Source organism: Chlorocebus sabaeus, chromosome 27 (genome assembly GCF_047675955.1).
Source record: "Chlorocebus sabaeus isolate Y175 chromosome 27, mChlSab1.0.hap1, whole genome shotgun sequence".
In the NCBI taxonomy this organism is placed as follows: domain Eukaryota; kingdom Metazoa; phylum Chordata; class Mammalia; order Primates; family Cercopithecidae; genus Chlorocebus; species Chlorocebus sabaeus.
This window is the reverse complement of record NC_132930.1, coordinates 23,902,169-24,145,961: the sequence shown is the minus strand read 5'-3', so window position 1 is coordinate 24,145,961 and position 243,793 is coordinate 23,902,169. Positions and strand designations below refer to the sequence as shown.

The window sequence follows — 243,793 nt, the reverse complement described above, 5'->3', positions numbered from 1 at the left end:
CCATATCTGCCAGGTTCATGATGTGTACCAAATTCAAGCTGCTTTGCAAAAGCAAAATACCTGATCGTGTTGCCCTGTTGGTTGTTGTGTTAAAATGAAAGTCATTTCAACAAATATTTCTACATGCTGGGCAAGCTGTGGGTGTGTTTAACACCTAACAGTTAAAATCAAGAACTCCACATGCCAAATTTTCCCAGAGGATAAGACAAAAATAAAACTGTATTCTTTAAACCATGATTTGTCTTTTCATGCAACTCAAGGAAATCAGATTTTTTGGCAAATGACTGCGGTAAAACAATCCTTTTGCCCTAAGGCCTCACTCTGGGTGGGAAATCCCTCCCTGACCCGCCACAGGTAGAATTCTGTTTTTTCTCGAAACCTGATACCTTTTAGAATCATAGACTCTGGCATTGCAAACACAAGCATGTTGGGCCTGCCAGGCTTCAGGCTGTGGCTTGTCCAACTCTGGAGAAATGAAATTATAACACTCCAGAAGTCTACAGCTCCTTTCCTTTTCAAGAAAAAAGAGGAGAAACACCAGTCCTCTTTTTAATGTTTAGTTTTACATGCTGTCTGGCTCGAACATTTCATATGTGTACAATAACATCTAGTGAGGTCATCAAGCGACTTCAGAGGAAAAGGGGAAGGAGCTGGACTGGACACCAAATGAATGAAAGACTACCAAAAAGTTCATCAAAACCAAAACCACTCTTCTGGGTGAAAACATAGCCTCTCGCCTATAATCCCATCACTTTGGGAGGCCAAGGCAGGCAGATCACTTGAGGTCAGGTGACCGGAGACCAGCCTGGCAAACATGACAAAACCCCATCTCTACTAACAACACAAATATTAGCCGGGCTTGGTGGCATGTGCCTGTAATCCCAGTTACTAGGGAGGCTGAGACAAGAGAATCGCTTGAGCCCAGGAGGTGGAGGTTGCAGTGAGCCGAGATTGGGCCACTGAACTCCAGTCTGGATGAGAGAGCAAGACCCTGTCTCAAAAAATAAAATAAAATAAAATAAACAAAATAAAACAAAAAACAAATATAACACATCAAACTTAGTGAGTGCTAAGTCCACAAAAGGAAAACAGTCAAAATGTAAGTAAGCTCTGCCAGCTGCCATCAAGGAGGTTAAATTGTAGTTGCAGACACACACAGAGACAAGTGAAGGAAGAATTTACATTGCCAGGTAACAGATACATTTAGATTGACATGAGGAATCAGACTTCACAAGTGCCAAGTTAGAAGGTGGCACAACAGAAAAATCAGGGATGCAATGCATACACAAAAATCAGCAGGAAGAAAGGGGTTCTTTTTTGGGAGTCTGGGTCAGGTTTATTGAGGCATAATTCAGGAGCAATAAAATCACCCTTTTTAGTGTATATTTCTATGAGTTTTGATAAATACATAGAGTCATGAAATCGTATTTCTACCAACACAAAAAATTCCCTTGCCGTCTTTGGTAGTCAACTCCTCTGGCCACTCCCCAGCCCTTGGCAACCACTGTCCCTGTAGTTTTATCTTTTCCAGAATGTCAAATAAATGGAATCATTCAGTCAGTAGCAGTAAAGGTGAGATTTAAATCTCAAGCAAAGAGGAGCTTCTTAGAGCTGAAATGTTTCTAAAGCATCTTAAAGCAGATGGAGCTGTTGGTAAAGGAAGCTTGTGCTACAGAAGCTGCCATGGATAATGGAACTTGTGCAGGTTTGTTACTTCCACACAATGTGTCGCTAAACATTCTGTTGCCTCTTAATGGCCAGCCAGGGAGTTACCAAAGCCCCAGCCAGCAGGTGGGTTCACAGAGATTTACTGATGACTGCCTTGTGCTAGGAATTATACTAAGTAGGCTTTAGAGCTGTGGCTATATTTTGGGCTGTCTGCTCAGCCTATACTTTTATGTAGAAATCTTCCCCACTCAGAGGTGGTGATATGGTTTGGATCTGTGTCCCTGCCCAAATCTCATGTCAAATGGTAATCCCCAATGTTGCAGGAGAGGCCTGATCGGAAGTGATTGGCTCATGGGGGCAGAGTTACCCCTGTTGTTCTCATGATAGTTAGTGAGTTCTTATGAGACCTGGTTGTTTATAAGTGTGTGGGACCTCCCCCTTCCTTCTCTTCCTCCTGCTCCAGCTGTGTAGGATATGCCTGCTTCCCCTTTGCCTTCTGCCGTGATTGTAAGTTTCCTGAGGCCTCCCAAGCCATGTTTCCTGTACAGCCTGTGGAACCATGACCCATTTACACCTCTTTTCTTTATAAATTACCCAGTAGTTCTTTATAGCAATGTGAGAGGAGACTAATACAGGTTGGTCTCTCAGAGCCATGTGTGTGCTCTATGATACCTTGTGGTCATAGCTGGTTAGACCACAGGTGAATCTCTGACTTCACTAATTCAACAAATAATCATTCATTTAACAAATATTGAGTGCCCATCATGTATCATGGACAGTGTTGGGAGTTGGATCAATGCCTAGACTCAAGCTGGGGGCATCAGATTTTTCTCTCCTGGAATTTTAAATTGGGAATAAAAGACAATCGTGAATCTGGACTGGTGACTCTGGCGGGGGTGCACACACCAGTATAGTGAAGGTCTGGTTTGAGGAAAGATGTGCAAAGAAGTGGAGATGGGAAACTCTGGGGTCCTGAAGAGAGACCAAAACTGTTCCTCACCCCCAGTCCTTCCTGCCTTTCTGGCTACTCATTTTCATTCTTCTTCATAGAATTCTCTACTCATCCATTGAAGGATGATGTTTCTCAAGGATTTTCCTCTTTTCTTTTCACTCTAAATATTTTGCCAGGGAGACCCATCTACGTCCATGTTTTCAATTCCATCTATACTTTGATGATGCTCACATTTAGATGGTCAAGCAAATCCCACTCTCAAGGTTCAGACCCAGCTATCATGCTTTCCACCCAGCATCACCACCTGGATGTGCCATATTCACCAAGCACCATGAGTGTAGAACTGAACTCATATTTGAGCCCTTACTCCCTGTGGTAGGCAGAATAATGGTCTTCAAAGATGTCCACATCTTAATCCCTGAAATTTTATAAACATGTTGTCTTATGTGGCAAAAGGGACTTACCTGGCAGATGTGAATAAGTTAAGGATCTTGATGGGAAGATAATCCTGGATTATGTGGGTGAATCCAATGTAATCACATGTGTCCTTATAAGAGGGAGGCAGGAGTGTCAGAGGCATAGAGATTAAAAGATGCAACTCTACTGGCTTTGAAGATGGAAGAAGGGGCCATGAGCTAAGGAATGCAGGTGGCCTGTAGAAGCTGGAGAACGCAAGGAAATGGATTCTCCCCTAGAGCCTGCAGAAGGAAGCAGCCATTCCGACACCTTGATTTTAGCCCAGTGAGACCCACATGGACAGCTGACATCCAGACCTATAAGATAATACATTTGTGTTAAGTCACTAAGTTTGTGACAATTTTTACAGCAGCAGTAAGAAATGAGTACACTCCCAAAACATCACCCTTCTACATTCTCCACCTCAGCAGTGTCACTTCTGTTCACGCAGTTAGTAAAGGCAAGGTAGAAGTGTGAGAGCCATCCTTGACTCCCCGTTTCCCAGGTACACACATCAAGTCTCCTTTCTAAACACCTCTTGAATCCACCATCTCTTTCTAATGCCATAACCTACTCTCAGTCACTATTCTTGATTTCTCTAACAGCTTCCTAAATAGTTGCCCTGCCTTCCTTCACCCTATTCTCTGCCCTGAAGTCAACATGAACTTCCTAAAATGAATATCTGATCATGTCATATTTCTACTGTAAACCTTCAATGGCTTCCCATTGTCCTTAAAGTTCAAACTTTAATGTGACTCACCAGGCTTGTGTTCTTTGATGCCTGTTGTCTTCCCTAGCCATTATCTCCCCCCATTCTCTTCTTTCCCATTCTCCTCTTCAAAATGCATATGCTGCCTATATCACATGCATTCTGGTTCTTGCATGAGAAGTTCTCAATCTCTCTCTCTCTCTCTCTCTCTCTCTCTCTCTCTCTCTCTCTCTCTCACTTCTGGGCCTTTGGACATTATTTTGTTTCTATCAAGAGAATTTCTCCTTGGCCCTTGCCTCTTTGATATCAGACTTTGGCTTCCTCTGGAAGCACTTCCTGACCCTTCATTCTTATGTGTCCTGACACTTCGACTTCCCCTGTCTTAATGCTCATCAAGCTACACTGTAATTGCTTATTTAATAGTATGTCTCCTCAGCTAGACTTTAAACTCCATGAAGTTCTAGAAGAATGGCAGCCAAGTCTGTCTTACTCATAGTTGTATTTTCAGCTTCTAGCACAGTGCCTGGCACAGAGGGGTTCCTCAACAAATGTATTTTAAATGAATTCAAAGAGATCCATGGACAAAATTCAGAAGAGAGAGAAGTCTTTCGAAGCTGATGGTGTTGGAGGGGCAGAGGGAGGTGGGAATAAAGAAACTCTTCAGGGAATATGTAGTGTTTGTATTGGGCCCTTATCCAGCTTTTCACCTGTTGTCCTGCACCCCCAGCTGCCGTTCTATATTCTGCTCTGTAGAGGTACGAACAAGTGTCTGAAAACTACATTTCGTAGGCTCCCTTGCCAGCTGGGACCAGCAGAAAATCCAAAGGCAGCAGCAGAGAGAAGAGTCCTGCTCTAGTTTTGAGAGTGAAGACTGCTGGAGGTTGCTGGAGCAGAAGCAGGGGTTGCAGGGAGGAGGAGAATTCCACATTGCAGCAGCCTAGGCAGAGTCAGTGCCTTTCCAGCAGTTCCAGCCACATTTCCCTTTGTCTATCTAGAACTGGCAAGCCCCACAGCAGCAGGTGTGAATGTGGGGACTTCAGCCCAAGGGAGTTTAGCTATGGCTTCTTTTCTTGCTCCTTTAACCCCTCTGTTTCTCCCATTTACTCTTCCAAACCTCCCAGCACCTTGGAAACCAATTCCCTGTATCAAATTCCCTGTTTTTGAAACATCTAGAGTGGGGATCTATTTTCTAGACTGGACCCAGACCCATATTGCCTTGAAGACAGGATAGGGGGAGAAGACAGAAAGGCATTCCATTGGAGAGACTGCCCGGAACAAGTATCTATAAGTGGGAATGTTTGGAGGGGTTGTGGAGAGTAAAAAGCAACCTATTTGGCTGGGGCATAGTGATTGAATAGAAGAGTGGCAAGTAAATAAGCCACAGAGGCATAAAAGGTCTATATTATGGAGAAGTTCCAATACTGGGTGGGGAAATTTGTACCGGTTTTGGTAAGAAATGGAGATTCACTGAGGCCTGAGTCAAGTGCTATAATGGGAGATGGGCATGGAGAAGACCATTTTGCTTAGTGGTGAGTGTGATGAGTTGGAAAAACAAAGAAAGATGCCATAGACTGGCAAAAATGTAGTATTTAGAGGCACTGGTTGGATGAGATGAATGAGAGAGGAAATTCAAAGATGGAACCTCAATTTTCCCCATTTAATTGGAAGGTAGGGCCACTAGAGATGTCAGGAAGATATCAGGAAGAACGAAAGTGGCTTGAAAGCTATGGAAGGCAGAGAATAATATTTGGCATCTGTATAGAACTTGGAGTTTTCACATATGTGATGTCATTTGATTTAAATTCCAATCTCTTAGCTCTTTCCACTAGTCATTGATATTGATCTATAACTTGGCAAAGAAGCTGAGGCTACATAACATGATTTAGTAATCATCTGTATGGAGGAGACAAGCAAAAACAGGACACCAGATGAGATCACTAAGGGCAAGAGTAGAGAAGCCAGACCTACGAGATTGCATGTGGGGTGGGGGTGAGACTGGGAAGGATGACATGTTGGAGGTAAGAGAAAGGCTGCTTAGGAAGGAGGACAGTAAGTATTCATAGCAGGAGGACCAAGACAGTTGGTGCTACGTAACCCAGAGAGAAGGAGATTTTATAAAAAACTGGACTTTTTTTTTCCCCCTAAAAAATGATTGTCACGTGCTGTAAGGTGTTAAGGAGAATAAAGGTTGAATAAAAATCCACTAGGTTTGCAGATATCCGTTTCAATGATTAAGTGGGGACAGAATCTATATTTCTTGTGGTTAGACAGTGGTTGAATTACAAGAAACAAGGCAATGAGAATGGCTCATTTTCCCATTCTCTTCATTTTCCCATTCTCTTGGCCCCTTTCCCATCTATTTCCTCTGTCTGCCACCAAGTCCTTCCCTCCTCATACCCTCAGCCTACTCACCCACGCAGCTTCCGATACTACCTACATCTGAGTGTCGAATGGGCCAGTTGTTGGACGTATGTATATGAAGCTGGCTCACTGACTTGCGAGTTTGGACTTCAGAGAGACACAGTCTGTGTGACCAATATCAGCTTATTGTAGAGGCTGAAAGTATTTATTAGTGTCAAAGGTTGGTACTTAAAGTTGTAGACACTAGCTCAAGGTTTTTTCTTAAAGACATCTAGCAGTTTATTAAGCTGACATATATGACTTCATGAAAAACAGGAATAAAAGAATTATACAATTTTTTCCCTTTTTTAAAAAAGCATTGCTTGTCTTATGTACTTGACACACACTAGAAGTCATAAAATCACACCAACACACTATATATGTTGAAAGCTGCATACCTCCTGAGCCCCCGGTGAAGTCTGCAGAACACATTCTAAACAGTTGGTGACAGCAGGCCACAGTGGGAGGGAGCAGACTTCCTGTACTTTGTCACACTAGTGGAAGTCCAAGTTAAAATCTGATTACTTCGTAAGGATTCCAAAACCTGACCTAAATCACCTTTCAGATTCTGTTTTAACAAATCAAAGAGCATTGCCAGTAGCACCAAGCAAGAGGTCTTATGCACTGATAATTCTGGTAAGTTCCACTTCTGGGATAGGGAATATTTGACCAAGTTAGACCCTTCATAAAATGCAGAGCCTGCTAAATCCCAACCTAAATATGTTCATAATAAAATATCAGCCTTCCGAGTTATATTCTATATGAACAAACAAGCCCATGAAACATCCAGACAACGGTGCAGTAGGTGGAAACAGATGTCATCATTTATTTTAAGATTTGTTTATTCAACAATTGAATGGAGGAATGTTGCTTATTCTATACAACATCTTAGGATTTAAGTAGTTTACCTGCTATTTTGAAACATGCATAGGGCTGTCAAATAGTTTCCTGGGTTTTCAGAGTAGCTCCTAAGCTGTGCAACTCTGCTTTCTTTCCACCATATAAACAAAAAGGGTTTTTTTCTAAAACTTGCCATAAAAACGATGTTGTCATAAGATAAAAATTTTAAAGTGGCTTTAAAAATTAAAACCTACGAATCAGTCTCAAGCAGCCTAACTTTATTTTTCTAACCACCAATTCCAACAGTAAGAAATACTTATGATTGATATCTCTGAGTATGACACTTATAATAGGGCACAGTAAAAGCCCAGTTAATTTCCACTTCTGGTCTTGAATCGATTTCTAACGTGTAAAATTTCAAACAGAGCTGTTGCTTCATTTCATGTTGCTTTCCTTCTTTATTTAGTTAAAGAAGATGTGTGGGAAGGAGCATGAGGGAGGCTTAGGGATAGCTGGGTGGGTTCAATCTCCTTTTCCATCACCCCCCCCTTTATGTCAAAAAAATGCTGAAAAAATTAGTCTCTATCCTTGCTGGCTCAACTTCGTCACCTCCCATTCACTTCTCCACCCACTGCCATCTGGCTTCCATCCCAAAACTCCATTCAGATTGTTCTCATTAAGATCACCAATGCTTTCCTCCTTGCCAGATCCAATGACCTATTTTTAGGTCTCCTTCTGGTTGACTTTCTGCGGCATTGCACACGCAATGCAGACCCGAGGCTCCAAACTCACATGCCCACAGGCTGGCTGCAGTCTACACAGGTGAAGCTGGGTTCGGTATAGCTGCACATGCAGACATAGGGTGAGTCACAGGAAGCCTGTCAAACTGTGGGCATGTGTCCCTTCTAAGACAGCTGCTGCTGTCTCTGGTTGATTTTGGCCATGGAGGAATGTGGACACCACATTGATAAATCTTTTGATTTTTATTTTTTAAAGAAAAGCTTGCTTTTTATGAGAATGTTTCTAATTCCTCCCTCCCTCTCTCCACCCCTCTTTCTTTCTTCCTTCCTCTCTTTCTCTCTCTCTCTCCTTCCCTCCCTCCCTCCCTCCCTCCCTCCCTCCTTCCTTCCTTCCTTCCTTCCTTCCTTCCTTTCTTTCTTTCTCTTTCTTTCTTTCTTTCTTTCTTTCTTTCTTTCTTTCTTTCTTTCTTTCTTTCTTTCTTTCTTTCTTTCTTGCTTTCTTTTCTTTCTTTCTTTCTTTTCTCTCTTTCTCTTTCTTTCTTTCTTTCTTTCTTTCTCTTTCTTTCTTTCTTTTTCTTTCTTTCTTTCTCTTTCTTTCTTTCTCTCTCTCTCTCCCTTCCTTCCTTCCTTTCTTTCCTTTCTTCCTTCCTTCCTTCCCTCCCTCCCTCCTTTCTTTCTCTCTCTCTCTCTCTCTCTTCTCTGTTGCCCAGGCTGGAGTGCAGTGCTGCGATCTCAGCTCACTGCAACCTCTGCCTCCTGGGTTCAACCAGTTCTCCTGCCTCAGCCTCCTGAGTAGCTAGGATTAGAGGCGCTCACCATCATGCCCAGCCAGTTTTTGTATTTTCAGTAGAGACGGGGTTTCATCATGTTGGCCAGGGTGGTCTCAAACTCCTGACCTCAGGCAATCTGCCTGCCTTGGCCTCCCAAAGTGCTTGGATTACAGATGTAAGCTACAGCGCCCAGCCTCTAATTTCTAACTATTAGCTCAATTTTTTTTTTTAATGCGTATAGGGAAAGTAGATATCACTGTAGACCTCCAAGGAGAAGCCTGTACTGTAGATGAGTCTACGGTTCTCTTGGCCTCTGGGCCTGGTTCTTTGTAGGTTCTACCTATTTGTTTCTGCTCATTTTTCTGCTGTTCACCTGGCCCCCACACCTACCTCAATCATATTGAGGCTCCCTGTGTTTCTTCTTAGTCCTCTTCTATTTTCTCCTCCTCGTGGGAAATGTCGTAGACCCAGGGCTAGCTCCCCGGGCTTGCAGTCAGTGCAGTTGTCCTGGGCCGCGCATTCAGAAGGGCTCCATGCTCATGGGTTAGTGCTCTGCAGCTGCTGTCTTGAAATTCTTACAACGTTATCTCTGAATTTGTGTTTTGTGAGTGAAGTATGATGGGATAGCGAGCACGTGCCAGGGACCTAGCATTTCAGCTCAAGTGCTGTTCTTCTCATTCCCCCTCTTCTCACTTCTCAGCCTGAGAAGAGTTCTTGGCCACCTGTTCCTTCACCCTTCCCACCCAGGTCCTGCCACCCTCCTCTTCTAACCCTTCCCCGCAAGACTGCTGCTACCCTCCACCCTGGCAGGAAGCTGAGTGCAGGTGCAAGAAGGGTTGGGGTCCTTGCACCTGCATCTCTGGTCGAGGCCTGGCAACAGCGGCTGTCCTCACCCTAGCCTGAGTGCATGAAGCCGGGCTCAGTGGCTCACGCCTGTAATCCCAGCACTTTGGGAGGCCGAGGTGGGCGGAACACCTGAGGTCAGGAGTTTGAGACCACGCGGGCCAACATGGCGAAACCAAAAATACAAAATTCTCTACTAAAAATACAAAAATCAACCAGGCATGGTGGCATGTGCCTGTAGTCCCAGCTACTCGGGAGGCTGAGCAGGAGAACTGCTTGAACCTGGGAGGTAGAGGTTGCAGTGAGCTGAGATTGCGCCACTGCACTCCAGGCTGGGTGAAAGAGTGAGACTCTGTCTCAAAAAAAAAAAAAAAAAAAAAAAGTGACTTGGTGGGGGCCAGCCTCTTACCACCTGTGACCCAAGTACCTAGCACATCTTGATGCAGAGGTTGCAATATCCTTGGGGTTGCCCATCTGCTATGGGCTGGGACAACTGACTCATGGAAAGTGGAGATACCTGACTTGACTTTCCAGCCCCTCACTAAGGTGTGGTGCGTGTGGGCTGGTGAGAGGGGGAACATGGCAGCTGTCAGTCTCAAGTGCATATGGACCTTCCAAGTCCCACGGCAGGACCCAGAGCATCTGGGAGAGTCTGAACTTATCCTAAATGTATTTTTGGATCCTTTGGGCCACTCTGCCTGGGAGAACCCTTTCTTTCTCCTTTTAGCTTCTCTGAGTCTGGCTTGTGTTCATTTCTTCTGACCAGCTTGAGGCACCATCTGGGGTCAAGCCATAAAATACGAATACTGTGATGTCAGGGATTCTGACAGGAGCTCAATGTTCTAATATTTACATCTAGAACTGGCATTGAACAACATAAAGATGAACAGTAAAATTCATGCCAGTAATTTAAAATCTTCATTTAAAGCAATATGAAATAGTGAATTAAAAAACCACCATGACATGTTGAGAGAGAAAGAGAGATCTTGGAAGAAAGGGAATATTTTATATTTTAGGACCTTAGTACCTTTAATCATTTTAATGGCACTTTTTTCCTGCTCTTTGAACAAGGGCCCCCACATTTTTATTTTTTATCAGGCCCCACAAATTGTATATGTGGTTCTGCCCAGGCCTGCTTTTGCTGATGGTTCCCCACTACATCTTCAGTCTGGATTCTGCATCTCCATTCCAGACCTGCTGCATCTGGGGGGGTTTGCAGGCAACTCAAGCTCAACATCTTCTCACCTGACGTCATCCCTCAAGTGTGCTTCCCCCTTTACATTTCCTTGTTTTCTTTCTTTCTTTCTTTCTTTCTTTCTTTCTTTCTTTCTTTCTTTCTTTCTTTCTTTTTCTTTCTTTCTTTCCTTCTTTCTTTCTTTCTTTCTTTCTCTTTCTTTCTTCTTTCTCTCTCTCTCTCTCTTTCTTTCTCTTTCTTTCTTTCTTTCTTTCTTTCTTTCTTTCTTTCTTTCTTTCTTTCTTTCTTTCTTTCTTTCTTTCTTTCTTTCTTTTCCTTCCTTCCTTCCTTCCTTCCTTCCTTCCTTCCTTCCTTCCTTCCTTCCTTCCTTCCTTCCTCCCTTCCTTCCTTCCTTCTCTCTTTCTTTCTTTTTATTTTTTTTTTTCAGGGTCTTACTCTGTCGCCCAGGCTGGAGTGCAGTGGTGCGATCATGGCTCACTGCAGCCTCCAACTCCTGGGGACAGGTGAGCCCCCTACCTCTGCCTACTGGGTAGCTGGGACTATAGGCATGCACCACCACACATGGCTTTCCTTCCTTTACCTACCTACCTCCCTCTCTTTCTTTCTCTCTCTCTTTCTCTCTCTCTTTCTTTCTTTCTTTTCTTTCTTTCTTTCTTTTCTTTCTTTCTCTCTCTCTTCTTTCTTTTTTTCTTTCTTTCTTTTCTTTTCTTTCTCTTTTCTTTTCTTTCTCTCTCTTTCTTTTTTCTTTCTTTCTCTCTTTCTTTCTTTCTTTTCTTTCTTTCTTTTCTTTTCTTTCTCTCTCTCTCTTTCTTTCTTCTTTCTTTCTTTCTTTCTTTCTTTCTTTCTTTCTTTCTTTCTTTTTCTTTCTGTCTGTCTGTCTGTCTTTCTCTTTCTCTCCTTCTTATTGTTTTTGTGAAGACAGGGTTTCACCATGTTGCCCAGGCTGGTCTTGAACTCCTGGGCTCAAGCAATTTGCCTGCCTCAGCCTCCCCAAATGCTGGGATTATAGACGTGAGCCACTGTGCTTGGCCTATTTCCATGTTTTTTTAATGAAATGTCATCTAGACACTCTTTTGTAACAGAGTAGTTGCTAAATTGTTGAATGAATAAATGAAATCGTAGAAACATTTTCATTTTTCTCTGTTCTTTCACAGAAAAAGGAAGAACTAAGTCTTCCTGGGCAATTAGGCAAAGGCTTTTGGAGGAGGTAATATATGATCGGTGGTTTTAAGAATGAACAAGTCTTTCAGGCAGCATGCATGATACGTTTCTAGGGATATCTGGGTGACTAGAGGTTGTTTCTGAGCACAGGCTTGTCATGGAAAAGAAAAGGGGAAGGAGAAGAAGCAGTAACAAAAATTCTTCCACTGCCAGAAACATAAAACATAATGGAAATTAATGAGTTGTAAAATAATTCCTGTATTAAAAATTTTTTGCAAAGTGGTCACATGACACTTTTTAAAGCTTCATGCTTGTTTGGTTAAGGTCCCTACATATAAATGTCATATCCAAGTAAATCTATGTCTCCCCAAAGTTTTCAGTCATGTAACACATTTGATTAAGACTCTTCCATATTCACATAATGCTTTTCCCAATGTCTTATAGATAACCCATCCTTCATCTAGGTATCAGAGGTTGGAATTCAACATCTCAAACAGAGAAAGAAGAGATGGTGTGGAAGCACCCCGTGAAGACATCTGGTAAAATGTAGCATTAACATTGGAGACCATTAATGGCATATACTATATCACAATTTTATCAACAGTAAATATGAAATCTGAGATAAAGTTGTTAGCCCAAACTAAATTTTAAACTTTATTAATAGCAGAGCAAGAGTTCTTTCCTGTTAAAAACAGAAACATATAATCTTGGTAAAGTCAAGACAGATATGATCCTCAATTACCTTTGTGTCAGGCAGTTATTTGCGTTGCTATAAAGGAGTACCTGAGACCAGGTAATTTACAAAGAAAAGAGGTTTAATTGAATCATGATTCTGCAGGTTGTACAAGCATGGCACCAGCACCTGCTCAGCTTCTGGGGAGGCCTCAGGGAGCTTTTACTTATGACAAAAGGTGAAGCAGGAACAGGCCTGTCACATGGCGAGAGAGGGAACAAGAGAGAGTGTGGAAGGGCTACACACTCTCAAACAACCAGAACTCATGTGAACTCACACATCACCAACGGGATGGCACCAAGCCTTTCATGAGGAACCCAGCCCTGCAATCCAAACACCTCCTACCACATCCATCTCCAACACTGGAGAAAATATTTCAACGTGGGATTTGGAGGGGACATCCAAACTGTATAACCTTAAAATAAAGCAGGTAACTCTCTAGTAATTCCTCAATTAAGTCTTCATATCTTGATTCCACTATTTCAGGTCTAGGCCAAACATCTGAAGTGTCTGTTAGAAGTGCTAGTACTTAAACATCATCCCAGACCCACTAAACTAGAATCTTTAGGGGACGAGCCGAGAAAACTGCATTTTAAATCAGCCCTCTGCCCCATCCTAGGTGACCTGTTATGTACTCCAGGTCTTAGGAAAACCCAAATTCCAACATAAATACAAGAATTTTAGATCGTCAAATAAAATAGCTTTTCATTTCTCTTGAATGTTATCGGGAAAATGAGAAGTTCTAGCTAAGTGAATTTTCCAGAAGATTTTAATTTCATAAGTCCCAAAACTTTGAAATATTTAAAGCATTGTAATGAAAATCCTTCTAAACTGTATTATATAATGCTCCATCTTCTCAAACAAAATATATTGTACAAACTGGATATTTTTATTAGTGACTCAGGATCATTATTACAAATATCCATTACTGTAAGGATAGCTGAAGAAGTTGTTCAGCTCTGTAAAACTGCAATCCTATGCTAAATGGTTGCAGCCAGCTGTGTTTTATGGTGATACAGTTGCTTTTTTGTGTTTTGTTTAAATAATTTTCCTGTTTTTTCCTTTGCTGTCAAGTCACTTTTATTAATGGTACCACTATTTTTTTCTACTTTCCGCTTTTCTCTTTAATAACCTATGAGAAAGCATAAGCACTCTTTATGAGTAAAGTTCTTGTGTGGGTGGAAGGATCCCTTGGGATGTTTTCAGGTGTTATAAACTGCAGTTCAGATTGGCTGAAACAATGAGGGAATTCATTATTTCACATGCGAAGAACCTCTGCTTTGTATAGTTGAAATCAAATAATATATACAAGTCTTATCCTGTTTTTTCCACTTATTATAACAGACTATTTTCCGATCATTAAAATCCTGTATAAATATTCTCCTACATAGCATTTCACCATATTAATGAAATCAACAAGTATTTGCTGAGCATCTTCTACGTGTCAAGTACAGGAAGGCGGTGGAGATGAGATGGAGAGCAAGAACAGCCAAAGTTCCTGGTGTCCTGGGGCTGCCAGCTTAGTGGGAATGTGCCATCATTTATTTCACCATTATATCGTTTCTGAGAGTTGTTTTGCAATGATAAATAACTTTCTGATAAACATCTTTACTTAAATTTTGGTCTATTTCCACAAGAGCCATTTCTAAAAGTGTAATTACTGGGTTATTGTAAACTTCTCTGTTTTTTCAAGACTTTCCTTATTGTGGTAAAATATAAAATAAATAATATAATATTGACAATCTAAACTATTTCTAAGTGTACAATTTAGTGGCCTTAGATACATTCGCAATGTTGGGCAACTATCACTATTATCCATCTCCAGAACTTTTTCATCATCCCAAACCGAACTTCTAACTGTTAACAGTAACTTCCATTCCCTCCTTCCCCAACCTTGGCAACCACTATTCTACTTTCTTTCTCTAGAAATTTGACTATTCTAGGTACCTCCTTGTATTAGTCTTTTCTCATGCTGCTACTAAAGACATACCTGAGACTGGGTAATTTATAAAGAGAAAGAGGTTTAATGGACTCACAGTCTCACATGGCTGGGGAAGCCTCACAATCATGGCAGAAGGTGAAGGAGCAGCAAAGGCATATCTTATATGGTGGCAGGCAAGAGAAGAATGAGGACCAAGTGAAAAGGATTTCTCCTTATAAAACCATCAGCTCTCATGAGACTTATTCACTACCATGAGAACAGTATGGGGGAAACTGCCCCCATGATTCAATTATCTTCCACCAAGTCTCTCCCACAACACATGGGAATTATGGGAGCTACAATTGAAGATGAGATTTGGGTGGGGACACAGCCAAACAATATCACTCCTATAAGTGGAATCATATAATATTTATCCTTTTGTGTTTGGCTTTTTTCACTTACCATAATGTTTCTCAAGGCTCATACATGTTGTAGCATGTATCCGAATTTTATTCCTTTTTAAGACTGAATAATATGCCATCGTGTATATATCTAAATCTATACATTTCATTTATCAATTCAACTGTTGATGGTCATTTGAGTGGTTTTTACCTTTTGGCTATTCTGAATATCTTATATTTTTTAATGACTGTGTAAAATGGATTGTACGCATTTAGGTTTACTGATAGTACATAGGTAATTCTGTTTCAGTTCATATGCCATGATTATATTTTTAAACCTTGTTAATAGGAGAAAAAAATCTTATTGTCTTAATTGGCACTTCATTAATTAGTCAAGTAGATCATTTTTCAACTGCTTATATTTATACTTTTGTGGAATGTTTGTTTATATTTTTACCTTTTTAGGCATCAGAATCTTAAGGTTTTTCTTATTGTAAGAGCTTTTTTAAATATAAAAAATTCTTCCATTGTCAAATGGATTGCACATATTTTTCCACTTTATTTTAGCATTTTCATTTTGAGCTTCTTTTCAATATGGAGAATGTTTTTCATTTTAATGGAGTCAAATTTATCAGTTTGTAAATTATATAATTTATTTTAAGCTTAGAAAATTCTTTCTCATCAAGATTATATTTATCAAATTTTTGCATTCAACACTTTACCCATCTGGAGTTCGATATATGGTGTAAGATGATCTCCATTTATTTATTTTCTTAAAAACTAAGCAATATCTATGGATACTTTTTAGTGCTAGTCTTAACCTTTCTGCTACACTGGCCACTGCCAACCACTCCCATTGAGAGTATGTCTACCTTCTCGTTGCTCTCTCTCTCCTGGTTCTCCTTCTATACTCCTGTTACTGATTTTCAGGCTCCTTCATTCTAACTTTCTCTGCCTGCTCCTAAGATGGATTTCAACCCTCTAATCTTCTCTTTGTACATTCTCTCTCACTCAGTAACCTGCCACTTGATCACAATTCCAGCTTCCACCCATACACCCATATGTGAATGACACCCCCCCTTTTTTTTGGCAGAAACTCCTACTTGGGTTTTGAATCTATGTGTTCAGTCATTGATTTGTTCAATATCCACCAAATAGTAATTGAATGGCTATGCTACCAGGCACTCTTCTAGGCTCAGGGGATAAAATGCCTAACCTCGTGGAACTCACACTCTCCTGGGAGAGACTGACAATATTATAAACACAAGCAATCTATAATATTTTAGGTAGTGATAAGGGTTATGGAGAAGGCCAATGCAGGCATGGAAGTTAAGAAGCAACTGTGGGTGGATGTGAGGGTTACAATTTTAAAGTGAGTTGTCAGACAAGACGCCACTGAGAAGGGACATCTGTGCAAAGAGCTGAAGGAGAAAGATGAGAAAGTAACTATTGTGAATATTTGTTCAAAGAACATTCTAGACAGAAGGAAAAGCAAATGCAAAATCCCTGAGGAAAGGTTGTGCCTAGTTTATTCTAGGACAGGTGATGAGACTGAATGGCTCCAGCAGACTGAATGAGAAGGAGAACAATAGGAAATGAGGTCAGAAAGGTAACTGGGGCCAGATCATGCAGGGGCCTGTTGATCATTATTGCTTTTACTCCAAGCTGTTTAAAGGTTTTAAAGAGAGAACTAACATGACCTCTTTCAGATGCATCAGAAACAGACACTGGAGGGCACAGGCAAAACAGGGAAAGCAGTTAAGAGAAAATCGCAACAACCCAGGCAAGAATTGATGTTTTCTTGTACCATAGTGGTACCTGTAAGGTGGTAAGAAAAGATCAGATGATTTTTCTATTTCATTGATAGAATCAACAGGATTTGGTGAATGTGAAGAAGGATAGAGCAGTCATTGACTAAGATGGGGACTATCAGGAGAAGTAGGTTTTGAGGAAAATATCAGGAGCATGGTTTTTGAGCATGTGAATTTGAGATGCTTATTATGTATCCAAGTAGAACCGTCAGTATGAGTCTGGAGTTCACAAGATAGCTCTAAGCTGGAGTAATGGGTTTGGTAGTCATTAAGATAGAGTGATATGGTGGTTAATTTTAATATGACTGGCCACAAGGTGCCCAGATATTTGGTTAAACATTAGCATTGGAATTGGTAGACTGAGTAAAGCAGACTGCTCTCCCAAATATGGCTGGGCATCACCCAATCTGTCCAGGTCCTGAATAGAATGAAAAGGTGAGGAAAAGGAGATTCACTACCTCTCTGCACGACTGCTTGAGCAGAGACATCAGTTTTCTCCTGCCCTCCGACTAAGCCACACCACTGGCTCTCCTGGGTCTCTGGCTTGTCAACTACAGATTATGGGACTTTTTAGCTTCCAAAATCATGTAGCCAATTTCTTACACCGAATCTCTGTCTCTCTGTATTACATTTAAATGTTTACTGCACTTTTGCTCCTGCACATGTACTAAGGACATGTGCAACTAAACATAACCCAAATTCAATAGACTCTTCTGTTTTATTCTTCACTTGTATGTGTAGAACCACCATTTTCATAGAACAGGAATGAACACTGAGAGGAAAGAGTAAACTGTTACATAGGTTTAAGTTTCTACATGGTTATTAAAATTTTACAGCAAAGTTAGCTTTGAGCTTCCTGGCAGCCAAAAAATAAATACCATTTATCAAATTCTCAGAAGCTCTTTTGCTGTATGTTCTTTCTTTCTTCTACTTTATAACAGTAAGCAGCTAGCTTTTCCAAAGATACTGTCCCACCCATTTCTTCTCCTCTTGATACACATTAATGTAGGTTTCTTTCATCTGTCTAACCACATTGCTTATTATATAGAAATAGGCTTTTAGGTTTATATCTTTCAGATAATATGGTATACCAGGTGCTTTCCAAGTGGTTCAGTGTTAAAATACACAAACAGTGGCTGGGTGTGGTGTCTCACATGTGTAATATGAGCACTTTGGGAGGCTGAAGTAGGTAGATTGCTTGTGTCCTGGAGTTTGAGACCCTGTCTCTACAAAAAATAAACAAAAATTAGCTGGGCTGTCATGTTGCGTGCCTGTAGTCCTAGCTACTTGGGAGGCTGAGGTGGTGGGAGGATTGCTTGAGCCCAGGAGGTTGAGGCTGCAGTGAGCTGAGACTGTGCCATTGCACTCCAGTCTGGATGACAGAGCAAGACATCGTGTCAAAATAAATCTCACACACACACACACACGGGCCTCATGCACACACATACACACACAGACACATGGGCCTTATGATGCCAAGAAAGATCTATTATCCAATTATTATTATTATTATTATTATTATTTTTTTTTTTGAGACGGAGTCTCGCTGTATCGCCCAGGCTGGAGTGCAGTGGCCGGATCTCAGCTCACTGCAAGCTCCGCCTCCCGGGTTTTTACGCCATTCTCCTGCCTCAGCCTCCTGAGTAGCCGGGACTACAAGCGCCTGCCACCTCGCCCGGCTAGTTTTTTTTTTTTTTTTTTTTTTTTTTTGTATTTTTTAGTAGAGACGGGGTTTCACCGTGTTAGCCAGGATGGTCTCGAACTCCTGACCTCGTGATCCGCCCGTCTCGGCCTCCCAAAGTGCTGGGATTACAGGCTTGAGCCACCGCGCCTGGCCAATTTACATGAAAATGTTGAACACAATATGGCTGTTCTTCAAAGACTGCATATTTACTCTTCCGTAAGAAAGTTTTCACTTTATATATTTAAAAAGGTTCAGATATTACTTCTGATTAGGATGCCTTTCCTTCCTCTTTCTCTGGTTAACCTTTAATTTGGTAATACCTCCTGACCTTCAAAGTCATCTCAACTGCTATTTCCTCTAAGAAATCTTCCCTAGTGCCCCAGTCGGACTGTGGTTATGCAGCATTCTATTTTTACCCTGATTATCACATTTTTACTGTAAATACTTGTTAATCTGTCTCCATCATTAGATGGAACATTTCTTGTGAGCAGGCGATCTGTCTCTTTAACCTCAGACGTCCAGCAAGTGACTGGCATTAGTAGTAACTTGATACATATATGATGAAAGACTAATGCCCTTTGCAAATGAAAGAGCTTTCATTTCAAATTACCACACAGATAAATGAAGATCCTCTTGCTGTTGGGTGAACCACTAAATCCATATCATGCCAACTTTAAATCCTAAATACATTTCTCAGGTTTTAGGGTTGCCCAGACATACTTACATCTGCAACATTTGGTTGGCTCTAAGAGGAAGTAACCTTTTCATTACTTTTATAGCCAGCTTACGTTAGTAGAAAGTTTTTTTGGGGGATTGTACATAGATTACCATTGGTGGTTAAACCGTATTCTCTGCCACTCTACAATTTGATTGGCTGCTATATGCCAGGTACAGGATCAGATACTGTAAGTATCTCATTGAAGCCTCAAGGCAGTCTTGAGATTTAGGTTTATTGCTTTACTTAGGCATTTTGTGGGTCGTATTGTGCCCTCTCTCAAATTCATATGCCGAAGTCTCAATTCCCTGTACCTCAGAGTGTGACTGTATTTGGAGATAGTTTATTTACAGAGGTAATCAAGTTAAAATGAGGTCATTAGGGTGGGTCCTAATTCAGTATAGCTGGTGTCCTTATATTAATAAAATGGGGAAATTGGGGCCTGGTGCAGTGGCTCACACCTGTAATCCCAGCACTTTGGGAGGCTGAGGCAGGTGGATCGCTTGAGCCCAGGAGCTCCAAACAGCCTGGGCAACATGGTGAAACCTCATCTCCACAAAAAATAGAAAAATTAGCCAGGCATGGCGGCACATGCCTGTAGTCCCAATTACTTTGGAGGCTGAGGTGGGAGGATTGCCTGAACCAAGAGGGGATGAGGCTGCAGTGAGCTGTGACTGTGCCACTGCACTCCAGCTTGAGTGAGACCGTCTCAAAAAAAAAAAAAAAAAGAAAAAAAGAAAAAAGAAAGAAAGAAAGAAAAAGAAAAGGGGGAAATTTAGAGACAGACATGCAGGAAGATGATGAGAGATGTAGGGAAAAGATGTTCATCTAGAAACCCAGGAGAGAGGCCTGTACAGATCCCTTGCTCACAGTCCTCAGAAGGAACCAATTCTGCTGACACCTGGATTTGGAGTTGTAGCTGCAGAACTGTGAGACAATAAATTTCTGCTGGTTAAGCCACCCAGTCTGTGGAACTTTTATGGCAGCCTGTGATGGTTAATTTTAGGTGTTGACTTGATTGAACTAAGGGACACCTAGATAGCTGGTAAGGCATTAATTATTTCTGGGCTTGTCTGTGAGGGTGGTTCCGGAGGAGACTGGTATGTGAGTTGGTGGATTGTGTGGGAAAGATCCACCCTCAATGTGAGCAGGCACCATCCAATCACTTAGGGGCCTGGATGAAACAAGCACGGAAGGAAAGGGCAAATTCTCTTTCTTTCTCTTCTAGAGCTGGGACACCCTTCTTCTGCTGCCCTTGGACATCACAACTTCAGATTTCCCAGCCTTTAGACTCTGGGACTGGCACTAGCACCTCCCAATCTCTCAGGTTCACAGGCCTTCAGCCTCAGATTGAGTTACACCATTGACTTCTCTGGTTCTGAGGCTTTCAGATGTGGACTGAGCCACGCTACCAGCTTTCCTGGGTCTTCAGATTGTGGAGGGCCTGTCATGGGATTTCTCAGCCTCCATAATGGCATGAGCCAATTCCCCTAATAAATACCCTCCTATCCATCCATCTATCCATCCATCCCATTGGTTCTGTCTCTGTGGAGAACTCTAATACACAAGCCTAGGAAACTAATACAGACATGTAATTCCTTTCTTAATAGCAAAGAGAGTGGACTGATTCCAGGGTTGAATGGTTCCAAATACTTTTTCTTTTACTATGAAATGATCTCCTTAACACTCAAACTTCAGGTGCAAAAGATGTAAACTCAAGCTACTGAATTCCCCTTCATAAACTTACTTTTCGGCTATTAAACTAAACCTTATTTGCTATTTAAATGCTTATTTTGTACTACAGTATTTCTATGAGTAGTGATGTCTATAAATGTGTACCTTGCTGTGAGAAGTATAAGTTTTTTTTTTTTTTTTTTTCTGAGACAGAGTATCACTCTGTTGCCCAGGCTGGAGTGCAATGGTATGATCTTGGCTTACCACAACCTCCATCTCCCAAGTTCAAATGATTCTCCTGCCTCAGCCTCCTGATAGCTGGGACTACAGGTGCGCACCACCATGCTCAGCTATCAAGTTCTTTTATTTACTTAGTGCATGGAGGATGAGACAGAAAGGGTATGTCTGGGGAAACTGTAAACAGTGTAATTGCTTTAAATGTTGTCTATGTGCTGGTGACTCCTAAATCTAAATCTCCAGCTTGGGCTTTTCGTCTGAATTCCTGGCCTCTATGTCCAATTACTCACTGACATTTCCACCTGGATGCCTATTAGGTATCTCAAAGTGAACATATGCAAAACTGAGTTTCTGCTGTCCTGCCATCACTTGCTCTTCTCAGTCTTCCACATCTTGGTTGATGGCAACTCCATTCTTCCAGTTGCTTAAAGTAAACATTTCATTGTTATCCTTGACTTACTCCTCTCACACAATGTATTCAGTTGGTCTATAAATCCCATTGAGGCTGGGTGCAGTGGCTCACACCTATAATTCCAGCACTGTGGGAGATGGAGGCGGGAGGATTACTTGATCCCAGGAGTTGGATACCAGCCTAGGCAACATGACGAGACTCCTATCTCTACAAAAAAAAATACAAAAATTAGCTGGTTGTGGTGGCACAAGCCTGTGGTCTCAGCTACTCAGGAGGCTAAGACGGGAAGGATCGATTCAGCCCGAGAAGTCAAGGCTGCAGTGAGCCATGATTGTGCCACTGTACTCCAGCCTCGGTGACAGGGCGAGACCCTGTCATAAATAAATAAATAAATAAATAAATAAATAAATAAATAAATATCAATCCTGTTGATTCCACCTTCAGAATTTACCAAGAATTCCACTCCCCGCCCCCGTTTTTTGTTTGTTTGTTTTTTTTGAGATGGAGTCTCGCTCTGTCACCTAGGCTGGAGTGCAGTGGCGCGATCTCAGCTCACTGCAACCTCTGCCTCCCAGGTTTACACCATTCTCCTGCCTCAGTCTCCCGAGTAGCTGGGACGACAGGTGCCCACCACCACGCCCAGCTAATTTTTTGTATTTTTAGTAGAGACGGGGTTTCACTGTATTAGCCGGGATAGTCTTGACATCCTGACCTCATGATCCACCTGCCTCAGCCTCCCAAAGTGTTGGGATTACAGGCGTGCGTGAGCCACCGCGCCTGGCCAAGAAACAACTTTTAAAATCTGATCTTCTTTCGTGTTTACAATAATGCTCTGGGAATGTGCTCCTCTGTAATTGAAACCTCCACATTTCCAGACTTCCTATTTTCCTTCGTTTCCATGTCAGAAGGCTTGTCCTCGAACTCTCTTTTAATTATTATTCTTCCTCATTGAAAACACATTCTGAAACACCTTTGTGTAAATATAAACACATCAAGACAAATGCCTGATTTTACCAGTTCCTGGCAACTACATTATGTGAAATATGGGATCATTTACAAATTTACCTGACATTAAATTTTGAGGTAGAACATCTTGAAATAAACTATTTTCTTAAAATGATTTAACTATATACCAGAGACTGTGGAACCAGCATTTCATGGTGACAGATATTTTTAAACAATTAACAAAGCATAAATAAATAAAAGAAATATCTATCTTCTTGGTGCTATTGTATGCCTGTGAGCTCCTTGGATTCTGGACTAGAAATTATCTTACTCATTTTTGATCTTAGCATCTAATATAGCCCCTGACCCTAAAATGCATTCAATATTTGATGTATAAACACAAAGGGCTTTTCTTAGTTCACAATGCCTTGGTTCTTCTATGTCTTTGCCATTATCATAAAGTTGAACGCAGCTTAAGTGCCTCCCTGGATTTATCTGGTAATAGTTTTATGTTGAATGCTACTATTACTATCCAGGAACTTTACACCATAACAGCATCCTCACAGGTTGCAGAAGGGATGTTTCAATCTTTCTTGGAGTGTGGCTTGTTGAGCTCTGTGGCTGCCTTGGTGGTAGGGGCCAAGATGTGATGTTCCCCTTGCTCCAGGTCTCTCATGCTGCTTTTGGGCACAACTTTAATAATGCCAATAATGCCTGGTTAATGCCTTGAATCTCCAGCCTTTTTTTTTTCTTTCCCCCGGGGCTTCCCTTTTGTTACAGAGGTGGCAGATCCTCCTGGGAAACTGCAGGCTGCAGGTGGACAGTGGGGAGTGCTCCTGGCACCCATTCACTTGCTGGCTCAGCTCATGCATGTATAATGCCACTGCTGTTCAGGGATCTGGCTTCTCTGGCAGCTGCCTGGAGCGGCAGGTGGCATGACTGAAAAGTGTGGGGGAGTTTGCACCTCCTGCAGAAACCTTTGACTGATGGGAGCCAAAAGTTCCATTTTTCTCCCTTCTTCTCACACTGTTCCAAAACAGAGTGGTCTCTACTATGGAGACATCGTGAGAGACTGAGCAGCCAGCTCAGTGGTGTATCGCCTAGATATTTTTCTGCCTCCTTCTGTGCGTGGCTCATGTCTTCTCCTCACTTTTGCTTCCCCAGGGTTGAAGGAATTGTTGAAGGAAATCCTACTCCCTAAAGAATTGTTATATGAGCCTTTGCATCAGGTCTGTTTTCTAGAGAACTTTCAAATGTCACTTTAGGCATACAGCCCTGTAAAGATTTCTGTGTGTGTACCTTTGTTGTATGTGCTCTTGTAGATTGTTCAAGTGTTCTTTTTTTCTACTTTCCTTTTTTGCAAAATTCAACTCAAAACAAACTCTCGTTTTCCATACCCTTAAGGGTTTAAATAATAATAGCTAACTATGCACCAGGCACCTTTACAATCATTTTTACTTTACAACAACCCTCTATCTAGGTATTAGCATAAGGACCTGGTTTTACTGGAACAAAAATACAGGAGTTCTTCACCTTATGAAGGGTTTAGGCTTCAGATGGCTGTACTTATGGCCATTTTTAAAAATACATTCAAACTTAAGGAGTTTAAATTTCCAGTCCCTGGATGGATTTTCCACAAAAGCAGAGGGAGGTAGGCAGCCCTTTGAAGCTTTTAAACAGGCCCACTTTTCTTCTCCTTGCTATTTGTTGCGTTGCATCTTTTTCTAAAGTAGGTGTTTTGTATACTTTAAGATTGAAAGTAGGTAATTCCTTTTTAGATAATCTCTTAAAGTGCTGTAGGGAACCCACTGGCAGCTTCCTGCCTCACAACTCACAGACACTATATTTTTAAAATGAATTTTTAATTGACAAATATTAATTGTGTATATTTATGGGGTACAATGTTTTGAGCTGTATGTACACTGTAGAACAATTCAACTGAGCTAATATATCTATTATCTCACCGACTTAACCTTTTTTGTAGTGAGAATGTTAAAAATCTATCTTTTTAGCAATTTTGAAATAGATATTGTTAACTGTGGCTACTGTGAAGTACAATAGGTCACTAAAACATAGTCCTCCAGTCTAACAGTAACCTTGTACCTTTTGGTCAGCATCTTCCCTTTCCCCAGTCCCTCCCCCGATTCCCACTTACCAGCCTCCGGTAATCATCTTTATACTGTTTCTATGAGATGAACTTTTTTTTTAGATTCCACACATGTGGGGTCATACAGTATTTGTTGTTCTGTGCCTGGCTTATTTCACTTAGCACAATGTCCTCCAGTTCCATCTATGTTGCAGTGAATGAAGAATTTCCTTCTTTTTTAAGGCTCTATACTATTCCACTGTGTGTATATACCCTATTTTCCTTATCCATTCATCTGTTGATGGACATTTGGGTTGCTTCCATATCTTGGCTATTGTAAATAATGCTGAAATGAACATGGTAGTGCAGATATCTCATTGACATACTGATTTCAATTCCTTTGGATATATACTCAGAAGTGGGGTTGCTGGATCATACGATAATTCTATTCCTAGTTTTTTAGAAACCTCCATACCACTTTCCAGAATGGGTATCCTAATTTACATTTCCACTAACAGTATACCAGGGTTTCCTTTTCTCCACATCCTCATCAACACTTATTCATCTTTTTGATAACCATCATTTTCTCACCATTTTCAATTGTGATGATCTTTACTTTAGCTCCATCACAATTCTAGTCCTCTTTTTATGGAAAATGTCAACATTCCTACTGCTTTAGCACCTGTCAGTTATCATGTGATCAATAATATTCATGTAACACCTCAAATTAAGCAGTATAGAGCAAACATACCCTATTTAATAATATAAACGACTCACCCCCACATGCCCTCTGACTGCACTGGGCTTTAGCGGGCAAAGTTGACTTGCTTCTGTTGAGTGACTTTTAAAAAACTATGTTAGCTAAGTTAAATCTACACTTTTTGAATTCCTACCCTGGATGCAAGACATTTACAAAGACTTCCTTCCTCTGCTCCCAGAGAAAGCAGCAATAAATTTTTCCACCATCACTACACCACCTGAGGACTACCTCATGCTTTATTGGGTTTAGGGAGCAAGGGTCTTGCTAATAAGTTACTTCCACGGTGTCACTTCTATTCCTAGTGCTTTATCAAACAATTTGAGGACCCCATTTTTATGCTAGGGCTTCATTGATGGAATGGAGCCATCACATTGTCTATATCACTTTAGAGGTGTTTCCAAAGTTCTCAGCACCTCGAGTCTCTTGTTAGCGTCCGTGGACGGTCAGCGGGAAAACTTGGTACCTAACAGGGTTTCCACCAAATGCAGCTCTCCGAGGGGCTTCACCATCAAGAGCAATCGAAACAGACTGGACCACCCTGCTGGGTCAGTCCCAACATTCCAGGGCCATGCGAGGAAGTCTAAGGCGGGAAAGAGACGATCAGTGGGAGGGCCAGGCGCCGGAATTCCCCACTTCTGCGCCTCCACCCCTACTCCCGCCCCACGCCCACCGCCCTCTCCACTGACAGTACGCCGCGCCCGCCCACGCGGTGACGTCATCTCGCGGCAGCCGGGCGCCCAGCCCAGATAGTGGGAGCCGGAAGCCGGGCATGCCGCGGCGCGCGGCGTCCCGGAACCCACGAGCCTGAGAACTCGCGCACCTGGGGGAAGCCGGCGGCAGGCAGCGGGCATGCGCAGGGCTGCGGTGGCGCAGGCGCCCTGCCGCGCCCGCCAGTCGGGAACTGGTTCTTCTAGTCAGAGCTGGCGGCCGGCTGTGGGCTGTGCGGGAGCGAGGGAAGAAGAGGGAGATAGGGAGCCCGACTCGTGGGAAGGGCAGGCTTGCCTCTGGGATGAGGAGGAGGCAGTGCAGGGATCCTGCTGTGCGTCTGTGCAGGGCGCGTCCCAGTAGTTTGGGATTTGCAAGAAGATGCAGTCAAACAACATTGGCATACAAAGTGCGATGCGTTTATCCTAAGCCAAGAACACGCTTAGAATGCACGCCCAGAGCCAGTTTTCCCCGAGGGATGGCAACGCACCTGTGTGCCGGGCTCCGCGGAAGGGCTTTCCTTGTTCTTTTATTCTCCCGCCGCCGCTAACAACCTTGTGGGGCGGGCATGGTTGGATCCCCAATTTAAAAGTGGGGAAACTGAGGACAGATTAACCGGTCTGCACGTAACAAAGCTGAAAAGTGGTGGAATTGCTATTTTTTTCAGGTTTGCCTGATTCTAGAGCTCAGTGCTGCCCATCAGGTGTTTGAAGTCATGATTTGGGGAAAATGGGACAGTGAAGACGTTCTGTTAAAAAAAAGCATATCATGAGGTTTGGACATTGAGAGGTATAGGCTGGCTGTAGGAGTCGGGTAGGTGCCAAGGAAAAGGAACTCAGGGTAGATTTTGAATGGGATTTGGCGACAGGGAAGGAGAGAAAGCTTTCCGCTGGTGAGAACAAGGGGAAGGAAAGTGAAGGAAAGGGAAAACAAAAGCGTGGAGGTGGGAAAGGAAACATGGGGAGAAAGCGATTGCCTCATTTGGAGTCTTGTGTTTGTGTTTGGCTTGCAAATAGAAGCATCTATAATTCTAGGGTTGGGGTTTTCTTTCAAAGAAATGAATTTTCTCCTTTCTGTTCTTAGGGTTTATGCTATGATGCACAGTGACACGTACCTCTGTTTAGCGAGGTGCATTCCGGCCAGTCATTTAACAGCTGGAAACTTATATACCTGTGGCAAAGATGATCTGCGGTGGAGGGTTTATTCCTGGCCCCTGGCCTGCCTGACCTTGGTCTTTTTAGTGCTTGCCGGATCCTTAGTTCCTTTCTGGTTCCAGTAGTGAGAGGAATAAACACTTCTAACTCCAATCCAACACACTCTCAATGTCAACACCCTATGTTTAAAAGAAGAAAAAGAATACGAAATCATCTTTGTTTAAAGAAGCCTGGCCCCTGTGATTTGTTAATTTGTTGTGTTTTTGTACGGTTATTGCTATAACACAGTTTGCACTACACCATTTAGCAACTGATTACTACCTTGTATTAGCCTCTAATTGTTTAATGGGTGTAAATTTTATCTCCTTAAAAAGATTGTAAGATGCCTTAGTCATGGGACTGTGCTGTTTATCTCATAGCCCTGACTGCTGACTTAATTGCCTTTTTCAAGTGTCTCTCTTGCTGAACCCTCACCACTGAGTACCCTGCCTGGCATACTAGGTACTCAGTAAACATTTAATAAATGAAATGAGTCCTCCTGGAGAGCAGGAACAAGCTTGTTATTTACATTGTTCTGGTCCCCTAGCAGAATTATCTTCTCTGGTGGGCACTCAGCACTCTGGTGTGACTTCATCGCTGTGCCTTTCAGCAGGGGAAAGATAATCTCCCTGTTTTGCCCTATAAAGAATTGCCACCTGAACACTATGCCCACAAGAAGTCTGCTGAGAAATAATTGTTGATAGATTGACTTAGCCTCAAAGACATCCTGAATTCTTTTCTAAAGTGTGCATCTGCCCATCTACAATAAACGGTATTTGTGGTTATCTTGGTCAGGCTGCCTAAGAAATACTTTAGGAGAATGTAATTTGAGTATCTTCTTGGCTTGAGAAAGCAAACAAACAAACCAATAAACAGAATCAAACCAACAGAACCTAATAGCAAAAGGATCTTCGTGGTTAATAACCCTATCTGCAAATTTTAAACAATTTTGTGCCCCGGGAGAGAGAATGTCTCCTTATGTGTGAATTTCCAGAGCTTTTAATTTATAGTGACATTACATTCAACACTTCCTTTTAAATTTGAAGGGAGGTGGCCTTAAAAATATGCTGGCAACTGGTTTGGATGAGAAAGATTCCGGTTCTTTCTTTATCCAAACCAATAGACCAGGTCTGAACAGGATTTACAACAGAGAGCAGACCTTGGGTGCCCAAGAACTTTGCTTCATTCCAGGTTGGCGAAAACAAGTCTGCACCATTGTTCTGTCAGCCGGTTCAGGATACGGCACAGAGTCGATGGGATGGGATGGGGGTGGGAAGGTGATGAGTTCACGTAAATGTCTGTACCTAGGAGAGTCAGAAGCTAGAGTAAATTCTCTTAAATAGGCCCTTTCAGTGGCTGCTAAATCTGGCTCATTTCCCATGAATTAGCTGTGGGACACTGGGGACAACTTAGTTCAAATTTCTGGGCCTTCGTCTCCTCATTCGTAAAATGGGGATAACGATAATTTTGGAGTTATAGCATGTAAATGTGCAAAGCGGTTAGAACAATGCCTGGTACCCTCACACATAGCACGCGCTTTGTGAAATGTTTGGCAAGTAAATAAAGCGCTAACCTATGCTAACCGCGTCTAAATAGCCAGCCACTTGTAAGCCCCACCTATACTGAAATTACTGGGACGCTACTGTTTTCCGACTTCGAGATTTTCCTGACCCATGCAATTACTTTTGCTGCCCTCCACGAGGCTGTAACCCGCCCTCAGGATGTGGGACGTCTGGACTCTTCTCTCCGCCCCCTTGTAGCCCCCCACTCTCCCTCGCGGTGATGCAGCGAATGAGGGAGGGGTACACGTCCTCCTTCTTCCCCGCCCCCTATCTTCGCGGCTCGCTAAAGCGTTAGTAACCGCCCCGCAGTACTACCGTTGGTCCGGGAACGCCTCCGGGGCGGGGCTGGGGTGCCGCGCACGCGCTGTACAGCGGCGCCGCGCCTGCGCCGTGGAGGGCCTGAGGGAGGCGGGGGATTGGTATGCGAGCGAATGTGCGAGGGGAGGGAGGCGTCCCGGCGGAGCGTGGTACTACGACCAGCGCCGGCCGGAGGGGGCGGGGGGATGCGCCGCGGCGGCGGCGGCGGTGGCGGCGGCGGCGGCGCGGGCGCTGGGGCTGGTGTTTGGCGGCGCCAGAGCAGCGGATCCCGGTCTCGCCGCAGCAGCAGCGCGGGTGTCGTGCACCGCCTGAAGACGCCGTACCTTTCTACCCCCCACTTTTTTTTTTTTTTTAAATAACCGGAACCAATGAACGCAGCCGGGATCAGAGCTCCGGAGGCCGCCGGTGCCGACGGGACCAGGCTGGTGCCCGGCGGGAGTCCGCGACTGAGGCGGCGGGGGCGGCCGGAGGAGTTGCCGGCGGCGGTGGCGGCGCTTCGGGGAGCGGGCGAGCGGCGAGCGGCCGGGGCGCAGCTGCGCTTTCACCCGGCTCCTCCTCGGCGCCCTCATCCCGCCTCGACTCCCGGCCCAGCCTGGGGCTGGCTGCGGCGGCGGCGCTGGGCTGCGTTGCTGGTGCTCGGGCTGCTGGTAGCCGGAGCGGCGGACGGATGCGAGCTTGTACCCCGGCACCTCCGCGGGCGGCGGGCGACAGGCTCTTCCACAACTGCCGCCTCTTCTCCCGCCGCGGCGGCCGGCGATAGCCCAGCGCTCACGACAGGTGAGGGGCCGGGGGGCGGCGGGCGGGGCTCAGCCGGCCGCGGTGGGACCCCGCCATCCCGTGCAGAGGCCAGCATCTCCGCCGGACGTCCGCTATTCCACGACCCCGGCCGGGCGTGATGCGGAGCCCTGGCTGCTGTTCCGTCGCGGTTCCCTGCACTCCGGACATCTTCCCTTTTCACCCCAACACCCCACCCTCGCCGAGCCTCTCGACGGCACTGGTTCCCCTCCCTTCAGTCGGGCTCTCACATCTTCCAAGCTGAGCAATGCGGTGGTTTCTCTTTCGTGCTGCAGAAGAGCCAGCAGGGTCTGCAGGGGACTGGGCTGATTTTTTTTTTTTTTTTTTTTTGAAGCTGCTGGAAAAAAGTCAGCAGCAGCATTGCGGTATTGAGTCTACCTCTGGTGCTGCCTTTGCAAAGGCAGCTGGCAGCGAGTCTCACCGGTTCAAAGCCCCGCTGAGCACAACGTCCCAGGGGAGGCTGCTAAAGACGATTCTTTGAGAGCCGTAATACCTAGTGATATTAGTGGTTCCGTGTTTGTATGCAGAAATGCCTAAGTTTACTGTGCATTTTTTTTGCGGGGTGGAAGGAGGCCGTTTTAAGTGATGGAAAGTGTTTGCTGGTGGGAGCATCACTGGGTGACAAAGGGTGCAGAAACCGCAGCAGGTAACCAGAAATTATACCTAAAATTTGCAAAGTGCAGCATACTTGGGGCTTGCAGCTGGCAACACAGTTCTGATAGACTGCACCAGCACCTTTTTTTTTTTTTTTTTTTTTTTTTGGTAGAACGTTCTCGTAATTGAGAACTTGGAAACGTGCTTTGTAAGGTTAAGTGCAGAATTGTATCCTTTTTAAAGCCTTCCGGTGTTATGTACAACTGATGGGTTGTGGTTTAAGTAAAAGTTATGATATAAGGACCCTGAAATGATTTCTTTGCGAAAAGTAATGGAGCTAAAATAATGATTTTTTAAATTATTATTTCACTTAGTTCTAAAGTAGATCTGTAGGTTTCCTACAATAATTGTAAGACTAAAAAGTTTAAAGAGGCAGAAGATGACCCATGATTAATTTAACCAAAGTGATAGTCCAGCGGGCGTCTGGAAGTTACGAACAGCTTCTCTGACAAGTGCTCAGAAACTGTATTCTTTAAAGCCAAGCAGTTTCTCTGGGTTCTATGATAGGATATTTACTATTCTAGAGAGAAGAAGGATGTTGGTAAACTTTAAAGGTTTTAGAGGATGTAGAGTATAGAACATAATGATCAGCATGTTTAACTTTACCCTGAAGCTTATCAAGCCCTATTAAATGGAACTTGATACATCAAACCTACCAATTGGGTAACTGGGATAAAGTGTTTATAAAATAATCAGCATTAGGAGCATAATATAGTTTGAGTGAGAAGATAGGCCAGACAACTTTATGCTTTATGCTTGAATAGTATTTATTCTCCAAATAAAAATGTGGCAAGTAACATAATAGTGAAGAATAGTGATTATTAAGAAAGTTGATAAGACTATAATTTGGAGATTTAATGCCTTATGCAGGAAAGGAAGGAGCAGAAATATTTAGGTTTGTAGAAGGTATAAGAGTGGTTCTGGGTTTCTCTAGTAGAAAAATTTGGTTAATACATAATTGACTAATGCTCCGTCAAAAAGTAATTGGTAAAAAGGCAAGCAATTCAGAAAACTTAGTATTTACTGACTGCTAATATTTTATACTGTGTAGATCACATTAAGAAAATTGCTCAGATGACATTTTATTTTAATAAGCTATTTACAATCCTTTTTAAGACTTAAATTTGTCTGTACTTATTTAAGGCATTGGGGGAAAAAGGTGATTCTTACTGGAAAAAAAATCCAATGTATCACACAAAAGAGTTGTGCCATAGGGCTTTAAAATAAGTTTGCTAGAAGAATACCCTGGAATTATTTCTAATGTTCTTTTACTTTCCTTTCATCAGAATATTGATTTTTAACAAGTTAAACATTTCCACTTAAAGTTTAAATCATAAAACTGCACAATATACAAATGAAATTGTTATTTTAATAAGTTTATGTAAATACAGTCAATAGCACTCATATATCTTGGTAAAGGTAAATTGAAAATCTGTGATGAAGTTAGAGAATATTGAAAATTTGTTAGAACTATATGGCCTCCATAGGGTTGTTTCCCATTCTTAAGAATGTATGAATAGTGCTTTCTTTTATGGTTCTATTTGTAAATGTTATGCAAAGCCTAGAACCTAATTTATTAGCATTAGTGTACACTTCAGGAAGTAAAACCATAGACTGAATTTACAAAATACTGTGGTGTGGTGTCATATTCTAGGCAGCGTTAATGGATAGAGATGGAGTAGAGCATCAGTAATAAGAGAACTAAACTTCACGTGAATTTGGAAAATTGAAAACTTTTGAAAGTCTTCTGAGAGAAGAATTGGTGTCTTTGGCTTCTGATTAAAGTTGTGATTTAGCAGTGAGTATTCTTAATAGCTCTGCAAAATGACAACCAAAATCACTTTTCTGTTTTCCTCTCGAGACTGGCATTTTTAATACTTACCTTTAGAGGCTCCATAAGAATTTGCCTTTTACTAATAAAATCTATGAAACTTTCTTTTTCACTGCAGTTTGCCTCTCAAGTGTTTTATTTTAGGGATTTAGTGTACTCTAAGAATAAATTGCCTTTAAATTATCCTGTGTTTATTTGCTCAAATAAACTATTATTGCTCAAAACTATACAAATCATCCAAATAAACAGATACGTTGTCATAATGAATACAGGTTTATATTTTCTTTTCCTTTTTAGATATTACCTTTTCAGAATTCAGTGTACAAATGTTTTTGATGAGACAGAACCAATATTCATAACATTGTATGGTAAGGGTTTTAAATGACATATATAGCACTTATGTATCTAGAGCACTTACTTTGAAAGTGATTGAAATTTAAAGCAAGTTAGGGATAGATGACTGAGAGCTTGGTGATTGTGTTCTAAAGCAGTACTTTAGTAACTCAAAACAATACCTTTTTTTTTTTTTTTTTTTAAATTCTTTGCCTAACAGATTTACAGTTGATGAATTGATCCCGGTGGGGAGTGACCGATCTCATCCAGATAGGGTCCCTGAGAAATAGCTTATGAAAGCGAAACAGCAACAACAAAATGCCGAATAATTGAAATATTACATTATTTCTTATGGAATTAATTGTTTCAGAATTTTTAAAAACAAATTTTAACTGAACATATTTGCCTCTATCCTTTTAAAGAATGAATGAAAGTAACATTCTTTAGTGCCTATATGAAGGTTTTATCTTAACTGTAGTACCATTTCACTGATTTGGCATGTTATTAGAAATATACATATATAAAAACATGTCTCTTAGAAGTATTAAAATCTCAACTAAAGTTTAATACATTCTTAGTTCAACATATAATACCATTTAGAATGGCCACTTTACCCAGTGCTGTTAAACACCTCTGCGTTGCGGAGCTTTCATTAATTTAGGTGGAAATATCTCAAATTAGCATGATTGTCACTGGGAAAATGTTAAACGGAACTTTTAATGACATCAGTTGTATTCCTTATTTTTTTAAATTAGTAGTTGGTTTGCCTGTGGGATATATGTGTTGCTTTCAGTAATATTTTATGAATAACTTACACGTTAGTGTTTCCATTGTGACCATAGACTCAAAGTAGATTCAGATGGCGTGAGAAACCTTTGTTCCTCTTGTGATGTTGCTCTTTCTGAACTTCTAAAGCCATCGTTTGCTGTATCCTCTTTCTCTTTCCCTTTAGTATCATTACCAGTGCTTTTCTTCACCAGTCTTTAGTCATTGCTGTAGTTGTATTATTGTTGCTAACTACAGGATTAAAGAATCTGTTCATATCCATTTGATCTAGTCAATTCTGAACATTTAAGAATTGGTAGTAATCTAATTGGTTTGGAAACACTGCATCCCTTGGTACTCTTAAGAATACCATGGCAGAACTGTTCTCTGTTGGGAATCTCATAGCACAGGAAGAATTCAGAGGGCCAGTTGGAAAAGTGGATCCAAGATTTAGCTTCCTTTTATTCTAAAGGAGGACACAGGATGATTTAGCTTGCCAAAGGCTTGCTTTGTGGCTGGAAACATGCTAGTATTTTCAGATTAATTTAGGCTCTTTTTGCGTAATGATATCAAGGATTTTTGATAGTGGCCTAATCATTGATGATAATTGCGGTGTGAACACTTTCACAATGATTGTCGGAGATCTGCATTTATGTAATATGATAGCTAATGTATATATCGGCTAAGCTAATAGTAAAACTAACTGCTAATAGTATGGATAGTAAGCCATTTTTTGACATTTACTAGAGTTTGGACCTTACCTTGTTAAGATCTACCTAGGAATTTACTTCTGAATTGATGAGGTTTTATTAACTAAATAATTATTAAGCACAAGCAGAATAACACGAAAGAGAAGTGGGAAAGAATTAAACAAAAGAGTAAGATGTAGGTCTGACTGTTTTGAACGCAGACTAGGTAATAATAGGCACCTTGATTAAACTATTCCTATGTGTTAGTATTGTGCTAAGTGCTTTTTATATTATACATCACTGTTTTTGATTCTGAGACTAATCGTGTTAGATAGCTACTGTTTTTTTTCCTTCCAACTTTTCTTTTGGATTCATTTTTGATTCCAACTTTTATTTTAGATTCATGTGGCAGGTTCATTACCTGGGTTTTTTGAATGATATTGAGATTTTAGTTACCAGTGATCCCATCAGCCAGGTACTGAGCATGGTACTTAATAGTTTTTCAACCCTTAAGCCCTCCTCCTTACCTCCCCTACAAGTAGTCCTCAGTTTCTATTGTTGCTATCTTTATCTTCATATAGTAGATTAGGAAACATACTGGATGATCTTAAGTAACTTGCCCAAGCTCACATCTAGTAGGTAGCAGAGTTAGAGGCTGTCTAGGGTTTCTCTGATTCCAGTGCTTGGATTCTTAGCAGGTATGTTGTATGCATCCTTATACAAACAATATGCGATGGATTGTGATTAGACCGCAAGGGGCTGCAAAGTGTAGGAGAAAGGAAGAGGCTGTTAGAGGACCTGGAGGAGGGCAGGATTTGAGCTGGACCTTGATGTATAGATAGGACTTCTTATGGAGATGAGTGAAAAGGCTTCCTGGAGGAGGCATATCCAAGAATAGGGGGTAAATACTTTTCTTTAGAGTTAAGTATAAGGTATATGTAGAGTAGTGGGGAATGCAAGAAGAAAGAAGGTTGGGGCCAAATTATCAAGAGCTTTACAATTCCCTAGTGTATTCAGCATATATCAAAATGTCAGCACATCTAAAACTGGGGTACTCGTCTGTATACTGGGAAGAATGGGACACCCAGAACAAATACACATTTTCTTGGCATATGCATTTTATTATTTGAGAGCTATACAACTAAAGGTTTCTAAATATGCACGTTAGGGAAAATGTACATATGTTTTAATTTTTGTGGTAAAGGCATTTTGAACTTTCAGAGTGTTTTGTTAATAAACTCTTGAAGTTACAAATCTATATCCTGTCATTAGGAGGTGAGAGGCATTGTGGTTTTTGAAGATGGGGGGGTGACATGTCCTTTGTGTTTGAGACAGCCAATTCTGGGTGGATGGCCATGAGGAGATAACAGAGATAAGGATGCCATTTAGGAAACTATTTAGAAGAAGAGGGCTTGAGAATTCTAATTATGTAGTGGCTATGAAAATGTTTAGATGAAAATTTGTAAAATCGACTGTATTCTTAGCTTAGAAAGGAATCTGGCTATTTATATGAAGTGTAAGAAATAAAAATTATCTTTAGCATTAAACATACAGAGTTTATAGAATGATTTAAATCAGTGTAAGCCCTTGATAAATCCAAGAAGCAGCACACTGTTTGTGATAGAGATTCTTCTTTATTTCAAATGTGCCCATTTCTTAATATAAAGATTAGTTTTTTTAAAAAATGTAATTGGGCGTATGTGATGATTTACAAAGTTGTTGACAGAAAAACGGTTGCAAATGTCTTTGCCAGTTGTTTGACAAATAAAACCAAAACACTTTTGATATCCGAAGATAATATATTTGCCATAAAATGCTTATATAAAGCTTTTAGAATTCCATGTGTAAAAAGGATAAGTGTTTCCAGATTGAACTAATGTTAGAAGTCGAGAGTCAAAGTCTCCCCAGACCCCTCAGCTGTGAATAACAATATTTCAGACTACTGGCATATTACTTATTTCAATATTAACTTCTAAATTTCATTCCTGTGTGAATTTCAAGCTTAATCTACAGATGATGATTTCTATTGCCAAATCTAAATGGTTTATTCTTTTCTTTATCCATCTAGATCTTTATATTAGTATACGTTGGATATTCAGTCTTTCTCCACACTCTCTAGTGCAACCTTCTGTAACTGTTTTCCTTGACTAGTTGCATTGTTGCTGATTTTAAGGGTGGTTCCCTCTTAAGTCTCTGTTCTCAGCCTCCTGTTCCCCTAGTCTAGCTGAACATTTCCTCCTCGGAGAACTTCATTACTAGGAAACGTCTAAATTGGGGGTAGGGAACCCCAAGCCAATGATTGATTTGATTTTTGGCTTTATTTCCTTTGGCCCTTGGTGTGATACAGCACAAGCATCATGGCTGCAGTCCTGAGACTAATTTCCTTTCTACTGGGCCTTGTCAGCCATATCCTTTAAAGTGAAACAATTTCAGGATTAAGGCTAGGAGCATTTGCAGAATGTTTAATAATGTCTATTCAGTGTTTTCATAAGATAGTGGTAACTCCCCTCCAGTACACACAGGCTGATTGGAGCCACAGAGCCTGGCAGGCGCAGTTTACTTGGACTAACATTCATCTCAGAGCCCAAGTACCTGTATCTGTCCGGGTGTTTCTTTTTGTGTATGAATGTTTTTATGTGTGCTTATGGATCTTGGCCACTGTGTAACTTTTTTTCCTCTAGTCATTTTCACTTTCTCTGCCTCTCTTTGATCTTCCTAAACTTGACATTATATGGAACTGAAACACCTCGAAAACTTTTATTGAAGTAAGTGCTGGGATTTTAATTAAAAAAAATGCTTGAAGTGAGTATCTCATTTATGTGATTACAGAATACTAAACAGCCTTATCATAAACAGCCTCATCAAAACCCCCTAGGGTAGTTAAAGTGATTTGTAGTTTCTTAAAATATTCTCAGTAAGTAAAAAGTCTTTTTAAACCCTTGTTTGAAGTTTTTGTCTCGTACTCAGCACACTGCAAGTTGCACAGGCCTGTGTTTTCTATTACTGTCTTTTTTTTTCTTTTTTAAAAAATCTGATGTTGGATAACTAGATAATTTAATCCCCCTTCTTTATTCCTATTGTCCAGCAATAAATCTCTAACCTTTTCATTAATGACATATATGTAATTTTTGCTCTGTTTCCCCAATGCCTTGAACCATTGTTATGTTTAGCTCTTATTTCTGCTTTGCCACACATATTCAGACTCTGTTAATCCTCGCTGTTTCTTTCTTCTGGGTACCACATTAAGAAAGAAAAGCTAAACTGCAATTGTAGGTACCCCTGGCTGTTTTTGAATTGAATTTGCATACTCTCTGATGTTTATTCCGTGTTTGGGGTCGTACACTGTGGCTTATGCCTGTAATCCCAGCACTTTTCAAGGCCAAGATGGGCAGATCACTTGAGCCCAGGAGTTCGACACCAGTCTGGGGAACATGATGAAACCCCATCTCCTCAAAAAATACAAAAAAATTAGCTGGGCATGGTGATGTGCCCCTGTATTCCTGGCTACTCAGGAGGCTGAAATGGGAGAATCAGGTACCTGAGCCTGGGGGAAGATGAGTCTGCAACAAGCCTTGATCAGGCCACCGCACTCCGGCCTGGGCAGCGGAGTGAGACCCTCTCTCAAAAAAAAAAGGAAAAAAAAAGGAAAAAAAAAGTTTGTTTGGTTCTAGGTCTGTTATATGGGTCCTAAACAGAACTATAGAAGGTTAAAGTGGGAAAGTCAGTTGTTGGTGACTATGTCTGTGTGTGCATAGAGTTTTAAACAATATTTAATGATTGTTTTGTGCCAGCTATGGTATGAGTAACTGGAAATATAAAGATGCTGAAATTGACCATTTAAAAACATTTATTATTTATTTATTTTTAGAGATGTAGTCTCACTCTGTTGCCCAGGCTGGAGTGCAGTGACAGGATCATAGCTCACTGCAGCCTCAAACTCCTAGACTCAATCAGTCTTCCCGCCTCAGCCTCCCAGGCTGTGAGGCACCACAGATGGCTAATTAAAAAAAAATTTTTTTTTTAATGTAAACCTGAAAATTGCCTGAGAGTGGATTGCATAATCTAAAAATAGGAAAATGTGTATAAATATTTTGTTTCTTAAAAGACCACTACTGTGGTAGCTTATCTAGTATCCTTGCTACATTTACTGAAAATACCTGTTAGAGATATCTGCACTGCTATGTTCTTTTCAGCATTTTTCACAATAGCCAAGATATGGAAACAACCTAAGTGTTCATCAATGAATGCATAAAGAAAATGTGATACATATGCACATGCACCATGAAATATTATTCAGCATTAAGAAAGAAGAAAATCCTGCCATTTGCGGCAACGTGGATGAATGTGGAGGACATTATGCTTAGTGAAATAATGCAGACCGTAGAAAGACAAATACTGCATGGAATCTGAAAATATCAAACTTACAGAAACAGAGTAGAATGGTGGTTACCAGGGGCTAGGGAAAGGAGTAAATGGAGAGATGTTGAAACTTCAAGTACAAAGATTCAGTTATGCAACATAAATAAGTTTGGAGATCTAATGTACAACAATATGACTGTAGTTAACAGTATCGTATACTGTACTTGAAATTTGTGAAGAGGGTAGACCTTAAGAGTTCTTAACATACCAAAAAAAAAAAAAAAAAAAGGTAAGAATGTGATGTGATGGATTATGTGAATTAGCTTCATTGTGGTGAATATTTCATACTGTATGCATATATCAGATCAAATTGTATATCTTAAATATATCTACTTTTTGTCATTATGCCTCACTGAAGTTATAACAAAATATAAGAATATTTATTGGAAGTATTAAAAAATAAGTCCCCCTTCCCCCTTCTTTGGAACAAAGTATAATTATAAATATAGTTTAAAAAATTGTAACTGATATATAATAGATGTACATGTTTTCAGGTATCATTCCTTTTTCACTCTTTAGTATACTTTATTAAAAAACAAGCAAGCAGACACAAAATTTCAGTGAGTCCTATGTGCCAGATACCAGCTGGGTGTTTGGAATTTCAAGATCAGTAAGATATTCACCCTACCTTGTAGTCTGCTAGAAGGCATATCCACTTAAAGGGTAATGATACGTTGTGATAAGGGTAAAAGGGCCTAAGGCCATGTGCTGTATTTTACTGAATTACAAAGATGGAGTTACTAATTTTGATGTGGAGATGCAGGTTGTTAGTGAATCCTTTTTTTTTTTTTCTTAAATATCCAGAGTAGAAGTGTCTGCCGAGAATGTATGAGTTTGTCAGATGGAGAAAGGCATGGTGGAAAACCAGAGGTGTGAAGCGAGGAAGCTGGGTGGGGAGTGACGATTATTATAGGCATTGACATTTGAGAATGCTAAATATGATTGTGAATTACCAAATACCCAGGATGACAGAGTCAATGCTGGGCCCTTTTGCAGTGCAGCATCATCCATATTTGCATGTGGGATTTAAATTTTTGCCAGGCATTTTGTGTGTTTTATCCAATTTAATCCTTAGAGAATCCCTGTGAGGTTATCTCCATGAGTTAGTACATCTAACAGAAATTTAGGATTGCTCTCAAATAGTTTGTACTTTAAAAATCCCCCAGTGCCTAGGATCTTCATGTTAAGCGTAAGGTATATATGGAGTTGAATCAGGAAATGAGGCTGGAGAAGGAGCAGATACAAACGTTGTGATTAATTTACATTCTAGATCTTTATTGTCCAATGGCCTTAGGAGTTCCTCCTCCATTTATTTTTGGTAAATAACAAAATTTTGCTATTAAATATTCCGAAATCTTGGAATACAACTCCTGTAAAATATATCTGAGGCCCAGTAATTTGTCCTTTTTAAAATTAAACTTTGACTCAGTTTGTTCAGTTTGACTTGGCTTTTCGATAAATGCGTAATTGCTGTTTGTGCTTTGTTTTCATAAATACAAGGATGATGGAATGTAATTTTTAAGAAGCATAGCATCTTATATCTTGAACTTTTATCTGGCCCATAAGTGTGTTTTCACCTTTTTTTTTTTTTTGGGTAGAGACAGAGTCTGGGTATGTTGCCCAGGGCTGATCTCAAATTCCTGGGCTTAGGCAATCCTCCCACCTCGCCCTGCAAAGTGCTTAGATTATGAGTATGAGCCACCATGCCTGGCCTGTTTCCACTTTTGTATAGTGTGATGAAGGGCATAGCCTCTAGACTAGAGCAGGATTTTCTTAGTTTGAATCCCAGTCTGACAGTGGTTTTGTAATTTTGGGTAGATGATTTAGTCTGTTAGCGCCTAAATTTCCTTATCTCTAAAATGGGCTGCAAAGAATAAATGAATAACTCTATGTATGCTTAGAATAGAGCCTGGCAAGGGTAAGTATTCAGGTATTATTGGCTTACATTATTCTTTTTATCTGTAGATACAGAGGTAGGATAGTTGTAGAAATATGCTTTGATTTATTGAGTGTTATTAAGATATTTTATGTTGCATTTTAAAAAGTACGAAGACATAGTTTGAAGCAGTTAGTTGATCTAAATAACTGGACCACGAATGGTCCGAGATTAGTTAAAACTCTGTAGAAATATGAAGCTAACTATAGACAGTGACATTGAGAAGCACCATGATATTAAAAAAAAAAAATTAATTGTATCATAAGCCTGAGTCATTTTGTACCTTTATTATTTTATATCATTTAAAGATTTAAAGCATTTTGCAGTTGAAATGTTAGACTTTAAAATCTTTAATTTATGAGTTTAAAGGTTTATTATAAAAAATTTAGAACATACTGAAAAGTAAATATAGAAAATACATCTACTTCAATAGCTAAAAATAACAAAGATGGGCCGGGCGCGGTGGCTCACGCCTGTAATCCCAGCACTTTGGGAGGCCGAGTCGAGCAGATCACGAGGTCAGGAGATCGAGACCATCCTGGCTAACATGGTGAAACCCCATCTCTACTAAAAATACAAAAAATTAGCCAGGCATGATGGCAGGTGCCTGTAGTCCCAGCTACTTGGGAGGCTGAGGCAGGAGAATGTTGTGAACCCGAAGGTGGAGTTTGCAGTGAGCCGAGATCACACCACTGCACTCCAGCCTGGGTGACAGAGTGAGACTCCGTCTCAGAAATCAAAAACAAAAAACAAAGATAACATCAAAATTTTGTTTTTTACAATCTTTTATAGATATGTATGCATATTGATATATTTAATAATAGGCTCATAGAGTGATTTTTTAAAAATGTGAAATTACTTAGTAAATATTTGAATGCCAAGTATATTACAGGCATGTGATAAGTATTGGGGATACAAAGATGAATGAGATTGAGGTTTTTGTTCCCATGGAGCTTGCATTTCAGTTGGGAAGATAGAAAATACAAATGCTATTTTGAGTTGTGAGAAATGCTATTAAGGAACAAAAGAGACATAAAATAGAAAATAATGTAGGGGCAGTTTTTAATTTAGGTAGGCTAGAGAAGGCTTCTAAGAAGGTCACATTTAAGGTGGGATCTTGAAGGACAATAAAGAGCCAAGTCTGAACAACTGGGGAATAGCATTCCACACGGACAGAGACTTTGAGGCAAGACAGAATTGGCATTATTTGAAGAAGTGAAAGAGTATCGTTTTGACCCAGCATCTTGAGGGAGGGGGAATGTCGGATGAGATCTGGCTATAGAAAAGGGAAGGACTGGATGGTACAGAGCCGCATAGACGTTATTACCTTATGTTTGGGTTTAATTCAGAGGGTAACAGGCCGGGTGTGGTGGCTCACACCTGTAATCCCAACACTTTGGTAGGCCGAGGCAGGCAGATCACCTGAAGTCAGGAGTTCAGCCCAGCCTGGCCAACATGGTGAAACCCCATTTCTACAAAAATACAACAGTTAGCCAGGCATGATGCTGGGTGCCTGTAATCCTAGCTACTCAGGAGGCTGAGGCAGGAAACTTGCTTGAACCCTGGAGGTGGAGGTTACAGTGAGCTGAGATCATGCCATTGCACTCCACTTCAGCCTGGGTGACAGAGTGAGACTCTGTCTGGAAAAAAAAAATGTTCTTTTCCATTCTCGTTGCTGCCATGTTAGTTCTGAACTAAATCATTTTGGCTGGATGTGGCCAGAGCAGGGGGACTCTGGGCCCCTTGTTAGGTCCTTGTTAGCAGTGGCCCAGGGTTACTAATGACTCCTTTGTCCAGGAAGCTCATGGGGAAGCACAGACATCCTTGGGTATGAAGTTTTGGTGATCAGACAGGGCTTGTTTCCTGCAGGGCACTTCCTCTGTCATCAGTGAGAGAGACGCTCATGTCACTGCTCTCTTCTGCCATGATGGCTTCGTCCAGCTCTTGGGACAGCTTCTGGAGATGCTGTTCTGCCTCCACAGGCTTTAGGTCACTGTCAGACTCGCTGGGAGAGCAGAGGGGCTTTGTCAAGGAGTAAGGGCTCTGGAAGGCAGACTCCTGCCTCAACCGCCGTAGTGGGTGGGTACGTGAACCCATCTGGGCAGAGAGGCAGTGATGCTCCTTCTCCCAGAGGTCTGCGGCTGAGTGGGCAGGGGCGCCTCCAGACAGCTGGGTGCTCTTCTGGCTCAGGCTGTGAGTCGGGGATCCACTGCTCTTCTGTGCCCCTCTCTTCCTCCTCCTGGCCTTCACCTGAGTCTCCACTAGCCATTTGGTGTCAGGACTCTTGGATTCTCTGGTACTTGGCATCCAAGGCACTCTTAGCTGAGCGAGCTGCAGCCTGGAGGCTCTGCTGCCCTGGCTCTGGGGTTTCCAGGTGTTTCCAGGAGGGGTCTCCCCAGAGGTTGAGGTTGACGGCTGTCAGGGGCAGCCTCCTTTGGAACTGTCTGCACAGGGAACCCAGGGCTGTGGCAGAGGTCTTGGATGGCTGGCCACAGGCTGCAGCTCCTTGCTGTCCTCAAGCTGCTCCTGGTCCTGGAGAGATCTCCAGCGCACAGAGGCCCCTACAGCCTGCCACCGAGAAGCCATCTGCCTGCCCAAGAGTCTTGTCTAACCATTAGGCCCCGGCACCCCCAACGTCCACCTGACACTAAGTACTGTTAAGTACTTTTAGGAAGAACTGTGGCACATCTTTATTGGTGACTAGTAACTTCTAGTGGACAAATGTTATAGGATCAGCTTTCAGTTCTTCATTTACATAAACTGAGCAGTTATTAATATATTACTCATTTGGCTTAAGTTATGAACTCTTCTCTTTTAACGGATAATTTCATATCTTTTCGAGTTTAGGGAAATAAAAGAATAGATTATTTAAAATGTTACAATTTTATTTGTAGTCTCACAGATTTTAAGAACATTAAAAAGTACTGGTTAATATGAAATTGGAAGTAGTAAAATCGATAAGTATTAGGCATAGACTGTGAGGTTATATTGTGCCACTTAGTTGTGGAGGATATTTATTCAATAAATGTTTGAATGTCTACTATGTGCTAGACAGCAGACACTTTTTAGATGCCGGAGAAGTAGGAGAAAACTAAACTAATGAAGTTGCTGCTGTCATAGTTTTACTTTTAATGCTGTGGTCGTTTGTTGGGCAATTGTAGTTTTGCTATGTGCAGTATGTGGTCTTAGAATAAAATTGGCAGCTTCTTCATACTATGATTGCTACGCATTCCAGTACTCACTAGTTTGCAGATTCCTCTAATTGAAACTGAATGGCACATTGGTTTTATTTATTAATCTTTTAACTCATAATATCAGTTATACAAATCACAATGATAAATCTCTTTGAGTTTTATACAAAGCATATCCATATTCTTAACATACAATCAAGTTTAACTTAGTGTAATAGACCTAGAATTAGAAGTCAGATCTATTAACTCCTAGTTTTGTGTTATTTTTGCCATATGCTGTATAGTATTTTTTATGAGATTTGTTTAAAAATCTTATAGAAATATGCACATATGCTGGTCCTCTGAATGTAACTAAACTTATATATGAATAATCTATGATGAGTTGCTTAAACGTGTTTATAACATTATCTGGTAACTTGTATAGTGTACTAAAGATTTAGTTTTACATTTTGAAGTCTTTAAGTTCGTTTTCAGGCAGGTGGCTGGTAGTCATGTTAGATTCATCGTAAGCCCTAAATACGTTAATAATTAGGATTATTTTTTTCTTCGTGTTCTAGATTAGTAAAGGAGTAAGAAGCTGGTATGAGTCTCAGGCCTCAAATTTATAATGTAACAACATGAGAACAGACTCTGTAGGAATGAAAAGATAAGTCTTTGTATTTAGTCAGTCTTCAAGATTTCTAGATAAATGGGAGCTGTTTTTAAATACAAATTCCCAAGCAAGACATGATATGTTTATAGACAATTCCTTTCTATTTATTATGGGGATGTTCTTGAAAAATCTTATACTAGGAAAATTTCAAATTGAAAAACAGACCTTTGGGAAAAATAGGCTTCAGACAGTCTGTAGCCCCACAAAAGCCCTTATTAATATTTATATTTGCTAAAAGAAAGTACCATGGTAATCATTTGCATGTTCTGAATTAGTAATTCAGAAAAGTTAGTTTCCATTTATCATCCTTTTATTATTAGGAAGAGTTCAGTATTTCCTTCTGTAGCTTATGAGATGTTTGAAAACCCATGTTCGCTTGTAGTAGATAGTATGTACACAAAGGAGCATATTAGCGGCTCGGTGTCCAATCCATTGAAAAGCTAGATGTCTTGTTTTTGTTACTTGGAATTGTTGATTCACATGTCTTAGGATCCACACGGTCTCAGAAATGTTGATTGATTTGGATGAATCAAATGGAAAAGGTTTGGGGTAAACTTATTTAAGAAGTCTTTTAATTTCTCCGCTACTGTGGATGAAACCACTTCAGTAACAGGGTATTGGTAAAATTAGAATTCTTCCTCTAGAGGCTTTATGTTAAGACATGAGGATGTTGGACAGTCTCTCCTGGCTCTGTTCCCACCACTTAGGTAGGTCTTTGGATTGTAGCACTTTCCCACTTTTGAGTCACAGGGATACACTTTGAAGGCCAAGTGAACTTTACCTAGGTTTCCTTTAACTCAGGGTTGCATTTTAGAAGTATTAACACTAGCTCTGCCTTGTGTTACTCTTATCAATCTCTAGATCCCTTCTTTTCCAGTTACTCTAACGTAAAAATTCTCACAATAGTGGAAATGAGAAACCATAGATAAATTTGTGGGTCATTAGAATTTTCATAAATTGGAATTATCATCTAGAGGACTTACTAAATTTATATATAATAATCGTTTTTGTAACTCATAACCAAATTCCTTTATTTAATGTACTTGCTGAAAATTGACAGTTTTTTGGCCAAAGTACTATAGTCAGTGTCTTCATTGGTTTAATGGCTTTTGGCAGAAAACTATAGTATGTGTTTAATTATTGGATTATACTTTACAGTTCAGGTTTTTTCTGTCTCTTACTGTCTTTTTTTTCTGTTTTAGACCATTTGAGTTTTTTTTTTCGTGTGGAGATGGTAAATAGAATGCCATCTTTTTATCGGTGATAGAAATATTTTTACAATATCTGTTACATATGTACTTTCCAATAGTTAGTTATTTCAAGCTATATTGTTTTGTATTAACCTTTTGCTTTGACTTGCCTGATTTAAGGTAACTATAACTTAACCAATTTTAAGAGGGCTTTCTGACCTCTTTGGATCTTGGTTGTCTTTTGTTAATTTTTGAAAATCTTGGCCATTATCTTTTCAGATAATTCTTTTTTCCTTTGCTTTCTCTAGTCTCCCTTGGGACAACAATTAAGTATATGTTAGACTATTTGTTAATGGTGTTTCCTTACAGTTTCTTTATTTAAAAAAACACCTCTCGCCTTTTTTTTTTGTTTCAGTTTGGATGACTCCTGTTGACCTAAGTTCATGAATAATCCTGTCAAAGGGATTCTCCATCTTTGATAAATTCCTATTTTTAATTTTAGCATTCCTATTTGACTCTCTTATAGTTTTCATTATCCCTACTAAAATTTTGTATCTGTTCTTATGTTGTCCAGATCCTTTAACATGTTAATCTTTTCCTTTACCTCTTTTAACATATTTTTGAATCATAGTTATTTTAGCATCTCTGATTAGTTCCAACATCTAGGTAATCTCTGTTTGGTTCCGTTGTTTGCTTTATCTCTTAACGATGGGGTTTTTTTTTTTTTTTTCCTTCTTTAAATGTGTCTCATAATTTTTGAATGATAGAAGAACCTGTGTCTAGAAATGGGTACACCTCCTCTGTCACACTGTTAGTATGGTAGGTTGAGTTAGTTTTATCATTACTTGGGCTGGATATGGCTCTGTTGTTACTATCATCACCTTTAGTGCACCACAGACCTGAATTTCTCTGGCGGTGGGTTGCTGTTATTTTGTGCTTTGGATGGACTGAGTGGTGTTCCTGCTTGCTGTGGTTTGAACATTTGTCCTCTCCAAAACTCCTATTGAAATTTAATTGCCCTTGTAACAGTACTGAGAAATGGGACCTTTAAGAGGTGCTTTGACCATGAGAACTCTGCCCTCATAGATGGGATTAATGTTATAAAATATAGGGCAAGTGTGGCTCCTTTTTGTCTCTCTGTCTTTGCCCTTCTGCCATGTAGTGACTCAGCAAGAAGGCTGTAGCTAGATGCTGGTGTCTTCATCTTGGACTTCCCAGCCTCCAGAACAGTGAGGAGATATAAATGGATTGCTGTTCTTTGTAAATTACACTGTCTCAGATATTCTGTTATGGCTGCACAAAGGGACTAAGACACTGCTCTGTTGGCAGCTGTCAGCAACATCCTGTTCTATAGTGGATTCTTTTTTTTATGGGGCAGGTTTGTAATGGGGGTGGAGAAGTTCTTGGTTTTCCTGGTCTACTTTCAGTCTTAGGTAGGGCTTGTGAGCCTGAGTCTTGAGAGTAGAACCTTTTCGGTCTTCTCCTCTCCCCCTAATCTTTCCCCTCCCATGGCAGCCAAATTGTGTCTCATGAGTGAGGTAGTACTTGGGACGGAGAGTTTTCTGTCCTTCCTCTAGCAGTAGTGTACTCCTGCTTAGTTTTGGTATGGGATCATGGGTCAGGAGGGTCTCTGTGTCCTTGAAGTGTAGTAGGCTTTTACTTCTGTCTCTCCCCTAGGAACAGTGGATCTTTGCCTGGGCGTTGTGGGTGGGAGAGGTAATTACCTGCTTCTCCTAGTCTGTAATTGTCTCTCAGACTCTGACTAATCCTGATTTTTGGTATATCTCTTTTTCCTTTCCTTCCAGGTTTCAGGTTCTGTTCTCTTATTTAGTCACTCACTTGTATTCCCCATCTGTATTAGTTCATTTTCACACTGCTATAAAGATAGTCCCTGAGACTGGGTAATTTATAAACAAAAGGGATTTAATTGACTTGCACTTCCACCTGGCTTGGGAGGCCTCAGGAAACTTACAATCATGGCAGAAGGTGAAGGGGAAGCAAGGCACATCTTACATGGCGGCAGGAGAGAGAGAGAGAGCGCGCAAGGAAGTGCCACACTTAAAACCATCGGCTCGCATGAGAACTATCATGAGAACACCATGGGGGAAACTGCCCCTGTGGGCCAGTCACCTCCCATCAGGATCTCCCTCCGCACATGGAGATTGCAATTGGAGATCAGATTTGGGTGGGGACACAGAGCCAAACCATATCACCCATCTGACTTTTGACTGTATTTTAGTGTTTTCTTGCTGCTTTGTCTCCCGTCATGTGCTCTTTTTGTATTGCATTCAGCTTGACTCATCAGCCTGTAAGTAGGCCAGTAAACTTTTCAATTACTTTTGTGACTCAGAAACTTACCTATTATTCTAGTTAATCTACTTGACTGTGTATTTACTTCACTGTGTAATCGACATGACAGTGTAGATCTTGCATTTTTGTATAATTTGTACCAAAAATCTCTAATGAGGATTTCATGGTTTCACTTAGTTGATTTCACAGTCTAACGGTTGTGAAACTGTTAATCTTTTTTTACCTGCCTGTGGTGAAGAGTGCATAGTTTGTAGAAGGATTATGGGATTGAGTCAGATGACCTGGGATATTATACCATTTCTTTTATCTGCTTTTCTATTCATCTACAAAACATTTATTGAATACCCCCTTTTTTTTAATTCTAGGTGGTGAGATGTTATGACTATGACTTCTGATAGCTTTAATTTATCGAGTACAGTCACTGTGTCAAGTGTTTTTCATAGGTTCACATTTAATTCTCCCAACAACTCTATGAGAGCAATAGGTATTATTTGTAGAAATTATTTGAGGAAACTGAAGGACTATATAAGTATCATGTCATTACCTCATAGATAGTAAAGAGAAGCAAGCCTTCCACGAACATTAGTAATGTTTCATCTCACGGATGCTTCATAGTATACATAACTATTACTTATTGTTAGAAACACACTTTAAGTTTTAGCTTTGTAAGTAATGATTCAGCCAGAGTCCTAAGAGGTATACTTGATTGTTCTGGGCCCTCGTTGCCTACATTCTGACCTCCTGCCAGCAAATACTATGGGTTCTAGGCACTACATTATGTCTCGAGTTTCTCTGCTTTTTTCTATTTTCATTGCCATCACTCTGGTCTAGGCTACTGTTCCCTCTTACTGGGATTCCTGCAGTACCTTCCTAACTTCTTGTTATCGTTCTTTACCTTCTGCAGCCTAATCTCAGAAGACTGTACACATAAGGTAATTTTCTCCCCCTTTTTAATGACTTCTCACGTAATTATGGTAGAATAGAAACCTTTCACACTGACCTGCAAATCACTGCATGATCTGGCCCCTGTCTACCTTTGTAGCTTCATCTGTTTTTACCGTTTCCATCTACCCAGCTTCCTTTCTGCTGCTGGAGTATGTGAAACTCTTTCTTTGTTTCTGGGCCCTGGCCCTTGAGGTTTCCCATGTCTTGATTGTTCTTTCTCAGCTTTTTGCATGTTTGGATGTAATATATTTTCGGTTTTGTATTTTTCTCAGGACTTTTTTTGGTGACTTCCTATAGGAGCAGGCTCAGTCTGTACTCTCTCTGATAAACATAAACAGTATTTTGTTAATTTCCTTTATAATACTTATAACCAGAAATTACATTTTAATATGCTTATTAACTTGTTACCTGTACTTATCCACAGAAATATAAGCTGTAAAAGGATTGGACCCTTGTAGTATACTACTACATGTAGAATCTAGATAGTACACAGTGTCTCGTAGGTACTCCATAAAACTTTTTGGATGAATGCCTTGGTTCATACCTTTTGTGCATATATATATATGTATAAATTTTTTTCCCCTAAGAATAGACAGCCAAATTAGAATTAAGCTAGAGGAAATATTTAATGCATTTTAAACCAGATATGGTAACTTAAATGTTTTAGAAATGATTTTTTTCGAAGACCTTGGGATTCTTGAAATGGGTACTATGTTATCTCAAATTTCATTCTTACATACGTAGGTTTTCTTATTTTGAACTTGGAAAATAGAAGTGTAGACAAGAATAAAACAAATTATACTCTTCAGAAAGAACCATTTTGGTATTGTTCTATTTTATATGTATACGTGGTATTATTTTATGTGGTTGTGCTATGTTCTGAATATGTGTGTTTCCCCAACATTTATATGTTGAAACCTAACCCTCAAGGTGATGGTGGTACTAAGAGGTCGAGCGTTTGGGAAGTGATTAGGTCATAAGGACAAAACCCTTATGAATGGGATTAGTGCCCTTCTAAAAGAGGCCAGAGGGGGCCGGGCGTGGTGGCTCATGCCTGTAATCCCAGCTCTTTGGGAGGCCAAGGCATGCAGATCACCTGAGGTCAGGAGTTTAAGACCAGCCTGGCCAATATGGTGACACCCCGTCTTTACAAAAAATACAAAAATTAGCCAGGTGTGGTGGTGCATGCCTGTAGTCCCAGCTACTTGGGAGGCTGAGGCAGAAGAATGGCTTGAACTCTGGAGGCAGAGGTTGCAGTAAGCCGAGATTGCACTGCTGCACTCTAGCCTGGGTGACAGAGCGAGACTCCATCTCAAAAAAAAAAAAAAAAAAAAAAAGCCACTTTTGACCTTCCCTTCTGCCATGTAAGGATATAGCAACAAGGTGCCACCTGTAAAGCAGGAGAGCCCTCACCAGACACTGAATCTGCTGGTACCTTTATCTTGGACTTCCCAGCCTTTAGAACTATAAGCAAAAAAATTGCTGTTCTTTCTAAATTACCCAGTATAAGGTATTTTGTTATAGCAACCTGAATGGACTAAGACAAGTTGCAATCCTTTTAGATAGAATTTTGCATCTTTTAAAAATCCAACGTATCCCGAGCTTTTTCTTAACTATTAAATGGAATGGAAGATAAAAATTACTTACTCGTTGGATAGATTCCCATTGTTGGATAGAGTGTTTTGAGTTTTCTTTAAAAAATATTGTTATAGGCCGGGCACGGTGGCTCGAACCTGTAATCCCAGCACTTTGGGAGGCCGAGACGGGCGGATCACGAGCTCAGGAGATCAAGACCATCCTGGCTAACATGGTGAAACCCCGTCTCTACTAAAAAAATACAAAAAACTAGCCGGGCGAGGTGGCGGGTGCCTGTAGTCCCAGCTACTCGGGAGGCTGAGGCAGGAGAATGGCGTGAACCCGGGAGGCGGAGCTTGCAGTGAGCTGAGATCCGGCCACTGTACTCCAGCCTGGGCGACAGAGTGAGACTCCATCTCAAAAAAAAAAAAAAAAAAATTGTTATAAACATTTATTTGCGTGAATCTTTTCTGCACTTTGGATTTTAAGGGCACCTTCCTAGAAGCATGATATTAAATTAAAAGATATGAATATTTTAAGGTTTTAAAAATACATATTTGTGTATATTTACTGACAGATTGCTTTCTGGAAGGATTGTGTTTTTGAGTGCCCAATAGCGTTTTTATTGAAAAATAATCTTTGATATTTTCAGTGAAATGTCATGTTTTTATTTCTTTGGTTATTTAGAGTACGATTGATTTCCCTTTTCTGTGTTGTTAAATACACTGTCCCTTGTAATTGGGGGTTGAGATTGCTCTGGCAAAAGATGTGTAAAACTAATGAGAAGATGAAGACTGATTCTTTTCTGACATTCTCTTATGGTGATTCTTGTAAAAATGTGATATCATGTAAAGGGTTGAGCTTTCTATTAATAATAAGTTAATTGCGGTTTCATTTTTTCCAGTTTTGTAAAGTTTCAGTTGTTGCTAATTTTTTCCCCCCAATTGTAATTCTACTTTTGATCTTAGCCAAAAGGCCAAGAAGCAGTGCCCCCTTGTAATTCTGGTTTTATCTAGAAACCTAGTTTCTTAAATTTCTTTCTTTTTGTTTTTCTTTCTGTTTTTTTTTTTTTTTTTTTTTTTTTTTTTGGAGACAGGGTCCGGCTCTGTCACCCAGGCTGGAGTGCAGTGGTGCCATTGTAGCTCACTGCCACCTCCTCCTTCCAGGCTCAAGTGATCCTCCTGCCTCAGTCTCCTTAGTGGCTGGGGGTGAATTCAGGCATGTGCCACCATCCCCAGCTAATTTTTGTATTTTTTTGTAGGAATGGGATCCCCCTATATTGCCCTGGTTGGTCTCGAACTCCCAGGCTCAAGCAGTCCTCTGCCTCGGCCTTCCAAAGTGCTGGTATTACATGAGCCACTATGCCTGGCCCATTAGTCTCTTGTTATGGCTTGAACTATTATATGTAAATCCAGGTGCTGTCTGTGTGTCTTTTTTTAAATTAAGATGCAGTCTCACTGTGTTGCCCAGGCTGGAGTACAGTAGCGCCATTTTGGCTCACTGCAACCTCCACTGCCTAGGTTCAAGTGATTCTCATGCCTCAGCCTCCCACGTAGCTGGGACTACAGGCACGCACCACCACATCCGGCTAATTTTTTTTGTATTTTTATTAGAGGCAGGGTTTCACCATGTTGGCCAGACTGGTCTCAAACTCCTGACCTCAGGTGATCCACCCACTTTGGCCTCCCAAAGTGCTGGGATTACAGGTGTGAGCCACCGCACCCGGCCTTGTGTGTCTTTTCTACCATGGGGACTGATGATCAGAGAAACCTGCCCTGAAGCATGAGAAAGAGGGAGGGTTGGGAGGAAAACTGTGTGAAATAAAGGAATGAACTAGGCTTTATAAATAAACTTGCATATAAATTGTATATTATTTGCTAACTCAGAATCCTTTGCTTCAATTTCTCCTTGGGTTAAAAATAAAGAGATAATCACTGTCTTTAAAGGTCATGGTAAGGATTAAATTGAAAACATGTACGTATATACCTGTCTTATATTGTATATAATTTGGTGTTCAGTGAATTAGGTATTTTTTTCCCTTGGGAAATAGAGGGATTGGCACAATGTCTTGGAATTACTGTATTATAGAAACACAGGAATGAGATATACTAGTGTATGCTAGGACATTGCCTGAGGTGCTGAAAGTGTATAATAAGTTACATTATGGTGGGTAAAGCAGTTTAACAGATCCATTCTTTGTAACACAGCTGCAGCAAAAATAGAATTGTATAATTAAACTACAGTATGAAAAGACTCTTTGAAGGTTAATTTACAAATGAAAATTTACTGCTATGTTTGTTAATCTCTTTGAAGGAGACTTAATACTGTATCAAATGTTCCTTTTTTAATTGACAGAAACAAAGCACTATGTACATGGCTGTGCTGAGTGAGCCATGTAAATCTGTAAGGTTATGTATTTTGGTATGATGGTAATAGCTTATTTTCATATTATATAGCCATTAAATTGATCCTTGGCATTTATCTTCCTCTTTGAAAAGTTACTGTGAGTAATAGTATTATCAGGTTGTTACCTGGATTAATATGTCACAAATGGATGAGCCTCTCAGCAAACCAGGGAAGTTATCTCAAATGGGACTGAAATAATGGGATTAGATACCTGAGTTCCTTATGCTAACTCCAGAATTCACCCAAATGCAAGTTGGGCTTGAGAGTTACAGCCAATCATCTTTATAACGAACCAGTTCCTGCAAATAGCCCTGAGCCCCTTCGATGTGGGAGACTGTGTGTTCCTGGTTAGGAAGGTGAAAAAGATGAAATAAAATGTGTTCTCCAGTAAAAGAGACTTAGGCCATTTTAGTGAGGGTGAACAACATACCTACTTAATTGGGTTGTTGTGAGCAATAAAGATCAGTATAGGAAAATGTTTAGTACAGTGTTTTCTACATAGTAACTCTTAGAAAGCATTAGCTGTTACTGTATTTTAAAATCCTACAGTTTCCTTCTATGACGATGCTCTACTTAAAATGGTGATTTAATTCTTAAGCCTGTTTGTAATAAAGGTTTAGAAAAGAACCAAAATAACTTATTGCTTCTACTGCAACTACTTTAGGACATTTAAATATAAAGTAAACTAACAGGAAGTTGTCTCGTTGTATAGGCAGGGTAATGTACAAGCTATTTTAAGAAGGGGCTCTTTGCATTTCAGTGTTCATCTGTCAGTTGGCCGTAGTAGAAACACCCTGTTTAGCACCATTGGGGGATTAAGTATCCCACATGAGTGAACAACCATTTATTGAGTACTTACATGTATCAGGCACCTGCTCTGAATGCTTTACATGAAGTAACTCATTTAGTCCTCACAAGCTTATGGGGTAGATCCCTATTTTATAGGTGATATAACACAGACCCAGAGAGGTTAAACACGAGTTCATGGAACTGGCAAGTGGGTGAGACAGAATTCTCACAAGATTCATATCGTTAACCAGTACTCTTGCCTCTTGAGTAATTGAACCTTGACTCCTTTGAGTTATAAAACTTACTTTATTTCAAACATTTTGGAGGCAAATTATTTCTAAAATGTGTTACTTATTTCCCTACTTTCTTAATTAGAATGTAGTGGGTGCAGTTAATAGGCACACTATTTTAGTGTTGGTACACATGAAAAACACAGATATTCTTAAGGATTGTTGATTTGTGTTCCACTGTTCATGTTCAACGTTATTTTTCATGGTTTTGAATTGCTGTAATATCTAGTTTTTCAAAAGCTTTTTACTTAAATACAGTATAACAGTACAGAAAAGGGCTCAAATCATCAGTATACAGCTCATTTCAACCATTTTTAACAAAGTGAATACGCACATGTTATTAGCACCCAGATCAAGAAACGTAACGTTGCCTTACCCAGAAGTCCTCCATGCCCTCTTGAAATCGCTATGTGCCTTTGCCCAAGTGACCACTGTCCTTACTTTAATGCCATAGATTTGCTTCCCTGTTTTTGAATGTAAATAAATGGAGTCATCAGCATATGATTATATCAGCTTATTTACTGGACAGGTATCTTTATTTTTTGGTATCTGCTAAGACTGGAAAATAGGGGTATCAAGGCTTGAGTTGTAAATATTGATGGCATGAAGGATCCTCTTTTGAATAAAGCATATAGGATTTTAATGTATGATATTTGTAACATAGTTTTCATTTCTGAGTATTTTTTCAGGTTTGTGTTTTGCCTGGGTGAAGTCAGAATGTAACTTTCAGATATACAAATGTTTACCTTGGTTATCAGGCTATGTAGTTTATAAGAGCAGTAAAACTTAAAATACAGCATTCAGTGCTAGTTGCATTATGAGAATGAAGTCAAATGTAGCACCTCAGGTTATATATATGTATAGGGTATACATATAGGTCTATTCATGTAAATATACAGTGTTGATTTATCCTGATTACTGAGACATTCCATTATGGCTTATTGAAAATTACATATAAACCTTATTTCAAAAATGATTTTTAGATACTTGATTTTTAAGAAGCTTATCACCATAGGCCAATTCCTCTTATTTGACAAACAAGGAAGTTGTGGCTATGTGAGCTCGTAATTTGAGGTTAAGTGGAACAGAGGAGAACTGTGACAGGCAGAACATCTACTTTCCTTTCATATTCTCTGTAAAACCAAATCAGTGAGAAGGATGTAAGGAGAACTAGGACAGTATATGAACTTTTTCCTTCTTAAAGCTTTTTCTGTTTAGGAGCATATTTATATAACTGAGAAGATTGTTTGAAATTTTAGCTTAAGGCTAATATATTACTTCAGTATATACTCATTGGACACTTACAGGTATTGTAGGTATTGGAGCAATGAAGAAAACAATGAGCTTAATTTCAGTGAGGATAAGACAGTTAATGAGTCGACAAATATTTATCAGGAGATGATAAATGCAATGAAGGAAATAAAACTAGGGTGAAAAGGAAGAGAATGGTAGGGAAAGTGTATGTGTGTTTGCTGTTGTGTAAGGTGGTCAGGAAAATCTTCATAGTTGACATTTGAGAAGAGGGAAGGAAGGGACGGAGTGATAAGATACCCTTCAGGTGGAGAGAATGGCATGTGCATGGGCCCTGTTGGATAGCATTGTTGGATTTTTGGAGAAACTTCCAGGAGACCACAGGGCTGGTGTGGAGTAAGCAATGGAGAGAGTAATAGAATAGATCAGAGAGGTAGTCTAGGCTAGAATGTACAGAGTCTTGTAGACATCATCTACAAGATGTAAGGACATTGCCATTGTATGTCATTTACTCTGAGATGGGGAGCTACTGCAGGGTTTTTGAGAAAAGTTGTGACATGATTTGATTTATGTTTGGAAATGATCACTTCAGCTGTTTCGCTGAAATGACACTCTAGAAGGTCTAGTCTTAGAGCAGGGAGACCAATTAGTAGGCTTGTCCGGGGAGAGAAAGTGCTAGAGCTCCCTTGTTAGCTGTGGAGGTGGTAATAGGTGGTATAGGTGGAGCTATATGTGGATATTAAATACAGTGAAAGCCTTTCTATTCTGTTGTCCTGAAAGTCAAGTTCGTTGTCATATGAACTTTATTGTGAAGTAAAGGCATAAAAGCTTATCCCTTTGTATGATATAATTTAAAAAGCTAAGAAATTGGAACAACTTGTGTTCAAATGCTGAATGTTATAAGATACAATAAACACCAAAGCAAATAGTTAAACCTTTTTTTTTTTTTTTTGCTTCTTGCCTTGTCCCTGATCCCTTTAAAACTCAGGATTTATTTGAGCTTTTTTCTTTACTGTTTTGGTTGATACTGCTTTCATTTTCTACTTGGGTTAAGATGTATCTTGCTAATAATCTAAAATCACGCCATTCTGTTACAGAATTACAGACTTTGAACTCAAAGAAGTGGACAAAGCCTAATGCTCAAACTGTCTGCTAATTACAGGAACTTCTCTGGTGTATCCCTTATAGATTGTCATTCGTTAGCTCCTCAAATACTTTGGGTGACTGGGAACTTATTGCTCCTAAATGACTTTTCCATTAGTAGACAGTTCTGGTTTGTGAAAAGTTCTTTGTTCCATTAAACTAAAATCTTTCAGTACTTTCTTTGGGTTCTAGATATATCCGTTGAAGCAAAGAGTGGCTATTTTTTCTCTTAATGTTTTAAAAGACCCCATATTAGTCAGGGTTCTATACAGAAATAGAACCAGAAGAATGAATGTGTATGTTCATTATTAAAAATTAATATAATTTTATATAGTGCATATCTGTAATTATATTACTAATTATTTAATTGCAGTTAAAGTACTCAAAGATGTAACTTAAAATAATTGTTTTATACGTGTGTCTACATATCTACATAGATAGAGATAGATAAAACATAGAGATTTATTTCAAGGAATTGGCTGAGGTGATTGAAGAGATCCAAATCCAAATCCAAAATCCGTAGGATAGGCTGGCAGATTGGAAACTCTCGGGCAGGCGATGATGCTGCCGTCTTGGGGCAGAATTTCTTTCTCAGAAAAGGCTTTCCTACTGATTGGATCAGGCCCACCCACATTTCCAAGAATAATTTCCTTTGCTTAAAGTCAACTGATCGTAGATGTTAACTGTGTTTACAAAATACCATCACAGTAGCACCCAGGTTAGTGTTTGACTGAATAACTGGATACTATAGTCTATACACGTTGACACACAAAAACTGTCATAGTCCATCTTTGTCAACTTGGCGCCCATACACATCTTCTTAAATGATACTTCATCTCCAAATGAACGCAATAACAAACTCATACTTCTGCCTAACGTAATATGAATATCCTTCAAACAACTGAAAACATGCCAACCCTTTCTCCAGAAGAGGATGCAGAGTCCCTGGGTAATGTTCGTTCTCCCTAATAAGCTGTAACTTAAATATCATGATGTAAAGTTAGCTATTATTAATATATCTTATGTCAGATGATAAGGGGATTAAAGAGCAAGAAAACAAAGATATTTGCTTAATATCTAAATATATTCATTACAAAATAAGGAAGACCTAACAATTACAGTTTTCTGTGGCTGGTCACATGGTTGTAGCTGGTTTTTATTTATGATTACCTTCTTCCACTATCCATTCCATTTTTCCTTTTCCCTAAGCAATTCCATTTTTCCTTTTCCCTAAGCAAGCACCTTGGCTCTTTGTGGTTCTTTGCCTGTTGGGGTGATCCAAAACTTCATTCCTGAAGGGTCTGGGCATACCCAATTTAAGTAGTCCTTAAATTGGGTTATTGTAGTTTTCCACTGACTTTAACCACAGAGCATGGTAGTAATTACAAGATCTCTCGTTTTGCGGACTTAATCTTTCATACCTCCATTGTATGGTAGCAGTTGAATTTCTTCTTAGGAACTAGCAACCCTGGTCAGTACAGTAACCCTGGGTCTTCTTTGCCTGTTCATTCTGAGGCATGAGGAGTTCAAAGTGGCCAGGTGGCAGTCTTAATGTCAGTTCAGTGGAATCATTCCATCTCCCAGTGGAAACAGTCCTCTTTTTGGAACTAAGACCTCTAGACCAGCAGAGGATAAGGTTAAAGAATAGGCAACAAAAATTTTGCTAGTGAAACAATAGGGATAATAGTGAGTGGCACCACTCTTATTTCTCTCTCTTGATTCTGGGATCCATGAATCCTGGCCATGGGAGAAATAGTACCATATACTGGATGCTGATTTAGAGCATATGCAGCCTCATGGAAAATACTGCACAAGTTTTTGTCACCTTGCTGACGACATAACTGAGTCTTCAAAAATCCATTCTACCATTCTGTTAAGCCAGCTACTTCAGGATGATGAGGAACATGGTAAGTAAGGCCAGTGAATTTCATGAGTATGGGTCCATTGCTACACTTCATGTGCTGTAATGTGTGTTTCTTGATCAGAAGCAATACTGTGTGAAACACCTAGATGCTGGATAAGGCATTCTGTGGGTTTGGCAGAATGATTGCATGCAGGGAAGGGAAATCCATATCCAGAGTATCTGTTGTAATAAGAACAAAACACTGCCCCATTCATGATGGCAGTGGTCCAATATAATCAGTCTTTCATGAAACAGTTGGCTGATCACTCTGGGGAATGGTGGCATATCAGGGACTTATTATTGATTTCTGTAACTGGCAGATTGGGCACTCATTAGCAGCTGTAGCCAGATCTGCCTTGGTACATAGAGGTTCATTTTGCTGAGCCACGTTCCTCCTTCCTGTGGCCTCTCTGTTCATGATGGAAGTGGCCAGGGAAAGAAGTTGGCTGGTATCTGCAGAATGAGTTACTCTGTCGACTTGATTATTAAAATCCTGCTCTGCTAAGGTCACCCTTTGGTCAGCATTCACATGGGACACAGATACCTTCACATTTCTTGCCCATTCAAAGAGGTCTATCTGCATTATTTCTCCAGATCCCTTTGTTACCATTTTCCCAATTATGTCCTTCCAATTCTCTGACCATCCAGCTAAACAGTAGGCCACATCCTATGAATTGGTATACACGGTGGCACCTCTAGCCGTTTCTTCTTCCATGCAAAATGAGAGCCAAGTGTGCCACCCCAAGTTCTGTCCACAGGAGAGTTTTCCTTCATTATGATCCTTAAGGACTGTTCCAGAAGGGCAGTTAGTGCTACAGCCATCCGCTTTGTGATAGTGTGTGCATATTGTGCACAGTCATCTGTAAACTAGACCCATGTTTTTTCCCTTCTGTCAACTGATAGTAGGGAACTTCCCCTGAGGTCACAGGTGTGGGCTGGGAGAGAGAAGGGAATGTGGCAGGAATGGGGACCATGGGCATTTGTACAACTTCTTCATATAACTTACTTGAACCTTCAGGGCCTGTTTGATCTTGATCTTTCATATTCTATTTTCATTCAGTGAGGGAGTACTGCCAAGCATGCCCCACTTTATGAATTGTGGGGCCAGGTATCTTCCAGTTCATAATGGGCAGCTCAGGTCTCATGGCAACTCCTTGGCACATTGTTCAGCATTTGGTCTCTAATAAGGCCTCATAGCAAGCCAAAATCTGTTTCTCAAAAGGAGACTACTTTTCCAGAGAGGATGGCAGAGCTTTGCTCTAAGATCCTAAGGGTCTGCACTCTGATTAACCTATGTGAACATGTCAGCAGAGGCTTCACACAGAAGCTCTATCTGCCTCTGAAACTTGAAGCACTATTGGATCTACTGGATCATATGTCCCAAGTGGCACAGCAGCGTACAATGGCAGCCTAGTCTGCTGCGGAGCCTTTTCTTGTTCTGGGCCACATTCAGAACTAATAGCTTTTTAGTTCAGTTTCTGTGATGGATAATTTTTTGTGTGTGTCAACTTGGCTGGTCTGTGGTGCCCAGTTGTTTGGTCAACGACTAGTCTAGATGTTGCCATGAAAGTAATTTGTAGATATGATTAGTATCTGTAATTAGTTGATGCTGAGAGATTGCCCTAGATGATGTGAGTGGGCCTTATCCAATCAGTTGAAGGCCTTAAGAGCAGAAACTGAGGTTTCCTGAAAAACAAGTATTTCTGCCTCAAGACTGTAACCTAGACATTTTGCCTGAGTTTCCAGCTTGCTAGCTTGCTCCTGTGACAGAATTTGGACTCAAGTAAAACATCAACTCTTGCCCGCACTGCAGATTTCAGACTTGTCAGCCTGTATAATCTTGTGAACTAGTTCCTTAAAATAAATCTCTATATTTATACACATATATATGTGTTTGTACATGTATATATACATATAAACATTTGTATATACATACACACACCCCCCCCATTGGTTGTTGGTTCTGTTTTTCTAGAAAACCCTGAATGATACACTCAGTAAATGGGTTAGAGTAGCACATCCAAATGAGGAATATGTTGCCTTCCAAATACAGAGAGGCCTACTAGGCATTCTGTCTTTCTTGATTTTAGGAGGGACTAGATGAAAACAACTTTTCCTTCACATTAGAAGGGATATGTCAACATGTACCACACCACTAGACCCTTAGAAATTTCACCAAGGTGGAAGGCTCCTTGTCTATTCGGGTGATATGGGTTGGCTCTGTGTCCTCACCCAAATCTCATCCTGTAGCTCCCGTAATTCCCACGTGTTGTGGGAGGGACCCAGTGGGAGATGATTGAATCTTGGGGGTGGGTCTTTCCCATGCTGTTCTCATGATAGTGAATGGGTCTTGTGAGATCTGATGGTTTTAAAATGGGAGTTTCTCTGCCCAAGCTCTCTTTGCCTGCTTTTATCCGTGTAAGATGTGACTTGCTCCTCCTTACCTTCTGCCATGATTGTGAGGCCTCCCCAGCCATGCAGAACTGTAAGTCCAATAAACCTCTTTCTTTTGTGAATTGCCCAGTCTTGGGTATATCTTTATCAGCAGTGTGAAAATGAATTAATACATCAGGCTATAAGAAATTACCAAAGACTGGGTGGCCTAAACAACAAACATTTATTTCTCACAGCTCTGGAGGCTGAGAAATCCAAGATCGAGGTGCTGGCAGATCCAGTGTCTAGTGAGGGCACTCTTCTGTTTTGCGGCCATCTTTTTGTATCTTCATGTGATGGAGAGCAGAGAGAGTGAGTGAGCTCCTGTTTCATAAGAGCACTAATCCTGTTCAAGATGGTGTCACCCTCATGACTGACAGACCTCCCAAAGGTCTCACTTCCTATTATTATTACATTGGGAGTTAGGATCTTAACATGAATTTTGGGGTGGGGACACATATATTCAGTCCATGACACCCCTGGATTTTGTCTTACTCATTTCTTACCTTCTGACATGCAGATGTTTCACCAATAAGCCTAGAGTAATTGCAGTTTCTTGCTTTCTAGGTCCAATTAGCATAAGGTCATGAATGTAATGGGTTGGTGTGGTGTCTTGTGGAAGGGAAAGTTGATCAAGGTCTCTGGATTAAATTATGACATAGGGCTGGAGAGTTGATATAACCCTGAGGTAAGACTGAAAGTGTATTGCCTTTCAATCTTGCTAACTAAAAACAAACTACTTCTGGCAGTTTTTATTAACACATATTGAGGGAAAAAAGCATTTTTGAGATCCATATTTGCAAACCAGTTACCAGGGTATGTTTTAGTTTGCTCAAGCAGTGAAACCACATCTGGTACAGCAATTAGAGTTGGAGTTACCTAGTTAAGTTTATAATCACTGTCATTCTCCAGAATCCATCTGTTTTCTGCATGAGGTAAATAGGTGAGTTGAATGGGAATGTGTTAGAATCACTACCCCTGCATCCTTCAGGCCCTTGATAGTGGCACTAATGTATGCAGTTTTAGAGTGAAACATATTTGGAGTGACATAAAATACAGAGAAGAACCTTAAATGTTTATGTAGTCTAATGAAAAATAAAGGGAACCATTAAACCACCTTCAGGTCACGAAATAGAACTTCATCAACACCCCTAGAAGCTCCCCCTCCCCATAGTTTCTCTTAACCACAACCTCTCCTACTGCCAGAGTTATCATTATTTCTGTCATAATACTTCTTTTTCACTTTTTAAAATTTGTGTATGTTTACCTAAATAATAATATTTAGTTTTGTCTTTTTTGAACTGTATATTAATAAAATCATTGTATGTGCTTTTTGCCTGTCTTGCTGTTGCACAAAAAAGTGTGATATTTGTCCATTTTGTTCTGTGTAGCTGCGTTCATTCATTTTTATTGCTGTATTCCAATTTTGAATACATTGTAGTTTATCCTCTTTTCTTATGAAGATTTTGTTTCTAGTTTTGACCTTTTATAAACGTTCTGTGAATGTTCATAAATTTTATGAATATGCTGTGAATATTTCTTTATTGCACATTTTTGTGAGTTTCTCAAGGTTGTGTAACCAAGGTGAGGTTGCTGGATTAGATGATATCAGCTTTACTTAGTAATGCCAAATTATTTGCCCAAGGGGATGTATCAGTTTACTTTTCCAGTGTCATGAACGTTGGTATTAAACATTCATTTTTTTTTTTTGAAGTTGAGCGTCATTTCATATTACTGATTATCTAGATTTCTTTTGGAGATTGTCTATTTAAGTCATCTGTCCTTTTTTTTTTTTAATTGAATTGGTGTGTTTTTTTCTTAGAGATAATTCTTTTTTGAGATGGAGTCTTGTTCTGTCGCCCAGGCTAGAGTGCAGTGGCACGATCTCAGGTCACTGCAACCTCTGCCTCCCGGGTTCAAGCGATTCTCTTGACTCAGCTTCCCGAGTAGCTGGGATTACAGGTGCCTACCACCGTACCCGACTAATTTTTATGTTTTTAGTAGAGATGGGGTTTCACCATCTTGGCCAGGCTGGTCTAGAACTCCTGACTTTGTGATCCACCTGCCTCGGCCTCCCAAAGTGCTGGGATTACAGGCGTGAGCGACCTTGCTCGGCCTAACTCTTTATTTTTCGATTATATTTGATCAGAATTGTAATATCTCTTATGAATTTTTGCCTTGTCTTTTTATATACATACATATATGTGGTATATTAATAAACAGAAGTTCTTAGAGTAGACAAATTAACTGGATTTTCCCTTTATAGTTAATGCTTTTTGTGTCTTACTGAAGTAATCCTTTTCTATTCTTCTTTTATTGTCTTTAGTTTAATTTGGTTTGTATTTCAAATTCAGGTTTTTATTCACTGAGAATTGATTTTGTGTTTTTCGAGAATCAGGTCTGATTTCCATTTTTTTTCTTCCGTGTGGATGTTCAGCCAATTCCAGCACCATTTTTTTTTTTTTTTTAACAAGTTTGAATTTTCCCCACCAATCTGTGGTGCTAGTTGTGTCATATAGCAAGTGTCTGTATGTGTGTGGGTCTGTTCTGGGCTCTTTATTTTTTCCGCTGATCTATTTTTCTGTTGCTTTGACAATACTCACAGTGTTTTTAAGTCACTGTCATCTTAAATGTCTTAATATTTGGTACAGCAAGCTTTATTTATTCTTTTTCAAGACTGGGGTATTCTTTGCTCTTTGCATATTCATATAAACCTTGCAATTAGCTTGTGAAGCTGCATGAAAAAAACCTATTGGAACTGCACTGGTTCTATTAAATTGATTTGGAGGCAGTTGACATTCAGTTGTCCAGTCTAAAAATTTGGTAATTATTTCTGGCCGGGTGTGGTAGCTCACATCAGTAATCCCAGCACTTTGGGAGGCCAAGGTGGGCGGATCACCTGAGGCCAGAAATTCGAGACCAGCCTGGCCAACGTGGTGAAACCCCGTCTCTACTAAAAATACAAAAATTAGCTGGGCGTGATGGCGCATGCCTGAAATCCCAGCTACTCAGGACGCTGAGTTAGGAGAATTGCTTAAACCTAGGAGGCAGAGGTTGCAGTGAGCTGAGATTGCGCCACTGCACTCCAGCCTAGGCGACAGAGTGAGACTCTGTCTCCAAAATAAATTAATAAATACATAAATAAGTATTTGATAATTATTTAAGTCTGTTTTAATGGCTCTCATAAAATTTTATAGTTTTTCCCTAGAGGACTTGCAGATTGTTGCATTTATTCCTAGGTACTGTATTTATTCTTAGGTACTTTATCTTTTGATTCAAAACATAAATGTTTTTGTTTTCAAAATGGTTTTGTCAGTTCCCAATCTTTACGATAACAAATACTATCATGGATCCATACGTTTTGAGGTTTTTTGCATGTTAGGAAGCATGAACTTGCAAATATTTTCCCCCTTTTCCTGATATTTTTTAGTATGGCTAGAGAAAGGCAAGATTTTGACCTTAAGTTGGGATGAGAAATGCAAAAAACTTTTTTTTATGTTGTTGAATTTGGCCATAACCCAGTTTCATCAGTTTTAAGTCTCCATCTTGCTCTGTCATTTATGAGAGCAAACTAGAGTTGTAGTCCCAAACCATGGAACTTCTTTATGTAGTTTGTTCTCATGAAACGTTCAGCCAAAACAGGAGGGCTTAAGTTTCAGACACATTTTAAATTAGTTTGGAAAAATAAGTGGATCTATTTTTGGCTTATCTACTACCTCAAAGTCATTCTCTTTGTAAGGATGTTTGAAGAAGAGTAATACTCAAACTCAGTGTGTTAGTTTTCTACTGCTGCATAATGAATTACCATACACTCAGCATCTCAAAACATCATATGCTTGTTATTGAAGAGTTTCTGTTGGTGATGAGTCTGGGCATAGTTTACCTCAATTCTCAGATTCTCACAAGGCTGAAATCGAGGTGTTGGTTGGGCCATATCCTCATCTGGATCATGGAGTCCTCTTCCAGGCTCATTCAGATTGTTGAGATAATTCAGTTCCTTGTTGTAGTACTGAGGTCTTCAATTGCTTGATTTGACCACTTGTTGCTCCTAGGAATAGCCTGTTGTTGCCTGATACCTGACTCTCTCCAAAACATGGTAGTTTGCTCCTTCCAGGCCAGCAGGTGAATCTTTTCCACACTTTTCATCTCTTTGACTGCTTATAAGAGCTCATTAGATAAGGTCATCCCCACCTGGGATAAATTTCCTTTTGAAGTGAAGTCAGTTGATTAGGGCTCTGAATTACATTTGTAAAATCCTTTCTGCTGTGTTATGTAACATAATCACAGTAGTGATAATCCCATCATATTCACAAGTCCTAAATTATACAGAGTATATCAACAGGGGACAAGAATCTTGGGAACAATTTAGAATTCTGTCTTCCACACTCTCATCTATACATGAAAATTTCATATCTTCATATGAGATGATGCCTTGACTCTTCCTGTCTGAATTGTTTTTTTTTCCAAAGGCTTTTATTTTGAACTAACTGTATTCTCACAAGCTATTTTATGTATACATTGTAATACTGAATCTTCCAATTTTAAAGTTGGAAGTTTTCCCCAGATGTGATATCTTACAGAAATATAGTAGTACATTATCAAAACTGGGGAAAACTGATAGTAGCATAATACAATTAAGTAGGCTACAGACTTCAGTTTCACCAGTTTTTGCATGCATTGGTTTTAAAATTTTGGTATGTCTTCATGTATAATTCTTTGTATAGATTCATATAACCATCACATTTCAAGACACAGAACTGCTCTGTCATCACAAAGGAGTTCCCTCATGCTTCCCCTTTGCAGTCAAACCCTATTGCTAAATCTTGTTTTCCACTTTTATACTTTGCCATATCGAGAATGTTATGTTAATGGAATCCTAGATTATGAAACCTGATGTTGGCCCTTTTCATTCAGCATAATACTCTTAAGATCCAGTCAAATTGTTGAGAGTATCAATCGTTTGTTCCTTTTTATTGATGAGTAAATATTACATTGTATGGAGGTACCTCAGTTTGTTTAACCATTCACCCATGGAAGGCCATTTGAGTTGTTTTCACTATGGGCCTGTTTACAAATAAAATGCTTATAAACATTCATGTCCAGGTGTGTATGTTTAATTTTTTAAGAAACTACCAGACTGATCTCCAGAGTGGCAGTACCATTTTACATTCCCAACAGCAAAGTATGAGAGAGACGGTTGCTCTGCATCCTCACCAACATTTGGTTTTTTCTGTATGTTTTACTTTAGTTGTTGTAACAGGCCTATGGTGCTATCTCATTGTGCTCATAATTTGAATTTCCCTAATGGCTAGCAGTATTAAAGGTAAATACAAAAAGTTGACATAGTAGTATAATGAATTTCTATTATCAAGCTTCAAGTGTTTTGACATTTTTGCTCTTTTGTTTCTTTTGAGTATTTCAAAGCAAATCAGATACATAAATATCATGACATTTCACTTGTAAATACGTCAGTATGCATTTTTGTCTTTATTAGGACATTTGAAAACTGTAACCACCAGGGTAGCATCATATTTAACAATAATTCCTTAATATCATCTAATACTTAGTCCATATTTATATTTTCTCTCTCAAATATATTTGTCATTTTTTGAGACAGGGTCTTGCTCTGTCACTTAGGCTGGAGTGCAGAGGTGTGAATACGGCTCACTGTAGCCTTGACCTTCTGGGGTCAAGCTGTCTTTCTACTTCAACCTCCCAAATAGCTGGGACCATAGGTGCACCACCATGCCTGACTAATTTTTATAGAAATTTTTGTAGAGACGAGGTTTCTCTGTGTTGCCCAGGCTGGTCTTGAATTCTTGGTTTAAAGCTGTCTGCCCACCTTGGCGTCCCAAAGTGCTGGGATTATAGACATTAGTCACTGTGCTTGGTCCCAAATATGTGTTTTTAAAAATGATTGATGGAAATGAGAATTCACATAAGATTGATTGCATTTAGTTATGTTCACTTTTCAGACAACACTTCTTTTTTCCTGAGGCAATTGATTGGTGTTTTCTGGACTAATTTGGCTTTGGCTGATTCCTTCCTTATTTGCCATTTAACTTGTTGTTCTATCTCATTTCCTCTAAACTGATAGTAAGATTTAGCAGCTTGGTTAGATTTGGGCTTAAGTTTTAGACAAGAATACCTCATAGAAGTACTGTGTACTTCCTGTTATATTACATCAGGAGTCACATAATGTTTGATTTTCCCACTTTTTTAATTACTAAGTTTGATCAGTGAGTTCAGGTATTGTCAACTCCATTCCTCCATTTAAAAAGTTTTTATTAATCCTTCGTGTAGTGGCTGTGGTTTTCTATTAGTCTTTCATCTCATCATCACTATTAATGATTGTTGCCTAGATCCAACATATTTGGTGTTGCAAAATAGTGATTTTCTGATTTATTCTGCATTTGTTAGCTGGACTGTCAAGAACTTTGATCAGTATTTTGGTTTTCATGAAATACAGTTGATAAAGGAAGGCAGGAGAAATGCTCATTTTTTTTTACCCTTGAGTTGACATCCTAGCAATCTACAGAAGACACCAATGGGATATTTTTCCTTTCATTTTCTTTGTGTATCATTTTGAATTTGTGAATTTTTAAAAAGGCATTTGATGCATTTTGATGACATTAAAATTCATTTTCTGTCTGCAGGCATTTAGAAATACAATTAATTTTTACACATTTAAAAAATTTAGCGATCTTTCTAAATTCTTGTTAATTTTATTTCTAGATTATTCCTCTGCAAATGACAGTTTTTTTTTTTTTTTTTTAAATCTCAAGTCTTTATACCTTGGATTTCTTTTTTTTCCTTACTGTAGTAGAAGAGAAACCTAGTAAATGTTGGAATAGAAATGAAGATAATAAAACCCTTCTCTTGTTCCTCACTAAAGAGTGTGGTTTGCTATAGATTATCAAGATTAAGGTATTCCTTTATATTTCTATACATTTTACCAAGCATTAATGTTTAATTTTATGGACTATTGTTTTACGTCTATTCCCATGAATAAATGAGTTTTCTACCTTTAACTTGTTAATGTGAATTATGTTAAATTATTTTCTAATGTTAAACCTATCTTCCATCCCTGGAATGAGCTCAGCTGTCTTGATGTATTATTATCCTTTTTGTGGTTACATTTAATTTACAATTATTTTTAGAGCTTTACATTTATGTTCATGAGTGAGGCTGGCTTTATAATTTTCATGTTTAGTACTGTTCCGTTGGTTTTGGTATAAGTGTTTCACTACCTTTTTAAGTAAGTTTTTTCTTTCTGATCTCTGGAAGAGTTTGTCTAAGAGTGGAATTCTTCTTTCCTTGATTTTTGTTAGAACTCACTAATGAAACAATCAAGGTTTAGAAGTTTCTTTGTGGGAGAAATTCCTAGATGGTTAAAGCATCTTTCTTTGATGACAGAGCTGGTAGTTGTAAGTGAAAAATTCAGTCACTGATGAACACTTTTTCCTGAGTAGTTTGAATTGATCTGTTTTGTGTCTATTTTTTGAGGTACATGCTACATACATTTTGTCTGTAAGCAACTATTTAGCATATTGAATAAAATTACATTTTAAAAATAGACTTTGTACTATATATTACTTTCATACAATTGTTTAGATTTGTGTTTTAAGCTTTTCACATTTGTAAGATTTTTGAATAATGAATTTTTAAGGAATTCCTTTGAAGGGCTTTTGAGCTAGATTCTACTTCTGGCTCTGCCAATTACTGTCTTGAGTATGTCTCTTATTTTCTAGGCCTCACATTTTGCATTTGTAAAACAAGTATTTCATACAGTTTTCATGAGGATAAACTGAGAAGTCCTTTATTAACCATAAACGGAAGGTTTTGAAATTAGTGAATGTAGGCAAAATGTTCAAAGAGAGGGAGTAGAAGGAGCCTTTGAAATCTGTGTGAGTCCCTCCAGTTTATAGGAAATAGAAACCACAGAAGCTAGAGAAACGCCCAAGGTTATCTCTAAGTAGCTAGTGTACAGAACTGACCTTGCAACCCAGGCTTCCTGCTTTGCAAAGCAGTGGGCTTTTGCAGTTTTGCCTTTCCTCAGATGAAATACGAGGTAATTGAGAGAAGCTTTGGCTTTTCCAGGTACATAGTTGAGTGTATTATCCTCAAGAGTGTAGTAGAGAAGTATACATGACATTAGGGGGAAAGAGGAATTTTAAGACTTTCATTTCTTAAGTTACTGGTAATTAAAACTGCTGTCAAAGTAATTATTGAATTTTTTTCCCGCTCAGAATCTAGACAAAGGGAGCCTTGTTATACTTTTCAGGGATTAAAATTCATGTAATACAGTAAGAAGTAAAGTCCTGTGTGGTTACAGCATGGCTTTGTACTAGAAATTCAGTTGAACTTTTACTTTAAAAACGATTCAGTGTAATTTTAGTAAAATCTTAATTTATAATTGGCATGAAACTTTCAAACTAGTTATTAGAGATAGTTTCTTGGAATCCAGTTTTTCTACTTAATTCCTTATTTTCTACAGGTGTACTCTGGAAAATTAATATTTTCTTCAAATTCCTGAAGTCGATACTACAAATGGAAGGGTTTATTATTATCTCAGCATTGAAAGCTCAATATGTTGCACAGTGTTTGTAGTGTCTTATCCCCCGGAAGGGGACTTCATTCCTCTCTGTCACTGCTGTAGCTTACTGAAGCCAAGAGCAGGAAAAGGAAATCCCAGACTACAGCCCCCTCTTCCCTCCAGCATTGTCTTTTCTCCCCACACCCTTCAAAAGGCACAGCACGTATTTCAGTTGCTGATCCTTGTCCTCTGGTCTGTGTCTGATCTCATTTAAGAATTTCCTCTTTCCTTCCCTTTTTGCATTTCCTCTTCAGGATGTTTGCTGCCTGAGTGATGGGGATACACCTACGACACGCTACAAGGAAGGGCATAAGTTTGCAGAAGCAGTTTTAAAATCCCAAGTGTGCTTGTCTGTGTAGCTTTGTAGAAAATATGTTTTGCACATTTTCAGTAAGTTTTGAAAAATTTTACTTAGGTAATTTTCATCACACTTGTAGTTTTTTTTTTGGAGGTAACACCATCAAATGCTAAATTTGTCAAGTGTTTTGGATAAAAAATTTCTAGGAACTGAGGCTATGTTCTTTCTGTTTAAATACTAATTCCTATGAGGATTCAATAAACATTAAATTCATTATACTTTTATTGACTTGAAGCTGAAGGGAAGATTTAATGCTGGTTTAGCTGTTTAATAGGCTTGTGACTTTTTTCCTTTGAAAATCAGAACATTTTCTTTTAAAAACATTTATTACATATATCCTCATTGCAAAGGTATAACTTGTGTCTGCCGCAGAGAAGAGTTTGTCCTTTAAATAAATGTTCCTTTTTGGGCCTTACAGATGTTGTTAGCTATATTAAGTCTCTGGTTTTCTAGAACTATTTATTATTCTTTCTTTATTTTAAAAATTATTCACAGGAACCCATGAGGGTGAATATTTTATGCTAATTTTACGGTGGAGGAAGCTGAGATCCAAAGATGTTAAGAAGTTGGCCGAAGATTACATCCTTAGTAAATAGTGGAATTGAGATTTGAGTTTAGGTCTGACTCCAGACTTGGTGGTCTTTGTGAGATTCTGCTTATCTCTTTGAGAGACTGATTATTTGGAGGAGGATATGGGTTGATAGGTAAACAGTTACTTGCAACTGTAATAGTTATGCATAAAATGTTATTAAGAGTGCAGAGTAGGAAGCATCTGACAGGAAGGTCAGGATGGCTTTATAGAGTGAATCAATGGCGAAGTGATTCTTCAGGGATCACCGTGTGCCTGTATTTCATGCTGTGGAGGTTGGTCTTTATTCTTTTTGGGGGAATGGGAGGCACTCAAGGGTTTCAACAGAAGTGGTGATGTGACCAGATTCATATTCTGAAGAGATATGATAGCTGTAAAGGGAAAATACATTGTAGTGTGGTGGTGTTAGAGATAGGGAGACCATCACAGTAACACTTCGGGAGAAGGGGTGAGGTTGTTTCTTAGGGAAGTGGTAGAGAGATGGAGAGGAGGGAACTGGCTTTGAGCTTTTAATAATTAGACAATATGCAGATGTTGTTCTCACTTATTTTCTCTCCTTGTCAGAAATAGTAAGAGCTAAATGTTTGTGTTTAGAAGATTGTCCTAGTCTTGTGATTACCTTCAAATTACTGATCTACAGAGAACTTTAATCCTAAGTGTTAAGAGTATAGCTACATTTAGGAGAGAAATCACATCTTTCTTGACAAAGCCATGTCTCTAGATGGAAGCTAAATTTATGCCTGGACTATGGTAATAATGGAATAAGACTTTTCAGTATAGGACCTACACAGTAACAGCAGTTCAGGAAGCAAAGCTAATATTACTTTAAGATGATCAGCACTGTTTTATGAATGACTTCTTTCATTCTAGATCATTCAAAATCATTTCTTAGAAATTACTGATTTGAGTTCTGCAGGAAGAATGCAGTAATTGTCAGTCTTCTGACAGTGTGTCCTCCAAGGGCCATTTCTATCCATTTGATGCCACACTGCGTCTTGTCCTTTCCTCATGTCCTGAGCTGGAGTGGAGTTATTGCAGAGTTGCAGTCTGCCATGTGGTAGGTGGAGTTTTCTTGGATTGTAAGAACCCACTTCCTGTTGTTTATGGGGCCAAAAATAAAAGTTTGTGACAGTATGTATTTAGTTTTTAGTATCTAATCATTCAGAAATTTAGTTTAAATACCTAGGTGTGTCGTTCTCTAATATTACAAAATACAAAGGGAAATGGTAAATGGTAGCTGTCTTTATGCTTGAATATGAATAAGATCTTTTCCTGCTTGGTGACATATCTGTGTTATGAAGGCTACATACTGTAGTGGAACTAGTGAGAGTTCTACGAATTTGTGAAATGTACCTTGTAAAAGAAATTTTTTTTTGGCCGTACCTCATTAGCACAGCCTTAGTTTAGACTTTTATTGCTTGGAATAATAAAATAACTTGGCCCCATACCTCTAGTCTGTTGTCCTTAAATCCACACTCTTAACTGTATGAATCTTTGTTACAAAATACAAATCTGACACTGTCCAACCTATGTCTCCTTGCATCTCTTATTGCTAGAGTTCTGTTAAGTGCTTGGAGTTGTACCCAGAGAGGCTCCTTGGACATTTGATTTCTGTGAAGTCTCGCCAGCTCAGCAGTTTTGTGTATAGACATGTGCATAAACGTATTTGATTTTTGCAAAATATTTCAATGAACTAGTTATTTCTATATGCTTCAAGTACTCTTTTACTTATTTACTTGTTTCTTAATTACATTTATTGAAGTACCTGGTACAGGTGAATGTTAATTGAGACAGAGCATAAAATTATAAAAAGATAGAAAAGAGGATATATAATTTATAATAAATAGGAAAATGGCACAAATATCTTGACAGCTGTCTTCGTAATACTAAAGGCTAGCTCAGCTGAGGCCTGCAAAGAATACTAAGAATAATAAAAGACATTTTCAGATGTTAGGTTTGGAGAAAAAACAAAGAAGGCAGCAGGTTATTTCTGATCCTGTCATGATGATAGATGACAAAAAGAATGTCAAATTCGATACCACCCATCTGATTCTCTCTTTTGTTAGGAAAATAATTGTTTAATTGCAAATGGTAGAGCCACGTTATTGAGAGATAATTGGATGAGAAAGGAGCTAACTGTTCTCAGTGGCTGGAATTTTTTTAATCTTAGGGTCTAAAAACAACTTTAATAATTCTGTTTTCATGATCTCTGAGCAATCTTGGAGACTAGGAATGGCATGTACAGGCCAGCAGATTTTTTGTGTGTTTGTTTGTTTCATTTTTTAAACATTTTTTCAAGTATAATTGACATACAATAAATGGTTCATACTTAAAGTGTACAATTTGCTAAGTGTTAATATATGTATGTACTCATGAAGCCATCACCATAGTCAGTATAATGAACATAATTACCGTTCCCAAAAGTTTTCTCATGCCCTTTGTTAGAAGTGACTGAGAAGGAGCAGTCAGTAAGGAGGAGAACAAGGGTAGTGTGCTCTCCTGGAAATTAAATGAGGAAGAAAATGATCAGCTCTGGCAAATACTTACTCATAGGCACAATAACATGAGAAATGAGATTGTCCATTGGATTTAGTAATGTTGAGGTTATAGGTGATCTTGACCGGGCCAGTTTTGTTGGAGTGGTGAGAGCAGAGGCCTGACTGGAGTGGATTTTAAGGGAGAAAGCGGGGAGAAAAATTGGAGACAGTCAGTGGGAATGTTTTTAAGATTTTCTGCAAAGAGAAGAAAGAAATGGAGAAGTAGTGAAGTGGGGTTGAGAGTGTTTTGCATTTTTTTTTTTCCCCAAAGAATAGGAGCAAAAGCCCAGCATGTTTATATGCCAATGGCAAAAGTTCACTGTGAGAAAAATGTAAAGGATGAATTAATTCCTGGAGCGCTGCCCTTGAGGGGCTAAGAGATTTAGTTTACAAGTATAGGGATTGGCATTATATAGAAACTTGGATAATTTATCTGTGTCAGTGGGCAGAGATGCAGTTTGAAAGTATAGACAATGGAAGGTGGTTGAGTGGGTTGTGGGAGTTTATGGAAGTTCTCTTTAAATAGCTTCATGAAAAATATTTTCTTTCAGTGAAGTATAGGAAGCAAAGTCTTCACTGTGAATAAGGACAGGAAGGAGGCATTGGAGTTGAGGATCCAGAAGGTATGAAGTAGAGTGGGAGAGTGAGTAGACCAGGGAGTTATGGTATGTTTGGCAGCATTAAGGGTGCAGTTGCGGCCTGTGGTTATTTATTTAAAGCATCATGATTAGCCATATTGAGATACAGAGTAGTTGAAGAATTAGATTTAATCAGGTTATGGCTTTGCTAACCAAGTATGATGAAATAAGAGAAGGGCGAGGAAGTCGAGGGTGTTTGTAGGGGAGTGATTATGAGTGACCATGGGTTAAGCTGTGAAAGGAAGCAAGAGAGGACATCAGAGGGTGAGGGACAGAAATCTATGCAAGAGATGTTGGTGGCTTAGAAAAGGGTAGAGTCTGGATAATGTTTTGAAGGTAGAGCCAGATTTCCTGAAGTTGGATGGATGTGTGTGAGAAGAATAATCAAGAAAGAGTTTTTTGGTCTGAGCAATGTTAGGAATGGAGTTGCTGTCAACTGACGTGCTTAGTCCTTTCTTACAGTCTTGGTCATGTTTTATTGATTGTTCCTTATAAAAAGAGAAAATTTTGTAGCATAATTAACACAGAAAAATATAAATCAGCTACATCCGTGGCCATGTATGACATTTCTATACTGATGTATTTATTCGGTAAATACTTACTGAGTGCTATGTGCCAGGTAGTATTCTAGGTGGGAATATAGTTGAACTGAACAGAACACATACATCAAAAACTTGCATTACTTTTAGTTCACACTGAGAAAATAGCATTTTGGAAAATGTATGAGATAAAAGGGATTACTGTATCTTATATTGTTCTTGTGTTTAACTGTTAATAACTGGTTTAGTTGGCGATTTATGTGTATGTATATATACACACACATATACACATAAATATATAGACATTTAGATATATATATATATGTATATATATGGCCAGTTTTATGTCTTTAATCCAGAAACTTATGAAGTTATTTTTACGTCATTATTTTTTAAAAATTAAGATTATAGAATACTGTGCAGCCATAAAAAGAACAAGATCATGTCATTTGCAGCAACATGGGTAGAGCTGGAGGCTGTTATCCTAAGCGAACTAATGCAGACACAGGAAACCAAATACTGTATGTTCTCACTTATAAGTGGAAGCTAAACATTGAGTACACATGGACACAAAGAAGGGAACAGTAGACACTGGGTCAACTTGAGGGTGGAGGGTGGGAGGAAGGTGAAGATTGAAAAACCACCTATTGGATGCTTTGTTTATTACCTGGGTATTCTGCTAATCTGTACACCAAACCCCTGGTGACCCACAGTTTACCTGTGTAACAAACCTGCTGATGTATCCATGAACCCAAAATAATTTTTTTTTTTTTTTTTTTTAAAGCTATTGCAGTGTTTCAGCAATAGGTGATACAATGATTGGGCTAGTGTGACCATAATGAAGATGCAGTGTCATCTCAAAAAAATTTAAGATACTAATAGTATATTCCAAAAAATGTAAAATGAAAGTAAATTTGAGGGCTAATGAATTGGAATTTATTTTATAGTTTATGGAACACATGAGAATATCTTTTTTTCTCTCCTAGCACGTGATACCTCATTTGAACTGGAAATGATATTCTGTAGATTGATTGCCTGAGCAGTTTCCAAAGTTTAAAGGCACACTAAATGTAAGCAATTATGCTATTATTAAGAATATGCAGTGAAACCCCATCTCTACTAAAAATACAAAAAAATTAGCCGGTCGTGGTGGCGGGCGTCTATAGTCCCAGCTCCTCAGGAGGCTGAGGCAGGAGAATGGCATGAACCTGGGAGGCGGAGCTTGCAGTGAGCTGAGATCGTGCCACTGCACTCCAGCCTGGGCGACAGAATGAGACTCTGTCTCAAAAAGTAAATAAATAAATAAATAAATAAATAAATAAATAAATAAAAAGAATATGTAGAAAACATTGCATGTGCTTTGGTGTAATTGTTTTGGGTATTTAATGAATGTCAGGCATTTGGGATAGTGGCTGAGTTGTTGGAGTAAGTGCGGATATCTTCCTAAGGAGAATTTTTTGAATAGGAAGGGCAATATTAACTTCTATGCATATATTTTGATGTATTAATTCAATTATTTCATTATTTTTAGTGTTATCTTCAGTAAAACTTGATGTTGAGAGAGAGCGAGTCCCTAAATCATTATCATGGAAGAGTTGAAGTAAATACTTAGAACTATATAGTGCTTAGAACATATAGTTAGAACTATATGGTGTGAAAAAATCATGTGAAAAAGGATAGGTAGAAAGAACCATAGTGAAGAATGAAGTTAGTGATCTTAAGAGTTAGCTGTCACTTCTCTCATAAACTATTAAACAGATGCTTTGCCTGATTCAGCTTTTGCGTGAGGCTTTTTGCAGGCTGTTAACAAGTACTGAAGTCTCCATTTTCTCTCTCTTGCTTTTGGATGTCTGAAAGAGGCTATTAAAAAAAAAAACCTGGAAGATAGTTTCTTTAGCATTGAGAGACATAATTATGTTTTCTGCTTTGATGTTTTAATTATCAATGAAGATTTCAGTACACTTTGCAACTGTTCATTACTTTAGAGCCCTGTGTGTTGGAAGCTAAATTATCGTAACTTTAATATGGAAGGGTTTTTTGTAAGACTTCCCTCTACCCAAACAAAACAAAACAAAACAAAAACAAAACAGAGACTTCCTATTTTTGGAGGTTTATTCATGAGAAAAGGGATTGGTTGGTTGTTTCTTTACATGTTGTATAAGCAGTTCCCAACTTAAAAATACTTAATTTACAAATATCACTGAACATCAAGTCCCTGGTCTGGCCTCATTTCCCTTGCTGTGCCGTTGGCACAGTGCACATATGTCTGGTTCTCCCCTCTTCCCTTATAATTGTAGCAGAGCTTTGTAAATCTGTTAGTTTGGAACAGTACATGGAAGGAGAATTACCCATTTTTGTAGCTGAGACCAAATTGGTGGGACTCTGCTTCTTAGTTGGAAATGTTTTCACTTAGAAACATTAAGAACTTTCTAAAATAATTGTTCAAAAAAAAAATCCAGTAAACACATAGCAACACTTAGGTCTTAAATGAGCATTTCCTTTTTGAAAAAGAGTGCTTTGGAGGTTATACTTCTAGGAAGTGATAGCTTTAATGAACCTGCTTTTAGAGTTCCTGTTTTGGAATTTACTTTCAGGATATTCTTTTTTGGGTATTTTTAAAACTAGAAAACCTTTTTCTTGACAGGTTGTGAGATATAGGGAAAGATAGAGTTCTTTGGATTTGGACAGACCTGGGCTGAATTTCAGCAAAACAGTTAACCAGGTGTTTAACCTTGGGCAAATTACTTTTCCTATGAGAACCTTGGTTTAGTCATCATGAGAAGTGGTAGTCTGAGACTAACACGGCATTTGAATTAGATAATCAAGTAAAGCACCTAGTCATTTTGTTTGTTTGTTTGTTTGTTTGTTTGTTTGTTTTGAGACAGTGTCTTGCTGTCACCCAGCCTAGAATGCAATGGTGGGATCTCGGCTCACTGCAACCTCCACCTCTCAGGTTCAAGCGATTCTCTAGCCTCAGCCTCCCAAGTAGCTAGGATTACAGGCACATGCTACCATGCCCAACTCATTTTTGTCTTTTTAGTAGAGACAGAGTTTCACCATGTTGACCAGGCTGATCTCGAACTCTTGACCTGAAGTGATCCACCCGTCTCAGCCTCCCAACGTGTTGGGATTAGAGGCGTGAGCCACTGCACCTGGCCACAGTAATTGTTATATGTAATACAGTAAATGCTCTATTTCTGCTTTTATCCTCTCTCTTTGTATTTTAGACTATATTTGGTTTTGGAATCCGTCAAAAGATTTAGAACAAAGTCTCATTTTCTTTTGGACCAGGCATGGTGGCTCATGCTTGTAATCCCAGCACTTTGGGAAACTGAGGCACGAGGATTGTTTGAGCCCAGGCATTTGAGGCTGCAGTGAGCTTTGATTGCACTGCTGTGCTTCAGCGTTGGCAACAGAGTGATACCTTGTCTCTTAGGAAAATAAAAGATATTTTTGATAACTGTTAAGGTAACAGTAATATAATAAAAATTTAGACTTAGATTTCAGGAGACTAAGCATTGAATTCCAACTGTGTCATTTATTAACTAATTACTGTAGGCACCTTGCTACTCTCTTTCCATGATAGTATTTAGTTATCTCTTGAGTTACAAATATATGCCATACTCTGTTAGGTGTTTTATACATAGATATGTCATGTAATTCTAGCAATAGCTTTGCAAGGGTGCTATTATTTCAATTCTACAGGTGAGGAAATTAAGGCAAAGTCGTTATAACTTTCCCGAAGTTATATAGTAAGTGGCAGGGTGAGAATGAACTGAAAGTTGTTTTTTTCTCTGTAGAGTATTCAACCTTTCTCATCTGTAAAATTGTGGTACGTATTTTATTTTGCATGATTGTTATTAAAGGTTCTTGTACTGAGAGGGAAGTAAAACAATGTATTGCACTTGAATCAGTGCCTGGAACTAACAACAATATTCTCTTTATTTCTGTGGTGTTGATATAGTTAAGATAGTATTAATCATCTTTGTTCACTGTAACTTGTGTTTGTTTGTAGCTTTTATTGTGGTAAAATATACATAACATAAAATAGATCATTTTAACCATTTTTGAGCGTACAATTCAGTAGCACTGCGTACATTCACAGCGTTGTGGTTGTAGCTTGGAATTACCATATTCTGCCCTCCAAAACAACACAAAATAAATAGAAATAAGCAAAGCTCTTTCACTTCTCTGTCCTTATAACATTGTTAATGAAAATGTTAGTAGCATGGTCTCAAAAGGGCCAGTGCTGCTTGGAATCCTGGTTCTTGATTATTTTGGTCACTTTGGTTTCACTTGTATAAGTCAATGAGATTTTTCTGGTCTTTGGAGAGAAGTTGGGAATTCCTTCTGTGTTTCTGTATACGTGCGCACCCAAATCTTTTGCTTAAGATATTTTTCATTACGTTTTCAATAGCATCCCTGGAAACCAGGAGTCAAGAAATTTGCATGCACCTGGTTACTTTCTTTTTTTGCACCTAGTCAACTATTTTTAAGATATGACAGATGCTACAGTGTTACATACAGAAACATTACTGTTTTCTAGGAATTTATAGCATAAAACAGTGGAGAAAATTAGAAAACTGGCTGGCTGGGCACGGTGGCTCACACTTGTAATTCCAGCACTTTGGGTGGATCACTTGTGGTCAGGAGTTCAATACCAGCCTAGCCAAACTTGGTGAAATCCCATCTCTACTAAAAATACAAAAATTATCTGAGCACGTTGGTGAGTGCCTGTAATTCCAGTTACATGGGAGACTGTGGCAGGAGAATTGCCTGAACCCCGGAGGCTGAGGTTGCAGTGACCTGAGATCATGCCCCTGTACTCTGGCCTGGGCGATAGAGTGAGACTCTGTCTCAAAAAACAAACAAACAAACAAAAACCAAAAACAAAAAAACAAACTAAAATAAAAAAATTAGATAGCTGTCAGTGAATATAGAGATAAATACAGCTGTATGAATACACCTACTTGTTTATTTAGATATAGTACGTTAGTAAATGAATTGCATATTAATAAGACAGCTGTTGAGCCAGAGGCATTGCCTTCTGGTTCCCACCTTTAGAAAGGCTCTGAGATTAGCAGGAATTTAAGTTGCTTGGTAGTGGCATGGTAGGGTACAGATGGGGAAATATGTAGAAATGAAATAATCAGAATATAATAACTTTTTAAATGTCTCTGGAAAGTGGGAAGGGACCTAAGGAATTAATTTTTGTATGATAGTCTATTTAAAACATTTGGGGCTGGGTGCAGTGGCTCTCACCTGTAATCCCAGCACTTTGAGACGCCGAGGTAGGCCGATCACCTGAGGTCAGGAGTTCGAGACCAGCCTGGCCAACATGGTGAAACCCTGTCTTCACTAAAAATACAGAAATGAGCCAGGTGTGGTGGTGGGTGCCTCTAGTCCCAGGTACTCAGGAGAATCGCTTGAACCCAGGAAGTGGAGGTTGCAATGAGCCGGGAATGCGCCACTGCACTCCAGCCTGGGTGACAGTGTGAGACTGTTTCAAAATAAATAAATAAATAAAAATAAAATAAAATAAATGAAATAAAACGTTTGAAAGGTATAGATGAAGTTAGCAATTATTTAGGGGAACTTTTAGCTAACAATCAGGGGAAACTGGTTTTGCTAGGGTCCAGGTAAATTAGCAGGTACTTTTTATGAAAAGTGAGTGATTACAGAGATTCAGAGTTCTAAGAGGCAGCCATCAGTCAGAAGGCGTTTTTACCAAAGGTCTGTATTTTCTGTTCAGAATAGTACTTAAGCCATAATTATAGAACATATGCAATGGTTTCTCAGCCTTCTGTTGGTAAGGTCTTTCTCCTTTAATTGTTGAACTTTTCAAAAGTTTGAGTAGGTATCAGAGATTATGTAGAGTCCTTTGCCTGCATTTTTGTAGCATTCCTGATATAGCATTTAGTATACCTAATCCAGTTACAACTTTCCCTTTCTCATTTGTTGTTCTGGCATGTACTATATGCTCTCAAAAAATGTTAGTATTTTTTGAATGCCTATCATCATGTAACAGGTAACATGTATAAAAGGCTGAAACTCATTTTTCTCTTAAAAAATATGCAGCAACTTTTATTATTTATGCATTACTTTTTTTGGAGAAATAACCATTAATCCTATTATGTGCTGGGTGTTTGTAGTATGCTAGATACTGGAAATATAAGGGAATACTAGGAATATGAAATAGACTTTGCCCTAGAGAGGGTATCAGAAGAGAAGGAAGACATTACTCACTCTCCTTTGAGTTTGAATCAGGTCTTTGGTATATTGAAAAATGACACCTGAAAATTTTCTAGAGAATTTACTCTGAAAATACTCATATTGAATATTAGAAGTACTGAAGTATTTCATTTGATAAATGCATGAGCGATTAGTGGAAGTACTAAATACAAACAATACTTATTTTAAAAGTTCTCTTAGTGGTAGTAATTAAGAAAGTCCTCATCACGAGATTCATTAAATAGCTGCCAGCGTGGTAAGCCAAGTTCTTGGCGGCATGTGCTGTTGAACACTGTTAGCGGGCTGCAGTCCTTGGTTTGTGATTGAGTCACCTGGCTCCCCTTCTTAGTTGTTCTTTTCTACATGAAATTTGCTGACTTAAATAATATTTCAGGAGGGAACCTAGCTCTGAAGACTTCACTTTTTTCAGCTTGATTTCTTAAGCTCTTACTTTTTTAAGTTTCTGAAATGTATTGCCCCCATATATCGACTAGGATGACAAAGTATAGAATATGGCATATTTGTTCCTCTAGTGAAGGCAAAGGGAATAGCATTTGATGCAATTTGTATTTCTGTGTTTCGTGTGGCTCAGCCAGATAGGTGAAAATGTACCTTTGTTTTACCTAGGATGACTTTTAGGCCTGAAATGCCAGTCATATTTGTCTGTTTTCTCTTAATATATTTAGTTCTCACTTCAGTATGATCTTTTCCTTCTATCCCCACTATCATTTCTGTAGTTTATATTTATTACTTCCTGCCTAGACTGTTGTGATAGGCATTCTTCGGTAGCAAATATATGCTGTAGATTAAATATGAAACTGACACATTCACCTTTGATTGCTGCTCCACCTGTCTTTTGCCAGTGTTTCTTCTTTCCACTGGGGAGTACTGTTGGTATAGCAGAAGACAATTCTTTGTTGTGTGGGACTTGTCAGGCTTGGGCATGACAGTTAACTCAGTATTCTTGCCCTCCACAACACCCCCACCATTGACCACCAGTAGCAGCTGAGAGTGGGTGAGTGAGCAGGGAGGAGGCCTTACCACTCTCAGTTGAGAACTAACCTGCTAGCCAGTCTGTGATTATTGCGGGTTCCAGAGCTCATCTTATTTCCTGTTTGTGTTTATTCTTGCTTTCCCTTTTTCTACTCCCAATTACCAAAATTCAGTTTCACTTTCATAAGGTCACTGAAAATGCAATTCCTTACATGTAAAAGTCAGGCAAATTATGTATTAGATTTGGTAACATACAATAGTAATTTACATATAAGATGTATAACAGTAGTAATTATATATAGCAATATAGTATTATACTACATATAGTAACTATACATTGTAATATTGTCTAGTAATCAATAAAACTGGTTTTATTTTTGACTTCATGGAGTTTTCACTTTATTACTAGAGTATAAGAGCCTTAAGGACTGACTGTCTTAAATATTTTAAAGTTTCCCCTTGGTTATTTTTGCATGGTATGTTGCATATTTTGTTCAATAAGCATTTAAACAATAATGTTTGACAGTCAATAGAATTTACTTTAGGCCTGGGGAGTTCTGAATAGTTTTAAGCAGAATAGTAATGTTATTAGATTTCTACTAACTACTTAGGTTTAAATTCAGTGTTAAAAGGTGAGTTTTGTTAATTTCTCCATCCTGCTTTTCTAATCAGCCAAATTATTTCTTGGAAAGTTTTTTTCTTTCAAACATTTTGGAAATCCAATTAGGTAAATAATTTAGTAAACAGATATATTTATATTGAAAGTCCAGTTAGGTAAGTAATTTAATAAACAAATGTATTTTGAGCACTTACGGTGTGCCAGTGCTGGTGTAGGCACTGGGCAAAGAGGAATGATCAGAACAAAGCCTGTGATCTCGTGGCGGGAGAGTTAGTTAGCAAATGAATCAGCTCATATGAATCAGCTGTCCTGTGGTAAAGCACTATTAAGAAAAACAAGTAGAAAGAGTGAAGGAGAAGGCTATCTTAGATAGGGAAATAAGACGGCCTCTGAGGAGGATCATTTAAGTTGGAATGAAAGGAGTTAACCAACCATGGATATGTCTGGGAGAAAGAGCTTTGCACGTGGAGGAAACTGCAAGTTAGGGCTTTCAGTGAATAATTTATTAACGTTTTTTTCTCCTTTAGGATAATCTGTAGGTCCCTCCATAATCTGGCCTTCGCTTATACTTTTTCTGTTAATTATCTAATTAAATGGGAATAATGCCTACTTTGTAGGCAAAGTGAAATGTGTAATACTTAATTTTTATATATGTATATTTTATGCAATATAAATACAAAGATGCTCCATATTGATAGTTATTATCACTATAACTTTTGTTATATAATAATCATTAACTTATGTTCTTGCCTATACCTGTCTTCCTAGAGAACACTTGATCATCTTTCAAGAATCAATGTAAATGTCACTTTCTCTTTGAAGCCTTTCTTGCTGTGCAGGTAGACGTGACTATTCCCTTAGTTTTGCCACCATTGTGTTTGTATATCTGTCATTGCATCTGCCATCTTTAATTTCATTTATTTTTACCTGGGTACACAAAAGGTACTCTAGACTCTGCCATTTAGATGTTTGCTACATAAATGAATTGTATTTAGAAGCTAATTCATTTGGCTTCTAATATTTACATATACTTAACCATTTGACAAATATGTCACTGTGGTAGATACTGAGAATAAAAAATTAATACAGTGCATGTTCTCAATCAAGTTTATGTTATGATACAATAGTTAAGTTTATGTTATGATACAAAAGTTATGATACAATATAGTATACTTAATATAATGGTTTGTTCAAGGGGAGTGTGAATTGCAGATAGATTATCTAAAGGAAAAGTAAGGCAGGACTTATAGATATGTATTCTAGATTGTGAGTAGTATTCCACAAGTGTCTGATGATCTCCTTCCACGGGGCACATTTCTGCTTCTTGGTGCAGTCAGCTTCTCAGCCAGGTCCTGGCAATATCTATGATAGCGATACTTAATTCTCTGATGCTGGTGACACTGACCCATTTATGTTCGTTATACTGACACTTGGACATGGATTTGGAGTTGTGAATACTTAGAATCTCAGTTGTTATTTCTAGTAGTGTGATCTTAAGCAAGTTACGCATGAGTCTTATTTCCTCATCTGGAAAATAGAGATATTATCTGCCCCATACAGGGTTGCAGGGAATAAATTATGAAGATAAAATAGTATTGGTTTCTAGAATGTAGTAGATAATTTTCTTCCTTTTTTATTTATATATATTTTTTGAGACGAAGTCTCACTCTGTTACCAAGGGTGGAGTGCAGTGGCATGATCTTGGCTGACTGCAAACTCTGCCTCCCAAGTTCAAGCAATTCTCCTGCCTCAGCCTCCCAAGTAGCTGGGGCTACAGGAGCGTGCCACTATGCGCGGCTAATTTTTGTATTTTTCATAGAGACGGAGTTTCGCCATGTTGTCTAGGCTGGTCACGAACTCCTGATCTGAGGTGATCCGCCTGCCTCAGCTTCCTAAAGTGCTGGGATTACAGGCGTGAGCCACTGTGCCCAGCCTGTAGTAGATATTTCTTAATGGGTGAAATAACTTTAATTCATTTTACTTTATTTCTGTAGAACCATACTGAGCATTTGGCTCTAGTTATAGGAAAACAAGGTGGAATTTAATAATGGTGTTGATAACTGACTTGGGTTAGGTCTCATTCTGTTGCAACTGGTTCCTTTTCCCTCAGTGCAAAGTGCTGCTGTTAACAATATAATATATTAGCATATAATACTCAAAAGCTATATCACACCATGTTGCATTTAACACAAGGTGAGGGCACTGAGGGGAGAACATTTGTCTTAGTTGTTGCCTTGTGTGCCCAGCACCAACCACAGAGCCTGACATATTATAGGCACTCCATATCATGTTTAAATTAGTGAGTGAATTCTCTTTAGATGAGGAAGATGTACTAGTATGGAGTACCTGATGTGCACTAGGGCATTTGGGGTAGCTAAAGAAAGTATCTAAAATATAAGCAAAGGAGAACAATATTAGTAGCAGTTGCCTTTGAAACCATTATAATTTTAGGCACAAACCTTTTTTAGCAAGTTGAATATTTTAAAATAAATATAGGCCAGCTAATTTGAGTTAAAATGATCACATGTGCTGAATTAACCTAGAAGGTAAACAACTAAAAATGAAAAGAGACATTAGAACAGGTAATAGAGTTCAGAATTCACAGTTATTCTAAATTAGATTTGTAATAGCCTTGAGTCATACTTTAAAGGAAATAAAATTTCATGTGAAAAAATGGATCACTGTTGCCATAACTTCAACTCCTGTCTTTCCTCTGCTGCTCCAACTTGGCAAAACACCAAACCCTAGAGTGGTCTCATCATCTACCGTTTCTGTTCCTTAGAGGCATGGTCTGTTGAGTGCTGCCAGGCTGAGTGTCAGCTGTGTCTCTCAGTCTTGCCACCATCCTATTCCACTGTCACCAGAGGGATCTGGTGAATTGCCATCATCCCATTCCATTGTCACCAGAGTTATCAGATTTTAAATGAATCTCATTGTGTTATTCCCCTTCTTGAAATCCATTAGTAGCTTCTCAGTGTTTTTAGGATAAAAATCCAAATATCCTAGTATGAAAAACAGAGCTTTTGGAGATCTGGCCTTTTAGCATCTCTACCTGATCTTCTGTTTTCTGTATGTTGTTATCTCTGTACTACAGACATATTAAACCACTTACATTTTTCTGAATGTTTTATGTTTTTTTTTCTTTTATGTCACTGAACGTATGATGCTGCTTCTAGGCATGCTGTTCTCCCTTCTCAAGGTCATCAACTACAGATGATTTAAAATTATTCAAGTTTACCTGTAGAAAACTTTTACCTAACATAATAGATTGTAGGAGTCTACATGTCTTCCTTCTCAATAAACTGTGAGCTTTTTTGAGTATGGATACTCTCTTATCTCTAATTCCTAATGCCTTGCACAGGATAGAAGCCTAGAAGTTTGTGATTTAGTTAATAAATGAAGTAACAGAATTTATCAGAGGCTTAAAATATGTTCAGCTAAAAGGGGTATTATGAGAGGTGGAGAAACATGGTCCCTGCCCTGTTCATAATCTTAGCTGTGTGGACAAAAATGACACATAAGGCAATTAAAGCTTAATCAAGTACAACATTAAGTGAGGACTTAGGTAGAATGATTAGAAAATGAAGATATAATGGAAAATTTCAAATCCCTTAACATTTCATATCTGCTTTTCATTTTCTCCTTAAATGTTTATCACTACTAACATGCCTATACCTTTTACTTATTTATCTTGTTAGGTTCATAGTCCTCAGTAAAATATACGTTTTGTGAAGATTTTTGTCTGTTTTGTTCACCGTGCTATTTCTGGTGCCTGACATGTGCTAGATGCTCATTAGATAGTTGTTGAGTGGATTGAATGGAGTGCAGAGAAGGAAGTGATCACTAGGAAATAGTGTTTATGAAAGACTTCATGGAGAAGTATTAACATCTTCAAGTAGACTTGAGAGAGTATTTTAGTAGATTAGCTAATATTTATGAAATATGCCTATTTGAGTGAATAATTACCAATTTTATTTTCATATGACTTTTTCAAGTCATATTGCTCCTAATTTCTCTTAAAGCTTCCTATGGTTTTACAGTCCTCACTGTTGACTCCTGTTAGAGACTTTAACAACAGTAACTTATTTAATCAGAGTAAGAGATGCTGGCCCTTTCCTTATAAACCAGTTGCAATGAACACCTTCACTTTTTTTTTTTTTTTGCAAATTATGTGTAAAAAATAGGTCTGCTGGAGGCAATTACATATTATATACAGATCTTTACACTATATGTCGTTTTGGTACCTGAGATCTTATCTTCTATTTTGTATCTTTTAAATAATTGCAAATAAATTCAAACTTATGGACATATCAGGGTCTTGATTGTTCTGTGAATTAGGGATCATAATTGACCATTATGCTTCTGAGTTCTTGGAGTTTAGCAAATCTTAACTGGCGTTTTAAATATTTGTATGTACACATATTCATATATCACACAGAACTTATACTTGCGTTTCCTACTTTTATAGTTTCCTTTCTCTTCTGTTTACTTCCCTTCCAAGACTAAAGAAATTAAAATTAGATTTTGAATTAAAACTACTAAAAATGTTAAATCACCAAAATTTTTTTTCAGCTGTAATTGGAACATGTTAGGTAATGTCAGTTTGAATTTTTTTTTCTTAGAAAATAAAAGTATCTGTGGGCCTCAAATATTGGCTTCTCTTCTCTTAGCTTTTTTCTCTCTAAGCACAGAATTAGATATTCTTAGGCCCTTGTAGCTGCAATAGATCTTAGTTAGCATCTCTACTTGCTTTATTTTAGGGATGAGGCAACTAAGACACAAGGACAAGTGATTTGTCCACAATTAACTGATGACAGGTAATTGATAGTAGGGCCAGATGATAGACTAACTATTGATGAGATAACTAAGCTGTGGCTAACCCCTCTCTTATGCTAACCACTTTCAACTTTAAGGCCATACTACTTCTGGAAATGTATGTGGTTCTTATGACATTTTAAAGGAATATTATTGTAGTGACTTAGTAGAAGAGAAGTAAGTTCCTAGAATTTTGTCAGTCCACCAGTCAGCCAGGTTGGGTGTAAGTGAAGCTTTGGCAATACTTTCTCATTTTGGTGTATAGGTTGTTTGCTAGTTATGTGCACAGGAAGTAATTTCCAGCAGTCTGATTTTAAGCCATTGAAAAATGTTTCATGCTTTCCAACTTAATTTTTGACAACCCGAATGTGAGGATTCACATATACTCCATAGGGAAAGGGTTGACCAGTAAGTGTATATTAAAGATAACATGAAGAACAAGAGTTTTAAATATCTGGTTAGTCTTTTTCTTTTGTTTGTTGTTGTCGTAGTTGAACCTAGGAACATACGTATTTTGAAAAAAGTTATGTGGGTAGACTCTTAGATTATCTTAAATAGAAAAATGAAAACAAAAGGGTCATGTGACTATTCTACATTTCCATTCCTTTTTTTTTGGTGATATTTTCTAGGACTCATTTTGATTAAACTGGATTGTGCAAAAATAGCACTTTGTATTCTGTGATTTTTAGTGTTTCTTGTTTTTTTAATGGAGGGAGAGCATCTGTTTTTTTGGTGGGGGGAATGATTAGTAAATCATGATTAGTAAATATTCAGGTTGGATAAGAAGAAATGGTTAAAGATGTAGAGATTTTAGATAACCTGAAGTGAGTACTGGCATAACTCCTGGTTGTAGTTGCCTAATATTAATTAAATTGGATTATTTATTTTTAGTCAGTTGTGTTCATATATTATACTTTTGATGTGAAGAATATTCTGCTAGACGTTTTGAAGTCTCTTAGTTTAACTTAGTCTGAAGTTTAGTTCTGTTGGTTTTCTTTTAAATTATACTCTCAACTATAGCCTTTGTTTTGGCATGTCAAGTTAGTAATTGCCCTTTGTTCTCTTTCAGATCCTTGCATGTCACTGAGTCCACCATGCTTTACAGAAGAAGACAGATTTAGTCTGGAAGCTCTTCAAACAATACATAAACAAATGGATGATGACAAAGATGGTGGAATTGAAGTAGAGGAAAGTGATGAAGTAGGTGGAAAAATGTTTTCCCTGCTATTGTCTTACAACAGAATGACTGCATTTCTGTTTCTAGTCTTCAATTTTCTCTTTCCTCATGTGGCTCATTGTGTTCTTCAGCATCTTTAGTTTTTCTTTTTACATGTTAATTTTACCCTTTATAAACATTTACATGATTTTTCTGTTTTTCTCCCCATTTGGATATAAGTCTACCCAGTTTTATAAAAATTTTCAGTCTCATGTTATTGTATTTCTCAAATATGTATCCTATTCTGACTGTATTTTATCTATTGTTGCTTTACAAACCACTCCAAATGTAGTGGCTTAAAATGACAACAGTTTATTATTTCTCCTGATTCTGTGGGATCACTGGGCCGAGCTGGGCAGTTTTTCTGTTCCGTTAGATATGGGCTGAGGTCACTATGGAAGTTGCATTCTCTTGGGAGCTCTGTTGGGGCTGGAGTATATAAGACAGCCTCTTATTCTGCGTAATCTCTTTCTATGTTACCTCTCATCATTCAGGAGCCTAGCCCAAACTTTATTACAGCATGCAGCTCGTGTTCTAAGAAGGCAAGTTTCCATGTGCAAGTGTTTATCATGCCTCTGCTTGCCAATTGTTGCTAATATATTGGCCAAAACAAGTCATTTGGCTAAGCTCAGAGTCTGTGTGAAAGAAGATTCTACAAAGATGTAGATAACCAGGAAATGTGATACATTGGAGACCACCAAGGTGGTAATTTACTGTACCTACTGTCTTTAGTTTTTCAGCATTCCCATTTCCCCTACTGGTCTGGTTTCTGCCTTAGTTTCTCCCTAAAAGTTGTCTTCTTTGAGTGTTGTCTCATTCTAACCAAATGCCCTGGTCGTTTTTCAGGTCTCTTCAGTCCCTTTGTTGGATTTGTCACTGTTGAATTGCTTCTCTTACAGATTATATAATACTAAATTACATTATTTTCTACATTATTATCTTGTGATATAACAGTGACAGTCTCTAGTAACATTGTTATCTAACGGGACATTCTCTAAAGATCAGTTCTTGGCTTGCTATACAAAACGTTTATCTGAGAATGACCATCCATTTTCAGTTGCCCCGATTCCTCTATCTCTAAGCCAGTACAGATTCCTGACCTTTTGCTTTCTGCCTGTTTTTAGAGGGCTCTTACTGTTGCTTTAAGCTTAGTATGTGTAAAACAAAATCCCAGTTTTGCTGTTTTAATCTCTCATTGTTCAGTTGCACCTCTGGACCTATTTCTCGATTCTTCTTCTGAAGTAGATGTTGGCAGAGTTTTTCTGTAAAGGGCCAAAATATGGGTTGAAATGTGTTCTCTAAAAACATATGTTGAAGTCCTAAACCCCAGCACCTCAGAATGTGACCTTATTTAGAAATAGGGTCATTGCAGATATAGTTAAGATAAAGTCATACCGGAGTTGGGTGGGCCCTTAATTCGATATGACTGGTGTTCTGCTAAGAGAGGAGAACACCATGTGGATTCACAGAACAGGAGAGAAAATGACCCTGTGACAGCGGAGGCAGAGATTAGCTTTATATAAGTGCACATCAAAGAATGCTAAGGATTGCTGCCAACACCGAAGCTAAAAGAAAGGCATGGAACAGCATCTCCCTTAGAGCCTTTGAGAGAGCATGATTCTCTGGACACTCTGATTTTGAACTTCTTTCTAACCTGCAGATCTGTAAGAGAATAAATTTCTATTGTTGTAAGCCATCCAATTTATGGTACTTTATTATGGCAATCCTATAATGAATGGAAATGAATATAGGCCAGGTGGCAAATTATTTAGCTTTAGTGGGCCATGTAGTTGCTGTTGTAACTATTCAGCTCTGCCACTATAGTGTGAAGCAGCCATAGACAGTACAAGAACTAATGGGCATGGCTGTTTTCCGATAAAACTTTATTTGCAAAAACAGGCAGCCATATTTGGCTGCATGCTGTAGTTTGCCAACCCTTGTTGTAAATTAAGCTCTTGTGTTCTTGAAATATGTTCCTTTTTCTTCCTTTCCCCACTACCTCTTATCTATTCTAGTTATTTGCTTGTTCTGTTCTAATCTAGCTGTTTATTTTCTTGTGTCTAGATTACTGTCTCTAAGTTTTTCCTTTCTAATCTGTCATGATTATCACTTTGAGAGCATGATAGCTAAGAAACGTAGTGATTTCTAATTGCTTATTAGATCAGATATTAAATCTTCAGTCTTATATTTAAATTCTCAGCATCAGTTGATTTCTGCTATTTATTGTGATTAAAATCATTCTGATTAGAGCTTAGTCAGTACCAGTGATACCAAAATCATTACTTTTGGTTCAAAGTAGACCAATTTATTTATTTCTAGAACCACAGACTATATAATTCTATCTTACATAGCTTCCAACTTAAAAAGTATTTGAAGTATATATTCTGGTGGACATAAGGAAGAGTGAGTGAGGTAAAATTGATGGATTATTAAGAGTTTTACCATTACTGGAAAACAATGTAAACTAGTTGTCATTTATTGTGGGCCGTTTTATTATATTGAGTGGATAATTCATTCTCTCAACATCATTATCATTACTCCTTTTCTCTCTTTATATTTTTATAAAATAGAGGTAATTTATAGAGGTAAATTACCTTTATTTATAGAGGTAATTTATTCTCTAAGCCAAAGAGATTTTCTCAAATTATTTTGTCCATTTTATTTATTTATTTATTTATTTATATATATATTTTTTATTGTACTTTAAGTTCTAGGGTACATGTGCATAACGTGCAGGTTTGTTACATATGTATACTTGTGCCATGTTGGTGTGCTGCACCCATCAACTCGTCAGCACCCATCAACTCGTCATTTATATCAGGTATAACTCCCAATGCAATCCCTCCCCCCACCCCCTCCCTGTGATAGGCCCCGGTGTGTGATGTTCCCCTTCCCGAGTCCAAGTGATCTCATTGTTCAGTTCCCACCTATGAGTGAGAACATGCGGTGTTTGGTTTTCTGTTCTTGCGATAGTTTGCTGAGAATGATGGTTTCCAGCTGCATCCATGTCCCTACAAAGAACACAAACTCTTCCTTTTTATGGCTGCATAGTATTCCATGGTGTATATGTGCCATATTTTCTTAATCCAGTCTGTCACTGATGGACATTTGGGTTGATTCCCAAATGTCTTTGCTATTGTGAATAGTGCTGCAATAAACATACGTGTGCATGTGTCTTTATAGCAGCATGATTTATAATCCTTTGGGTATATACCCAGTAATGGGATGGCTGGGTCATATGGTACTTCTAGTTCTAGATCCTTGAGGAATCGCCATACTGTTTTCCATAATGGTTGAACTAGTTTACAATCCCACCAGCAGTGTAAAAGTGTTCCTATTTCTCCACATCCTCTCCAGCACCTGTTGTTTCCTGACTTTTTAATGATTGCCATTCTAACTGGTGTGAGATGGTATCTCATTGTGGTTTTGATTTGCATTTCTCTGATGGCCAGTGATGATGAGCAGTTTTTCATGTGTCTGTTGGCTGTATGCATGTCTTCTTTTGAGAAATGTCTGTTCATATCCTTTGCCCACTTTTGGATGGGGTTGTTTGTTTTTTTCTTGTAAATTTGTTTGAGTTCTTTGTAGGTTCTGGATATTAGCCCTTTGTCTGATGAGTAGATTGCAAAAATTTTCTCCCATTCTGTAGGTTGCCTGTTCACTCTGATGGTAGTTTCTTTTGCTGTGCAGAAGCTCTTTAGTTTAATTGGATCCCATTTGTCAATTTTGGCTTTTGTTGCTGTTGCTTTTGGTGTTTTAGACATGAAGTCTTTGCCCATGCCTATGTCCTGAATGGTATTACCTAGGTTTTCTTCTAGGGTTTTTATGGTATTAGGTCTAACATTTAAGTCTCTAATCCATCTTGAATTAATTTTTGTATAAGGAGTAAGGAAAGGATCCAGTTTCAGCTTTCTACTTATGGCTAGCCAATTTTCCCAGCACCATTTATTAAATAGGGAATCCTTTCCCCATTTCTTGTTTTTCTCAGGTTTATCAAAGATCAGATGGCTGTAGATGTGTGGTATTATTTCTGAGGACTCTGTTCTGTTCCATTGGTCTATATCTCTGTTTTGGTACCAGTACCATGCTGTTTTGGTTACTGTAGCCTTGTAGTATAGTTTGAAGTCAGGTAGCGTGATGCCTCCAGCTTTGTTCTTTTGATTTAGGATTGTCTTGGAGATGCGGGCTCTTTTTTGGTTCCATATGAACTTTAAAGCAGTTTTTTCATTTCTTAGACATTTGCAATATGACAGGATTAGCTTTGTCAAACAAATTCCATGCCAACTCTGAGCGTATACAGTGTTAAGTAAATGAATACTCTATGAAGTTTTAGATTTTAACCCAAAAACTGAGCCTCTTCAGTTTCAATGACTTGCTAAAATGGCTCACAGAATACAACTCAGGAACATCCGAATAGAAGAAATGCATAGGACAGGGTATGGGGGCTGTGCACTCAGAGCTTCCATGTCTTCATTCCACCCTCCCTGCACCTTGATACGCTCACCAGCCTGGAAGCTCTTAGAATCCTGAATCTTGTAACAGAGTTTTTGTAGAGCTCAGTTTTCCTGGAGGTCAGTGGGTGGGACTTAAAGTTACAACCCTCTAATTACTTGGTCTTTCTAGTAGCCAGCTTTAACCTGAAGCTATTTAGGGCCCCATCCTAAATCACTTTGTTAGCATAAACTCAGGTTGGTGGATAGGGGCAATAGTGAATAACAAAAGACTCACCTGTCAGGAAATTTCCAGGGTTTTAGGATCTCTGTGCCTGGAACCTAGGACAAAGACCAAATATGTTTCTCATTATATACATTATATATTAACATATTATTAATATAATAAAATATTATATAAATATATACTATGTAATTATAAAATCTATGATAAATATATAAATAAGTTATATATTAATATATTTGTTTGGTGCTGCTATAGCAGGGTGCTATAGATTGGGTAATTTATAGTGAACAGAGATGTATTGACTCACAGTTGTGGAAGTTGGGAAGTCCAACATCAAGGTGCTGGCAAGTTTGGTGATTCTGATTTCAAGATGACTCCTTGAATGCTGCGTTCCCTGGAGGGACGACTGTTTTCTCTTTACGATGTGGAAGCAGAAGGGCCAAGAGGCAAAAGGTGTCTAGCTTGCCCTTTTATAAAGGCATTAATTCCTTTCCTGAGGGTTGAGCCCTTATGGCCCTATTACCTCCCAAAACCTCCCTGTTACCTGTTACTTCCTAACACTGCCACAATGGCAAATTTCAATATGAGTTTTGGAGGGGAAAAATATTCAAATTATAACACACTACAATTACAAAAATATTTAAATATGAAAAATAGCAGAAATCCACATTTCCTGAATCATTAAAAATAACTTCAAAGGAAAGAACCGTTAAAATTTCGCATAATATATACACAAAGAAGGTATCAAGGAAGCTTTTGCAGATATTTCACAGCCTATTTGTAATTGATTGCATTATAATTCTTAGAATTACAAGTTATTTCAATCTTTTTTACCTCATCAGATATACTTCTTTAATTTTTATTTTTATTTTTTTACTTTTGTAGAGATGAGAGTCTTGCTCTGTGGCTCAGGCTGGTTTCAAAAGCCTGGTCTCAAGCAATTTTCCTGCCTTGGCCTCCCAAAGTGCTTGGATTACAGGCATGCACCAGCCTTTGTCAGATATTAAATGCACATGTGCAAAGTGTTATTACCACTCTGCAAAACAAATTAAGCATACATGGCTATGTAATTTATATTTCAGTGGAAGTCTTATTGAGTCTTTTAAATTTCAGCAGAGTTTTTAGCATGTTGTAATAAAAGTCAGAACTAAGTAAAACTTAGGTTTAAAAAGTAGAGCTTAGAATTCTTTGATATGAGAGGTGAATTTTAATATTTAAAAAGAGAAGATATCTTTCTGTATTTCTCTTACTGTTTAAATGCAAACACAACGTGCCTTTATATTTTACTATTACCCAAAAGAATGTTGAAATCCACTGTCCAGTGTGGTAGCCACTAGCCATATTTGGCTATTCAGCATTCGAAGTTGAGGTGTGCTATAAAGTATAAAACACACGTGAAATTTTGAAGGCTTATATGAGAAGAATAACATTAAATATCTAATTTGAAAACATTGATTACCCGTTGGAGATATTTGGGACATATTGGGTTACATGAAATATGATATTAAAATTTACTTTCTTTGTTTTTACTCAGTGTAACTTCTAGAAAACAAAATTATGTATGTAGCTCACATTTTATTTCTATTAGACAGCACTGATCTAGACTCTGTGTGATGTGTTTGTATGCTTTAAAGGATGAATTATTAATTCTGCAGTTCTTGGACTATAGTCCTTCAGTTCAATATAGGTGCATTTTGATTTGTATTTCTTGTTAAAGTGTCTTTTTGAAAGAAATAAACAATAATTCTTTTATGGACCTTTACTGGCCTTCACTGGGAAACTTTGTAAGTTTAATAGGAAACCTTAGCCCAAATTTTAAAGTATTTAATTTCTTGTGATTTTAGCCCAAATTTTAAAGTACTTAATTTCTTGTGATTGTTTTGTTTTGAAATGTTGCTTTTCTAAAAAAAAAAAAAAAAAAAATTCAGTAAAGTATTTAGCTTTTGAAAATTCTGGTTAAAAACATTTTTTTTTCTCTTTAGTACCCTCTGTTTTGCATTTTGGTCATATGAGAGATTGTTTATTTCTATAATTTATTTAATATTGAGCTAGTATCTGATGGCCTATTTTATACCAGATACTCAAATAGTTGCTTGGAATAGATCAGGAACAAGATAGACAAAATCTGTGCCTTTAAGTAAACATTCTGGTAGTGCTTGTGGGAAGGAGACTAAGCAAAATAAATAAGCAGTGGCAGGGGGATCATCATCAGTTAGAGATGATGGGGGCTGTAATGTTCTATAGGGTGGCAGGCAAAGTGAGGGTAACACTTAAAGGGTATCATGTGTACAGTACTTGGACAAGTAAGAGAATAAATGTCTGATGACTTTCCAGGGCTATGTTAAAACTGAATTTGGAGTACTTGGGGTGTTTCAGATCAGGAATAGGATATAAAACTTTTGCTGTCTAGGTCATTGTCTTCTGGACCAACATTAAAAAGGTTAGATGTCAATGTGTGCAGAATCTGTGACCTGTTAAGATTGAACTGTTGATTGCATTCAAGGTTGCACGTTCTGTCAATTTTAGTGAAATTTTGGAAAGTGTAGGTATTTGATCAACAAATAATTTAAGAGAAATTAATGGTTTTGATGCCCTGAGCACAGCCGTGGAGTTCACATTGTTATTGCTCATTTTGTGACTGAAAAGTTTTATCATAGATTCTAGTGTGTATGGTTTTTGTTTTCTGTTCTTACTTTTCCCTCTTTTTCTTTGAATGAACATTTTTTTCATTCCTTTTTCTAATTTTTCTTTCTTTTTATTCTTTTTCATTTTACCACCTGGAATAGGTAGTTTTAGAGGTTTTTTTTTCTTATCAGTTTGTTTGATATACATATATAAAACAAAATCAACTTTAAGACCTACTTATCTGAAAAGTCCATTGTACCTAGTATCTCAGTATTCCTTATGTTAGGTATGCTCCCTTCACAATACCTTTGCCATAATTTTTATACGTCTGGGAAAGCTTAGTTAACAACACATGTATCTGTGGAGAGTCACTTAAGAAAATAGGCAAAATTAGGATTAGACAAAAAAGGCAATGCATTTTAAAATCGAACAGTATGTTTTGAATTATGTGGGGTATTGTGTCCAAAAGATTAAATACATCTATTTTTTGCTGAAGTTTTCTAAGGTTAACTTTTAACTTGTGTATTAGTTTATTGCTGTGTAACAAATGACCCCAAAACTTAGTGGCTTAAAGCAACACACATTTCTCATTTCATGGTTTCTGTGGGTCAGAAATCTTAGTGCAGCTTAGGTGGGTCTTCTGGCTCTGGGTCTCTCACTGGGCTGCAATTAAGATGTCAGCTGGGGTTGTGTCATCTCAAGGCCTGATTAGGAGAGGATCCACTTAAAAACCTACTCATGTAGCTGTTAGTCTCACAGGTCCTCAATGGCTGTTGGAGATACCAGTTTTCTGCCATATAGGTCTCTCTGTAGGCAGCTTATAACATGACAGTGGGGTTCCCTCAGCCCATTGTCTCACTCACTCAGAGTGAGACGGAGCTCTGAGAGACAGAGAAGGGGCAGTAATGTGGAAGTTACAATCTTTTTGTGACTAATGCTGAAAGTGACGTCCCATCACTTTTGCTGTATTCTACTCATGAGAAATGAGTTACTAGGTCCAGCCAACCCTCATGGAGAGACAAATACAAGGATGTGGGGATCACTGGGAGCCATTTCAGAGACTGCTTACCACAATTTGTTTTGATAATTTGCTAACTAGAAATATTTGATGGGAGATTCTCAAGCCATAGAAATATAGATTGTAAAAGCAGTAAAGTTACAAAACTTCCTTTAAAAGGCTTTGTTTTGGAAATGTCCCACAATGAAACCCATTGTGTTCATCTTTGTAATAGGATGTGTGTAGAATTTTAAAGCCTGATTAAAAGTTATCTGTTGAGTACAGCTTTGCAGTGAATGGTGACTCTAATTACAGGCACAAATATACCAGTGTAATTTGTTTCATTGAAGGATCACTTGACATTCTTCTGAAAGAACAAGGAGGGCAAAGGTAAGGGAAGGGCGTAGGTAGGTGCTAGAGAAGTCTTGCTGTCTGTTAACTTCCAGTTACCGAGGTACTTTCCTCTATACTGAAATTTTCATAATTTCATGATTTGTTTAGTTAATATAACTTGATACCATAAAAACAGAGACTTTCTTTCTGGAAAATAATGGCAATCAGCACACAATTAAAGTAGCAGAGAATGTTAATAAGTGTTTTGTAGGAAAATGGATTACATGGTCAAAATTGGGAGATGCTGGATTAGTTTTGTAGGACTTCTTAAACTTAAATTTATAAATTTATATACTAAAATAACTTTTATTGAGCATTTACTGTTTGTGCCATTAGTATAAGCACTTTTGTATGTAAAATGGTATGAACTCTTTATAATAACCCTATTAGCTAAGAATCTACTCTTATTATCTTATATGCAGATGAGGAAACAGTTTGGTAGGTTAGGCAATATGCCTATAGTCACCAGCTTGTAAATAATAGAGTTGGGGTTTTGAAGCCAGGCAGACTCCAGAACCCATGTTCCTGATTTCTAGTGTTTGTTGTTTCTCTGTGTTAATGTAGATTATTAATCTTCAAAAGGATGGTAAATCTTACGTCTGTTTGACAAGGAACTTTTGTAATACAAACTGTCTCATAAGTTTGGCATAATGTAAGTGGTCAATCAGTTTTTGTTTAATTGAATGTTTTTCCTGAAAATTGATAATTGCTACCAAAATAACACCACATAGATTTTTTAGTGACTTTAACATAACTCATTAGTACTGACACTAAACTTACTTTAGCATCTGATCAAAGATAAAGTCATTTTAGCAAATGATAAATTGAACATCATTTGTTAAATTTGTTGCTTTTGCTTTGCATTTATTAAATTTTTCATGGCAGTATATCTTGGCTATAAATGTCTAAAGAGTACTTAATAAGCATCTAATAAATGTTTGTTTAATGAATGAATATTGGGAAATCAAACTTTTGGAATGGCCTGGGCCTGTAAGTGACCATGGAGAGCCCATGGTGATCAGGGGTTAGGAGCACTCTCTGGAGCTAAGCAGCAGCAGCAACTGCTTAGTACTTGTCAACAACAGAAAAATAATTAAGAGCTGAAGAAACAAACTTCGGTTCAGCAGTCTTTTATTGAGCACCTGTTGTCTGCCAGACAGTCTGCTAGATGTTGGCTTTGCAAAGATAAACAAAGGCATCTGGTCATTTAATGGAAAAAACGCATAATGACTTGTCCTGAAAGAACTGAGAAGTAATAAAGAATCAATGTGTACATAAGAGACTAGAAGTGAGAAAAGACATGAGAAAGCATCAGATTAATGCTGATATGATCTGTGGGTATCAAGAAAGTAAGGCAACAATGGAAAACATAAAAGAGCTGGTGGGAGAGTGAATCTGAGGTAAGAGGTCTTTGTACCCCCGGATGTATTAGCGCTTATTGCAGAGGGCACACAAGTCATAGGCCAGCACTTCTAGTCTGCAGAACTGCTATTGAGAGCTCAAAAACAAAAAAGTTAGTGTCTGGAATTCTTCATTTTTTCATATCTGTTCTTATGAAAACATTTTATCTTATTTTAAAGGTAAATAAATATTAAGGGGAAGTTGGAAAGTTAACAGAAAAGTTATTCTATGATGAAGAAAATTATGGATTTTAGGTATAGAAGTGAGTCTTCTGCTGAACAGATTTACAAGTTGAGGAAAAGGTGAAGGATACCTAGTAGATTTGATGCAAATGTGGAGAAACCTGTGGTTCAAATACAATTCTTCAAATGGCATTGTTGAATCAATTAGCATTTTTGATAGCACCATAAAAGAAAATGACTTTCTATAGGTCAAAAGTGGCTCTACTGTTACATTTTTCCAAACTGTTTTTATATTATCATCATCATATTTTTCCAGACTCTTTTTATTATATGCTTCAGGTTTTGCAGAGGTTGGTAGCACACACTTGCAATCTCAGCCAACTCAGGAGGCTAAGGTAGGAAGATCACTTGTGCTAAGGAGTTTGAGACTAGCCTGGGCAGTATAACGAGACCTCATCTCAAGAAAAAAACAAAAAAACAAAAAAAAAAAAGAAAAAAGGTTTTTGAGTATGTGCTTCCTGATACAGTTTTAGAATAAATAGCTGTTTGTAAGTGATGTGTATAGCTACATATATATTACATATTGTATACGAACACATTCAAACTCTTGTACTAATGTTACATGTTTTTAAAATACCCACAAAAATATGGCTGGGTGCGTTGACTCACGCCTGTAACCCCAGTACTTTGGGAGGCTGAGGGGAGAGGATCACTTGAAGGCAGGCGTTTGAGACCACCCTGGCCAACTTGGTGAAACCCTATCTCTACTAAAAATACAAAAATTAGCCGGGCGTGGTGGCACGCACCTGTAATCCCAGCTACTTGGGAGGCTGAGGCAGAAGAATCGCTTGAACCCAGGAGGCGGAGTTGCAGTGAGCCGAGATCATGCACCTGGACTCGGGCCTGGGCAACAGAGCGAGATTATCTCAAAAAAAGAAAAAGTAAAAAAATACCCACAAAAATATAAATTTAAAAAATGAGATAAAATTGAATGTAAATGTAAATTCTAATATTTTCTCGAAATCTCAAGTGGATTAGATTATACATCCTTTTTGGGTGTGGGCAACCTAAATTTGGAGACCGTTGCACTAATGAATTGTAAAGCAGTGTCATGTTATAAGTCACACAGATTTCATTCCATTTTCATAAGAACAGACAATTGTGAGACTTTCTCAAGAAAGCAAATTCTAGAGACACTTGCTAATGTTAATATTTATTCTTCTCTAATTTTCATGGTCACTCTTTGCAGGTTTCTTCATCATATAGCACATTAGTTACTGATCTTTTAATGATGTCCACTGTGCATTTTATGATTAAAATTAGCCCTGATACTTGTGATACCTGTAAGAAGTGGTAATATAAGAATAGAACAAGGCCAGGTGCGGTGGCTCATGCCTGCAGTCCCAGCACCTTGGGAGGTCAAGGTGGGTGGATCACCTGAGGTTGGGAGTTCGAGAGTGGCCTGACCAACATGGAGAAACCCCGTCTCTACACAAAATGCAAAATTAGATAGTCATGGTGGCACATGCCTGCAATTAGATGGGCATATTGGCGCGTGCCTGCAATCCCAGCTGTTCAGGAGGCTGAGGCAGGAGAATCACTTGAACCTGGGAGGTGGAGGTTGTGGTGAGCCGAGATTGTGCCATTGCACTCCAGCCTGGGCAACAAGAGTGAAACTCCATCTCCAAAAAAAAAAAAAAAAACAAAGTTCACTTATTTATACTAGTTTAGGGAAAAAAAGCAGAGAATGAGTGAGGCAGAAAATGTAGATATCATTTTGATAAGGGAAGACATGATTAAACTTTTTTTAAAAAAATATATCTTTTCTTATAAACTTGCCACTATGGCTTTATATTTTAGCTGCAAATTCTATTGAAATTTAATTTATATCTGGAGTGTGGATATCTGTTGATCTGAAGAGATCCAGGAAGCAATGATTTTGGACACCATTAATTAGGATTCTGGAAGAAAGATTCTTGGATGTAGGTGGAAGTCTTCTTGTAGGGTATGTGTACGGTATTTTGATATTCAGCAGCTCACCAAAGTGTGCTGAGCATTACATACTTGTTTGTCATTTTGGTTACCTCTTCTTTGTTTACCTATATGTAATTATAGTTTAAATTATTTAAAATGAGATAGGCACTCTATACATCTTTTAGAAGCAAGATATTAAATAGAAAAAGGTTAGGGCCACCTTGATACTTTTCATTTAGCTTACAGAGTGAGAAAGGAGGGAAAGAAGTAGGTGAAAAGGGAGTGGATGTATTTCCAAGAAATTGCTCTAAGGAATAAACAAGTTGGTGCTCCCTTGACAAGCGGTATTAACTTAACATGAAAACTTGTGAGAAATGCAAATTCTGGAGCCCCACACCAACCCTACTGAATCAGCAGCTTGGGGATGGGACCTGGCAATCCGTTTTAACAAGTCCTCTGGGTGATTCTGATGAAGTTTGAGAACCACTAGACCTTCAGGACACTGATAGTAGCCAGAAGCTCTTTATCTTGACTTTTTATGAGTACACAGTAACAAATCTTATTTTTTTGTGATTAGGTCTTTGAAAATATGGTTCATTAATTATTCTTTGTACCTTGATAAATCTTATAGTTGTTTTGCATTATACTTTTGCAGTTTTTTTTTTTTTTAATAATCTCAGGCACAGTATTTATAAATATAAATACTACTGTGATGCTCTTGCAAGATACCTTGTTTTCAGCTCCTGTATTTTGTGACTTTACTTTTGCCAAGTTCCACCTTAAAAATTTCTTTGTGTGTTTTACAGGAAGTCATTGACAAGCAGCGTTGTATTTGTCTATGTGGAAGAGGATCTTTTGCTTTTTAAAGTAAGATGGTTCTGTAACCTAGATGGTTAAGAATCATTGTGCAAGTTATTGAGACAGATCTTAAGAAAACGTCTCATGATTTTATATTATACTTAGAATATTTCTTACTTAAATTGTGAAATTTCTACCTGGTCCCAGCATTTATTTAGTTTAGTACTTACGGCCTTATGTCCTGACAATTACAGTAACCTATTTATTGGAGTTTCTTCTCTGTCTCTTGCTTTTCCAGTTCATTTACCAACTGCTGTTGAGTTATCTTTTCGTTTATGACATTTGATAAGAGCTGATTCTCCCAGAGCGTTTCTAGTCATGTATCTACTTGTCCCTCAAAGCAAACACAATAGAAACCAAAGAACTTTCTCTTAGCCTACTATTTCTTACCATCCAGACTATCTAATCTCTGTGCTTGAGTTCTGATTTATTATAGGGGGTTCCCTCTTCTTGAGGCTATCTTAGTCATAGGACATTTGAGAAACACCGTTGGTTGTATATAGTTCAGTTATGTACAGATTAAATAGGATTTTGTGGTGAACTAGGAAGTTAAACACAATAACATAGTTTCTGTGGAAAGATATGCTTCACATAGTGGATGCGTACTCTTAAATGCAACCTACTTATAAACTGAGAATAACTGACTGTAGTATATGATCTGTGTATGAAGAGCCAAAAACTTCTGAAATCGTTTTATAGTATCATGGAGCATGGAAACATTCAACCCAGTGCCTTTTGCCTTTTTTGTTTGAGACAGGGTCTCGCTCTGTTACCCAGGCTGGAGTGCAGTGGTGTGAACATGACTCACCAGAGCCTTGACCTCCTGGGCTCCAGGCATCCTCCCACCTCAGCCTTCCAAGTAGCTGGGACTACAGTCATGGGCCACCATGCCTGGCTAAGTTTTATATTTTTTGTAGAGATGGGATTTCAGCGTGTTGCCCAGGCTGGTCTGGAACTTCTGGGCTCAAGCGATCCACCCGCCTCAACCTCTTATAGTGTTAGAATTACAGGCATGAGCCACTGTGCCTGGTGCCTTTTGCCTTTTACTGGGAGTTGCCACAACCCCTGCTTCAACTAGTGACTCTTTTAGCCCCTTTCCCAAATTCTTTTTGCTTTCATTAGTGAGACCATATGGTAATTACGTATTTTTTATTAAAAATTATTTCTCATTTCTGTTTCACTAATTTTTAGTTTACCTCAACAAGAATTTCCTATTAAAATTGCTACAGACCGGAAGTGGGCAGAGCAGTGGGAGTAGGAGTGTGAATTAGGACAGGACAGTGTGTCTGCACTTCTCTTTTTCAGTTCCAGCCTGATGGTACTGCCAGTCCTGCTGTCTCCCCACTCCTTCTCTCAGCGTTTTCAGCATCACAGCACGGCATTGCATTGATTTAATTTATTTTTTGCGAGTTTAGGATACTTCACATAGTATCTCACCTTAAAAGATGTTTGATGAGTACAGACCTATTTATTCCCATTTCACAAACAAATTAAATTGTGTCTTTACTGTAACATTAACGTTGTTAGTCTTGTATTATTGTTATTATAGATAGGATGGCCATATAATTTATTATCCAAACTGTCATTTTCTTCTGAGTGAAAGAGAGTGTTATTAATAATTACATCCAAAGGGTGTAAACGAGGGCTGTCCTAAGCAGACGGGCCATATAATTACCTTCGCCATGTGGCTTATCAGCCCGCTTCAGTTGTACTTACCTTTATCTTTGTCTTGCTCCCTCACTAAGTTGTTATTAAATTGATCTAAGTTTTGTGCCAGGATTTGTGCTACTGCTAAAAACCCTGGCTCTACCTCAGTTTGGTTTATCAGTCTGAGTCTTTTTGTATCATACAGCTTGTTTTCTACTAACATGACAGAAACACTCAGCAACTTTCCATTCCTTTTTCTTTTTTGCAGGTAAGTGATTTTTTTTTGTCTTTTTATTCTCTAGAAATAAATACTGTAAACTTTTTTTTTTTTTTTTGAGATGGAGTGTCGCTCTTTCACCCAGGCTGGAGTGCAGTGGCGCGATCTCGGCTCACTGCAAGCTCTGCCTTCCGGGTTCACGCCATTCTCCTGCCTCAGCCTCCCGAGTAGCTGGGACTACAGGCGCCCGCCACCTCGCCCGGCTAAATTTTTGTATTTTTAGTAGAGACGGGGTTTCACTGTGTTAGCCAGGATGGTCTCAATCTCCTGACCTCGTGATTCGCCTGCCTCGGCCTCCCAAAGTGCTGGGATTACAGACGTGAGCCACCGCGCCCGGCCAAACCTTTTCTTATATTAAAATAATGTTGACTCTTTCATTGACTTTTAGAATTTTTTTAGTAGTAGTATATTTCTCGGTTTTCCCAAATTTTCTTTCTTTCTTTAAAAAAAAAAAAAAAAAGTCCCCAGCTTTATTGAGGCATATTTGACAAATAAAGGTTGTATATATTTAAGGTGTATGATGTGGTGATTTGATGTCTTTATACATTGTGAAATGATTATTATTGCAGTCTCATCACCTCACATGTCAAAGGGTACAAAGTTATAAGATGATAAACTCTGGGGATCTAATGTGTAGCTAGTTACTATAGTTATTAATACTGTATTATATACTTGAAATTTGCTAGGAGAGTAGATCTTTTGTGTTTTTACCACAAAAACAAACGTAACTAAGTTTTCATATCTGAAGAATTTTATATAATAGTCTAAGTTTTCCTATGTATCCAGCATTTAGCCTGCAGGAAGTTCCCCAAGGACAGACTGCTGCAGTCACTGATCACATAGTCTCAGGAGACAGTTCTGCTCTAGAAAGCTGTTTGGGTTGTCCTAAGGTAAAGTGCTAAGCTATATCAGGGAGGTGTAAGGTAAATAGTTCTTATCCTCAGATAACCTCACATTTATGCTGTCTCATGTTATCTTCAGCAGTACTTTTTTGAGATGGACAGAAGTGTTATCTCTCTTATAGATAAGGAGACAGAGGCTTAGAGAGATTAAGTTATTTAGGTTACATAGTGTACGTAAAGAGCGCTAGGATTAGAGTCCAGCTGTTCCAACTACTGTTCATTCTTCATGACATGTTTAGGCATAATTTCCAGTTTTTTTTTTTTAAGTTTTTAACTTTTAACTTGTATTCAGTTTTGAGCCATGGAAGCTAAAAGAGGCTCTCTGCATACATTCTTGAACTGGGTTTCTGTTAATATTGGATGGTCTATTAATGTTAATATTGGAAACTTCTGGGCATTTAGTTCATTTACTAGGACCTCATACCCTGCTTGTTCCCTGTATTTTGGTTTGAATCTTACCATATTGAGTAAATTATCACTCTAGGGGCTTGCTTTACTACTTTTTCCCTGGCCTGCCCCTACATCTTGTCATGTGCTTCCTATCATCTAAACCTGTGAAAACTATTCCCATTTCACAAGGTCCGTTGTAAGGACTCTACCAAGTGTTATCCTGAGTCTCATCTTGAACTTGGCTGGAGGATTCACCTTGCCTCTTTCCCCTGCTTATTAAATCAGTATTAGATTTTCTATCTTGGCTTTTCCGGGTCTGGCCTGATACTGTTCTTGACTTAGCATTGGTACTACCAAGTATTGATGACATGCTTTGTACCACCCCACTGGATCAAAGGGCTGAATCAGATAAATATAACATTTTAAAATTAAAGAATATTTTGTCTGGATCCTAAAAATGTTACAAACAATTGATAGTATTTAAGAGCCTTTTAACTTTAATTATCAGTCCTTGCTAACTCACCTTTATTATTTTTTAATATCATACCCGTACCTAAAATTTCTTTTAAGTGTTCATTGGGGATGTTTGAAAATTTTTATGTGTGGTTTTTGTTTTGTTCTCATTTTCCCTTTGTTTTCTTTTCTTTGGCCCCCTGAAGGACTTGGGAAATAGGTCTAAGGGCATTGTTGACTACTTTGTTAAAAACAAAACACATGTAAGGTTTTGAGGTTCTTGTTTATATATTTAGCACTGTACTAAATATGGGGCAGATTGAAAAACTGAATATAGGCCCCATGAGTTTACTGTCTAGTAGGGTATATAATGTCATGTATGTATATACTACAAGGCATGTCATGGCAAACGATATCCTAGTAATACACATGAATCGTGGCGTGTTCTTGTGATGCACATCTGTTTGGGGAGCATCAAACAAAGCTCTGCCTAGAGTCGTTAAGATGGACTTTGTGAAATGGGAATAGTTTTCATGGGTTTAGATGATAGGAAGCACATGCCATGATGTAGGGGCAGGACAGGGAAAAAGTACTCAAGTTCCTCGAGTGCTAATTTACTCAGTAGCGAATCATGTGGTCTGACTGGAGTCTTAATGTTGTTGAGGATAGAATTGAAAAGAACCTGCTTGGTTTTCCTTCTTCCTGCTCTTGCCTACTTTTCTGATTTCTTAGTTGTTTTTACTTTTCCTCCACCCTAAGTGTATGTATTTGGTAAGATTTTTGTCTTTGGGCTTCTTTCTTTCACTTCCTGGGACACTTTATTCAGGCCCGTGGTTTTAATGATCACTTCTGTAAATATTCAGTTCTTTCTTCTGTCCACAATTCCATTCTCATGTTTGGCTTGTGCAGATCTCCAACTCAGTGTCCTAAGTGCTAATGAAATACCTTGCTTTCTCTCTGTGCTTTTCTTTTTAGAAAGTCTCATGCTGGACCAATCACTGCCTTCCTTAAAAACATGACACAAGTATACATATGTAACAAACCTGCATGTTATGCACATGTACCCTAGAACTCAAAGTATAATAATAATAAAAAATAAAAAATAAAAAAAACACTGATTCTTATTTCTCTTTAAGTGCGGTAGTGTTTTTATTAGTGATATCACTATTTTGCCTACAACTGAGGCTCAGTGCTCCAGCTTCATCTTTGTTTGCTGCTTTGTCTGCCTCTCTGAGTTGAGTTTTATTATTATTATTTGATTTCTAACTGGTCTTGCCATTGCTTATCTTTTCCTTTTTGTAAATCCGTTTTGACATTATTACTTGGTTAAAACATTTTAGATCATAATATTTTATTATTCTCTCCCCTACTCAGAAATTTATATCAGAGCCCCGTAGTCCAGTGGTCTCAAATTTTAGTATTCATTAAAATTGCCGGGAGGACTTGGACTTGTTAAAACACAGATGGCTGGGCCCACCCTGAGAGTTTCTGATTCCGTAGGTCTGGGATGAGACCCAAGAATTTGCGTTTCTAACAGATTCCCAGGCAATGCTGATACTGCTGGTCCAGGGACCATGCTCTGAGAACTGCTGTCATAGTCTTCCAAATACGGTTTGGGCTGCTTAGTTTGACATTCATGATGTTTTACAGTCTGGTCATATTCTGCCTTTCTATCCATGATCATTTATTGTGCAGCTTCTTCATGTGCTCTTTACTTTAGCCAAAGTGAACTACTGACAGACAACTTTTTGTGCACATCCTGTATTCTCATGAGTATACAGGCATTTCCCTTAGGATTTCGCTCAGTCTCCTCTTGTTTCATCTTGCTTGTCAAACCATCTTTTAAGATTAATTTAAAGATTAGTTCAAGTGGAATCTTTTCTCTTTTTTTTTTTTTTTTTGTATTTTCTTTTATCATTCTTCTTCCAAGCCAAAATAATCTCTTACATTGCGCTCTTCCTTTATGGTATTTGTTGCTTTGTAGTTTAGCTTGACCCATATTTCCAATTTCCATCCCTTATCCAGTTCACTCTTTGTATTTTACTTGTCCCACTTCAGTTACAGAGCATATGTGTTATGATGCAGGAAATGAAATTCTTTCTGTAGATTAGAACCAGAAGGCCTGATAAGCCAGTATTCCCTGAATATTGATAGAGGATTTTCACGTTCAAAAAATGGGTTATAGTTATTACCCTGAATCTCACTGATGGAAGTGAGATTTAAACTCTTATTTTCTCCCCTTAAAAAAAGATATTTAAAAATTATACCATATAGTAAATTAATGGGCTCTCCTAATTATTGGCTTTCTTAAAGATCCTAAGAGATGAGCAGTACCTTTTAAAGGTAACTATCTTTTTAATGAATAAAATTGTGCCTATATAAGATAATGAATTTCTTCAAATTCTTAATGGCTTAAAGTTTTTTGAGTTATATTTTATATATAATTCAATGTAGAGATTTTAGGTGTATAGTTTGATGAATTTTGAAAACTACATACTCATGTAGCCATTACCCCAATTGAGATTTGATTCTCAAATTTTAAAACTTTCACTTTCTTTTGTAGAAGACAATGAAGAGAAATCTTTGTATTACTATAAAACCTGTTATGTATTGTTTGGTCACTAATTTAAAGATAAATTCAGTTGCTAGTTTATTTCCCATACTTTGTGAGGTGTTTAAAATCTTATCCCAGCGATCTGACAACTACCTGTAGATGTTACGATTGGGGTTGGGAAGTGTTTTCTCTCACTGTCTGTGTCAGATAACCACTAAGGCTCACCGTCTGCATTTGTGTCCACAAGCTTTATCTTCTCTCCGACTCCTGTGGATTCACTGTCTGTGTTCTTGCCAAGTGAATTTCTTTACCTGTGTACTTGATCTCATCCCCTTTCCCTACTCTAGGGCAGTCCTTTTGCAATTTTTCTCTCCTCAGCAACCATATTTTTCCTTTTCTACTGTAACTTGATCATGTGTTCAAACCTGGCATTATTTTTCTTACCTTTACACACAGCAAAAGAACTTCTAGACTCTCCTTCTGCCTTTGGTTGTTGCCTCATTCTTCCCTCCTTTGATTAGAAAACAAAAAATCTCAAAAGGACTTGTGTACCGTTTCGCATTTTTTCTTAATCTCACTTAGGCTTTTGACTTCATTACACTACCAAAATTATTCTTATTGTGCTTATTAGTGATGTCCATGTGGCTATGCAGTGGTCAGTTCTCAGTCTTCGTATCACTTGCTAGTGTCGTGATATGGTTTAATATATTTTCCTTTTTAAAGCACTTTTTTAAAAAACTTGATCTTTGGGAAACCATGCCCTCCTTATTTTATTTCTACCGTATTGTTTGCTGCTTTTCAGTTTCTTTGCTGGTTTCCCCTTTATCTCCTTGAACTACAAATATTAGTCTGTACACTGCTTTGCTTATTTATACTCACCCTCTTGATTATCTTACCTAATTTCGAGGCTTTTACATACCCTATAACTGAGTCTTGAGCTCTGGCTTCATATATCCAACTGCATCAACATCTCTGCTTACATATCTAGTAGTCGTCTTAAAATTTAAGGTTTAAAATTGAGTCCTGATTTCCTACTTGACTCAAATCTCTTCTCTCTTGTTTTTGTTTTTTACAATGGAGTTGCTGTTTAAACAGCTGCATTATAACAATCTTTGAGTGGGCCCAAAATTTGGCATCATCCTTGATGTTTTGTGATCTCATCTGCCATTGTTGATCGTTGCTGGGATTCATTAATTTATTAATGGTTGAAAAAAGCCAGTATTTTACTTCTATCCTTTTTTTTCGTTAACTGGAATACCCTTTAAAGAGACATTTTAACACATCAATTATTTGGTTTCCTGTTTGTATAGGAAAGGCAAGAAAAATAATTGATTGATTCCCAGTATTTACACATATTCAAAATAATTAGGTAGTTTCCAAGGATCCTCTAAAGGCAATGAGAGGCATGCTTGTGTGTATGTTTAGTATCATGAACTCATGATTTTGAATGAGCTTCAGGCTATGTTATTATCTTTGTTGTTGTTTAAATTGCCCCAGTTTTGGCCAGTGGAAACTTACTTAGGCTCACACCTGGATCCTTCAGGCACAACCTTGCCTTTGATAGGTTTCTTGCTTTGCACAGTGACTAAATGTTCCATGTCCAGCTTGTACATTTCTAGCCCCAGAGTTCTACTTTCTTCAGCTGTTTCTTCAAGGAGCTTTAATTTTGTTTAGTGGGAAGCAGTATCTGATAGACCCCAATCCAAGTACTAGCAGCGCTCCATTAGTCATTGTTTCTATGTCTTCTCAGTGGATGGAGCTAAGAAATATTTTGTTGTTACTTTCTTTCTTTCAAAGATAATATACACTCTGAATTCAGTGTGATATTTATGATTCAGATTTAGTACTACAGGGTTTTAATTTAACTTGATTGGTCTTACCCCTGTGTTTTCCAACAGTCACACTGAAAATTTTGATTCTTAATACCAGCGTAACTAGTAAGGATACTAGTTAAATACTAACTATTAAATACTAACTAGTTAAATACTATTAAATACTAACTAGTTAAATACTAACTATTAAATACTAAGTATTAAATACTAGTTAAATACTAACTAGTTAAATACTAACGTTAAAACCAGTGGTATAATTACCAAAAACAGTTTAATTCTCTTGGAGTTCTTTTTTTTTTGTTTGTTTATAGGACATATCCCTCTAGGCAAATATGATTAAAATCAGTGAGGATAGTTCCTAACTGTATGGTTATACCACTATCTAGATGATGTGGTTAGGTTCAGTTGTTTTATTTTACTTGTGATTTTTAAGGATTACCTTTTAAAATTAATTTTGTTTTTATAATTATTGTTTTATACAAATATATATATGGTTCCACAGTCTAATCTATGCAACAAAGTATATGCAAAAAGTATCACTTCTGTCTTTGTCTCATATACCATATTTTCTCCATCCCTTTAAAGATTACCTTTTCCTCCTTTATTTTATGGTTTACTTGTTCTTCAATTTTTAAAGTACAAGCAAAATACTTTTATTCTCTATTTCCTTAGCAGGTTAGCCTTACTTGCTTCGAGTAACAATATACTTTTGATTTGACTTGTTTTCTTAATTTCTTAGTCTCACATGCTAGGAAATATGCTCTCTGAGGGTAGGGATTTTTGTTTCTTTTGTCTTGCTCTGTTCCCACCATTGGTCCATAATAGATAGTCAGGAAATATTTTCGTGAATAATTGCATTGTGCATTCATGGTGTTTTATTTCAATGCAAATTAAAATTTGTTAAAACAGAAGCCATTACTAAATACTCTAATTAAGAGTGACAGGATACCAAAGAGCTCACACTAGTATTATAAAAGTTTATGTTTTCTATTGTGTAATAATCTTTTCTAGTAACTTATGAAAAGTTTCTTACACAAAGCTAGAAAATGTTGTTTGTCAATTAACAACCACTGAATGTCTGTTTTTCTCATCAATCACGTGAATAGTATTTTCCCCAACACTATCTGTTAACTCTATGCATATGTATTCTTATGTACATGGATTTGTGAAGGGGATTCGATAAAGATTTTAAAATCTAATAGTGCATGGTGAATGTTTAAACGAATGAAGTATGTGTTGTGGGAATAGAGAGTATTTGGGAACGTTTTTGTTTTTAACTTTTAAGTTCAGGAGTACATGTGCAGGATGTGCAGATTTGTTCATTGTTAAATGTGTGTCGTGGGGGTTTGTTGTACAGATTATTTCATCATCCAGGTATTAAGCCTAATATCCACTAGTTACTTTTCCTGATCTTCTCCCTCTTTTTACCCCCCACCCTCTGGGAGGCTCCAGTGTGCATTGTTCTCCTCTATGTGTCCATGTGTTCTCATCGTTTAGCTCCCACTTATAAGTGAGAACATACAGTATTTGGTTTTCTGTTCCTGTGTTAGTTTGCTAAGGATAGTGGCCTCCAGTTTCATCCATGTCCCTGCAAAAGACATGATCTTGTTCTTTTTGTGGCTGCATAGTATTCCATGGTGAAATGTACCACATTTTGTTTATCCAGTTTATCATTGATGGGCATTTAGGTTGATTCCATGTCTTTACTATTGTGAATTGTACTGCAGTGAACGTACATAAGCATGTGTCTTTATAATGATAGATATGATTTATATTCCTTTGCGTATATACCCAGTAATGAGATACACGAGTTTGAATGATATTTCTGCCTCTAGGTCTTTGAGAAATGGCCACACTGTCTTCCACGATGGTTGAACTAATTTACACTCCCATCAACAGTGTAAAAGTGTTCCTTTTTCTCTACAACCTCTCCAGCATCTGTTATTTTTTGACTTTTAATAATAGCCATTCTGACTGGTGTGAGATAGTATCTCATTGTGGTTTTGATTTGCATTTCTTTTATGATCAATGATGTTGAGCTTTTTTCATACGCTCGTTGGCCATATGTATGTCTTCTTTTGAGAAGTGTCTGTTCATGTCCTTTGCCCACTTTTTAATAGGGTTGTTTTATTCTTGTAAATTTAAGTTGTATTTGGGAACTTTTCGTACTTTCCACTCAATGTTGCTGTGAACCTAACAAGCCTGTGAACCTAAAACTGCTCTAGAAAATAAAGTCTCTGAATCCATGGCATGTTTACAACATTATAATGATGTCGGTTAGATTTGTGCTATGTGCCTTATATGTAAAATTGTTGCATTTGTATATGATGTCATTAATGTTAGTTGGACATGCAAAAATCATTATTTTTCTTCTGTTAGTATTAACGTGAAAAAAGTAAATGGAATATCCCAGAAACAGAACTGTCTATGTTTGTGGTTAGCTTGAACCGTGGGAAAATATTGATGTCCTACCATGTTTCAGTTGTATAAAGATAGCATTGCAGATTGTTGGGAATATTAAAGTTATTTCAATAAGTAATGCTTGAGTAATGAGTTAAGATTTAGAGAATGAAACTCAGTTCTGACCTTTCACCTTATATCAAAAATAAACTAGATATATTAAAAAATTGATAAATATGAAACTGTACCAAAATTAGAAGAAAATATAGGTGATTACTTAATAGAACTTATTGGAACCTCTGATGAGAACCTGTCAGTTCCCTTAATGTAGTCTTATCAAACCTTGATTCTTTAAGATTAGTAATGGAGGAAGAATCTGATGAGAGGAACTGCTCAAGTCATAGCCTTGACTCTTACTTCCAGATATCTTTCTTCTCTGTGTGAGGGGCCTCACTATTTGCTGCTGCAGTCGCCTGACTAGTTTGTGTGTGTGTGTGTGTACGTGCATGTGCGTGCACATACTCCTGTGTGCTTGCACTTCTGTGCACTCTTTTTTTTCTGATTTTCCGATGTCATATCCCTTTCCTTTTGCTGCCTACAAAGCTGAAACAAATTTTGGATGGCTTTATATCCCTTAATCTTTAGAAAAAGGGTGCATAGACTTAAAAATATACAGTTGGATAATCTGGTTTATCACATTAGTTTACCAGTTTGGTTTTGTGGTTTCTTATAATTCTCTGTCTATTGCATTGTTTCCCTGTGTCAAAAACCATCTTTGCTTATTACTGGTCATTAAATGATTCCAGATCCTGTATACTAGACCTAAGAGATGGGGACTAGCAAGCTAGAGTTTTATTTGACTATATTTTAGGATGATTTTGGCTGCAAGTAATAGAATACCTGAATTCAAGTGGCTTGAACAATAAGAGTTTAATATTTGAAAATGCATTATCATAAGTCAGGGGCTAAATGGTTTTAAGGTTCGTACACAGGCTCGGTGATGTGTAGGTCTCTGTGTTAGCTTTTCTTTCATTGGCTTTCTACTCATGGTTGGACATGGCTACAGTAGCTCCAAGTGTTGTATTCTCCCATGATAACATCAGAACTTAGGAGATTGGAGGGATGCTGTTCTTCTTTCATCTCTGTCTCTCTTTCTCTGTTTTATTAGAGAGGACACTGACAGATTCCCGTATGTAAAATAAGTATGGAATAAACGTTTTACATGCGAAATACAAATAGTTAATATAAGTTTGAGAATTTATAATCTTAAAATTATAATAAATTCATATCAAAACATATTACATTTTATTTTTCAAATGGTACATATATATATATATATAAATGATAAAGCTTGTGAAAATATCTTGATTTAGGTACCCATAATACCGGTGTGGGGAGGGGGTGAAATTGGCTGGGCCAGGGCTCTCTTTGCTGATTATCTGCAGTCAGAGGTGTGAGACTTGGAGGAGGGGTCTGAGGCCACAGCCGCATCTTGATCAGGCTTTCTCCAGCCCTCCGTCAGCCTCACCAGATCTCCATTCTTTGCTATGAGAGCCAACACATAAGACCCCATCTCCCTGCTTGCCAGCCCTAGACCTGTTGGAGCATAAAGCCCTTCCTCCCCAGGTCTGAGTATTTGGGGCTCTGCTTTGGCACTGCCCCACAAATGCCACAGCCTCTTTATTCTGTTTCTGTTGTTTTGTTTTTAACAACTATACTTTGCACACATGAAAAAAAATAAAAGTTGTTCCAGAAGGCAACTTGACTCTGTGTATCAAAAGCCTTATAATCGTATGTCTGTCTCTTTCTGAGAACCTATCCAAAGGAAATCAGAAGTTGGCAAAAATATATATACAGGGATCTTTCTTTATAATCAGGAAAATTTTTATATGCTGTAAACATTCCATAATAGGGATGTTGTAGGTGGAAAAAATTCCATTCTAATTTACAAAAGCAAAAAGGAAATGTATTGGGTCACATAGCTGAACAATCTAGAATTGTTCAGGTATGATTGGATTCTTGTGCTCGAACACCTGTCATCAAAATTCTGTCACTTTCTCTCAGCTTTGCTTTCTTTACTGGCCATATTCTCAGGCTCGTTCTCCCTGTGTGTCTCTCAACAGCTCTAGGTCAAATCCTGCTGGTTTTCTGTGGCCACAGCAGAGACAGCTTATTTTTTCCAGGTGTTCCAATGAAAGTGCTAAGTGGGATTCATATTGGTTCTAATTGTTTTGACATGGTCATATGCCTACCTCCAGCCCCTCCCTGTGGCCACAGGAACAGGGATAGTCTTATTGGCTAGGCTTCCTCAATTCAAACATACATCTCCACAGAGGGGAGGAACTGGGAGACTGTGACATGATTGCAAAAAGAAGTAGTGTTCAAAATGATGGCCTTGTGTTTGGCCAGGCACAGTGGCTTATGCCTGAAATCCTGGTATTTTTTGGGAGACTGAGTTGGGAGGATTGCTTGAACCCAAGAGTTCGAGACCAGCCTAGGCAACATAGTGAGATGTTGTCTCTTTAAAAACATTTTTTAACCCCTCCCGAAAACTTCATTTAATAAGGCAGTTTATTTTAGAATGTTTTCCACTAAAATTGCTTAAAATTAGAATGTTTTAGTGCTAAAAGAGGCAGTCTTCAGTATTCTGGAAATGCCTTCATTTTCTGACGTTGTGGGATACATTACGTATTACTAATTCTGTATTTTTTTTTTAAAGAAAATTGTAATTAATATTGTAGTGAACATTACTAGTCTTGGGATTATTGGGTAACAAAGGGCTAGTGACTTCTCAGAAACTAAGTCTTTGGTTGATAGAAGATACTTGTTAGCTTCCTTGAGAAGTAAAAATGAGGAGAACTACAGAAAAAATGAATATTCAGTGGTGATGATAGGTAAGGCACACCCTAGTGAACTTGCACAGTACATACCATGTATTCATTTTGTTTCTTTGTAGATTATTTTTTCTTCGATCTTAATCTTCCAATGTCACTTTTTACGGATTTAGGATAGAATTGCTTTTCTTTTTGTTTAGATAGTCTCTTATTTTTCCTTATCAATCCTATTACACAGTAAGTCTTGACAAATTAATTTTGATACATTATATTTTGAGTTTTATTAATATCCGTATTTATAGTCAGAGTTATTCTCTGAATGCTGAGTGCCACAAAGCTTTCTCATGATTATCAGTGTCTGTGTTCATTCAAAATATTTCTGAAAGTAGCAACTCCAGAATTTACTTTGGTATAATCTGTCTTACGGTCTAAATTATTGACCTTTATTCTGTCTCACAGTCCTGTATGTATTTTAACATAGTTAAGTAGTAAAATTATTTTATTGGTGACTAAATGAACTATATAACTCATCATTAAAATGATAAATACTAATAGAAAGTTTGTTTTTCAGTGAAAACTATGTGTAGTTTATTATATTTTTGTATAATGAAATAAAAGCCCTATAGTGGTTATGAAATTGGTATCCAGCTTCTCTTTCCAAAGAAAGTGGTAGTAACCTCTAATCTGTGCTTTAGGAACAGTTCTGATACAGTTTTAGGTCTGCTTCCTGTGTCTCACTCTGAAATGCCTCCGTCTTGCTTCAGGGTCTTTATTGTTGAATTTGTGTGTGTGTGTGTTAACTTAAGCAGGTGCTCACAGTTTAATGTGTAAATATTGTATTTCCTCCTTGGCTCCTCCTCTTATCTTCCTGATGGCCCATCCCATCCCCCGTTCATTATCGGTGTTACTGCTTGTGATTTTTCCCCCATAGCATTCTTTATGTTCATAAAATCATATGTAAACATATACATACGTTTTAAAAAATTTTTGCTTTATAAAAATATTAATCAAATTGAATACTTAAGATGTTTTGATGAAGAATATTTCTAAATTGCATTTTATAAATACAATATAGCTTTCTTTTAAGTGCTTATAGGTACTCACTAAACAGTGAAAGTAAGCATAACACATAGTATTCTCAGTGATGGATACTAGAAATAATTACCTGACCCTCTGTATAACACATAATCTTATGTGCAATATATTTCCACTGCTAGTGCTTTACAACTTAATTAGAGCTCTAGTATCCAAAAGAACCAGTGACAGCTATTTCATGTTTTAAGCATTCAGACTAGTTGTAGTCTTTACGTTTTTCTGACACGAAATAGCTTTCAGTTGATTCTGTTGAAATTAAAAGCTTCTTAAATATATAATTTTTGTCTTACTAGTATTCTCTTATCTACAAAACTGCATACCTATGGTACAATCTACACACTCCTGTTCTATATAGAAATTTTGATTTCTCTCTTAAACCATGAATTCAGATTGGAAGAAGCATTACGGCTTGAATGTGTTCCCTAAAATTTATGTGTTGGAAGCTTAATCCACAATGCAACAGTGTTGAGTGGTGGGGACTCATGGGAGGTGCTTAGACTATGAGGGGATTAGTGCCACAATAAAAAGGGCCTGTGGGAGTGGGTGCTCTCTTATGCCCTTTAGTCTTCTGCTATATGAGGATGTAGTAAGAAGGCACTCACCTGATGATGCTGGTGCCTTGATTTGGACTTCCCAGCCTCCAGAACTGTGAGAAAAATAAACTTATGTACTTTATAAATAATCAACCAGTCTCAGTTATTCTGTTATAGCAGCACTAAATGGACTAAGACAAGCTGTTCTTTTGATAGAATGCCTCCTCTGGTGTTACCCTATGACTCTGGGATGCTTAATCCAGTTCTGTGTTCTTCGGAGTTATCAAGCAGCGCCTTGGTGGATCCAAGTAACATTAGGCTAGAAGTTAAGAGAGAGTATGAAAATGTACATTAGAAGCTTTTATAGGTTTGTTGTTCTTTTTTAAAAAATGTATCAGATCAGCCATCATAGCTTCTAATCAGCATGAAAAAAATTCCAGAGTGATCAAACTCAACTGATGTAATTTTATTAAATATCAGATAGCTATATTGTAAGCTTTTCTTTTTTATTAAGGGTAAATGGATATACCTGCTTTTACATTTTGCCCTGGTGGTGTCGTAATTTGTCAAATGTTTCTTACTGGTGGGCAGTTTGAATAGTCATACAATTTTTATTCATAATATTGCAATGAAAACTCTTGAACTTTTTATAAAGTTATGTGAGCATTACTGTAGAATAAATTCTGAAAAGTAGAAATTCTTGGTTAAAGGCAATGAGCATTTAACATTTTAATTGATATTGCTAAAATTTGCCCCCCACAAAGGTTACACTGGTTTGTACTCCCACAGACGTTTGAATGTGCCATTTCCCACACAAAGTCCCATCTTTTCAACTCAGGGAAACTGCCTGGCACTGTTGGGTTCCGTCTTCTTGCACCTTTTCCTAGAAATTCTCTCCAGGAACTCATTTAGGTCAGTCATACGGCACAGATCTCTCAGGGATCACTGTTCTTTGTTGCCTTGTGTTCAGTGTCTTGAAAACTGTTGTTTGTATATTGTGTCTGTTTTTTAGTTGTTTTTTGAGGACCCGGGGGTATGGTAAATCCGGTCCCTGTAACCTCATCTTTGCTGGAAATGCACATTCTGACTTATTAAATTTTAGCAAATAAAACACAGAAGGAGATTTTTTTCGTTCATTAAATCTGAAATGCTTACCCCTACTTAAAGTGAATATTAACATGAATATTAACATTAATTCCAGTGACTTGCTGTATATATTATTGATGTAATGGTGATTGGATATAATGTTAACTTACGTGATTGTGTGAGTATTGATCATGTCTAAGTAATGGATGGCAAGAAACACTCAAGTCGGTATTTAGGTATGCAAAGTTCTGGCATCAGAGGCCAAAGCCTAATGGTAGATTTTGGCTGGATCATGGTGGGAGGCGAAAGGACTTCTTACATGATGACGGCAAGAGAAAATGAGGAAGATGCAAAAGCAGAAACCCCTGATAAGACCAAGACCATCAGATCTTGGGAGACTTACTATCACGAGAACAGTATGGGGGAAACTGCCCCATGATTCCAGTTATCTCCCACCGGGTCCCTCCCACAACAGGTGGGAATTATGGGAGTACAATTCAAAATGAGGTTTGGGTGGGGACACATCCAAACCATATCAGAGGATAAGATCAAGGCTATTAAAACAAGGAATGTCTTAGTAGTAACCTCTATCTGTATACAAATTACAGTATCTTGGGTTGTGAGTCTCAATGAAGATTTGGTGTTGCTGTTCTTTGTAGATTTAATTCTTAGATTAGTGATTATCAGCTGGTGTTTGTAGTACCTCACACTGTCTTCATTCATGTCCAGGAAATCATACAGAATATGCAAATCAAGGTAAAATTCAGCTCATTATTTTGAAAAATAAATGATTTACAATAAAATTAAAATAGTTGACATTGAGTGTCGACTAATGTGCCAAACACTCTTTTTTGCACTTCATGTAAAATGAAGAACTTAATCCTCATAACCCTTTGAAGGTGACCATTTTGCAGGTGAGAATACTGAAGCATAGAGAGTCAAGTAACTTACTACAGTCATAAAACAAAAAGGAGATTTGGGATATCTGTCTAGTCTAGACCAAGTCTGTGCTCTCAAACACTGTGCTGTTTGATATAACAATTTTAAGATGAAGAGAGAAACATGGGCAGTTCATGCTTTATTAACATGTTATCACATCTAAGAGTTTAGGAATCCGTGCATTTTTACAGAACATCCAGGTGAGCATGGTGGTGAAGAACTTAGACTTTAGAATTCTTTAAACTTACTTCCAGAATTGGGTCTCCTTTTAAATAGCTCTATGAAATAGAATACATTGCTGACTCTCTCTTAGCCTTAGTTTTTTCATCTTTAAAAGTGGCAATAGGCCGGGCATGGTGGCTCATGCCTGTAATCCCAGCACTTTGGGAGGCCGAGGCAGGCAGATCACAAGGTCAGGAGATCGAGACCATCCTGGCTAACACGGTGAAATCCCGTCTCTACTAAAAAAAAAAACAAATACAAAAATTAGCTGGGTGTGGTGGCATGCACTTGTAATCCCAGCTACTCGGGAGGCTGAGGCAGGAGAATGGCCTGAACCCAGGAGGCGGAGCTTGCGGTGAGCCAAGATTGCACCACTGCACTCCAGCCTGGGCAACAGAGTGAGACTGTCTCAAAAAAAAAAAAAAAAAAAAAAAAAAAAAAAAAAAAGTGGGAATAATAGTGGTACTTTTCTTGTGAATTTTTTCTGCTGAGACATTATACTAAGCTATTTTAGTAGTATTTTCAAGACCTTGCAATTGTTTATGAAGCACCCATCTGTCTTAACTGACTCACATATCAGATCTTGGACTTTGTATTATTTTGATGACAGGTGTCATTTGGGAAAGTCTGCTTACATTGTCAGTAAAGAAACTGTGGTTTTCTGCTCCATCTCTGTTATGTAGTTTGTTTCAGGATATCTGAAATGGATGTATTGGGCAAACTTACATAAATGTCTGTTAATCTCCAAAACATGTATTAAATCTTCCAGTATAATCAGAGTGATGCTCATTTATTCATGTTTTAAACTTTGACAGTAACTCAACACCAACATATAAAAACCACTCAAAATATTTTTGTCTAACACTTGCATACACTGTGTATGCATTTTAATTTAATCTTTGTAACCTTATATAGTAGGCAGTTTTATTTTCCTCATTCTACAGAAGAGAAAAATGGGGCTAATGAGCAGTTAAGTGCTTGCAAATGTCTTATAGTAAGTAGTGGAGTCAAGTTTTGAGTGTATGTCAGACTGGAGTCTGCATTCCTAACTATGATGATAAATCACCTCTCCTGAGTATTGAGGTCTTAAAATTATGTATTTACAAATAGAAGGGGAAACAGACTTATATCATGGAAATCAGGATAAAAATTGTGCAAAACAGGCCACCCAAGGAATTAAAAGTAGAAAGTCATCAAGAACGGAGGCAGTTCTTTGTGCTGTGTCTTTCCCTGTGGTCACCTCTGTTCTCTTTCATTATTTTCTCTTTCTGCATATTTATTGGCTTCCTCTGCTTGCCTTAACACCTAGCCCATCTTGACTACTCATAAAACGGTACATTCAACATCAGTGTGTTTATTACCCTAAAAGTCCAGAGCTGTGGCCAAGTCGTCCAGTTTTTCATAATCTCAGTATAATTTCCTGTGAGGAGAATCCTGCCATCCTGGCATAGGCTCAGGGTTATTCTCCTCTAGGTGAGCTGTCTGTCTATCCTTTGATCAGATAGCTGTGGCTGTGGATGATAGATTGAGAGGGGGTGACTGGACACACACAGGGGTGTACACTAATGCTGGTGAGTATTTGTGTGGGAAAAGGGTATGGCCTGAATAGAGCCCCAGAATGTGCCTATAATAACATATATCAAATTTTATTAAAGTGCTGTCGTAAAAATAACAGCACAAATACAACATTGAAGTTACAGGTGTGAGAAACTGAAATCAGTTTATTATGTGAAAACTAACTTCCCCAAACTGGGTATGTAAAGCATTACTTTCAGTGGTACTAGAAGAGTTTATTTAAAAGAATCGTCTGAGTGAATCTTTTAAAAAGAACATTTGTCATTTATTTGCTGAGCACTCCCTTATGTACCTTGTCAATTTAGGATTCCCTATAGTAGGTTTGCATGTAATTGGATGTATTTACCAGGGAACGCTACATTATTTGCCATACATTATTTGAAGACTCACTTCGTTGAATTTCAGATCCTATTTTCAGATTTCTCAATTCATGAATTGCAAATAAGAAGTATTTGCCTTTTGACAAATGAATACAAAGAAGGAATATTTGTCTTTTGTGTATGCATTTTCAGTTATTGGTGACTGTTTTTAAAATTTCTCTAGTTACCTTACTTCATTGCTAAAATGAGGAGGGATTTTTAACAAAGTTTTAGAAAAGTCTGAGCAGTCAGAATTATATTTTTTTTCTTCTTTAGGATATTGGGAAAAGGTTCCATAGAACCTGATGATTTTTAGTGTGTTTGGTTCATTTAAACATTTTCCGAACAAAAATATTTGTAATTATACTGGTTTCTAGTCACATTCTGTGATCAACATGTTGAAGATCTGTAAGATACAGAATATACTTTTATTTCATGTGGTTTTTTACGAGTTATTGTGATATCCTGGAGTCATACTTCTCGTTTTAAAACAGAAGTAGTTTTAGATGGTAATTCCAGGGAAAATACAATTCATTGTGTTTATTCAATTTTCACTCAACTTTCTTAGGAATAGATAGTTCTTTTATACCAGATGAGCTATGGGTATCTTCAAAAGCATAAAAAGCTTTAAAAAATCTTTTATTTTGTTAACTAGTTTGGCATATATCCATAAACTCATTCCGGCTTTTCTAAAATAGTTACGTGGCTAGAATACCACATCTAGTCATGTGGAAATTTGCTTATTTTCTGAAATATATTGATCCTGAAATCACAGAACTCCACATTTAGATTGTTTGTGTTCGTGTAGTGAGGATACTTTTTTAGGACATTGCCTTTAATATATATTACATAAGTGAAACAGTTGCCATTTGTTCCAACTGATTGGACCATTTCAAGACAGATTTCCTCCCTGGTCAGTCCATTATTACGATTTTCAGTTTAGAATTTCTTTCCAGCTCTTGGACCTTTTCTAAGATAGAGACAATTTCTGAGCATCTCTTTGGTAGTGATTTTTCCAAGTGTCACTACTGGATTTTGGAGGTGTCAGTCAGGAAGAGCTGGATGACAGGAGGACTTGGAGCAATCAGGCAGCCCCCTTAAATATAACTTAAGGCAGCATTTAGTATAAAGGAATAAGGCACTATTTAAAGAAGACAACAGAGTACATAGATTTTTCAAATTAGTACTTTTCAAACTTTTGATGATGAGGGACCAGATTTTTAATTTCCAGTGTATATGTACAGGGTGGACAAGGTGAACATATTTATCACATGCTTGACCCAGATGCTGTGAAAGTGTTTTCTGATTGCCATAATGCTGACACTACTCTGCTGACCACATGTTCAACAGTGTTGTTGATCCTAGAACATTATTTCTTTATTTTGCTCCCAGGGTTGCTGAGCCTCAGAAAAGTTAAATGATTTGCTCAATATTATACAGCTGTTAAAATTTTCTTTTTCAGTTTCAGTAGAGAGAACTCTACTCAGGCAGAATTTGGTCTTTTGTCTGAAGGTGATGTTCATTGCTAGTGTAAAAGTCAGAAAAATATGCCTGTGGCATTTTTAACTGTGGGGGAATTTTCAATTTCTGCATTGTGGACTCCTGAAATATTTTACATGATCTTACAGTTTTGGAACAATACAAGAACAAAAAAGATACCACGTAAAATAATGAAACAAGAAAAATCAGAAATATTGAGGTAGAAAAAGCATAAACAATTTAAAAACTATTAGTTTCACATAATCAGAGTAATGGGTACCTATGAGGAAAGTATCAAGAGATAAGGCCTAAAAGATTCTCAGAGATAAGATTAATAAGTGGTATTAAATCATAAAAAGGAGTTTGCTTTTTATTGTTAGACAATGAGAAATGGTTAAAAAAGTAATATAGAACAGGTTAGTTTTTAGCAAAGATAATTTTAATGCTTTCTATATATTTTTTTTAAGAGACAGGTTCTTGCCGTGTTGCCCAGGTTGGAGTGCAGTGGCGCAGTCATAGCTCACTGCAGCCTGAAATTCCTGGGCTCAAACAATTCTCCTGCCTCAGCCTCTCTCTCTATATATTTTAAAGTAAGACTAATAGAAGATATACTTCAGTTTTGTAAAGTATGCTTTAGCTCTAAACACCATAATCAAATGTCTTTGAATTAAAAGTAGTAGCTTAAAAAAGGCAGGAGAACATAGAAATATGATGCAGTAATTGAGAAGATTGTTCTGTTTTCAAACATCCCTGTCACCAAGTATTTGGTAAAAATGAATGCAGTGATATTGAGGCAGTATATTATGCTGTTGAATATAACCAAATGGCTTGCGTTGGACTCTCAGCTCTAATATTCGTTATTTTTTCAATCTTGGGCAAATTGCTTAGCCTCTTTGGGCCTTGGTTTCTCATCTATAGAATGAAGATAAATAATACTTTCCTTATAGGACTGTCGTAAAGTTAAATGACTTTCTCTGTATAGATAGATATACAGTGGTCCCTTGGTGTCTGTGGGGGTTAGTTTCAGGACTCCCTCTTACCCGTGGATACCAAAATCCTTGGATACTTAAATCCCTTATATAAAATGTTCCAGTATTTGGATATAACCTACAGAAATCCTCCCATATACTTTAAATTGTCTCTAGATTACTTATAGTACTTAATACAGTGTAAATGCTATGTAAATAGTTGTTGTATTATATTGTTTAGGGAATAATGATTTTTAAAACTCTGTACATGTTGAATACAGACACAGCCATCCATTTTCTCCCCTAATATTCTCAATCCCACAAATACTGAACCCACAGATATGGAGGGGGTGACTGTATACACCTATTTGTTATATAACTTAGAATAATATCTGGTAAATAATAAACATTGAATTAAGTACTTTTACTGCTGCTGCTGCTGGTGGTGGTGGTGTTATGATTAGTAGCAGAAGACATTTCATTAAATACATATTACAAACATGTAAGAATAATATGACTACAATACCAAAAATTTACCAGTTACTGTTTGAAAATAACCACCCACTGGATATCAGATTTTATTTTTTTCTCCAGTTATCAAGACTAAGGTAGTGAATTTATATTTATCTTAGTGTTTTCTCTTCTATAGTTCATCAGAGAAGATATGAAATATAAAGATGCTACTAATAAACACAGCCATCTGCACAGAGAAGATAAACATATAACAATTGAGGATTTGTGGAAACGATGGAAAACGTCAGAAGGTAAGACTGCCTTCGTGATCTGGCTCCCTCCCCTTCTGCACATCTAGCCTGCTTAGTTGTTGTTAACTCACTTATGCGTATGTTTTTACCAAAAAAATCAAAATAACATTTGTGTGAGGACATTTAAATTTTAGTAAATAATTTTCCCTTCTTGTTTTTGAAAGATGATTTTTATCTTTCTGAGAGTCATTAAGCATCAGGCTGTTCTCATATAATTATAGTAGAATAAATAAGATAATGCATGTCTGAGAGCCTAAAGTTGTAAAGCATTATTTCAGCTATTACATGACATTATTATAAAAGGTTTAGCAAATAAACATACAGAAACACAAAGGTTTCTTTTTAGCTGTGGAGAATAGTTCCTAATGTTTTTAGGAGGCTATTACTGTTCAGCTTTTTCTTAAGTAAATCCTTTACGACGTCTCGTAATAGTTGCATGATAAAATTGGATAATTAGTATTTTATTCCCTTTTCTACTATGAAGTTCTCAAGCTGTATTATGGACAGTAATTGTTTAGTATAAGAAAAGTCTGTGATCTAAAAATCTCAACTTGGTTCCTAATATTAGGCAGTTACTAAAATAAAAAAAAATTTACAAGTCCACTAAGCTTACATTTTTTTTTTCAGTAACTCAACTAAAATTCCTTCTTTCAAATGCTTCTGTTCTTTCATGAAAGTCAGCAATTATATTATAAGCATGTATTTTTCTCTGAATAATTAAATGAAATTAAAGGGACAGATTACCAATTAAGAGTGTAAAGAAATAATAAAGTTTACTTGATTCATTACGATAACATTTAAAAGTGGGAAAATAAAACTGTCCCACCAATGCTCAGTATTTTTCTTAGTATAGAAGATGGTAGATAGCTTGCTTACATGTTTTTCTGTTGAAATATACTTGGGTTGGGGGGAGAAAGAGGAAAATTATGGACTTAAAAGAAAAATATATAGACTTTTAAAAAACCTCTTCATTTCTTTTCCCTACACCATTTAAAAATAACATGAGCTTGGATAGGAATAGGAATAAACAAATATCAGTTTCATGAAGAAAAGTGAAAATGGTGGGGAACTCAGCAACAAACTTACCTTATTGACATGATATGGCTCAGCAATCCATAGATACTAAGAAGGGAGGTGGAGATCCATTACAGAGTCTATTGCTGTTAGTATTTTTTTAAGGATTAAAATATGTAATACATTGATTGGAACCCACTTGACTATGTTTGAATGAAGAAAAAAAAATACTTGACCACTTAGCTCTTGTACTGCCTTTGTTCAGCCACCATCATCTCTTGCCTCGATAATTGTGGCAGCCTAATTCATCTCCCTGTGTTTGTGCTCTGCTGTAGTCTCTTCTTCACCTAGCAGAGTACTCTAAAATGTAAATTAGATCTGCCCATTACTTTGTAGTAGCTCACAGTAATAGTCCAAATCTTTACAAAGACCTGTAAGCCTCTAATGTTCTGCCTTCTACTTCCACCTCTCTCTCATCTCTTACCTCTTCTATTCCATCCATCTCTCTTGCTCACTGTGCTCCATTCATTCTGGACCTGTTGCTATTCCACAAATGCAGGAATGCACACTTCCTCGTGGCTAATTCTGTCACCTCCTTTGTTAAAGTCTTTATCAAGGGCTATGCTCTCAGTGAAACCACTCTGGCCACCCTGTTTAATGTTGCTAACCTCCCCTTTTACTCATTTTTTTTTTTCTGGTACTCTTGATTTTTCTTAGCTTCACACTTTCCTTTTCCCCTATCATGTATCACCTTCTAAGATACTATATAATTGGCTTATTCATTGTATATATATCTCCCTTCTCTCTCTGCCTCACCCCCAAGAATGTAAGTCTTATAGAGCAGGGGAACTTTGTGTGTTTTGTTTATTAATGTATCCTAAATAAAGAGGACTCTATTCTTAAACTCCTTTTTGTTTTCCCACCCTAGCGACTTTGGTGAGATCTTTTGTGATCTATGAGAATGTTTGTTTGCTTGTTTTTATTTTTTTTTATTTTTTATTTTAAGCTAAGGCCTTTTCAAGCTGAATGACCTCTTAAACCTTTTTCCCTAGGCTTTCACCTTAATCTGAGATCTGACCATTATGATAATAAGGGATTTCCCCAGTTCAAACAGTTGGCCTAAGTTATCTCCTCTCTTCTTCCTTTTCTCTAAGCCCCAGTTGGCTATATAACCTTACAGAGCCTGGGAGAAGTAGTCTCAGGACTCCTACTAATGCAGCTGTATGGGATGAAAGAGAGAGGAGTCAAGTGATAATAAACTTTCACTAGAAGCTTTATAATGACCTAGATGATTTTTCTTAACCCATGTCAGACTCTGTTTATTAAAGGGGTCATGTAAGGGTTGAGCATTGTTGCTATAGCACTGATTTTTAAAACACTCAGGCTCCAGGAGGAGTCCCAGGGACAGGGCATATTGAGTGTGCAGGGCTCTGCTTTTATCTGTTATATTTCGTTTCTGTTTAAAATTTATCTTGAGAAACGAAAAGTAGTTCTTCTGAAAAAGTTTGAAAACTACTGAAGTAGAGATTAGAATGTACCCCTAACAATAACAGGTAATTCAAGGTTGTTTACTTGAATATATACAAAAACGTGGGTGTGTATGTATATAACACACACTCACATACACGTGCAAATATATGCATTCATTCTTTGCTCATCATTGTTGTGTCTCCTGTGCCTAGCGCAGTGCATTCACTTAGTATTCAATAGTGAGTATTCACTTTGATATTCAGTAAATCATTGTTGAATGAATGAAAGTGTAATGCCTGATAAGTATTGGATGCTCAGTAATTTAGTTGGTCAAATGTTTTGAGTACAGGCGTTTCTGTTATAAGACATTACGTGCTTTTCTTAAAAATTTTTGTTTTTTAAAATTATGAACTTAAAAATGACAGTTTAGGGGGAAAATGGGACTGCAGGAGACTATTCAAAACCTTATTAGCGATAGCATTAACAGTAGTAATAAAAATACTAGTACAGGCCAGGTGTGGTGGCTCATGCCTGTAATCCCTGCACTTTGGGAGGCCGAGGCGAGCAGCTCACCTGAGGTCAGGAGTTCAAGACCACCCTGGCCAACATGGCAAAACCCTGTCTCTACTAAAAATACAAAATTAACCAGACTTGGTGGCACGCTCCTGTAATCCCAGCTGCTAGGGAGGCTGAGGCAGCAGAATCACTTGAACCCGGGAGTGCGCTACTACACTCCATCTCAAAAAATATATATATACTAGTACCGCTAAAAAGAATTTTAAATTCCTAATCAATACATACTATATAGTAGATGTAGGAATTTATATTAAAAATAATGAAGATAACTTTATAGAAAGATGGTTGGGGGGGTTCTGGTAGAATTGAGGTTGCTAAAACATGAAGACAAGGGCAAAGTGCATGAAGGTGAGAACCGAGCAACAAGCATTTCCAAGACAGAGGCTCTGGCCAAATTGAGCAAAGATGAAGAAGGAGGGTAAGTGGAAGCTCCTGTTTGTAGCTTGCTGTATTGGCAGTTAGTATACTTTGCATCCATTTGATATTACTTGGTGGTGTGAAATGAAACCATGTTTGGAAAAGTCACATATGGAATGATATGACTTTTGCATTGACGTGACCCCTAATTACTAGTGGCACATAAACTAATTCATGTTACAGAAGCACATGCAGCAAAATAGACTATATCTATTAGGTGCTAAACAAGCATTGCATTGGATCCTGGGGATTAATGATGAGTTAAACATGGATCTGGGGTATACAGAGCAAATTGCTGAGTAGGAAAGACAAAGAAAAAAATAATTACACTATAAGGTGATATGTACAATAATAGCAGTAAATTTAGGGTATGGAGGTAGCTCACTGGAGGGAGTGATTAGTTCACTATTATACACAGAAGATGGTGTTTGGGATGGGCTCTGAAAGTTGACCCAGGAGTTCTAGAAGGAGACAAGAAGTAGAACATAAATGGTAGCTCCCCCATGGCATTTTTTTTTTTTTCCTTGAAATATACAGGGTCTTGCTGTGTCACCCAGGCCAGAGTGCAGTGGTGTGACCATACCTCACTGCAGTCTCAAGTTCCTGGGCTCAAGTGAACCACTGGAGTAGTTGAGACTATCGGCGTGCACCACCACGCCTGGCTTATTTTTTGTTTTTTGTTGGGATGAGATCTTACTATGTTGCCCAGTCTGGTTTCCAGCTCCTGGCCTCAGGCAGCCCTCCTGTCTTGGCCTCCTAAAGCACTAGGATTACAGATGGGAGTCACCATACCCAGCCTCCTTCTTTAGTTACCTGAAAATTTGCTGGAAATGAAAGTGGAGGTGGCATGCTATAGGGAGTATGTAGGCTTTCAAACTATACCGCTTTAAATTCTGGCTCTTCTATTTATGAACAGTGAGACATTGGACAGATTTTGAAAATTCACTTATAAAATGTTATTCTTGTGTAACATAAATGAGTAATGTAGTAAAAGTACTTGGCGTAATTTCTGGCAACACCTGTTAGGCACTTAGTAAAGGTTGATTCTCTCATTCAGTAATAATGCGAAATAAACTAAAAAATTCAGCCATATTCAAAGTTTTATACTGTTTTTGACTTAGTCTCCCAATATTTATAAAATGAACAGACTAAGCTATATGTGTACCATCATTGTGTGCAAACTCTGGACAGTGAAATGTACCCAAGATCTTTCTGGAATGTTGTCAACTGCGGAAAAGTAAAATTATTTTATGCGGAAGTTGATCCTGACCTCAAATAGAATTTCAACAGTGACTTTAATGCTGTGTGTGTGTGTGTGTGTGTGTGTGTGTGTGTGTGTAGAGAGAATGCTTGGTCAAGTTGCATATGGCAACTGTCTAATGCAAATGAAAGCCATTTAAAAACTAGTGTTAGATTTCAGATAGATTTTGATAAACTGGATACGTTGTGAGAATTACTGAATGTACTTAAATAGTAGCCAGATACCTAATGCAGGAAAATAGAGATAGAAAATTATTGGTTATATACAAGATTTAAGAACTGTAATAGATAAAAAACTGATTAAGTAATATACTGTTTTTAAAATGAAAAGTTACTGGGTTAGTTATTATAACATGTGACAAGCATGAGGTAATCTTTCCATCCTGTTCAGCACAAATCTTAACCTACCTAAGGTCGCTGTTTAATTTTGGGCTTTACAAATTGAATTGATGTTTGGAAATTTAAGAGAATATATTTTTTTTAAGGATTAAAAATTAAAAGGAACTGAAATAGTCTGAGAGAAGAAAGATACAGGCACTTAATAATGGTTATTTTCAAGAGTACCTAAAGGCTAGCCAGAGATTAAATGACCAAGAGTATTTTCTTTTTGTTTAGGACAGCGAAAATATAAGTATTTTATAAAAGAAAATATAAAGAAAAAAAATTCTGACCATGGATATAAAACTCCTAAAAGTAAGGGAAGTTATAAATATTTAAAAAATATATAGAACCTTTATATCCATAAGATTTTTCTTCTGGATGTGAAAGTATAAAGGGATTTCTAAGTGTTGATAAAATCCAGCAGCTCTTTAAAGTGTATGATGTTGGTTACAATGAGACTGGAATAAAAAAACTGTAAATAGAAAAGTGTGTATTATTTAACATTATCAGAAGAGTAACTCAAAACATAAGCTTTGCAGATAATAAGATAGTGTTATCTTTGTGGCATCCATCAACAAAATATTTATTTGTATATTTACAACATGCATCACACTCATTAGTAGAAAATAAGGAAGTATGAGAGACAACCTTTCTCCTCCAGGAGCTTAACAATGTTTTGCGTGTATGCAGATGAAATGTTAAATAGCAATTCAAGAAGGTTTGATTAAATACTATATAAATGACATGATTGCAGGAATCTAAGAGAATGGGCAGATTTATTACAGGGAAGACTTCATTAGGGAGATGGCTCTTCAACAGGACTTTGAAAGATAAAATTTTCATAGAAATAAGAAAGGGATATACAAGTTAGCACATTAAAATGAGTCTAGATGTAAATGCTAAATCCTTCAATAAGCATAATTTATACAAGAGATAATACATTTTTAGTGTATGTGAGATAATAAACACTTAAAATTTTGTCATTTGCTCTTAACATGTAGTGTGTAACCATCTTGTGTCTCAGTTCTGTCATCTGTTAAAGGGGAGTAAAAGTTGTCTACCGCATAGTAAGTGATGAACAGATATCTGTTATTACTGTTTTTGTAAGGTAAATCTGACCGTGGCACATTTATGGGATATTGCAGACTCATATTGCTGGAAGAGGCAGCTGAGTTGGAGAATACTGGGAGATTGGGTCAGAAAAAGAGACCAGACTATAGTGAGTCTCTGTGTAAATCTGATGAGCAGCTCCAAGAGTGGCAAGTATGATTCCACTCATATTCCAGTGCTTACCAATCCATAGTGATTCCCTGGAGCACTGTATTAAGGAAGCTTGGTCTGTATCTGTCTTGATAGCAAAAAAGGATATTATTTTAGCAATTATCTATTAGCAATATTTTACTGTGTGGGAGGTGGTAGTGTACTGTAGCGATTTATCATCATTGTAAGAGCTACTATAGCTTCTTGCTTTAGAAGGCCTGGTAATGTAGAAGAGTTATAAAAAGACAAATTCACTGTTGGCAGGAACATTAGCATTGAGTTGAATATAATGTGGCTTTGAGTGGGAAGAATGAAACATGAATTCTGAGCAGTGTCTTAAAGGAAGATTTCGGTTAACTTTTCCCCTGTGTTTAGAATGAATTCCAGTTTTTTTCTCCCTGTGATTTTTGGATCCACTGGGCTTGGAGGGGAGTTTATTTAACTGATTCATACAGGAAAAATTTTTTAGTAAATACTTATTATGAGAAAGCCCTTGTCCTAGGTTCAAAAGATACACAGATGAAGAATATGTTCTCTGTCCTCCACCTGTCTACAGTCTGTTGGAGAAAGATCTTTTAACAAGTAATTGAGGGATGTGCTACGATCTGTAACTGAGATTATGTAGAAGGCACTGTGGGATAAGAAGAAGAAAAGCATGTCCATCCACCTGCAGAAGTAAAGCCAGACGAGCTGCATCAAGGGACATTTACTTTTCCTCTCGTCACCCCTTCAGTGAGAGACACTGTGCTAGATTAATAGCTAGGAGGATAATTGTACTTAATATAGCGCATTGAAAAAACTCAAGGCTGTTAATATGCTACAAATACCTGTGCTATTTTAGTAAATCAGGTTTTAACACTTTTCAGCTTTCCTACAGTGCTTTTAGCTTTAGGAAAAGCTCTTGTTATAGCCACAGTGGAGGGATTAAGTTTTAATTGTTCACAGAAAGGAGCTTATGCAAGGGAAGGCCCATTCTTGAGGTAGAGTGTAGTTTCACAATAACAGATGTCATCATTTCTACCACTAACAAAAGGTCTTTAATAGTCCAAGTTTCTTCTGTGAAGAGAATAGGTGACACCAGTATGTTGCTCATTCTCTCTGTCAACCAACATTTAAGGGATTTTAACATGGGTTTGCTGGAAAAATAGTGTAAGTCTTTCTTGATTAATTTACAAATTTGGCAAACACTGTTCTGTATTAATCATTAGTTAGAATGGATTTTTGTACTTCATACAGAGTTTGCCCCCTTTTCCCTTTATTATCAAATAGCTTTCTTTTTATCATAAAGTTATCCAAATGAGTTCAGAGCACTCACAGTAAGTTGCTGATTGCTCTTAATCGTGATCTTATGTTGCCTTTTTAGTTTCTATTCCCTTCACTTCAAATCTACCCATCAGGGCTATTTCGGTTTTATTAATTTTCCTCTTTTTCTCTTTCTCTTTCTGTTTTATTATTGTCAGCTCTTCCTCTTTTACTTAAGTACACTTGAGTTTTGGAGATTTTGGATCATTGCATATGCTGATTTGCTGGGATTAATTCTGTCTTTTTAGTTTGTGGAAGATACTTAACTTTGAGACAATCCTGCCCTCTTTACATAGATTGTTCTTGGTTTTATTCTGAAATAGAGACTCCCTCTCAGAAGATGATGCAGAGACCAACTACCTATCACATCTCTCTGTCCTGTAGAAAACTTGACAATTCTATCCTGTAGGAACACGTGAAATAAATGTTTTGGGCCTTTTTTTTCTCACATAACAAGTTTTCCAGTATATAATTCAACATATGAAGCTTTCTTATGATTTAAGGAGGTACTATTCTAAGATTGTTGGTGAGTTTGCCTTATGGTTTTCTATACACCTGAATTATTCTACATTTCTTCTCTGCTATGTTCACAGACTCAAGGGATACCTCAAGGTTGGAGTACAGTAACAGAACCTTCTGCAGAAGGTAAAAATGAGGGCTGTCCACTTTTCACTGTGATGGACTCTCTAGAAAACAGTAGCCTTTTTTTGGACATCATATTGTCCTTTCTGCCCTTTTCCTGGTAGTTGGAAAACAGTTGCATATGCATGTGTGTTACATTTTCCTTTATCCGTCTTTGTTTTGGGAAAGGGGTGGGAAGGAGGGACTCAGGAAATAGTTTTAGATTTTCAAATGTATGCTATTGCAGGAGATATCACTATATTAAATTCTACTTTATGTGGAACAAATATTCCCACAGCTTTTGAATAAAGGACTTGTTTGTTGAGTATGACATTGTCTTCAAAGATGGTCAGTTAAATTTTTTTTTCTTTTCAGACAAATCTTATGCTTACTTGAGTCTTTCCCCCCCATTTAACTGAATGTTACTTAGCATTTTAGTAGCGACTGTAATAGAAATAATGTAAATTACAAATATTAATACAATGAAAACTAAAACTTTCCAAGGTATTAGCCAGCCCTTTCAATTTGAATATGACCTTTGCTCTTTCTAAAAATTCTAAACATTTCTATGATTCTGATATGTATATTTATGTATATATTACATATATAAATATATAGCTCAGGGGAAATGAATAAAAAATAGAATAAATCACTTAGCATGTTTTTGTATCTTAAAAACCGTTTCACTCTCTGGATGGTTACTCTGCATAGAATAGAACTAGTAAAGCTTATATCTTTCTATCTTTCTCATCTCATCTGGTCTTATATTTTAAAGATAAGAACCTCTTCAATAAAAGGTCCTCAGTAAGCATTCTTCCAGCCCTTGGATAATCTTCTGTTTCTCCCACTCTTTGCATCAACATTAATTCTTTCAGGATGTTGAAAATAATAGACCATTTAGATACTTTTGATTTCAGTGTTTTAATCAGATAATTACTTACTAGTTTGAAATTAAGAATCTAGATCTGACAAAATGAAACAGAATGGCAGTTTTCATAGAAGGAAATTTGTAGTTTTTATTTCCATCAACTTTTCTTACCAAGTAATCAGCTTAAAAAATGCAAAACAGGTGTTTATCACTAGGGGATTATAGTTACATAAAGGCAGTGTTCTAAAATCAAAGAGATTTGTGATTCACTCATGTAAAGGTATAATAATTCAAGTCATATAAATTGAGGGTTCACTAAAAGAAGGAAAGGGAGAGAGTAGCCTTGGGGAATACTGGCATTAAGGAAAAGGCAAAGAATTGATGAATGAAATCAGTAATGGCCATCAGAGACATGGAGGGAGAATCAGGAAGGCACAGTGTCAGCATTTAGAGAGGGGAGTGTTTTCAGGGAGGGATAGACGGTTATATAGTAGGGCGCATAGACTTGCCGTATTGCAAAGTGTCTACCAAGAGTCCTCCTGAAGAATTCTTCATTTAGGTCTCAGTAATAAGAATAGATGTACTGCTGAGCAGACGTTTTGTGTTTATATTGTGAATGCTGTGACTGATTTTGTTTCCTTCTTTGTCTGCCTTTTGTAACTGTTATTAAGGATCTCATATATTTTGTAAGTGCCTTTAACGGAGCTTCATTTTATCTTTCTGGTCCTGCGACATCTTTCATCTTTTATTCTCTTTGAGTTGCATGCATCTTTGTGATTTCTTTTCTCCCTTTTCCTCCTCCCCCGCCCCTCTCCTCCAACAAGTGGGATTAGAGAGAGGAAAGATGAAAAGTGGCTGGTAGCTTGACACAGAGAAATACTATGTATGCGAAAAAACCCATTAGATTTAGGAAGAATAAAATTATTGTTAACAGGCAGGAAGATCAGTAGTTTGAGACTAGCCTGGCCAACAAAATGAGACCCCATCTCTACAAAAAATAAAAAAATTAGCCATGCTTGGTAGTATGCACCTGTGGTCCCTGCTGCACTGGAGGCTGAGGCAGGAGGATCACATGCACGCAGGAGGTCAAGGCTGCAGTGAGCCATGTTTGTGCCACTGCACTACAGCCTGGATGACAGACTGATACCCTGTATCAAAAAAACACAAAAACAAAAAAACATTAACCTTCAGGAAATTTAAATATTGGCATGGGGAATGGAGTGACAGAGACGCACACTCACACACACACACTCAAATCCTGAGGAAGATGTAAGTGGAAGCAACCCAAGTGTCCATTGATGAATGAATGGATAAGCAAAATGTAGAATGTACATACAAGGGAATAGTAAGAAAATTCTGACATATGCACAACATGGATAAACCTTGAGAACATCATGCTAAGTGAAAAAAGCCAGTCACGTAAAAAATATTGTGAGATTCCACTTCCAGGAGGTACTTAGAGTAGTCAGAATCATAGAGACAGAAAGTAGAATGTTGGTTGCCAGGGTCTGTGGGGAGGAGAGAACAGAAAGTTGTTGAATGGATACAGAGTTTCAGTTTTGTGTAATAAATTGAAAAGAGTTCTGGAGACGGATTGTGATGATGGTTGCACAACAATATGAATATCCTTCATACCACTGAATTGTATACTTAAAATTGGTTAGGATGGTAAATTTTATGTTATGGGTATTTCACCACAATGAAAGGATTTAAGAGAATGAATGTGTACAAAGTAGAAACAATGGGTGACCCCCTATTTAAGGAATAGGCGAGAAAATGGAGGGAAATGTAATGGTAGTTTTAAATGGGTTGTCTGATCAAGTAGAAAATTTTCTTAAGAACTGGTAGATCTAGGCTACTTAAAAGACAAAAGGGAAGCACTGGACTGATACTTTTAAACTTGAACATTAAAAAGTAATTCAACAATTACTTTTTGAACACCTACTATGTGTTAGAGGTAGTCTTATATATTTTGTTTCATGTCAGCTTTCTTTTTCTTCATGGATAGTTGTATCAGTTTATGGATTGAAAAGATTTTGTTAGGCTAATAAGAAAATAATTTAAACTCAGACAGGCAAGAAACTTGTTGACAGAATAATTCTTCATTGCTGGATGGCAGTGACTCACAGGCATATCATTAACAATTTTTAAATCCTTCTTAGAATTCATTGTCTGTGATGAATTTGTGTGACAATCCTTGTTAAACAATGTCTTGAACTTTGTGGAAGGGGATAGAGGCAGGTTGGGGAGACCTGCAGTGGAGGGGCAAGTAATTAGAGAAGGGCGGCCCAAGAAATTCCTTCACTTTTAAATTGGCTTATGCATTTGTTTGGTTTCTGAATTATATATTGCAAGCATATAGAATTCTAACATCACTATTTTCCCTGTTTTGACCAGTACCAAATATTTTGTGGGAGACTTTTAATAATAGTGCTACAGCTCTACTGCAATGAATAATAATAGGTTTCTGTGTGCTAGTTGCATTCCCACTGATCCAGAGCCTGTGACCTTAGCAAAGGTAAGCATATCCCAGATTGCAGTGTGAGATAGTTGAAGATTGATCTGCTTTGGTAGTGGTCTAAATTTCTGTCATCTGTTTTTAATGAGCATGCTCAACTGCATGAATCTGTTGATGTCCTTAGACTGCATTATCTTTTAGATGTGTAATTGGAAGCTTTTGAATGAGGGAAGGTGAAGTTTTAAGTTAGTGAATATATGCTTTAGGACTGTGTCTGAATTCTTTGAGTGGTTTTCAAGAATGCCCAAAAGACTAATCACTCTAGATTCTAATGGAACTACAGTATATTAAGTACGGGAGGCTGAATTTATCCCAAAACTAAATGCTTAATAAATTCCTGTGCATAACTGATGGTTCAACATGCTTTGTTGAGTGGCTTGAAATTACAGTATAGTATATCTTCTTTTTTACTACAAAGTTTTATTTTAAAATTTGAGCAGTTTGTCTAAGTCTTTTAAAATATATGAGTAATCTTTTTACTTAAATTATATTTTCCAAAATAAAGATAATGAGAAGACTAACTTTGTCTTGCATTTTTGCAGACCTCTTCAATGTCTGACCCATTGGAGGGTAGTTAGATTCTCATAGCTGCTTCTGTATCCAATCTGTTTTAGGATGTTGTTTTGGTTTTAGTATATATATGTATTTTTATTATTTTTTAAAATTATACTTTAAGTTCTAGGGTGCATGTGCACAACGTGCAGGTTTGATACCTGGGTATACATGTGCCATGTTGGTTTGCTGCACCCATTAACTTATTTACATTAGGTATTTCTCCTAATGCTATCCCTCCCCCAGCCCCCCCAGCCCTGACAGGCCCCAGTGTGTGATGTTCCCTACCCTGTGTCCCAGTGATCTCATTGTTCAATTCCCACCTATAAGTGAGAACATGCGGTGTTTGGTTTTCTGTCCTTGTGATAGTTTACTGAGAATGATGGTTTCCAGCTGCATCCATGGCCCTGCAAAGGACTTTAACTCATCCTTTTTTATGGCTGCATAGTATTCCATGGTGCATATGTGCCACATTTTCTTAATCCAGTCTATCATTGATGGACATTTGGGTTGGTTCCAAGACTTTGCTATTGTGAATAGTGCTGCAATAAACATATGTGTACATGTGTCTTTATAGCAGCATGACTTATAATCCTTTGGGTATATACCCAGTAATGGGATGACTGGGTCAAATGGTATTTCCGGTTCTAGATCCTTGAGGAATGGCCACACTGTCTTCCACAATGGTTGAACTAATTTACACTCCCACCAACAGTGTAAAAGCGTTCCTATTTCTCCACATCCTCTCCAGCATCTGTTGTTTCCTGACTTTTTAATGATTGTCATTCTAACTGGCGTGACATGGTATCTCATTGTGGTTTCGATTTGCATTCTCTGATGACCAGTGATGACGAGCATTTTTTCATGTGTCTCTTGGCTGCATAGATGTCTTCTTTTGAGAAGTGTCTGTTCATATCATTTACCCACTTTTTGATGGGGTTGTTTGTTTTTTTCTTATACATTTGTTTAAGTTCTTTGTAGATTCTGGATATTAGCCCTTTGTCAGATAGGTAGATTGCAAAACTTTTTTCCCACTTTGTAGGTTGCCTGTTCACTCTGATGATAGTTTCGTTTACCGTGCTGAAGCTCTTTAGTTTAATTAGGTCCCATTTGTCAATTTTGGCTTTTGCTGCCATTGCTTTTGGTGTTTTAATCATGAAGTCCTTGCCCATGCCTATGTCCTGAATGGTATTGTCCAGGTTTTCTTCTACGGTTTTTATGGTTTTAGGTCTCATACTTAAGTCTTTATCTATCTTGAATTAATTTTTGTATAAAGTGTAAGGAAGGGATCCAGTTTTTGTATAAGGTGTAAGGAAGGGATCCACTTTCTACATATGGCTAGCCAGTTTGCCTAGCACCATTTATTAAATAGGGAATCCTTTCCCCATTTCTTGTTTTTGTCAGGTTTGTCAAAGATCAGATGGTTGTAGATGTGTGGTGTTATTTCTGAGTCCTCTGTTCTGTTCCATTGGTCTATATATCTGCCTTGGTACCAGTACCATGCTGTTTTGGCTACTGTAGTGTTATAGTATAGTTTGAAGTCAGGTAGTGTGATGCCTCCAGCCTTGTTCTTTTTGCTTAAGATTGTCTTGGCAATGTGGGCTCTTTTTTGTTTCCAGATGAGCAGTAGCTTTTTCCAGTTCTATGAAGAAAGTCATTGGTAGCTTGATGTGGATAACATTATGTACCCAGTAGCCATTCAGGAGCAAGTTGTTCAGTTTCCATGTAGTTGTGCGGTTTTAAGTGAGTTTCTTAATCCTGAGTTCTAATTTAATTGCACTGTGGTCTGAGAGACAGTATGCTGTGATTTCTGTTCTTTTACTTTTGCTGAGGAGTGCTTTACTTTCAATTATGTGGTCAATTTTAGAATAAGTGCAATGCGATGCTGAGAAGAATGTATATTCTGTTGATTTGGGGTGGAGAGTTCTGTAGATGTCTATTAGGTCTGCTTGGTGCAGCGCTGAGTTCAAGTCTTGGATATCCTTGTTAACCTTCTGTCTCGTTGATCTGTCTAATATTGACAGTGGGGTGTTAAGGTCTCCTATTATTATTGTGTGGGAGTCTAAGTCTCTTTGTAGGTCTCTAAGAACTTGGTTTTTGAATCTGGGTGCTCCTGTATTGGGTGCATATATATTTAGGATAGTTAGCTCTTCTTGTTGAATTGATCCCTTTACCATTATGTAATGGCTTTCTTTGTTTCTTTTGATTTTTCTTGGTTTAAAGTCTGTTTTATCAGAGACTAGAATTGCAACCCCTGCTTTTTTTTTTTGCTTTCCATTTGCTTGGTAGATGTTCCTCCATCTCTTTATTTTGAGCCTATGTGCATCTTTGCATGTGAGGTGGGTCTCCTGAATACAGCACACTGATGGGTCTTGACTCTTTATCCAATTTGCCAGTCTGTGTCTTTTAATTGGGGCATTTAGCCCATTTACATTTAAGGCTAATATTGTTATGTGTGAATTTGGTCCTTTCATTATAATGTTAGCTGGTTATTTTGCCTGTTAATTAATGCAGTTTCTTCCTAGCATTGATGGTCTTTACAAGTTGGCATGTTTTTGCAGTTACTGGTACCAGTTGTTTCTTTCCATGTTTAGTGCTTCCTTCAGGAGCTCTTGTAAGGCAGGCTTGGTGGTGACAGAATCTCAGCATTTGCTTGTCTGTAAAGGAGTTAATTTCTCCTTTACTTATGAAGCTTAGTTTGGCTGGATATGAAATTCTGGGTTCAAAATTCTTTAGGAATGTTGAATATTGACCTCCACTCTCCTGTGGCTTATAGGGTTTCTGCCAAGAGATCCCCTGTTAGCCTGATGGACTTCCCTTTGTGGGTAACCCCAACTTTCTCTCTGGCTGCCCTTAACATTTTTTCCTTCATTTCGACCTTGGTGAATCTGACAATTATGTGTCTTGGTGTTGCTCTTTTCGAGGAGTATCTTTGTGGTGTTCTCTGTGTTTCCTGAATTTGAATGTTGGCCTGCCTTGCTAGGTTGCAGAAGTTCTCCAGGATAATATCCTGAGAGTGTTTTCCAACTTAGTTCCATTCTCCCCATCACTTTCAGGTATTTTTGTGAAAAGACTTTGGTCTTTTCACAAAGTCCCATATTTCTTGGAGGCTTTGTTCATTTATTTTTACTTTTTTCTCTAACCTTGTCTTCTCACTTTATTTCATTAATTTGATCTTCATTCACTGATACCTTTTCTTCCACTCGATCAAATTGGCCATTGAAGCTTGTGCATGCATCATGAAATTCTTGTGCCATGGTTTTCAGCCCTATCAGGTCAATTAAGGGCTTCTCTACACTGTTTGTTCTAGTTAGCCATTCGTCTAATCTTTTTTCATGGTTTTTAGCTTCCTTGCGATGGGTTTGAACATCCTCCGTTAGCTCAGAGAAGTTTGTTATTACCAAACTTCTGAAGCCTACTTCTGTCAACTCATCAAAGTCATTCTCCATCCAGCTTTGTTCCCTTGCTGGCGAGGAGCTGCGATCCTTTGGAGGAAAAGAGGTGCTCTGATTTTCAGAATTTTCAGCTTTTCTGCTCTGGTTTCTCCTCATCTTTGTGGTTTTAGCTACCCTTGGTCTTTGATGTTGGTGACCTACAGATGGGGTTTTGGTGTGGATGTCCTTTTTGTTGATGTTGATGCTATCCCTTTCTGTTTGTTAGTTTTCCTTCCAACAGTCAGGTCCCTCAGCTGCAGCTCTGTTGGAGTATGCTGGAGCTCCACTCCAGACCGTGTTTGCCTGGGCATCACCAGCGGAGGCAAAAACAGAACAGCAAATATTGCTGCGTGACAACTTCCTCTGGAAGCTTCGTCCCAGAGGGGCAGCCGCCTATATGAGGTGTCTGTTGGCCCCTACTGGGAGGTGTCTCCCAGTTAGGCTACACGGGGGTCAGGGACCCACTTGAGCAGGCAGTCTATCCATTCTCAGAGCCCAGACGCTGTGCTGGGAGAACCACTGCTCTCTTCACAGCTGTCAGACAATGATGTTTAAGTCTGCTGAAGTTGACTGCTGCCTTTTGTTCAGCTATGCCTTGCCCACAGAGGTGGAGTCTACAGGCAGTAGGCCTTGTTGAGCTGCAGTGGGCTCCACCCAGTTCCAGTTTCCCAGCTGCTTTGTTTACCTACTCAAACCTCAGCAATGGCAGACGCCCCTCCCCAAGCCAGGCTGCCACCTGGCAGTTCTATCTCAGACTGCCGTACTAGCAGTGAACAAGGCTTCATGGGCGTGGGACCTGCTGAACCAGGCACAGGAGAGAATCTTCTTGTCTGCCGGTTGCTAAGACCTTGGGGAAAGTGCAGTATTTGGGCAGAGTGTCCCATTTTTCTAGGTAATCTGTCATGGCTTCCCTTGGCTAGGTAAGGGAAATCCCCTGACCCCTTGTGCTTCCCGGGTGAGGTGATGCCCTGCCCTGCTTCAGCTCACCCTCTGTGGGCTGCATGCACTGTCCGAACAGTCCCAATGACATGAACCAGGTACCTGTTGGAAATACAGAAATCACCCATCTTCTGCCTTGATCACGCTGGAGCTGCAGACCGGAGCTGTTCCTATTTGGCCATCTTGGGAGTCTTTTTCTTTTTTTTTCAGTGGCAAGAGATGGAGACTCAAATTACCTGAAGTAATGAGAAGTTCATTGTAAAGATGCTTGATCACCAATGATTTGATTGATTGCAAGTTACAAAAATCAGACTTACCTGCTTTATTTATGTGTAATCAAAAATTTATACTGTAATCCCAGCACTTTGGGAGGTCTAGGCAGGCAGATCACTTGAGGTGAGGAGTTTGAGACCAGCTTGGCCAACATGATACCCTGTCTCTACTAAAAATACAAAAATTAGCCGGGTGTGGTGCGTACCTGTAATTCCAGCTACTCAGGATACTGAGGCATGAGGATTGCTTGAACCTGGGACGCATAGGTTGCAGTGAGCCAAGATCATAATACTGCACTCCAGCCTGAGTGACAGAGTGAGACTCTGTTTCCCCCCCCCCCCCCCCCGCAAAAAAAAAAAAAAATTATTTTTCCTGTGAGACAGGACAGGCATTATTCTAGGCTTTGGGTATAGGGCATTGAACAAAATAGATATTCTGCCCTTACAGAGTTAACACTCTTTTAGGAGACAGTGAACAAGTTTGCATGTATGTATGTGTGTAGCTAAATATACACTCACACAACTGCTGGAACGAGTTATTTATGTGAAAAAATAAAGCAGGGTAACAGTATAGATAGTGAGCAGATGGAACAAAGACTAGTTAGAGAATGTGGTCAAGGAAGAAGTCCCCCAAGAAGAAGTTTTTGGTTATAGATCTGAGTGGCGCTAGAGGGTGAGCCAGGAGACAATCTGGATGAAGTATATTCCAGGTTTAGCGACCAGCCAGGCCAAGGCTTATGACTGGCACAACCTTAAAGTGTTTAGGAAACTGTTGGAAGGCTCATGTAGCTATAAAGTAGTAAGGAATGGGGAGAGTGGTGGGAGACAAATTAAATTGATCAGGGAGACAGGGCCAAATCTCATAGAACCTGGTATGGCCAAGAAGGAATATGAGATTTATTATATGGGTTATGTAAGTATGTTGCAAGTATAACTCCATTTAGGAATTTTGAGCAAAGTAGTGATGTGATTTATTTTTCAAAACGTTATTGTAATTACTGTGTAAATATTAGACTCTTGAGGAGAAGGGGTCAGGAGTAGAAGTAGAGACCTGTTGAACTGGTGGGAGGTGATGGTAATCTGGTGAACTGGTGGGAGGTGATGGTAATCTGGTGAGAAGGAAATGGCTGGGAAGTCTGATTCATGATATATTTTGAAGAAATAGCTGGCAGAATTTGCTGTGGAATTGAACTCAGGATGCTAGTGGGGGCCAGGGACAGGAATAAAAGTTGGTTCCTAGGTTTTGTTTGGTATTGCAGTTTCTTGGGAATAGGAGTAATTAGGAAAAAAACCAGAAATCTGAACAGGCTCATGGGGAGGTTGTTAATAATGGGGGAAAACATTGAAAAATACTGGTTGAGATCATGATGCAAAGAGTGAAGGACCGAGTGCTGTGAGGTCAAGAAGTAGAGGAGGACCCTGGAGAGAAGGCTGGGAAAAAATGGCTGGTGAGATAGGAGAGCCAGGAGAATGTGGGGACCTAGATGCTTAGTGGAGAAAGCATTTTAAGAAAAAGCAATGTCACATGTTCCAGAAATCTGAATAAGGTGACAACAGAGACTTCACAATTGGATTGGCAAAGTCGAAGTTAAGTTTATTGATCTTCACTGTAGGGGCAGAAGTAAAAGTCTAATTGGAATGGATTAAACAGGAAGTAAAGACAGTAAATATTGTTGACTTTAAAAAAGAAGAGTCAAGAAATGGAACTCTGATACGTGAAGGGAGATAATGATGGGAATGATTTTTTTTAAATTTTTTAAATGATAGGAGATTTTCATCATAAATAAATATATACACATATACATATATATATTTAAATCATATATATATACACATTCCATATATATATGTGTGAGTGTGTGTGTGTGTGTGTGTGTGTAGATATATGGAATGACCCAATTAAGAAATAATTGATACAGGAGAAGATCAAACTATCTTAATTTAAAAGCTATCCTCATTTAATAGGAGAGTGCTGGTGTATAGTCAGGGGTTTAAGCCACCCTGGCCCAGGTCCTCTCTTTCTCTGTTTCTTTCTGGATTTTGATGTTATTTTCTCCTCCTGTGTTTCCTAGAGGCTAGTTCTGTGGCTGGTGGCAGTTGTAGGCTTATGTTTTCCTAGGATCATGGCCAAAGAGAACTAGGAGTCTTCCCTGCCTGTTCTAGTTAGCGAAATACCAGGAAGTAACTCGCTTAGGTCATGTGGCCAAATCTAGATCTGTTGCTGTGACCTCCAGAATGGGGTCCTGTGATTACTTCTTTCCCCATCTGCCTACCCCAGGTGATTAGGAGTCTTTTCTCCAAAGAAGGGAGAGAGAGAAGGAGTAACCTAGCAGCCAGCCAACCATTACAGGCTGATGACTAAGAATCACTGGACTTGGAGAAGAGCAGGTAGAAGAAAACTTTGAAAGGATGCAGGGTTGGGTGGTGTCTGGCAGCATGGGTCATGTGATATAAAATATAGCTACTCTGTCAGAACATCTCTAACTTCCTGAAACTTGCAGTTCAAAACTTTTGGACTATAATTGGATTTTCTCAAAGGCCTCTTTTGGTCCCACTCTGAATTTTGTGGTAATTGAGTGGATCATTTCCTAAATAGAGACATTTTATTAAATCCCATTTTGGTATTTTAATGAAATGAGCTAATATAACTCTCACCACTGGAAACTTCCAAAATCTTCCTGGCTATTACAGATTTGTACTATTGCCTGGTACTTTTTACTTTGAAATCCTAGGTGAGTTTACCTAGAATCTCCAAACATGTCTGTATTGTTAAATATGAAACATAGGTATTTTTAAAAGCATCCATTGGAGGAGGAGAAAAGTGAATTTGAGGGAGCAAAAAGTAGACACTGTCTGTGCTGAGTTCGTTTGGAAATCTTGAGAAAGAGATGCTTTCTGAATACTGGTAAATTTGAGGAGTAGATGATTCTTCATGACCTAACCACCCTCAAAAGAGAAATAGTATTTGTCACACTTTAGTAATATCTAAGAATACGAACTACTATTATACTTTACAATAAAGCTTAAGAACGTGGAAGGTTTTTGCAGTGCCATGTCTTCATACTGTACTAGAGCTCTTGTCGTTTGAGTTTCTGGTGATTTTTTGCCAAATGAGGCCTTTTCAAGAGGAAAAGGAACAACTATAAAATTTAGAGAGTATATTTAAGTGAGTATATTTAAATATACTCATTTAAAGCAAGTATAATTAAAACATATAAAGGCATCCAGATAATTATCTAGGAGGGCATGTCTTTATGGAATTACAAAGAGTTTTGTTAAATTTTAAGTATAGTTTGCTGTTTTCAAATATGGGAAAAGCAATACTTTTATATGACTTCACTTGCTGTAAGAAATGGTAGTTTTATAGTTTATTGTGCTGTCTTCATTTTCTATATTTGTTAATGAAAGATTTGGGTAGTATGTTTTTGAAAAATCATTTGATGTTATTATGAACATTTTCTATCTTTCTTTTTTATTTTATTTGTTTATAGAGATAGGGGTCTCGCTGTGTTGACCAGACTGGTCTCGAACTCTTGGCCTCAAGTAATCCTCCCATCTTGGCCTCCCTGGCATAAGCCACTGGACCCAGCCCCATTTTTCTTTAAATTAATACAATGCGAGGATCATAATTATCTAAAATGCCAAATGGGTACAGTATTTAGTGTAGACTAAAGGCATGTATAAATTACAAATAGGTCTTATATTTGTCTTATAGAATATAAGAATTTGCTTATTTTGCAAGTAAATTGTTCAGGCAGGATTTAGAGATCGTTTATAGTTTGTCAACACTTCCATTAAAACAAATAACCATTACTTCCTAGATAATTAATATTTTGTTTGCATAATAACATCAAATATAAGAAAGGGCAATTTATACTTTCAAAAGGACTCTGAATTTAATTATTTGTTAATAACTTGTTGGTTTGTCTCCAACACCGTTAGGCCAGAGTAAGTAGAATACTTTCTTCCTCATTAGCGTAGCTGGGAGCTTGGGGAAAAAAAAAAAAGGTTAAAACCAGATTGTGCCTCTGGATCTGGGAAATAAATCCGTTGCCATAGAACAAAGAATTACCAAGGAATATAAATGGGAATTATTGCATAGGCAATTAGAAAAAGAAAAATAATCTGAAACAGGTTGAGGGAAGATTGTTAGAAATTCTAGCCCATAAAAGTTGAGAAATGGAAAAGTTTAAGTGTTTTAGTAATTTAAACTAATGTAATCTCTGTGTTTCTAAAAAGACTACTAAAATTTCAGATTATTTCCACATGCAAACAGAGTCAAGAAAAAAAAATCAGGTTTCCTTTAAAGGCTAGTTTTCAAAAGGTATCATAAATATTTTTATAATGCTTTATTAATTTTTTTGCTAGATAAACATCTTAAATCCATATTAGAAACTTTTTCAATATTGTGGGTTTACGAGATTACATAGTAGAAGCTTTACTTCTAATATTGTGGATAAGGAGCCCTTCCTTACTTTCTGGCACGAAAAGATGTTTGAACTAAATGAATATCCAGCAACAAGTAAACTTAGGGATTCTGAGGCCTCTTAAATACTAATAAGAAACCCCAAGTTACAGCTATTCTTTCCCAGATAGACAAAATCCAGAAGTGAGTAAGAGCACAGAGCTTGACTGCCTGTATTCAAGTCTCTACATAACACTTACTAGATTTGTGACATCGGACAAATAACTTGATCTCTCTATCCCTAACTTTCCCTATTTGTGAAATCTCGCTAATAAGTACCCCGCCCCCACCCCACCCCCAACCTTAGAGAGTTGTGTTGAGGATTAAATGAGTCAACAAGTATATAGAGTTTAGAACACTATTTGATAGCTAACAGAGCCTAATGTTTGCTGTTATTAGTGTTGTTAAAAGGCTACTGTACTTTCTCGGAGAAAATCACAAGCTACAAAGTAATGGAGAAGCTAGCAATTAGTAGAATTCTCTACCTGCATAGTTGAAGAAGAACTGAAAGATTTCTTTTTAGAATTTTAATTTCTTAATTGAAAGTAATTTCAGATTTAGAGAAAAGTTGCAGGACCAGAGCAAAGAACTCCCATATGCACTGTGTCTAGATACCCTCCCCTCCCCTTCCAGTGCCACCATTTGCCCTAATAATGGCCTTTTATAGCCAAAGGATGCAGGATGATGCATTGTACCCAGTTTTCCTGTCTCTCTAGTTGTCTTCAGTATGGAAAAATTTCATAATACTGCCTGGACTTTCACGACGTTGGCCAGTAATCTTCAAAAACATCACTTTTGTAGTAAATAACTAAATTAGGGTTTGTTTGATATTTTTACATTGTTAGACCCAGGTTATGCATTTTGGGCTGGACTGTCACAGTAGTGATTCTTTTTATTGTATCATTTTGGGTGCCACTTGGTATCATTTACCTTATTACCAATGGTGTTATCTTTGTCATTTGATGAAGATAGTGTGTGCTGTGTTACTATAAAGGTATTTCCCCCATGCCCAACAAATGTGTAATTAATACTTTGTTTTTTTTTTGGTGGAGAGATACTTGAAGACTATTTAAAATCACATTCCTTATTTCACTTTTTAGTTCTAGCATCTATAAATATTTTTTTGCCTGACTTAATTATTACTCACATGGTTGTTAAATGGTAACTTTTCAAATTCCATCATTCCTTCTATTTATTAGTTGATGTTCTACTATAAGGAAGAGATTTAAACAGAGTGTATATCAACATCTTGTCCGTGAAGATGGTGGGAGATAACAAGGACATATTTTGAAACTAGGAATTGGAGAAAGACTGATTCTCAAAAACTTATGAATGCTTTGAAGATTGATCTTCTGCATTTATTCATTTATGTCCTATTTTATTCAGTCAGTTTTGGGTTTGTTACTATTATGATTTTGATGTTCAAATTGTCCGAAATTTAGTTAATGGGAGGCCTTACTAACTGGATTCTGTATCTTTTTATATCTTTTCTAACTGGCTTCTATACTCTTTTAAATATCCTTTTTTAACTGGCTTCTATATCCTTCTATATCCTTTTATAAAGGTAAAGGATATCCTTTATTCTTTTATATATCCTTCTATATCCATCATTTTTTTTTTTAGCTCTTCCCTACTTTTAGGCACAAAAAGGTATTCCAGGCTCATTGTGTTACTTCTTAACCTCAATCCTGGAAACAGCCATTTCTCCAAGGAACCCTGGTTATTTTTAGCTGAAGTGCTATTTAGAAACTAATATTTGGGCACTAGGTATGTTCGTTGCTACTGAGATATTGTTGTTCCCAGACCTCAGTGGACAGAGTTAAGAAACATGCACACACCTTATATTTCTTTTTTTATGCTGAAAATCATGAATTCACTCTGATACCTGATAAACTCCAATTTCAGTCCTACACTTTGGGTTAATTCTAGCTTAACTCCTTTTTCTATTTGTACTTCCCTTCACTGACAGTGAAAACTTGAGTCTGTTATCTTAATATGTTTACTTAGTTGCTCAGTCCCTCTGTACGTAGCCAGGGTCCTAACCCCATAGGCTGCTACCTCTTTCAGGAGCCTGCCTTATGTCGGCCTTGGCCTTCACAAGGCTGCCACCGTGTTGTCCGCATTATAGAGACACTGGCTGCTGTTAGCCTATCTCATCCCCATGTAGGACCAGATTACTTCTGGGCAATTGAAAGACACTGAAATGAATTTGAAAATTGAAAAAAAAACTTGGGAGAAAAATCTGAATGTACGCTAGCCAGCAACTTGGTGTAAATGAGTCAGTCTTTATGAGTTTATCTTGATTACTGAAGCACATTATTCACATTTTGCCTTTCTCGTGTAATTCTCTGGCTGTTGACAAAGGTCCCCTATGAATGGGGAGCCTATGTAGTAATTTAATCCTTTAACCATTGTGTCAGTGCTGCAATTAAACTTTTCCTAAAGGTTATTTTTGCCACTGATAATATTAGTTAAACCACTACTATGTATACCAGCTGAAGCCCAAATTAGAAAATGTTATGTACTAGGTAAATGTAGCTAGTAATATTTGTGAATTATTAGATTTTTAAATGCTAAATACACTAGGAAAAATCATATGTAATTGAAGATCAAACAAATTTCTGAGTAAAATTGCCTTGAAAATATTTCTACCATTGGAATTGGTGAATTTTTCTATTATTGAAGAAACCAAGGTTTACAAGTTTTGAATGTAGTGTATCTTCTTACCTGGAAGTTTTTTGGCAACTAGCAGTGAAAACTCAATTTTTTAGCAGGCCTTTGATATAATAAAGAAGGTATTTATTAACTAGGCTTTTGTATTCATTTTTTGTTGAACTCCCTCTAAAAGTTAATGCGTTTTATTACATCATGCTTTCTGGTAGTCTTGGTAATAATTTTTTGACTCTGATGTTTTATTTATTTAATCCAGTGCCCGAAGTAATTACTATGCAGTCAGTAAATATTTGCTGGATGAAGGAATTTCAAGTTGCCTACAGAAAATCTTTTGAAGAAACTTTCAAATTCTAAGAGAAAAAAAGTGTTAATAGCAGAAAATTAAAACAGTTGTAAAGCTATAATTGAAAAGCTGTAATTGAAATGTTTCTTTATTGTTATACTTTGGAAAATAGCACTCTCTTCGTTTTATGAAGCTTAGTCACACTTTGGAAAGTTTGTTTTATCTAGAAATGTTTCTAAAAAGAATCAATGAAAGTGACATTTTCCTTGGCAGTCTTGGTTAACAGAATCATTTTGTCATCCATTTACTCACCCCATAAATACAAATTGAATTCCTACTATATACCTGCCATTCCATGTTTGTTAAGTGCCTGCTGTATTTTTTGCATTGTATAACATGTTGGGACTATAGAATTAATAAAAAACACTGTCTGCAGAACAGCCATACGATTTTGGGACCCATTATTTCTCCAACTTTTTAATTTTTTTGGAGATGGAGTCTCATTCACTCTGTTGCCCAGGCTGGAGTGCAGTAGCGCAATCTCAGCTCACTGCAACCTCCGCATCCCAGGCTCAAGCAGTTCTCCTGCTTCAGCCTCCTGAGTAGCTGGGATTACAGGTGCGTGCCACCACAGCCAGCTAATTTTGTTTGTAGTTTTAGTAGAGATGGGGTTTCGCTGTGTTGGCCAGGCTGGTCTTGAACTCCTGGCCTCAAGTGATCTGCCTGCCTCTGGCTCCCAAAGTGCCGGGATTAGAGGCATGAGCCACTTGCACCCAGCTTTCAGTTTCTAATTTTAAGATATATCTTTGTTATTTCTCACCATCTTCATTGAACTAGGTATTGATAGTACACTTAGTTTCATTGATAATAAGATTGGAGTTTATAATAGAAAAGGTAGTAAAGCTTTCCCTTAGTGTCCCCTGTACCACTGTTGGGAGCAAAACACCTTGGTAATTTTTAAGTTATGAATGTTCAAACATTTGCCAGCATCTACCTAGTGTCTCTAAAAATTACATGTAATTATTGCATAATTAAGGAAAAGGAGCTCATGAGCAAAAGTGTGTATTTCTCTTTGGTACAATTACTAGTATCTGAACTCAAGTTCAGGGTGTGGCTTTAGGTATCCAAATATAGCATGTTGCAGGAATTTATTCCGTGTTACAAAGACATGCCCTGCTGACCACTGTGCAGATGAGGAGCTCACATTCTGGCACTGTTCTAAACATAAGCCTGTCTTGACTGTGCTGAGCAGCTGAGCATCTAAAGTCTTGTTCAGAAGTGACACCAGGAAGTCTATAAAACCAGCTGAGTTAGGGTGAAATGTGAAAGGCCTGAAACTTACTCAGCTTTTAGATTTGAAAAGTTATTATTTTATTTCTTTTATATTAGTTTACAAATTCTTGTTTTTAAATCCCTGCAATATTGAACCTTAGGTTAATTCAGTTTTCCTGTGATAAATTATGTGTATCAGTGTAAAGAGAAACTGAGATTTTTGTAACTTGTAAAACTCAATTGAAATTGGGTTTAAAAGTAGTGAATACTGGTGTACACCTGTGTTCTAGAATATGGTATTTTATGTAAATATTCAAATAACACAAATAGTTTTCAAACTGCTAATACGTTTTTAGCTTCTATAAACATTTCATATAGCCAACTTTAAATATAGTTACTTTTATTAATAATGTTTAGTCTGTCTTCTCCCTGACCCCCTTGCCAAACCATTTGGTAGATATAAAGATGTTTTCATGCTTTAAGAGGAGGCAGTATATGTTTGTAACACATACTGTTTGTAACAGTCTGTACTGTTTTTAACTCTACTCTCATATCTCAGGATATCAGAAGTTGATTTCCCTAAAATACATTAATTTTCCCAAAGAAACTTTTATGCCAGTTGCTTTTTTTTAATTAAAAAAAAAATTCTTGGCCGGGCGCGGTGGCTCAAGCCTGTAATCCCAGCACTTTGGGAGGCCGAGACGGGCGGATCACGAGGTCAGGAGATCGAGACCATCCTGGCTAACACAGTGAAACCCCATCTCTACTAAAAAATACAAAAAACTAGCCGGGCGAGGTGGCGGGCGCCTGTAGTCCCAGCTACTCAGGAGGCTGAGGCAGGAGAATGGCGTAAACCCGGGAGGCGGAGCTTGCAGTGAGCCGAGATCCGGCCACTGCACTCCAGCCTGGGCGACAGAGCGAGACTCTGCCTCAAAAAAAAAAAAAAAAAAATTCTTAACAAGCCAGTTGCTTTCTTAACAGTAAGAAAGACATTACAGATGTTTTAAAAATCATTAATTTAGGACATAGCAGTTTTTAAAAAGTAGTATGAAAGCTATTAAAAAAATGAAGAACAGAATACATGTAATGAGTATGTTTGTTATATCCAAGGTCTGCCACAGCTGATGGTGAATACAGCTGTATCTTGAGGTTTGAGGTTTCCTCAGAACGCAGGAGATGGTTAAGAGTTGGCCTTTGAACTCAGCGGGCGTAGTTCTAAATCCTGTTTCCACTACTTACTTGGTGTGTGAATTTGGGCAAGTGGCTTAAATTCTGAGCTTCACCTTCCTAATCTATAAACCAAGGATTGTAATACTACATCTGATACCTACTTCATAGGGTTTTTGAGTTTTATGAGATGATTCGTGTAAAGCATGTAGCACAGTTACTGGAAATTGCCAAGTGCTCACAAAATGTTTGATACTACTATTATTAACATGTCTCATACACAAAAATGCTTTATTATTAGAAATTAGGTCCCCCCCAACAGTATTTAGGTGATTTCACAGATCATCTTTAAAGATATTTTGGATAGTATATACTTATATTAAATATAACAAATGAAAAGTTAATGGCAGTACTTCACTAGGCTGTTTTGTATTTTTAGGCTTGTAACTTAATACAGGCATATGGCTAAGTGCTTTGGGTGCATTGGTTTTATAAGATTGCCTTTTACAGATGAAAGGAACAAGTAAATACATATATTTTAATCTTTTAAAGTTTATCTTTTATACTGATTTGTTTATATCAGGTTTGCTTAAAGCAAGGCACACAAACTCTCTTCTGATAACGCTGTCAACCACAGAACTTTAAATTGCTACCTCCACTATGTGATAAGACTCTTTGGTTCTGTTCTGGAGCCAAGGATTCACCAATGCTGCTTTAAAGTGAGATATCAGGCAGGCAGTATTGTTTATCTTTCACACAACTATGGGATAGCAAATTGATAATTAAAAAACAAAACAAGTTCTTTTATTTAAGGAAGACAAAAAGTCAGCTGTACATTCAGCTAATACTTAAATGACAACTTGACGTGTTTTCTACAGTCCTTGTCTTATAGTAGCTTGCAATATAGTAGGAACATAAGATATAAGCAAACAGTTACAAAGTAAGGCAGCCCATATGATGTGCCGTTTGGTAGAAATAGTTAAGTACTATAGTAATTCAGGGGAGGAAGAGATTGCTTTCAGCTAGAGTACTTCATTCACTTATAACCTCGTTGTACAACTGGGGTGTACCTATGCATGACTCGTGTCTTTTTTAGAAGGCTGCTTCAGCTGGGTGGCCACAGCCAGTTGCCTCTCTTCTCTATTGGTGGCTCTTTTCACCCCTTACAATCTCTTCATTCTCCCCGTGTTTAGGACCCCACTGCTGTCAAAAAGCTTTCTGCTCTTAGGCACAGTTTTCATCCCTTTTTAAGCGCTGATCCAAAATAGTGACATGGTGGTGGGACTGAAAGTAGCAAGTAGATGGGCAGAAGAAAGGGAAACTGGGTGCAGAATCAGGAATCTTATTCTCTGTTGTAGAAATTGCCCTTTCGATAGCAGCATGGGTGAGGAGTAATGAAAAGGAGAACCCTCTGTTCCTGTGAAATCCACAAATGTATGGTCCCGCCCTTCCCCGTATTCTACCTCCCCGTACCCTCTCATCTCCTGGAATTTTGGTTCCACACACCGTCCGGTCCCCACTCTCCCATCCCCCACCATCTCCTTTGTTCCAGAGCCCAGCTGCAGTTCTGAATCTCCTGGCTGTTTGAAATCTTGTCTTTCAGGCTGTTAGAGCCCGTCTTCCAACTTGTAGGAATCACCTCCATGATGAAGAACTGATACAGCTCCATTGAGCTTTTCTGTTACTCCCTCCAGGCCTTTAGTAGGCCCCAATGTATACTTGATGTTTTTAGGAGAATCAGGAGTCCATTCATGTAATTGCCTGTGGCAGATTGCTCATATATAACATTTAACTTTGGCATTACTGTTAGTACTATATGCTTGAAAGGTTTGTTTCTGAGAGAAAATATGTTTCAAGTTTTAAACAGTGAGCTGTTCTAAATCAGCCATCTATATTAGTAATGGACTTAGAGTCAGAAGGTTAGAGTTCAGTTCTAGCTCTCTCAGTTATTAGATGTGTGACCATGTGTGTGATCACTTGGCCTCTCTTGGCCTAGGTTGTTTGTATAGAATGTAGAGATAATAGATACCTTTCAAAGATAGTTGTTGGGGGTTAAATGAGAATGTATGTAAAAATGTATAGTAAAATATAAAGCCCCATAGTCCCAAAGGATTGTGGCATTTTTGTTTGTGTTAATAATGACTGTGTTAGGTAAAACAACAAGTTCCTGCCCTCTAAGAACTCATCATCCAGGGAATAAGATGAACATGGACAATTATGGGATATGATAAATCCTATGACAAATATAAGTATAGGTGATCAAGGAGCACAAAGAAGAGCAGCTCTAGTCTGGAAATGGGTGGATAGAGAAAACTTCATGAAGGAGGGAGTTTCTTTTCTGAGTCTTAAAGAAGAGCAAGCCTGGCAAAGAAGGAAGAAAGGAAAGACATTCCACATTGAAGGAGAGGCAGTGGGGCCTGGGGGAATATTGTACAGAAAGCTGCAAATATGGCTGCAAGTATGACTAGACCATAAACTATCTGTGGTACCTAATCTGATTATTAGGACCACTTATCTTATTTTGAAGAGGCAGTGTGATTGCACAATGTTTAACAACTCTAGAAACAGGTTTGGTCTGAAACTTGATTTGACCATTTACGAATCTTTTATACCTAATTAAGAACCCCACCTCGATAAACTTTTAGATTCAATATGATGATAAAAGTATCTACTTAAAAGGGTTATTGCAATGATCATTTGAAATAATGTTTGCAAATCTCCTGGTATTTAATGAACACTTAGTAAATGTTAGCAGTTTTCATGGCTATCCTGAAAGTTCTTAGGGCCATTCTTTCCCTCTCAGTATTCTGTAATCTACTGTTCTAGTCTAACACTTTAGTTTGCAATGTTTTATTAATAAATACCAACCCTTGTTTATTATAATGGAATCATAGAAACAGTTTAAATGAAATTTTTCTTTGGAGTGGGGGACAGAGTCTCACTCTGTCTCCCAGGCTGGAGTACAGTAGCACAGTCTTGGCTCACTGCAGCCTCTGTCTCCTGGGTTCAGGAGATTCTCCTGCCTCACCCTCCCAAATAGCAGGGATTACAGGCATGTACCACTATGCCTGGCTGATTTTTGTATTGTAGAGACAAGGTTTCATCATGTTGGCCAGGCTGGTCTCGAACTCCTCACCTCTGGTGATCCACCCGCCCCAGTCTCCCAAAGTGCTAGGATTACAGACATGAGCCACCACACCCGGCCCAGTTTAAATGAATTTTAAAAGTGATCTAGTTCAATTTTATTGTTTTGCTTGTTAAGATGCAAGGACTGTTCAACACACAAATCAATAAATGTGCTACCTCACATCAGTAGAATCAAGGTCAAAAACCATATGATCTTTTTAATAGATGCTAAAAAGCATATAATAAATTCAGCATCCCTTCATGATAAAAACCTTCAACAAATTGGATATATAAGGAGCATACCTCAACACAATAAAGGCCATATATGACAAGCCCAAAAGCCGTGTGTTTCATGCCGAATGGGGAAAAATGGAAAGCCTTTCCACTAAGATCTGAGACAAGACAAGGATGCCCACTTTGACCACTTTTATTCAGCGTAATACCAGAACTCCTAGCGAGAATAATTAAGCAAAAGAAATAAATGCATTTAAATTGAAAAGGAAGAAGTCAAATTATCTTTGGTTGAAGAGGACATGATCTTATGTTTAGAAAAACCTAGACTTCACCAAAAAAGTCATAGAACTGATAAATGAATTTAGTAAAGTTGCAGGATACAAAATCAACCTACAAAAGTCAGTAGCATCTCTATATATTAGCAGAGATCACTCTGAAAAAGAAATCAAGAAAGCAATCTTCTTTACAATAGGTACCAAAAAATATACCTAGAAATGAATTTAACCAAGGAGGTGAAAAATCTCTACAAAGAAAAGTATAAAACACTGATTAAAGAAATTGAAGAGGATTCACAAAAAAGGAAAGATGTGCTTACAGACTGGAGGAATTCATCTTGTTAAAATGTCTTTACTACCTAAAGTGATCTAGACATTTAATACAATCCCTATCAGAATACCAATTATATCCTTCACAGAAATAGAAAAAAAAATCCTAAAATTTGTATGGAACCACAAAAGACCACAAACATCTATAGCAATCTTGAGCAAAAAGAACAAAGCTGGAGGCATCACACTACCTGAATTCAAATAATATTACAAAGCTATAATAACCAAAACATCATGGTACTGGCATAAAAACAGACACATGTACCAGTGGAACAGAATAGAGAACCCAGAAATAAATCCATACACTTTCAGCCAACTCATTTTCAACAAAGGCACCCAGAATGTACCTTGAGGAAAGAATGATCTCTTTAATAAATGGTGCTAGGAAAACTGGATATCTCTGTGCAGAAGAATGAATCTAAATCTCCACCATATGCAAAAATCAACTGAAAATGGATTAAAGACTTAAATGTAAGATCTGAAAATATTAGAAATCATTGAGGAAAGGCTTCAGGACATTAGTCTGTGCAAGAAGTTTTTGGGGTTAAGACCTCAAAAGCATGGGCAACAAAAGCAAAAACAGACTAATGGGATTGTATCAAGCTAAAAATCTTCTGCATGGTAAAGGAAACAATGAAGTGAAGAAACAACCTGTGGGATGGGAGAAGATTTGCAAACTATCCTTCTGACAAGAGATTAATAACCAGAATATATAAGGAACTCAAACAGCTCAATAGCAGAAAAACAATCTGAGTAAAAAATGGGCAAAAGACCTGAGTAGGCATAAAGACATACCAGTGGCCCACAGGTATACGAAAAAATGCTCAGCATCACTAATCATCAGGGAAATGCAAATCCAAACTACAATGAAATATCATCACACCGCAGTTTGAATGGCTTTTACCAAAAGACAAAAAATTACAAATGCTTTCGAAAGAGTGGAGAAAGGGGAATTCTTATATGCAGTTTGTGGGAATGTAAAGTAGTACAACTGTTATGGGAAGTAGTATGGAGGTTTCTCAAAAAAACTAAAAATAGAGCTAGCATATAATTCAGCAGTTTCACTGCTGAATATATGTCTAAAAGAAAGGAAATCGTTATTTCAAATGATACCTACGCTATGATGTTTACTGCAGCACTATTCACAATAGGCAAGATGTGGAATCAACCTGAGTGTCCATCATCAGGTGGATGGATAAAGAAATGTCCACCATTAGGTGGATGGATAAAGAAAATCCATCCATCAGGTGGATGGATAAAGAACAATGGAATATTATTCAGCCATAAAAAAGAACAAAATCCTGTTATTTGCAGCAACATGGAACTGAAGATCATTATATTAAGTGAAATAAACCAGGCACAGAAAGACAAGTATCACATGTTATCACTCAGATGTAGGAGCTAAAAAAGTGGATTTTATGGAAGTAGAGAGTAGAATGGTGGTTACCAGAGACTGGGAAGGGAAGAGGGGAATGAAGAGAAGTTGGTTAATGGGTACAAAAATACAGTTAGGTAGAAGGAGTAAGTTCTAGTATTTGATAGTAAAGTAGGGAAATTAAAGTTAACAATAATTTATTGTGTATTTCCAAATAGCTGGAAGATAATTATAATGGTTCCAACACAGAAAAGTTGGTGATGGATATCTCAGTTACCCTGATTTGATTATCACACATTGTATACGTGTATCAAAATAACCATATGTACTCCCAAAATAAGTATAATATCAATTTTAAAAAGATAATCTGAGCTGTAGTTAAATAATGTGGCTATGATATTATCCTGAATCAGTGGCACAGCTGGGAGTAAAATCGGGTCTGTTTCCATTCCAGAGTTTTTTTCGTTAGTCTTAGAAATAACTGCCAAAAATTGCTTTGAGACACTGACCTATAGCACTGGCCACAATTTCAAGCAGAAGCAATGTAAGTTAACATTTTAGAAACTGGCATTTCTGTAGCTCTGCAGATTGGGAAAGATACCTTTAAAAGGAATGGTGTATCTCTCTGTGTGCCCTCTGATGGAAGTGCTGTTTAGCAACAGCATGTGTAAAAGACCAGTGAGAGGCAGGTAATAAGGAACTAGATAATTCTTAAATGAGTAACTTTTTTACCATCAAGAATTTCTTACGTAACCAAAAATCACTTGTACTCCAAAAGCTACTGAAATTTTTAATGTTGAAAAACAATTCCTTATACATACAAATCCCTGTTTCTGTTTATCTCACCACCAAAATGTAAAAATATATTTTCGTAAGACTTATTAATTAAACATGTTCTACTTCATTCAACAGCATCCAACAAATCATTTGTTGAGTGCCTTTATACGAAGTGCTGGGGTTAAAGTGATGAGCAGAAGACTTATACTTTATTGAAATAAACAGTTGTTGAAGTAATAATCATACAAATAAGTTATAGTTATTTAAATGCTATGCATAAAATCTACTAAGGGATTAATAATCAGGGGCCAGGTGTGGTGGCTCATGCCTGTAATCTCAGCACTTTGAGAGGCCGAGGAATTCAGATCAGCCTATGCAACACAGCAGGACCCCGTCCCTATAAAAAAGGAAGAAAAAAAGGTTATATAGTAATGTTCAGAAAGGCTCACTTAAAGAGTTAAAGTTTTAGCTGAGATATGAAGGTTTAATGAAACAAAAAGGTGGAGGGATAGAGAAAAGGTGCTTATACTCAGCAAACAGCACGTACAGAGGCCCTGAAGAAGGACATAGTATGATCTGTCCTAAGAATTGAAAGACAACTAGAGTATTTGGAACAGAGAAAGCTAATAAAAAATGCAAATCCCAGTCATGAGAAGAGAAGTGAAGGTGTTTACTAAGTATCACCAAGGAAACCACAGCAAAAGGAGAAGTGAATCTCCCCCCAAAATAAACTGTGCTGTTAGAATTTTGTTTTAAAGATTCGTTGTCAAGAACACTACAATTTTTAATTTGCTAAGTAGAGTATTACTAAGATTTGGGCAGTTTTAATGTATTCTTTTTCATTTGATTTTTATTCCTTTCTATACTGACTTACTGGAAATTGAGGGATGACTTTGATGTGCTGAAGTGTTTAGATCAGTAATTTTCACTGTTGAACAGTCACAGAAAGAGAGAATCTTACCTTGTTTTCTTGGCTGGGGATTTTGTGTGGGTGTCTGAGGTGCAGCTGCACCATGAGTTTCTTGGCAGTCAGGACAGGGCACTTCTCAATGCAGTTCATCTTGAATAGGAAGAAACTGAAGAGTAAAAAGTCTACTTTGAATGCACTAAATTCAGGGGAAAACACCCAGGGCCTGAACCTTCCGCTGACATCCTGTTACTTGGTTAAATGGATACAGCAGCCTCAGACCTATGTCCAGGTTTTATGGTAGGAACACATGAAGGGGAGAACAGTGAAAGCTTTGTTTCAGTACAAAACTATCAGTTACCACATCTAGTTTTTAAATGTTTTTGGTTTTTGTTTGTGGTCTATTTAAGTTTTTTCTTTAAAGAACACTTAATAAAAAAGGCAGATTGATGGAAACCTAGCTTTGCTTGCAAGTGTGAATTCATATTTTTATGTAGCTTCTCAGAAGGATTTTTTCAGATTTATTTATATACAGATGGATTCCCAGATCTGCTTTTATTGCTCACGTTTTCTTCACTCTCCTTTGACCTCTTCTGTAGTCTATAAGCATCATGTTTTCCAAAACCCTCAAATTAAATGCAGACAGTATAGAACTTCTCATTTTTAAGCACACTTGCATCCTTCCCTTTGCATAAACTCATCGTTACCCTTCATAAGCAGAAACCTTTGAGCTGCATCCAGTGCTTAACTGCTTGTTTGTATCTTTACTGTTTTTTAGTATTACTACTTTCAGAGTAGTATAAAGTCTTGTTCTATGGACAGTGTCCCTGAGTTCAAATCCAGTCCTGCTACTTACTTTGTTGGTTTCATTAGTTTTTTTAGTTTTTAACTTCTAAAATAAAGATAAATATGTTAGAACCTTGTAAGTTTTTTTTAAGACGTAAGAGAATGCATACAAAGCACTTAATTTAAAATAAATACTCAGGAGAAGAGATGCTAGCTACCATTTTATTCTTGATTTAAGTCCAGTCTTCTAGAATCTATTAATAGCTGTCTTTCTGGTTGATGTCATTTAGTCTAAAGATCGTCTGTATGCTGATGACTTCCCACTAATACTTCTGTTCCTAACCTCACTTTTTCCTAAGCTCCAGACTTGCAGGTCTGACTGCTACTATATTATCTACACTTAAATGTCAGATGCATACTTCAAACATAACATGTCTTAAAACAACTTTTGATCTCTATCACCCGCCCCTGCTCGTTTACCCAATCTTTTCCTCCCCATTCTTTTCTATCTCAGTTAATGGTAGCACCCTTTGTACTTCTGGCTTTTGTTTAGCTACCAGCCCCTGTCCATTTAATCAGCACATCTTAATAGCATTATCCCCAGAATATATCCTGAATCTGACTCCTTGTTGTCATCTTATCTACTACCATCATAGTCTAAGACAATAATCCTTTCCTGTCCTAGGCAATTTTGTAATGAATGATCTTCTTATTTCTCTGTATTTCATGATAAGACTGGACCATTTTTAGTCTTACCTTGAACAATCCATTCTCTACATTGAAGAACAATATTCTAAAAAAAGATTATTCCCCTTCTTTTTATTGAAATTAGAAAACTATCTAGAGTTCTTGAAAGCCTTTCATGACCTAGCTCCTCTCTGACTTTCTGCTAGTCTCTCAAACCCTGCTAGTTCATTCCATCTGAAGGCTCTTTTTACTAGCCTTTTCCTCTCTTTGGGATATTTTTCATCCATATCTTCACAATGTGGCTCCTTGCAATTTTTAGGTCTCAGATGTCAACTCCTTAGAGAGACTTACCCTGACATCTTTCCTTCTTTTCTTAAGTTAATCACTATCTGAAATTTCCCTTCCTCTTCCTTCTTTCATAAAGTGCCCCTCCCCAAACCCAAAGGAATTTAATTTCCATACAAGAACTTTATCCATTTTATTCACTGCCATATGCCCAGTGCTTAGAATGGAATCTGGTATTCAGAATGTTTTCAGTATTACAATACTATATGGGTGGATGGCTAGATGTAAGAATGAACAAGTATGTATCTGGTAATTTTTCTACAACCAGAGAAATGATAGATTGTTTCATCCTTACAAACTTTGTATAGGTGTTTGTTTTAGAATTAATTATGCTAATCTTTGTCCTAATTGCTTTTATCTATCACTTCTGTTTTTGATTGTAAGGCTTTCTTCTCTCATAGAGTGCTGGATACAATTTTAGTACTTAATGTTAATTAAATTGAAAATGCAATCTAACATCTTTATAGTCTCTGAAATTATAGAATATGTATTTCTGAAAGCAGCTGTGTTTAAAATACGCATTCCCCTTTTATCTCCTGCAGTTCACAATTGGACCCTTGAAGACACTCTTCAGTGGTTGATAGAGTTTGTTGAACTACCCCAATATGAGAAGAATTTTAGAGACAACAATGTCAAAGGAACGACACTTCCCAGGTGAGTCTTTGTTATGCAAATGTATTTTCCTCTCAGGGAGAGTTATATGCTAGATGTCTTTTCCCATACTGAATCTACAAGTTACTTCCATGACTGAGGGCACAAAGGAAATATAAATGTATCCATTCTTTAATCTTTCTAAATTATACATTTTCAACTTTTAATCAGTTTTTCTTGTCTAAATAATCAGGCTCTTGAAAAAAATTATTTCCAAGGAACTTGATTTTGAGTTTCAGAAGGTGGGTCAACTATATTATTTGTAAATAACATCAAGGGTCAACTTTTGACCGATCTAAGAAAAACTTTTTTATTTGATACTGATTCATTGTTGTGAACACACCTACTTGAATGGATTAATGTGCATCTCTTTCTTGTGACATTTTAAATGACAATACCATTGAATTATGGTGTCTATACGTTATGCCTGAATTTTAAAAATGAAATTAATAAAAAATAGCAGCCATTTAAAAATGTATGTTACATACAAGTACTTTATATTATCTCATTTAACCCTCATGATTAAAATGAGCTATATATTGTCCTTCCCATTTTACAGGTTAAAAAAACCAAGTCAGAGACAAGTTAAACATTTCGCCCAAGGCAGCATTTAAACCCAGATAGATTTGATAGCAAAGTCCACGTTGCCAGTTTTTCCCTTAGATGTCTGAATCCAGTTGTTTTCTAAATTTTATTTTCTAAATTATATCTAAATTGTATCATTTGCAAATACCAAATGATGTAATTTAGAAATTATAATTTCTAATTAATTTAATTAACTTAATAATTTTGAAGGATTTAAATGTCAGAATTTGCAATTCTACCAGAATTTTTTACCCTTACAAGATTGCTTCTTAAGTTTTATTTTTCCCTGGATGATTTCCTACATCAAAAAAGACTAATCAGTTATTACAATCTGATCATTATATGTAATGAAATATATACATTGTGTCCCTAATCAACTTCCTTACATGCCCTATTTAGATATGTATCCTTTGTTGCTTTGAGTTTTGTATTTTGGATCAAGTTGAAAGTTTTCAAATCTCTCTTAAATGTATTCTGAACACCAACATGAGTATTTCTGATTTTATTATATACATGACTAGAATGATGAAATTATGGGGATAAGAGTCAATTCGGTAAGTACTTCCTGAATATCTTTTATGTTCATAGTACAACTAGATGTTCGAAAGAAGACAAAAATCAAATAAAATATAGTTCTTTTAATTAAAACAAGTTCTTAAAACAGAGTCAAACATTAAAATGAAATTAGAGTTTTTTAGTTTATATATGTTGCCCTGGGTATGAGGAACAATAGGAATTTCCTTGTTGCCTTTTGAGAAACTTCTTTATATAACAGCAACATGAAATAAAATAGGCTAATCTGTGTTTTGACAATCAATGTTATAGCTACTCATTTCTTTTGGTTAAGTAAAGATGATCAGAGATGCTTCCAATTCTGGTAAAATTGTGACATCACACACTTGTCAAGATAACTCCTTAAACAGTGAATGTGTTACTATAGAAAAACATTATAAGCTCAGTTTTCAGGTCAGCCCATTGGAACCTTTTTTTGGGGAGGAGAAAGGAAAACAATAAACTCTTTCTTAAGCCCCTGTTATGTAGTAATGGAAATTAGATGAGTCCACTTAAAGGAGCAATATCTATTAATTTCAATTATTATGTAAGTTCCAGAGCTCTTTGTATGGTATCTGTAGACATAAGAGCTAGTTAGAAGAATGTGTAAGAAAATGTATTATGTATTCTAGATAGTTGGCCTACAACAGTCCATTATGAAGTTTCTTTTCTGTGACGTTAAAACCCTTTACATCTGCTAAAGGTAGCCAGAACTATGTTTTTTGTTGACTATAGTGGTGATCTTAAACCTTTCACTGTGTTTTCTACTCTGTAATTGTTACTACCAAACATTATACTAAGACTCTCTTCACCCGACACATACCACCTCATTTCTTTCAGGCCTATGTGGCCTTCCCTGATACCCTCACCCACTCAGGTGGAATCATTTTTACCTCTGGACTCATATTGAATCTTGCATAAAATTTTGTTATGTATTTTCTTTTTTACTACATCTCGTTGTCTTTCTTAGTCTATTGATAGTTTGCTATTAATTCATGCATCCATCCATCCATCCATACATTCATTCAGCTATTATATAAACATTTATCAAGCTTCTACTTTTGGCAAGTACTACATTAGGCTTTGGGGATACAGAGGTAAGACATAGGCTTTGCCTTTGTGCAGTTTGATAAGTGTCATGTTAAAGGTGTAAGGGAAGCATTATAGGAAAGTACCTGTGAAGATAAAGGAAGGCATTTTAGAGAGGGAATGTTAGAGTTCTTTGCTCTTTAGGGTTTTATAGAAGCCTCATAGGAGTTCCTGTAATTTCTCCATACTTAGAGAGTACTGATACCTTTCTCTACAAAATGTAGTGTTTCAGAGTAGTCTTTGGAATTGTACGTATTTGGGTTTGAATCCTTGCCTTAACTATTACTAATTATGTAACCTTAGGCAAGTTACTCTCTCACAAGTATCTTCACCTATAAAATGGAAATACTATTATAAGGTTTTCTTGACTATGAAGCCATTGGTACAGGACCCAGCATATATTATATGGCTGTGTTTATTGTCGTTGTTATTATTAGATTTTCTGTAATGAAATCTTTACTAGCATCATACTTGGTTGTTAAGAAATCTTAGTTGAGTACTGGGCTGCTTGTATTTACAGTCCATAATAAAGTGATTTTATTTCCTTATTTTACCTGTGCCCCCTACATGCTTTCTTCATAGCTAATAAAATGGTTTAGTGCTTCTTATTATATAAATTCCTTTACCTACCTACCTCAATCCGTGAAGGCTTTTTAGTTCCCACTTGTGACTTCAATGTACTTTGTTCAATTTTTAAACAGTTTAAACATTCGAATGTTAAAGGTATAGATTTTTTGATACTTTTAAAGAAAATCAATATGATCTAAATTGAAAACTTTTTAAAAGTGTGCTGTAGATGTTAAATTAAGTTACTTATGGTTTTATTATCCTTTATGAAAGGATAATAAATGACAGAAGTAATTAATGATTATAAAACATTTTCAACTGTAGGCTGGGCACGGTGGCTCACGCCTGTAATCTCAGCACTTTGGGAGGCCAAGGTGGGTGGAACACGAGGTCAGGAGATCGAGACCATTCTGGCCAACATGGTGAAACCCCATCTCTACTAAACATACAAAAAGTTACCCAGGCATGGTGGCGGGTCCCTGTAGTCCCAACTCCTCGGGAGGCTGAGGCAGGAGAATCGCTTGAACCCGGGAGGCAGAGGTTGCAGAGAGCCGAGATCGAACCATTGCACTCCATCCTAGGTGACAGAGTGAGACTCTTGTCTCAAAAAAAAAAATTTTTTTTTCAACTTTATAAATTTCTAAATCATAGTAAGTCATAACAGAAAGTAACCTTAGAAAATAAAAACTTTTTCAGTGTAGCTACTAAATGATTAACATACAGGAGTCTTTCTGCAGCTAAGTTTGCTCTGAAGAGGTTTTTGAAACGTGTAACAAATTATTAAATCGCACATGGATGAGCTCCAAGTCATCATCAGTAATATGTAAAGTATTAAATGTGTTGCTCAAATATTTAAAGTTATGTACTAGAAATGTTTTCACTTAATATATATATATGTTTTTCAAATAGGATAGCAGTGCACGAACCTTCATTTATGATCTCCCAGTTGAAAATCAGTGACCGGAGTCACAGACAAAAACTTCAGCTCAAGGCATTGGATGTGGTTTTGTTTGGACCTCTAACACGTTAGTATTTTCTCTCACTCAGAGGATGATGTAAAATAATATCCTGATCATCTCTGTGTTATTTAAGGAAAGAAAAGATAGTAGGCCTCTAAGAAGAATCATCTATTCACTGTGAAAGAAGTATAATACTTTCTTAAAAGATTTATAGGATGGGATTTTCTGTCACTGAAACATGAGTGTGAAATTTTCAAAGCTGGTTACTAATGTAAGAAGTTATATATAAAAAAACTGTATTTAGCTGCTAATTTAGAATTTTTAGATTTAAAACTTTGGATCTTTGGAGGAGTTTTAATGTTGCTGTTACTATAATTGGATATTCACTGAGGAATCTCTTAAAAAATAATACAATCTAACCATCTTGATGGCATGAAGCAATAGAGCCTAACAGTTTCACTAAGTACTAAGAAAAGGGTTTTTTAGATATAGATGGAAAGCAAAGACTCACTTGAAGCTTTATAAATTAACGAACTATACTGGCAGGAGCAGGAAGTAGGCAATGTTATTTGATTGTTTTGAAGAGAAACATTTGAGAAAGTGTTATGCAATATCTGTAAAGAAAATAAACCTTGTATTTATTTACTTTGACAGGAATATTTTTTTCCCCAGAAGAGAAGTTTAATATGTTTGTTTTATTTAATTTCAAATTTTTCAAAAAGCTTTGGGAGAAAGTGTTTGAAAAGTACACCTTTTAAAGGAATTATTTTTTTAAGTCAAAAAAGAATAACAAAATTAATACAAGAAAAATGGCTTCCACAAGTTATAAAGTAGGAAACTAATGTTTATTCTCCCTGAATTCTTGGAGTTAGATTTTCAGGTTTCTATGATACCATCTTGGGAATGGCCCTTCTAAAAAAGGGTAACTAGAATTGGTTGAATAGATTTCATGACTTTACTGGTGGTTCTTTTTTGGCTTGGACTAAAAGAGCAGCTGGTGAAACAGCTGGAACTCCCCTTATGAGAGTTGGTGGAAATGCACTGTTGGTGGAAATTACAAACCCTAGGAAACAGAACACTACTGAAATGCCGAGCGTTCCATAGAGATGATGCCCTTTCCAACCTTTTCCTTGTCCTCACTTCCAGACTGAATCCATTGGGGGATTGTCTTCTGTGGGATTCTGTCCAATTTTTCTCATGTGAGTGGTTGGTAAAAATAGGAATTAAAGTATAGAATTTGTTTCTATTTACAACTTGATCAGGAATATTCATATTTTATTAATCTTGGAACTAACACCTTTCTAAGCCCCAAAAATTATATTACCAAGTCATTTGAAAAGAAATCAAACTAGTCGCAAAAAAGATTGTAAACAAATATTTAAGTAAACCATTTAAAAAGTTAATGATTTTAAATGTTTGTCTTAGAATGATTATTTGAGTGAATGTGCCCCATAGTGAGAACACTTATGTTAGATTTATTTTAAAAACCAACATTGTGAAATGAACAGAGATACATTTTAAAGGAGTTTTTTTTTTTTTTTAAATCTTTTCCAGTCTAGTGCTTATTATTGAGTGTGGGACCTTATTTATCTATTTATTGTTATTTATGGTCAGAGAATAGGGCTCATAGTTGAAGGAGAACCTGAGTTGAACATCTCAGTGTGAGGCAGAAATAAAAAATGCTTTTGAGATTGTAGCTTTCAGCAGTACATTTCTTCCACTACAGGTGGAAGGGTGAGGGTGTGCACTCTGGCAATATGGAGAACTGAGAGTCTCTGATGTAGAGCATGCTACATATCATACTACGCAAACATAGCCAAACCCCAGACTTGTCAGCCTAGGAACTTGGGATTTCTGTAGAATTCTTTATGTCACCACCCTTCAAAATATGTTTCTGCTGGAGGCCTGGCCATTTAGGCAGTTTTTCACTGTGAGCTGTATCTCTTTGGAGCATTACGATAATATATTAGCTATCATTGTGTCTCTGTTCCAGAGAGCCCCGTGAAAATTAGTGTGTACTGACTGGGCTGAATTAGGAAATTTGAATAGTGATTTCTGTGTTTTGTATCACCGAAGGCAGTAGGCCCTGGCTCCTCCCTTGTTGTTTTAGACATACGGCTGGGGGTTAGCATCATGCCAGTAACCCCTGTATCTCTGGCATATAGACACCTAAAATTGAATAATTGTTATTACTATTTAACCCAGGCTTTTATCAGCCTTAGCACTAGTCACTCTTTGGGCTGGATAGTTCCTGGATAAGTCTTTGTTATCAGCAGGGGGGACACAGGGAGGAGGTTGTCTTGTGCACTGTAGGATGTTCGGCAGTACTTCTGGCATCTGCCCACTAGATGCCAGTAACCACTCCTCCAAGTTGAGACAACCCAAAATTGTCAAATGTCTGCTAGGGGTGGGTGAGGAATTACCACCAGCCTTGAGAACCACTGATTAGCCTAACCTAATTAGTTATATGGCTACCTCCTTGGGGAAAATACATTTTGGTGAGTGATCAGGTTTGTAAGTGTGTCAAAAACGTGACAGCTGTCTGGCTTCACTGAAGGAAGGGAGTTGGGATGATGGTGGTGATACTTTTGATGGCTCCCTTCACCCCACAGAGGACCATTCTGGCAGCATATGATTGGAGGTGTGGTTGCGTTTTCAAGGGTCCCCATGACTTTGGCCACCCCGTCTACCACCAGCAGGGGCATGGTGTGTCCTTATGAGTTTACCTCTACCCTTCTATAAGTCTAGTATATCAAAGAGTTATAAGAAGCACAGTCATTATTTGAAGAAAGAATTTTTAAAAGGCTAGAGCTTGTGCATAGGAAAGAGATCTCCACTTTTTGGTTTTATTTTAGATACTACTTAAAAAGTGTCTTTTTGTATTGAGGTCCTGTCCTATTCAAAGATTAATTTAATCGTCTGTAATTCTCTTAATAGGCCCACCTCATAACTGGATGAAAGATTTTATCCTCACAGTTTCTATAGTAATTGGTGTTGGAGGGTGCTGGTTTGCTTATACGCAGAATAAGACATCAAAAGAACATGTTGCAAAAATGATGAAAGATTTAGAGAGCCTACAAACTGCAGAGCAAAGTCTAATGGACTTACAAGAGAGGTAAGTTCAGAAAAATCATAACTCATGTTATTTATGTAGGCAAATACAATTTGTAAAAAAAGTAATATGGGCATATGCTTAAACACTTATATTTAGGTTATTATACACATCAGGAATATATGCATATTTGATTTCACATTTTTTTAGAAAAGTATATTTTTATAATTACAGATTTATTATAAATGTGTGTACTTGAGAATAAATGACTAGAAGAACAGTGGAGGTAAGTCAAATATAGTGGGATTAGATGTGTAGCTAAGTTTTATTTTTAACTTGATTTAAATAATTATGAACTTTTAAAAAGCTTTTTGCGGAAGAGTATTTCCCTGTTTTCCCTGTCTTTTGAGCCCAGGATAACCAAAATAGCTGTATAGTAAGTTGCCTGATATTTTTATTAGCCAAACTTAGGGCTAATGAAAAATGCTATGATTTCTGATTGAAATATGTATTTAATTGCTTGACACAGTATTCATTATTTTGTAAAAAATAAAACTTTGGAAATTTTTGTGAGGAATTTTTATTTTTATTGTTCTATAAGGCTTGAAAAGGCACAGGAAGAAAACAGAAATGTTGCTGTAGAAAAGCAAAATTTAGAGCGCAAAATGATGGATGAAATCAATTACGCAAAGGAGGAGGCTTGTCGGCTGAGAGAGCTAAGGGAGGGAGCTGAATGTGAATTGAGTAGACGTCAGTATGCAGAACAGGAATTGGAACAGGTATTTACATTTAAAAAAGTCACTTGTAAAGATGTTAACATTGCCACTCTGAGGAGGCAGGTCCTGTTTTTCTTCAGTTTCCTACATTTAGTTCCATTGTCTACTGTTCCTCAGTTGATAAAAGAATCATTTATGTTGTTAGCATTGATCAAAGTTCATATAGCAAAATAACACAGTAACTGAAAGATAAAGTTGCCATCATGTTCACTCATTCATGAAATCTTATCTCTTGCCATGTTCATTGTCTTGAGTAAATTTAAGGTGTTTAACATCTGTAATATGTTTAAGTGTCTGACTGTAATGTAGTAAGATAAAGTATATCTAGGTTTGAACTTCTCTGCAAAGGTAAAGGATCTCTATTAAACATCCATTTGAATCCTGTTAAATAGTTTTAGAACATAATCTGCTAAAAATTCTGAAGTTCCTTTCCAATACCTGCTTCTCCTGTTCGGTTACTTAAGATAGAATATAGGCATTTAGGCATTGCACAGAGTCCTTTGGAGAGGGTGAGGTGCTGGGAGAATTTAATTATAGGCAGACGCATTCATTTCCTGTTCCTGCTGTTAAAAAAAAAAAAAAAAAGCTACAAACTTAGTGGTTTAAATAAACATAAATTTATCATCGTAAAGTTCTGGAGGTCAGAGTGAGTTGAGGCGAGCCTGCAGGACTGTGTTCCCTCTGCAGGCTGTAAGGGAGGATGTTCTTCCTTGCCTTCTCCACTGGTAAAGGCCACCCACGTTTCTCAGCTCATGGCCCCTTCCTCTGTCTTCAAAGTACGTCATTCCAGCCTCTACTTCTGTGGTCCCATCTCCTCCTTCTGACTTTGATGCTTTTGTTGCTGATAATGAAACTGAAGAACAAAATGAGGATTATAAAACTTGCTCAAAATTAGAGGTGACTCAGTTATAAAGCAGGGGCAAGAACTTAGGTATTCTGCCTCCACCTCATTTTATGCACTGTTGCTGCCTTCTTAATAGAGTGCTAAGAAAGAAATGCAAATTAAGTGATGAATGACTTAAGGTCAACTCAGGAGAAAATATGCACTGTGCATTACTGTTTCCTTCAAGATCGCCATTTTATGAGAATATGTCTGACTGAACGCAGCCATTTTTTTAATAACTGTTAACCACTCCTTCTCTGACACCCCTAGATGTCTGTGTTTTGGAGCTCTTCCCTCTAAGAACTCTTAGATGTATTTTACAGTCATGTCCCATTCACCTAACAAATCATAGCAGCACAGAATGTAATAAAGAATCAGGGAGTTGGCAAAAAAGACCTAGTCGAAATCATACTGTATCCGAGAATTGGGTACTATGCCCTTTACCCTCCTGCCTTTTTCCACCAAGACGTCCAACTCGCAGTTTGTTCTGGTATATTTCTGTCTTTCTAAACTTTGTACATAAGAAAGAGCGATTCAGAAAACAGTAGTTTGGAATTCTACAGAGATATAAACTGATGGTAGTACTTCACAGGTGATTGTCTCACAGTGAGGGAGAAAAGACAATATAAAAAAAGGGCCCAAGAATTATGGACATTCTAACTTAAAGCTTTGGGAGAGAGACCGTGCACATCTCAGTAGACTCTGAAGTTACCAAAATATGATGTATTGGTATGAATGTAATCTCACTAGATCCTGGGTCAATAAAAGGTGATTTAAAGGAAGGAAATTGGTATTTTAAAAAGAACACTGTCTGGCATGATTATATTAATAAGAAACACAATTTTCTGAGGGCTTACTCTGTACCAGAAGTGTATGCCACAAACATTGCCAGTGGTTTGCTCATAAATTTTAATCCTCACAGCACATAGATATTATCTTCATTTACAAATGAGCTGTGTAGGGAGGCTAGATAACTTATTTGCCTTGGGTTACACAGCTGTTAACTGGTAAAGGCAAGATTTTGCGTGTCATATTCCAAAGTCTGTGTCTTCTCATACTGCTATTAAAAGCCTTGCTTGTAGAAATAAGTTTAACTGAGAAATGATGTATAATATGACATAACCCACAATTCCACATAGTTCAGGGAATTACTGTATTTTGTCTGGAGAATAATCAACATAAATTTAGAAGTCAGGAAAATCCGGTAGGTTTTTTATATAGTGTTATTTTTCCTAGAACAGAGACTTTTGGGTGACTAAGTACCACTTTATATTTTGTGTGATTTAAATAGTTTTCACAAATTGGTTTCTTAGAAAAAGTCTCAGGAAGCCTTTAATCAGGGCAAATGAAATACCCCTATTCTCCATGAGACAATAAGCCTTAGGAACTTACTGAAGGTTACACAGATGATAAATAATACAGTTGGGTCTAAAAACCAAGTTTTCAGATATTTAGGCTGTTTTTGTGACATCATGTTTTTACTTACTGTTGTTTTATTCCTAAGATACAAAAATTATGTAAATAATTGTTACATTTTAAACAGTTATTTATTGTTTGCAAAAGCTGTTTATTATTCAATTTTTTCTGTGTTCATTCCCCTATAAACAACAATGTGATTTAAACTAAGGGTTGGGATTTAGATCAAATGAAACATTTATGAGTAATAGCAGAGAAAACAGTTAAATAGTTGCTACTATCAGAAGGTCAGACTTTCCACAAGTTTGAGTCATTATTTGGCAATCAGTCTAAACATTGTTCATCTTCAATTTATGCTAAAAAATATATAAGTAGTTTTTATGTTAAATGTGTTTGAGCTCTTTTAGGGGAAATACATTTATGGAAATATTAAGAAAAATCTATGATTAAAGAGCATAACTTGAATGAATTTTGTTGAGATTCTCTGTATAATTCCTTGGAAGTGAAAATTGTATAGAAATTTTAGCTTTAAAATCTTCTGAGAAAAAGGGCTTGTGTACATACATTTTGTGGTGTTATGCAGGTCTGCATGAACTGGAGCTTAAATTTTATCTTCCTGAGAGATTAGCAGGGACGCTGCACAGCTTACCCAACTGACTTGTTAAACACAGTATTGTCCCAAGCCATTGCAGTTATGTAGGCAGATATGTTGCCTGGGATTTGTTTTCAGTGAGTTAATGCTCTTCCCCTTACTTTAATGTGTTTTTGAATTGTTACCTAGTGTTGCATTGTGAATTTTGTTTTTAATTTTGGAATCTTAAAAGATATTTTTCTACACAATTCTTTGTTTTCACACTAACTGACAGCTGTTCCTTTTCTTTATCAGAAGTTTGTGTATAGTACTCTTGCTGGTTTATTCTGGCACACTATAAAGTTTATTCAAATAAGTTGGGTTTGTTCAGATCAAACATTCCTTTGCTCTTCAGTGTCCTTAGTTAGCTTTGGGGAAAATTAATCTGTGGAGTGGTGCTCGACACGCAGGATGCTCTGTAGTCGCTTGTCGCTTTGCCTCAAGGTCTTGAGTGTGAGTGAGTGTGCACAATTTCATAAATTACATCCTGTATCTTTACACATCTTTAGTTTGAAAACTCTTGCTAGTTTTTAAGTAAATCGTTCCAAGAATGAATCATCTATTCCTTCTGTGTCTTTCCTTAGTGAGGCTTTCCTTATGATACTTTTTCTTAGCGTTTATCAACTAACCACCACGCATTTTTGTTTTTTTCTGTTTATTTTCTGGCTCCATTAAATGGCAGGTGGAAGAAATACTATGACATCCTTATACTGAAGACTATGCATAGTTTCTCATGAAAAAATCAAGTGGATTCTCACTCAGAATCTGTTTCCTCACAATCTGTACATGCTCTGCAGATGTTCACTTAGCTACTTTCTGGTATATTCAAAGCAGGGAATTATGTAGCAGAAGTGGTAACACAGACAATAATAGGTAGATATACTTGGCAACAATAAGAAATAACTAGCCATAAAGAAGATGTCATGAAAAACTACAGAAAAATACAAGTTTTAAAAAATCAGTATATAGTGAAGGAGCTACAGTAGGGTCTTTTGGAAACATTCGGAGGAGGAGTAGAACGTGTATCCACCCAATTTTGGACACTTCTTTATATAATTCATAAATGAAATATGCATTATGGGAAAAATATGATCCGTTTTAGTTTGTATATATCCTTGATTATTTCCCCCTCAGTCTGGTTTTCATAACATACAAAACTAAATATTGTAACTTAAGATATAAATAAGCCCTCTCTACCCTCCTTGACTTCACAACTTTGCCTCGTGGATTTAAGATGCACTTGAAGCTCAGCCTTAATTTTAATGCTAGAAATCTATTGTATTTAGACTTTGCAGTTTAAAATGATGTTTACAAAGAGCGTAATTAAAATAGCTTTTTCTTTTAGTTTGGATACTAAAAAATATTTTAATCCTTCCTTCTTCCCTTTCTCCTTTCCTGCCTCTTTCCTTTCCTTCTTCTAGGTTCGCATGGCTCTGAAAAAGGCCGAAAAAGAATTTGAACTGAGAAGCAGCTGGTCTGTTCCAGATGCACTTCAGAAATGGCTTCAGTTAACACATGAAGTTGAAGTGCAATACTACAATATTAAAAGACAAAACGCTGAAATGCAGCTAGCTATTGCTAAAGATGAGGTACTCTCTTGTATTTCAAAGTTTACTAAATTTGTTTCTTAGGCTGCATTCTTAGAGGGATTACTCAACTGGGATACACAGATCTGAATAAAAGTTTTATTATTGCAGATTCCTTTTTCAAACTGGAACTTATTGTGTAAATAGACTTTAGTAATCATAAGCTTTAAATTAAAATTACTGCATTTGGATACTTTTCAAAGTGACCTTAGTGATTTAAACATTCTTTTTTTTTTTTTTATCATTATCATAAAAGTTTTATACAGAGCTTTTTTCCTTTAGGTTGCTGCTTCATATCTGATTCAGGTTAGTAGTTACTGGAAATTAATTTTGACACTTACATTGTGTGGAATGAGAATAAGTGTTAATCTGAATTCTAGCAAAAGAATTTAAAAGCTTAGTTCACTCACTAGCACCATTATAGTAGGATATAGTTAATGTTTTTGTTACTTTTAGTACAAGATTCGGGTCTTCCTGAACCATAGAAATAAGAGAAAAATTCTCCAGAATCAAGTTTTGAATTACATCGATTGGCTTAGGAAAGCACATTTTCTCCCTTATCTGTTTTCTTTTTTGGAATGCAGGGATATCTTGGCTAGTAATTCTCTACTGGTTTTATGATTGTTAATATATTAAAAACCAAAATAAACTTTATTATTTTATATATATAAAAATGTTTGTATTTTTTTCAAACCTAGCCTTATTTTATTCCTTTTCGGTTTCTAGGCAGAAAAAATTAAAAAGAAGAGAAGCACAGTCTTTGGGACTCTGCACGTTGCACACAGCTCCTCCCTAGATGAGGTAGACCACAAAATTCTGGAAGCAAAGTAAGAATGTTATTTTAGTTTTTATTTGCTTTATTGTTATCGTGTTGAAATGAGTAATTTATAAAAAAAATACATTTATCATTTAATTATATAATTACATAATTTATATTAGTTTTAAAAGTGAGTTATTTCTTCTTGAAATTAGTTAATTGCCACGGTCTGTTCATGTATTGCCTTCTTTCAGTGCCATATTAAAGACTTTTTGATGCAGTAAGTAATTTCTTTATTGGCTTTTCCAGGAAAGCTCTCTCTGAGTTGACAACTTGTTTACGAGAACGACTTTTTCGCTGGCAACAAATTGAGAAGATCTGTGGCTTTCAGATAGCCCATAACTCAGGACTCCCCAGCCTGACCTCTTCCCTTTATTCTGATCACAGCTGGGTGGTGATGCCCAGAGTCTCCATTCCACCCTATCCAATTGCTGGAGGAGTTGATGACTTAGATGAAGACACACCCCCAATAGTGTCACAATTTCCTGGTAAGTGGTGAGTTCAACAAAAAGTGTTGGTATAGGTTTTATAGTAATTTTCCCCTGTGTCCTTTTACGAATCATGTACTTTGAAATCTATGAGAAAAAATTTGGGTTATCCTTCATTTTCTCTTTCTTTTTGTTAGTAATTTAAATATTTACTATTTGAGAAAACCATGTGAAACGCAGGTATAAATACTTTTTGTATATTTATATCATATATTTATATACACTTTAATCCGAGTGCTTTATAAATTTGATTATTAAATGTTTATTTGAGCAACTGTTTCATATAACATTATATTAAGTGTTGAATATAAGACTTTTTTTTTTTTAAAACAATGCTTGTAATTAAATCGAGATGAGGAGTCACATAAAAACATAATTGACGGTAAAGATAGCACATGATAAATGCCAAATCAGTATGGGAATGAAGTGCTGAGCTTTTGGGGAAAATATCCTTTCAAATGGCCACTTAATGTATAGTAGAAATAAAAATTAGGGGAAGATCTTGGAAACAGGGATTTGAATCCTAGCTCTGCCACTAACTCACTCTAGGTATGTACTTGTATTATTTTGCTGGTTTTACTTCTCTGGTTTGATGGCAGACAGTTAATGCAAGGAGAGTGAGGCGGCACTCAGCTCTTAAAGGAGACAAGAAGAGTGGACAGATTGTAAATAGAGCGAAACTAGAAGTGTGTGACTGCATTCATTTCGCTTGCTCCATACTGTGAGGTCGTGATGGTTGCAAAGTTATGTCTAGATCTGGGCCAGCTCTGCAGTTTGAATATTGTCAGTTTGTATTTGTTTATTTGAATTATATGCCCTTAAGCTTGCCAAATGCAACACTGATTCATAAGTACATGCTTTTGTTTGAAAACTGTAGCTTTTAAAAGTTGAATTTCCTCCTTAAAATCCATGTTTAATATCTGAATTGTGCCTGAAGGTGCATTCTCTAGATTGACTAGTTTTTTTCTTTGCTTTTTAAGAACACTTTTTGGGGTAGGGGCAGAGGTGTTGGATATCCATATGTCTGTTAAAAGGAACAATTGTACTAAATGTGAATAATTATTCTAGTTGTAAGTGATTGTGTCATATAGGCAAATTTAAACTTTTAAATAAGAAAAAAGTACGAGAGTTGGTTATAAATTTAATGTTTTAGAAATGCTGTGATCAGGTCGTGCGCGGTGGCTCATGCCTGTAATCCCAGCACTTTTGGAGGCTGAGGAGTGGGGATCACTGAGTCAAGAGTTCAAGACCAGCTTGGCCAATGTGGTAAAACCCTGTCTCTACTAAAAATACAAAAATTAGCTGGGCGTGGTGGCATGTGCCTGTAATCTCAGCTAGTCAGGAGGCTGAGACAGGAGAATCGCTTGAACCCGGGAGGCAGAGGCTGCAGTGAACCAAGATTGTGCCACTGCACTCCAGCCTGTGCGACAGAGCGAGACTCCGTCTCAAAAAGAAATATGTGATCAAATTTATTATCTCTGAAAAATAACTCATGCCAAGGATTACAATTTGAGAGCTCTGCCTCCACCCAGTGGCACCACAGAGGTACTCCACTCTGCTTAGTTAGAAGAGCCTAATTTCTGGACCTGATAAATGGAAAACTCTCAGCAATGGAAGTCTAGGAAAGGACGAAGGCTCTTCATTTCTATACCCTCCTGAGCAGTTAAATTTTTTTTTTTTCTTTACCATGGATTTGTGTAAATTTTACAAGTTTGAAATGATGACAAGGAAACATGCCTGTAGTGTGTTAAGAACACAGTAAAAGATGGTAACAATATACATAGAATAATATTGTCTATGTTTAATTATATGGAAATATCAATGGTTAACTCTGTGTAGATGGGGAGTGGGTGATTGTTGTTTTCCTATTACTTTTTAAAATATCTTTTCCTATTACTTTTTAAATATCTGCTAAGTGCTTTCCTTGGTGAGAATGTGATAACAATTTATTTAAACTTTCTTATAAAGTCGTCCACACACACTTAAAGTGACTGAAAATAATATACCCACCCACCAAAAAGATAAATAGATTTCAACATTTTTCTTTATCTTTTTCTCTGAAATAAACTGTTACAAATACACCTAAACCACATTGCCTCCCTTTCCCCACTGTTTTGAAGTTGTGACTTATGCTAAAGCCTGTTGTACTTTCATTAGATACATATATATCCATAACATTATATACAATTGTTGCGTGTTTAGAAATGTATATAAATGTTATCAAAGTAGGTGTTATTTTACAACATTTTTTGCTCAAAAGTTACGTTTTAAAAATGTTTCATGTTTATGTATAGATGAATTAAAGTCACTGCTTAATGAGTTAACCATAACTTATATATTTATTTATTGTATTTAAAAATCCATAGTTTGTCCGTTTTTCTACTGGCATAGGTTCTTTCTACTTTCTTGGCCCTTGCAAACAATGTGCAACAAGCATCTTTACCTGTATTTCCTTGTGCATAACTTTGAGAGTTTCTCTGTGTGGACACCTAGAAATGGACTCCTGGGTCATTGGGAAGGCACCTTTTACTAGTCATTGCCAAGTTGCTTTCAAAATGGTTTACACTGTTTTATAAGAGTGCCTGTGTGCCTGTATCCTCATCAGTACTTGGAATAATCCAATTTTCTTGTTTTGCAACTCGAATGGGTATGAAATGATACCTCACAATTACTAAACTTTTTATTTCCTTGATGACTGTTGAGGTTGAGTGCCATTTCCTTTATTGGCATTTGTTGTTCAGATTTCTTCCTCTCTGAGTTGCTTGTTCTTGCTGTGGAGTCCTTGCAAGATTCGGTACTGATGTGGAAGTGTTCTTTTTTTTTTTTTTTTTCTGGTTATTTGAGGGTTGCAAATATCTTCCAGACTGTGGCTTTTTTAATGGCAAATTGTGAATCTAATTTGTGCTTTTTATGTCTTTTTCAGAAGATGATAGATTGTTGTTTGCACTCCTTAGAGTTTTTAAGTTTTTCTTTAATCCATTAGTCCTGTAATCCACCTAGAAGTTATTTTTGTTCATAGTGTGAAGTTGGAATCTAAATATATCTCTTGAGGTATGGGTAAACAGTTGTCTTAGCTTCATTCCTGTTCTATCCTTGCTGACTTATAATACCACTTCCCTCCATAGATACATAAGTGCTCCCAGCTTTCCCATTTTGTTTCACTGGCCCCGTTCTGCTTTAGTTTCTAGGGTTTTGTAAAAAGTATTGATATTTGATAAGACCAAGTCTTCCTTTATTATTCAAATTCAGAATTTCTACTCTTAACTAATCTTCTGAATTTTAAGATCAGCTTATGAAATTCCATGAAAGGCTCCATTGGGTTTAAAAAGTTTTTTTTTGAATTTGTGAATTTATATGCAGTGAATTATTAATAAATTCCATTTATCGAGATCTTTTATATCTTTAAATAAAATTGATAATTTTTTTTCTCTGTGCAGGTCTTGCTTTTTTTAAAAAAAAGATGAATTTCTAGGTACCTTAATAAATTTTTGGTAGTTATATACATTACCTTTCTTATAAAACTGTATTTCAGATTGCTTGTTGCTGATGAGGAAATGCCATTGGATTTGGTATGCTGAATACAGCATACCAAATACGGAAACATATATTTAAGTATTTTATGGTAGTCTTGGCTTTTTCATGTTAATACTAGTAAGTTTTTCCTCTCTGTTGCCTAAGCTAAGACCGCCAGTAAAACATTGAATGAAAGTGGTGACTGCTGGCAATAGGGATTGCCATTTCTGACTTTGAAGAGAATGCTGCCAGAATTTCACCAGGAAGTTTTTTTTTTATGTTTTTGGTAGATTACTTGTAAGTTAAGGAAAGTCATTTCTATTTTTGTTTTGCTAAGAATGTTTTTTTTTGGTTAATCAGTGGATATTAAATTTTACCAAATTATTTTTCTGCATAATTTGAGGTGATCATTCATTTTTTATTCTGCTGAGTTTTTATCTGTTTAAGTAAATCCTTTAAATGTGAGTGAAACTATGTTTGTCACAATGTGCTATTTTTAGAATGAGTTGGATTTGGTTTGTTATTTAGGACTTTTGCATCTTTAATCACACATTGGATTAGCCAGTAATTTTTCTTCCTGACACTATCTTGGATTTTGGTATCAAGATTATATTAACATCATAAAATAAATCAAAGAGTAGTCCCCCTCTGCCCATATATGTGGTTTTGCTTTTCATGGTTTCTAGTTACTTGTGGTCAACTGTGGTTTGAAAATGGTGAGTAGAATACAATAAGATATTTCGAGGTGGGGGTGGTTGGAAACCACATTTACTTAACTTTTATTACAGTATGTTATTATCATTGTTCTTTTTATTATCAGTTATTGTTAATCTCTTGCTGTGCTTAATTTATAAACTAAACTCTATTATAGGTATGTATGCATAGTAAAAGCATAGTGTGTAGAGAGTTTGGGACTATCCACAGTTTCAGGCATCCACTGTGGTCTTAGAATGCATCTGCCAAGCATAAGGGGGAATACTATACTCCTTGTTCTTTCATTCCATTCTTTTCTGCTTTTAGAGAGAGGCAGCAATATAAAGTAGGGTTAAGATGTGGAATTCTGGAACAACACTGCTTGGGTTTGATTCTTTACTTCACCTTGTAGTAATTGTATTACCTTTTACTCAGGGCACTGAGTGGGAGGCACTTTCCTGAGTTTCAGCTTCCTTTTCTGTAAAATGTAGCCTACCTTGTGGAGATATGTTAAAATTTAAATTAAGTAATACCTGTAAGACACTTGGAACCAGCCCCTGGGCTACAATAATCACTCAGTAAATTGTATGATTTTTATTCTATACTTTGAAATAGTATAAGGTATGGATTATTTGTTCTTTGAGGATTTTGAATACATTGCCTATGAATTGACCTTGATGTATATATGTTTTGGCAAGGAACAGATTTTTAAACTGTAGTATTAATTTAATTTAATAATTAAAAGTGTAGATTTGTGAAGTTATATGTTTCTAGAATATTGTGTTTTATCTGAATTTTAAAATTTATTGGCTTTAAGTTGTTTATACTATTTTATATGATTTAAAAAATCTCAGTTACATTTTTAAATTTTTTTGTTCCTAATAATTACCTATATCTTCTTTCGTCTCCTTTGTCAGGCTGGCAGTTGTCTGTTTTATTTCACTCTTGTCAAAAGCCTGTTTGTTTTGTTAATATTGTCTGTTTATTTCTGCTCTTTTATTTACTTTCTTGGAGTTTACTTTTTTACTTGTTTGTTTTAATATTTATACACCTCCCACAGGAATCCTGAGTCTTTGTTTTCTCTCATATTATCTTAAGGCTATGAATTTTCTCTCTAAGAACCACCTTAGCCACCTCCACAAGTTTTGACATATTAATTTGATTATGATCATCAAATATTAAAAGGTTTTTAATTACTAATTTGTCACTTCCTTGAAATATGAATTACCTAGAAGCATATGTTTTAATTTCCAGATATGCATGTATGTTTTGTTTTTTTGTTGTCTGTTGCTTTTTAAAAACATCTTTGCCTATTGATTTCTACTTGTGTGTGGTTAGAGAATAGGTCGGTATGACTTTTTTTGTATTTCCTGATACTTGCTTTGTGACTTAGTATTTATTGGTCATATATTTTAATGGTTCTTTCTATATTGGGAAATTAGTTTTCTTTAATTGTTAGTTACAGGGTACTATACAGTCTGTTAAATCAGGTGTTATGATAAAATCTTCTGTATACTTATACATTTTTGTCTGTTCTTCTATCGGTTGCTCCCATGGTGGTCAGTTTCTCCTTACGATTCTGCCCATTTCTGTTTTATATAGTTTGTACTAAGTTATTTGGTGAATACAAGTTCAGGTATAATATCTTCTTTACAGATTAACTGTTCCTTTTATAGTTACGTGGACACTGCTTTATGGCTAATACTTTTTGCCTTTAAGTTTATACTACCTGATATTGAAATACCTATAATAGCTGTCTTTTGATTAATATTTGCCTAACGTATCTTTTTCACTTTCTTCTAAATTTTCCCATATTAGACACTAGATATATCTCTACAAGAAATAGCAGTAACTGGTTTTATTTTGTATCCTATTTGAAAATATGTTGCTGGCTAAGGCAAATTTAATGCAAATATTATTTACTCTCCTTGCTGATCTGTTTGAATTTATCTCTGCAATCTTGTTTTGTGGTTTCTGTTTTACACACCTCTTGTTATCTTCTCTCATTCTCTTGAACAATTCAGCATCTTCAGAGGCTTTAATTTTAGCCACTGCTCTCCCATCTTAAATCATGTGTTAACTTTGTCTAGTATTTTGTTTTGTTTTGAAAGTCTCTCAAAACAGTCACTGTTTTTGTTGTTTCTTTCAGTCATAATTTACATATACTTATGTGTTTATTTCTCTGTTTATCATTGCATTTTGCTTGTTATTCATTTCTTTTTTTCTTTCTTAAAAATGTGTTCTTCAGTAAAAAAAAAAAAGCTACTTCAGTGAGCAGTTGGGAATGATAAATTCTCTTAGTCTTTGCCTGAAAATATCTTTATTTTCAGTCTCACTTGAGAGTAATAATGTAACTGGATATAAAATTCCAGATTAACAATTAGTTTTCAGTAATTGTTTCTCAGTTATTTTGAGGTTGTCATTGTTGCTGTTGAGAAGTTTGTAGTCAGTCAGCTTGGTTCAGGTTCTTTTTAGTAGGTAAGCTGCCATTTCTCCGATTGCTTGAAAAATGTTCTCATTGTCTTTGTTGTCATGTGGTTTCCCTGTAATATGATTGGGTATGGATTTTAACCGTTTTTTTTGTTGTTGTTAATATTTGGTGTGTTTCTTGAATCTGAAGGATGTGTCTTTTATCAGTTCTGGAAAAAAAAAACAGCCATTATCTCTTTGAATATTATTTTTTCTTCTATTCATGCCTTCTGGAATATTAGTTATGTAGAAATATTAGGACTAGTATTAGTTTATTAGTTATATATTGCATCTTGTCGTCCACATTTCTTAACTTTTCTTTTTATAGTCTTTTTATCTGTCTACACTGCATTTAGAGACATCTCCTCAGATCTGCCTTCTAGCTTACTAATTATTTCTTCAGTTCTAGTTTTGTTTTAGCTCATCCTCTGAATGTTTAACTCTAATTACTGTTTTTCACTTCTATTAGTTCTCTTTGATTTTTCATCAAATCTGTTTTAATGCTTTCTTTTCTCATATTTTCTATTTATTGTTATATAGTTTCATGATGTAAAAAAATCCCTATTTTTTAGTTTTCATTTGATCATCCTCATATTTTATATTCTTGGTCAATTGTTACAGCAGTTTCCTGTGTTTGCATAGCGGATTGCTTTCTCTCTCTTGTTTTATAATTTCTTATGTAGCTATTTTTAAGGAGATTGCCATTATTCCACCCTGGAGAAAACTGTATAAGTGGTAAAGTGCCCCTCAAATGCCTTTCTTTGCTTCCTGCAGTAGTTTCAACTCGGATATCACCAAGTTGGGACCAGTTTTTTATGTTAACTCTTTGGAATACAGTTTCATAGACCCTTTTGGTAGTATGAACTTGCACTCCAATCTTATATGAGATATAGGCCCAGAGTATTGAGTTTTTCACAGAAGCCCTTTAAAATCCTTATATTTAGAGATCTTGAAATAAAAGAAATTTGCTTGCTCATTAGTTAGAATTTTACCCTTTCACAGAGGAATGTAGCCCTTCTAGGTCCAGGCTTTTATCCAGAACACTGACTCACTATTCCAATACCTAGCATAGGCCCAAAACCTAATCTTATGTCCCCAAATTAAACCCCAAACCCATAGATTAATGAGACTGATAACCTCCCATAACAGTTGCATCATATTAGCATTTACTTTTAGTTTTTGTTTTGGCCTCTGAGAGTTTTCTGTTCTCCTTACAAACTCAGCTATGTGTTTAAAGCAATTGTTATATTTTATCCATTATATAAGAATGTTTGAGGGTATTTGAACTGTGTTGTTGGGTGTTGGGAGATAATTGTCAGGTTACCTTTGACTGCTATGTTGTTAGAACCAGAAGTATATACATTGCTTATTTTTGGTTCTTGTTAGTAGGAAAATGCCTTATTGAAAACAAAATTTTATCCTCTTCAACTAAGAAACATCACAAAATATAGTTTATAAATACAGGGTCATATTAAACTGCTCTGCTTCTATAGGTAATTATCAATATTAGAATGAAAAGTTATCCCAGAAATAGATTCCTATACAGTGACCTTTAATGTGTCATTTACCTACTGTGATAAATCACAGACATGAATGAATGTTTATCTGCATTAGGAATGATTAATGGCCTGGAAGTATTATAAGAGATTCGTATTTCCTTTATGTAAAAGATAACTTGTTACAAGGCCAAAGTGCACTGCTTTTTAATCTTCCATAAAGTTTGTGATGCTGCAAATGTTTTCAGCCCTACATAGACTTCTTCAAGCAACAAGGAGGAAGGACAACCCTCAACTCTTAAGTGTACATAACTCTTAATGGACAGATTTTTTAAGGCAAAAGAGATGGCAAAATATGTAAGAAGATATTTTTGGAAAAGATTGTCAAGTTGTAAACAACTTACAGATGTGACAAATTTACTGATTCTTATATTCTTTATTGCATTACTTAGAATTTTTCTTACGTAAACTATTTCCTTTTTAAAACTTCCCTATGCAATGTGTGTGTGTGTGTGTGTGTGTGTGTGTATATATGTGTGTGTGTGTGTGTGTGTGTGTATATATATCTCTCTGTGGATAGTATTCATTTTTCCAAGCAGCGAATCCTGATTCCTCGCAGACCTGATTCCTCTCCCACCATACTTACAGTCATGACTGAATCTTGCTGGTTTTACTGTATATTCCAAGTAAAGAGTGATTACTCAGATGACTGCAGTATATGTCGAGAATTGTAGAATTTAATTATCTATGTGACATTGGACACTTTTTTTTTTTAGTATTTACAAGACATATTTTCTTCTTTGGCAGAGAGAAAACATCCGACTAAAGATTTACAGGAGCCCTATAGTTCTCTAATCTATGAATCCTTTAAATAAGTGAGAGAAAATTCTGTTTGCAAGCTAAATTACAAATATTTCTTTTTTTTTTTTTTTTTAATATTATATTTATTTGTGTTTGGAAAAAGCCTTTTAATTATACTTTATTTTACTTTTACTTTATTTTTCTTTGTTTCAATTCATCACGTTATTTCCATGGCTTTTTCTGTTTGTATCATTCATTGATTTACTGAGCAGATACTTACTGAGCATCTACTTTTTACCCAGCACTATGATGGACTGGTGTTGTGATGCAAAGTTGAACATGATACACAGTGATTGCTTTTATGGAACTTAGTGTCTAGTGGAGCGGTGCATTGAGATAAATTATGCGATAGGGAAATATACTCTGGTATTGCTGAGCGGACACAAGGGAAAACACTGACCTCAAACTTGGAGGGATTGGGAACCTTCCTAGAGGAAATGCCACTTAAGCAAGACCTGAAATTGTAGGTCAAGGGAGAGTTGGGGAAAGGAGGCGTGGAGGTAAGAGAGAATGTGATACCTCTGAGGAGCTGAGAGAGATATACTGCTTCTAATATTCCTGTAACAGAACAGAGGGACACTAGCTGTAAAACAGAGGCTGGGTAAGGAGGGCAGTCTGGTCTGTGGTAAGGGGTTTCACATTAAGAGTTTTAAGCGATACACCTTCATTTTCCTTTTCCATTTTAGAGTGAACTTGCAGGTGCAGTTTGGAGAATAAATTGGAGGGGGGAAATCAGGATTTTATAATACAGTACGGGTACAGTAGTCCAATATAATCCATCAGCAGTGAGGGTGTAGGAGAGCAGACAGATTTGAAAGATGTTAGAGAGGTAGAAACCCTGTGGTTTACTAGAGGTGGATTATGGTGGAGGAAGAAGGGTCAAGAATATCTGTGTTGACAATTCTGATGACTGAGTAGGTGGTCATGTTATTGACTGAGCTAAGGAACACAGAAGGAGGAGTGAGTTTGGGAAGGAAAATGTTGAATTCAGTTTGGGCACGTGTGGCACATTCATGTGTCCATTGGGCAGTTGGATATAAGGGTTCAGGAGAAAGATTAAACCTGGAGTTACAGATTTGGGCTTTTGTAGACCACAAATGATCACTGAAGTCGTGAGAGTAGATGAACTTACTCCAGAAGATTAAGTGGAACGAGAATAGAACAAGGCTTAGAATAGAACTTTGAAGAAGACCAGCAGTCAAGGGATGGGTGAAAGAGGAGATGAGAATATGCTTGGAGAAGACAAGCAAAGGACACAGTAATAATCACTGTTAGATGCTAATCAGATGTCAAGGAAGGATTGAAGTACTGATGGAATTTAGCAACCTTGAGGTAGATCATGATCTGGTTGAGAATGGTTTCAGTGAAATTGTGAATGTGTAAGTAAGCACTGTACAGTTTCTTTGGTGAATGAGTGAAGATGAAATAGTAGAGACAGTAACATAGACAATTCTTCATAAACAGGAACAGAGATATGTCAGCTGAAAATCAGTCTGGGGTAGAGGGTTTTTTTGTTGCTGTTATTGTCATTTGCTCATTCTTTATGTTTGTCTTTTCAGAATTTGCTTTTAAATGCTGTGGGAGGGGGAAAGGCAGACAATGACAAGGCAAGAGAAAGAATAACCAGTAGAGTAAGGTCCTTGAGCTTGGGTTGACAGTAGGATAGATAAGTGGAGGGAACACACTGTATGAACTGGAAAGGTGGACCATGGTCAGAATCTAAATGTCTAGTGTCTTGACTTTTTGTTGTTGTTCTTTTGTTTGTTTGTTTTGGTAGAGACAGGATCTCGCTATGTTGCCCAGGCTGGTTTCAAACTGCTGGTTTCAAGTGATTCTCCCTGCTTGGCCTTCCCAAGTGTTGAGATTACAGGTGTGAACCACCATGCCCAGTCTGACTTATATTCAAAGATAGCACAGTTCTGAATGGTGGTGGGACAAGGCATGAGAGAGCGTGGTGGAGCAGAAGTGAAGGTTAGGGGAGAAGAGGCGAAAGAAACCTTGATTGGTCAGGGTGTTGGCTAGGTCTTACAAGTGAAGTTGCCCACATTGATGATGGGTTGTAAGGACCGGTAAGACAGAGACGGTCCAGGAAGTGACTAGTGAAATGGAGGTGGAAGATGCAGTCATGTCCCTTAATAATGTTCGCTTCAGCACGAATGCATTTGTATAAAAGGATGCAGAAGTAAGGGTGTGCAGACAGTACTGGGGAGCAAAGCCACCCACCTTTCGTCCTGATGCTATAGCATCTGAACCATGCAGGAGCAAACGGCTTCAGCTTGAGAAGGTTGTTATTAGGTGAACTATGTTCATTCAGTTAAGAGTAAGAAATGGAATGCCCATTTAGTGAGGACATTGAAGATGTAGGGGAAGTTTGTTTACCCACCTGCATGAGTCTCGACTGAGACTGGTAGCAGAAACAGTTGGATCTAAGATTTCTGTTTAGTTCCACAGCAGTGGGTATTCAAGAAATAAGTTTTGGTCTGAGCTCTGCCTAACCAGCTGTGAGACTGTGCATACAGTAGTTAAGTGATTTCCTTGATTTAAAACTGATTGAAGTTCAAAGAACTTGTGATATTTCAAGAGATATCCATTGGTAAAAGTCCAGCCTACTTTATTCTGTTGTCCTGTCTTTGTGTTAACAGTCATAAAAATTTGTGATACAATACAGGTTTTTAAATTTAAAGACTTGTCTTACGTAAATTTTTAAGCCTTTTTGGTTAGTACATTTAGATTTTCTCTTAAAGCCTCATGTTTATGTTTACTTCTGTTTGTTTTTTAGACCTGTTTTTTTTGTTGTTGTTTCTATTTCTTACCTTTCTGAGTGTAGGTGGTAGAGAATGGTAATAACTGTACAGTAACTTTCAATAAAGGGAGATGAAATAGTGACATATTAGTGACATCAGTTCTCTTGTGTGTATGCATTTGTGGTGACTGTAAAGGGGACCGTGGACTTCATGAGCATCTTTCTTTCTTGTTGTTTTTCAGGGACCATGGCTAAACCTCCTGGATCATTAGCCAGAAGCAGCAGCCTGTGCCGCTCGCGCCGCAGCATCGTGCCGTCCTCGCCTCAGCCTCAGCGAGCTCAGCTTGCTCCACATGCCCCCCACCCGTCACACCCCCGGCACCCTCACCACCCCCAGCACACGCCGCACTCCTTGCCTTCCCCTGACCCAGATATCCTCTCAGTGTCAAGTTGCCCTGCGCTTTATCGAAATGAAGAGGAGGAAGAGGCCATTTACTTCTCTGCTGAAAAGCAATGGTATTGGCAGTGAATAATCTATAGGGCATGTTGGGGCTGGGTTTGGGGGTAAGGTGTGAGGAGGGGGGCAGGAGGAGTGGTGCATTGTTTCCGTTTTCTGTTGCTGCATATCGAGGTACCATAGACTTTGCAGCCTCAGACATCACCCATGTTTTAGTTCTTAGTTCTGTACCTCAGAATTCCAAGCCTGGTGTGACTGGGGGTTTTGCTCAGGGCCTTACAAGGGTAAAATCGTGGTGTTGGCCAGGCTGCATTCTCATCTGGAGCTTGCAGTTCTCAAAGCTCATGTGATTGTGGTGAACTTCATTTCCTGTGGCTCCAGGACGGAGGTCCCCGTGTCTGTGCTTTCTGTCGGCCGCATGGCGGCTGCTCTCAATTCCTGGAGGCTGTCCACTGTTCCTTGCCACAGGATCTCCATCTTCAAAGCCAGCAACAGAGAATTTCCCTGCTGTAGATTCCTCCTTTGCTTTGAGTCTCCAACTTCTGTCTCTCTGATCTCTAGACTAAAATTTCAAAGGCTCACCTGGATAATAATCTCCCTATATTAAGATCAACTAGTTTAGGGCCTTAATTTTATCTTCAGTATCCCTTTACAGCCGCATCTATTTTTATGTTTGATTGGAAAACTGGAAGAAGGTGGGTGTACACCAGAGGCTGGGAATTTGGGAGCTGCCTTAGAATTCTGCCTACCATAGACATATAGGTAGATATTTTGAGATGTAACTGCTTAGAGGTCACTGGACACAGTTGACTCAGATCTCAGAGCATAAATTTGTCATGAACAATTTTATATGTAAAATAGAAAAGCATGAGCTTGAAATATACTTGAACACAAAGAAATATCAAATATGACTGACTTAAAAATATTTATTGTCACTTAATGATTTATTCTGTTATGTGCAGGTGCTTGCTAACACAGAAGCAGTATCATATGCCAAATGTTTAAGAAAATGTCAGGAACTTAAAGGAGAAAAGTAAATAACAAAATGGGCATAGCAGCAGTGTATTTCAGTCCAACTTAATGACATCAGTGCTCCATGAAACTGTTAATTTGAGGATCTCTGTTCTTGAACTGCATTCCTCTTTAAAAGGGGTATGGTATTGAGTGTTAGTTTCAGGTATTGACTCTTAGTAGCTATGTGGCCCCAAAGGCTTTACCCTCTTCTTTGAGAAGTGAAAGGGAGTGGTCCACACTCTTTATCGTGTGACTCTAGGTGACATTATCATCAAATAATCATTTTTCATTCATAACTATCTAGCAGTAAAAGAAATGTTATGATTTGCAAGTGATCAGTGCAGCATATTCCTAAGGAGATAATGCAGGTTTTGTACCCTCATTGCAGTTGGAGAATCTGATACAGCTTTGCTTGGTTAACACTTTATGACTAGCTTTTCGTCTGTCTTTGCAGTATGAACGTAGTCACCAGCAAGATGACTTTACTGACAGAACTGGTCTTGTGTGGTTTCTGGAAATCAGAAGGAAAACTCGAGAGCTGCACTGTCTAATCAAACTTTCTGCATTGATGAAGCGTTCAGTTCTCATTTCAACAGCAATGTCAGAGTTTCATAGCTAGCTCTCATAAATAAGAGAAGAATTTGAATTTGGAAAACCTTTCTTCCTTTTCGTTTTCAGTCTCTCCTCTATTGAACCACCAGAATTCTTACAAAATAATAATGTTAAATATTTACTGATTTTTTAATGTTCTATGCCTTATGCACATAATGCTCATTTAAATCTCACTTCGAGTTTTCTTATACAAGTATAGTGTGAATTCAACTCCATGTCACTCTGGGGGAAAAAGAAATAGAAAAAATGGCATAAGTGGTACACATAGTTAAGTTCAACTTTCCAAAGAATATGTACTCTGCAAGAAAATAAAATTTGAAGTTGTATTATATCTTATTATCCAAGTCGGATTAGTTACGCAGAAGCAGCAACACTTTGGATTCTTGTCATTACGGAATTCAAATGTTAGAACTAGAAGGTAACATTAGTGATTAATCAGATTTTCCTACTTTAACAGATAGGAAAATTGAGACCTCAAGAAATCAAGTGGTTTGCTGAGGCTTTTACAACTGATTAATGGTAGGACCAGCTTAGGAACCCAAGTCTCCTGACTTAAATCAGTATTCTTTTCACACATTGTTCAGAGTTCAGAGGCTGGTTTTTAAAATATTTTTAGCCTAGCTTAGAATTTCACCCACAAAAGCAGCCAAGCCACATAACAGAAAAGAAAATAAATTCATAAAATTGTAACTAAATCAGCTTCTGCTCTTTGGAAGCTGAACAGCTCCAGGGAACGTGATATATTCTGCTCAATTAATTGACAGCCATTCCAAAAAAAAAGCTTTGCAGAAATGCCTCTACCAATGATTGATTTCTGAGTCTGATCATTTCCTCATATCTGAACTGCTGCTACTTTCTGTTAGCACTACCCATTATCGAATTGTAAAAGCATTTGAGAATTATGCAGTACACGCAGGTGTATTATATGAAACCATTAGTTAGGTCTTTAGGGGGTTTTGTACCTTTTGAGAGCTTATAGTGTAGTAAAGACAATCTTCATAGACATGCGTGAGTAAAGTACATAGAAATGACTAAGCAATCTTAGTCTGTATCTAAAATGTGGTATTAACATAGAATATTCATCAAAAGTGAGTGCCAGACCTCCAGTAAATGTGTACATCAATAACATGAAAATGATAGTACTCATAGGCCATCTAAGGTAAGAGATCATTCAGTTCATTCATTTCCTAAACACGAATTTAGTCCTTGCTATGAGAGGTGCATTTGCCAATAGCATGAGCTGCCAAGACAAGTGAGACAAGGCCCTGGCCTGGTTCCAGCTGCTGGGTTATAATCATGTGTACTCTTGCCTTTCTGTTCTGTCTTCAGCTCACCTCCCTTCTCACACCATATTTCTTTTGCCACTTTTTACCTTGACTCTCCCTTTCATTGCTTAATCATTTCCTTTCATGGAGTGAACAGTATTCACCTTGGGCTCAGTGCATGCAAAAGTGAATGAGACTAAGTAGTAAAGCTCTCAAAAAAGAAAAAAAAAGTGAGTAAGGTGTGATCCCTGTTCTTTAATATCTCATTCTGTTCATTGATTCATTCACCCACCCTTCCATTCATTTGTCCAACACATATTTATGAAGTACCCGCCGTGAGCTTGCCATTCTTTTAGTGCAGAGAAGTTAATAAGACTCCTTGTCCTTATTTATTTCCTTTTTTCTGGGGATACTGCCTATAGACAAGTTAATATAAAATATCATTTTAGGTTTTGGTAAGTTTTGGGGTTGCAAACAAAGACAGGTAAAACAAAAGATAATGCTGTTTCAGATAAGGTGGTTAGGGGAGGCAGGAGTAACCTGCATACCCTGGAGAAGTAAGCCATGTGGAGATGGAGAGTAGATAACACCAAGCAGAGGGAACAGCAAGTGCAGGGCCCTGAGGAGTCTTGAGGTTGGCATGTTACAGGAACACGAGGGAGTGTACAGTTGGAGATAGCCAGGGACCACATGTACAAGCCTGGTACGCTTTGACTAGGGCTTTGGATCTTACTCTGAGTATGAGAGAGAGCACTGGGAAGTTTCAAGTAAGTGAATGATATATTTTGCTCGAGTTTTAAAAAAATCACTTTAATGGCTGTGTGGAGAAGTAACTGGGAGGGAAGAGCGAGAATGAAAGCAGGGAGGCCAGTTAGGAAGCCATTGCAGTCATTTAGGTGAGTTCCTGGCTGTTTCAGAGGAAGAATGGGAGCAGGGGCGGAATAAGCAATGGTGGATTTGAGAGATTTGAAGGAATGGGTGATGGGATTTACTATATGTTGGTTGTGGGGTTACAAAATTTATATTTCCACGGTGGAGAAAAGGAGGAAAACATTCAAGAGTAAGAATGCTGTGAGAATTCACTGAATGTCTGGGTTTTTTTTTTTCTAAATAGCATCATATGTTTGCCCCCTCCTCCACTGCCATACTCTGATGCACCTCAATTCCCTGCCCCCCTTTTAAATTTGGTAGAACTTATATTTTAGTATAATTCCTTTCATGTATATTCCTTCCTTCCTAACAAAGCTATAGCTCATCAAGTTAATGACAAAGGGAGAGACAGTGACTAAAATTCATCTTTTAAAATAGTGTCAACTCCGATTTAGAAAGAAACATAGTATTGAAATAAAACATAAAAGTAGCTGAGATGATAGCTGAATCACCTGTAAAATTTAACATTTTAATTTATTTGACAAAAAGAAGGTGTAACTTATATTGTCTGTAGTTTGTAAGATTTCATTATTATGGTTTATGTTAAAAATCCAACATTGAGTTTTGAGAAGCCATATTATTTAAAGAAGTAATGTTCTCATTTTGCTAAAATGTATATAGAATTGTATCATTTCCCTCTTTTAAATTTCAGTAAGCAATGAAAGTTGTTTTAGTTAGAATGTCTGCTAGTACTCTTAAGAACATACTGATTTAAAATTTGTACCTTTGTTTGTGTTTCATTCAGGGAAGTGCCAGACACAGCTTCAGAATGTGACTCCTTAAATTCTTCCATTGGAAGGAAACAGTCTCCTCCTTTAAGCCTCGAGATATACCAAACATTATCTCCTCGAAAGATATCAAGAGATGAGGTGTCCCTAGAGGACTCCTCCCGAGGGGATTCGCCTGTAACTGCGGATGTGTCTTGGGGTTCTCCTGACTGTGTAGGTCTGACAGAAACTAAGAGTATGATCTTCAGTCCTGCAAGCAAAGTGTACAATGGAATTTTGGAGAAATCCTGTAGCATGAACCAGCTTTCCAGTGGCATCCCGGTGCCTAAACCTCGCCACACATCGTGTTCCTCAGCTGGCAATGACAGTAAACCAGTTCAGGAAGCCCCAAGTGTTGCCAGAATAAGCAGCATCCCACATGACCTTTGTCATAATGGAGAGAAAAGCAAAAAGTCATCAAAAATCAAAAGCCTTTTTAAGAAGAAATCTAAGTGAACTGGCTGACTTGATGGAATCCCATTCAAATGGCATCTGTAAACTATTATTCCCCGCCGTCCACCCCCCACTGTTTTTTGGGTTTCTTTTAATTTTAGGAATGTAACTCCATCGGGGCTTTCCAGGCCAGATGCCAGAGTGGAACGTCCAGGAGGGCAACTGTCTACTGTCTGCTTATTTAAGTGACTATATATAATCAGTTCATCAAGCCAGTTATTACCGAAAAATCATTGAAATGAGACAGTTTACAGTCATTTCTGCCTATTTATTTCTGCTTTGTTATTAGTGATGTATATACAACATTTCATTGAAAGCCACTATGGACTTACAAGCTTTAATGGACTCGTAAGCCAGCATGGGCTTGCAAAAATTTCTTGTTTACCAGAGCATCTTCTTATCTTTCCACAGAGCTATTTACATCCTGGACTAAATAACTTATAAGAAGTAAAACTAATTGCACTACTGTTTTCCAGACTGGAAAAAAAAAAAAATCTCTGCGAGTGAAACTGTGTAGAGTTTATAAAATGACTATGGATAGGGGACTGTTTTCACTTTTAGATCAAAATGGGTTTTTAAGTAGAACCTAGGGTTTCTAATTGACTTGATTTCTGGAAATGAAAACCCACGCTTTTACTATGGGAAGCTTCTTTAACTGCTTTTACTATTGTGAAGTTTCAAGTCCCGCTGTAAAGATCATGTTTTGTTTTCCCCAGGGCTTTCACTGTGATTTACTGCATTGCAGGCTGTATGATAAAATATACATAATTTAAAGAGAGAAGGCTCTTGATTCCTTATGCAAGTGGAAGAGTTGAACCTTGATTGAAGGACTTAAAACATTCATAACCTTAAGCCGAGGTGGGGGATATGGGGATTCAGGCAATTGTTTACACACTTTGAATAACCGCAAAGGATTTATGGTTTGTGAAAAATGTGTACTGTGGAAAAGATAATAAATTGGAGACATTATTGTGTGGGATTGTCCTGATTTTTGTTGATAACACTCCACAAAAAACACTATGTTTTCTGGAGAGCTGTGTAAGCTGTCTTGTTGCTTCATTGCAATATAAGAAATAGTGATGTTTTGGACGTAAGTTGTCAACAAATTTCTATTTTATATTGTTTGTCCTATTTTTATGTAGTTTGAAATGTATAAATGTTCTAATATCAAGATTAACAAATATAAATTTATGGTGCATTTAGATTGTGTTGTATTAATTTATAAAGTATGGTGTTCATTAAATTGGTGTGTTGTGTAAGGGTAGCTTTTATTGTTAAAAAGACAGTAGAGAGTTAAGTTCCATATAGCAACAAAGTATGTTAACATCTAGGGAGTTTGTGCTTATACCACTTTAAAAATATGCAATCATAAATGATTTGATTACTGCAATGCAGATGGATGTTTGGATGAACAACTGATACATTTTAGTTAGAATACTTTTTCAGCATTATGGCTAAAATATATGTCTAACCCAGTGCTATTTAGGTGAAAATCCTAATTGATAAACAAGAAGTTTCTTTTGAGATTTGCTTCAAAGAAATGCTTTAGTAAGAATATGAACAATTTCCTGATGTCTCCTGTAAATTGTGATTGTTTATTCTCTTTATTACTATTGTTAAAAACTTGACTGGTATTTGTATTGGCTGATATTTATATAGTTAATAGATTGAGTTCTGTAAGGGCAAAAATTGATTGAAATGAACATAGTGTTTTGCACTAATGATAAGGTAAGATAACCTGAGAGGTAGGGTTGAGGAACACAGGGTGGAAAGCGCATAAAGAACTGAAAAGGGTTCTGGAGTGTTTACGCAGAGTGAAGGGAAAAACCTTAACCTTCTTTTTCTTATAACCAGACAGGAGGCGTTCTTCCCTTTGAAAATTGCAAAAGGAATGAGAACCTTGCAGTTGGATGAATAGAAAAGGGAGAAGTTGCCAGAGCACGGAGTGAAGATGGGAGGAGCTGCCAGCAAGGCCCACTGCTGCTCCTGGCTTAGAAGGGAGCTCTGGAGCAGAACCAGCTGGGGGCCGGCACTGCTGCTTAGAGTGGAGGAGGCTGGCCGAAGGGACTGTGGGCCGTTTTTAGGCAGGGAGCGCGTGCATTGTTTGTGCTCAATTTCAGACATTCATTTATAAACAAATTCAACCAAGGGATATTTACTGCTTTATGTTGCTTGTGATAATTATTTTGCATTAATGGAGTATACACATTTGTAAATTCAACAGGAAATAATTGAGTTTTGGAAAGCTACAGTAATTTCTGTGTTACATCATTTATATGTGAAAAGTTGGGCATTTCTATAAGTTTTTTAAATTATCCATTTGTTACTTTAACATTTTAAAATTATGGTGTTTTCCGGATTTTAAAAGTAATATTTTCCTTACTGTAAAAAAAAAAAAAAAAAAAAAAAAGTCGATGATAGAAAAGTATAAAGAAGAAAATAGCAAGCAGGTCAAATACTGCTACCCCAAATAATCACTTTTAATATTTTAGTATGCTTTCTGCTAGATCTTTTTCTACATATTGATGTATATTTTACATAATTGAAATCATACTATATATTCAATTTTATATCATGCTTTTTCACTTAATATAAGCATTATCCCAACATCATTAAAAAACTCTTCATGAGCAACATTTTAATGACTGTATACTAATACGCTATTGTATGGATTTACCAGAATCTTTTGAAGTATTCTGTCATTAAACATTTGGCTGTTTCTAAATTTCTGATACGTGGAGTAAGAGCATTTCACATTTATTGAGCACTCTGTATGCCAGGCACTGTTTTACACTTTTATATTATCATTTAATCTTTACATCAACTCTGTCAAGTGGGTTCTTTTATTATTATTACCATTTTACTGATGAAACTAAGCCCAAAAAGTCAAGTTGCTGATGGTCATATAGCTAGTGATAGAGCCATGTTCTTAATTTGTAAGTCATACTGCGTAAAGTCTAATTAACACTTTGGTTTCCTAGGGCATATGGTTTTAGAAGTTTACAGAAAAATATAAGATTTTTAGCTTAAATTTTAATATATATGTACATAGGTATGTATATATACACACACACGTAGTCTCACATGCCTTGGACATAGCTGGTTTTAAGGTTTCTTATTCATATAACCATGTTGATAACCACCCTCTATTCAATGTTTGAATGTGTATGAGTGCCCTTTGACTTCACACTACCTTTTCTCAATTACCATTATGGTTAAAACTTTGTTAATTTAATAGGCAAATAATGTCCAATAAGATTGGAAAGTTTTTTCATATTTTCTTAGCCTTGTGTATTTTTTATTTTAGTGAATTGTTTTTGTGCCCATTAAGTTCTTGGGGTCCTACTGTTTTTCTAAATCTTTTGCACAGTTAGTCTTTCAAATGTAGCTATTCTTACATTCTTCATTTACTAACTAATCAGTGATTTCAAAAAACGATACATGTATTTTTCTTACCGATTTTAGAAGTAAATGAAAGAAAACCTAGATTTAAGTTTTAGTTTTACTGATCTCCTGATTTGGGGTCTTGAATGGGAGAGTTTCACCTTGTTGATATGGTCAAGGTGGGTTTTCCCCAAAAAATTACAGGCAAGAGACAATATAGGATCTGCTGCACTCATTCAACAAATGTTTAATAGCCTACCACATGCCAAGCACCATGATAAACTCTGAAGGTATAAAGACTAAGGTGGCAGGTGCCTTCTTTAAAGGAACTTGGCATCTAATAGAGGAGACAGATCAGTCAAAAGTCCTTGTAATGAGTGGGGTGATAGAAATGAAAAGTGAATATTGGGGAGGTGGGACCCAGTGGGGAGAGGGATTGTGTAGTTCAAAAGTATGTATTAAATCAAGGATAATTTAATGGTGCTGCTTTGTGGAGGACATGGAGAGACTGGCTGTGACAGAGACATACAGGACCAAGGGCAAGTTGGTTTTAGGGTTTCTACTCACTAGTGGTCTGGTTCTGGCAAATGAGCTTGCAGTTACTGAGCTCCAGGGAAACACCTGCTGCTAGCTGTGGGGGTACTTATTTTGGAGCAAAGTGTTGGCCAGAAACACCGCATTTGAGTAATCATGTAAACCCAGATAATACTGATTAAAGAGAGTTCCCTCCCCACATTCTCAGCTCTCAAACAGGGTAGACTTTGTTGAAAGACACTGCCCTTCAGATTTGTCAGGGTAGCCCTGATGCTATCTTTACTCAGCTGATGTCAAGTGAGCTTCGGGCCAAGTTTCAGGATTTGACCTCAGTCCAGTGATTGGGCTTTTCTGGGTATCTGCAAAGTCTGAAGTGGCTCTCAAAGGGTCTTCTCTAGGGCAGTAGGCCTAGATAGGAGATCATGGAGAAGCCTCAATCCACATCTTGATTTCCTGTTAGTGTGATGGGATTGAGACAGACGCCTCACAGTCTTTCATGAGTTGCAGCATTTTGATGGCCAGAGTCTCCAGCATCCAGGTGATTCAGTTTTTACTGGATATGTTGCAGTGTCTTCATTAACGTCCAAAAGTGACGGAGAGCAGTGAGCTGAAGGGAAGGAGTGCAGTTCACCACCTCCTGGTGAGAGCTGCTCTGCCCCAGGAAGTCACAGTGGCTCAGCCATTCTCAATCGCCAGTCCTTGAAGCAACAGCCAAGCATCTGCTTCCCACATGGTGCTGTTTTGCCCTGCCAGGTTCTAGTTCCCTATGAAAGTGGGACTCAGAAATCTTATGTGGGTCAAAATAGTTCATCTCTTGCTTCAGGTTTACTCAGTTTGATAGGGTTTTATTGCTAGCAGCCACCAGTGTTGCAGTTCTCATTCTTAAGAACATCTGTGTACTCCTTAAGCACCTCTTTATGCTCTAAAATATCTACATAGGCTAACTTTCCCATGTGTGAAAATGTCAACTGCTGAAATATTTCTACAGACCTCTGGCTTCTAGGGTGTGGTGGCATCAGATTTTAGGGAAATTGAAAGTCACCAGCTCTAAGGTACTGGAAAACGTTTCCAGAATAAGAAATGTGGCTTTGTTGCTTGATTATTCTCCACAAAAAAGCTTTCCGTTATCATTTAAGATGTTTATCTGTAGCAAAAAGTACAATGAGAAGAAATGAAAAGGGGTGTTGGGAGTGTGGGGTGTAAAATGGAGCCTGGGTGCAACCGTGAACTGCTCTGCTAGAGGCTGCCTTTGACTTCAAGGTAAGAAAATGAACCTGTAAATAGGCCTGGGCATGACACCTTGGGAAGGAGAGAGGAGCGGAAGGGTGCATTTGTTGTCAACTCACCAAATCTTGTCCATTTCGTTCCCTGAATATCTCAGTGAATGCCCCACTTGTTTATCTACTGCCCTGGGGCTTTGCTTCTCCATTTCTCATATTATTCACTTCAAAAAGCAAACTGAACCCAGCCTCACCACCCGCTTCATCCTTTCATTGGTGAGCTCTCTAAGTTGCACAGTGGATTTTCTCTGAATAAAGTTTTTCTATGCCTTTTGTTGCCTGTGGGATAAAATACAAACTTAACCAAGACTAGCAACGGTCCTTGATATTCTGTGCCCTGCTTACTCCTCTGGCCTCATGGCTTTTGTGGACATAATCAGTCACACAGAACTTCATGCAATTTCTGAAGTAAGGCAAGCTGCTGCTTTTGCCTGGAACGTCCCCTTCCATCTTAGGCAACTAATGCTCAAACTTCAACTCCCATATCTCTAGGAAGCCTTCCATGCATGCCCCCACCCTGGGTGGGATACCACTTCTGTGATGTGCAGAATTTTCTTTCCTTTTTTTTTTTTTTTTTTTTTTTTGAGTCAGGGTCATACTCTTGTCTAGGCTGGAGTGCAATGGCGCGATCATGACACACTGCAGCTTCAACTTCCCCAGGTGCTCAGGTGATCCTCACACCTCAGCCTCCGAGTAGCTGGGACTTCAGGTGTGCACCAACACACCCAGTTTCTTTCTTTCTTTTTTTTTTTTTTTTTTCTGAGACAGAGTCTCACTGTGTCGCCCAAGTGGTGCGATCTTGGCTCACTGCAACCTCCACCTCCAAGGCTCAAGTGATTCTTTTGCCTCAGCCTCCTGAATAGCTGGGACTACAGGCATACACCACCATGCCCAGCTAATTTTCTTTTCTTTTTTTGTATTTTAGTAGAGATGGGGTTTCACTCTGTTGCCCAAGGTGGTCTCGAACTCCTGAACTCAGGAGATCCACCCACCTCGGCCTCCCAAAGTGCTGGGATTACAGACGTGAGCCACCATGCCCGGCCCCCCATCTTCTTTTGTATTTCTTTGTTGTAGAGATGTTTCTCCATGCTCTCCAGGCTAGTCTTGAACTCCTGCGCTGAAGCCATTAAATGTGTGGAATTTACTGTATTTATTGCAGCACTTGACACATTATATTCCAATAACCTGTTTACTTGTTTGCCCAATAGACTGAATTACATAAGAGCAGAGACTTTGCTTTGTGTAGCTTCGAACTCCCAAGAACTGGCACTTTAGGCACTGAATACATTGCATGCCTGATGAGTGAATAAATGAACAACAGACACTATTGCTGCCTTCCAGCGCCAGGCTGGTAAAGGCCATTACAAATGGAATGACCAGAAAACAGTTCAAGAGTATTACCCAATACAAGTGAGTGTTATTTTCACTTGTATATACTCTATTTTCATTGTCTTATGGGAGGATTCTAAGAAAGGAGGAGATCAAAGTGGCATAAAGTGACTAGTATGTCCAGTATGTTTTCTTGGAGAAACATATTTTCAGAGCTGAACTCTGAAGGATGAGTGATGTCTGAATAGGCTCAATAGGAGGAACACATTCTTTCCTTTCAGGTTTTTGCTTAGTAAAGTGATTTAGCCTATCCACTCTTGGTCTCTACCACCTCTCCCGCACTCAGCATTTAATGGCTATGCTACATATCTGATAATTAATGTGATCTCTTATATTAATCTATCTTATTTCAATAATTATATAGTGAGAGAATACAATGTGCTGTGTGCAGGGCAAACAATACAAGAAGCATAGCCCTTTCCTACTTTGTTAAACAAATCCATAAGTAATTAAATTACCATGCTTGTTATTAGTGCTATGAACAAAGGGTTCAGAGGGCTGTGAGATTACTTAAAGGAGGCCTAACTTGAAGGCAGGGATGGGTTTTGCTGAGGAAGTGGCACATGTGCTAAAGAGATAAGAGTGGAAAGCACAGCTTTGACCTCAGGGTTTTTGACAGGATCGCATTCAACTGCAAGTCACAGAAAACACAACTAAGCAGACTTATCCATCCTGAATTGCCTGATGGCCCAAGGTAACCGCTGACATCACATTCACATGGCAGGAAGAAGAAGGGCAAAGGCAGGATGGTGCGTGTCAGTGGATGCTACTCCCTTGTAAAGAGCTTTTTGGGAAGCCTCACCCGAAAACCACACTTTTCAGCTTGTTGGCCAGAACTGAGATGCCATGCAGTCGTTCTCAGCTAGAGAAGCTGATAAATGTAGCGGGTTAGCACTGATTCATTGATTGACGATTGTATGCTTCTGCCCTCAAACATATTTGGGGTTCTACTGATAAGAAAGAAGGAGGGAGAGGATTTTTGAGTAGAGTTAGAAATGTATGCCACAGGCACAAGCCGTGTTCTCATGTCTAGCTTTACCTAGGAGCTCTGCTCTTCAGGACAAGTGTGTGTGCATGTGCATGTATGTGTGTACGTGGGCATGACTGCATGTTCGTGAATGTAGGGGGGTCAGTGGACACTTGCTTGACCTTGAGATAAATTTTAAGATATTTGCATTTCTATCATGGGCCAGAAATCTTTCTAGATGCCAGGAGTATAGCAGTAAACAAAACAGACAAAAAGCCCCGCACCCATGGGGCTTACATGTAGTGGTGCAGACAGTAAACAAAATATGCAATATGTTAGATGAAGGTCACAGGGCGTGTCCAAGTAGTGATGGTGGAGATAGTGGGTCTAAGTTTTAACTTGGGTGGTCAGGGAAGACCTGTGTGAAATAGATGGTGGCATCTGAGTAATAAGATGACAGAAGTGAGGGACAGTCATGGAAACACCTAGAAAAGAACATCCCAGGCAGAGATGGAACAGTCAGGAACAACAGGTACAAGGGCTTTGGGTTTACTTTGTATTCCTGGTGTATGTTTGTTTAATGGATTCTCAATTTTTAAAAACATTATTTCTTCCTGTGGACACGGGTACAGTTTCACTATGTGTAGAAGGGCTAGGGCTTTCCTCCCCCTTTGGAAAAAACAAAGTGCCTGAATGCTCATCTTGATAAATTGTTAAGTGCCTTTTCCCACTTCTCTCCCTCTCCTGAATCCTGTTTCCTTATTTTGGGGGATTACGTGCTATAGTCATTATGAAAATAGACTTTGGAGTCTGATAGTTCTGAGCACGAGACCCCTGGCATTTCTTACCTATGAAATAGAACAAATAACTTACCTCTCAGAGCCTGTTTTCTCATGGATGAAGTAGGGATGCTAATAATGCTGCTTCACTGTTGCTATGGGTATTACATGAGATGATGCCTGAGAAAGACTTAACGCAGTGCTGGGTCCCTCTCAAGTGGGTCCTTTGCAAGTAAGTCAACTGAACCCTTCTCCCCTTCCCTGTAATCTTCAGCCCTGTGTCACATGGAATGTCTTGAGGGTAGGTCAAGTGCTGACTCTATGAAAAAAGCACCTCTTACTCCTTACCAGTGAGTGAGAGCTCCATGTCATACTGATGTTATTCAAAGAAGTCATATTTCCTAGCCTGTCCCTGAATCCCTTCCCAAAATCTTTTGAGAGGTTGAGATGAGACCTTTGTATTACTTGAGTGACAGACACCAATGATGCTCACATGGAAATCTTGTCATCTTCTGGAACTGTCTACCTGTGGACTCATTATCCCCAACCTCTTCCTGTGCCTTTTTGGCCAAAACTGCCTCCTCTTCCAGGGGCCAACTCCTTTGCTTCCACTTCTCATTTTCAGCCTTGTCATGGATCCTACTCTTGATATCACCCACGTTTTCTGTGTCCATTCGCCACACGCTGGCTTTCCTCCCTATGTTGACCTACCTCAATCCCACAGCACATCACTGCAAGCACCCGAGCTTTTCCTGTACATCCCTGATTTCCCGCCACAGATGAGTACAGCCAACTCCCTTTTTACCCCCGACTCCGCGGTTGTTCCAATTCCTGTTTCCATCAGTGAATATTCAAATCCATATGATCTCTTCACATCATCTGCTGCACCACCCAATCCTGACTCTCAGTATGACTAACCATTTGGTATGAACATCTTCAAATTCTTGCCCTTAACTTACAAAATTTGTGTCTGTGTGTGTGTGTATACATACAGCCAGCCTTTCCTCTTTTCTTCACTATCAGAAGAAAAGTTATTTCTGTAACCAAGAGTCATCCAGACATTCGTGTTTTGGATTTTTTGCCCTCCTGCTCTTTCTGGGATTTGACTCATTAATTGTCCTATCTTTACTGTTTCTCTAACATCTCTCCTTCCATGGCTTTTTTTCACATTATGAAATAAGCTCAAATCTTTATTTTAAAAGAAAAAAATTCTTAACTCTCCTGCTTTCATATCTTATCCAAGCACCTAGGAAGATAGCCAGTGAATATATATCTAAGTTTTTTTTAAGGGAAGTGGTATCAAAGAATCATCAAACTTATTAATGAAAGGGCCAGCAGCATGGTAAAACTGAATTAAAGAAAATGTAAAGGACTGGGCATATAAAGTAATTGCAATAAGATAGTTTAATTACATACAAAATAAACCATAACCTTTGGGTTATAATATTTTCATTTGCATCTCTGCAGAGATGAGTTTCATTTTCCTTCCTATTGAACAAGAATAATTTACATTTCTATCAGCTTTCTACAATTAACATCCACCCTTACAAAGTTGAAAAATATCCTAAATAGTAAATAGCAAGTCAAATAAAGGCATACACTCCTAGAGAATCAGAACTCCAGGCAGGCCTGCTATGCAATGTTCAACACAGCACTAAAAGGACATGTAAAAATCTCTTTTGCTTAATTCCAGGTTTTGGATGCTGTTTCTTTTTTTAGAAAAATAAAAAATTGCTTTAATCTAGATAAAAGAATAGCTGCGGAGCTACTCGGTAAATGTTCGAACGTGCACCAATGTGGACAGGAGAAAGGTGAGTTGCTGCCACTGCTGCTGATTTTGCACATCAGTTTCCAGGAAGATCTTAGAAGAAAGTACAGGTGACTCTAGGTCAGAGACCACTAAATAGAAATTCTTCCAAAAGATGAAAAGATGACATTGAGGTAAGGGAGAAGGATGACCTCAGAAGCTTCTTTCCAGTTCAAAATTCTCTGAGATGAAGCAACTTGCAAGCATTTTTATAAATGAAATGTAGAGTTGAGGAGCCACTCCATGAATCCTAGTAGCCGGCCAAAGTTCACTGCTCAGTAAAAATCTGAATTCAGACCAACACAGCCACTTAGAGAAAACCACTTCCCCGCCTGACATCCATGTCTGCCTATACTCCGAATTTGGAGGGGGCAGATGTTAGGCTCCTATGTCAATTTCTTTTTAAAATGTATTTTTTATTTCAATGGGTTTTTGGGGATCAGGTGGTGTTACGTTACATGGGTAAGTTCTTTAGTGGTGATTTCTGAAATTTTGGTGCACCCTTCCCCCAAGCAGTGTACACTGTACCTAACGTGCAGTCTTTTATCCGCACCATCCCCCACCCCCCACCACACTTCCCCCTGAGTCCCCGCAGTCCATTAAATCATTCTTGTGCCTTTGCATCCTCATAGCTTAGTTCCAACTTAAAAGTGAGAACATATGCTGTTTGGTTTTCCATTCCTACTTACTTCACTTAGAATAATGGTCTCCAGCGCGATCTAGGTTGCTGCAAATACCATTACTTGTTTCCTTTTTCTGGCTGGTGTATATTCCATGGTATATATATACCACATTTTCTTTATTCACTCGTTGTGAGCTGGTTCCATATATTTGCAATTGTGAATTGTGCTGCTATAAACGTGTGTGCATGTGTCTTTTTCATATAATGACTTCTTTTCCTCTGGGTAGACACCCAGTAGTGGGATTGCTGGATCAAATGGTAGATATACTTTTAGCTCTTTAAGGAATCTCCACACTGTTTTCTATAGTGGCTGTACTAGTTTACACTCCCACCAGCAGTGTAACACTGTTCCCTTTTGACCATATCATGCCAACATAGATTATTTTTTGGTTTTTTAATCATGGTCATTCTTGCAGGAGTAAGGTGGTATCACATTGTGGTTTTGATTTGCATTTCCCTGATGTTGGGCATTTTTCATATGTTTGTTGGCCATTTGTATATCTTCTTTTGAGAATTATCCATTCATGTCCTTAGCCCACTTTTTGATGGGATTATTATTATTATTATTTTTTTTTCTTGGAGACTTGCTTGAGTTCCTTGTAGATTCTGGATATTAGTCCTTTGTCGGATGCACAGTTCGTAAAGATTTCCTCCCACTCTGTGGGTTGCCTGTTAACTCTGCTGATTATTTCTTTTGCAATGCAGAAGCTTTCAGTTTAATTAAGTATCATCTATTCATCTTTGTTTATGTTACATTTGCCTTTGGGTTTTTGATCATGAAGTCTTTGCCTAAGTCGATATCTAGAAGGTTTTTCTGATGTTATCTTCTAGACTATTTTTGGTTCCAGGTCTTAGATTTAAGTCTTTGATCCATCTTGAGTTGATTTTTGTATAAAGTGAGAAATGAGGATCCAGTTTCATTCTTCTAGATGTGGCTTCCTAATTATCCCAGAACCATTTGTTGAATAGATTGTGTTTTCCCTATTTTATGTTTTTGTTTGCTTTGTTGAAGATCAGTTGACAGTAAGTATTTGGCTTTATTTCTGGGTCCTCTGTTCTGTTCCATTGGTTTATGTGCCTATTATTATTATTATTTCTAAATTTTTATTTATTTATTTATTTTTGAGACAAAGTCTCGCTCTGTTGCCCTGGTTGGAGTGCAGTGGTGCCATCTCGGCTCACTGCAAACTCCACCTCCCGGATTCAAGAGATTCTCATGCCTCAGCCTCCTGAGTAGCTGGGAATGCAGGTGCCCACCACCATGCCAGTCTACTTTTTGTATTTTTAGTAGAGATGGGGTTTCAACATGTTGGCCAGGCTGGTCTTGAACTTGCATCCTCACGTGATCATCCCTCCTCAGCTTCCCAAAGTGCTGGGATTACAGGAGTGAGCCACTGTGCTCAGCCATATGTGCCTATTTTTATACCAGTACCATGCTGTTTGGGGGACTCTCACCTTATACTTTGAGGTTGGGTAATGTGATACCTCCAGCTTTGTTCTTTTTGCTTAGTCTTGCTTTGGCTATGTGGCTTCATTTTTAGTTCCGTATGTATTTTAGGGTTGTTTTTTCTAGTTCTATGAAGAATGACAATGGTGTTTTGACGGGAACTGCACTGAATTTGTAGATTGCTTTTGGCAGTATGGTCATTTTCACAATATTGATTCTGCCCGTCCATGAGCATGGAGTGTGTTTCCATTTGTTTGTATCATCTATTTCTTTCAGCAGTGTTTTGTAGTTTTCCTTGTAGAGGTCTTTCACCTTCTCGGTTCGGTATATTTTTAAGTATTTTATTTTATTTTGCAGCCATTGTAAAAGGAATCGATTTATTGATTTGATTCTCAGTTTGGTTGCTGTTGTTGTATGACAGTGCTGATTTGTGTACCTTGATTTTATATCCTGAAACTTTGCTGAACTCATTTATCAGTTCTAGAAGCTTTTTGGATGCATGTTTGGGGTTTTCTAGGTATATGATCATATCATTGGCAAACAGCAACAGTTTGACTTTCTCTTTACCTATTTGAATGCCTTTTATTTCTTTATCTTGTCTGATTGCTCTGGCTAGGACTTCCAGAGCTATGTTGAATAGAAGTGGTGAAAGTGGTCATCCTTGTCTTGTTCCAGTTCTCCAGGGGAATGTTTTCAATTTTTCCCCATTCAGTATAATATTGGCTGTGGGTTTGTCATAGATAGCTTTCATTACCTTAAGGTTTGTCCTTTCTATGTTGATTTTTCTGAAGGTTTTAATCATAAAATGATGCTGGGTTTTGTCAAATGCTTTTTCTGTGTCCATTGAGATGATCATATGATTTTTGTTTTTGATTCTCTTTATGTGGGGTATCACATTATTGACTTGCATATGTCAAACCATCCCTGCATTCTTGGTATGAAACCCAGTTGATCATGGTGGATTATCTTTTTGATATGCTGTTGGACTCAGTTAGCTAGTATTTTGTTGAGGACTTGTGCATCTATATTCATCTGAGATATTGGTCTGTAGATTTATTTATTTTTTGTTATGTCCTTTCCTGGTTTTGGTATTAGTGTGACACTGGCTTCACAGAATGATTTAGGGAGGATTCCTCTTTCTCTATCTTTTGGAATAGTTTCAGTGGAATTAGTAACAGTTCTTCCTTGAATGTCTGATAGAATTCAGCTGCAAATCCATCTGGTCCAGGACTTTTTTTTTGTTGGCAATTTTTTTATTACTATTTCAATCTCACTGCTTGTTATTGATCTGTTCAGAGTTTCTATTTCTTCCTGGTTTAATCTAGGAGGGTGGTATATTTCCAGGAATTTATCCATCTTATCCAGGTTTTCTAGTTTGTGCTTTTAAAGGTATTCATAGTAGCCTTGAATGATCTTTTGTATTTCTGTGGTATCAGTTGTAATATCTCCTGTTTCATTTCTAAATGAGTTTATTTGGATCTTGTGTTTTCTTTTCTTGGTTAATCTCACTAATGGTCTAGCAATTTTATCTATCTTTTCAAGGAACCAGCTTTTGATTTCATTTATCTTTTGTACTTTTTTGTTTCAATTTCATTCAGTTCTGCTCTGATGTTGGCTATTTCTATTTTTCTGCTGGGTTTAGGTTTGGTTTGTTCTTGTTTCTCTAGTTCCTTGAGGTGTGACCTTAGATTGTGTTTTTGCACTCTTTCAGACTCTGTGATATAGGCATTTAATGCTATGAACTTTCTTCTTAGCCCTGCTTTTGCTGTATCCCAGAGGTTGTGATAGGTTGTGTCATTATTATTCATTTCAAGGAGTTTTTTAAATTTCCTTTTTGATTTCAAGATCATTGACCCAATGATCATTCAGGAGCAGATTATTTAATTTCCACATATTTGCATGGTTTTGAGGGTTCCTTTTGGAGTTGATTTTCAATTTTATTCCACTGTGGTCTGAGAAAGTACTTGATATAATTTTGATTTTCTTAAATTTGTTGAGACTTGTTTTGTGGCCTATCTTATGGTCTATCTTGGAGACCCTATGCTGATGTTCTATGTGCTGATGAATAGAATGTATAATCTGCAGTTGTTAGGTGGAATATTCTGTAAAAATCTCTTAAGTCCATTTGTTGCAGGGTATAGTTTAAGTATATTGTTTCTTTGTTGACTTTCTGTCTTGATGACCTCCCAAGTGCTGTCAGTGGAGTATTGAACTTCCCCACTTATTGAGTGGCAGTCTGTCTCATTTCTTAGGTCTAATAGTAAATGTTTTATGAATTTGGGAACTCCAGTATTTGGTGCATATATATTTAGGGTTGTGATATTTTCCTGTTGGACTAGTCCTTTTATCATTATACAACGTCCCTCTTTGAGTTTTTTTGCTGTTGTTGCTTTAAAGTCTGTTTTTGTCTGATGTGAGAATAGCTACTCTTGATTGCTTTTGGTGTCCATTTGCACGGGATATCTTTTTCCACCTTTACCTTTAAGTTTATGTTTACCTTAAGTTTATGTGAGTTCTTGTGTTTTAGGTAAGTTTCTGGAAGATAGCAGATACTTGTGAATTTTGTGAATTCTTATCCATTCTGCCATTCTATATCAGTATTGAGATGTGAAGTGCTATTCTGTTCATTGTACTAGTTGTTGCCCAAATACCTTGTTTTTTGTTTCGTTTTGTTTCATTGGGTTATTGTTTTATAGGCCTTGTGGGATTTATGCTTTATGGAGGTTCTATTTTGGTATATTTTGAGACTTTGTTTCAAGATTTAGAACTCCTTTTAGCAGTTCTTCTAGTGCTAGCTTGGTAGTGGTGAATTCTCTCAGCACTTGTTTGTCTGAAAAAGACTTTATCTTTCCTTCATTTATGAAACTTAGTTTCACTGGATACAAGATTATTTGCTGATAATTGTTTTGTTTAAGGATGCTAAAGATAGGACCTTACTCCTCCTAACTTGTAGGGTTTCTGCTGAGAAATCTGCTGTTAATCTGATAATTCTTTATAGGTTACCTGATGCTTTTGCCTCATAGCTCTTAAGATTCTTTCCTTTGTCTTGACTTTAGATAATCTGATTACTACGTGTCTAGGTGATGATTACCCAGATGTTCTTTGAGCTTCTATTTGGATGCCTAACTCTCTACTAAGTCCAGGGAAGTTTTCCTCAACCATTCCCTCAAATAAGTTTTCTAGACTTTTAGATTTTTCTTCTTTGTCAGGAACACCAATTATTCTTAGGTTTAGTTATTTAACATAATCTCAAACTTCTTGGAGGCTTTGTTCACTTCTTTTGATTCTTTTCTCTTTGTCTTTGTCAGAATGGTTAATTTGAAAGACTTGTCTTGGAGCTCTGAAGTTCTTTCTTCTACTTGTTCAATTCTATTGTTGAGACTTTCCAGTGTATTTTGCATTTCTCTAAGTGTTTCTTTATTTCCAGAAGTTGTGATTTTTTTTTATTGGTGCTATTTATTTCTCTGGAGATTTTTCTGGTTCATATTCTCTATTATTTAAAAAAAATATTTAAATTGGTTTTCACCTTTCTCTGATTCCTCTTTGAATAGCTTAATAATCGAACTTAGGAATTCTTTTTCTTGCAACTCAGAGATTTCTTGGTTTGGATTCATTGCTTGTGAGTTGGTCGGATCTTTTGGGATTGTTAAAAACCTTTCTTCATCATATTACCAGATTTGTTTTTCTGCTTCCTTCTCATTTGGGTAGACTATGTCAGGTGAAAGATCTGGTGTTCAAAGGCTGCTGTTTAGATTCTTTTGTCCCATTGGGTGGTCCCTTGATGTGGCACTCTCCCCCTTCCACTAGGGTTGGGGCTTCCTGAGAACCAGACTACAGTTATTGTTATTGCTTTTCTGGGTCTAGCACACAGCAGAGCTACAGGGCTCTGGGCTAGTACTGGACAGTGTCTGTAAAGAGTTCGGTAATGTGATTCATCTTCAGGTCTTTCAGCTGTGGATATTTGCACCTGCTCTGGTGGAGGTAGCAGGGGAGTGAAGTGGACTCTGTGAGGGTCCTTGGTTGTAGTTTTGTTTTGTGCACTGGTTTTCTCAAAGGCTGGTTGTGGTAGCAGTTGGTTGGCCTCCAGCCAGGTGGTTTTGCTTTCAAGAGGGCGTCAGCTGATACAAGCTTGCCCTGAGGTCACCTGGATAAGTATTCAGGTTTCTCAGGTAATGGGCAGGGCCATAGAAATCACAAGAGATTCTGTCTTTTGTCTTGGGCTACCACAGCAGGTAGAGAAAAACCATCGAGTGGGGGCAGGGATAAGCATGCCTGAACTTCAACTTTCCTTGGGTGGGGCTTGCTGTGGCCACTTTGGGAGATGGGGGAATGGTTCTCAGGCCCACGGAATTATGTTCCCAGGAGGATTATGGCTGCATTTGGCTGTGTCATACAGGTCACCAGGGAAGTGGGGGAAAGCCAGCAGTGATAGGCCTCACCCAGTTCCCACACAACCATACGGCTAGTCTGACTCTCGCCACCAGCAGCAAATTTATATCCAGGCAGCGGGTGAGCAGGGCTGAGATCTCACCCCAGCCTACAAGCCTCCCCACTGAGAATGCAGGCAGGGCTTTCAGGCCCCACCCTTCCCCACTTGTTTCTGTGCTCATATCTGTACTTCCTGTTTGCTGCCCTGGAAGGTTCTTTCCAGGAAGGTTCATGCTCATGAAATTATTACAAAATTCATCTAGAAGTTTTCTTCTGCCTATGGCCCTTCCTCAATTCTACTGGCAGCCCTCCCCAAGGACCCCTGTGAGACAAAGTCAGAAATGGCTTCCCTTGGGACTGGGAGTGCCCACAGGGCTCTTCTCACTGCTTCTTCTACCTTTATATTTCACTGGGCTCTCTAAGTTTATTTCAGCTCTAGGTAAGGTTAAATCCTTCTCTGGTGATCTGGATTTTCAGGTCCTCTAGTAAGGATGTGTGTTTGGAGGCAGGCACACTTTGGGTGCTCACACTTTGGTGCTCACAGTTTTGTTTGGTGCTCACCCTTCTCACACTTTGGGTGCTCACAGTTTCATGGCTACTTATGGAGTTTGCAGCAGCAAGCCGCTTCTTCCAAAGTGTCTGTGAATTATTTTGGTTTTCTTGGTATGTTCCTGCAGTAGTTCTTGGAGTCAAAGTTCACAATGTGAGTCTCCACACACTGTTCCATCTGTTCAAGTGGGGGCTGACAGTCCTGCCTCCTACCTGCCATTTTTCTTCTTTCTTGGACACTTTTCTAACAGCCATCCTCTGTGATCATAAATAATCCCTGAATATTATTCTTGATCTCAAAAGCTGTTGTTATTTTATTTTGTCCTGTTAATTAACAATGCAGCAAGAAGTGTTAATTAATATATGTAAATTTCCTTGAACTATGGTCAGCACATTCAGTGTCACATAGTGTTAGGCAACTATTAAGGCCAAAAAATTAACCTCTGTCATAAGAACTAACAGGGAATCTAGTGTTGTGTTTTCAACAGACTGTATTATTCCAGAGAACTTTGTATCACTCTTATTTGTGCTCATGTCCTGAAGCTAGGAAACCAACCCCAAGAAATTAATTTCTACCAGTGTTGCTTGGAGTACCTGTAAATGTTGATGAATTTATTTTCTTGACCTCTTCCTCCTCCCACTTCCAATCTGTTAAGGTACTTAGTCTGCCAGGAAGTGATTCTCTCCTCTAACTAAATATCCAGAACTCCAAAAGCCATAGAGTAGACCAATCTCCTGGGAGGGTTTTGTGAGCCTTGGTTCCACATATGAAACACAACTCCTGTTATCAATGGGGTCTTGCCATACCTGCTTAAATAAGACTTATTCTAATATAACACTTTAAGGCTTTGGTTATACAATTGATTTTTTTCCCTCACTTTATCTTGATTAACGACAACAACAACAAGAGCTTCTTATTGGCTCCTTGCAAAACCTACCTTGCTTTTAAAGGCAAACAGACTTAAAACTATTTGTCCCTGAATTTTGAGGGGTCCGTGAGAATATAATACTATTTAAATAATATTTCATTTTAGTATGTGAAAGCATAGTCTAAAACAGAGGTCAGCAAACTTTTATTGTAAAAGACCAGATAATAAATGTTTTCAGTTTGTTTGTTTGTTTGTTTGTTTTTGAGATGGAGTCTCGCTCTGTCGCCAGGCTGGAGAGCAGGGGTGCAATCTCAGCTCACTGCAACCTCCTCCTCCTAGGTTCAAGCGATTCTCTTGCCTCAGCCTCTTGAGTAGCTGGGACTACAGGCATTTTGCAGGCCATGAGTGTCTGATGTAAGATTTCTGCTCAAATCTGCCATTGTAACATGAAAGCAGCCATAGACAGTATGTAAAAAGGGGGCATATCTGGATTTTGCCTGTCATGGGCTGCATTTGACGTGGAGTGAACTGGAGTTAGCCCATGGACCATAGTTCAATGACTCCTAGTTTAGAGGCTAGGGATAGGTCAAGAAGAAATAAAAAGGGCTTCACTGTATGCCTATAATAAAATACAATATTAAAAATAATGCTAATACACAATAAGTAAATTAAAAATATCACAAACAACCACAATTATATTCATTTTATTAGTTCATTCAGTCTCATGTAATTATTACTTGCACTGGCTCTTGAAACTATATTCTGCTTTTACAAAGTTGCTGCTTCCATAATAAAACAGAGCCCTACAAATCCTGACTCCCTTGCTACAATCTGTAGTTGTTTAAGAGGTATCTGCTTGGAAGTCTGTACTCATGTAAGTAATGAGTCTATTAACTAAAAGTATTGATGAGTAAAAGTACCTCATCCTTTTCATTGAGGTTCTGAGGGTGTCTGTCTGTTCAAAGACTACTTTTTAGCTTGTAGCTTGTAGCAGAACCTTCAGGGAAGTAGGAGAGAAAGCCAGAAGTTGATGATAGGACTCAACGGTGGTGGGACTTCTTTTTATTACAGTAATTAATCATGTTGGAATGGAAGAGAGCGAAATCATTTGCAAAGATGCAATGGATAACCATTTTATAAGATTTGCATCGCTATGTCCCCCTGAGGGTAAGGACATATTACAGAAAGTGAGGACACACAAAACTCTTTGGGACATTCCTAAAATATAAGATCTCTGAGAAAAAAATTAAGCCAGAGAAGGCTGAGCTCTCTTCCCCTGGACCACTCTCCCCCATTTAGCTCTCAGGTAGCTCTCATCTTTATGTTTACCCTGATCCAGTCCTTAGCCCTTTTCTCTTATCAATTGTGTGTTTACCCAGTGAAATTTTACCCCTTGATGTAATGTCAAGTGTCCTGTACTAACAATTTGTATTTTTATACATCCCACCCATTCCTCATAATCTGCCCTCTATACAGCTCCACTCGTAGGTTTCAGAGTCACTAAAACACAACCTGTTCAAAGCATAACGTATAGGGACTTCCATTTCTGGCTCTGATAAGGGTTAACTGTTCTGCCATAAGCAAATATAAAACGGGTCAATAAATATGAGGAAGTTAGTTTCACACACTGAAAAACAAGTATTGCCAGACCATATTCCTTGAGAGAAGAGAAACACATCAAGTGAACCACACAGTCACTGCAGCTTTCTGTCTGGTGCATTTTTTGAACTTTAGTGCAGGTAAGGAGGATATGGGTTTCTTACGGGTCCTTCGCTCAGGGCTAGGTGGTACATATGCCGAGTGAGCCTTCATGAGGCTTAGCAGAGAGTGGCTTTTGATTGGCTAGGGGTCGTACGGTACTGTGAGACATTGGAGTTTTGGCCAGACTAGATGGAATGTTTTCAATGAATGCTTCAAACCTCATAAAGGCCACATGCTAGGAGTAGGATCATGTTCTAGAGCAGAGGTCAGAAAACTGGCCAAATCTGGATTATGGGCTTGTTTTTGTGCATCCTCCAAGCCAAGAATAATTCTGCATTTTAGAAGCAGCATCATCAGGAGAAGATAGGTGAAGGAAGAGGAGGAGGGGGGAAAGGAGAGGAAGAAGGAAAATGAGACAGAGACCATATTTGACTCACAAAGACCAAAATATTTGCTACCTGGTCCTGTACAGACAATATTTGCCAACTCCTGCAATAATGTCCTGGACTAGGAATAAATGTAAAACAGAACCACCCTAAAAAAGGAATAAAACCAAGCCAGAGTAGGGGAACTTGGCACCAACTGACTGCTTTGCAGAACAAAACTAACGTTCTTTAAAGAAGACAACATAATCCAGACTCTTCATAATGTATCACACACAATACCCAGCATAGAAAAAATTTCTAGACATATAAGAAATTAGAATTATGTTACTGATGATCAAGGAAACAAAACCCAGTTAATGGGAGTAGAGTTTTATATGACTCAGATGTTGTAAAGACTAAAATTTTAAGATTGCCATTGCAAATGTGTTCAGGGGTAAAAAGGAAAAAATGGACACAGTAAGTGAACAGGTGGAAAACCTCAAATGGAAAACCTCAATAGAGCAATAAGCATTATAAAAAGAAACAAATGAAAATTCTATAATCGAAAGGTGCGCTGTTAGAAATGAAGACTTTACTGGATGGGTTTGACAGTAGATTGGAGACTTCCCAAGAAAAAGTAGAGTGAACTTGAAATCAATAAAAATTATTCCATCTGAAGAAGAAAGAGAAAAAAAGAGGAAAGATGAAAACAACAAACAGAGACTTAGTGATCATGTGACATTATTACGTTGTCTAACATCCACATAATTGGGATTCAAGAAAGGGAGAAGGGAGGGAATGGGCAGAAAAAATATTTGAGAAAATAATACCTGAAAATCCCCAAAATTGGGTAGAAAAAAATTAATATTTATCCAAGACGCTCAGTAAATCCCAAGCAAGATAAGTACACAGAGAACGCCACTTAGAAAATCTTAAAAGATGCCAAAGAAAAAAAGATCCAACGCAGGAGAACAATAATGCCTATGACAAATGCCTTCTAGGAAGCAATGACGGCCAGAAGACATAAAACAACTTCTTTTTTTTTTTTTTTTTTTTTTTTGAGACGGAGTCTTGCTCTGTCGCCCAGGCTGGAGTGCAGTGGCCGGATCTCAGCTCACTGCAAGCTCCGCCTCCCGGGTTCACGCCATTCTCCGGCCTCAGCCTCCCGAGTAGCCGGGACTACAGGCGCCCACCACCTCGCCCGGCTAGTTTTTTGTATTTCTTAGTAGAGACGGGGTTTCACCGTGTTAGCCAGGATGGTCTCCATCTCCTGACCTCGTGATCCACCCGTCTCGGCCTCCCAAAGTGCTGGGATTACAGGCTTGAGCCACCGCGCCCGGCAAAACAACTTCTTAAACTCATTGAAAGAAGAAGGAAAACTGTCGCAACAGGTGTTTTCATGCTAATTTTATCTGGCATGAATATCCTTCAAAAATTAGAATAAAATAGATTTTCAGATCCATTTCTAAAAAGCTGAGAAGATGTGTTGCCAGCAGAGCTACACTAAGAGAAATGCTAACGGAAGTTCTTTAGCCTCCAAAGAAATGATATTAGATGAAAACTCAGACCTATGGAAAGTAAAGCAAAGCACCAGAAGTTTTAAATATATGGATAAATATAAAAAGTACTGTGTGTTTTATTCTCAATTTCTCTTTTCTTTATATTTTTAAAAGTTGAGATCAGTTGGAAGATGAAGAGAAATTTTATCCAGGGTCTTGTTATGTTGGCCCGGCTGGTCTTGAACTCCTGACATCAAGCGATCCTCCTGCCTTGTCCTCCCAAAGTTCTGGGATTAAAGGAGCGAGCCACCATGCCCGATCTTACTTCTCAAGTTCTTTAACAAACATATAACACTTTGAAGCAAAGGTAATATTGCATTTTGAAATGTATAATATATGTTGAATAAAATATGACAATAATAGCTCAGGGGAGAAAAATGAAACTGTACTCTTGAAAGCACCTTGCATTTCACATGAAGTGGAATATTACTCTGTAGTGTGTGGTAAGGTAAGGGTGAATGTGCTCACTAGAGCAGCTGCTATAAAAAATAAGACATACCTAACACCTCAGTGGAAGGCACAGAATATTAAAAATGTGGTTAATTCAAAAGAAAACAAGCAAGACGAGATGGAGGAACAAGAACAAACAAAAAGAAATGGAGAAGCCACGCATGGTGACTCATGTCTGTAATCCCAGCACTTTGGGAGGCCGAGTTAGGCGGATCACAAGGTCAGGAGTTCAATACCAGCCTGGCCAACATGGTGAAACCCTGCCTCTACTAAAAATACAAAAACTAGCCATGCGTGGTGGTGCGTGCCTGTAATCCCAGCTACTTTGGAGGCTAAGGCAGGAGAATTGCTTAAATCTGGGGGGCGGAGGTTGCAATGAGCCGAGATTGTACCACTGTACTCCAGCCTGGGTGACAGAACAAGACTCCGTCTCAGAAAAAGAAAAAAAAAAAAAAAAAAAAAGACTGGAAAAACACAAAATAGCAAGATAATACAATTAAACCCAGTCATATTAATAATTACTTAAAGTGAACTGACTACACTCTTCATTCAAGAGGCAGAGAACTTCTGACTGAATAAAAATGTAAGACCCACAGTGTGTTGCCCATAAATGATGAAATTTAAGTATAAATAGACATGTAAAAAAGGAGGGGGATATTATGTATCAGAAAATAGTAGGCATAAGAAAGCTGGTATGCTTATATCAATTTCACCCAAAGTAGCCTTTAAGACAAAGATTATTACTACATAGAAAGAGGGACATTTCATAATGAGGAAAGGGTTAATTTACCAACAGTGCACAAACATCCTAAATATGTGTGTTTATATAAGAAGTACATGATAACAGAGCTTCAAAATGCATGAAACAAAAACTCGTGCAATTAAGGCAAGAACCAGACAAATCCACAATTACAAGAGTACGTTTCAACACTCCTTTTTCGTACATTGAAACAATGGAACAAGAAGGAAAAGGGCAAGTTGGGAGGCTGACCCTCCCTCACCTCTCTGACTGCTATGCCCCATGAACCTTCCCCTCCCAGGCTCTCTCATATACATATTTGAAACGTCCTTCCTTAATCTGTTTATCAGAAGTATGTGGAATCAGATATAAAAATTGTGATGCACATGTCATGGTTTTCTTTGTTCTGTGACAGTTATAACCCCTCGATTATTTAACCAAGAGGGAAAACAAGCTGGGGCACCTCGGTGCAAATTAGCTGAGAGTGCAAATCAATGGCAACCTCTCAACTTGTTTGGCATTGTGCTCCCTACGTGCAAAAATTTATTTACTCAATAGAGACACACACAGAGGCTGGCATCACTTCGTACACATTTTTTTCTCTGTCTCTTTTGGTTATTTGACATTGTGGCCATTGTTAGTTATGATTTTTTTCCTTGTTTAACGATGTGATTATTTGAAAACATCAGAACAATAGCCTCTGTCTTCTTTGGCAATTTCTGTCTTTGACTTTATTTTAGTGCTTTCTTCTCCTTTGTTGCTCTCCCCATTGTGTCTTCCATCACCTGGTGATGAACTCTTGGGGGAGATTTCTCAGGCGTAACCAGGGTTAGAGAAAGGACTGGCCTAACCTACTGATGAATCAGCATGTGAGTGGGGAAACCGCTTACTGCATTTGCAGATAGATGGTGCACAGGCCGGGCTCAGTGGCTCACGCCTGTAATCCCAGCACTTTGGGAGGCTGAGGTGGGCGGATCACCTGAGGTCGGGAGTTCGAGACCAGCCTGGCTAATGTGATGAAACGCCGTCTCTACTAAAAATACAAAAATTAGCCAGGCGTGAATGGTATGCGCCTGTAATCCCAGCTACTCGAGAGGCTGAGGCAGGAGAATCACTTGAACCTGGGAGGCGGAGGTTGCAGTGAGCCGAGATCGCACCCTTGCACTCTAGCCTGGGCGACAAGAGTCGGAAAAAAAAAAAAAAAAAAAAAAAAAAAAAGACGGCGCACGGTTTCATTAAGCCTTACTGTGCACAGGTGTATAAATTACAGAGGGCAGGACAGCTAAAGCCAATGCTGTGTTCGAATCTTGTCTTCTCAGTTGACTACACTGGCATTTCAGTGTGGCACATAAGCACTGGACACATTTCTAAGCTGGTAACAGCCCCTGGGTTCTCTCTTCGTGTTTCATTTGGTCAGTATTCACTGGCAATATTTTTTCTTCTATTCCAAGGGTCACAAACTGGCTGTCACAAACTGGCTGTCACAAACTGGCTGTCACAAACTGGCTGTCACAAACTGGCTGGCCTTAAGCCAAAGCTGGTCCTCAGACATGTTTTATTCAGACAGCGCAGCTAAATTTTTTAGAAGTTGCCAAATTAAAATACCTGGAGATTTCACACACATGCACATATTTTCAGCTTTCCTTAAACAAACAAACAACCAAACCACTCAAAAAAAAAAAAAAAAAAAAAAAAAAGGAAGGGCAGTACTAAGACTGGGCAGCACATGTATGCAGGCTCTTGGCGGGCCTCGTGGAGGTCTGAGTTTGCCCCTCTTTTTCTGGTTAACGTGCCCCTCCTCAACCTCTCCGACGCCTCAGAGTTCAGGGACGTGAAGAAAAATTTTGAGATCTCTCATTTAAAGATTGCATTATTTGGAGCTGTGAGTCTCCCTTCCTCATCGTTATCACATATACCAGCCAGCAAACCCTTTTATTACGCTGCTGATTTTACAACTGGAAGATGGCAATCAGAAAAATAAAAAAGGGCTGTGGTTTCTCCTAATTTCCTCTAGATGGCAGTATTGTATTGGTATTTTTCCAATACTCCCCAATTCCAGCTGCTTTCCAAATGTTAATTATGTAATTTTTCAGTGGGAATAATCTTTGTTTCTAAATTTATTACAGTATTTTTTCAATAATGTCACATTTATCAGTAAGCAGGTAGAGTCCACAAAACTGCAGTTTTAAGAGAACAGAACGACCGACTTTTTACCCCTCCTTGGAACTTCCCGAGTTGATGAGTAGAAACAGAACATATTGCAACGTATAATTGTCACGATTATGCGGGCTGTTCATTTAGCGTTTTCGTGTGCACATGCATTCAGCTGCCACATCTGCAGTGCACGCTGGAAAAATAGCCCCTTCTCTGTGCAGTTGGAAACACCGACTGTTTCTCATTTGGAGCAATTTCTTTATTTTGTTTTGTGGATAATGAATGTTACCCACAAATATGGGAAGCAAGGAAGCAGAAACACAGTTTGTATTACGAGGAGGCTCTTAGAGATATCCACATACACAAGTAGACAAATGTGAGCTGCGTGTCAGCCTCATACAAAAACAAAGCAGGTACTGCGAAAGGGAAGTTGTGTGTGTTAATGAGATTAATGGTTTCAGAACAAATCCGTTTCAGAGCAGCTAATTAAATATTTCATTTTGAGTTATTTGGTGTAATTTGCTTTGGTATTCGACAAATACTAAGTATTTAATTTTATCTTCCAGCACAACCCGTTAATATTTCACTGGTTGAATTCTTTGGTGTGGTGCTTTGAGTTTTGAAACACCTTTTGAGTCCTGGTTAATCCACTTGATAGCTGAGTGTGAACAGGGACGCTGTAGTTCTCTGTTACCAAAGCCTGGTCAATTTCATCTTGGACCCACCTAAGTAGGATTTAAGCTTTTGTGTTTTTGTCACCTTGGTTCCATCCTAAAATGTTAGAGTTGGAAAAACTCCACAAGGACTTCTCCCAACCAGGGCTCAAGTGTTACAGTCGCTGCCTAAACTTGCTCAGGGATGGGAATGTTGTGGTTGGCATTGTGTCAATGTACAGATGGCCCCACTGAGGGGTAGGGCTAACCGTTGGGCCATTTTTCCCCATGGTGAGCCCAGCTGAGCTCAGCGGTGGGAAATGCAGTCAGGCAGGGGAATAGGGCTGTTTACGCAGAGGTCTGTAGGAAAGTCTGAGGAGCTGATGTCCTTTTCGGCACAGCCCTCCAGGCAGGTGCTATGATTTCCTCAGAAATGGCACATGAGACGAAACCTCTCTGCCTTCTTGGGTTCATCGAAACGACTTAACCCAGGTGCAAAGTCTGCCATGACTTGGCCCTTCTATTATGAGAAAGACATCCTTACTTCTGCTGAGCCCTGACTCCTCATAGGTAAGTGCACGTGATAGCAACAATTTAAGTGTACTCTGACAAGGACTCTGTATGGCACATGCACCTGAATGTGTGTTCTGAGTTAGGGAATCCAGGAGTGGCGAACTCGGAGATTTGTTCCATGTCTATCAGGAACATCTGAGTCGCTGGCCCATCCCATGGAACATGGGGATCCAGGCCCTGAGTTTCGGGTTGAATGAGGATTGCCAGGTGGCGATTGTTTGGGGGAAGGTGTTAAGTGGAAATGCTACATAAACTGCGTGCTTTTTGCAAGGAGCTGTGGTTTTCCTGCCCAGCCACCACCACTTTACTGTAGGGAAGGCAGATTTCTTGTTCACTCCACGGCCACTGGACCTTCTCCCCCATATGTAAGCCTCGAATAAAATCCCACGGGCCCTGCGGTGGCTCACGCCTGTAATCCCAACACTTTGGGAGGCCAAGGCAGGCAGATAACTTGAGGTCAGGAGTTCGAGACCAGCCCGGCCAACATGGTAAAACCCCATCTCCACAAAAATACAAAAATTAGCTGGGCATGGTGGCACACGCTTGTAATCCCAGCTACTTGGGAGGCTGCGATAGGAGAATTGCTTGAACCCAGGAGGCAGAGGCTGCAGTGAGCCGAGAGGGCACCACTGCACTCCAGCCTGGGCAACAGAGGGAGACTGTCTCAAAACCTGCCCCCCAAATCTCATGTTTCGTTTGCTGGCGCTGGGTCTCCTCTCCAGCCTCTTGAACCTGGTACCGTCCCCACTGGAGTGAATAGGGGTTCAGGGCGACACTCCTCTCTACCTGTAAGTTAAATGCCCCGAATCTTAGACAGTTTTCTCCGTTGTTCCACTATGGCCATCCCCCTCTTCTCACAGCCTACTTGGACTCTGGCCTGTGGTTCCAGTTGGGCAACACTCAGATGCCTAGAAAAATGTCCTAAGTAACCTTTGCTCTCGGTCATGTCCCCTGTTAGCAAGAGCAGCAGCCCAGTCTGCCAACATGGAGAAGCAGCCCAATCTCGTCACAGGCTCCTCCCTCATCCCTGACCAGGGATCATGCCGACCCATCCGCATTGTTCCTGGCCCTTCCAGACGCCCTTCTCACCTCCTCTCCGCCACCCTCCCCCTTGTGCGTCCTTCAGGACCCGTGCCGAATCTGTGTGTCTCTCACCAAGCCTTTCTGGACACACCTCTGTCTCCGTGACAGAATTTCTCCTTCCGCTCAGTGCCTCCAGCGCCCAGCCCCACCCCGTTAGTGACCATTCCAAAGATTCCATCGACAGGCATGCGGCCTGGTGATCTTTTTGTCCAGGTTTTCATAGGCCTCAACTCCAGGTAAATGGATTCTAAACTCAAGCAAATAAATATCCACATTCTTCTCTCTCTCTCTTTTTTTTTTTTTTTTAAGACACAGTCTCACTTTGTTGCCAGGCTGGAGTGCAGTGGTGGGATCTCGGCTCACTGCAACCTCCGCCTCTTGGGTTCAAGTGATTCTCCTGCCTCAGCCTCCCGAGTAGCTGGGACTACAGGTGTGCACCACCATGCCTGGCTAATTTTTGTATTTTTAGTAGAGATGGGGTTTCACCATGTTGGCTAGGCTGGTGGAGCATTTAAAATTCTGACGACATTTCTAGTTACAAGAAAAATTTGAAGACAAGTTACCTTTTATACATAGCATGTATTTTCAACATTATAGCCTTTGGCTAATGAGTACTTATTATGGGAAGCACCAGATCTTTATTTCCACCTGGGGATAATCTCCTCTCACCTCAGGTTTGGAGGCCCCATGTGAAATCCAGCTCTCTTGTCAAAATGCTCACTGTGTAATCGGCAGAATTTGCAAAAGTTGAATGGCTGGAGGGAGCAGGAAGGGAAGAACTGGGCTGAGAAGTAGGTCAGTGGAGAGACGTCCTGAGTTTAGACTTACGTAGGCGTTTTCTGAGAAGATAAAAGAGGCCGTTCAGTAGAGGGAATACTATACATAAGAAGTGGAATTTGAAACAGCTGTCTAGGGACGCCCTTTGCTTTTAGGCTCAGCTACATTCCTGCCTTCTTCAGAGCGCTTTCCCAGATCATCTCAGGTCACAGTGACTTTCACTGTTGTTACCTGTCTCGTTCTTTTATTTTGAGACAGAGGCGCTCTGTCACCCAGGCTGGAGTGCAGTGGCTCCATCTTGGCTCACTGCAACCTCTGCCTCCCAGGTTCACACGATTCTTCTGTCTCAGTCTCCCAAGTAGCTGGGATTACAAATGTGCACCACCACGGCCGGCTACTTTTTGCTACTTTTTGTGTTTTTAGTAGAGACCAGGTTTCACCATGTTGGTCAGGCTGGTCTTGAACTCCTGACCTCAAGTGATCCTCCCACCTTGCCTCTCAAAGTGCTGGGATTACAGGCTGAGCCACTGCGCCCAGTGCACCTGTCTCATTCTTACCACGTGAGACAGGATAGGAGACAGCACAGCTGTGGAGACCAGTTGCCTCCTCCGTATCTGGCCCAGGCCCTGGGACTGTGCTCAAGCACTGCTCAGAGCCTGAGATCCTGAGGTCCCGTGGGGAGAATCCAGGATGAGTGCAATAAACATTTCCAGGTTGCCAGCTTCTTACAGATTCTGCAGCAAAGGAAAACATGTCTCTTCCGAAAACGTAAAAGTTGAAAAAAAGTGCTCAAGTTTCTCTTGGTAGAAAACAAAGGGCAGCTTGCTTAAATATTATTTTGCCTTTTTGGCATGTAGAGTGTCATTGTTCTGCAGAATGGGGTTTTTAATATTTGATAAGATGTTGAGAACACCGCATGGCATCAACTCCGAATTGCTGAGCTCGGTTCAAAGGCTTGTATAAATATTTCTAAAGGAGAGCCATATTAAAGAGTCCGGTGTCCCTGTTTTGTGCTTTAACTTTATTTACACATAAATCTTGAGAAGAAGAATTCTTTTCAACTTCACATTCCTCCCGACTCGAATGCTGGCTTTTTTTATGGACGAGAAATCTGGCTGATTTGTATTCCTCCAGTATCTACAACAATAAAACCACTCTCATTACTGAATAAAATTTAAAAACCATCTCCCAGTTGTGCAGTTGGTTTGGATGAAATCTATTATGTTTGCCCTGCTACACTGTGATAAGTGACAGCAAGTGGGGCTTGGGGATCCTAGGGGATTTTGACACCCCGAATGCTAAGTACAGCTGCAACGATATAAGGATCTCCTATTATTATGGAAAATGTGGAGGCCCCCGAACTGAGGCTGGCACACACCCTTAACGTGACCAGGCTTGCGTTAGCTTAGATCAGTCATACCATGCCTTCAATGCGGAAGGTCAGAGAGGTCCAAATTTGCAGAGACAAAGCGTATTTCTTCGTTTATGAACACCTCTTTAAAGAAAATGTTTCTGATCTGTGCACATGTGCGTGTATCAGAAAGCATGAATTCTGTGTGTGTGTGTGTGTGAAGCCCACTCATCTTACCAACAGGGATACCCTTATTGTGGTTCACACTGCTAAGCATGTGTATTACACGTGTGAGTATATCTGTAATTTGTGTGTCTCTGTCTCCCTGGTTATATATAAGTTCAGCTCTGTGGATGACCAGCCGCTGATTCGTGCTTTTTCTGCTGCTCTCTTTAGAACTGGAAGGTGGTCACTTCCCCACCCCACCACTGGAAGGTGGTCACCTCTCCCTCGCCACTGAAAGGTGGTCATCTTCCTCCAACTGGAAGGTCACCTTCTGGTGACTTTGTGGCTTGTCTTGCTATCTCACCATTTTTCCAGATTCCTGCTTGGTCAGGGAACATGTTAAGCTAGGGATAACTTAAGAGTTCGAACATGTTTTCTATCCCCAGAGCCATTACTGTTCTTAATTAAGCCCCAAGACATTGCGAGGGTGAGGGCAATTAATAATCATCTGTTTTGATTGCCCCAACTGTATTCGGCTCAAAATAAAATGCAGGTGAAGGTACATTTCTTCAACTAAGTGCATGGAATTATAGCAATACTGTTGTACTAAGCGGGGCTCAGAGTGGGAAGATATTTGAATATTTGCTTCTGGTTTTTCTCCAGCCAGTTACAGGGAGGGGCTGGTGGATAATTTAGGTGCTGGCTAGTGCTTCTGTGGTACTTTTCTGGCTTTAGGCACCTGGTTGGTGACTTAGACCAGGAACCCCCCTGCTGAAGATGCAAAAACATTCTTCATGGTGTAAGAGGTGGGGTCAAAAAAGATGTTAAATTTTTTACTCCCTTATCGTTTTCCCCAAATAGTCTTATTTGCTCATAAGGGAAAGATATTTTTCAACTTGGTTCATGAAACGGGTGGTCTTTGAAAAATTAGACTAGGAGATAAGTGAAGTCTTATATTGGGTCAACTGATTTTTAACAAGTCATTAACACACTAAATTCCGGAAGAATTCTTGAAAGAGAACATCGGTAGAGAGCTGGCATTTCTCTTTGCTTCTTACAGGATCTCCTTTTTAATGCTTCATTTCCAAATGGGTCAGAAAAAAAATGGAGTTGTCTCCAAACGGTGTATGTGTTAATTCATTATCCACTAGTTGCTGTTTCTCAGGTGTCTGCCACACTTTGCACTCTATGTGGTACATATTTTAGTAACTTACGTATAACTGATGTTGGCAGTCACCCGGGGATCCAGCCAAAGCCAGCAAATCCTTCAGCAGTGTCACATGTTCATCCTCTCGTGGGTTCTTTGGTTCCACATTTATATCCCCTTTTGGTAGCAATTTGTTTTACCATCATCCATCACTTACCTTTGTCCCTTAGAACACTGAGTAAATTTCTAATGTGGCCAATGCCCGGAAGATTTTCTTCTAAAATAGGGTTGTGTATGATTTGATGAATGCTTTGTAAATATTCGAAATTATAGGATTGGGTTATAAACAAATGACTGGTTCTAACTCCCTGGTGAATGTACATATGCAAATCAGCTATGATTCCTGCCCTGCCCCCCACTCCAAGGCTGTGCTTTTATTTCTATCTCTGTTACCTTATAGTCAATATAGATTCTTCTTCCCTTTAAATTATTCATCGTCAATGTAAAGGACCAGTTGTCACTAACTTTTATACAAAGCAGCCTCTAACCTAAGTCAAATATAGCTGGATGAGCAACCTGTGGTGGGAACACAGAGGAAGAAGTTGGAAGGGGGATAAAAAAGAATTAGCATTTACTGGCCACCAATGCTGTGCCAAGTGCTTTATGTAGGTGATTTCATTTCTTGTTCACAATGCTATCAGATGCAAGTGGTGAAACTCAGAAGTTAAGTCTTTTACCCAGGGCCATGCGGTGGCAGAGACAAGATTCAAACCAGTAAAATATAGCTTTGGAACACGATCAAGAGGATTTAGCAGGTGAAGGCAGATGGGAGGGACAAGGATGGGCTGAAGATGATAAATTTCAGCCAGTAATGAGCCATTAGTTAAAACACGTGTAAGGACATACTTCCACCTGTCACACACAGACATGTAAGATTAATCTCAGGACCCAGGAACAAAAAAAGCAGGGTTGTGGTTCACAGTGAGAGAAAGTATGAAAGGATGCTGGTGTAGTCCCGTGGGAAGCTCACGATGTGAGCCAACAGCTGCTAGTTGCAGGCTAGTCCTCAGGCACAATGACACACTTGTCCCCTGGCCCTCTAGTGCCCCTGTCTACCTGAGATCCCCTCTTACAACACGTCGTGATCTGGATGCACGGGGGACTCTACTCTTCTAACTCCTACTCCACCATCATTGTCTTCTTCCTTTGAGACCCGGGGCATTTGGGTCTACCAGGAGGCCTTAATTAGATTGCTTCCTAGACAGTTCTGATTTACACCCTAAGCTTCTGGGAGTGGGACTCATAAGGTACCCAGGCAGAGCCTGGCACTGGGCCTGGCACACAGGCCTGAAGAGAGAGAGAAAAGGAATTCATTGAATGTTTTTTTTTTTTTTTTTTTTTTTTTTTGAGACGGAGTCTCGCTTTGTCGCCCAGGCTGGAGTGCAGTGGCGCAATCTCGGCTCACTGCAAGCTCCGCCTCCCGGGTTCACGCCATTCTCCTGCCTCAGCCTCCCGAGCAGCTGGGACTACAGGCGCCCGCCACTGCGCCCGGCTAATTTTTTTTTCTATTTTTTAGTAGAGACGGGGTTTCACCATGGTCTCGATCTCCTGACCTTGTGATCCGCCCGCCTCGGCCTCCCAAAGTGCTGGGATTACAGGCGTGAGCCACCGCGCCCGGCCCATTGAATGTTTCATTCCAGGCCGCAGGCTTTGGATCCATCCTCCAAGAGCCCTAGAGCCAGGTCTTCAGCAAAGCTGTGCTTGATAAACATTTGATGAAAGAGGGAATGAATGAAGGACAGAGGAAGTTCCGTCAGTCTGCACAACCCAAACTGCCTCGAATCAAAAGAGTGTTTCTCCAAGTACTAAACGTTACAGAATTTTCTTCCCTCGAGTTGACCCTGGAAGTGACCATGTGCAAGAAGTGCTCCTTACCGGCTCCTAGATTTTTGTGTCCTCTGAAGTGCCTGTTCTCATTCACCAGGGGTAGCTGCAGCTTGGTGCAGCTCAGAGGGCTGGCCCTGGCTCTCATTACCTGGCCATGGGGATATTTGCCGCACAGCGTCTAAGTTTTCGATGGGCTTTGTAGCTTTTTCGATGTGGCAGGTTCTCCCTTCCCTTTACAAAAATAAACTCACTAATGTTGTTTTGGTTTGTATATGTGGAAAAACACATATTTAGGGAAGAACTCCTTTCGGAAACAGATTGGAAACGGTGACTGAAAGTGATGGCTAAGGCTCCTCCGTGGTCGGGGCTTTCCTGAGAATTTGTTCAGCTGCTAAAGGAAGTGGATGCCGGGAGAGCTGCGCGCTGGGGTAAGTGCATTCTGTAGAGAAAAGCCAGTCTGCATGTATCTCCTAACTGGATGGTGCTGTGAAAATACACGGCCCTGGTGGACATAACACATGCTTCCCTCCTCCTTTCTCAGTCCCGCTTTCGCACGCGGTGGACAGCGGCATCCTGTTTCAGCTTGAGGAACGCACATTCTCCCCCAGCAAGTGAGGTCTGTGTGAACAAAATGCAAGATACGTGCAATTAGAACCAGCTCTTCTTGGACACCCGAACACTAGATTTTCAAATCAACACTAAACCCAAAAGCGGAATAGTAAAAAATGAATCCCCCCTCCCCTCCTCCCCCCGCACCCCCCCCACCCCCGGCCATGAAATGAAACAGCAAAATCCTCATGGTTGATTCAGTAAACACAGACTTTGCTGAAATGGCCGGAGCCCAGCTCGGAGGAGTTCCGCTGCCACTGTGAGAGAGGCGCCCGAAATGACAAGTGAGTTCTACGCAGCTGGGAGGGTGTCCAGTGAGTTTGACAACACAGTGACCTTGGACAGACGCTTAATGTCATTTTGTTTCCCTTTGCCCACTTCACACATCTGTTAAAGATGCATAATAACCCATCCTCATCTCATGTGGGGGCTGAGGATTAATTAATAAGTGATTCTAAATTACTTGGCGCTCCTCGGAGGAAACGCGTTCCATGAGTGCAAAGAATTGTTATTATGGAGCAATTCCGCTGGCTCGGAAGCAATAATGACTTCGGGGAGGCTGTTGAGCACATGCTGTGGTCTTTCCAGGCTGGAAACCAAAGGTTAAGGTTCTATAGGGCACTTTATTTCCCCACTCCGCCCCGCTATGAAACAAGGCATTCTCCCCACACAACCTCTACCCCACGGATGACCTTCCACCCCCTCAGTGATGAAAATAGATCTCTTCCTTGATTCAGACTGGAAACTCACAATGCGGCTGAGTGGTATTTCACAGAGATGATTCCCAGAGCAACTGGCCCCCAAGATGCCCCAAACCAAAAGGGCTTTGTGGCTACCTAAGTTGTGGGGACTCTACACATTACGCCTTCTTCTTGGAGGCTGATCATTTATTTCCATATGTTAAAGTCCTGCAAAGGGCTTGAAAAACATGTTGAACTTTATTGACCTTAGTCTTTCCCAAAATGTTTGCAAAAGTCGCCATGATTCCACTGGATGAATGCCACTCCATTGGAATGTGGGTCTGTGGCTTCTCTCTTCAGGGAGCGGAGTCTGTTTCTCTGTCCTCTGAAGTGGAGTGGGCCTTGTGACTCACTTTGTGCAGTAGAATATGGCAAAAACGATATGATAGCAATTCTAAGCCTGGCCCTCAAAGGATTTGGCGGCTTCTGTTCACACCCTTGGAACTCTGCCAGCTTCTATGGGAACAAGCCTGGGTAATCTTCTGGAAGATGAGAGAAATGTGGCCCAGTATCCCCACTGTCCCGGCCAACAGACGTGCACCCTGAGAAATGGAGCCACCTGACTTATGGAAGCCGACCACAGGCACACAAGAGGGACCAGCTGAGCACAGCCCAAATTGCTGACCCTGAGAACTGTGAGCCAAGTAAACAGTTGTTGCTTTACGCACTAATTTTTGAGTGGTTTCGTATGCAGCCATAGATTAATGATACAATGGTGGCAGCCATTTAAAAAATTCCCTTTAACACTCCCAGACCTATCCATTGGGATAATAAATTGGTGATGCATATACTATTTATTAATACCATTGGCTATGGTCAACTCAATACCATTACTGCCTCTTTGTCCACTCTCTTCTGCATTACAAGGAAGAATCAGGGACTACTTACATTCCCCCCAGTTCTTTTCCCTACATGGTTTTGGGTTATATTCAGCCAATCAGAGGCACTGGAATGAGGTCTGGAAAGTGGAAGAAAGGGTGAAGCTATCATCCTTCAGGGTTACTGTCAGGAGAAGTGTGGGATCGGCATGGGGTTTGCAGCAGCTTCTGGGTGAGCATCCAGGAATCACCCACCAAATAATACCTGAAAGTGATCGCAAAGGCTCCTCTGTACCCAGTAGCTTTCCCTGAGAATTTGTTCAGCTGCTAAGGGAAGGAGAGCTGAGTGCTGGTGTAAGCGTGTTCTGTTTAGAACAGCAAATCTGCATTTATCTCCTAATTGGATGTTGCCATGAAAATACACCGCCCTGGTGGTGACAACACCAGGGACTGCCTGCTGCTTCTCCACAGCTCTGGCACTTCATGGGTTCAGGAACTGAAGCTGTGGCTTCACTGGCCTCTGCTTCCCCAGGCCTTCCAAGGGGTGTGAAAGCCTCTGGTAGGAAAGACTTCCAATTAAATCAGAAATTAGAATGCCATGACTGTTATAATACAGGACCTTCTGGGGTCTAGCGGGCCTCTGTGATCGATGGCCTTGCAGAACCAGTTGAGGGCTCAGCCTTGCTACTTTTTAGCTCAGTGATCTATGGAAATTCCCAGATCTCTTGCATCCTTTTCACACATGGTTTTCCTCATGTGCAAAATGGGGATGGCAATTCTTTCCCTGCAGTGGTTGTCATGAGGAATAGATGAGGTCCACGTCTGCAGCGTTTGTAACACATCCTTACTCTCCAAATGGCAGGCAGTTGTCTATTAGCTCAGGCACGTCTGCATTTTCAGTGAATGGGGGTCTAAGCGATTGAGTTGTGCTCTTTCAGGTGGCCCCACTTCGCTCTCTTCACTTTCCTATCAAATATGACACATTAGCATATCTCAGGAAATATTAGTAAGCTTCTGAAAGACTCTCGTTTCTGATCTCTGCATCTCATGTATGACTTGCTCCTGTTGCAAAGATTGTTTTCTAATAAGCAAAAACATTTTACTCAGGTGAATTTGAACACAATCGCTGTCGTATTTCTCAGGGAGCTGCCTTTGAAATCAACAAGCAAATCAAAATGTTTCATTCCCCTGCAAAGATCCCAATGGGATTGCACGAGAACTCAAAGGCAAGGAGGGCAGGATGGGACAGGAGTGAGCAAAACAATCATCTGTTTTCCCTTGTACAGTCGTCGCTGTTTCCGCGTTGGGAAAGTCCCATGAGGAATCAAGAGAGTATTTAAAATGAAAAATCAGAAAACTTTATGTAGTGTCTTGATATTCTTCTCAGTTTGCTATTTACTTACTTGGGAGAGGTGTGGGGTGCTGGACTTCTTGAACTTTCTTTTCTGGCAGGAAACCTCTACCGCAATCCAGAGGAAACCAATCTTTTCAGAGATGTTGATGTGTGGTCCAGATCCACAGGCTGAAAGCATGACATTTATTTGATCTTAATGCATATTAATTTTTCCTATACATAATATAGTCATATTTATTTTAATATGGAAACAGTATTTCCCCCTTCATCTTCATATATTACTGATGTTCCAAGAAGATGTGTGTATCAGGTTTATTCCTTGTGTGGTAATACTGTAAAGAGAATAGACTCAGGACTCAGATAGATGTGGGTTGGAAATCTGGCTTCATTATTTTATAGCATGTGACCTGGGGAAAAGAAATTAATTTATCTGAGCCTGTTTTCTCATCTGAAAAAAAAAACCCAACAAGATAACAATATTTCTCTGGCGCGGGTGTTGTGAGGATGAGAATTACTTGAGATAATGTATGTAAAGTGCCTAACGAAGTAACTGGTAACATGCACATAGGAATTAGCAGCTATTACTTTTATGCTTACTTAGAAGGAGGAAAGTGAAGACGTATTTTTAATCTTCTTGATTACTCTAGTCTTAATCATGGCTGAGATCTTAAAATTGGACATTATGAAACTTTTACAATTCCAGGGTCCTTGTTGTGGGATTGAGCAAGTACCCTGGAAGAGAGAAGAAAATATATATATTTGTAAAGAATGGACTCTATTTGAACAGTAGCTTTGATTTTCTTCAGTTAATTCTTTCCAGTGATCTGATTCTGAAAGACTGGCTTGCTAATATTTTTATGTGGATCTAAATGTTTACTCAAATAGTCATGTGCTTAGAACTGTGGAGGATTTATGGTGCATTGCTATGGCTACCTGTATTCATTTATTTCATCTTATCAGCTTGATTTCTTTGTCTGAGCAGATAGATTTTAGACATCCAAAATGCTTTTTCAAGTAAATACCATAGGATAAAATTAGAAGATAATAACCAAGGCTTTTCTTGGCTTTTTTTTTTTTTGGCCCCCAAACTATTCATTGCTTCTATGGGAAGAGTGAGATGAAGGGAGCATTAAGATGTCACCAAATGGGCCGTGTGCAGTCGTTCATGCCTGTAATCTCAACATTTTGGGAGGCTGAGGCTGGCCGATTGCTTGAGCTCATGAGTTTGAGACCAACCTGGACAACATCGTGAAGCCCCATCTCTATTTAAAAAAAAAAAAAAACAAAACAAATTAGCCAGCATGATGGTGCTCACCTGTAGTCCCAGCTACTTGGGAGGCTGAGGTGAGAGGATGGTTTGAGCCTGGGAGGTAGAGGCTGCAGTGATCCGACATCAAGCCACGGGACTCCAGCTAGGGTGATAGAGCCAGACTTTGACTCAAAAAAAGAAAAAAGAAAAAGAAAAAAAAAAAGATGCCCTGAAATGGTTTTCAAACAGGTTTCTGAATGGAGTTTTAGAAATCATGGTAGACACAATTGTCTTGACAGCCCAGGGTTTTTTGGAAAAGGTGTTTTGAGGCCAGAGTTTGTCATGAGCCTGAGAGTGCTGGGATGCGGTGGTTTTAAGACCATGTCCACACATTCTTTGATACGCCTTCCTTTTAGAAGTGGAGCTCGATTCCCCTTCCTTTGAGTGTGGACCGGACTTTCGACTTTCTTCTAACAAATAGAACATGGCAGAAGTGACAGGACATCACATCAAGAGTAGAGTATTTAAAGACTGTGGCTCTCATCTTGGGAGCTGTCTCTCTCTCTCAGGGAAGCCAGCTGCTGTGTCATGAGGCAGCCCTGTGGAGAGAAGATGTGAGTGAGTCTGAAAGCAGACCTTCTGAGACTTGCTAGTAGTCCTGAAAGCAGATGCTCACCCAATGGAGTCTTGAGATGATGGTGTCAGGGCCAAAAACAGATTGACACACTCTCATGAGAGACAATGAGCCCCAGAGGCCTCCAGCCAAGTCATGCAAAATTCCTCACCCAGAGAAACCATGAGATCATTAGTATTTGTTTTTCTGAGCTGCTACGTTTTGCGGTAAATGTATTATATGCCAATAGATAACTAATACAAGTGCTCAATGCAATGATGTAAAGCCAGTTTTCTTGTCCGAAGTGTTGAGAAAGACCTGATGACTTGTTGGTGATAGACGACAGGCAGAGAGAATGTCACTCGGGTTAAGGCAATGATGGTTCTTCATCTTGGGACATAGGCAAATGCCCCTAGAGTTGATGGAAAACCCTGGTAAGTCTGTAGGATTCTGCAAAGTAAAAAAACTTAAGTCTTGCTTCTCAAGGAAGCAGAAGGCTTCCTAAAGAAAAGAGCTATTTCATTGAAATGATAGTAGGTAAAATAACAGTCAGTGTATCTAAGTCACAGGCTGGAAAACTTATTCTATAAAGAGACAGATGATACGTATTTTAGGCTTGTGGGCTATATAGTCTCAGTTGCAACTCTAGTTGTAGAGTGTGGGCAGCCATGGACAAAATGTATATGAAGGGGCATGACTGTGTTCTACTAAAACTTTATTTATAAATGCAGGGAGTGGGCCAGATTTGGCTCCTGGGCAATCGTTTGCCAACCCCTGGTCCAGGATAGGAAGACTTAAGTCAACCCCCTGAATCTCTAACAGACCTAAGGGAAGCGAGAAGAAGCTGAGACAAACTGCTGGACCTGGCCTCTCAGTGAGCGAGAAAAGGATGCAGAGGACCAGGGCGGACTGGAGCACAGACCAGGATGTGAGCATTTCGCCACATCTGCAGTAGCAGGAGGACTGATGACTATAGGCTAACTGGAATTGTAGATCTCAACATAAATCAGCATGGATAAATGTGGGAGGCCAGGGATTTCATCTCAGATTTTAATCTCTCCCTTGGGAACAGTTTATATAACTTTGGTAATTCTGCATCCAAGTAAATGCTCTTATATTTGCATTTAAAAGTGGCATTTTACAATACAAAGATGAACAGTGAAATTCATGTAAATAGCGAAAGAGAGAGTATCCTGAATTGACCGAACTCAAATCTCCACATCACTGAGTTTCTTTGAGTTTTCAATTTTTTTTTCCCTCTATCATTAAATGGTAAATGGAGTCTCAAGAACTTAGTATCAGTCATGGAGAAATAAAAAAAAATGTGAATTTTTGCACACCTGAACGTTGTGATTATATAACAGTTGTTTTCTATATGAATGTAAAGTTATTAAGAGGTAAAATCAGAAAGATCCAGACTTAGGAGTTGGAGAAGAGCAAAGTTTACAGCACCTGAGTAGAAACAGCAATTCCTAGAGTTGTGTTTTGTTTTTATTTTTTTAGGTGGAGTCTCACTCTGTTGCCCAGGCTGCAGTGCAGTGGTGTGATCTAGGCTCACTGCAACCTCTGCCTCCCAGGTTTAAGCGATTCTCCTGTCTCAGCCTCCTGAGTAGCTGGGATTACAGGTTCCTGCCAGTATGCCTGGCTAACTTTGGTACTTTTAGTAGTAGAGATCTGGTTTTGCCATCTTGGCCAGGCTGGTCTCGAACTCCTGACCTCAGGTGATCTGCCTACCTCGGCCTCCCAAAGTGCTGGGATTACAGGCATGAGCCACTGCACCCGACCGTCCTACAGTTCTTGACTACATAATTTGAAGGGCCCAGTGCAAATGGAATGCAGGTCCCCCTTTTCAAAAGCTGGGGCAAATGTGCTGTTAAAAGTAGTGAAATAGAAAAAGCTTTTTCCTGTCTTCCTCGGTCTCTTTTTGAACTTGTCATGGTGTTTCATATTTGCTCTTTAATGTTGTTCTAAAGAAAGAAAAATTAAAAGTTGCATTATTCACATGAATTTGACTGTTCATCTTTATATTGTACCATGCCACTTTTAAATGCAAACATAATAGCATTTAGCTTGAATGTAGAATCACTTAAATTATATAACTCGTTCATAGCTTGTAAATGCATATATATTTTGTTCTCAACAGTACAGTAGAAATGCTGCACAAAACTAACTCAATTTTTTTATTTTTTTATTTTTTACTTTTTTTTTTTTTTAAATTTTTTTGAGATAGGGTCTTGCTTGGTTGCCCAGGCTGGAGAGCAGCAGTGGGATCAGGGCTCACTGCAGCCTTCACCCTTTGGGCTCCAGTGATCCTCCTGCCTCAGCCTCCTGAATAGCTGTGACCACAGGCACATGCCATCATGCCCGTCTAGTTTTTTGATTTTTTGTAGAGATGGGGTCTCGCTGTGTTGCCCAGGTTGGTCTCGAACTCCTGGGCTCCAGTGATCCACCCACCTCGGCCTCCCATAGTACTAGGATTACAGGTGTGAGCCACCGCACCTGGCTATTTCACTGTTTGATAGGCACACATTCTACCGACACTCTCCACCTTTTGCTTACTGATGTGTAAGGAAGGACAGAAAGGAAAAGGATTTATGGGTCACATGTCTTTCTCTTTCCTTCTGTGTCATCATTTTCTGCACTAGTGGTTGCCTAACATGGAGGTAATGTGAGGAAGAAAAAACAGTGTGTTCTGCATCTGTTTGCTGGGGCTGCCATAACAAAGTATCAACTGGGTGGCTTGTACAACCAAAATTTACTGTCTAACAATTCCGGAAGCTAGAAATCTGAGATCAAGGTGTTCACGAGATCTTGCTCCCTCTAAAGGGGATAGGGAAGGATCTTCCAGGTCTCCTAGCTCCTGGCAGTTGGTTGGTTTGTGGCAGCATAACTCTAATCTTCACACAGCATTCTCCCCGTCCATGTGCTGGGCCCACACTGCCCCTTTTCCTAAAGCCACCAGCCATATTGCGTTAGGGCCTCCTATCCTGGTATGAGCTCATCCTGATTGAATTGATCCTAATTACCATCTGCAAAAACCCTGTTTCCAAAGACGATGTCATTCAGAGGTGCTCAAGGTTAGGGCTTTAACATATGAATTTTGGGGGAGCAGGGGACGCAATTTTACCCAGGGCAAGCTGCTTGGTTTTTTGGGTGTCATAAAACACTATTGCTTTCCTTCTGCTCTTGAAGCAAGTTGTGGTTTGAACAGAAAGCATGACTTCTCAGGGCCGTCAGTGTCTCCCATATTCATAGACCTGAGTTTTTCTGGAGTCCCACATACCTTGGATGCACTGGAATTCTGTGCTCACAGGGAACCATGAACACTGTGTGCAAATGTACTATCAAGGAACAGAGGCAGATATGCATATTTCATGTGTTTCCTGGGCTCATGTGCATGCTTTACTGTCTCTTTGGACTTAACTTATAAAACCCAAGTTCCAGCCAGGCGCGGTGGCTCACACCTGTAATCCCAGCACTTTGGGAGGCCGAGACGGGTGGATCTCCTGAGGTCAGGAGTTCAAGACCAGCCTGGCCAACATAGTGAAACCCCGTCTCAACTACAAACACAAAAATTAGCTAGGCGTGGTGGCAGGCACCTGTGGCAGGAGAATCGCTTGAACCCAGGAGGTGGAGGTTGCAGTGAGCCAATACTGTGCTATTGCACTCCAGCCTGGGCGACAAGAGCGAAACTCTGTCTCAAAAAAAAAGCAAAAAACAAAACAAAACAAAAAAACCGAAAACAAACAAAAAAACCCCAAAAAACAAACAAACAAAAAAAACAAGTTCAAAGATAAAATCACTAAGATTATAAGATAGCAACAATTGGGTATTAAACCAAGTATGGGGATCTTCTGAGCCCGGAGCCCTGTGCAACTTGCCTGGATGACTGTATGGCAGATACACCTGAAAGCAATAACTCAAGCATACCCTGAGAATGACCCTATGGTCTTGGAAGAATGTGTGTTCAGAGCTCTGAGCTAAGGAATCCAGGAGTGACCGACCCAGGAACTCACTCCTTATTTATAAGGCCATCTGAACTCCTAAGGCCCATCCCTTGGAACACATGCTGGACAGGGGATTGAGGCCCTTTGTTTGGGGTTAAATAGAAGTTGCCAGGTGGAGGTTCCTAAGTGAAAATGCCATATAACTTGCATGCTTTTACAAACAGGAGCGGTTTTCCTGTCCAGCTTGCTGGTCCTGGACTACACTGTTTATACCCTATGTCTCGTTTGCCAGCTCCAGGTCTCTTCCATGGCCTCTTGGACATGGTGCCATCCCTGCTGGAATCAACAGGGGTCTGGCATGACAGTTGCACATACACAAAGCCAGCTCTGTCAAGAACTGGGCCTCAGATCTCTGACCTGAGCTTCACGTCCTGTTCTACGGTACCCTAGAAATGTGTTGGTGATCAGATCCAACCATTGAAGACCTGGAATTCAGGGAGGGTAAGTGCTCATCCAGAGAGCCCAAAGATAACAGGCAGGAGTGGAACCCAGGTTTCCAGATCCCTGGTCCACTGCTTACTGTACCATATCACCTTGCCACCTACTTAGGCAGCAATCCCATTTGCTAAGAGTTAGCTCAGCATGAATGCCCCACTGCATGGAGAATCTTTGAGGGTTCAGTTATACACTAGAAGCTGCAGGACACTCATATGTGTGTATACTGGGGGACAGACCTGCTTTATTTTCTAACATGGAAATTGAAGCAAGTGATGTAATGGCTGCTGTTTCCCTTCTCTCCTGAATCTTATGGCTGGGTTTAAGGCAATGGGGCAATGAGCAAGCTGGGGTATTAGAAGGATGAGTTTTCCGGTTTACTACTCAGAGAAAAGCTTTGAACTTTTGGGGAAGCAAGGAGTGGGGGACCCAGAGGGTGGTTTTGTTACACAGCAGGGGCACAATGCTTAGATTTGGCCCAAGGCAAATGGTCCAGTGATGGAACTGGTTTTCAGGGTTGCCCTGACATTCCCTGGCCTCCTTCCTGTGTCAGTCAACTTATGCTATGTAACAACCACCCTAGAACTTGGTGGCTTAAAACAAGGGCCGTCCATGTAGCTCCTGACTCTGTGGGTAATTTGGACTGGGCTCCAGCTTGTCTGGTCCATCTTGCTCAAGCATTTGTGGCTGGAGGCTGGGGCTTGCTGGCTTAGGAAGGATCACGGTGGTTTTTGACTGGAGTTTCCCCATGAGGTCTTGCTCATCTTCCAGTGGCTAGCCTGGCCTTGTTCCTAGGGTGACAGCAGGCTTTCAAGTCCTGCAGAAAGAGAAGCTGTCAGACCTGTTGGGACCTAGGATTGGAACTTAATCCAGTGTCCTTTCTGTCATATTCAATTGCTCAAAGCAGGTCACAAGAACATCTCAGATTCAAGGGGTGGGTAGACCTCACTTCTTTTTGGGAGGGACTCTGAAGCATTGTGGCCATCTACAATCTACCACGTGACCTATGGACACCACTCTCGGTGCCTTCCACCCAGGCCTACTAAGAGTTACCTATCCTTGGTCTCACCCATTTTTTTGTCTTCTCCCTGTTATTCCAGGGCTCTTTATTAATGATTTTTATTTTATGGGAAGGATCTAGCTTATTTGAGAAATAATTCATGCCAGGTAGTAGATAATAGAAGTGAGAGTACTAAAGGGTTACTTTAAAACATTCCTGGTAGTAGAAGTCCTGGGCTTTTAAAAACACTGTGCCTTAATTCATTTTTTTTTTTTTTTTTTTTTTTTTTTTTTTTGAGACTGGGTCTTGATCTGTCACCCAGGCTGGAGTACAATGGCATGATCTTGGCTCATTGCAATCTCTGCTTCCCAGGCTCAAGCAATTCTCCTGCCTCAGCCTCCTGAGTAGCTGGGACACCAGGCATGAGCCACAATGCCTGGCTAATTTTCTTTTGTAGAGATGGGGTTTTGCCATGTTGCCTAGTCTGGTTTTGAACTCCTGAACTCAAATCAATCTATCCACCTCGGCCTATCAATCTATCCCCCTCGGCCTCCCAAACTGCTGGGATTACAGGCATGAGACACCACACCCAGTCATCAAGTCTGTCTTAAATTCTCACTGTCATGAAAATTATCTGGGGAGCTTGTTGAAAATATAGATTCCCAGATTCCATCACAGATGTACTAATTCTGTATTTTCTGGAAGAAGCCTGGGCTTCCATGTATTTTCAAGCTTCCTGGCCATCAGGCCATCAGCTTCCTGTGTTAGTTTGTAAGGAGGATGCCTATCCTCATTCAGACCCCTTGAAGCTTCACAGGTATAGTCACCCTTATAATTGCTCATGGACTCACTTCCTGGATGACTCTTTTGATTAGCTGGGATTTGGAAACACAGGTTTATCTCAAAAGCGTAAGAAGCAACCCCACAAGCAGACAGGGGAGGTGTTTGACTCTTGAGGCTCCCATAGGAATGGACTGTGTGCTATTTTTTTTATCTGTTCCCACAGAACCTGAGAGCTATCATCAGATTTGAGGTGCTTATCATGTTAAATTGAATTAATTGGAGCTGTGGACCTCACAGGGTGGCTCATGTTCCAGAAGCATCTGCTTTCCTGGAAACAGGCTAGAAATGCAAATTATTGGACCTCACCCCAAGCCCTTTGGACTAGACACGAGATGCACATGGGAGAGGGAACTTGGGGCTGGGGAACCTGATAACCATTTGCACACACACAAATGAGAAGGGACCACCTTGCCCTTGCTGGAATGAACATGTTGCAGCCAGTCGACCTGCTTGCCCTTTGGGAGAGTCGACCTGCGGCCGCTGAGCTCTTTGAGCAAGCCTGCCCTGCGACCTTTGTCACCTGCGCGAACACACCTCACAATTCTTGCTTCTGAACTCTGGACAGGGCGGCTGGCCCTGCTTATCAGTCAAGGTCTCTGCGCCAATAGCAAAATGATGATTCCTGCTGGGTAAATAGAGCTTTTAAGTTGGTGTCAAGATTTTTCCTCCTTGCCTGAAAAGCTTAAAAAACCCCTTGCCTTAGGTGGAGTGCTAAGGGCATAGGAATTAAAAGGGAATTGGCGTGAGGGGTCACCATTGCTGCAGAGTTTCAGGCACACACTTAATTATGAAAGTGCATACACACGACACGCACGCACACTCCCCGCACAGCTGGGGCAACAAGTTCCTTGTTCTTTGAAGCCAAGTTCCACTTCACTGTGGTTTCCTGGAAAGCTCTTAGCAAAGAAGGGCATGGCGGGTCCTTGTCAGCCAAACTGGGCCCAGGAGTTTTTGTTCCCTGGGCCAGAAGGCCAACGAGAGAGGAGGGATGTGTAAGAAGAGAAAAGAGCTTGGCCTGGACATTCCAGCACCGGATACATCACAAATCTTGGAACAAGTTGCTTCATGTCCCTGATGCTCAGCTCCTTCTCTGTGAAATGGAACACGTATCTAGATTATACCTTCTTCCCCTAAAACATTTTGGAAGATGCTTATAATCTGAATACTTGTCAAGTAGAAGTTAGAAATACATAAACAGAAATGAGGAGTTTCTTAGGAGAATTGAACAGAGATTAACGGTAGGGAACCGGATTAGAAAATCTGCACATTAAATTAGATCCTGAGACCCTGGACATCCTGGGGTGGCCTGGAAGAGGTAGACCCGAATGTTCTTTCTTGCCCAATCAGGTAAAAGAAGATATGTGGAGAGAGCGAATTGAAGGTGCTGGTAGGGCTTGGGCTAGCCCATGATGACAGAGGGGAAACATGGAGTCACAATAAAACTCCTCCACTCCAATCCCCATTCCTTCCTGCTATTCCTCTGACTCAGTTTTCCTGAAGTCCCCCTACACGGTGGCTTTGCTTGGCTGTTGTGGGGGGATGCTGCAGTTAAGCATGAGAGAATTCGGACTCCCCTCCTGAATTCTTACTAGTGAGCTCAGGCCATGTTTCACTGCCATGCTGGCGTTGTACTGGTGAATGCGGTGCTGCTTATGGGGTAGGTTTTCAGATGCGGCTTCAAATGGGAAACGAATCTTTCATCTTAAAGAAGTACAAAATGACCTACTCTTTGCTTAATGTGCAGATGAAAAGGTGAGGGAGCCTCTTCATGGGTTAAACGGTGAAGAAGCCGGAGTGGTGGAGACTTGCTGGAAGAGGCTGAATGGGAACAGGGGTGCCTCCACATCCTAGTCTGTGCTAAAGGCCACGCCTGCATAAGACAACTGTGAAGGGGAAGAACAAGGCATGGGGAGTTTTCCTACCAGAGAGCAAGACCAAGGTGAATCTGGAGTACGGATGAAGGGTGTTGGCACAGGTAACTAGGTCACTGGCACAGGAGGGAGAACCCGGACACAATTCCATGCATGCGTGGTGGGCATTACAGATTGGTGGGAAACTGAGCATTTATCAATAATGTGTTTTTATTTCTTGGCAATTGGTTATTAATATGGAGAATAATCAAGTGAGATTCCTAACATCGTGTGACTTAAAGACCTAGTTATGGAAGGACTTAAATATGAGACTTTAAATATGGTTACAAGAAAGTAGAACGTCTTTGTAAACTTAATGTTGAAAAGAATTTCATTATATTCCAAACTTGCAAACCACAGCGAAAATGGAAACATTTGATTTGCATTAAAACAAAATGTGTTTGTCAAAAGTTACCTTTAAGAAAATAAAAAGATAACTCACGGGAAGAAATAATTAATACCTAGAATACATAAAGAACTTCTCAAATTCAAAAAGCAAAAGACAAACACGTTAGTTAACATGGGCAAAACGGTTAAGAGATAATTTACTGAAGTGGAAACATCAATTGCTAATAAACAAGTGTAAAGATGGCTAACCTTACGAGTAATAAGGAAAATGCAAATGAAAGTTAAAATTAAGCAAGGCACGGCGGCTCTCGCCTGTAATTGCAGCACTTTGGGAGGCCGAGAGGGGTGGATTATCCAAAGTTAGGAGTTTGAGACCAGCCTGACCAACATGGTGAAACCCCTTCTCTACAAAAAACGCAACAAATTAGCCTAGTGTAATGACGTGCACCTGTAATCCCCGCTACTCAGGAGGCTGGGGCAGGAGAATCACTTGAACCCTGGAGGTGGAGGCTGCCATAAGCCAAGACTGCGACACTGCACTCCAGCCTGGGTGACAGAGCAAGACTCTGTCCCCCGCCCCAAAAAAATATAAATAAATAAATAAATAAATAAAACAAGCAAGCAAGCTAAAATTAGACATTATTTCACACCATCAGATTGACAAAACTCAAACTAAAAAGTATGACAGTATCAAGTTTTGATTAGGATGTGGGGTAATAGGACAGCTAATCCATTGCTGTTGGAAATGAAAATTGTTACAGCCACTTTGGAGAAAAATTTGGCAACATCCACTAAAGTTGAAGATATGTATACACTATTACTAAGAATTATACTTCTAGATACATACCTGATATGAATTGATATCTATACTGTGCATGCATACATACATATATACATATTCATATAGCTATATGTGCATGCCTATACATATAGCTACATATAGACATATATATATATACACGAACACACACATATGTGTCAGGAAACATTAAAAATAATAATCATAAATGTATGATTCACAATAGTAAAATATTGGAAACTTCCTAGTATCCATTCGGGGAGAAATAAATTAAGCTCTATGATGGAATTTCATATTGCAGTGAAAAGGAATGAACTAGAGCTTACATGAATCAGTGTGAACTAATTACACAGACATAATGTTGATTAAGGAAAGCAATTTGCAAATAAATATTTGTGGTATAATATCTACATGAAAGTTCAATGTATTCAAAAATCCTGTAAGTTGAGTAGAGATCTTTCTCTCTCTCTCAATAGGTAGACAGATGGAAAGAGAGAGAGAGAGCTATCGAATGAGAGAGAAAGAAGAAAAAAATAAATGCAAATAAATGATAAATCTCTAAAATCAGGATGGGGTTCTTCCTGGGAGGAAAGAAACAGGGGAGGAATCTAGAAGGATCCTATGTGGGGGATTTAACTATGTTGGCAATGAATTAGTTTTGAAGGTGGATGATGAATCCTGGGCTATTTATTACGTTATCCTTCATGCTGTTTTTTATGTCTTAGATATTCCATAATAAATTCAACAGCACTGTTAGTTATCAGCCCAAACATGTATCCCTCCTCAGGGACAAATCGGGATTGATCCAATCCAGTCACGGTATTCCATTTCCCTTTGCCACATACTCATTTATCCCTTCTCCCTTTATATTTTTTATTTTTAGACCTAAGAAGAAGTCAGTTGGAGGAGGAGGTCATGGTTCTGGAAAGCTTTTACTTTCTGATTAAAAAAAATCCTATTGGCTCCACCACTTCCTTCCTTCTTGGGGCAGTAGCACGAGGATGTCTGCAGCTGTGGCAGCCATCTTGAAATCATGAGGTGACAAGCAAGGCAAGTGTAGATTAAAAGCAAGAAGGCAGAGAGCCAACACACTGAGGATGGTAGAAGAAAAAAATAGTCAAAGCCTGGGTATCTGATGACAGCTGAGGCACAGAATGGACCCTGGAACCAGGTAGAAACCACGGACTCCCAGATTGTTTCTTAAAGAAACAATAATTGTCTTCATGGTTCAAGCAACTTACTTTTGGTATTGTTTTCTGTTACTTGTGGTCACTAACTTACCTGAAACATAACATGAATCGCTTTCCTTTTAGACTTATTGTTGGGATTGCCATCTATGAAAACATTAAGCCCTTTCTCTGCTTCAAATCTCTACTATTTCCTCCACATACAAGGCCTCTTCTCTCCCTGGTGAACTCCTCACCCCTGAAAGCTCTTCTGAAATGTATTCTCGGTGATGGCTTCCCAGCATTCTGAAATGAGCCACACTCTTCCTTGTCTGCAACCCCAAACATTTTCCCTATGTCTGCATTCTAGCCCTTAGCATGCACAGCTGCACACTCCACCACTCTCCCGGTGAGGCAGGGTCCGTGACATTTTCATTTCTGGGTCTCAGTGATGGCACAGTTCAGAGCACATCACAGGGGCCTAACGGAAGCTAGTTAGAATGAATGATGCTTGTCTTGTATCAACATCTTAGAGGGAAAACAAATCAAACACTGAAGTGGGTGGTGAGGAGGGAATGTGTGGGGAAGGAGACCAACGGCCTTCCCATAAATAAACACTGCAAAATGAACCCTTTTTAAAACAGCTCCTAATGCAATATTACATCAATCACATTCGCATTTGCTAATGATTTTGTGTGTTCGATAGAATCTCATTTAAGCTCACTAGCCTATTTAAATCCGGGCTTCCTTTTATTTCCCCATCCTAATCAGATTTAAGTGACAATTGCAAAGGACCTATTTTGTAAGGAGATAAATGAATGCATAGGTGATCCTGGATGCTTACAAAGTGGTTGCTATCCCCAGGGTTGAACTACAGAAGTGTGGGCAACCTTTATTATTGGACAGAGACCCTTGTGTGCTAGGTAATACAGAGACACAGCAAATGTACGGTTTAATTCAAATGGACTTAAACATGGGCTCCAGTACACTCCTCTGCGTCATCGCATCATGAGACTAGAACAGGGATTACATGAGACATTTTTTCTGTCTCCTGAAAGCCTTTCATTTATTTTCTTTTTTAAGTAGCTGCTGTGCTTGTGAGTGTGGAAGGGGGTCAGAGATGAATGCATGGCGAAGTGCATAGATATGCAGCATAACCTCCAGACAGCAATCTAGTGAAAAGTCTGCGTTAACTCTTGATGTAGCCAGGGTGCTGGGCCCATTAATTGGCACATGTGTTGAAGAGGACAGGCGTTAGCTAAGGGAACATTCCAATTGCGAAAGGAATAGTCTGAGGCATAAAGCCAGTTTGAAGCAGATCTTCATTCGCAGAGGGTCTTTTGAACGCAACTGTAGGTGAATGATAATGATACAGCATTTATTTTATTTTATTTTACTTTTGAGACTGAGTCTCACTCTGTCACCCCGGCTGGAGTGCAGTGGTGTGATCTCAGCTCACTGCAACCTCTGCATCCCAGGTTCCCTCAATCCTCCTACCACAGCCTCCTGAGTAGCTAGGACTACAGGAGTGCACCACCATGTCTGGCTAATTTTTTTGTATTTTTAATAGAGACAGGGTTTTGCCATGTTGGCCAGGCTGGTCTTGAACTCCTGACCTCAAGTGATCTACCCACCTCGGCCTCCCTAAGTGCTGGGATTACAGGCATGAGCCACTGCGCTTGGCCTGATGCAGCATTTTATATAATACCCAGTGTTCACTGAGCATGTGTGTGCTCAGTGCGTTACATGGATGATCTCATCTAAATTTACAAAATAACTATTTATTGTTATTTTCATTTGGCAAAAAAGAAAACTGATTCAGTAGATTGTTTTCTTTGATAGATCCAGGGATCACAGAACCGGTAATGGGAAGACACTCCCATTTTCCTGAGAGTTGGTTATAACTATTGTTTTGTGCGTTTGGCAAATGTTGCCTCCCACTTCATAGTTCTAGGAGGAGAGGTGCCTGCATGGACAAGCAGTCCAGCTGCCTTCTGGGCATTAAAGCACCCATACTTCAACTTCTGTTGCTCAAAAGTTGACATTAGGGGAGGGTGATTCCGACCAAGGCCCAGGGACAGTGAAGGGCAACAGAGTCCTTGAAAAATTTTACTAACAGGCTGGAGACCTGGGATCAGTGGGCCAGCCAGGATCAAGAAGGAAGAATCAGGCGTGGTCGTCCTGGATCTGAGATGTCATGGTTGCTGGAACCTGACCTGGAACTTGTATGGGATTTAGCAGCATCTTCCGCCTTCCTATTGTGGATGGCAAGAAAGTAAGATACACTTTTCCTATGAATCTCTTCACTTGTATGTGGTCTTCCATGGCCCCAGTAGGCCGCACAGGTTATCACTGCCATTCTGCACAGTACAGAAGAGGATTCCTGACAGTCAGACTCTTCCATCTGCCTCTGGGTAGACTCACAACTTCAACCCCATTAGCTTTGTCTGTTCCCACTCTCTTGTGAGTACACCCTCTAGTGCCTGCTGACCTCCTATCCTCTGGCCCTACTTCTCCTTGCCCATCCAAATGCATCTGCTTTTTTTCTGTTTCCTTGGGGTCCTTTCTCTTTCCGTGTTGAGGACCTTCATTAAGCTTCAGTTCTTTAAAAAGAAGGTGCCAAGAGAATGGGACCCAGAAATTTCGGAGCAAGATACGGGAGCAATGGGGCTATTTCCAGAGCACCAGACACAACACGGATGGTGCCTTCCTATTCTGTACACATGACACCCAACTATCCTGAGTGTCTGTGCAACGTGAGACAGAACAGGGCCCCGTGGCAGCTTCTCCTTCTCATCTCCGTGTGTGCAGCCTTGACTCCCAGACAGGCAAAATGTAGTGACTTGGCACAAGAGCTCAGCTTGTGTTCTGTTTAGGTTTTGGAGAGGAGCTGATTCTCTGAAGTTCTACCCAAACCACAGCTGCCCTCTGGGAAGTTAATCAGAAGAGAAGTGAGGGAAGTTTGGTTTGGAAGGCAATAGGATCAGTGTGCACCAAATGGATTTGATGACTGGAGTGAACCGTTTGAAATTGTTCATTGGTGAAAATGGATATATTAATTTCTATGGACACATTTCGTAGTTCATGTCTAGGCCTGGCTCATGCAGCTCATTAGCTAACTCATCTTGACCCATGATTCCAGTGGCGATGACCGGCTGGAACAGGCTTGGGTTGGGGGTGTTCCTGTTTTAATTCAGCTAATGTAGAACAACCGTCCACACTGAAGACCTGCCCTAGCTTCTTTGGAAAGGTCATCAAGAGTCAGCATACTGGGAGGATGGCTTGGGCACCCCCTCAAAGAGCCCCCTCCGCTGGCCACTCCTCCCTCTAGTAAGAGTTTGTTGGTCTTTGTCTTCACGCATAAAAGAACATAGTTGTTTTGTGAAAGAAGCAAAGAGGAAATGACCTTACGGAATATTCTTGTAAGCTGACTGCCGTCCTTTCAAAAGAGACTTTGTTGTGTGTATGCGATGAGCCCTACCCTGTACCAGCAATTAGCAATTGATGAAATGCTCTTCCCTGCACACTCACCATATCCAAGGCTGGTTTCAGAGGGAACAACTATGTCATTTCTTGTCTACTACATTCTGGTTTGTTTGGATGAGTTTGTTTGCTTTCACTTCGTTTTTGTTCTTCCTTTGCTTTAACACTCTTTAATTACCCTCTCTCTTGGTTTTACTTACTGTTGTACGGGGAAAGGGAGGTAATAATAGGACCCACTGGGGACCTGGCAGAGTTAACTTCTAACCAGGGCTTTCTCGCTAGTTATTGTGAGACAGGGCAAGTCCATTCATCCCCTTGGAAATTCAACATCTGTCAAGCGAGACCCCTGAATTAGATTCCTGTTAGTTTCCCTTTCGGTTTTGACATTTCTGGTTCTGACACTCTTAGTCTCCCTCAGCCAGTTGAGGACTTTTATCTGTGCAAGTTCTTTCAAGAGGATATCTATTTGCTGTAATTTAATGTAGCTTCATCATGATAAGTGCCTGTAAGTTGTTTTCTCTTTTTCTGGATTTTTTTTTTTTTTTTTAATGTGGCTTTTCCCTATTGTATAATCATATCTGCAAAAGCCTGAGTCTCTGGCTTGTGTGGACAGAAACTAACTTCACTCTTAGTCCTTTGCAAAGGCTTCTGGGGGTTTCATTTCTCAGGGAGGCATCGTTTCCAGCATGTCCTCTTGCGGGTCATGTTTCCTGCACTCTGCACTGGCCAGTTAACAGTGAGCGTGCCGTGCATGAGGAAATCATCTTCCAGCTTTAGGGCTGGCCTCCAGTTCCTGCTCAGGCTGGTGCAGCTCTGGGTGTAGCTTCCTTGAGATTTCCCGAGAAACATGTCCTCACTGCATGTGCAGCTGTGGTTTGCAGTTATTCAAAGGTAACATGCCTAAGTCTGGGTGTATTAAAGCTGAGTGCAAGCTGACTATCAAAGTCTGCTCTCATGTACTGAATGGCTGTCTGTTCACATGGCTGCTATCTTGTGAAGGCTGTGGTGCCTCCAGAGACATTAGGCCACCCAGATAGTTGCGATATAGGACAAGCTCAGAGTAGCTGGAGAGGGAATCTGTTGCATTACCTGCTCAGTCTCTCTGTTTTAAGAACTGCAAAGGTGGGCCACTCATTACAGCCATGTTTGCTTCTTTGCCCCTGATTAACAAAAGGTGAACACTTGACCCAAGTGTAACCAACCAGAGATTTTTCCCTGAGAATGTACATTGGGATGGAGAAAGAGAGTCACTCTTTTTGGGTAATTGGATTGCCCCAAAGACAATGTTTGCTTGGCAGATTCTCCTAGGAAGAAGCAGAAAAAACTTATGTTGCAAGAGAGAAGGATGAAGCAGCTATGTGTGTGTATTTTGGGGCAGGGGATGCTGAGACGAGAGAGAGAGCAATAACACTGCTCCCAGTTCCTCTTCCTGGGTCATCTGAGGTCTGGCTGCATTTCTGTTCTCAAGACACTATCCCATAGCTTGGGTTAGTTTCTGTCACTAGCAAACAAAAGAGCTGTTTCCATTAGGGTACTCAATTATTCTACTTAGATACGTATAGGCTGGAGATCTATGCTGAAGAAAATTATTTATTTCTATATTACTGTACACTTTACCACTGTTCATTCATTCATCCATTCATCCATCCATCCATCCATCCATCCATCCATCCATCCATCCATCCATCCATCGATTTAACAGAGACATACTGAGCTCTACTGTGTGCTGGGAACTGTGCTAGTCTCTTTGGAGGGACTGGTGAGCAGTGTAGACATAACCTGGCCTCAAGAAGTTTATGGTCTGTGGAAGAGAGAGAGTAGATTTGTTGTCTGTGGCTGGCAAGTTAGTTA

General features: G+C 38.6%; 1 protein-coding gene, 2 long non-coding RNA genes and 1 pseudogene across 5 annotated transcripts; 2 read left to right on the top strand and 2 right to left on the bottom strand.

Annotated features, from left to right (window-relative positions):
* The first annotated feature begins 10,976 nt into the window (after window positions 1-10,976).
* LOC140710529 (uncharacterized) lies at window positions 10,977-14,346 on the top strand. The gene is made up of 3 exons (XR_012091598.1): window positions 10,977-12,273; window positions 12,573-12,897; window positions 13,859-14,346. It is a non-coding gene; the product is annotated as an uncharacterized lncRNA (long non-coding RNA).
* A 9,827-nt stretch (window positions 14,347-24,173) lies between these two features.
* Window positions 24,174-28,929, bottom strand: LOC140710528 (uncharacterized). Its single transcript, XR_012091597.1, has 4 exons — window positions 28,889-28,929; window positions 28,171-28,315; window positions 25,934-27,151; window positions 24,174-25,693 (listed from the first exon to the last, which is right to left on the bottom strand). It is a non-coding gene; the product is annotated as an uncharacterized lncRNA (long non-coding RNA).
* A 157-nt stretch (window positions 28,930-29,086) lies between these two features.
* Window positions 29,087-191,474, top strand: STIM2 (stromal interaction molecule 2). Of its 3 annotated transcripts, none has more exons than XM_008017696.3 (13): window positions 29,087-29,668; window positions 87,376-87,506; window positions 122,824-122,938; window positions 159,067-159,178; window positions 162,878-162,993; window positions 165,865-166,042; window positions 166,581-166,758; window positions 171,107-171,274; window positions 171,554-171,577; window positions 171,998-172,098; window positions 172,338-172,576; window positions 184,594-184,867; window positions 189,375-191,474. In XM_008017696.3, exons 1-13 carry the CDS (start codon window positions 29,260-29,262, stop codon window positions 189,850-189,852), a joined length of 2,523 nt encoding a protein of 840 aa, XP_008015887.1. In that variant the 5' UTR covers window positions 29,087-29,259; the 3' UTR covers window positions 189,853-191,474. The 3 variants fall into 3 exon arrangements, with proteins under 3 accessions (XP_008015887.1, XP_008015888.1, XP_072868579.1); XM_073012478.1 differs by lacking the exon at window positions 29,087-29,668 and adding an exon at window positions 29,707-30,332; XM_008017697.3 differs by lacking the exon at window positions 171,554-171,577.
* Window positions 37,222-51,186, bottom strand: LOC140710558 (protein PIMREG pseudogene; annotated as a pseudogene).
* Window positions 191,475-243,793: the final 52,319 nt, after the last annotated feature.

What these genes read in the sequence shown, in the direction of transcription:
- STIM2 (XM_008017696.3), top strand. Translation starts at nt 29,260, where the DNA reads ATGAACGCAGCCGGGATCAGAGCTCCGGAGGCCGCCGGTGCCGACGGG. An exon ending in TAGCCCAGCGCTCACGACAG is followed by an intron (nt 29,669 to 87,375) that starts GTGAGGGGCCGG and finishes GTTCTCTTTCAG; the next exon opens with ATCCTTGCATGTCACTGAGT. An exon ending in AAGTAGAGGAAAGTGATGAA is followed by an intron (nt 87,507 to 122,823) that starts GTAGGTGGAAAA and finishes TCTCTTCTATAG; the next exon opens with TTCATCAGAGAAGATATGAA.